General features: G+C 44.6%; 1 protein-coding gene across 1 annotated transcript; it reads right to left on the bottom strand.

The window, feature by feature from the left end:
• Window positions 1-33,118: 33,118 nt before the first annotated feature.
• On the bottom strand, window positions 33,119-220,815 carry LOC126260743 (LIM/homeobox protein Lhx2-like; the record flags this gene model as incomplete). Its single annotated transcript, XM_049958082.1, has 5 exons — window positions 220,781-220,815; window positions 202,075-202,348; window positions 201,735-201,822; window positions 53,558-53,802; window positions 33,119-33,187 (listed from the first exon to the last, which is right to left on the bottom strand). Coding segments are annotated over exons 1-5 (711 nt in total), but the record flags the coding sequence as incomplete, so codon positions are not given.
• Window positions 220,816-288,358: the final 67,543 nt, after the last annotated feature.

A 288,358-nucleotide genomic window follows, 5' to 3' on the forward strand; every position in this document is an offset into this window, starting at 1 on the left:
CGTATCACAGCATCTTCTCCTGTTGGTTAAATTTCGCGTCTGTTGCACGTCATCTTCGTGGTGTAGCAATTTTAATCGCCAGTAGTGTAGATGAAATGCATTAAGAAACTGCAAGACTGTGTTGTTTTCCGACAGAAAAAGGTGAAGCAGCTTGAGGGAAGATAGATCGCCGGAATAGCATCGCTGATCGTTAAGGCAGCAAGTGTGGTGCAGAATGTCTCGCCTTTAGCGGCAGACGCAGCTGCGCTCCTGGTACGAACTGAGCGCGTGGCCGATCCTGAAACGGTCAAAAGCTATTTTCTCTGCAACATTGGCCTCGCGGAGAGTGGAAGGCGCCGTCGTGTAACGAGGAATGCTTCTCACGTCGATAGTACGGAATCTAGTTGGAAACTGTGTGGCTCAGAGTAGGATTAGATTTAACACCGGCAGAGGGTTACAAAAACGTGTGTATTCGTACGTCTCTTTTCACGCGTGTCTCTGTATACACTGAAGCGCCAGAGAAACTGGTGTAGGCATCCGTGTTCCAATACAGAGATATGTAAACAGTCAGAATACGGCGCTGCGGTCGGAAACGCCTATAGAAGACAACACATGTCTGGCGCAGTTGTTAGATCGGTTACTACTGCTACTGTGGCGGGTTATCAAGATTTAAGTGAGTTTGTACGTGGAAGTATATTCAGCGAACGAGCGATGGGACACAGAACTCTGAAGTAGCGAGGAAGTGGGGATTTTCCAACACGACCATTTCACGAGTGTACCGTGAAAATCAGGAACCTGGCAAAACTTCAAATCTCCGACATCGCTGTGGCCGGAGAAAGCTCCTGCAAGAACGGGATCAACAGCGACTGAAGAGAATCGTTCAACGGACAGAAGTGTAACCCTCATGCAAATTGCTGCAGATTTCAATGTTGGGCCATCAACAAGTGTGAGTGTGCGAACTATTCAACGAAACATCATCGATATGGGTTTTCGGAGCCGAAGGCCCACTAGTATACCGTTGATGACTGCGCGAAGGAAAGCATTACCCCTCACCTGCACCCATCAAGACCGACATTGGACTGTTGATGACTGGAAACATGTTGCCTGGTCGGTCGAGTCTCATTTCAGATTGTATTGAGCGGATGGACGTGTACGGGTATGGACACAACCTCATGAATTCATGGACCCTGCATGTCATCAGGGGACTGTTAAAGCTGGTGGAGGCTCTGTAATGGTGTGGTGCGTGTGCATTTGAAGGGAGATGGGATCCCCGGTATGTCTAGATACGACTCTGACAGTTGACACGTACTCAAGCATCCTGTCTGATCACATGCATCCATTCATGTCCAAGGTGTATTCCGACGGACTTCGGCAGTTCCAGCAGGACAATGCGACATCCCACACATTCATAATTCCTACAGAGAGTCTCCACTAACACTCTTCTGAGTTTAAACACTTCCGATTGGCATCAGACTCCCCAACATGAACATTATTGAGCATATCTGGGATGCATTTCAACGTGCTTTTCAGAAGAGATCTCTACCCCCTCGTACTCTAACGAGCTTATGGACAGCCCTGAAGAATTCATGGCGTCAATTTCCTCCAGCACTACTTCAGACATCAGCCGAGTCCATGTCACGTCGTGTTGCGGCACTTCAACGTGCTCACCGGAGCCCTACACGGTATTAGGCAGGTGTACCGGTTTATTTGCCTCTTCAGTCTAAACAGCGTTCCACGAGGAAAGACATCTAATGGGGCAATTGGTGCTGTACAATTATTTCAGATTAGATAAAAGTTCATAAATACTGTGTCCACATCCCCGTAAACATGAAGTTACAATGATTTGAATGTTGTACCTAGAAAGGCATTAGAAAAATCTTCAAGAACATCGGTATTACTATTTTCAAGCAGTTTTTCGAAGCATAGGAGAAACCGTAACTCAAAGTCTACGAGAAATAAAGATGCCCTTCCCAACAAGAACACCGGTCTAACTGTTCCTTAATCAGCTTGAAATATTTAAAGTGCTACGATTTTATACATTGTAGTAACTCGTGTTCGTTAATTGATTTGTGTTGTCAGTGGTTACTTAAGGATTAAGTCTTCTGTTGCATGCCGACATCCCAGTGTTGTACCCCTTGAAGCGGTAGTTCATGTCATGATACGATTCTTTACCTACGTTGATAATGTAACATCTTAAACTGTTTTGCGCATTTTTCATCTGATTTTTATATGTGAATGTTTTATATTTGGTCCTCTTTGTTGGCATTGTGGCTCAATAACCTTAAGGCAACAAAGTATACCAAACGGAAGTGTTGATTAAAATAGTCAAGGAATTTTCAATACGAATATCACACACACAAAATTCACTAATAACGGTTTCAACCTCGTCCGGCAGCAGATAAGAGTAGTCGATGATGATGTTCGGTTGTGGGGCGCTAGAGTCCGCGGTCATCAGCACCCGTACAAAGTACCAATTTTTACACAGTCGAGTTTTTCACACTGTCCAATCCAGCCACTTTCGCGAATGATGACGATGATGATGAAATGATGAGGGCAACACAAACATCCAGTCGCACGGCAGAGAAAATCCCCAACCCGGTCGGGAATCGAACCAGGGACCCCATGATCCAGAGGCAGCAACGCTAGCCACTGGACCACGAGCTGGGTTTAGCTTAGTGGCACAGCTACCAGGGCCTCAGCTGCGTCCGCTCTTTAATAAGGAATCCCCACAGCCAGAGGGCTCGTGTGATGCAGATGTGAGCCGGCCGGTGTGGCCGTACGGTTCTAGGCGCTTCAGCCTGGAACCGCGTGACCCCTACGGTCGCAGGTTCGAATCCTGCCTCGGGCATGGATGTGCGTGATGTCCTCAGGTTAGTCAGGTTTAACTAGTTCTAAGTTCTAGGGGACTGATGACCACAGATGTTAAGTCCCATAGTGCTCAGAGCCATTTGAACCATTTTTTGATGCAGATGTGAGAAGCAAGCAGGTAACTATGCCGCGGTGATACACTCGTGATTCCTACAGCCAACGGAGCGAGTTTGAAAGAGATCAAATTGTGACCTCCCGAGTGGCAGGATTGTCCTTTCAGGAAACTGCCACACAACTCGGACGAGCTGCGTCAATTGTGCAACGACGCTGGTATCGGTCATCATGTGGACATGCTCACAGCCGTATACGAGATTCAGAACGTCGACGCGGCACAGACGTCGGCCTGGATCATCGTATTGTAAGAGCAGCAGAGGCAGACCGTACAGCCACCACAACACACATAAGAGGGCGTTGAGCCCAGACATATCAACACGAACGAAAGGAGTAAAATATGCTGCTATAAAATTTTTCGACAAATTACCAGATGAAATAAAATGTCTGACAGACAGAAGTAATAGCTTCAAAAATAAATTGAAATCATATCTCCTTGACAGCTCCTCATTTACCATAGATGAATTCTTGAATGGGAATAAATAAATCTATAAATATAGTGTATGCATCTTGTGCCATTTAAGGGAATGGGGTAAATAACAGAAATATTAATCCTTTGTAATATATATATATATATATATATATATATATATATATATATATATATATATATATATATATATATATATACAGGGTGATTCAAAAAGAATACCACAACTTTAGGAATTTAAAACTCTGCAACGACAAAAGGCAGAGCTAAGCACTATCTGTCGGCGAATTAAGGGAGCTATAAAGTTTCATTTACTTGTACATTTGTTCGCATGAGGCGCTGTTGACTAGGCGAAGTATGGTGTTCAACCTCCTGATAGGTGGTGTATTAAACGTTGGTATAAACAGTTTACAGAGGATGGGTGTTTGTGCAAAGGGAAAAGTTCTGGACGGCCGAGAACGAGTGATGAAAATGTAGCACGCATCCAGCAAGCATTTGTTCGCAGCCCAGGAAAATCGACTCGCAGAGCTAGCAGAGAGCTGCAAATTCCACAATCATGGAGAGTCCTACGAAAAAGGTTAGTTATGAAACCTTATCGTCTGAAATTGGTTCAAGCACTGTCTGCAGCTGATAAGATAAAAAGAATCGATTTCTGTGATTTTATCCTTGCTCAAATGGAAACAGATGAATCTTTCGTTTCAAAGATTGTGTTTAGTGATGAAGCAACTTTCCACACTAACGGGAAAGTCAACCGTCACAATGTCTGTATATGGGGCACTGAGAATCCGCGGGAAACAACTCAGTATGAACGTGACTCGCCTAAGGTGAACGTTTTCTGTGCCATTTCAGCCAATAAAGTTTTTGGTCCCTTTTTCTTCGAAGGTGCTACTGTAACTGGACTACAGTATCTGGAGATGTTAGAGAATTGGCTGTTCCCTCAGCTCGAACAAGAAGCACAACAATTCATATTTCAGCAGGATGGAGCGCCACCACATTGGCACTTATCTGTACGTAACTACCTGAACGTCAACTACCCGAGGCGATGGATCGGCCGCCAGGCAGCCCGTGACAGAGCACTTCATCACTGGCCTCCAAGAAGCCCTGATCTTACCCCCTGCGATTTTTTCTCATGGGGGTATGTTAAGGATATGGTGTTTCGGCCACCTCTCCCAGCCACCATTGATGATTTGAAACGAGAAATAACAGCAGCTATCCAAACTGTTACGCCTGATATGCTACAGAGAGTGTGGAACGAGTTGGAGTATCGGGTTGATATTGCTCGAGTGTCTGGAGGGGGCCATATTGAACATCTCTGAACTTGTTTTTGAGTGAAAAAAAGCCTTTTTAAATACTCTTTGTAATGATGTATAAGAGCAGGTTATATTATGTTTCTTTCATTAAATACACATTTTTAAAGTTGTGGTATTCTTTTTGAATCACCCTGTATATATATATATATATATATATATATATATATATATATATATATATATAGGGTGATATATATGAAATGTAAGTGAAACACTACATATAAAGAACAAAAGAATTAAATGATCACTTTTTTGAACCCACGTCATTTTCTCCCATTGCGACGTATAAGTGTGAAATTTGGCTCAAAGGTGTCTTCAACCTTACTCTTTAATCATGCAAAAGCGTGGCGTTGTGGCATCACCCTCTGTCTCGGCACGCTTCAAACACCAAGGTGTCGACACACGCGGAAAAGAAAGACCATAGCTCAGAAGTTGATACGAGGTGTAAGGGAGGTTAACGACATCACACTGCACGAAATTTCACCACAGTTCCGTCCAGTGCCACTGTGGACGTTCACACGATGGGAGGTCGACGAGCCTGCTCCCTTATCCGTATCTAACCCTTTCTCTCAATGCCTCTGCGATAGTTAGAACCGCATCGTAATCACGTAGTTTTCTTCCGGGTGTCCGAGGATAACCTTACCGACACACTGCCGCTCGACACGGAAAGGATTTAAGTGGTGGCATAAAGGGCGTCAGTAAAACCATACCTTCCCTTAGGGCGTTATTTACACACATTTCGCAGTCGAAAACGAGTTTGCAGTGCGGCGTGCAACTGAACGACGTTCTTGACAATACTTGACACTGCCGACACCCGCTGGGATATTCACCCCTTTCCCAAGGACATAAAGAGGCCACAACCCCACTGAACGTGATCTGACGTCTTTGGAGTGTAGTTCGACTACAATTTTTGCTCTAGTATATATGGGGGAACCTCTGAATGTGATCTGAAGCCAAAAAGGGTGTTTATGCTTTTTCATCCCTTCTGTGACGTGATCACGTGATCACGGAGGGTGCCAATATTAACATGTGCATGAGTATAATAACAACAAAAGGTCCCTGTAACATCTGAAGTTTGGCAACACCCTCAGTGCCACTTGTTGACCCTTGATGAGCACTTTAAAAATCTAACTGCACAGAGGCAACCCTCCTCGACTGGTTCCTAGGCACCTGTAGGCTGACAACCTTTTCGATATCCTGCAGCTGAGTGGCTCTACACTGCTGACATAATGGCTACATGCGGGCATGTGGAATTTGAAAGATGTCTAAAGAGATTGTCCGCTCACTGGCACCTAGGACTCTCTCAAGAGTTGTCTCTGTACAGGTACATTTGTAATGTCCTCGACTAAGGTGTCTGGATCACACACGAGGCGCTGTCAAACTGGGTGAAAGGGGGGGGGGGGGGTCTTTGAGGCACCCTTTGTCGTTTTGTTCAAGCACATGTCGATGTCGCACACCCCCACGACCAAGCCACAGGAAGGCGCAAAACAAGAGGCTAAAAAAGCAAAAGACAAAGACACCTTTTGTTGCTTCGGATCACGTTCAAATTTTGAACACTACATGATGGCTCCATAATGTACACTACATCTATAATTGTGATCGCACTACACTACAAAGGAATTTTATCACTCCAAATGAGGTTGAAGCCCCATGGTGTTCTTAGAGAAGTGCTTATTTGTCCGGATGGTGTTAGCGGTGTCAAAGGTTGCCTAGAATTTCGTTCTGTTGCAAATCACACGGCAAACCACCGTTTTCGACTGCAAAATGAGGGTAACTGAACGCCCCAATTCATGGGGTGGTTTCATTGATGCACTTTTTGCCACCTCCAGAGGCCTTTTAGTGTCAATTAAGAGCGGTGGCGTGCTTCAAATATTTTCCTTTGCCGCCTCTAAGAAAATTGCTTGAATTCGACACTGTGTGTTAAAAATCTTGTTTCATATGTGCATTTATTGTGCACTGGACACGTTCCACATCATACCGGCTACCGTACCGTGCGATTGATCAGTGGAACACGCAACCAACTAACTAACTGACTAAGAACTGTTAGAAACAGGCTGTTAGCAATGGGACTGACTACGGGCACGCACTCCTCTGACCCATTCACGCCACAGCATCGGCGGACACGGCTCGATTTGTGTCGTCAGAGTATCACTTGGAAGAGGTAATGGCGCGCTATGGCCTTAAGCGATGAAAGTAGATTCTGCCTGCACGGAAGACCTGGTGAGCGCTGTCGTCCAAGACACGCTGGCCCCCACCATGCCTTATGGTCTGAGGTGTGATAAGCCACAACTCTCTTTTTCTTTGGTGGTTCTGGAAGGAGTGCTAACAAGCGCTCGGTACGTGCAAAATGTTGTTAGACCCGTTCTTTTGACGTTCTACATCTACATCTACATTTATACTCCGCAAGCCACCCAATGGTGTGTGGCGGAGGGCACTTTACGTGCCACTGTCATTACCTCCCTTTCCTGTTCCAGTCGCGTATGGTTCGCGGGAAGAACGACTGTCTGAAAGCCTCCGTGCGCGCTCTAATCTCTCTAATTCTACATTCGTGATCTCCTCGGGAGGTATAAGTAGGGGGAAGCAATATATTCGATACCTCATCCAGAAACGCACCCTCTCGAAACCTGGCGAGCAAGCTACACCGCGATGCAGAGCGCCTCTCTTGCAGAGTCTGCCACTTGAGTTTATTAAACATCTCCGTAACGCTATCACGGTTACCAAATAACCCTGTGACGAAACGCGCCGCTCTTCTTTGGATCTTCTCTATCTCCTCTGTCAACCCGATCTGGTACGGATCCCACACTGATGAGCAATACTCAAGTATAGGTCGAACGAGTGTTTTGTAAGCCACCTCCTTTGTTGATGGACTACATTTTCTAAGGACTCTCCCAATGAATCTCAACCTGGTACCCGCCATACCAACAATTAATTTTATATGATCATTCCACTTCAAATCGTCCCGCACGCATACTCCCAGATATTTACAGAAGTAGCTGCTACCAGTGCTTGTTCTTCCAACAAGAAGGTGATTTACTGTTCCAACAGGATACTGTACTGCCCGTGAAATTCAACGTGCGCTGCAAGAGGTGCAGCAACTTCCCTGGCCGGTGTGATCTCCGGACTTGTCTCCAACCGAGCACGCGTGGGCTGTGAAGAGACGAGAAGTGACTCGTGCTTGAAGTGACTTGTCAACCAACAGCTCTTACATACCTACGTGAATAGGTCGAGCAGCATATCCCAGGGCAGTATTCGCCATCTGTACGATCGATTGCATACCAGAGTCAGCGCCTGCATTGCCGCCCGTAGAGCTACACAACCTAATAATACGGGCGATCCAGCATGGGTCGATACCTGATATCTAATAACTGCTTTTGGTATTGATACTTAACTGTAACCATTTCATGTACTCCATATGTACCGTTGTAACAATAAATCTGGAATGAATTGGAAACCTCTAAAAGGGTGTACTATTTTTTCCGGTACGCTGAAAGATCATCTACACTGGGCTGATGAAAGGGATCACATTTCTCAGAAAGGCTACAATCAAGATTCATGTAATTACAGTTCAGTGGGACACATTCACAAAGAGCGGATGCTTAACACAAGTTAACGAAAATATTCAAATCTCTTCCAGACAAAAATTACTTGTCAGTTTGAAGCAATATAGACTGGAAAAAAAATCGCAGCGAGACAGTTCATAGATTGATGTTAAAATCTTCTGGGTTATTAGGCCGCGTCATATTTCTTCTAAAATGCTCGACGTTTCGGCCCCTCTGCTGGGATCTTCCTCAGCATCTTCTGCTGTCCACTATTGCTAGAACGCTGTCGGAGACGATTGTCTCGGCCTTTTATAAAGGGGGAGTTTTCACGCTTTCGTGCTGGAGAAGTGATAGTATTGGTTAAAATTCATATGGCTACCATTGGTGGGCCATAGTCATTGGTTAATATTCCCGATCGGATGCAGAAGAAGGGGCGTTGGTAGCTCATCTCCTGTGTATACCATTGGCGGTCCATCGTCATTCGATAGAAACGCACTATTCCACACTTACGCTGGAGAAGGGTTATTGGTTGAAATTCCTGCTACCGTTATTGGTTAGTCGTCATCATTGGCTAGATTCGAAATGGACAGAGCAAGAGAGGGGGAATGTTTACCCAAATTATTATTTTCCGCTGAGGTGACTTGCAGCGCTTTGTTTATGCCGCTCACACACCGCGGCCGCGTATTTACTTCCTTGATTGGGGGGGGGGGGGGGGGGGGGAACCACGATGCCGGAAGCCTATAGCCGTCCTTTATATTGAAATTAGATGCATTCTTAGAAAATTCCGCCGCTCCTAGGACATTTCTTCTATAAATGTTTGTTTCCTTAGCCATTACACGTGCGTTATTAAAATCGATGTCAGAGCCACAGTTCTCATGATGTTCTGATACTGCCGATTTTGCCCTTTCTTTTAGCCGCATGTGCTGTTCGTGTTCCTTAATGAGTTCTTTAACAGTTCTTCACGTTTCGCCTGTATACACGTCGCCGCAGCCACATGTCACTTGATAGACGCCTGCATTGTGGATGCAATCAGGTGCATCCGTTTTCCGTTGGAAAAAATCTTTTACTCGTATTTTGTTTTGACTAAAGAAAGATGTCACAATACCATATTTTTTCAATTCTGCTTAGGCGGTAAGTGATCCCAGAAACGGACGGTAACCTGACGGAGCGAGAAGGCGGTTCCTCGTCATTCTTATTATCGGTATAAATATTCTGCCTAAAAGCCCTGTCGATTGAATAACTATCATACCGATTTGCCTTCAATGTCTTCTTTAAAAAATTCAATTCCGATTCCAAGTTGTCGTCGTCGCTGATACGGAAGCACGTGAAGACAGAGTGTTGAGGACCGCTTGCTTCTGGGCTGGGTGGTGCTGCGAAGTGGCATCTAAATACGTTTGTGTTAGTCGGCTTTCTGTACATTCTGTGACCTAGAGTGTTATCAGATCTTCTGTATACCAACACATCTAGGAACGGGAGACCGACCTCACTCTCAACCTCCAAGGTAAATTTGATTTTGCGGTCAATACCATTTAAGAAATTGTGGAACGCTTGAAGCTCTTCTTCACCGTGTGGCCGTATAACAAATGTGTCGTCCACATAGGGGAGCCAACAAGAAGGCTCCAAAGGAGCACTACGTAACGCCTGTTGCTGAAAATGTTCCATTAAAACGTCAGCTGCAACTGGCGAAATGGGTGAGCCCATAGCAAGGCCGTCAGTCTGTTCATAGAATTCACCATTGTATTTAAAATATCTAAGACATAATTCAATTAAGTCACAAACATGTGGAGCAATATTCTCCCTTATGATCTCTATTGTATCTGATACTGGGACGTTAGCAAACAACGATGTCACATCGAAGCTAACAAGAATGGCACCTGCAGATCAGTGTGCGTATAATTTCTAAAAAATGCTTCTAATCTTTTATAAAACTATTTGTTTTACCAACTAGATGTCTCAGTTTGCCAGAAAAATGACGTGCTAAAAAGTAAGTCGGCGAGTTAATCCCACTGTGCAGGGAGGAGACCCCCCAAGAGGGATCATTGCCGACAAAATTTTATTAAATAAATTGCGCTGACGGGGGTACGCTACTAGCAAGGCGCGTTGGCGGAATCAATCCTCCAATCAGAGACTAATCATGTGATCACGTGGGGACGCGGCCGGGAGCGGCGAGGGCGGCTTGGAAACAGCTCCGCGCTCTCTTAGCTTCAGACCTCGGCCCCGAGTAGTCGCTCCTCTAGCCTCTGCCTCTCTGATGAGCACACGGCAACCCCTTTTGGGGCTGCTCAGCCCTACGTAGGCACCAATGTATCGTCGTTACAGGAATAAACTGGGTCCATTCCACGTCATTACTTTTCATTTTACAACGCCCTCCGCTCCTGACCTCTATCCTGACGAACACCACTGACTATAGGCCTCAAAGGAACCGATTCTTTATGTATTTTAGGTAGTCCATACATTCTGGGTGAGACAGGTGTTCGACGTGTTGCTGTCCAGTCTGGAGTCTGATATCAGGTTTTTCACTTTCCCAACAATTCTGTTCGTCGGATCGCTTTTAAACTTTCCATACACAGGATCAGCTAGTAGTTGTTCCATATTCCTGTGATAATCCGACCGAGCGAGGTGGCGCAGTGGTTAGCATACTGGACTCGCATTCGGGAGGACGACGGTTCAATCCCGCGTCCGGCCATCCTGATTTAGGTTTTCCGTGATTTCCCTAAATCGCTCCAGGCAAATGCCGGGATGGTTCCTTTGAAAGCGCACGACCGAGTTCCTTCCCCGTCCTTCCCTAAACCGATGAGACCGATGACCTCGCAGTTTGGTCTCTTCCCCCAAAACAACCCAACCTAAACCTGTGATAATCCACAGCGTCCAAAACAACAGTAGCATTCCCCTTATACGATTTAGTTACAACGATGCATTCCTTTCTCATGAGTTAAATAAGAGATTTCCTTTCCTGCGCCGATATGTTGCATTTCGGAGGTTTCGATTGCCATAGAACTCGACACATTTTGTCTTACTTCTTCGGCCTGCACCTTCGGAAGACGCAACAAGGATGATTCGACGGCAATTTCAATTTGGCTCAAATGGTTCAAATGGCTCTGAGCACTATGGGACTCAACTGCTGAGGTCATTAGTCCCCTAGAACTTAGAACTAGTTAAACCTAACTAACCTAAGGACATAACAAACATCCATGCCCGAGGCAGGATTCGAACCTGCGACCGTAGCGCTCTTGCGGTTCCAAACTGCAGCGCCTTTAACCGCACGGCCACTTCGGCCGGCAATTTCAATTTCTTCAACAGGTATTCTCTTCGGAGAAGTTGCGAAATTCAGACCTTTGACCAGAACTTCGGATCCACAATGGCGTCTTCCTTCTGAACCTTAACCGCTAGCTTCTCGAACTTCTCTTTTTGTTTCATAGTGCTGAAATCCGGAAACCTTGGTGAATGTTCAAACGTTATTCTATCCACTTTATCCCAGTCCTGGGGTGAGAGAGTTGGCGCCAGTGAAAAATGAAAATCAATTAAAACGGAGCTAACATAATGTAAGTCTCTGCGTATTTGCTGGACTCTTTCACGGAGAAGTGCTTGGCTGGCCCTTTGGTAGATAGTTCATAACTTCTTACTACAGTTTCTCACTACCGGTTTCGAGCCATATTTCTCATCTCCAGGGAGCTGTACTGTTTCCAGTGCTGACGTACGTCTAACACAATTGTCAGTCACGTTTATGGTGTATTCAAAGACCGTAAATAGTACAGTAATTTTTAGATCAACCAAAATTACTTGAAACATGTGCATATGGCTTCTAACCACGTTGGAATAGTTGAAAGGCTAGTCAGTTAAGCCAGTTTGATGTTAGAGCTATGTATTTCTTCGCAATACTCTTCGAGAAATCTGGAAAGCTGAACGAATTGCACGTTGTGCGTCGTTGGCTAAAATTCGTCCAAGTCCATAGCCAAATTGTGAACCGCTTTCAAGTGAAAGTTGCGAGCTTTCAACTGTATTGTGATCTACAAATAGTTACACGCCTTAGCACTGCACAGGGGAGGTTCCTCTCGCTGGGGGGCAAATCATGTGTCAGTTTAGACAGCTATTAGGATCAGTTCTTGTTTCATCTTTTGTAGGAAGGAGTTACCCCACAACCTGGTAATAGGTTTGACTGCCAGGCCCCTTTTCTTCTTATTGAAGCATTACCGCGTCCTTCAGTAGGAAGCATATTCACACAATGCTATGACACATCTGCTCCAGTAGGTTACAGTGGCTGATCCGTTTCCCCTGATTCCAATATGCGTTGTACCCTGCAGAATACCACTTCTTTCCTGGATGTTGTAGGCGATGGTGGGTGTCATGGATTTACTACGCTAGTTTCGCTGCTGGGTGCATACGCTGGATGCCCTGGGTGTTCAAGGAGTAGGAGCAGATGAGGACTTCCGTACCTTGAACATGTTTCATTTGAACCAGTGCCCAAATAGCGTGTACCAATGGGACATAATTAATTCATTTGTTATTCAGATATTATAATTAGGGAAAACCACAAATTAGCCAAGACATCCCACCTCCCACCCTTACACTTACCAGTGTAGACTGGTATGCAATGTCGTACTGACGTAAAATGACAGTGTGAAAACAAAATGTGGAGTACTATATTCCCTGTACTCAAGTAATTTTAAAATAATTCTCGGCCTCACAATGAACCAGAGGAGCAGGCGGCTCTGCTTATGGTTAAAGACTGAAATTTGTACCACACCATGTGTCATTCGGTTGAATGCGCACTACACAAGAAACTGTGTGTTTGACACGCCAAGAGGAATTGACTCCAGGTGGGTGTCGGGGAGTCGCCAATCGCAGTTCAGTGGCGTGGGGGATTGTCCTGCCTTCACCGACGGCCAGCCAGATGACATCACTGTGAAGACAGTCGACGATCTTGAGGTATGTTGTTGGTCTTGGTGGTCCGTACGACTGGCGTCGATAATCCCGTTCGAATCTCACGAAATACTCCTATACATTGGTACCTAAAACTTCCGTTCGAAAGTAACTTTCGCATGATGCGCCACTGCCACGTAACAACTCGATGTAACTACAACAGAGAGAATTGCAATCATACAGTACATAACGTGCCTGAAAGAAATACGCAGTGCGACGAACAGAGATGACAGTTTTATTCAAAAACACTAATTACGCTGAAGTCATGGCAGCCTTTGCTGGTCCCCTGGACAGCAAAAAACGTGGGATATGATTCTTAAGGGGGGTATATGATCACCACAGCCAGCGGCGTGCTCGCATGCTGGCCAGAAGGTTGGTAGGTTCTTGTGGTAGGCCGTTCCACTCCTGTGCTAGATGGTTGTTGGTGCACGTGGACGTGCTGGAATACGTCTTCCCAGCGCATCCCACACGTGCTCGATGAGACAACATTCTACGAGTCGGGATGTGGAATGTCGGGACTTGACAGGGAAGTTAGAACTTTTGAAAAGAGAAATGCTAAGGCTCACTGTAGATATAGTGGTGTGCCAGAGAAGTGAAATGGAAAGAAGACAAGGATTTATTGTCTGACGATTATAGAGTAAAATAAACAGCAGCACGAAATGGATAACGGGGGCAGGATTCGTTATGAATAGGTAGACTGGGCAGAAAATGAGTTACTGTAAATAGTTCAGCAACAGGATTATTCTCAACGGATTCGACAGCAAACAAACGCCGAAACAATAATTCAGGTGTACATGGCAACGCCACTAGTAGAAGGTGAAGAAATAGAGGAAGTATATGAGGATACTGAACGGATAATTCAATACATAAATGTAGATGAAAATCTAATAGTGATGGGGAACTGGAATGCCTTTGTAGGAGAAAGAATAGAAGAGTGGGATAGTGCATAATTTTGGCCTTGGTACTAGAAATGAGAGAGGAGTAAGGTTAATTGAGCTCTGCAATAAATTCCAATTAGTAATTGCGAATACTCAGTTCAGGAATCACCAGAGGAGGAGGTATACTTCGAAAGGTTTGGGGACACGGAAAGATTCCACCCAAATTACCTTATGGTCATACAGAGATTCCGAAATTAGATATTGGATTCTAAGGCGTAACCAGGTGCAGATATAGACTAAGATCACAATTTAGTAATGTTGAAGAGTAAACGAGAGTATAAGTACATAGTATGTACGAATCAGTGTGCAGGGAAGTGTGGTACTGAAGCACTGAAGAAAGGTGAGACTCGTTTTAAGTTCGCTAAAGAATAATAATAATGGAATAAGGAATAGCACAGTAGGCATTTCAGTTGAAGAGATGTGGACATCTCTACAAAGAGCAGACAAAGATGTTGGGAAGACAAACATAGATATCAGGAAGGTAACTGCGAAGCAACCTTAGGTAATAGAAACAATCCTACAACTCCAACGAAAGAAAGAAGTACAAAAATGCTGAGGAAACGACATGAATACAGTAAGCTAAATCACTTAGGAATGAGGTAAACATGAAGAGCAGAGAAACCAAGGCAAAATGGCTGCTGGATAAACCTGAAGAAACAGGAAATGATGGTTGAAGGACGGACACAGTACAAAGTCAAAATAATCTTCGGTGAAATCAATGGCAAGGGCGGAAATATTTAGAGTCGAATAGGAATTTCGCCGTTAAACGTACTTATATAAGAGAGCGGGTAGGTGGAAAGAGTATGTGAAGTCCTATGTGAGGGGGAGGACTTGTCTGATATAGGAAGAAATTGAAATTGTAGTCGATATGGAAGACATAGAGGATGTAGTATTAGAGTTAGAATTTAAGAGAGTTTTGGTAAACTTGAGATCAAATTAAGTAGAAAGGATGGATAACAGTCCATCAGAATTTCTATAATCATTGGGGAACAGTGACAAGCAAACGATTATTCAAGTTGGTGTGTGTACAACCTATGAGACTGGCGACATACCGTCAGACTTTCGGAGAAATATCATCCACACAGCTCCGAACATAGCAAGAGAAGTTAAGTCCCCTAGGACTCAGAACTACTTAAACCTAAACTAAGGACATCACACACATCCATGCCCGAGGCAGGATTCGAACCTGCGACTGTAGCGGTCGCGCGGTTCCAGACTGAAGCGCCTAGAACCGCTCGGCCACGCCGGCCGGCAGTCCATTCTTCCTCAAGAGCCGAAAACAGATAATATGGTATTGGAGGGTGGGTTCTGGAGCGAAGTAGACGTTCTAATTCATCCCACAGGTGTCGGGACTGCGGACAGGCCAGTTCATTTCTGGAATGTTATTGTCCACACATATTTACCTCACAGATGCTGCTTCACGACTGGTGGTATTGCCATGCTGATACAAACAATTCTACATCTACATCTACATCTACATCCGTACTCCGCAAGCCACCTGACGGTGTGTGGCGGAGGGTACCCTGAGTACCTCTATCGGTTCTCCCTTCTATTCCAGTCTCGCATTGTTTGTGGAAAGAAGGATTGTCTGTATGCTTCTGTGTGGGCTCTAATCTCTCTGATTTTATCCTCATGGTCTCTTCGCGAGATATACGTAGGAGGGAGCAATATACTGCTGGACTCTTCGGTGAAGGTATGTTCTCGAAACTTTAACAAAAGCCCGTACCGAGCTACTGAGCGTCTCTCTTCCAGAGTCTTCCACTGGAGTTTATCCATCATCTCCGTAACGCTTTCGCGATTACTAAATGATCCTGTAACGAAGCGCCGGCCGAAGTGGCCGTGCGGTTAAAGGCGCTGCAGTCTGGAACCGCGAGACCGCTACGGTCGCAGGTTCGAATCCTGCCTCGGGCATGGATGTTTGTGATGTCCTTAGGTTAGTTAGGTTTAACTAGTTCTAAGTTCTAGGGGACTAATGACCTCAGCAGTTGAGTCCCATAGTGCTCAGAGCCATTTGAACCATTTTGTAACGAAGCGCGCTGCTCACCGTCGGATCTTCTCTATCTCTTCTATCAACCCTATCTGGTACAGATCCCACACCGCTGAGTAGTATTCAGGCAGTGGGCGAACAAGCGTACTGTAACCTACTTCCTTCGTTTTCGGATTGCATTTCCTTAGGATTCTTCCAATGAATCTCAGTCTGGCATCTGCTTTACCGACGATCAACTTTATATGATCATTCCATTTTAAATCACTCCTAATGCGTACTCCCAGATAATTTATGGAATTAACTGCTTCCAGTTGCTGACCTGCTATACTGTAGCTAAATGATAAGGGATCTATCTTTCTAAGTATTCACAGCACATTACACTTGTCTACATTGAGATTCAATTGCCATTCCCTGAACCATGCGTCTATTCGCTGCAGATCCTCCTGCATTTCAGTGCAATTTTCCATTGTTACAACCTCTCGATACACCACAGCATCATCTGCAAAAAGCCTCAGTAAACTTCTGATGTCATCCACAAGGTCATTTATGTATATTGTGAACAGCAACGGTCCCATGACACTCCCCTGTGGCACACCTGAAATCATTCTTACTTCGGAAGACTTCTCTCCATTGGGAATGACATGCTGCGTTCTGTTATCTAGGAACTCCTCAATCCAATCACACAATTGGTCTGATAGTCCATATGCTCTTACTTTGTTGATTAAACGACTGTGGGGAACTCTATCGAACGCCTTGCGGAAGTCAAGAAACACGGCATCTACCTGTGAACCCGTGTCTATGGCCCTCTGAGTCTCGTGGACGAATAGCGCGAGCTGGGTTTCACACGACCGTCTTTTTCGAAACCCATGCTGATTCCTACAGAGTAGATTTCTAGTCTCCAGGAAAGTCATTATACTCGAACATAATACGTGGTCCAAAATTCTACAACTGATCGACGTTAGAGATATAGGTCTATAGTTCTGCACATCTGTTCGACGTCCCTTCTTGAAAACGGGGATGACCTGTGCCCTTTTCCAATCCTTTGGAACGCTACGCTCTTCTAGAGACCTACGGTACACCGCTGCAAGAAGGGGGGCAAGTTCCTTCGCGTACTCTGTGTAAAATAGAACTGGTATCCCATCAGGTCCAGCGGCCTTTACTCTTTTGAGCGATTGTAATTTTTTTCTCTATCCCTCTGTCGTCTATTTCGATATCTACCATTTTGTCATCTGTGCGACAATCTAGAGAAGGAACTACAGTGCAGTCTTCCTCTGTGAAACAGCTTTGGAAAAAGACATTTAGTATTTCTGTCATCCTCTGTTTCAGTACCATTTTGGTCACAGAGCTCTTCGAGCTGTTTCTCTATTGTATAAAGTACAAGATGCTGAAAAAAATGTACTCATATCCTTCCACCTGACCACGGACCACCTCCATACCTTAAAATCACCTCATCCTTACTCACTACTAACACTAGACGTAATGGAAAGTAGCGTTCTCCACACATTTGTCAAACCCAAAGCCTTCCACCCGGTTGCCACAGAGCCTAACATCAGCCATCACTCCACATCACTCGACTCCAGTCATCCATCCATTGCGCAGTGTTGTCGCTCTCTATACCACCTCAGGCGTCACATTAGCATTCACTACAGACATGTGATGAGTTGGTCGACCAATGTCCTCGTGACGCACTGTGCTTGTAGTAGCCGGACTGCAGGCAGCACTTTGGAACTCAGCGGTGCTTCCTTTGTCTGATTTCGTGCAACTGCTTACAGATACCCACCGCTGTGCTCGACGGTCTCTGTCCATCAGTACGTGAATTCTACCTGGCCTAGGTTCACTTCACAATCACATCATCAGCAATCGACCGGAGCAGCTTCAGAAATGTTGAGATGTCGCTGATGGGCCTGTTACCGAGGTGACATCGAATGAATAATCAACGTCTGAAGCGACTGAGCTCTCGTAACCAACCCATTCTTCTGTTACTGCTTCTATACTGGCAACACAATACTCCCCACCTCCTTCTATACTGTGAGGTATGTTTCTCATGACATCTCGTGGTCAAATCCGCAACATATATTGGTGCGCGAATACGTTTTATCAGACAGTGAAGTTGATACGGAAGTGCAGTAAGTAGAAAGGAAGGAAAAAGTAAGAAAGGAAGACACAAAAATTAAAGGAAAATATCCTGTCGACGGTAGAGTCATTAGAGACGTAGCGCAAGCTGCTATAGATAATATTGGGGAAGAAAATCGACCATCCTTCTTTCAAACGAACAGTAACGGCATTCGCCTGAAGCTGTAAGGTAAGACCCCTGCTTCCGAATGGGAGTCCATAGGCTGAATCAGCGAAGCTCCTCGCTCCGTTAATTAACAATAAAGAGTCTACAGTTTTCTGAGCTTACCATCAGGCAGTTAGAATAATGTTACCCGTTGCAGGAACTGAATGAGATCAACCAGGACGTTGAGACAAAAGATTTCCTTTCCAGAATGAGATTTTCACTCTGCAGCGGATAGTGCACTGATACGAGAATGGGAGTCCATAGGCTGAATCAGCGAAGCTCATCGCTTCGTTGATTAATAAAAAAGAGTCTACAGTTTTCTGAGCTTACCATCAGGCAGTTAGAATAATGTTACCCGTTGCAGGAATTGAATGACATCGACCAGGACGTTGAGACAAAAGATTTCCTTTCCAGAATGAGATTTTCACTCTGCAGCGGACACTGCGCTGATACGAAACTTCCTGGCAGGTCAAAACTGTGTGGCGGACCGAGACTCGAACTCGGGACCTTTGCCTTTCTCGGGCAAGTCCTCTACCATCTGAGGAAGGTAGGAGACGAGGTACTGGCAGAAGTGAAGCTGTGAGGAAGGGGCGTGAGTCGTGCTTGGCTAGCTCAGATGGTAGAGCACTTGCCCGCGAAAGGTAAAGGTTCCGAGTTCGAGTCTCGGTGCGGCACACAGTTTTGATCTGCCAGGAAGTTTCAATATTTCCTTAGAATGAGGGAGAACGGATGCCGTCGTAGGAGCAAAGAGGACGCTTGTTCTACTGCTTCGCTGTGGTTGGGCCGCGCGAATATTTTCTGGGATAAGATCGATTCGAGTTTTGGTTGATAACTTTGATTCGGAGTGAAACAAGGGGCGACAGTAAAGTGGTGCAGTTTTTTTAACATAGTCATTTACTGTGATTCTTCAGTTTCTCCCGGCGTATTTCCTGCTCGAACAGTGCACGGGTGTACTGCCGGACCAGAGTGTGCAACAGGCACAATATTTCTCAGCGACCTTTGATGCGCGGGCGCGGACCGCAGAGAGAACGCCTCGCGAGGGGAGGGGATTTAAGACGGACGCCCGCCGTCAGGAGCTCAGTTCGTCAGCGCACCTGACGATGTCGACATGTCTGATCGCCGAAATATTGTGCCCGTTGGACACTATGGACCAGCAGTACACCCGTGGACTGTTCGAGCATAGTCATTTACTGATTACATTTTATAGTTTTTATTTAAATTTGAATTTGTCGGTTTAAGGAATTACAGCGCTAACAGTGTACGAGCTACACTCACGACGAACCTCATAAGTCAGCGCTGTGATCACCTGTCCCTTACGGTTATTAGACTTGTATTATTTCTTCTCTGTGGAATATTCTAAATTACTGCAACCCACTAGCATCTGATAGAGGAATGTCGCTATCTAAGAAAATGCACAGAAGTAAAAAATTTCACCGCGCATCATATTAGTCACCCCCTTAAAAAGGCGTACTGGTCATTATGGGACGATGCAGATGCAGCAGAACTAGTTACCAGCTGGGCATGTGTCCCTGCACCTCTGACGTTGCAAGGAAACGCCGTATGAGTGTCCGTTGGTTATATAGAATCATTGCGCTGAGGCTGGTCAACTTGCAGACCTGACAGACTGGAAGGAAGGAGCTATCGCATGTGAACGTGCCCGTGGCCACTCCGTAAACGAAGTCGCCCGATTCGTTGAAGTGTGAACGCGGACCGCCCAACAAGGCTACAAGGAATGGGGTACCACTCGCAGCCATGTACTGAAAGCTATGTGCTAAGGTCTGATCAGGGTAGCTGCAGAAAATAATCGGTAGTTGCCAACCGCCCGCAAGGTGGAACGAGTATAATATACACTCCTGGAAATTGAAATAAGAACACCGTGAATTCATTGTCCCAGGAAGGGGAAACTTTATTGACACATTCCTGGGGTCAGATACATCACATGATCACACTGACAGAAACACAGGCACATAGACACAGGCAACAGAGCATGCACAATGTCGGCACTAGTACAGTGTATATCCACCTTTCGCAGCAATGCAGGCTGCTATTCTTCCATGGAGACGATCGTAGAGATGCTGGATGTAGTCCTGTGGAACGGCTTGCCATGCCATTTCCACCTGGCGCCTCAGTTGGACCAGCGTTCGTGCTGGACGTGCAGACCGCGTGAGACGACGCTTCATCCAGTCCCAAACATGCTCAATGGGGGACAGATCCGGAGATCTTGCTGGCCAGGGTAGTTGACTTACACCTTCTAGAGCACGTTGGGTGGCACGGGATTCATGCGGACGTGCATTGTCCTGTTGGAACAGCAAGTTCCCTTGCCGGTCTAGGAATGGTAGAACGATGGGTTCGATGACGGTTTGGATGTACCGTGCACTATTCAGTGTCCCCTCGACGATCACCAGTGGTGTACGGCCAGTGTAGGAGATCGCTCCCCACACCGTGATGCCGGGTGTTGGCCCTGTGTGCCTCGGTCGTATGCAGTCCTGATTGTGGCGCTCACCTGCACGGCGCCAAACACGCATACGACCATCATTGGCACCAAGGCAGAAGCGACTCTCATCGCTGAAGACGACACGTCTCCATTCGTCCCTCCATTCACGCCTGTCGCGACACCACTGGAGGCGGGCTGCACGATGTTGGGGCGTGAGCGGAAGACGGCCTAACGGTGTGCGGGACCGTAGCCCAGCTTCATGGAGACGATTGCGAATGGTCCTCGCCGATACCCCAGGAGCAACAGTGTCCTTAATTTGCCGGGAAGTGGCGGTGCGGTCCCCTACGGCACTGCGTAGCATCCTACGGTCTTGGCATGCATCCGTGTGTCGCTGCGGTCCGGTCCCAGGTCGACGGGCACGTGCACCTTCCGCCGACCACTGGCGACAACATTGATGTACTGTGGAGAACTCACGCCTACGTGTTGAGCAATTCGGCGGTACGTCCACCCGGTCTCCCACATGCCCACTATACGCCCTCGCTCAAAGTCCGTCAACTGCACATACGGTTCACGTCCACGCTGTCGCGGCATGCTACCAGTGTTAAAGACTGCGATGGAGCTCCGTATGCCACGGCAAACTGGCTGACACTGACGGCGGCGGTGCACAAATGCTGCGCAGCTAGCGCCATTCGACGGCCACCACCGCGGTTCCTGGTGTGTCCGCTGTGCCGTGCGTGTGATCATTGCTTGTACAGCCCTCTCGCAGTGTCCGGAGCAAGTATGGTGGGTCTGACACACCGGTGTCAATGTGTTCTTTTTTCCATTTCCAGGAGTGTATTTGAGTAGGAGGATCTTTGATGTTTAAGAGACCTGGGCGTGCGCAGTAAAAAAAAAAAAAAAAAAGACCGGAGAGGCGCAGGTAGGTGCCCAGAGGAAGCAGACGTGTGCAGTCAGCTTTAAGGGAGGAGTCACAGCTAGGTGCCCATAGGAAGCAGACATGTGGTAACAGCGTAAAGGTAAGTCGCTGCCCCTGACCAAACTTTAGCACGTAAATGAGAGAAGATATATAATCATTTCAAATTGGTTTTTGTTAGATAATGATCATAGTTAGGATTTGTATGTCCAAGGTTTGAGGCAGTAAGAATTTTGTAAAATTTTGTGTAAGAGTGATTCCTGCTACGAAAATGTTTGAAATGGTAGGTATCGTGTATGACTTCAAATTTTAACAATATATATATATATATATATATATATATATATATATATATATATATATATATATATATATTGAGATCAACATTGTGTTTAAATCTAACAGCCTCAATCATAATCCACATCCCTTGCTTGTATTGAATATGAAAATGAGTAGTAAAGGAAAGTTACCCACCAATGAAAGGACAAGGTAAACATCAGCGCCAAAAGTTAATTTTCCAGTACCATCTTAATGCCATTGCACAAACGGCATTATTCTCTTGAACTTGAGTCAAATACATGTTGCATTTCTAGCAAAATAGAGGAGTGCTAGAAACAAGTTCACAGACGCAGTCAGATGCAGGTTTGCTGAATAATTAATTTAGAACAATCTTATCACTGATACTTTCACACTTAAGAAAGGTAACAATTTTGGTTAGGTACTTTCAGTACCATGACAAAAAAGGTGGCCTTAGAAATATCATATTTGACTAGACAGGAGAAGAGTGTCACGCTTTGTTAGTGACAGTCGTTTTAACCGGACAAAAAATGTTGCCCCTGGTGAATGCCAGTCCATCTCAACCAATATCCGAGCGAAGGCAGGGAATAGAACTGCATTTAAGTGACACTTGGAGTTGGGTACGCCGCAAGAGGACATTGATTGCAGCAGAACATAAAGCTTCATAGCCTCAATAGACTAAACAACACAAGAAACTGGATGGTAGCTGACTGGGATCCGACTACTCGTGATTTTGCCTCTTTTCACACGATACGTGGCGCCCAGCGCGACTTCAGCCCGTTGAGGCATTTAGCCTCCATTGTGTGGGTTCAAAATGGTTCAAATGGCTCTGAGCACTATGGGACTTAACTGCTGAGGTCATCAGTCCCCTAGAACTTAGAACTACTTAAACCTAACTAACCTAAGGACATCACACACACCCATGCCCTAGGCAGGATTCGCACCTGCGACCGTAGCGGTCGCGCGGTTCCAGACTGAAGCACCTACAGCCGCTCGGCCACACTGGCCGGCCTCCAGTGTGTGGGTTTGTGATTCAGGCTAGAGTTGATTTGTGATCATTTTTTGGGGTGGCGGTGGGGGCAGCGATGTGTCTTCATACCAAGACTTGGTTTCTCGGTGATAACGTGTTGTACGTCTCCATGAGAAGTATGCTGTTAACGTTCTTGCCTTTCAAGATGACAAGAGCTATGTTCACAGGACGCACCTGTACGTTCCTTGATTGATGAACGTTCATACATCCTAATTTCAAATTAGATTTTCCACGGACATATTAAGTCTCAAATTTATGTATGCTGATGAATATAGGCCGAAGCAATGAATCAAGATTTGTACCAAGGTCAAGATTCGAACCCCACTCTCCTGCTCACTAGGCAGATGTGCTGTCCACAGCATGGTCATGGCGCTGCGGCTAACGCAGCTGCACAGATTACACTAGCATGTCTCCCTCCCTAATACAAATTCCAGTTCACGCCTCAGCTCTTCTTGATGTTCACCTTCTCAACTCGTAACGGTATTGGAGACGTACTAGGGTGCAGTGGTCGTAGCTGCAGTGCCAGGTAGGGGCACTGCTTAGCACATCTGTCTAGTGAAGAGGAGAAGCGGGTTTGAATCCTGATCTTGGTACAAATTTTAATTCATTGCTTTGGCCGCTATTGAGTATCATAGTTCAAGCATATTATTGCACCTCGACTGGCCCGCTAAATCCCACGATCTTAATCCCGCAGAAAATGTCTGCAGCCACAGAGTGATTGGTTCTTAGATGAGAAACCAGACCAGAATACGGGAGAAGTGAAGTTTATAACCCTATCTGACCATGTGAAACGTCCCCTTAGAAAAATTATGAATTACTGTGCTGGTAAACCTCTTACGTTATTTGTTTTACAAACAGTTGAGCAAAACTCAACGTACTCAAACAGTTTTCTCTTTACTTATTCTGATCATCAATAAACTGACACACAACATTTTTTTAGCGCAACGCAACCTGACTTTCAATAATCCCTACAAAAGAACGGCCCTGACTAACAATAACATATACCTTTCATGAATTACTTACCTATCAAAAATCTTCGTTACTTGAACTACTGCAATACAGCGAGCGCCAATATTGCCAGCTAAATAAAAGAACCTAACTACTGAAGGCACTAACTACTGACAGGCATAGTTAGCAAATGAAAAATTTTGATAGAGAACAAACAATGAATTTACCTTAATAGTGTTCAGAAGTCATTATATATATATATATATATATATATATATATATATATATATATATATATATATATATATATATATATGTTGAGTCACCTAACGTTACCGCTGGATGTATTCCGTAAACCACATCAAATAGTGACGAATCGATTCCACAGATCGAACGTGAGGAGAGGGGCTAGTGTAATTGGTTAATACAAACCATAAAAAAATGCACGGAAGTATGTTTTTTAACAAAAACCTAGGTTTTTTTAAATGAAACCCCGTTAGTTTTCTTAGCACATCTGAATATATAAACAAATACATAATGAGTGCCGTTTGTTGCATTGTAAAATGTTAATTACATCCGGAGATATTGTAACCTAAAGTTGACGCTTGAGTACCACTCCTCCGCTGTTCGATCGTGTGTATCGGAGAGCACCGAATTACGTAGGGATCCAAAGGGAACGGTGATGGACCTTAGGTACAGAAGAGACTGTAACAGCACATTACGTCCACATGCTAACACCTTTTTATTGGTCTTTTTCACTGACGCACATGTACATTACCATGAGGGGTGAGGTACACGTACACACGTGGTTTCCGTTTTCAATTACGGAGTGGAATAGAGTGTGTCCCGACATGTCAGGCCAATAGATGTTCAATGTGGTGGCCATCATTTGCTGCACACAATTGCAATCTCTGGCGTAATGAATGTCGTACACCCCGCAGTACATCTGGTGTAATGTCGCCGCAGGCTGCCACAATACGCTGTTTCATATCCTCTGGAGTTGGAGGCACATCACGGTACACATTCTCCTTTAAGTCCAGAGGTGTAAGATCAGGAGAACGGGCTGGCCAATTGATGCGTCCTCCACGTCCTATGAAACGCCCGTCGAACGTGTACCTCACCCCTCATGGTAATGTACATGGGCGTCAGTGAAAAAGACCAATAAAAAGGTGTTAGCATGTGGACGTAATGTGCTGTTCCAGTCTCTTCTGTACCTAAGGTCCATCACCGTTCCCTTTGGATCCCTACGTAATTCAGCGCTCTCCGATACACACGATCGAACAGCGGAGGAGTGGTACTCAAGCGTCAACTTTAGGTTACAATATCTCCGGATGTAATTAACATTTTACAATGCAACAAACGGCACTGATTACGTATTTGTTTATATATATATATATATATATATATATATATATATATATATATATATATATATATATATGTGTGTGTGTGTGTGTGTGTGTACATCAACTTTTGCAATATTATGTGTGGTGTATGTATGGATATCTAATGAGTAGTGAACTTGTAGCGGCTTCTGTGTTCTGTATTAGCGATGACTGTTTCTACAAGAAAAATTAAAATACCTTCAGTTACATGTCATATTATAAAATTATCGTTGAAGTCAAATTTCTGTGGAAGCATAAGGAGAACTGAGTGAAAAATACTCACAAGTACATGAACGGTTCCACAGCCTCTGACACGTGAGTGTATCGTTGATGCACCCTGCAATAGAAAGTTCTTTCTGGTATGGGGAAGGGTGCAGGAAGTAGAAAATAATTTCTCACAACGTCGTAATATATAACATCAGTTTGGCTTTATTTTGCTGAAAGTACTTGTGGTGCTTGTTCTTTTACGAGGAGGTAAATTATTTTTGGCAACGTCCAGTCGGTGCACACGTGTCTTCAACAAGCGTCACCAGATAACACAAGAATTACACAGTCAACCACACTTCAGTTTGTTTGCAGGGTATTTTTAACATCGTGTATTCAGCAACTGTAAAGCACTATCTCTACCGATCACGAGTAACTGTACAGAAAGGAAATCATACGCGTTTATACATTACGAATAAATACTGTTCTGTAAAACCAGTGGAATGGCCATCGCCTCGCTACTTATTACACTCTACTACGCACGGGACTAGCTTAACGATACAGAGAGTAGTAATCACAATACAACAGCTGCATTAATATTCGTCACTGGCTACCGGCACTTCAGTGCGCTGGTACAGGTTTCATGAAGTGTTTCTATGTTCGTAACTAGCGGCTTTTAAAAAATAATTTTGTTTTTCATAAAGTACCAGTATTGGCCTCTACATCGTTTCTACTGTTACTGGTGTCTGACGTTAAACAATACGGTGGTCCGTATTTATGAGGAGCGGTTAAGCATTAGAGAGAATACATTGTAAATTGAACAGTGGTGGCATGCGCTTTCACGACATCACTTATAAGTCCTGGTTCTAGCTTTTATTCTCTATTGGGAATAAGAGCAGACACCTATTGCTAATGAAAACCACAAAATGAAAGTAAATTTAATCACAACTGTAAGTGTTCGTTTCCTGAACAATATAAGCACTATTGCATCACAATCGTTTTCTTCGACTCACTATTGGCATAATCTGTAGAAACCCAAGCATGTTTATTTCTTTCGCCGGGCTCAGTGTCCAATATTACATGCAGAATGCGTTTTAAACTATCTCTAGAGGAACATGATACACTGATATGTAATCTCTCTGTCTCATCTTATTAACGACTATGTCTCCTTCAAACGTTGTTATACGACTCACCTACTACAAATTGTTCCCTGGCAACCACTTTATTTATCAAGGAGGTACCCGTAGGTGCACTCCATATATGTTACGTCTGTCTTCACACAGTTCGTTTGAGTTTCCTGACGTATCAACACCAGTCACGGAGCTGAAGCCTGTACCACTACGCTACACACTCGCGAAGTTTTCCCGTGATGTTGTGCTCAGAGCTAACATCAGAGAATATTTTAATCTAACACATATTTGAGGGGAAATAGATGTGGGTGTTTTTGTGTCACTACTCTGTTAGTTTTCTCGAATGACAGTTTGATTTCAATCATGTCGATCGTGAAAGCTGCGTACAGTTGTCTGGCAGGAATGTATTTCCGGCAGGGATGAAGTGTTTCTGTCTTCTTATCATGGACATTGAAGGCTTGGCTTGATTTACAAGAAAGTTGATTGATGTACATAGATTTCTGAGGTCGCTGATTACGGATCTCATGTGGCAGGGAAAAGATAAATGAAGTGTTATATCTTCTTTGTTTTAGGAGATTACCTACACCCGACTGAGACAGATTTGTTGTAACCTACTTCCCTCCACCGCCCAATCTCCAATGTTATTAAATGCGTATGATACAGTAGTCAGGTAATAAACAAAACCAAGGAGAAATATGGAAAAAGCAATGAAAGTTCAGGAAGAAGAAATGAAATTTAACGATTTGCCGAGGACATTACAATTAAATCAGATGCTGCAAAGGACTTGGAAGAGCGGCTGAAGGAATGGATTTCACATAGAAAGAGACTATAGACGGGTATCAAAAAAAGTAAAACAAGGGTAATGGAAAGTAATCAACTAAATCAGGTCATGCTGATAAAACCAGAAAAGGAAATGAGCCATCAAAAGTAGTGGATAGTTTTTGCTGTTTGTGCACGAAAATAATTTATGATGACAGAAGTAGAGAGGATATAAAATGCAGACTGGCTACAGCAAGTGCTACGTTTCTGAAAAAGAGAAAATTGTTAACATGGAATACAAATTTGAGTGTTAAGAAGTCTTTTCTGAAGGTATTTGTATGGAATACGACATTGTACAGGAGTGAAACGTGGATTACAAGCAACTTAGACAAGAAGAGAATAAAAGCTTTTGAAATGTGATGCTGCAGGAGAATGTTGGAAGTTAGATGGGTAGATCGAATAAGAAGTGAAGAGGTAGTGAACGGAGTCGGGGAAAGAGGAAGGCGGCGCGGGATTAGCCGAGCGGTCTGAGGCGCTGTAGTCATGGATTGTGCGGCTGGTCCGGGCGGAGGTTCGAGTCCTCCCTCGGTCATGGGTGTGTGTGTTTGTCCTTATGATAATTTAGGTTAAGTAGTGTGTAAGTTTAGGGACTGATGACCTTAACAGTTCACTCCCACAAGATTTCACACGCATTTGAACATTTTTTAAAAAGGAAGTTTTTGGCACAACCTGGCTAGAAGAAGGAATCATTTGAGCAGAAAGATCCTCAATCATCAAGGAGTCGTCAGTTTGGTAACTGAAGAAAGAGTGTGGGGTAAAAATTGTAGAAGGAGAATACAGTACAAGTTCATTTAAATGTAGGTCAGGCAGAAATGAAAAAGCCTGCCCAGTATCGACTAGTGTGGAGAGCTGTATCAAACCGCTCTTCATATCGAAGGCCAAAATAACAATAAATAATGAGGGTGCACTGAACAGAATTAGAGAGAAAAGGAATTTGTGGGACAACTTGACTAGGAGGAGGCATCGGTTGGTAGGACACGTCCTGAGGCATCAAGCGACCAGCAGTTTAGTACTGGAGGGAGGCGTGGACGAAGTGGCCGTGCGGTTAAAGGCGCTGCAGTCTGGAACCGCAAGACCGCTACGGTCGCAGGTTCGAATCCTGCCTCGGGCATGGATGTTTGTGATGTCATTAGGTTAGTTAGGTTTAACTAGTTCTAAGTTCTAGGGGACTAATGACCTCAGCAGTTGAGTCCCATAGTGCTCAGAGCCATTTGAACCATTTTTTGGAGGCGTGGAGGGTGAAAATCGTAGAGGGAGACCAAGAGCTAAGCATATTCAGAAGCATGTAGGTTGCAGTAGTTATTCGGAGATGTAGAGGCTTGCACAGGATAGAATAGCACGGCGAGCTGCATCAAACCAGGCTCTGGGCTAAATACCACAACAAAAACAACAGTTTGCAACCCTTTTACCACATAACTACCAATGCGACCTAACAGTCTTAAGTGAAGGGTGTCTTTGAAACAGGTGTGTAGCCCTTAGCGTGAAACGTAGTACATCACCATGGGCAAATTCAAACTGATGTTGTGTTGCTTGCGTTTGGGTCACAAATACCTAACTGAACATTTTTTTTTTTTTGTAGGTTTTGTCCAGATCTGTGCTTGGGCGCCACTGTGCGACGGTCACCTACAAATGACGTGCACGACGCGTCGGCGGTGAGGCGTCCGTCACGGCGAAATGAAGACGTTGTCGCCGAGTGGCTGAAGCCGCCGACAAGTGAAGGCGAGCGGCCGCGTAATTGGCTGACTCATTAACCCCGGCCAGCACTCGCCGGCAATTACGCGCCGCCACGCGCAATTAAATCAATTTTGTCGAGTAACCGAGTGAGACGTTGGCCTCACGCAACTGCGGGAGGGGGCCGGCTGCCGGCCTTCGCTCCGTGATTTGTGCTAACTGCGCCGTGATGTGTTCGCGCGTGTGTCGGGACGTATTTATGGAGTGGGAAACACATTACGATCGCGCTAATTTGTACGGATGACGGTGTCAAGTACTGTGGAGCCGCTACGGCGGTTCACGCTCGTTAACGCCGCACGTGTAACGTGCTGTTACAACGCGATTTCCGACTTACGGAGACTGCCAACGGAGCTCTTACTGCAGTGCGGGCCTCGTCATGGACGGTGACCCAATCGTACTCTGGAGTGGTGCTTATGACTTCTTGTCAATACTCTTTCACTCCACATTCTACAGCCAGCATAGATTTTTGCATTTTGTCCTCTGATTGGCGAGAGAATGACGCTCTTGCTGTTGTGCTTTACGCCATTGCATATGAATTTGAAGACTCAAAGTCTGATTCCCACTCAGCGTTTTAGATATTCTGTTAGACATGCCTGTAAAAGAACGAAAACAATGGTCCAACAAAACAATGGTCTAACTCCGGTGATCGAAATTTTCCGAGAGTAAAGTGTTTCCCACAACCTATCAATAACTACGTGGTAACCAAAGAACGGAACCGATTTTTATCTTCCATGAAAAAATACTCGGACGTAATTCATTCCCTGTACATCACCATTAGGCGGTATTCAATGGAAAGGTAACTACAAATAGAGTATGTGGGCTGTTCGGAAAGTAAGGTCCGATGGGGTGCGAGATGGACACCACTGTGAAAATCCAATGGAGGTTTGCACAGATGCGTTGGGGGTGCCTCTAGTATGCCTGTCGATTGCGTCACTTCCCTCTTTTCAGTTCTGAGCCCACAGTGAGTGTGTAAAGATACTTAGAACAATAGTGTCTCCCGCCAAGGACGAGGGTCTGGTATGAGATTTCGCCTGATGTCATGCAGCCCACATAGCATATCTGTCATGCGTTTCCTTCTGCACGACAATTCTCGTCCGCACTCTGCAGGGGCAATGAAGACGCTTCCGCAGCGTTTTCGATGGGAAATGTTTGATGACCCACAACACAGCTCGTAATTGTCTCTCCCTGAGTTTCCTCTCTACTCACATGAACCGCAGGGTATCAAGACAACGTTCTGGCACAGACAGCGATCTGTAAATCAGCGTAGGGAAGTGCCAGGAATCACATATGGCTGCCTTCTGGTATTGGAAAGTTGGTACAACGCTGCGACAAACGTCCCTAATCGGAGTGGCGCCTATGCAGGGAAGTAGCTGGAAGGTGCAGCTAACTGTTGCAAGTAAAACATTTTTCATTTTCACAGTGGTTTCCACTTCTCGAGTGATCGGACCTTACTTTCTGAATAGGCTTCGTATATGCAGTAGGTGTTCTGCAAGCTCTGGAGTGGAATTCCAGCAGACTGAAAAACTACATGGTTATGGGGAAATGCGAAGCTTGAAATACAGATCACAGGTTAATGAGGTACTTCTGCACACGACACAACAAGTAGGGTTTCCACTTCTCGAGTGATCGGACCTTACTTTCTGAATAGGCTTTGTATATGCAGTAGGTGTTCTGCAAGCTCTGGAGTGGAATTCCAGCAGACTGAAAAACTACATGGTTATGGGGAAATGCGAAGCTTGAAATACAGATCACAGGTTAATGAGGTACTTCTGCACACGACACAACAAGTAGGGTTTCCACTTCTCGAGTGATCGGACCTTACTTTCTGAATAGGCTTCGTATATGCAGTAGGTGTTCTGCAAGCTCTTGAGTGGAATTCCAGCAGACTGAAAAACTACATGGTTATGGGGAAATGCGAAGCTTGAAATACAAATCACAGGTTAATGAGGTCCTTCTGCACACGACACAAGTAGAGGATTATACGTATGTTATCGATATCTTCCGATGGAGAGGAAAATAAAACTAAAACAGGGCAATAACAGACTAATCATCATATTGCCTCAATTTTGTTAGCAGCAGGACTGAAATTCGCAATATGGGAGATATTGGGAGATATGTAGATATTTTCGCTTTTCGGGCTCTGCATATGTGTGAAATGCCAAAGCATGGGTGGGTACGCATATATATATATATATATATATATATATATATATATATATATATATATATATATATATGTGTGTGTGTGTGTGTGTGTGTGTGTGTGTGTATTTGGGTGAAACAACAGATATACGGAAGGCATCTTTAGACTAAGCCGAGGTAATTAACATCTGCATCATGCCATTAGTCTTGTTCAGAAATTTATCTCCCTAGGCCTTTTCTTTGACGTACCACACATGCAGCAAGTTATATGGTTTACTGTGTCTTAATGAAACTAAGCTTCCGCTAGTTACAGACTCATGGGAGCTTAAAGGTTATCAAAACAGTACTATGTTTTCGACAGAATTTCAAGGAAACTTTTTGCACGAAGCTGCTAAGTAAAGTTATAAATAAATGCCACGTTTTATTCTAGAACGGTAATGTACGAGCCATTTCTGTAGTGTTAGGCACGTTATTTTTGGATTTAATGACAGAAGGTCAATCGATATCCCTCTTATCATGTGCTTGCGATGATTCTTCAACTGACTATCTTATCTGAGAGGAAAAAGGCGCACTCCAGCAACTAAAGGCGTATGGAATTATGATTATTCTGTTGACTGGGTTGCGAGTCGGATATTATTCCTGATAAACAGCAATAGAAATAACAACATCCTGACGTCCTTGACTGATGAAACATGGTATGTCATTGTTTAACCCGACAGTTCCGTCCGAAACTTAAACTTTCATCGAATTAACAAATAAGAGACATTAAATGGCGAGGACGTCACAATATATCATTCCTTGACTTCAGCATCGACCTACTCTACGTGAGTCCTACATCTCTTTCTAGGTAAGCCAAATATCTTTCACAAATTTTTTACAGTGTGGCTGACGAAGACCCCAAGACTCCCTCCCGAGCCGTAACTCAGTAGCTGGTTCTTGCACGATCGATATTCCTCATATTACGTGGTTATTAAGCTTATCGAACTAGCTATTTGATGTTTACGGGTCAATGTGAATCTTGGCACAAAGAATCTTCTGTTGTACATCTCGTACGTTACGTATTTTTTCATCGGAAACACCAACAGAAGCTACAGTAGCTTGCCTTCCTTGAGTGATTTTTGCCAAATCGGTCAGCTGCGCGAATGCCTTAAACTGTCAACGAACATTAGTGAATCAAAATCTCAATAATGGCGCGGACGTCGCTATATACCACTTTTAGCCTTCTAGAGGAGGTCCTTGTCTCTGTATCCCCCACAAATTTGACACACTGTGCCTGGGGAGGACCCCAGGAATCTTCTAGAGCTCCTGGTCCTCGCGCGAGATAAACATCGACGGTCCGTGCGAGCGGCCGCTGCCACCCTCGCCGCCGCCCACGCCGCTCCCGGACGCGGCTCACGGCGTGGTGGGGGCGTCAGGCGCGTCAGCGAAGCAGGGCCGCAGCAGCGGCCAGCCTAGCAGAGCCGACCCCGGGGGAGGGCCGGCAGCGCGCTGCTAGTAGAGGTCGGCGAAGCTGAGCGGCTGCGCCGCCACCGGCGCCTGGTGCTGTTGCTGGTGGTGGTGGTGGTGGTGGTGCGGGTGGTGGTGCTGGTGCAGGTCCTCGGGCGTGGGCGGCGGTGGCAGGCTGTTGCTGTCTCCCAGCAGCACCGACGGCGGCCCCACCGACGGCGGCCCGCCCCCGCCACCGCCACCCCCGCCGCCCGAGCCACCCCCGCCTTGGCCGGGGCCGCCCTGTCCGCCGCCCTCCTGCCGCATCAGGTTCCTCCGCCACTTGGCGCGCGCGTTCTGGAACCACACCTGCAACCGGAGGGACAGTCGCCTTGTAAGATAACACTTGTAAGGTGGTCATATATTTTTTATTTTTTTATGTCATCGATGTCAGAGACATAATAAGTTATGTTACTTTGGTCTTGATGACGCTGTGGTTTATCGACTAATAAAGTCATCAGAAGATCAAAACAAACAGCAAAACGATTTAGAAAAGATATCTGAATTCAGTCTCTATATTGAGAAAGCAGTGAAGGAAACAAAAGAAAAATTCGGAGTAGGTATTAAAATCCATGGAGAAGAAATAAAAACTTTGAGGTTCGCCGATGACATTGTAATTCTGTCAGAGACACCAAAGGACTTGGAAGAGCTGTTGAACGGAATGGATAGTGTCTTGAAAGGAGGATATAAGATGAATATCAACAAAAGCAAAACGAGGATAATGAAATGTAGTCTAATTCACTAGGGTGATGCTGAGGGAATTAGATTAGGAAATGAAACACTTAAAGTAGTAGTTTTGCTATTTGGGGAGCAAAATAACTGATGATGGTCGGAGAGGATATAAAATGTAGACTAGCAATGGCAAGGAAAGCATTTATGAAGAAGAGAAATTTGTTACCATCGAGTATAGATTTAAATGTCAGGAAGTCGTTTCTGAAAGTATTTGTATGGAGTGTAGCCATTTACAGAAGTGAGACATGGACGATAAACAGTTTGGAAAGAAGAGAATAGAAGCTTTCGAAATGTGGTGCTACAGAAGATGCTGAAGATTAGGTGGGTAGATCACATAACCAATGAGGAGGTACTGAATTGAATTGGGGAGAAGAGGAGTTTGTGACACAACTTGACTAGAAGATGGGATCGGTATGTAGGACATGTTCTGAGGCATCGAGGGATCACCAATTTAGTATTGGAGGGCAGCGTGGAGGGTAAAAATCGTAGAGGGAGACCAAGAGATGAATATACTAAGCAGATTCAGAAGGATGTAGGTTGCAGTAGGTACTGGGAGATGAAGAAGCTCGCACAGGATAGGGTAGCATGGAGAGCTGCATCAAACCAGTTTCAGGACTGAAGACCACAAGAACAACAGCAACATCTGAATGGTGCGAAAAGTGTCAGTTGACCCTAAATAACGAACACTGTGAGGTCATCCACATGAGTGCTAAAAGGAGCTCCTTAAAATTCGGTTACATGATAAATCAGTCTAATCTAAAAGCCGTACATTCAACTAAATACCTAAGTATTACAATTACGAACAACTTAAATTGGAAGGAACACATAGAAAATGTTGTAGGGAAGGCTAACCGAAGACTGCGTTTTATTGGCAGGACACTTAGAAAATGTAACAGACCTACTAAGGAGACTTCCTACACTACGCTTTTCCGTCCTCTTTTAGAATACTGCTGCGCGGTGTAGGATCCTTACCAGATAGGACTGACGGAGAACATCGAAAAAGTTCAAAGAAAGGCAGCACGTTTTGTATTACCGCGAAATATGAGAGAGAGTGTCACAGAAATGATACAGAATTTGAGCTGGACATCATTAAAAGAAAGGCGTTTTTCGTTGCGACGAAATCTTCTCACGAATTTCCAATCACAAAATCTCTCGTCCGAATCTGACAATATTTTGTTGACACCGATCTACATAGGAAGAAACGATCACCAAGGTAAGATAAGGGAAATCAGAGCTCGTACGGAAAGATATAGGTGTTCATTCTTTCCGCGCGCTATACGAGATTGGTATAATAAAGAATTGTGAAGGTTGTTCGATGAAGCCTCTGCCAGGCACTTAAATGTGATTTGCAGAGTATACATGTAGATGTAGATGTAGATGTTGATGTAGATGGTGATGTTTGGTCTGTGGGCGCTCAAGTGCTTGCCCATCAGCGTCTGTACAAATTCCTAATCTGTGCACAGTCCAATCTAGCACTTTCACGAATGATGATGGAATGACAGAACAACACAAACACCGGCACAGTCTTCGCGCCTTCACAGTCTGATACAATCTTAGTTTAACTGTGGTAGATAATGGACGTACACTGAAGCGGCAAAAAACTGGTATAGGCATGCGTATTCAAATACAGAAACATGGAAATAGGCAGAATACGGCACTGCGGTCGGTAACGCGTATATAAGACAACAAGTGTCTGGCGCAGTGGTTAGGTCGGTTACTGCTACTACAATGCCACGTTATCAATATTTAAGTGAGTTTGAACGTGGTGTTACAGTCGCCGCACGAACGATGGGTCACAGCATCTCCGAGGTACCGATGAAGTGGGAATTTTCTCGTACGTGAACATCAGTAATCCGGTAAAACATCAAGTCTCCGACATCACTGCGGACGTAAAAAGATCCTGCAAGAACGGGACCAACGACGAATGAAGAGAATCATTCAAGGTGATAGACGTGCAGCCCTTCCCCAAATTGATGCAGATTTTAATGCTGGGATATCAACAAATATCAGCGTGTGAACCATTCAACGAAACATCATCGATATGGGCTTACGGAGCCGAAGGCCCACTCGTGTGCCCTTGATGACATCTCGACACATACAGGGTGTTTCAAAAATGACCGGTATATTTGAAACGGCAATAAAAACTAAACGAGCAGCGATAGAAATACACCGTTTGTTGCAATATGCTTAAGACAACAGTACATTTTCAGGCAGACAAACTTTCGAAATTACAGTAGTTACAATTTTCAACAACAGATGGCGCTGCGGTCTGGGAAACTATAGTACGATATTTTCCACATATCCACCATGCGTAGCAATAATATGGCATAGTCTTTGAATGAAATTACCCGAAACCTTTGACAACGTGTCTGGCGGAATGGCTTCACATGCAGATGAGATGTACTGCTTCAGCTGTTCAATTGTTTCTGGATTCTGGCGGTACACCTGGTCTTTCAAGTGTCCCCACAGAAAGAACTCACAGGAGTTTATGTCTGGCGAATAGGGAGGCCAATCCACGCCGTCTCCTGTATGTTTCGGATAGCCCAAAGCAATCACACGATCATCGAAATATTCATTCAGGAAAATAAAGACGTCGGCCGTGCGATGTGGCCGGCCACCATCTTGCATAAACCACGAGGTGTTCGCAGTGTCGTCTAAGGCAGTTTGTACCGCCACAAATTCACGAAGAATGTCCAGATAGCGTGATGCAGTAATCGTTTCGGATCTGAAAAATGGGCCAATGATTCCTTTGGAAGACATGGCGGCCCAGACCAGTACTTTTTGAGGATGCAGGGACGATGGGACCGCAACATGGGGCTTTTCGGTTCCCCATATGCGCCAGTTCTGTTTATTGACGAAGCCGTCCAGGTAAAAATAAGCTTCGTCAGTAAACCAAATGCTGCCCATATGCATATCGCCGTCATCAATCCTGTGCACTATATCGTTAGCGAATGTCTCTCGTGCAGCAATGGTAGCGGCGCTGAGGGGTTGCCGATTTTGAATTTTGTATGGATAGAGGTGTAAACTCTGGCGCATGAGACGATACGTGGACGTTGGCGTCATTTGGACCGCAGCTGCAACACGGCGAACGGAAACCCGAGGCCGCTGTTGGATCACCTGCTGCACTAGCTGCGCGTTGCCCTCTGTGGTTGCCGTACGCGGTCGCCCTACCTTTCCAGCACGTTCATCCGTCACGTTCCCAGTCCGTTGAAATTTTTCAAACAGATCCTTTATTGTATCGCTTTTCGGTCCTTTGGTTACATTAAACCTCCGTTGAAAACTTCGTCTTGTTGCAACAACACTGTGTTCTAGGCGGTGGAATTCCAATACCAGAAAAATCCTCTGTTCTAAGGAATAAAGCATGTTGTCCACAGCACACTTGCACGTTGTGAACAGCAGACGCTTACAGCAGAAAGACGACGTACAGAATGGCGCACGCACAGACTGCGTTGTCTTCTATATCTTTCACATCACCTGCAGCGCCATCTGTTGTTGAAAATTGTAACTACTGTAATTTCGAAAGTTTGTGCTCCTGAAAATGTACTGTTGTCCCAAGCATATTGCAACAAACGGTGTATTTCTATCGCTGCTCGTTTAGTTTTTATTGCCGTTTCAAATATACCGGTCATTTTTGAAACACCCTGTAGCTTTACGCGTCGACTGACATCATGAATCCATGGACGCTGCAGGTCAGGAGGGGACTGTTCAAGCTGGTGGAGGTTCTGTAATGGCATGGGACGTGTGCAGTTAGAGTGTTGTGCAACCCCTGATACGTCTAGATACGACTATGGCCGTTGAGACGTACTTAAGCATCCTGTCTGAACACCTGCCTCCATTCACGTCCCTTGTGCATTGCGACGGTTCTAGGCAATTCCAGCTAAACAACGCGACACCCCACACGTACAGAATTGCTACCAAGTGGCTCCAGAAACATTCTTCCGCTGGTCACCAAACTCACCAGACACGAACATTAGTGAGCACATCTGGGATGTCTTGCAAGATGCTGTTTAGAAGCGATCTCCACTCCCTCCTACTCTCACGGATATATGGAGAGACTTGCCGGATTCAAGGTGTCAGTTGCCTCCAGTTCTACTTCACACATTAGTCGAGTCCATGCCACGTCGTGTTGTGGCACATCTGCGTGCTCGCAGAAGCCTCGCACGATATTAGGCAGGTGAGCCAGTTTCTTTGGATCTTCAGTGCTGTGTGGATTTGTCATTGCATCTGTCAGATGAGAAAGGACAGCAAGGGTGATTATGATGGGTTCATTGAAAAATTGAAGGAATATAAATTTTGAATGCCATTATTTTTGAAGAGAAGTTCGAGGCAAGACTGTAGCACCGCTCATGCGTACTAGGTAATTAAGGTCTTCGATTTTTACAGAAATTCTGTGTTAACTTTGTACCATTTTTAGATCATTATTCACTTTGTTAAGCGTAGTATTGTTCAGTCCAATGTAATGTGTAAAGCTCACGCGAATTATTATTCAGTTTGTTTGAACGTATATTTTATTCTAAAATCGTTGTCTTGGCATATCATCTCACAGGGATGCTTACTCTCCCCATCCCATTGGGCATTATCACATGCAACAGTTCGAACATGTACCTGGAAACCGCTTACCCGATGCCTGCTTGCTCTTTGCTGCTGTGTTTTCGAGAAATATGCAGCAATGTTGTCGAGACGCGAGGTAAGGGGAAATGTTAATTAGGACCAGATAACTGTTTTACTTCAGTTGCGCATTTAATGCTAAGTCAAGCTGCATTTGGATCAGGTACAGCTCGGTTCATATTAGCTTCTGTAAAATTGGGCTACATTTCAGACAGAAACCAATGCTGAGGGCAACTTACACACTTCCTGGCCGCACACTCGTCGACTTTGTACGCCACCAGCAAGTTTCCGGTATGTGAAGGAAAGACGCTATGTCCAGTCTGCACATGACGAACGCCAACAGGCATATTCCAGGTTCTTCCGGAAGACTTATGACAGAGTGACATAGTACAGACTCTTAACAAAGGTCCGAATATATGGTATAGGTACTCAGAAAAGTGACTCTTAAGACTTCTTGATTAATAGAAAGCATTGCTCTGAGTGCTCCAGGAAAACGTGATCAGACGGCCGTTACTCTCTGTACAGGATGTCTCAAAAGGAGTGCTCAGTATTCGGGAATTTCACACGAAAGATTATTCGAGACCAAAAAGCTCGTAGACATGGGCCCTGAAATGCATACCTTAAGAGGAATGAGCTCTTCTGTATCTTTGATACTATGAAACACATTTCTTCTATTCCAAGTTCTTTGCTTCCACATTTTGATACGTGGTGGAATGGGCAAAAACAGAGAAAAAAAGGGTCCAGTAAACCTTATCTCTAAATTTCGTATCTTGAGAACTATGACCACTTGTTCATCTTTGCTACTGTGAAACACTTCCTTCTACTGTGCAACAGCTTTTAGGTTATGCATTTGAGCATCAATGTTTATTAGACCGTTCTTTCTTCCTTTGAATCATAATGCCTTCTCCCCAGCCGGCCGCGGTGGTCTCGCGGTTCTAGGCGCGCAGTCCGGAACCGTGCGACTACTACGATCGCAGGTTCGAATCCTGCCTCGGGCATGGATGTGTGATGTCCTTAGGTTAGTTAGGTTTAAATAGTTCTAAGTTTTAGGCGACTGATGACCACAGCAGTTGAGTCCCATAGTGCTCAGAGCCATTTGAACCATTTGAACCTTCTCCCCAGATATGGAAAATATGGAAAATAATGGTTCAAATGGCTCTGAGCACTTTGGGACTTCTGAGGTCATAAGTCCCCTAGAACTTAGAACTACTTAAACCTAACTAACCTAAGGTCATCACACACATCCACGCCCGAGGCAGGATTCGAACCTGCTACCGTAGCGGTAGCGCGGCTCCAGACTGTAGCGCCTGGAAAATAATGGATTTGTTTCACAGTATCGAAGATACAGAAGTGCTTATAGCTCTTGTGATGTACATTTTAGAGGCCATGTTTGCTAGACTTGTTTGCTTCGATTGATCGTTCTTGTCATATCCCTCAATAATGGCCTTTCTTCCTGGGAGACCCAGTACACGAGGGTTGGAACTTTAACAGTGGCAAATACTTATTTGCAGCTCGTACAAAATAGATACGTGTTTCAAAGTTTTACTGACGTACAAAGTAGTCACCAGCATTGTGAATAACCCGTCACCAGCGATGTGGAAGTCGTAGGATACTCTTAGCAGTGCCGGTTGTGTTGACAGTTCGGGCGGCGCGGTCTATTGCCCAACGAATTTGTAGCAGTTCTGAAACGAATGCCGTGAAGTGTTTCTTCAGTTTAGAAATCGAGTTGAATTTACGTGGGCTTAAGTCAGGGGAATGCAGTAGGTGGTATAGCACTTAGCAGCCCCATCAGTCAAACAAATCAGTAACAGCTTGCACTGTACGTGCTTGAGCATTGTCGTGCAAAATGCTGGTCAGGACCTGCAGAAAGTGTCATCACTTCTGGTTCTGTGCTGTTCATTTTTGGAACACAACCTACGACCAGCTTAGAAACACAAGTGATGACACTTTCTGCAGGACGTGACCATGTTTTTGCAGGACAATGCTTAATGACGTACAGTGCAAGCTGTTACTGATTTGTTTGACTGATGGGGCTGCTAAGTGCTATACCACCTACTGCACTCCCCTGAGTTAAGCTCTCGTAAGTTCAACTCGATTTCTAAAATGGAGGAAACACTTCACGGCATTTGCTTCAGAACTGGTACAAATTCGTCGGGCAATAGACCGCGCCGCTCGAACTGTCAACACAAATGGTACTGTTAAGAGTATCCTACGACTTCCACATCGCTGGCGACGGGTTATATACAATGCTGATGACTACTTCGAAGGTCAGTAAAACTTTAAACACGTATATATTTTGTATGAGCTGAAAATAAATAGTTGCCACTATTAAAGTTGCAAGCCTTGTACATAAACCATCCATGAGGTAGGGTGAGCTGCAGTCTGCGACATTTCACTGAAGACGCAGTAGTACACGGGACAGTGGCATCATTAAGTAGCGTGCCGGCCGCTGTGGCCGAGCAGTTCTAGGAGCTTCAGTCCTGCCTCGGGCATGAATGTGTACGATGTCCTTAGGTTAGTTAGGTTTAAGTAGTTCTAATTCTAGGGGACTGATGACCTCAGATGTTAAGTCCCCTAGTGCTTAGATCCATTTGAAACATTTCAACCATTAAGTGGCTTTCGAAAAGGTACAAGCACTAGAGGGGCAGTTCTGACGTTGCGCTTAGTAATGGAGCATGGCTTGAGAAAAATCAAGACACATTCTGGGATCTGTCGACCTGGAAAAAGCGCCAGAGAATCTACAGCACCGGAAGTTCTTCAAATTTCTCAGAAACAATGGTGTGAGCTATACGAAAGGACGGATAACACACAATATGTAAGAAAGAACAAGGAATAATAAGAATGGAAGACCAAGAACTAAGTGCTCGCATTAAAAATGTTGGAAAACAGGGACGCTGTCCTCCTCCTCTACGCTTCAATCTCCATATCGAAGAAGCATTGAAGGAAATAAAAGAAAGGTTCAGAAGTGAGATTAAATTTCTTGGGGAAACGATATGAATGATAAGATTCGCTGATGACACTGCTATATTCAGTGAAACGAGGAAGAATTAGAGATGATACTGAACGGAATGTACAGTCCACTAAGCAGCGAATATGTGTTTAGAATAAACACAAAAATGACGAAAGCAATGAGTAGTAGCAGAAATGAGATTAATGAGAAACTAAGAATCAAAATTGGAGACCACTAAGTAGAAGAAGTTAAGGAATCCTGCTACCTTTGAAGGAAAATAACACATGACGCAAGCAGGACATAAAAAGACTAGCAGAGGCAAAGACATCATTCCTAGCCGAGACAGTCTACTTATATCAAACATTGGTCTTAATTTGAGGAAGAAATTTCTGATAATGTACGTTTGTATTACAGCATTGTATAGCAGCGGATCACGGACTTTGTGAAAACCGGAAAAGAAGATAATCGAAGTGTTTCAGATGTGGTGCTGTAGAAAGATAATGAAAATCAGGTGAACTAATAAGATAAGAAATGTGAAGGTTCTCCCTGGAATCTGCGAAGAAAGGAACATATTGAGACCACTGAAGGGACTCCATGACAGGAAATGTGTTTAGAGATCAGGGAATAACTTACGTTTCAATAAACGGTGCTGTACACGGTAAAATCTGTTGGGGCAGGCAGAGATTGGAATACATTGAACATATAATTGAGGACGTACGGTGCAAATGCTACTATGAGATGAAGACATTAGCACCGAAGTGTTTGAAGAAAATAGTCCTCGTACAGCGGGCGATCAAAAAGTTTTTGTTCAAAGGCCGTACAGTCCAGAATCGGTATGCCAGTCAGGCCAAATAGCCATGAGCATTGAGACAATACTCCTAGAGACGCGCCAAGGTAAAGGTTTCGTGTCCTGCTGCGTGAAGAAGTCCGTAACTGCCTGCTGCACAGGAATCGTCGACCATTCAAGGTCTTGTTTAAGGGACCAAGGGCACGATAGTCGCATCGTAAACGATGAGGACTACAGAGCGGGAACTCGAGTGTCTCCCACTTCAGTTGGAGTAACTTCTGCTTTACGACATTTCCGATATGAGGACGTGCGTTATCATGAAGCAGCAGCATCGCTTGCCGCATTCCCAACCGGTTGTTTCGCCTTAATAACTTGCCGTAATTTCTCCAACATCGCTCAGTATCGCTCCCCAGTGATGGAACCACCATGCTCTTTGAAAACAATAAGCATGGGGCCCTGGTACTCAAACAACAGGATGAACATCACCTTTGCAGCAGATGCCTCGCTGTCGAACTCCTTTGGGACGAGGGGACGGTGGATGACACCACTGCGTCTTCGACGCTTTCTGTTCCAGTTCCCATTGATGGCTCCAGCTTTCATCGTCTGCAACAATGAGGCTAAGGAACGTGTAGCCTTCAGTATTGAAAGGCGTCAGGTGCTTCTGCCAAACAGCGATCCGATTTGGTTTTTGTTCGGCATCCGACGCCGGGGATATCCACTAGCTGCAGAACTTATGGTGGCCTAAATCCTCCTGGATAATGTGTTGCATGCTACCGAAGCTTATGTCGAGATTCTTTGCTACCTCAGGAATGACTCGCTGGTCTGCCCCAATCACATCATCAACCACCCCCGTGTTGTTGTCCGTAATGGATGAGGCTGGTCTCCCGGATCGACAGCTATCTTTTGTGTCGAGTCGCGACCGGCACACAGCTTGGCGCACCATTCCGCAACGGTGGATTTCGACAGACATACTACCCCATGCTCATTCTCCATTCTCCGACGAATGTCTACTGACGTCTGTCCTTCGGCAGCCAACAAAATAATAACAGTACGTCGCTCCTGTTTGGACGCATTTGGTAATAACGTCGCCACAGTTCCCATTTCCACATTTACTGCACGCACGTCGGAAAGACACGAATGCCACACCCATCTCTTGCCTTTATGTCGGTGCTTACATACCAGCATCGAAGTCGCGCTGGATTGCATATACGCTGCAGCAGTCTGCTCAAACGGAAACTTTGTGATCGCCATTATGGACTGAGATGACAAAGGTCGTGGGGTAGCAATATGCACATGTACAGATGGCGATAGTACCGCATACAAGAGGTATAAAAGGATAGTACATTGGTGGAGCTGTCGATTGTACTCAGGTGATTCATGTGAAAAGATTTCCCTTATGATTATGGCCGCACGAACGGAATTAACAGACTTTGAACGCGGAATGGTAGTTGGAACTAGACTCATGGGACACTCCATTTCGGAAATCGTTAGGGAATTCAATATTCCGATGTATGGTGCCAAGAGTGTGCCGAGAATACCAAGCATTACTTCTCACCACGGGCAACACAGTGGCCGACGGCCTTCACTACTGACAAGGGAACCTCTCCATCGCACCCCCCTCAGATTTAGTTATAAGTTGGCACAGTGGATAGACCTTGATAAACTGAACACAAATCAATTGAGGAAACAGGAAGAAGTTGCGTGGAACTGTGAAAAAATAAGCAAAATATACAAACTGAGTAGTCCATGGGCCACATAGGCAACATCATGGACAATGTGAGCTCAGGAGCGCCGTGGTCTCGTGGTAGCGTGAGCAGCTGCAGAACGAAAGGTCTTTGGTTCAAGTCTTCCCTCCAGTGGGAATTTTACTTTCTTTATTTTTACATCGTTATTATCTGTCCGTTCGTTCATTGACGTCTCTGTTCACTGTAATAAGTTTAGTGTCTGTGTCTTGTGACCGCATCGCAAAACCGTGCGATTAGTAGACGAAAGGACGTGCCTCTCCAATGGGAACCGAAAACATTTGATCGCAAGGTCATAGGTCAACCGATTCCTCCACAGGAAAACACATCTGATATATTCTATACGACACTGGTGACGGCATGTGCGTCACATGACAGGAATATGTTGTCGACGAACCTAACTTGTACACTTGGCGAATGGGTAAAAAGATTCTTCTACCTTGCCCGATTTAGGTTTTCTTGTGGAAGTGATAATCACTCCCAAAAAAGTGATGAAAACACAATAGTTTGTCACATAAACTGAAAATAAAAAAATTAAACTTTTCACTCGATGGAGGATTTGAACCAAGGACTTCTGGTTGGGCAGCTGCTCACGTTACCACGAGACCACGGCGCTCCTGTGTTCTTAGAGTCCTTGATGTCGCCTATCTTCTCATGAACTACTCAGTTTGTATATTTTGCTTATTTTTTCACAGTTCCACACAACTTCTTCCTGTTTTCTCAATTGATCTGTGTTCAGTTTTTCAAGGCCTATCCACTGTGCCAACTTATAACTAAATCTGAGGGGGGTGCGATGGGGAGGTTCCCTTGTGAGAGCAGCGGCTTTTGCGTAGTCTTGTCGGTGCTGGCAGACAAGCAACGCTGCAGGAAATAACCGCAGAAATCAATGTGGGATGTACGACGACCGTATTCGTTAGGGCACTATGTAAAATTTGGTGTCAATGGGCTACAGCAGCAAACAACCGACGCGAGTGCCTCTGCTGACAGCACGGCATCGTCTGCAGCGCCTCTCCTGGGCACTTGACCGTACGGCTTGGTCCCTAGAAAGCCGTAAAACCGTGGCTGGTCAAATGAGTTCCAATTTACATGGACCCAAGTCGTCAAGAAGGCACTGTGCAAGCTGGTGGTGGCTCCATAATGGTGTAGGCTGTGTTTACATGGAACGCACTGGCTCGTCTGGTCCAATCGAACCGATCATTGACACGAAATGATTATGTTCCGTTACCTGAAGACCATTTGCACCCACTCATGGACTTCGTCTTCCCAAACAACGATCTCATGTCACCGGGCCACAGCTGTTCGCGACTGGTTCGAAGAACATTCTGGACAATTCGAGCGAATGGTTTGGCCGCCCGGAATGCCAGACATGAATCGCATCTAACATTTATGGAACATAATTGAGAAGTCAGTTCGTGCAGAAAATCCTGCACTCGGCAACACATTCGCAATTATGAACGACTGTAAAGGCGGCATGACAGTATTTCTGCAGGGGTGCTCCGACGACTTCTGGAGTCCACGCCACGTCCCGCAGAAGAAGGCTGGCGACGATATTCTAAGGTACCCCATGACTTTTCTCACCTCAAAGTATTTCCACATTAGTTTTTTCCCTGGTACGATTTGCAAGTGTGATAGGAAAGGGTTTTACCAGCAGCGATACAACGTCCACTGCGTCTTGCACCGTACACGACTTGCGGAATATGTGTGTTGTTGTAGAGTTAGATGTAGAAGATGGGCAGGTCTCCCTCTTACTATTCTAAATGTTTGGTAGTCTAGGCTTACTACTATGGCTATTCATAAATTGTTAACTATCACCTCAAAGTTATACAGTGTGTTACAAAAAGGTACGGCCAAACTTTCAGGAAACATTCCTCACACACATAGAAAGAAAATATGTTATGTGGACTTGTGTCCGGAAAAGCTTACTTTCAAAGTTAGAGCTCATTTTATTACTCTTCAAATCACATTAATCATGGAATGGAAACACACAGCAATAGAACGTACCAGCGTGACTTCAAACACTTTGTTACAGGAAATGTTCAAAATGTCCTCCGTTAGCGAGGATACATGCATCCACCCTCCGTCGCATGGAATCCCTGATGCGCTGATGCAGCCCTGGAGAATGGCGTATTGTATCATAGCCGTCCACAATACGAGCACGAAGAGTCTCTACATTTGGTACCGGGGTTGCGTAGACAAGAGCTTTCAAATGCCCCCATAAATGAAAGTCAGAGGGTTGAGGTCAGGAGAGCGTGGAGGCCATGGAATTGGTCCGCCTCTACCAATCCATCGGTCACCGAATCTCTTGTTGAGAAGCGTACGAACACTTCGTCTGAAATGTGCAGGAGCTCCATCGCGCATGAACCACATGTTGTGTCGTACTTGTAAAGGCACATGTTCTAGCAGCACAGGTAGAGTATCCCGTATGAAATCATGATAACGTGCTCCATTGAGCGTAGGTGGACGAAACTAAAATGAGCTCTAACATGGAAATTAAGCGTTTCCGGACACATGTCCACATAACATCTTTTCTTTATTTGTGTGTGAGGAATGTTTCCTGAAAGTTTGGCCGTACCTTTTTGTAACACACTGTATAACTAATTTAGTAGTCCGCCTCCAGTAGCTAAGTGGTCAGCACGACAGAATGTCAATCCTATGGGCCCTGGATCGATTCCCGGCTGAGTCGGAGATTTTATCCGCTCAGGGACTGGGTGTTGTGTTGTTCCAATCATCATCATTTCATCCCCAGCGAGGCGCAAGTCGCCGAAGTGGCGTCAGATAGAAAGACTTGCACCCGGTGAACGGTCTACCCGAAGGGAGGCCCTAGTCCCACGACATTCGCATTCACTAATTTCTTGTTTATTTGCAGGAACACATGGTAATCCCTGCGTTATACTACTGCAGCACGTCACCAGAGAATCAATACAAGAGAGCGCAGCCCATTGGAAAGATGTACCAGCGTGCGGTAATTTGTGCATAACAAAGCTGCATGAATCCATCCTGAACTGGTAGAGGTGTACAGCAACTATGCGCCATCATATGTCACAGCGGTAAGGTGGCGCAGTCGTTTCCAGTTTGTGGTCAGACAAGTATGAATGACGAAGACCGAAGTGGCAGACCATCCCTCTGTGAAGAACCAGGAGCCGGCTGAGCCGTACAGGGCCTAGTCTTTGGAGACAGGCGTTCCACAATGTGGTGCTGGTATAAAAAGCGAAAATCAGTCATGGGCCACTGTTCAACAACTGCACGACATTCTGAACATTACAGATCTTGGATTCCGTAATAACTCATAGCCATTTAAAAATCCCGGTGAACCGAAGCAGCAACGATGTTGTTACAACCGTGCAAGATCAATCTATATACCTTATGGAGGCAGAATTATGACCTCGAGACGTATTGTCGTCAAAATAATTCTCTTTAAATTTGTGGTAAGGATTATGGGACAAAACTGGTTAGGTCGCCGGTCCCTAGGCTTACGCACTACTTAATCAAACTTAAACTAACTTATCCTAAGGACAACACAGACACCCATGGCCGAGGGAGGACTCGAACATCGACGGGGGGAGACGTGCGAGCCGTGACAAGACGCCTTAGACCGCACGGCTACCCCGCGAGGCAATGATTCTCTGTTCGCCTCCTCTCCACTTATAGAGGGGATTTAACAACGCCTATTATAGGCTGTAGAAAATACTCGGTAGGTAAATTTTTCATGAGAAACCCATGAACCCATGCTTAGAAATGTCTTGTCTGGACACAAAAATAGGTTTCAATTTCGGATCACTTAGACGGCTGTGTGACTGATTTTCAACATAGACAAGTGATTTATACGTCAGTTAAAGTGACATACTTAAGTGAAACTGTGACAGAGTTTCAACTTAGACAGGTGACTTACATGACAGTTAACCAAACAAAGAAGTGATTGTCCTAATGTTGTTGTGATAGAATGATGGTAAGAATCGTCTTTACAATGGAGGATAAAAAATCCTTGCAGTCGTGGGTTCACAAAGAACAGCAGGGGGGGTGGGGTAAAATACAGGATTGGGACAGCGGGGGGTGGGGGGAGTGGGAGGGGTAGGCATTCTTATAAAGGGGAATAATAATGTCACTCCGGTCACAACAACGAATCAACAACGTTCATATGTGTTAGGAATGCTACATAGAACTACAGAAATCAGTCACGTGATGATGAACTGTATACTACACCCTCTTTCTCCTTAGCGCAAACAGCTCCTTTAATTTCGACAGCGAAAATAATATAGCCTATATGAACGTACTTGTGTACCGTTTAATGTGGAAACTGAAGAGACATGGACGAAGTGAAAGAAAACTTCAGGGTAGGTGAAAAGATAAAGGGCAAGAACAAAACGATTAATGTACAGGAGTCGCAATTGCAGTAACCATTCTTACTTCGGATCATAAAAACAGAAATCTGATACACATAAAAATCGCGGAAGATACAATACGATATGTAGGTTATATTGCTGCATTAAAATGTCATATTTTAAAAGACACAACAATAGACAGCACCAGCAAAGAATATTTAATGGTACCTTCATGTTCTAAGAGATTTCCTCATGATAGAACCGTGGAAGACAGGAATAGTATAAGAACACAAATACGTCATTATAATGCACAGTCGGTTTTGGTTCAAGTAGGTATGCAAAATACAACTGAAGAGAGTGAGCAGTTTTATTATGGTTGATAAATATTAGCTTTGTGCTGTCAAATAGCGCAGACCGTTATAGCTGGGAAAAAAAAGAAAAAGAAAAAATTAACAAATTTCCGCTTAACAAACGGACAAGATGTTATCATACAACTTTCAGTATCATTTTATACTCTACCTTTCAGTAATTCCTCATATTTGTTCGTAAAATAAATGCGTCTGTTCAGATTTCCTATTACCCATGGGTAAAGAGAACTGATTTCATCGTGGCCTCGCAGTGCAGAATACCACTAACACAACCAAAAGATTCACTCCTTTCTAACTCACTATCAGAAGTGTAAGACTCATAAATCAACATCTTTGTACATAACTATGCAGGTAGTGTGGAATTGTAGTAGCAAGCATAGAAAACATCGTACTCTTCACAAATCTAAATTTGTGAAAAATATTAGAGTGAAGTTCACATTTATAAACTACTTTTCCTTCAAACGTTGCACACTACCAACTCTTTAAAGTGAGCCTGTTCTTCTGCAAGAGCCCCGCATAAAGCGAGATAAACGAAAGTAACCACCTAATACATTCACCTCCATAACTACGTTAAGTGATCGATAACCAGCGAACAATATCAGGCACGGCAATAGTGTATATGGTCCCTAGGTAGCGAGGTATCAGGTGTCACAGTGAAAACCAGGCATTGGCCATTGGTGGCACTTGCCGTGTGTAGATACCTCACACTTGCAGCAGACGGAACATCAGTATTGATCGAATGGCAGTGTGAATCTTGCAAGGACTCCCCCATACTCTACTTCAGGCCGTCCATCGTAACTTGGACAATGCCTTCCACTGATTGAAACGTGTCCTTCGCAGGTGAGCAAAAACTCGTAGTGGCTGGGTTAATGCTGCAGTTCTTCGCTCTAGAGGTCCCAAAACATTGAAAGTAAAATTTACGTCCGGGGAGCGAGCTGGCCACAACAGACGCTTTCTGTCATGTTTCAAATTCTCGTGCTCTAGGTCATCGCCAAGTCATCCACTATCATCACTGCTCACATGGGACGCAGATCCACGCAGACCACGAAAACGACGCACACACCACTCCCAGATATCATTCCTGTAGACCTCAGCTGTCACAGTACCTCCGGAGATACAAGCGGTGATGTACACTCCTGGAAATTGAAATAAGAACACCGTGAATTCATTGTCCCAGGAAGGGGAAACTTTATTGACACATTCCTGGGGTCAGATACATCACATGATCACACTGACAGAACCACAGGCACATAGACACAGGCAACAGAGCATGCACAATGTCGGCACTAGTACAGTGTATATCCACCTTTCGCAGCAACGCACGCTGCTATTCTCCCATGGAGACGATCGTAGAGATGCTGGATGTAGTCCTGAGGAACGGCTTGCCATATTTCCACCTGGCGCCTCAGTTGGACCAGCGTTCGTGCTGGACGTGCAGACCGCGTGAGACGACGCTTCATCCAGTCCCAAACATGCTCAATGGGGGACAGATCCGGAGATCTTGCTGGCCAGGGTAGTTGACTTACACCTTCTAGAGCACGTTGGGTGGCACGGGATACATGCGGACGTGCATTGTCCTGTTGGAACAGCAAGTTCCCTTGCCGGTCTAGGAATGGTAGAACGATGGGTTCGATGACGGTTTGGATGTACCGTGCACTATTCAGTGTCCCCTCGACAATCACCAGTGGTGTACGGCCAGTGCAGGACATCGCTCCCCACGCCATGATGCCGGGTGTTGGCCCTGTGTGCCTCGGTCTTATGCAGTCCTGATTGTGGCGTTCACCTGCACGGCGCCAAACACGCATACGACCATCATTGGCACCAAGGCAGAAGCGACTCTCATCGCTGAAGACGACACGTCTCCATTCGTCCCTCCATTCACGCCTGTCGCGACACCACTGGAGACGGGCTGCACGATGTTGGGGCGTGAGCGGAAGACGGCCTAACGGTGTGCGGGACCGTAGCCCAGCTTCATGGAGACGGTTGCGAATGGTCCTCGCCGATACCCCAGGAGCAACAGTGTCCCTAATTTGCTGGGAAGTGGCGGTGCGGTCCCCTACGGCACTGCGTAGGATCCCACGGTCTTGGCGTGCATCCGTGCGTCGCTGCGGTCCGGTCCCAGGTCGAAGGGCACGTGCACCTTCCGCCGACCACTGGCGACAACATCGATGTACTGTGGAGACCTCACGCCCCACGAGTTGAGCAATTCGGCGGTACGTCCACCCGGCCTCCCGCATGCCCACTATACGCCCTCGCTCAAAGTCCGTCAACTGCACATACGGTTCACGTCCACGCTGTCGCGGCATGCTACCAGTGTTAAAGACTGCGATGGAGCTCTGTATGCCACGGCAAACTGGCTGACACTGACGGCGGCGGTGCACAAATGCTGCGCAGCTAGCGCCATTCGACGGCCAACACCGCGGTTCCTGGTGTGCCCGCTGTGCCGTGCGTGTGATCATTCCTTGTACAGCCCTCTCGCAGTGTCCGGAGCAAGTATGGTGGGTCTGACACACCGGTGTCAATGTGTTCTTTTTTCCATTTCCAGGAGTGTATGTGCTGTAATCATCACAGAGATCTAGATAAGATCAGTAGCACCGCTCATTACGTCAATTTCCACAATACTGTCAGCACTGCGTAGTGTCCCTGGGATGCACCTGACAAAATGTAAGCGAGTACAACTTCCCAGTCAAATACGCGACTCATCCATGATCCAATCAGCAATCCATTGTTCACAGACCTTTACACGGCGAGCACCTCATCACATTTGTCGAGCTGAATGGAGCCTCTGAAGAGAGGAGTTCATCTTGCAGGCCGCCAACATTACAGGGCAGGCTGTTGAACCCGACGATACCCACGCTAACATCAGGTCTTTAGGCGGAAATATTGCGTTGGTTGAAAGTTTTATGACATTTGTCGCAAGATTATAATCCTATATTCTTTTTTATGGTTTGACAACTTCCAGTCCACCTAGTGCTACGTTTGGTCGATATCTAATCTGCCAACGATCGGCTCCTAAGGAACGTCGTAGAAAAATGTTTCTGCTGCGCCGTACAGCTTCCAAATTACTCGAACGCAGTATGCCAAATGCACGCAACGCGCAGTCACTATCACTACACCTAAGATATCTTTCCACACTGTTTGTTCGCTGTAAACTAACACTAATTAGTCTCGTTCTGCCTTGACCGATACTCAGTGTTTTTCCGCGTTCATCTCCCACAGTTTAGTTCGCACAGTGTCACTACGTTTTCTCGGAGGTAGCCGACGAATATGAATGAATTAACCATGACCTGTATGCAGGATGGTCAGAAACGGGTTGAAAAGCGTGTAAGGCTGTTACAGAGCAGATTGTGCTGAGAAATGATTGCACCGTTTCCGAGTTAATTAGCTCTGATATTAGCCAATCAGCCATGGCGTGGAAACGTGTTCTTAGTGTGGTTTCCTAAAACCGAACAAGAGACCTATACAAAAAATGGACATAGGACGTTAGTGAGGACAGAACCCGAGCCAAACGCTGAGCAGCCTCATCCGCTATCGTCTACGCCTTGAGAACGACTGACACCAACTGTATCGCATAGGCTCCTTAAACTTGTGCGCATAACGGCCTGATTGGCTAACTCCAATACTACACTACTGGCCATTAACATTGCTACACCAAGAAGATGGCGTGCTACAGAAGCGAAATTTAACCGACAGGAAGAAGATGCTGTGATATGCAAATAATTAGCTTTTCAGAGCATTCACACAAGGTTGGCGCCGGCGGAGACACCTACAACGTGCTGACATGAGGAAAGTTTCCAACCGATTTCTCATACACAAACAGCAGTTGACCGGCGTTGCCTCGTGAAACGTTGTTGTGATGCCTCGTGTAAGGAGGAGAAATGCGTACCGTCACGTTACCGACTTTGTTAAAGGTCGGATTGTAGCCTATCACGATTGAGGTTTATCGTATCGCGACATTACTGCTCGCGTTGGTAGAGATCCGATGACTGTTAGCAGAATATGGACTCGGTGAGTTCAGAAGAGTAATACGGAACGCCGTGCTGGATTCCAACGGCCTCGTATCACTGGCAGTCGAGATGACAGGCATCTTATCCGCATGGCTGTAGCGGATCGTGCAGCCACATCTCGATCCCTGAGTCAACAGATGGGGACGTTTCCAACACAACAACCATCTGCATGAACAATTCGACGACGTTTGCAGCAGCATGGACTATCAGCTCGGAGACCATGGCTGCGGTTACCCTTGACGCTGCATCACAGACAGGAGCTCCTGCGATGGTGTACTCAACGACGAACCTGAGTGCACAAATGGCAAAACGTTATTTTTTCGGATGAATCCAGGTTCTGTTTACAGCACCGTGATGGTCGCATCGGTGTTTGGCGACATCGCGGTGAACGCACATTGGAAGCGTGTATTCGTCGTCGCCATACTGGCGTATCACCCGGCGTGATGGTATGGGGTGCCATTGGTTACACGTCTCGGTCACCTCTTGTTCGCATTGACGGCACTTTGAACAGTGGACGTTACATTTCAGATGTGTTACGACCGGTGGCTCTACCCTTCATTCGATCCCTGCGAAACCCTACATTTCAGCAGGGTAATGCACGACCGCATGTTGCAGATCCTGTACGGGCCTTTCTGGATACAGAAAATGTTCGACTGCAGCCCTGGCCAGCACATTCTCCAGATCTCTCACCAATTGAAGACGTCTGTTCAATGGTGGCTGAGTAACTGGCTCGTCACAATACGCCAGTCACTACTCTTGATGAACTGTGGTATCGTGTTGAAGCTGCATGGGCAGCTGTACCTGTACACGCCATCCAAGCTCTGTTTGACTCAATGCCCAGGCGTATCAAGGCCGTTATTCTGGGTACTGATTTCTCAGGATCTATGCACCCAAATTGTGTGAAAATGTAATCACATGTCAGTTCTAGTATAATATATTTGTCCAATGAATACCCGTTTATGACCTGCATTTCTTCTTGGTGTAGCAATTTCAATGGCCAGTTGTGTAATTAGCTCGGAAGCGGCACAACGTGTCGAATTTTTTCTTAACAGTTTGTTCTCAGGACAACCTAGCGTGTAACATCCTTACAAGGTTTTCAGATTGTTTCTAACCTGCCTCTGTATCAACAGGGATATAAGTAAAAATGACTTCTTTTAATTTCGTACCTGGAGGACTCGCTTCGACAGCCCCGTCTTCTGCGCGAGCTGCTTAAGATCTTTGGCGTCCGGGTTCTGGTTGATGGCGAAGTAGGACTTCATGGTGCGCAGCTGGTGGTGCTTGAACGAGGTGCGCATGCGCTTGGTGCGCTGCTGCTGCTGCTGTTGGCCGGCCGGGTTCCCCGGTGACGTCACCGACGAGTCGTACCCCAGGGACTCCATGGACGAGGACAGCTCCGAGGGGTGCAGCATCTCTGCAACACAGCACCAGCGCGGCCTGTAGCGCGTCCCAAGTGTCACGTTGGGGCGGCGTGCATGCCTATCTGGTGCGAGAGCGCCGCCATCAGCGAGGGATGCGGGGGAGCACTCCAGCATTCATCAGGGAAAGAGGAAGAGTGGTACAGTGAGCAGTGTGGCTCTGCTAAGATTGCTTCTGAAGACCGAAATATTTTATGTTACTTTCATCGATGTCTTTCAAATATAGAAATTCTTCCAATCCATATGTAGCATACAGCAAACCAGGTCTTAACAGCATTGGTTAAAAACAGTCTTGGTTGCAATTTTATTTTTTTATTTTTTTCAACTACGAGTTTCGCCTTGCTTAGGAATCTTCAGGTTGATCTTAATTTGATATTTCTTACTCGCTCCTGTGAACGGGAACGCGTTATGCAGATCTTGGAGTCACTCGCGTCCTTCTAGAAAAGTTTTCACTGAGTTTAACGAAGGCTATGTTGGCCTGATGTATTCGACGATGCCCTTTGGCTCAACTGTCTAAAGGATCGTTTTATGAAATACCAAATTAAGGTCAACCTGAAGATACCTAAATAAGGCGAAACGCGTAGATGAAAAAAATTAAAAAAACCAAGACTGTTTTTAACCAATACTCTTTCAAATATTAAGATGTTTGAAAATTGCTGGCAGACAAAAACAATATGTGGACCCAGGACTCCAACTTGGGACCATCCCCTTTTGCAAACAAGTGTTCTCCCAATTATGATGATGATGATGTTTCGGATTGTGGGGCGCCCAACTGCGCGGTTATCAGAGCCCGTACAAGTTCACAAACTTTACGCAGTCCAATCTCGCCCTTTTATGAATGATGAAACGATGAGGACAATACAAACACCCAGTCATCTCGAGGCAGGTGAAAATCCGTGACCCCGCCGGGAATGGAACCCGGGACCCCGTGCTCGGGAAGCGAGAACGCGACCGCGAGACCACGAGCTAAGGACTGTTCTCCCGACTGAGCTATCCAAGGACGACTTAGGACCCACTCCAAAAGCTTTACTTCCGCCAGTACTTCATCTTCTACCTTCCAAACCTCCTACGTACCTTGCGGAACCAGCACTCCTAGAAGAAAGGATACTACGGAGACACGGTTTGATTACAGCCTAGGTGACTGTTTCAAGAATGAATTTTCACTTTGCAGTGGAGTGTGTCCAAGTTGAAACTTTCTGGCAGATTAATACTGAGTAGCGGCGCATGAATCGAACCTGGGACCTTCGCCTTTCGTAAGCAAGTGCCCTACCGACTGAACTACCCAATTACGACATACTAACCACCCTCGCAAATTCACTACCGCCAGTACCTCTCTCCTACCTTTCCAAGAGCACTTGCCTGCGAGGAACAAAGGTCTCAGTTTCGAGTCTCGGTACGGCACAATCAGTTTGCCAAGAAGTTTACAAGCAGCATACACTCTGCTACGGAGTGTTGACTGTACTATAGTCCCGTACTAAGTGGTGACGTTAGGGACCAACGCGGGTTTAATACAGCGTGCTTCCGTAAGAGCGTGCAAAACTGTAGCGAGGCATAGAGGATGCTCCACTAAACAGTTTGAGGTGGGGAGCCTGGGGTTGGAGAAGCCAGCTTAAGGAGATAACAGGAATAAAATCACATTAGTGTGTACTTTTTTATTTACTCTAGTTACAGTTAAGTGCAAATACCATCAGTGACACAATGAACGTACCATTTGTACCGAATCTTACAAAATGTGCTGAAACTGACGACCATTGACCTCAATGCAATGCAAGAATGACATCGTCGAACAAGATTCTGACGCAGCCTCACAAATATTCCTGGTGTGTTTCGAATCACACTACACGCAGCTGCAATTCTGGCAAATAACTCAATTTCCGTATCCACTGAGCTCTCATACACAAGTGACTTTGGGTATCCCCAAATGAAATAATAAAGCGGGTTCTGGCCAGGTGACCTCGCACGCCATGGAATAGGACATCCTCCTCCAATCCAGCGACCAGGAAATGCAGCATTGAGATGGTTGCGGACATCCACACTGAAGTGAGGCGGTGCTCCATCATCTTGTATCCACGTCCTCTGAAGAACAGCCAAGGGTACGTCCTCCAACAACTCAGGCAGAACTCTTTGAACGAACCATAGTAATCAGCCTCCTCCTGTTCAAACAAATTTCGGGCTTGCAGCCGGTCGTCGTTCAATACTTCGCACGATATTTCAACTGGGCACCTGCCAGTCATCTTCAGGTGAGCCGTCGCAGACTGGCGATAAAGTTCTCCGCTCCGCAATATATAGCGTACTGTAACTACACTCCTGGAAATTGAAATAAGAACACCGTGAATTCATTGTCCCAGGAAGGGGAAACTTTATTGACACATTCCTGGGGTCAGATACATCACATGATCACACTGACAGAACCACAGGCACATAGACACAGGCAACAGAGCATGCACAATGTCGGCACTAGTACAGTGTATATCCACCTTTCGCAGCAATGCAGGCTGCTATTCTCCCATGGAGACGATCGTAGAGATGCTGGATGTAGTCCTGTGGAACGGCTTGCCATGCCATTTCCACCTGGCGCCTCAGTTGGACCAGCGTTCGTGCTGGACGTGCAGACCGCGTGAGACGACGCTTCATCCAGTCCCAAACATGCTCAATGGGGGACAGATCCGGAGATCTTGCTGGCCAGGGTAGTTGACTTACACCTTCTAGAGCACGTTGGGTGGCACGGGATACATGCGGACGTGCATTGTCCTGTTGAAACAGCAAGTTCCCTTGCCGGTCTAGGAATGGTAGAACGATGGGTTCGATGACGGTTTGGATGTACCGTGCACTATTCAGTGTCCCCTCGACGATCACCAGTGGTGTACGGCCAGTGTAGGAGATCGCTCCCCACACCGTGATGCCGGTTGTTGGCCCTGTGTGCCTCGGTCGTATGCAGTCCTGATTGTGGCGCTCACCTGCACGGCGCCAAACACGCATACGACCATCATTGGCACCAAGGCAGAAGCGACTCTCATCGCTGAAGACGACACGTCTCCATTCGTCCCTCCATTCACGCCTGTCGCGACACCACTGGAGGCGGGCTGCACGATGTTGGGGCGTGAGCGGAAGACGGCCTAACGGTGTGCGGGACCGTAGCGCAGCTTCATGGAGACGGTTGCGAATGGTCCTCGCCGATACCCCAGGAGCAACAGTGTCCCTAATTTCCTGGGAAGTGGCGGTGCGGTCCCCTACGGCACTGCGTAGGATCCTACGGTCTTGGCGTGCATCCGTGCGTCGCTGCGGTCCGGTCCCAGGTCGACGGGCACGTGCACCTTCCGCCGACCACTGGCGACAACATCGATGTACTGTGGAGACCTCACGCCCCACGTGTTGAGCAATTCGGCGGTACGTCCACCCGGCCTCCCGCATGCCCACTATACGCCCTCGCTCAAAGTCCGTCAACTGCACATACGGTTCACGTCCACGCTGTCGCGGCATGCTACCAGTGTTAAAGACTGCGATGGAGCTCCGTATGCCACGGCAAACTGGCTGACACTGACGGCGGCGGTGCACAAATGCTGCGCAACTAGCGCCATTCGACGGCCAACACCGCGGTTCCTGGTGTGTCCGCTGTGCCGTGCGTGTGATCATTGCTTGTACAGCCCTCTCGCAGTGTCCGGAGCAAGTATGGTGGGTCTGACACACCGGTGTCAATGTGTTCTTTTTTCCATTTCCAGGAGTGTATTCTGCGCATGCGTCGAAAACTTGATAGTTGAACCAACACTGCCCGCCGGCAGCGCCCTCGCTGGTGGAATAGCGGAACTCAGTCGCCCTCTGCGTTGCTGTTTGCCACGGCCGTCGACGCACTCTGTCGTCTTCGATTTGAGCAAATCGTGGAGATGATGGGATTCCATGCACTGTCCAGCTGGTAGCCGCTGTCACGGTTTAACAGATTTTCCGCCAGTCGTATCTCTACGGATTCTTTAATAATGGAGTCCCAGAAAGACGTTGCTGTAAACAAAATCATTGTTTTCTCATACTCCATTGAATGTCCAGTAGAAATACAATATTCAGCAATAGCGGACTTGCTTGGCTGCAAAAGGCGGGTGTAACGTTGATGTTCAGTGCAGCGTTCTTTCACGGTGCGTGTGGTTTGACCTATGTAAGCCATACCACATTGGCACGGTAACTTGTAAATTCCGGCCTTTCGTAGTAACAGATTGTCCTTAACTGATCCCACAAGGTCCGCAATCTTCGATGGTGGGCGGAAAACCACTTTTACCTGAAATTTTCGGAGGATTCTTGCTATTTTAAACGAAGTGTTGCCAACGAAAGGAAGAAAAGCTAAAGATTGTTCCGGCATGTTCTCCTCTGTATTAACTTCCTGCTTCTTAGTTTTAACTGTTAGTGCCCTGTTAATCTGCCGGATGGAATACCCATTTTCGCTTAATACTGTCTTTAGATGGGCGAGTTCTTGAGATAAGCTATCTAGATCTGAGACAGTATGAGCTCTATGAAAAAGCGTTTTAAGCAAACTCATGGTTTGCGATGGGTGATGGCAACTCTATGCTTGCAGGTACAAATCAGTATGAGTGGGTTTCCGGTAAACTGAATGCCCTAGAGAACCATCATTCTTCCTTCGAACCAGGACATCCAAGAAAGGCAAACAACCATCTTTCTTTATTTCCATGGTGAACAGGATGTTGCTATGAATGGAGTTGAGGTGATGTAGAAACTCCATTAATTTATCTTCTCCATGAGGCCACACTATGAAAGTGTCATCCACATACCGCCAAAAAACTGTTGGCTTCAGGGCAGCTGATTCAAGCGCTCTCTCTTCAAAGTCCTCCATAAAAAGGTTGGCGACCAAAGGAGAGAGGGGGCTACCCATGGCGACACCGTCAGTCTGTTCAAAATATTCTTGATTAAACATCCTTGCCTCCTTGCAGGAAATTAAGAACATACATTTAAATAAACAGCTCAGTACGTGTAAACTTGTATCGACGTTATTGTAAATAAGCTGGAAAACAGTAATGCTAGACCAAGCGGTAGGCACGTTTGCTTCCATATGTCCTTAAGCTGACTTCTCCGACCTCACGTTCAAAATGGTTCAAATGGCTCTGAGCACTATGGGACTTAACATCTGAGGTCATCAGTCCCTAGAACTTAGAACTACTTAAACCTAAGCTAAGGACGTCACACACATCCATGCCCGAGCCAGGATTCGAAACTGCGACCGAAGCGGTCGCGCGGTTCCAGACTCAAGCTCCTACAACCACTCGGTCACTGCGGCCGGCTCTCCGACCTCAGATTCCATACCTCAAATTGTTCAGTGGAGCATTCTCGATGTCCTGTTACATTTTTGCACATTTTTAGGGAAACACCCTGTTTACTGGACGGGCAATATAACGCATCACTGGCTGTGAGGTACCCCTAAAACGTACTCCAGAAAACACACCACCGTGTTTTACAGCTACACGAGACAAAGAGAGTTGAAGGTGTCTACGTTCTTTATTATTCCGTTTCTGGAAAGGAGAATTACCGTCTACGAAAGATTAGCGGTAATGCTAAAGTCCGCATTATTCTTGAGCACTTGCCAAAACTAATTGGATGTGGAGGTTAGGGGAGGAGGCGGAATGAGGCGGAGCGGAGAATACATACAAGCTCGCGGAATTTTGAAACATATTTACTGGAAGACAAAGCGAATACATTGATGAACTAGAATTGCCAAATGCGACAGCTTAATAGTAAATTTGTAAAGATAACAGAAGTATTAAAATGTTATGTTTTATGACAAATTGTATAGTAGTACTTGTACACCATCCAGAAAAGATGATATTGAGATAAGGCTCAATTTATAATTACGGCTAAAATCAGTTACAAAGCTGAGAACTGGGCGAAGTCGCGTATTCACAGTACAGGTAGCGTGATATGTTAACAATCTGATTAAACTATATGTGCTGTTGTGCTATTGTTTCTCAAAACGTCGTATGACTAAAACAATGTTCTCCGTTATTAACCAAGGCAGAAAAAAGTTCTGCGTAAACACAATTTACGTTCCTCCTGTGTCCGTATGGCATTACTAGGTTTCGGTTAAATGAAGTCAAAATTTATTTGAACTGCGCTCGAAACAGTCCTGAAAATGTATAAAGTAAATAAATAAATATCGTGTGACACATTGAAAACGGAAACGAAATAAAGATGGACGCTCTCTAGGGCAGCTTTTCAATGAGCTGCAAATAAGTTAATTCTTAAAACCATGACTACATCTATTACACATGCTACACATTTCGTATGTAATACAAAACTGAAATCACTCTGTTTAAAAAGTGTCTCCAAAATAAAAAAACCCGTATGTAAAACGTAATAAACAGGCTCGAAAATAAATGCTACTGACCCAAGTTCACTTTTTCTGTAATTTGAAATTGGTCGCTTGCTGTGACAGATTGAAAACGTCGAAACAGTTGTTCTTCGTTCTGATTCTCTTTAGGGGGTAAGGGAGCTAAAATATTACGTGGAAGTGTAGCTAACGTCACACTAACGTGTCGATAGTAGTCTTGTGTCCGAGTACACAGGCTTGGTCCGTCTGCCACCGGTCGCTATGGCTACCTGCTGTCCTCTACCCTCTACTTCATTTTCCTTATTGTAATAATTACGTATTCCACTTGAATCTATGACTCCATAAATGCTGTCAGTTCGGTGAAAACATTAACAGGCATTTTCAATCCTCTGTGAAACTGTGGAACGGAACATTTGTTTCATTTACAGACTAATCCTGTAGTTGAAACAGTGATACTGTCGTCCGTAGGTTTATTTGAACCTGATGACTCTCTTGGTGATGTTGGCACTGGTGCATACAATTAATGTATCTGAGTGTAACAACGTAATTAACAGAATGAATTTGTTTCTGCACTTTGTCTTTATCTTGTAACAGAAGAGTTATATCCTTCTTCTTTCTGCGTCATCTTTCATAAAATAGTGTCAACCAGCTCGGACGTCAACTGTGTCCGAGTGCCAGATATCAAGGACTAATAACAACAATTGTGGACCAGCTCGTCTCAGCAGAGGAAACAACGGTTCTATGGCATCCTCTCCCACAGAATCAGTGCATGCATGCAGGTCAAAGGGAGTTCAACGTCATTGTAATAAGTATATTCCTACCGCCAAGTTCTTTGTAAATTTGAATCGATTTTGTAATCAGCAAAATAGCGCTACACATCGTCTCAATCTGTAAAGTTTTATTTCGTTTTTTCCTTCCATTTTGTTTGGTTCACTTGTTTTAGTTGGACACTGTATATTATTTAAAAAGCATTAGCCCGAAAATTTGAGAAGCTCTAGGGTCATGCAAATGATAGATATAAGAGCAATAAACGGTAACAACTGTGATGACGTCACTATGCTGGTGTAAGCTGTCGCCAGAGCACCGATCAGCAAAGAGGTCGCGAGAAGATCGATAATAGGTACTGAATCAAGTGTGCCTATCAGGAGAGAGGCCAAAGACAGACTCGCAAGCAACGCGCCGACATCGCCCTTTCGACCGCCAGTATTTAGATCGCCGCTGCAGAGCGGAGGGCCCGGTCAGTCACAAAGAAGCCAGCCCAGTCAGTCACAGCCAGTCAGTCGCAAAGTCGCAGTCAGAGTCATAGTCTCTGACTCAGAGTCAGTAAGTACCTAGTGACCAGAGTAATGTGCATAGCGGGACTTGTACTTCACCAGCAGTAAGGTCAGCGTGAACTGTTTTGGAAGAACTTGTTTCACAGCAACTTGCTTAAGATGTGTAGCTTTCTGCTCTGATAAGTAAAGAACCCTGTTAACACATGTACGCAGTTGTGTTGTAGAAGAGGATACCGCCCCCCAGTCAACATTCTGTCCTTTGCTTCCCATGCTACAGGACGCTACAGTGGCAACGACGACACAAAAGCCACAATGTATGGATATAACATGAAACTGGTCACCATTAACAATAGTCACTAAGGACATACGGCAAGCAGTTGAGCATTTTGATCGTTGTTATTGCGGTGTTCAGTCCGAAGATTTGCCCGAGGCAGGTTTCCACGCAACTCTATCCTGTGCAAGCCTCTTCACCTCTTAGCCGGCAGCTGTGGCCAAGCGGTTCTAGGTGCTACAGTCTGGAACCGCGCGACCGCTACGGTCGCAGGTTCGAATCCTGCCTCGGGCATGGGTGTGTGTGATGTCCTTAGGTTAGTTAGGTTTAAGTAGTTCTAAGTTCTAGGCGACTGATGACCTTAGTAGTTAAGTCCCATAGTGCTCAGGGCCATTTGAACCATTTTTTTTATTTTTTTGATTGTCTTCGTGCTTGCCAAACACTACCTTATCCAGCAAGGTCGCCGGACCTCTCCCCAAATGAGAACGTTTAGAACATTATGTGTAGGCCCCTCCTACGAGCTCGGGATTTTGACGATCTAACGTGCCACTTGGACAGAATACAGCACGCTATCCGTCACGAGGACATCACACAACTCAGTCAATCAGTGCCAAACCGAATAATGGCTTGCACAAAGGCCAGGGGAGGATCATTTCGTTACCTGCTCAATTTGTGAAGCACCATCTCTTGAATAAATCAGATAACTCCTCCGTGCGCCGTCGTTTTTTCTCCCCTTAGAGTCTACAATCTTACTTTAAAAGTTTAACGGAATATGTCAAGTTTTAAAATTATAAACTGTGTATATGTCTTCAGTCAGAAGAACTCACGGCGCGCAAATTACCCACACAGTATTCCTCGAGTATTTAAGAATGAGAGCACTTTGTGACTTCCAACAACCTTACACAAAATTTCAAACTGTTTTCGAATCTTTTTCTCGCTCACATTCCCCTCAAAAAATAAAACGAAAACAGTTTGTGGCTTACTACATTCTCGCAGTTCAGGCATGATACTTTAGCCTATTACTTCTGTTATGACCAGACGAAACTGCCATCTTTCAGCCATAACTGTGGCTTCTTTGGTTGGCCAGTGAGATGATACATAGGAGCTGTAACTCATCAAATATTAGTTCATTTTATTACATTAACGAATAAAAAATTTTCTAGTCTCTCCTTGTCTGAACTGTTGATCGTCCACTTTCCACTTTCGGGCATGGCTACACTCCAGAAAATACCTTCAGAAAATACTTCCTAAAACTTAAGATTTATATTCCATGTTGGCAAATATCTCTTTTCCAGAAAAACTTTTCTTGCTGTAGCGAATCAGCATTTCTTGCACTCTATGTAACAAAATTCCATTTCATCTGTAAACTTCAAAGTTTTAATATCTTCTTCAGTATTAATTCACTTTCGAAATTTCTCCTTGGGTTCTTTACTGTTTGGTAAAGGTACAGCTTGAGTAATATTGAGGACAGGCTACAACCCTGTATCACTTCCTTCTCAAGCACTGCTTGTCTTTCCTGTCCTTCTACTGTTGCTACCACGATCTGGTTTTCGGACAAGTTGTACATATTCTAGATTCTCTGATAGCTGTAGATAACTTGTCGGTACCTGTATTTTACCCCTGCTATCTTCAGTATTCCGAAGAGTGCATTCCAGTCAACGTCGTTAGAAGCTACACTATTGCAACGTGAAGAATCCCTAACATGCAGTACATTGTCATGTATCCTCTGCCACACACTTCGCAGTGGTTTGCAGACTATGAGTCTAGACGTACTCGAGGCCGTTTAAGCGCGCTGTCCGGCAGTGTGTTTTTTTACGCACGGGCCACCTGCAGCGCTCGGGCATCCTTTTGCGGAGGGCAATAAAATCGCGCCAGTGAAGCCGACTGGCGCCAGTCGCTATCAAGCCGTGCGAGCCGTCCGGAGATAAGCCCGCGGGCTAAATGAGCGCCGGCAGCGTAATTGCTGTGCAAATTGCCCGTGGCTGTGTGCGCGCGCGGCCCGGACCAGCCTGGCTGGCCGCGAGCTTGCCGAGCGGCGCGATACGGGAGGGGGAGGGGGGAAGGAGGGGGAGGAGGAGGAGGTGGAGGCCGTGCCGGACAAACAGGTTCCGCGGGTGGGGGCGGGGCGGGGGCGGCGCTCCGCCATGCTGCCGCCGCTGGTCCAATCAATGCGCCAGTCATCCGTCAGTGTCGCGCAAACTGCAAAAAGCGCAGCATCAGCAGCTGCCCCCGCCGGAACCCCGCGTTCCCTCCACTGCCAGACCAGCGCCCAAATTCCTCTCCGTTGTCGCATATCTACGTGTGTCCGACGTCCATTCGATGAAATTTCCATTGAGCAAAATCTGATTTCGATGTTTTCTACATCTACATTTATATTCCGCAAGCCACCCAACGGTGTGTGGCGGAGGGCACTTTACGTGCCACTGTCATTACCTTTCCTGTTCCAGTCGCGTATGGTTCGCGGGAAGAACGACTGCCGGAAAGCCTCCGTGCGCGCTCGAATCTCTCTAATTTTACATTCGTGATCTCCTCGGGAGGTTTAAGTAGGGGGAAGCAATATAATCGATACCTCATCCAGAAACGCACAATCTCGAAACCTGGACAGCAAGCTCCACCGCGATACAGAGCGCCTCTCTTGAAGAGTCTGCCTTTTGAGTTTGCTAAATATCCTCGTAACGCTATCACCCTTACCAATTAACCCTGTGACGAAACGCACCGCTCTTCTTTGGATCTTCTCTATCTCCTCTGTCAACCCGACCTGGTACGGATCCCACACTGATGAGCAATACTTAAGTATTGGTCGAACGAGTGTTTTGTAAGCCACCTCCTTTGTTGATGGACTACATTTTCTAAGGACTCTCCCAATGAATCTCAACCTGGCACCCGCCTTACCAAGAATTAAAATTATATGATAATTCCACTTCATATCGTTCCGTACGCATACTCCCAGATATTTTACAGAAGTAATTGCTTAGAACAAAGATTAAGGAAAGGCAAACCTACGTTTCTAACATTTGTAGACTTAGAGAAAGCTTTTGACAATGTTGACTGGAATACTCTCTTTCAAATTCTGAAGGTGGCAGGGTTAAAATACAGGGTGCGAAAGGCTATTTACAATTTGTACAGAAATCAGATGGCAGTTATAAGAGTCGAGGGACATGAAACGGAAGCAGTGATTGGGAAGGGAGTGAGACAGGGTTGTAGTCTCTCCCCGATGTTATTCAATCTGTATATTGAGCAAGCAGTAAAGGAAACAAAAGAAAAGTTCGGAGTAGGTATTAAAATCCATGGAGAAGAAATAAAAACTTTGAGGTTCGCTGATGACATTGTAATTCTGTCAGAGACAGCAAAGGACTTGGAAGAGCAGTTGAACGGAGTGGACAGTGTCTTGAAAGGAGGGTATAAGGTGAACATCAACAAAAGCAAAATGAGGATAATGGAATGTAGTCGAATTAGGTTGGGTGATGCTGAGGGAATTAGATTAGGAAATGAGACCCTTAAAGTAGTAAAGGAGTTTTGCTATTTGGGGAGCCAAATAACTGATGATGCTCGAAGTAGAGAGCATGAATTTGTTAACATCGAGTATAGATTTAAGTGTCAGGAAGTCGTTTCTGAAAGCATTTCTATGGAGTGTAGCCTTGTATGGAAGTCAAACACGGAAGATAAATAATTTGGACAAGAGGAGAATAGAAATGTGGCGCTACAGAAGAATGCTGAAGATTAGATGGGTAGATGACATAACTAATGAGGAGGTATTGAATAGGATTGGGGAGAAGAGAAGTTTGTGGCAAAGATGGGATCGGTCGGTAGGACATATTCTGAGGCAGCAAGGGATCACTAATTTAGTACTGGAGGGCAGCGTGGAGGGTAAAAATCGTAGAGGGAGACCAAGAGATGAATACACTAAGCAGATTCAGAAGGATGTAGGTTGTAGTAAGTACTGGGAGATGAAGAAGCCTGCACAGGATAGAGCAGCATGGAGAGCTGCATCAAACCAGTCTCAGGACTGAAACCACAACAACAACAACAACTGATACCAGTATTTCTTCCGCTGTCATATAATCATACAATAAAGGATCCTTCTTTCTATGTATTCACAATACACTACATTTGTCTATGTTAAGGGTCAGTTGCCACTCCCTGCACCAAATGCCTATCCGCTGCAGATCTTCCTGCATTTCGTTACAATTTTCTAATGTGCAACTTCTGTGTATACTACAGCATCATCCGCGAAAAGCCGCATGGAACTTCCGACACTATCTACTAGGTCATTTATATATATTGTGAAAAGCAATGGTCCCATAACACCCCTCTGTGGCACGCCAGAGGTTACTTTAACATCTGAAGACGTTTCTCCATTGAGAACAACATTCAGCCTTCTGTTTTCTAAAAACCCTTCAATCCAGCCACACAGCTGGTCTGATATTCCGTAGGCTCTTACTTTGTTTATCAGACGACAGTGCGGAACTATATCGAACGCCTTCCGGAAGTCAAGGAAAATGGCATCTACCTCTGAGACTGTATCTAATATTTTCTGTGTCTCATGAACAAATAAAGCGAGTTGGGTCTCACACGAAGGCTGTTACCGGAATCCATGTTGATTCCTACAGAGTAGATTCTGGGTTTACAGAAATGACAGCCGGCCGAAGTGGCCGTGCGGTTCTAGGCGCTGCAGTCTGGAACCGCGAGACCGCTACGGTCGCAGGTTCGAATCCTGCCTCGGGCATGGATGTGTGTGATGTCCTTAGGTCAGTTACGTTTAACTAGTTGCAAGTTCTAGGGAACTAATGACCTCAGAAGTTGAGTCCCATAGTGCTCAGAGCCATTTTGAACCAGAAATGACATGATACGCGAGCAAAAAACATGTTCTAAAATTCTACAACAGATCGACGTCAGAGATACAGGCCTATAGTCTTGCGCATCTGCTCGACTACCCTTCTTGAAAACTGGAACTACCTGTGCTCTTTTCCAATCATATGGAACCTTCCGTTCCTATAGAGACTTGCGGTGCATTGCTGTTAGAAGCGGGGCAAATTATTTCATGTACTCTGAGTAGAATCGAATTTTAATGCCAAAGTTTTTTACGTCTATAGCTATATTCCGCAAGTCTCTCACAGTGCGTGGCGGAGGGTACTGGTATCACTATTTGTTCCCTGTTTCGTGAATGGCGCTTGGTCGAACGATAATAGGTATTGTGACAAAGAAGGTTGATTCTGTATAGCTGTTATGATATTCTCCGCCCAATATTTTTCCTTATATTTTCAATACTGTTATTTCTATGACATGTGCACAGTACCAAAAATCTTGAATATTAATGCAGCCAATAGCAAAACAATTTAAACATCTTATTGGCAATTGGCCGTAAATAGTGAAAAGTGTGAGGTCGTCCACACGAGTGGTAGAAGAAATCCGTTAAACTTCGATTGCACGATAAATCAGTCAAATCTAAAGGCCGTAAATTCACCTAAATGCCTACGAATTACAAATACGAACAACTTGAACTGGAAAGAACACATAGGAAATGTTGCGGGGAAGACGAACCAAAGACTGCGTTTTATTGGCAGAAGTCTTAGAAGATACACCAGATGTAGTAGAGAAACTGCCTGGACTGAGCGTGTCCGTCCACTGCTTGGTATGGAATGATTACCAGATTGGATTAACGGATTACATCGAGATAGTTGAAAGAGGGGCAGTACGTTTTGTATTATAGAGGAATAGGGCCCCGGCGGAGGTTCGAGTCCTCCCTCGGGCATGGGTGTGTGTGTTTGTCCTTAGGATAATTTAGATTAAGTAGTGTGTAAGCTTAGGGACTGATGACCTTAGCAGTTAAGTCCCATAAGATTTCACACACATTTGAACATTTGAGGAATAGGGGAGAGACAGTCACGCATATAATATGAGGATTTCGGGAGTAAACCATTAAAACAAAGGCGTTTTTCGTTCCGGCGGGATCTTCTCACGAGATTTCAATCAACAACTTTTTTTCCTCTGAATGCGAAAATACTTTTTTGACGATCATTATAATGAAATAAGGGAAATCAGAGCTCGCACGAAAATATATAGGTGTTCTTTTTTCCGCGTGCTGTTCGAGAGTGGAATAATAGAAAATTAATGGGAAGGTGGTCCGATGAACTCTCCGCCAGGCACTTAAGTGTGATTTGTAGACTAGCCATGTAGATGCAGATGTAGGCCTTATCCCACTTGACTTTATGATCGGTTAGATTAATTAGGATCCGTTTGTGTAATTAGGTTACCTAGAGATGTGCTAATTATAGAATACACGTAATATAAAACTTGGTTGAAATTGTTGTCATGCAAAAATATACCCAATTACTAGCTTACGCATGAAGTACGTCAAATGTGCATACAAATATTTGAAGTACTTATTCAGTTAATGATGAAAATGTGTTAGCTTCTCTGGCACTCATTTAGTTTCAGAGTAATTCGCATTCTTAACTAAAATATTGTTGCTAAAAAAGAATACCATAAATTGGATAAATAGACAGCATATTTCAATTGTAATTACTGTCGTATTTAAAAGTTCACATTCAGAAGAATATCTCTCCGCCGGCCGAAGTGGCCGTGCGGTTAAAGGCGCTGCAGTCTGGAACCGCAAGACCGCTACGGTCGCAGGTTCGAATCCTGCCTCGGGCATGGATGTTTGTGATGTCCTTAGGTTAGTTAGGTTTAACTAGTTCTAAGTTCTAGGGGACTAATGACCTCAGCAGTTGAGTCCCATAGTGCTCAGAGCCATTTGAACCAGCCAATATCTCTCCAGTATTGAGTCACTCACGAATGTAAATTTTTAACTGTAACTTGTAAAACGTCAGAGAACAACAACAGCTAAATATATTGCTAAATATTGTAATTTTATAAAAGATAGGCTGCTGGAAGCCATTGGAATCAGTCTGCGGGAGGTTATGATATGAGCGACATCTGTGCCCAGTATCACTGCACAGTGTATGCAGACGAGATATCTCAAATCAAAGGTCGTAAAAGGCGCCGAGTTTTATCTAAGTTCCGTGTCCGAAAGAATATTAACTGACAGTTTTTCAGTGGTTGACTGTGAACTGACAATTAATATTATGAGCTACGTTAATCTTCAGTAATGATTTCTGTAAAGTATAGCTATAGTTTTGGACTGTGAACTGTGTTATTTCCAAATTATACTTACTGTGCACATCGTTTTCGGTTTGGTTTGATTATTAGATTCCAAGAACAATGATTTAAGAACGTTGATCAGCGTCTGCGTTAACTAAATGTCTGCCATACGTAAAACTATGTGATTTAAATGTTAGGCTACTGCACTCGAACAATCACATTATAGAACATCAGCAGAGTGTAGTACGCGGAATTGTTTATCTGTTCATAAATTGTAATAGATCAGATTCGATTTGGCTATAAACAGTAGGTTATACGACATCTTAAGTGCAACTAAAGTGCTGGCACTGCAAACCTGGTGTAGACGACATCATTTGAAATAGCCTACATTCAACAATCACTTGTAAGCCGGATTCGATGAAGGCGCTGCTATCTAGGGCTTATTTTCACAGATAAATGCGGCAACGCTTCGGTATGACTCTAATTTCTGCAATTTTCTCGTTGTTGTCATTCTGCGAGACGTATTCTGGAGGAAGTAATATGTTGTCCGACTCTTCTTGCAATGTACTCTCACGAAATTTCAATAGTAAACCTCTGTGTGATGCGCAACGCCTCTATTGGAACGTTTGCTACTAGAGGTTTTTTTTTTAGTATCTCCATAACGCCCACTCGTCGATTAAACTATCCGCTGACCAGCAGCACTGCTCTTGGTTGGATCTTGCCAATTCTTTATATTAATTCAAGCTGGTGAGAGTAACAGACTGATTGGCAGTGCTCACGAATGGGTGGAGCAGGTCTTTATAAGATACTTGTTTCGTGGGTGAACAACGTTTCTTTGAGATTCTTCCAATGATTCTCATCCTGGCATCTGTTTTACTACATTTTTTATGTGCTTCATCTCAGAATACACTTGCATCCTGCGTCTTCAGTCATACGCTGGATATATTTCTATCTCTGTCTCCCCCTACGGTGTTTACCCTTTACAGTACCCACTAGTGCCGTGGAAATTATTCCCTGATGTCTTAACGCATCTCCTATCAACCTGTCCCTTCTTCCAACCAGCATTTGCAATACGTTCTTTCCTACTACGATTTTGCGGAGAACCTCCTCATTTGTCATCTTATTAGTCCACCTAATTTCCAACATCTCAAACAATTCGACTGTTTTCTGTTCTGGTTTTCCGTTTGTCCTTGATTCACTCCCATGCAACGCTGTGTTCCAAACGTACATTCTCAGAACTTTATTCCTTAAATTAAGGCCTATGTTTGATACTATCAGACTTCTCTCGACCAGGAATGCCCTCTTTTTCTGTACTGATCTACTTTTTACGCCTCCTTTGCTTTGAGGATTATTTTCTTTCCAATGTAGCAGAAATCCTTAACCTCGTCTTCTTCGTCATCAACAATTCTGATGTTAAGCTTCTCACTATTCTCATTTCTACTACTTCACTCATTACTTTTCCCTTTTTCCAGTTTACTCTCAGTCCACCTTCTGTACTCATTTAACTGTTCATCCATTCAATATATCCTAAAATTTTTCTACGCTTTCATTTAAACCTAATATCCAGATAAGGCCCACAACTCGCAGACAATTTGATTTTATACCCAGTTTTGTTCGTCAGATGCGACTATTATCAGATCTGTGAAAACTGCGATGTTAAGCAACTAAAAAAGACGTGGTAATTTGCAAATATCTTCCTGGAGGCAACGCGTTAGCAGGTCAGAAGTATCATTAGGTACTACAGTAAAAACAAACTGGCATGCCCCGCATCTAAAATGCTTGCTGTGGACTCACTGATCGGGTGTATGATCAAGGTAAAACCGTGGTAGTTATCAAATATGTGTCTTATCGATACATACAAAGTAAGTACTAACGTAATTTTCTGTAACATGTTATCGAACCAGTGGTGTTATGGAAAAGTGATAGGAAAACTGATACGTGTGGAAGCAGGCCTTTACGATGAAAGAAGCAAAAACATTTTAGCAGACATGAACCGACAAATGAGTGGATCTGTCATTTACGAGTCCCCACTGACTTCAGAATGAATTTTTGTCCCGATTAGTATATATTTATTTGAAAAATTAGTATTCAGATAAAGTCATTGTTTAACTTGGCTAAGATTTTCTCCGTTGTGTGGGGAAATATGGTACCTCGGCAAAGGGTAACAGTAACTGGCGACTACTACGCAAGTTCTCTGGAGAAACTGCTTGAAAACAAAGCTTTTGAGAAGTGCCATGGATTACAGAACACAAAGTAATACGTTTCAACACGAAGAACTACAAACGCTTCAGCAGTGGAAAAAGGGAAGAAATAGTATTATTTCACGATTCCTATAGCAAAGGAAATTTGTGGTTGAAAAAATCTTTGAGTCCAGGGCAGACAGATATTTTGCAAACCTTCTGGAATCGAATTTAACGAACTGTCTATCAATATACCTGTCATTATATATCTGTGCAGTACAGAATAGTCGACGCTGTACACTGATCCGAAAGGAAACGATAGCGGAAAATAAGTGCGTTATTTACCAAGAAAACTACATTTATCACTATTTACCTGACTAATCGTTCTCTCGGTCTCGTAAACTAAACGTTGAAAAATCAAAAATTATATAACAAACAATCCCAGCGACCGAACACCTATATTAAATCAACAAACCGAATGTTAACTACTTTCCATACGTTGGTAACCATAAATATACAACGCCCATATTTGATTTTGAGATCCAGCCTCGCATATGAAATAGCATATGGTGGCCTCCATGTGGGGACGTTTAATATCCAAGTCGTTAGAAAGTGAAGAGGTGTACTGACAGATGATGAAGGAAGGAAATTATTTTGTCTGTTTATCGCGAAATATCTTTGTCGGTAATGTAATGTAAAATGGATGAACGGCAAAGTATTCAGGCATAAAAGATCTAGATCCCTTGAAACTGTGTATCGTTAACTTTGGGCACGTTTAAAATGGCGGCGAATCCAACAGTAAATTTTAAACAAAGGCTGAGAATGATGATGATATTTCGATTTTAAAGTATTTCGAGTCTCGTTCTTCATTTAGTTGATCAAATTAGGACCGACAGATAAAAAGCTCTTATAGATGTGGATTTTCGATTTAAGAACTTTTGTTAAATTCATCTAAACGTATTAAAATTCGAATAAGTAATGTTTTTTTGTAGAACAGAAGATTAAGCATTATTGAGTAGATCGTTATTATCGATGCTATTAGGTATATAATGAACGTTAGTTTCGGAATGTAGACGAACACTTTAAGTTTATTGCTTTTTGGCTATGCATTGAACTCTGATTAATGCCAATGTTTATCACTTATTTGTGACTGTCCCCAAGTTATACTGCAGCAGCATAATACAAACTTAAATGTCATACTCTTTTGTAATGACATTGCGGGTCTGAAGTGCTATTCCCAAACTGTTTGCCTATAATACTTTCTCTAATCCGTAAATGCACAAAGAGATAGAACAGATCTGTTTCACTAAAAATACTCTCGTCAAGGAAATACTGAACGCAACATTTACGCATATATTTACATAGACTTAAAATATATAATTCCCAAATATATATTACTTTGTTATGATATAGGAACTCGCCTTGCTTTTCGTAGAGAAGTTATAAAATACTAACAGATAAAATTTATCTGTAAACCATTTACGAGAAAAAAATCGGTTATTTGATTTTATTTGTAATATTAAAGAGAGACATATAACTACCGACAAACTGTTTTTAAAATAACGTATTTGCTGCGTGCCTAAAAACAGGTTACAGGAACGAGGATGATATAGATTTCGATGATGGGATAGTGCGTGTTTTGGTACTTGTATTCATATTGTTTTACTTCGCCATTTCACGTGCACCTTTAATGTGTGAGATATGTGCACGTTTCAGTGCTGAACCGCTGAGTTAGATAACCATAATCACTCAGCACTATGTTCCAAGTTCTTTGAATGCTAACAGATTCCACTGTCTATTGTATATTTTTATTAAATATAAAGTGGTGTCACATTTTTTTTACGTGGTGGCGCCAGCCTTGTGGTAGTTTTTATAAAATATTCGGCGATTTAACAGTTTTTCCGTGGAAGGTATGGTTCGCTGATCGGTTCTACTCCCGATCGTTGACAACAAAGGATCGTGGTCAATTCGATATCTCGGGGTTACGTACGACGAGAAAGCAAAAATTTATCTGCGTTCCAGTAAATGACAGAGTTTGTTCCTTAAGAAGTGCGCAAACACTCACACAATACCCCTTTAGGGCAGCACACTCAGTTCTCTGTTCTTCGATGGAAAATATTCCAGCCCGGAAGGGCAGTTTTGGAAAATCTGCAAAATATCCTCCTATGGCCGCTGTTACCTCTCCAAAGAACACAAAAAAGTTTCAGTCACAGATTTCTTTGGGTATGAAAATAGGTGGAAATCAAAGGTAGCCAACGATTGTGAGTAGATGGATGTTTCAGCAATTCTTCCTTCAAATGGTTCAAATGGGTCTGAGCACATCTGAGCACATCTGAGGCCATCAGTTCCCTAGACTCACCTAACCTAAGGACATCACACACGTCCATGCCCGAGGCAGGATTCGAACCTGTGACAGTAGCAGCAGCGCGGTTCCGGACTGAAGCGCTTAGAACCGCTCGGCCACAGCGGCCGGCTTTTTCTTCAAACTTCTAGTTTTCTCATTGTCAAAACACCTTCACGGGTAAGGCGGGTAGGTACATTCTCCTGACGAAATATTTTATTATTTTTAGTTTTTTCCAACCAGGACGTCTTCGCAAGTATTATTTCATCTGATAGTTTAGAGGGCTTGCGAACTGTCCTCCACTTATAGGTTTATCCTTTGCTACAATATAGTTAAGGAGAATACTTATTTATCATACAAAACATTGACTATAACATTTTTGGCACTTTACTTTTTCAGTCCAAGAATACCAGCCTCTACCCGCAGCATACACGCGTGTTTAAGCTCTGGCGTGAAATAGTGGACCCCGATCTCAGTCATGAATTGGTTGCCAAAGTCAGTCGGATTCTATGTAAAACGTCCCAGACATTGCTTTTTTCATATGCTTTTGGTCTTCGTGCAACAAAGGCGCCTCCCGTCTTGAAGATAGTTTCGTCATCGTTCATTCTTCGTGATACGCCTATGACATTAGCTACTTCAAATTTCTTTAGTCGCCGATCGAATAATAACATTTTTGGGACTTTACGACGTTTTCATCTCTGGTTACTCTTCTGCAGTGTCCTGCGAGTGGATCGTCTTAAGAAAAAAAATGGTTCAAATGGTTCTGAGCACTATGGGACTTAACATCTGTGGTCATCAGTCCCCTAGAACTTAGAACTACTTAAACCTAACTAACCTAAGGACATCACACACATCCATGCCCGAGGCAGGATTCGAACCTGCGACCTTAGCAGTCGCGCGGTTCCGGACTGCGCGCCTAGAACCGCTAGACCACCGCGGCCGGCTCGTCTTAAGAGGTCAACGGCTATTTTCAAGTTCAGCTGCTTATTTTGTAACTGTTGAAGACGAAGGACTAATGACGCCATGAAAGTCCCGTTAATGCGGCACACACTCCACGTCTACTTGAAAAGTGGTATAAACTATTTATTTCACATTAAACCAGATTTATTCTGTGAGTAAACATTACAGTTTGTATGGCAGATGAGCAATATTTAATAATAACAAATAATAATAATGTAATGAGAATACGATTGTATAATGATGAATATGTGGAGTAGAGACGTCTAACACAGACAGATGATAACGGTATAGAAGGAATCAATGTAAAGTAGAGATTGCCTGGTCACATTAACAGCGAGAAACAGGAGAGTAAGATCAACAGATGAGATGGGAGGAAGAAAATGGGAATACACTGCACAATAGAATTGAAGGTTCAATTTTTCGAAACCCCATAATGGTCTCCTATAGCGACACATAAATTTGAAATTTGGACCAAAAGTGCCTACAACTTTCTTCTGTGATGGTGGAAAAGCGTGGCGCCCTGCGACTTCATCCTCGGACTAAACGACACTTGAAGCAGCCAAGGTGTCGACACATGCAGAAAGAGGTCAGAGCTCAGAAGTTCGCGTGACGTGTAAGGTGGGTTAATGACGTCACATCGGCCGTAGATGTCACCACAATTCTGCCCAACGCCATCACAGACGTGTCATACGATGAGAAGGTCATCACATCCTCTCTAAACGCACATTTCATATTGTTTTAACGTCTGTACCGCGGAAGGCAGGATCGAGGTGCCCAGAGTTGAAATTACATATTGCCTTATGAGAGGTCGAGGAAAGCATTTCAGGTACACCGCCGCTCTGAACTGACGCGGAAAGGCCTTGGAAGGTGGCGTAAAGGGCCCTTTCCTTGGGGCGTCGATTGCACACGTTTGGCAGTCGAATACGACAGTTGGTGCGATAAGTAGCAGGACGACAATCATCTACACTGCTGACTCCCCCTGGATGCTTCAACCATTCTCTAAGGACATCGTGGGCCAGACAGCCCATTGAACTTGGTCACATCCTTTTGGTGAGCAGTGCGACCACAATTTTAGCTCTTATGTACAGGGTAAGTCGCTGGGGACCGCTCAAAACCATTCTACAGCAACTGAACGAGATCCAAAGCAGCGAAGAGTGCCTATGTTTTTCCAGACCACCTGTTTCGCGCCCTCAGGTGGCGTGATCACGGAGGGATGCGACACTGACACATTGAAAGGGTACAGTACCGCCCGACATTGAAAATAGGTACAACATACTTCATTATTTTTGTCAGAACAACACATTTTTTTTTGTAAAATAACTCAATTTCAATTAACACAGCGAAGCCGGATACCAGTGTGGGAAAGAATGACAATTTATTTATTTAATTGATCACATGTGCACTCCCACAAAGTAAATCCCTACATCCAGTTTGGTGAGATCTGTGAAATGAATGAATGTATGGTCGTCTGCTAACCGCAGATAGTGAATGTGAATATATGATCATCTTTGAGTCGATCCTTTGGCCACATTTGGTGGGACCAAAGAGATGAAATTTACCTGAGCTTTGAGCGCCTGAAATGTGGCTGACCAATACGGTAGCAAGGTTCTCCCCCACTTTGACAGAGGTGTGAGAGGACCTGGAGAACGGCCATGTTTCAGCACTCTGCCGCTGGATCTTGTGCTGTTAAGACCTGTTTTAGTTGTGCTCCGTAATGACAAAAGAGTGGAGACATGGTATGCATGTGGGATATTTAAAGAGTAGTTTGAAATAGTAATTTCTCTATTTCGGGAACTTTTGTGGGGAGAATTAAGTGTCAGGCAGGTAATATTAATGGGATTGTAGTGATCTTCGGAAGTGACCAATGGTCACAATGAAACCACGTGTAGCAATAAGTTGAAATACTTCCGTGTGCTTAAGTTGAGCTGAATTACTAGCGTGTGTACAATAAGTTGAAATATTTAAGAAATAGCGTGTGTACCATAAGTTGAAATATTTAAGAAATGGCGTGTGCAGGACTTGAAATTAGAGGCGAGTACTTCCACATGGTGAGTACTGTGTGAGTCTCAAACTGTGTATGAGACAAAAGATAAAGAGAAGTACTCGTCCATGGTATCAGTTGAGGACTCGCGTGTGTGATGAATATGTTCTTAATATTACTTTGCGTGATATGATTCCGTGTGACGCTAGATTCAAACTCTGAGAGAGAAGCAAGGTGAGTCGGCCGTCTATCCAGCAACGCCACTTGGCTTGCATTGCACAGGAAGACGTGCAAATATCTCCAGAGTGCATAATAGGAAAGTAGAATTACAAAGTGGGGCAGTGTCGTGTGAAAGTGGGATAAATACTAATTGAAGTTGGAAAGCTGAAAGTGATAGTGTTGTGACTATTTAGTGTTTAGTATTCCATGTCGTAGTGTGGTGTATGTCATGTAATTTGGGTATGTGTGGTTTGCATGGGAGAGTAGCGAGGTAGTTTCAGAAGATTAGTGGGTTATGCCTGTTCCTTCGGTACCGCTCGGTCTGGGGGATACTTTCGTGATGATGATTGTGAGAGTCGAAGTGTGAGAAATAATAAAAGATCCACCAACCTGTCCAGAAAGTGCACTGTAGCGTCAAATAATTACGAGACCATAATATAGAGATTCACCAATGTAAAGCCATGCCCACTGGGCGGAATTTCTCATGTGTTATTGTTGTAGGTTATAGAATTTGTGTGTTTAGGTTAGAGAATTTATCGGAATAAATAAGATAGTGAAAAGAAAAAGATTGGTGGACTTTACCTTAGAATTGTATGTTGTCATAATGTCCCGAATTTATAATGTGTGCGCCATTCATATTCAGTGCGGTGGCCACGTGTTGACAAAAGCCGTTTAATAAAAAAGAAAGAAAATGTGGTATTGCCAGTGCGTAGTGTACAGTCAGAGTTCTGTAAATTACTGATAGTCAGATGCGTGTTTCCGTTGCGTATTAATCATATAGGAGGATAACTTGTAACTTAAGTGTGAGTACTAGAGTTCATGTTACTCGATAAATAATAATGAATCCACTCGCTTGGCAGACCACTCATCTTGCAGGCCTGACTGCTTGATGCCGCAGTATGAGCAAGGCATGTGGGTGCCTCTCAACATGAATGAATCACACGGTAAAGAGTCCCTCCAAGAACACCCAGCTCCACAACACTCTCCGTCCTACCCACTCATCTCTGTTGAGAACCTTTAAAAAGGTGCCTGTGCAGACAGAACACACAGAACACGAGAGGACAGTCCTAGGCGACTGCAAGCGCGCTGCGCTGCCGCTGTTGCGCCTGCCGTGAGGCTGTCCGGGATTGGAGGGGTGTCGAAGGGATTGTCCGTGTAAAAAGGCTCATGATTTCGTCACACGTTGTCGCTGTTCAGGTAAAATTTTAAAGTGGTCAACAAAGGCGGACGGGTGACACACAGAATGTTGCCGAAAGTGGTGAGGGGGGCTTAGAACAACTCTTTGCCATTTTAGACACGCATGTAGCTATTTCTCACCCCTCTCCGGTCACGTCATACGTGGCGCGAAGCAAGAGGGCTAAAAAAGCATGATCACCCTTTGCTGCTTCTGACGGCGCTCAGATTTCGACGAATGGTTTCGAACGATACCCGGTGGTTTTAGTCTGTACAACAGAGCACAAACTGCGGTGTCACTGCATTCCAACTCGGTGCGATAATGTTCTATATCTACATTTATACTCCGCAAGCCACCCAACAGTGTGTGGCGGAGGGCACTTTACGTGCCACTGTCATTACCTCCCTTTCCTGTTCCAGTCGCGTATGGTTCGCGGGAAGAACGACTGTCTGAAAGCCTCAGTGCGCGCTCTAATCTCTCTAATTTTACATTCGTGATCTCCTCGGGAGGTATAAGTAGGGGTAAGCAATATATTCGATACCTCATCCAGAAACGCACCCTCTCGAAACCTGGCGAGCAAGCTACACCGCGATGCAGACCGCCTCTCTTGCAGAGTCTACCACTTGAGTTTATTAAACATCTCCGTAACGCTATCACGGTTACCAAATAACCCTGTGACGAAACGCGCCGCTCTTCTTTGGATCCTCTCTACCTCCTCCGTCAACCCGATCTCGTACGGATCCCACACTGATGAGCAATACTCAAGTATAGTTCGAACGAGTGTTTTGTAAGCCACCTCCTTTGTTGATGGACTACATTTTCTAAGCACTCTCCCAATGAATCTCAACCTGGTACCCGCCTTACCAGGAATTAATTTTATATGATCATTCCACTTCAAATCGTTCCGCACGCATACTCCCAGTTATTTTACAGAAGTAACTGCTACCAGTGTTTGTTCCGCTATCATATAATCATACAATAAAGGATCCTTCTTTCTATGTCTTCGCAATACATTACATTTGTCTATGTTAAGGGACAGTTGCCACTCCCTGCACCAAGTGCCTATCCACTGCAGATCTTCCTGCATTTAGCTACAATTTTCTAATACTGCAACTTCTCTGTATACTACAGCATCATCCGCGAAAAGCCGCATGGAACTTCCGACAGTATCTACTAGGTCATTTATATATATTGTGAAAAGCAATGGTCCCATAACACTCCCCTGTGGCACGCCAGAGGTTGCTTTAACGTCTGTAGACGTCTCTCCATTGATAACAACATGCTGTGTTCTGTTTGCTAAAAACTCTTCAATCCAGCCACACAGCTGGTCTGATATTCCGTAGGCTCTTACTTTGTTTATCAGGCGACAGTGCGGAACTATATCGAACGCCTTCCGGAAGTCAAGAAAAATAGCATCTACCTGGGAGCCTGTATCTAATATTTTCTGGGTCTCATGGACAAATAAAGCGAGTTGGGGTCTCACACGATCGCTGTTTCCGGAATCCATGTTGATTCCTACATAGTAGAGTCTGGGTTTCCAAAAACGACATGATACCCGAGCAAAAAACATGTTCTAAAATTCTACAACAGATCGACGTCAGAGATATAGGTCTATAGTTTTTCGCATCTGCTCGACGACCCTTCTTGAAGACTGGGACTACCTGTGCTCTTTTCCAATCGTTTGGAACCCTCCGTTCCTCTACAGACTTGCGGTACACGGCTGTTAGAAGGGGGGCAAGTTCTTTCGCGTACTCTGTGTAGAATCGAATTGGTATCCCGTCAGGTCCAGTGGACTTTCCTCTTTTGAGTGATTCCAGTTGCTTTTCTATTCCTTTGACACTTATTTCGATGTCAGCCATTTTTTCGTTTGTGCGAGGATTTAGGTAAGGAACTGCAGTGTGGTCTTCCTCTGTGAAACAGCTTTGGAAAAATGTGTTCAGTGTTTCAGCTTTACGCGTGTCATCCTCCGTTTCAATGCCATCATCATCCCGGAGTGTCTGGATATGCTGTTTCGAGCCACTTACTGATTTAACGTAAGACCAGAACTTCCTAGGAATTTCTGTCAAGTCGGTACATAGAATTTTACTTTCGAATTGACTGAACGCTTCACACATAGCCCTCCTTACGCTAACTTTGACATCGTTTAGCTTCTGTTTGTCTGAGAGGTTTTGGCTGCGTTTAAACTTGGAGTGAAGCTCTCTTTGCTTTCGCAGTAGTTTCCTAACTTTGTTGTTGTACCACGGTGAGTTTTTCCCGTCCCTCACAGTTTTACTCGGCACGTACCTGTCTAAAACGCATTTTACGATTGGATTTTATTCCATAAACACTCAACATTGTCAGTGTCGGAACAGAAATTTTCGTTTTGATCTGTTAGGTAGTCTGAAATCTGCCTTCTATTACTCTTGCTAAACAGATAAATCTTCATTCCTTTTTTATATTCCTATTAACTTCCATATTCAGGGATGCTGCAACGGCCTTATGATCACTGATTGCCTGTTCTGCACATACAGAGTCGAAAAGTTCGGGTCTGTTTGTTATCAGTAGGTCCAAGATGTTATCTCCACGAGTAGGTTCTCTGTTTAATTGCTCGAGGTAATTTTCGGATAGTGCACTCAGTATAATGTCACTCGATGCTCTGTCCCTACCACCCGTCCTAAACATCTGAGTGTCCCTGTCTATATCTGGTAAATTGAAATCTCCACCTAAGACTATAATATGCTGAGAAAATTTATGTGAAATGTATTCCAGATTTTCTCTCAGTTGTTCTGCCACTAATGCTGCTGAGTCGGGAGGTCGGTAAAAGGAGCCAATTATTAACCTAGCTCGGTTGTTGAGTGTAACCACCCATAATAATTCACAGGAACTATCCACTTCTACTTCACTACAGGATAAACTACTACTAACAGCGACGAACACTCCACCACCGGTTGCATGCAATCTATCCTTTCTAAACACCGTCTGTACCTTTGTAAAAATTTCGGCAGAATTTATCTCTGGCTTCAGCCAGCTTTCTGTACCTATAACGATTTCAGCTTCGGTGCTTTCTATCAGCGCTTGAAGTTCCGGTACTTTACCAACGCAGCTTCGACAGTTGACAATTACAATACCGATTGCTGCTTGGTCCCCGCATGTCCTGACTTTGCCCCGCACCCGTTGAGGCTGTTGCCCTTCCTGTACTTGCCCGAGGCCATCTAACCTAAAACACCGCCCAGCCCACGCCACACAACCCCTGCTACCCGTGTAGCCCCTTGTTGCGTGTAGTGGACTCCTGACCTATCCAGCGGAACCCGAAACCCCACCACCCCATGGCGCAAGTCGAGGAATCTGCAGCCCACATGGTCGCAGAACCGTCTCAGCCTCTGATTCAGACAATCCACTCGGCTCTGTACCAAAGGTCCGCAGTCAGTCCTGTCGACGATGCTGCAGATGGTGAGCTCTGCTTTCATCCCGCTAGCGAGACAGGCAGTCTTCACCAAATCAGATAGCCGCCGGAAGCCAGAGAGGATTTCCTCCGATCCATAACGACACACATCACTGGGGCCGACATGAGCGACCACCTGCAGATGGGTGCACCCTGTACCCTTCATGGCATCCGGAAGGACCCTTTCCACATCTGTAATGAGTCCCCCCGGTATGCACACGGAGTGCACATTGGTTTTCTTCCCCTCTCTTACTGCCAGTTCCCTAAGGGGCCCCATTACGCGCCTGACGTTGGAGCTCCCAACTACCAGTAAGCCCACCCTCTGCGACCGCCCGGATCTTGCAGACTGAGGGGCAACCTCTGGAACAGGACAAGCAGCCATGTCAGGCCGAAGATCAGTATCAGCCTGAGACAGAGCCTGAAACCGGTTCGTCAGACAAACTGGAGAGGCCTTCCGTTCAGCCCTCCGGAATGTCTTTCGCCCCCTGCCACACCTTGAGACGACCTCCCACTTTACCACAGGTGAGGGATCAGCCTCAACGCGGGCAGTATCCCGGGCAACCACAGTCGTAGTCCGATCGGGGGATGCGTGGGACGAGATGGCCGTCCCCGACAAACCCCCATCCGGACCCCCACAATGATGCCCATTGGCAACAGCCTCAAGCTGTGTGACCGAAGCCAACACTGCCTGAAGCTGGGAGCGAAGGGATGCCAACTCAGCCTGCATCCGAACACAGCAGTTGCAGTCCCTATCCATGCTAAGAACTGTTGTGCAAAGAACGTCTGAACTAATCTACAGAGAGCGCAAACAAATTGACAAAATTTAAACGGTTATTAAAATCCAAGATTGCCTAGTAAATGCAGTAATGCTGCTACTTGCGCACTGCTGACACACTGCCCGGCGGCGGAAGGAGACTACGCGATTTTACACTATTCAGGTACTAAAACGCGATGCTACAACTCTCAAATACTATAATACACCCGAAATTTATGAATTAAACAATGCAAGTACCAAAAACACGCAAAGAAATTAAGAATTAAACTATGTAACAAATGAGTGAGCTAGGAGTATACGACTTGCTGCTGTAGCTGCTTATCCAACGGCGGTAGGGAGCACACTGACTGTGACCAACCGACACTGGCCGTTCAAAACAAAAACAGAAGACAAACGATTACGCGAATTTACACTATTCAGGTACTAAAACGCGATGCTACAGCTCTCAAATACTATAATACGCCCGAAATTTATGAATTAAACAATGCAAGTACCAAAAACACGCAAAGAAATTAAGAATTAAACTATGTTAAAATGAGTGAGCTAGGAGTATACGACTTGCTGCTGCAGCTGCTTATCCAACGGCGGCAGGGAGCACATGTTCAATGGGATGCTGCCCGACGATGTCCGTAGAGAAGGATCGAAGCGTCCGGTAAGCGTCAGACGTGTCAAAGATTGCTAAGAACGTCAACCTGTCGCTCTTCGCACTGCGAACAGTCGTTTTCGACCGCGATATGTGTGGAAAAAAAAAATGGCTCTGAGCACTATGGGACTCAACTGCTGTGGTTATCAGTCCCCTAGAACTTAGAACTACTTAAACCTAACTAACCTAAGGACATCCCACACATCCATGCCCGAGGCAGGATTCGAACCTGCGACCGTAGCAGTCGCACGGTTCCGGACTGCGCGCCTAGAACCGCGAGACCACCGCGGCCGGCATGTGTGGAAATCAACACCCCAAGGTTCAAATGGCTCAAAGCACTATGGGACTTAACATCTGAGGTCATCAGTCCCCTAGACTTAGAACTACTTAAACCTAACTAACCTAAGGACATCATACACATCCATGCCCGAGGCAGGATTCGAACTTGCGACCATAGCAGCAGCGCGGTTCCGGACTGAAGCGCCTAGAACCGCTCGGCCACAGCGGCCGGCAACACACCAAGGGAGGGAATGGTTTCAGTGACGCACCTTATACCAAATTCTAAGGCGTGTTCGGGTCGAGTCTGAGAGGCGGTGTATTTTGTCTCCCTCAACCACTATCAAGAAAAACCAGTGATGCCTCAAAATTCTGACCTCCATCGCATCAAAAGAGGGAGAGAAACGTGGGTGAAAGGGGGTATGAGCACGTTTGAATTTTGAGAGACGTCCACAGTGGCGTATCGCACTATTGTGGTGAAATCTGGTGGTAATACGACATCATTAACCCACCTTGCAACTCACACGATCTTCTGAGCTCTGGTCTTCTTTCCGCATGCGTTGACACCTTGCTGTCTGAAGCGCTGTCGAGCCGCAGGCAGACGTCCGGGGCGCCACGCTCTTTCACCATTACAGAGTAGGTCGTAGGCACCTTCGAGCCAAATTTCAAACTTATGCGTCGCATTTGGAGAAAATTTCTGTGTTTCGAATAAGTGGTCTTTTAAATGTGTTGCGCAGTGTAGAAACGGATGAGAAAGGCATACAGAGTTTGCAATGTGACAGTCATATTGGTTACCTCTTGGACACAAAGAAAACAGACATGAGGAGAGAGAAGTTACACCGAAAGTAAAGGAATACGAGGTGCATTCAAGTTCCAAGGCCTCCGATTTTTTTTCTCTGGACTTGAAAGAGAGAGAAACATGCGCATTGTTTTAAAGTGAGGCCGCGTTCATTGTCAATACGTCCCAGAGATGGCAGCACCGTACGGCAGATGGAATTTTACCACCAGCGGCGAGAATGAGAACTGTTTTAAATACTTAAAATGGCGACGTTTTCCTTAGTTGAACAGCGTGCAATCATTCGTTTTCTGAATTTGCGTGTTGTGAAACCAATTGAAATTCATCGACAGTCGAAGGAGACATGTGGTGATGGAGTTATGGATGTGTCGAAAGTGCGTTCGTGGGTGCGACAGTTTAATGAAGGCAGAACATCGTGTGACAACAAATCGAAACAACCTCGGGCTTGCACAAGCCGGTCTCACGACATGATCGAGAAAGTGGAGAGAATTGTTTTGGGGGATCGCCGAATGACTGTTGAACAGATCGCCTCCAGAGTTGGCATTTCTGTGGGTTCTGTGCACACAATCCTGCATGACGACCTGAAAATGCGAAAAGTGTCATCCAGGTGGGTGCCACGAATGCTGACGGACGACCACATGGCTGCCCGTGTGGCATGTTGCCAAGCAGTGTTGACGCGCAACGACAGCATGAATGGGACTTTCTTTTCGTCGGTTGTGACAGTGGATGAGACGTGGATGCCATTTTTCAATCCAGAAACAAAGCGCCAGTCAGCTCAATGGAAGCACACAGATTCACCGCCACGAAAAAAATTTCGGGTAACCGCCAGTGCTGAAAAAATGATGGTGTCCATGTACTGGGACAGCGAGGGCGTAATCCTTACCAATTGCGTTCCAAATGGCACTACGGTAACAGGTGCATCCTACAAAAATGTTTTGAAGAACAAATTCCTTCCTGCACTGCAACAAAAACGTCCAGGAAGGGCTGCGCGTGTGCTGTTTCACCAAGACAACGCACCCGCACATCGAGCTAACGTTACGCAACAGTTTCTTCGTGATAACAACTTTGAAGTGATTCCTCATGCTCCCTACTCACCTGACCTGGCTCCTAGTGACTTTTGGCTTTTTCCAACAATGAAACACACTCTCTGTGGCCACACATTCACCAGCCGTGCTGCTATTGCCTCAGCGACTTTCCAGTGGTCAAAACAGACTCCTAAAGAAGCCTTCGCCGCTGCCATGGAATCATGGCGTCAGCGTTGTGAAAAATGTGTACGTCTGCAGGGCGATTACGTCGAGAAGTAACGCCAGTTTCATCGATTTCGGGTGAGTAATTAATTAGAAAAACAATCGGAGGCCTTAGAACTTGAATGCACCTCGTAAGATATAGTCTTCTGTTGAATGCAGCGTGGTTGTACGCTGAAGAGCCAAACAAACTGGTACACTTGCCTAATATCGTGTAGGGCCCCCGCAACAACGCAGAAGTGCCGCAACACGACGTGACACGGACTCGACTAATGTCTGAGGTAGTGCTGCACGGAACTGAAATCATGAATCCTGCAGGGCTGTCCATAAATCCGTAAGAGTACGAGGTGGTGGAGATCTCTTCTGAACAGCACGTTGCAAGGCATTCCAGATATGTTCAATAACGTTCATTTCTCGGGAGTTTGGTGGCCAGCGGAAGTGTTTGAAGTCAGAAGAGCGTTCCTGTAGCCACACTGTAGCAATTCTGGACGTTTGAGGTGTCGCATTGTCCTGATGGGATTGCGCAGTACCGTCGGAATGCACAATGGACATGAATGGATGCATGTGATCAGACAGGATTCTTACGTACGCGTCACCTGTCTGAGTCGTATCTAGGCATATCAGGGGTCACATATCACTCCAACTGCACACGCCCCACACCATTACAGAGCCTCCATCAGCTCGAACAGTCTACTGCTGACCTGCAGAGTCCATGGATTCATGAGGTTGTCTCTCTACCCGTACACATCCTTCCGCTCGATACAATCTGAAACGAGACTCGTCCGACCAGGCAACATGTTTCCAGTCATCAACAGTCAAACGTCGGTGTTGACGCCCCCAGACGAAGCGTAAAACTTTGTGTCGTGCAGTCATTAAGCGTACACGAGTGGGCGTTCGGCTCCGAAAGCCCATATCGACGATGTTTCGTCGAATGGTTCCCATGCTGACACTTGTTAATGACCCTGCATTGAAATCTGCATCAATTTGCGGGAAGGGTTGCACTTCGGTCGTCGTTGGTACCATTCTTGCAGGATCTTTTCCGGCCGTTGCGATGTCACAGATTTGACGTTTCTCCGGATTTCAGATATTCACATACGGGAAAATCACCGCTTCATCGCTACCTCGGAGTTGTTGTGTCCCATCGTCCGTGCGGCGACTACAACACCACACTCAAACTCACTTAAATCTTGATAGCCTCTCATTGTAGCACCACTAACCGATTTAACAAGGGCGCCAGACACTTGTCTTGTATAGGCGTTCGAGACCGCAGCGCCGTATTCTGGCTGTTTACATATGTCTGTACTTGAATACGCATGCCTATACCAGTTTGGCGCTTAAGTGTAAATAGGACACATATTAAGAGTAGTTTGTTAAAGAGTCATACGGCTGGAACGAAGAAGGAACTGAAGAAATATTTGTGTTGTGCAAAAGTACGTCCAAGATGGTGGACGTATGCGATCTGATATTACAGTATCTGATGTGTGAGAACAGTTGTGATCAAGAAAGCGATGAAGTAAACAGAGCGTGTGAAAACGACGCTGTCTATCTTGTCGAAGCCAGCCTGAGTATAGGAAGAACTGATACGACGAAACAACCGAAATTTTACACAAATGTATTGTTCACGAATTCATTACTACCTCGAATCGCATGGAGTTTACACTATTTGCGCCGTTTTGAACTGCATAAATTTTAAATTGCAAAACATTTCCAGAGGCAGATGTGGACTCTGATCACAATTTATTTGTTATGAACTGTGGTTTAAAACTGAAGAAATAGCAAAAATGTAGGAATTTAAGGAGATGGGACCTGGATAAATTGAAAGAACCAGAGGTTGCTCAGAGTTTCAGAGGGAGCATTAGGGAACGATTGGCAAGAAAAGGGGGAAGGAATACAGTAGAAAAAGAATGGGTACCTCTGAGAGATGAAACAGTGAAGGCAGTAGAGGATGAAGCAGGTAAAAAGATGAATGCTGTTAGAATTCCTTGAGAAACACAAGAGATATTGAATTTAACTGATGAAAGGGGAAAATATAAAAATGCAGCAAATGAAGCAGGCGAAAGGGAATACTAACGTCTAAAAAATGAGATTGACAGGAAGTGCTAAATGGCTAAAGAGGAACGCCTAGATGACAAATTTAAGGATTTAGAAGCATATGTCACCAGGGGAAAGACAGACGCCGCCTACAAGAAACTTAAACGGGGCTTTTGAGAAAAGAGAACCACTTGTATGAATATCAAGAGCTCAGATGGAAAACCGATCCTAAGCAAAGAAGTGACAGGCAAAAGGAGGAAGGAGTATATAGAGGATCTACATAAGGGAGATGTACTTGAGGGCAATATTATGGAAATGGACGTAGATGAAGATTATATGGGAGATATGATAGTGCGAGAAGAATTTGACAGAGCACTGAAAGATTTAAGTCGAAACAAGGCCCCGGGATTAGACAACATCCCGCTAAAAATACTGATAGCCTTGGGAGAGCTAGCCATGACAAAACCCTTCCATCTAGTGAGCAAGATGTATGAGACAGGCGGAATACCCTCAGACTTCAAGAAGAATATAATACACACATGAAAAAGTTTTGCATCGCCCCGGTTCCCAGAACTCCTGAAGATAGACGTTGACTGTGGATGTTGCATCACAGACACAGCCCCTTTGACTGTTCAGAGATGTAAACAACCATGCATGCGCAGCGCCTATTAGACGGAGGGGGTCCGACAGCTGATCAGTTCTAGTCATTCGACCAGGAAGGAGATACATGTCTCGTGTAACCTGTAGTTTAAACATGACTAGACGGGCAATACCGCGGTTCGATCGCGCCCACATTCTTACTTTATGCCGGGAACGGCTCCCAATAAGGGAAGTGTCCAGGCGCCTCGGAGTGAACCAAAGCGATGTTGTTCGGCCGTGGAAGAGATAAAGGGAGACAAGAACTGTCGATGACATGCCTCGCTCAGACCGCCTAAGGGCTACTACTGCAGTGGATGATCGCTACTTACGGATTATGGCTCGGAGGAACACTGACAGCAACGCCAACATGTTGAATAATGCTTTTCGTGCAGCCACAGGACGTCGTGTTATTACTCAAACTGTGGGCAACAGGCTGCATGATGCGCAACTTCACTCCCGCCGTCCATGGCGAGGTCCATCTTTGCAACCACGACACCATGCAATGCGGTACAGATGGGACCAACAACATGCCAAATGGACCGCTCAGGACAATCGTCAGAGACGTGTTTGGAGGCAATCCAGTCAGGCTGAACGCCTTAGACACACTGTCCAGCGAGTGCAGCAATTTGGAGGTTCACTACTGTTTTGGGGGGGGGGGGGGCATTATGTGGGACCGACGCACGCCGCTGGTGGTAATGGAAGACACCGTAACGGCTGTACGATACGTGAATGCCATCCTCCGAACGGTGACGCAACCATATCGGCAGCATATTGGCGAGGCAATTCGTGCCACCACAGCGCACATCTTGTGAATGACTTCCTTCAGGATAACGACATCGCTCGACTAGAGGGGCCAGCATGTTCTCCAGACATGAACCCTATCGAATATGCCTGGGATAGATTGAAAATGTCTGTTTATGGACGACGTGATTCAGAAACTACTCTGAGTGATCTAAGCCGAATCGCCGTTGAGGAGTGGGACAATCTAGACCAACGGTCTTTCGATGAACTTAAGGATAGTATGCCACGACGAATACAGGCATGCATCAATGCAAGAGAACGTGCTACTGGCTATTAGAGGTTCCGGTGTACACAAAAATCTGGACCACCAGCTCTGAAGGTCTCGCTGTATGGTGGTACAACATGCAACGTGTGGTTTTCGTGAGCAATAAAAAGGGCGGAAATGATGTTTATGTTGATCTCTATTCCTATTTTCTGTACAGGTTCCGGAAATTTCGGAACTGAGGTGATCCAAACGTTTTCTTTTTCTTTTTTTTTTTTTTTTAATGTGTGTAATTCCAATTCCAAAGAAATCAGGTGCTCTAAGGTGCGAAAATTACCGAACTATCAGTTTAATGAGACATGGGTGCAAAATACTAAGACGAATTGTTTACAGATTAATAAAAAAATTCGTAGATGTCAACCACAGAGAAGATCAGTATTTTCGTAGAAATATAGGAACACACGAGGCAATACAGACCTTACGACTTATATTAGAAGATAGGTTAGTGAATGACAAACAGCTATAAGAGTAGAGGGGCACGAAAGGGAACCAATGGTTGAGGAGGGAGTGACAGAGGCTTGTAGCCTAGCCCCGCTGTTAATGTAGTCGAATTAAATCAGGTGATGATGAGGGAATCAGATTAGGAAATGAGACAACTAAGGTAGTAGCTGAGTCTTGATACTTTGGCAGCAAAATAACTGATGATGGCGAAAGTAGAGAGGATATAAAACGTAGACTGAGAATGGCAAGAAAAGCGTTTCTGAAGAAGAGAACTTTGTTAACATCAAGTATAGATTTAAATGTTAGGAGGTCTTTTCTGAAAGTAACTGTATGAAGTGTAACCAGGTATGGAAGTGAAACATGGACGATAAACAGTGAACAGTTTAGACAAGAAGAGACTAGAATCTTTTGAAATGTGGCGCTACGGAATAATGGTGGAGATTAGATGGGTAGATCACGTAACTAATAAGGAGATACTGAATAGAATTGGGGAGGAAAGAAATTTGTGGCACATCCTTGCTAGAAGAGGGGATCGGTTGGTAGGACACATTCTGAGACATCAGGGGATCACCAGCTTAGTAATTGGGGGGGGGGGGGTGAAAATCGCAGAGGGAGACCAAGAGATGAATATAGTAAGCAGATTGAGGAGGATGTATGTTGCAATAGTTACTCGGAAGTGAAGAGACTTGCACAAGATATCGCAATATGGAGAGATGCATCAAACCAGTCTTAGGACTGAAGACCACAACAACAACAAAAACAACAATAGTGAAGATTTGGCAGAACTAAAGACTGAACTAACCTGAAGTAGAAAAATTTTACCTAATTATTTTGACTGCATGTAGGTAAGAGTGAGATTTGCTCCATGCTGCAACACTTTGTTCTTTCCAGTTTAGAAATGCACTCAAGATTATGCAAAGATGTTTTACTGCCTCTTGAAATGGTATTCAGATAACACTGAGTAATATTTCCCTCGGCAACCTACAAGAAAACTGCTTCACTGAAATATTCGCCTATCAACTTTCAGTGACTTTTTAGGGTTTAGTTAAAGACCATTATTTTGCACCCATCGTTATACTGGACAAAGATCATCATTCATACGCCAGCTGCAATGTTCTTGGGGCTGTCACTTAGACAAAACTGGATATCATGAGAAGTCGTATTTACAACAGTGAAGCACTGATGAAGAGTTACTGACAAACTTCGATAAAAGCAGTGGACTGAGAACGGAACCCTGGGGGACTCCAATGAACACACTTTTCCATTATCACTTCTCCGGCCCACAAATGACTAGTAGTATTTCATATATCAAAGAAGCACTTACTTTAGTTAATGTGAAACACGCATCAACACAACAGAAGCAAGGTTTCGTTTATGTGAACGTGATATAACTTTTCCTTCCAGTCCGTCATCAGTAGTTTCGCCGAAGGGCACGACAGCATCTCAGCTACCGACCGGCCCCACGCCGGACGTGGGTCCTCAAGAGCGGACAAGCCAGAGGCGGCAACGCTGCAGCTGCAGCTACTGCGGAATGCCGCCAGCCGCGTCCGGGGACGCCGGTTCGAAGCCCGGCGGCGGTCGCCGCGTGTGGCTGGCCGCGCCCACGATACGGTCTGCTAATGAATAAACAGCAGGGGCGCCTGCCTGCCTGCCGGTGCTGCCATTGTTGCAGCAAATATGGAAACGTATCTGATGGCGGACGGCGGGCTGGCTGGCGTGCGGGAAACAAAATCTCCGCATCTGACACAGCGCGATTATACGCGAAACGCCGTCAGTGGCACTGGAAAAAGTGTGAGGTTTGAATCTGTATCATTTCCGTTAGGATTAGTGTGCTAACCATGTTCTGTATTTTGAAATAACGACATCGGCGGAATAAATATCGAAAGAGGAGTAGATCTAGTTTAACAGATTAACGGCTTACCACAATCGACATGATACAGTTGCTTTCCTGTTTCACACTCGCAAGAATTATCTCTTACCATTTGGTTTTAATAAATAGCATTGAGATAAAATGGTAATTGCTACAATTAGTGCAACTACTTTAACAAGGTGGCGCTGACAAAATGGCTAACAAGCAAATACATAAAGCAATGTACTTCACGAAGTTAAGTACTAACGTATGAAGTCTCTAGTAGAAGAAGATGGAAGGAAGGAAAATTCGGTTTAACGTCTCGTCGACATCGAGGTCTTTAGAGGCGGAGCACAAGTTCGGAATGTGTCATGGTTTAGGAAGGAAATCGGCCGTGCTATTTCGAAGGTACTATCCCGGGATTTGCCTGCAGCTATTTAGAGAAATCATGGAAACCCTAAATCTGGATCGCCGGACGCGGGTTTGTGTCCTCTTCCTCCCGAATGCGAGTCCAGTATACTAACCAATGCGCAACCTCGCTGGGTGTTAGCAGTTGATGTCGTAACATTTAAGGGTCATGGATACGCATTCTAATGGAGAAATATATTTTGTCACAAAGAAGCTTTCGACCAGCAAGGCCTTCGTCAAAAATAGACGACCCACACACACACACACACACACACACACACACACACACACACACAAACGCAACTCACACACACGTGATTGCACTTGCATTGTGTGTGTGTGTGTGTGTGTGTGTGAGAGAGTGTGTGTCAGTCGTCTATTTTTGACGAAGGTCTTACTGTCCGAAAGCTTATTTGTGACAGTCCCTTTGTTGTTCCTATCTGCGACTCAGCATGTCCGCTATATGATGAGTGGCAACTTTCCTTTTCATAATATTGTTAAATTGCATCCTGGATTTTCCATTATGGAGAAATATATTTAGTATTGATGGCTCAGAGAGGTATTATTGAAACAATAGACATATTACTTTCTTTCTTCTCCATTCGTTCCATGTCACTACCTACCAAGTTTAAGGCCCTAAGTTAGCTTTACGATTTCTCCAGTACTGCTGCATCTATTCACTTTTGTTTTTCCTCGCTTCTACTATCCATTTGCTATTCATTTTTTACGAACAGTTGTCTCTTTACACCTTACCGCTTCTTAATTTTGTTTCTATATTTTGTTCTGTCTTCACATTCATGGTTAGTTTGTTTCGTCTACTTATTCATGCACTTTTGTAGGCCAGTTGGATTTACTTTTTAATTTTTCAAAATGCCGTACTATTTTTCTGGTCCTGTTAGGACTCATTCTTTGGATGTTCCCATAAAATATTTCTATTCTTTTCTTTATTTCGTCTTTAATTTTTCTGGATGATTGTCTACATTTATGCTACTTCTTAATTTTAACGTTTCTACTCTTGTTCTGTGGAACTGTGTCATAAGCGTTCTGGAGGTCTACGAAGACAAGGTAGGCTGTAAGGCCCCTTGCTGTCCTTTTCTCCACTAGGTTTTTGAGGGTAAATACTCCATCAGTACAGGAGCGACCAGATCTGAATCCATTTTGTTCTTCAGATTCAGTTATTTCTTCTTCTATCCTCTTTTTTAGGATACAGCCATAGACATTAGACAAGTCTAATTGATAATGGTGTGTCACCGAGCTATGTGAAAGCTGTCAGACTCCTCTACCAAGGTTGTATGGCAATGGTTAAAGTGAGAAATCAACTATCTCAAGAGTTTGAGGTGACAAAGGGACTACGCCAGGGATGCACACTTGCCCCTACACTCTTTAAGATCTACCTAGAGGAGGCACTAAAATCATGGAAAAGGAAATGTGGAGGAATGGGTGTCCCTATAGACGACTAGATCTTGTTCACTCTATTTTTCGCTGACGATGCTGGAGATGAGGTTCAAATTCAAATGGCTCTGAGCACTATGGGAGTTAACATCTATGGTCATCAGTCCCCTAGAACTTAGAACTAGTTAAACCTAACTAACCTAAGGACATCACACAACACCCAGTCATCACAGGAGATGAGGAAGATGCAAATCACATGCTCCGCAAATTAAAAGAAGGATATGAAAAATGGGGTCTTGTCATAAACGTATCTGAAACAGAATATCTGAAATAGGGAGAAAATACTGTTAACGACTTACAGCTCGATTGTGATACTGTTAAAGGGTGTCATAATTTTAAGTACTTGGGAATGACACTGTCGTCCAATGGTAAAAGTATAGATGATGTAAAAAATAAAATAGGCCAGGGCAAGCGAGCCATAAAACAACTAAATGGTATTCTCTGGAACAAAAGCATAACGCGCGGAACAAGACATACCATCTACCGCACAATTATTGAAAGTATGACAACATATGGTGCAGAGTTGTGCGAACTAACTCAGAGGCAGAAAGATCGCCTGCTGGCTGTCGAGATGGATTTCTGGAGACGGAGTTGTGGATACTCCAGACTTGACCATATTAGAAATGATAGGATCAGAGAGGTTATGAATGTCAAAAGGACAATCCTAGACTACATAGAGAGGAAGCGCCTGATCTGGTATGGCCACTTGCAGCGTATGCCAAAACGGGTATGGCAATGGACTCCACATCAAAGAAGAAAGTGCGGTAGACTATCGAGATGCTGGAAAGACGACGTCAATGAAGCAATGGCGGCGAGAGGTCTTAATGAAGGACACTGGAATGACCGTGAACGATGGAGATTGGGATGCGAGAATCGGCGGCAGCCGTAGAAACCTCGCTCATATATATACACTCCTGGAAATGGAAAAAAGAACACATTGACACCGGTGTGTCAGACCCAACATACTTGCTCCGGACACTGCGAGAGGGCTGTACAAGCAATGAACACACGCACGGCACAGCGGACACACCAGGAACCGCGGTGTTGGCCGTCGAATGGCGCTAGCTGCGCAGCATTTGTGCACCGCCGCCGTCAGTGTCAGCCAGTTTGCCGTGGCATACGGAGCTCCATCGCAGTCTTTAACACTGGTAGCATGCCGCGACAGCGTGGACGTGAACCGTATGTGCAGTTGACGGACTTTGAGCGAGGGCGTATAGTGGGCATGCGGGAGGCCGGGCGGACGTACCGCCGAATTGCTCAACACGTGGGGCGTGAGGTCTCCACAGTACATCGATGTTGTCGCCAGTGGTCGGCGGAAGGTGCACGTGCCCGTCGACCTGGGACCGGACCGCAGCGACGCACGGATGCACGCCAAGACCGTAGGATCCTACGCAGTGCCGTAGGGGACCGCACCGCCACTTCCCAGCAAATTAGGGACACTGTTGCTCCTGGGGTATCGGCGAGGACCATTCGCAACCGTCTCCATGAAGCTGGGCTACGGTCCCGCTCACCGTTAGGCCGTCTTCCGCTCACGCCCCAACATCGTGCAGCCCGCCTCCAGTGGCGTCGCGACAGGCGTGAATGGAGGGACGAATGGAGACGTGTCGTCTTCAGCGATGAGAGTCGCTTCTGCCTTGGTGCCAATGATGGTCGTATGCGTGTTTGGCGCCGTGCAGGTGAGCGCCACAATCAGGACTGCATACGACCGAGGCACACAGGGCCAACACCCGGCATCATGGTGTGGGGAGCGATCTCCTACACTGGCCGTACACCACTGGTGATCGTCGAGGGGACACTGAATAGTGCACGGTACATCCAAACCGTCATCGAACCCATCGTTCTACCATTCCTAGACCGGCAAGGGAACTTGCTGTTCCAACAGGGCAATGCACGTCCGCATGTATCCCGTGCCACCCAACGTGCTCTAGAAGGTGTAAGTCAACTACCCTGGCCAGCAAGATCTCCGGATCTGTCCCCCATTGAGCATGTTTGGGACTGGATGAAGCGTCGTCTCACGCGGTCTGCACGTCCAGCACGAACGCTGGTCCAACTGAGGCGCCAGGTGGAAATGGCATGGCAAGCCGTTCCACAGGACTACATCCAGCATCTCTACGATCGTCTCCATGGGAGAATAGCAGCCTGCATTGCTGCGAAAGGTGGATATACACTGTACTAGTGCCGACATTGTGCATGCCCTGTTGCCTGTGTCTATGTGCCTGTGGTTCTGTCAGTGTGATCATGTGATGTATCTGACCCCAGGAATGTGTCAATAAAGTTTCCCCTTCCTGGGACAATGAATTCACGGTGTTCTTATTTCAATTTCCAGGAGTGTATATATACTTCCAAAGAGTGTATACCAGTCAACCTTGTCAAAAAAAAGCTTTTTCAACCTATCATCTAGAGTAAGCAGTGGGCTCAGTATTACTCGACATTTTCCTACATTTGTCCGTAACCCACACTGATCTTTCCTACCTAGGCTCCTACAAGCCTTTCCTTTCTTCTGTAAATAATGCGAGTTAATGTTTTACTGCCAGGACGTATTAACCGAAGACTAGACTGACCAATACTCTCATATGTGTCAGCAACTGCCTTCATAGGTATTGAGGTTATTACAGTCTTCGTGGTTGTAAAGCAATTCTCCATTATTTGGGTCCAAGGCGTTCCATTCTGTTGTATGGATATCGGCAGTAATTTGGAGCCACGTGGACGGTCCAGAAAGCCTACGAAGGAAGTGTATTGAAAAGCTAAAAAAAATACAAATATAGTGCACAGCCCATTATTAACCCTTTCATAAAATTACTACAGGCTCCAAATTGCTGCATTCGACATAACATGAACTGCGAACATTCGGACCTTATCTAAATTCCCTGAAGCATCCATGTGGTCGCTTCCGTACAGTTCTGTTTGAAGCAGCCATTAGCTACCAGACACACCTTTACACCGGATATTGGAATTTATGTACCAAATAGGCGAGCCACCAACTAACAGTCAGATGCTAAAATACAGCTGGAAAATAGGTATGTACGAGAACGAGGCCAAGGACTGCGATAAAAGACTCAGTGTGCTCCAACAGCGCATATAATCCGTCAAGAGTAAAAGCTCTTCTTGTCGCTACAGTAAGCACAGACACGAAGTAGTGATATGGTATCGAGTCTTATTATAATCTTTTCATTGTTTCAATTTCGAAAACATTCAATGTTGAACATAGCAAAAAATACATAAGTAAGTAAAGCATATATCAAAAAGTAGATCTACAGGGCGATTCTCTGATGGTGTTACACACTTTCAGGGTAAGGGACCCTATTTCGGAAATGACCGTCGAAAGTTATAAGCGAGGATCTACTCAAGCTCCGCCTTAGCCTGGCACAGCGCTCAAACCAATGGCCTCGACTTCCAGACACTGATGTATAGAATTCCCGTTGAGAACTCCTCCACACCTTCAGATAATTTCCCCTGTTGATGGGCTAGTAACGGCACACGTAACTTGATGTCTAAGGTACAGTAAAGGTTCAAAATGACGTCACCCAGCGTCATTGGAGGCAAGGCATCGTCGCACGAAGATCTGTCGTATTCGATCTAATATCCCAGGTATCTTAAGAGATAGGTTAAGGTAAGGTAAACCGACGTTTATAGCATTTACAGACTTAGAGACACCTTTTCACAATGTTGATTGGAATACTCTTTTTCAAATTCTGAAGGTGGCAGGGGTAAAGTATAGGAAGCGAACGGCTACTTACAATTTGTACAGAAATCAAATGGCAGTTATAAGAAAGGGAAGCAATGACTGACAAGAGAGTGAGACATGGTTGCAGCCTGTCCCCGATGTTATTCAATCTGTATATGCCGCGCGGGATTAGCCGAGCGGTCTAGGGCGCTGCAGTCATGAACTGTGCGGCTGATCCCGGCGGAGGTTCGAGTTCTCCCTCGGGCATGGGTGTGTGTGTTTGTCCTTAGGGTAATTGGGTTAACTAGTGTGTAAGCTTAGGGACTGATGACCTTAGGAATTAAGTCCCGTAAGATTTCACACACACACACAATCTGTATATTGAGCAAGCAGCAAAGGAAACAGAAGAATTTGGAGTATGAGTTAAAATCCTTGGAGAAGAAAAAAAAACTTTGAGTTTTGCCGACGACATTGTATTTCTGTCAGAGACAGCAAAGTACATGGAAGAGCGATAGAACGGAATGAACAGTGCGTCGAAAGGATGATATAAGATGAACATAAAAAAATTAAAACGAGGATAAATGAATGCAGTCAAATTAAGTAAGTTGATGTTTAGGGAATTTGATTAGTAAATGTGGCACTTAAAGTACTAGAGGAGTTCTGCTATCTTGGAAGCAAAATAACTGATGATGGTCGAAGTAGAGAGACTATGGCAAGGAAAGCGTTTCTGAAGAAGATAAATTTCTTAACATCGAGTATAGATGTGTCAGGAAGTCCTTTCTGAAAGTATTTGTATGGAGTGCAGCCATACATGGATGTGAAACATGGACGATAAGAAGATCAGAGGAGAGAAGAATAGAAGCTTTCGAAATGTGGTGCTACAGAAGAATGCTGAAGATTAGATGGGTAGATCACATAACTAATGAGGAGGTATTGAATAGAATTGGGGAGAAGAGGAGTTTGTGGCACAACTTGACTAGAAGAAGGGATCGGTTGGTAGGACTCATTCTGAGGCATCAAGCGATCACCAATTTAGTATTGGAGGAAGTCGTGGGTGGTAAAATCAAAATCGTAGAGGGAGACCAAGAGATAAATACACTAAATATATTCAGTAAGATGTAGATTGCAGTAGTTACTTGGAGATGAAGAGGCTTGCACAGGATAGAGCGGCATGAAGAGTTGAATCAAACCAGTCTCTGGACTGAAGACCTCAACAACATCCTAGGTCTCTTATGAACAGTGTCCCAGGCGGCGAGAGTTCTTGCCACGGCACGCTCCTCAGTCTCGACAGGCGTCTCATACAAAAGGCTTTTCACGTGGCCCTACAAGAAAATATCGCGTGGGGTGAGAAAAGGTGAACGTGCTGGCAACAAAACACGACCTCCTCTGCCTATCCGCCATTCAGGGAATGTCTGATCCAGGTGTTCACGAACACTCAGTCCAAAGTGAAGTGGGGCTCCATCCCGTTGGAACGACATCCGTTGACGAGTATCAAGTGCTGTCGGCGTTGCCTACCTTACAGTCTTAGCAACAACAATGCCGGTACACGTGTTCCACAGTCAGAGGTATCAGAACGATTTTTCTTACAGCTTTCGACCGGTCGTTTCCGGACCATACATTCCCCCTTCTCCATCACCCTTGAAAGTTTGCAATACCATCTCAGAATCACCCTGTACATTACAGAACGGCTGAAATCACCCTATCACAGTTTCAGGTTTCCTATATGATGACTTCAAGAGGCAACAAAATTTTGACTCTCAGTAATTTGTATAATTAACGAAGCAATTCAAAAATTTTAAACCCTATCATAGTGAACTCATTAAGTTATGGGCGAACTATCGGAACCCTTTGAAATAGAAACGGGAGTGCGACAGGGCGATGGGCTCTCACCGTTGCTGTTCAATTGTGCGCTTGAGAAAGTAGTCAGGGAATGGAACACAAATATTAAGAGTGGTGTAAGACTGGGTTGCAAAAAGAAGAACCTTAAAGTAAATTGCATTGCTTTTGCAGATGATATGGCCCTGTTTGCTGAAACAATGGAAGAAGCACGGGAGCAAATCCTTGAACTACAGAAACAAGCAGCTAAAATTGGTCTTCACATCTCCTCTGAAAAAACTAAGATATTGACAAACATCAAGCACTCATGTAAATACCTCAAAGTTCAAGAACAGAAGATTGAAATAGTAAAAGAATTCAAATATCTCGGAGAATGGATTACTTGGAATGCTGGGGAAAGCAAAGCAATGGAATCCAGAAAAAATAAACTTGAATTGGCCTTCCAACTAACAAAAAATACATACAACAAAAAATCCCGTTCATGGGGGTCCAAAATTACACATTACAAGACAGTGATTAAGCCAGAAGCACTGTAAGCAGCAGAAACACTTAACATGACTTTCAAAGGCCAAATGGAGAAACTTGAGGTAATGGAAAGAAAAATTTTAAGAAAAATCATTGGGCCAAAATTTGAAGACAATAAGATTATATACATCAAAAATGAAACTCTCTACAAGAAAATTGGAAAACTTTCAGATTCTATGCGAAAAAGGAGAATAAATTTTTACGGTCATCTTCTCAGAATGAATTCCAACAGATTAACCAAACAAATCTTTAACTTCTTCCGTAACCGAAAAACGAAGCCCAACTGGTTTAAAGAAACTGAGAAAGACCTCGTGGAATTAAATATTTCAGAAAGTTCACTTATTGATCGAACTGCTAAATTAATTACTAAAGATGAAAACATAAGGTTCCAAGACAAATCCACACAAATGTCCAAATCCTTCATCTCGGAAGAAGAGAGGAGAAGAAGATCAGAAAGAATGAAGAAATACTGAGCCCTAAGAAAAGAACAACGCACAAAGAAATGATTGATCCAGCGTACCCCAAAGAGGGTGAAACGAAAGAAGAAGAAGAAGAACTCATTTAGGAGTATAGCCTACAGTTGAAGATTTAAGAAAATGAGTCAAGCATTAAAGTTGGAAACTGTGTAGATGCATTCAGGCAGCGTTACTCGCGCCGCGTAAATCACCCAGAGTACTTTTACGCAGTATTTGGGAATAAGAATACTTAGTGACATACAACAAACATTAAATACTATTTCAAATTTTTTCGAAAGTTTTCTCGCTTTTCGCCCCGCCCCCCTCCTACCGCAAGTAGTGAACGGAAAAAATCTGATTCCTTACTACATTTTCACTGCATATTCAGTAAATCATTAGCATTAGGCATTTGTAATCTGAAGTTCGAAGCTATTTTACACATGATAGTTGCGATTCTTTAAAAAACGGGGATGGGATTACAGATAAATGCGAGAAACCAGTTATGCACACTGATAATTGACCTCGGTGTATTAATTTGCTTCGAGGTGAAATTTCTTGAGAGAAAAGCAGAAGAAGGACGCAGATTGGTTCTCTGTACAAAACAAATGCCCAGGAGCTGCGAAATACACACAAAATTCCTGGTAAATTGATATAGATTTGCAACATTTATGTTGCTACGTCTACTTGGATTACAATTCTGTGGAATGTGGCCAATTGCGTTGTCCCGAAGAAGTAACGATGTGTGAAAAATAACTTGACGTCTTCCCCACTCCCCTTTTCCCGTGGCCACTATTTGTATAAGCAAAATCCCTTCTGTGATTTTTATTTTCTCCTTCTTACAATTTAAATGAATCTCAAAAAATGTTTCATTTTTGAGAAACGCCAAAATCAGAATTAAAAGAACGCTTGCGGAAACTCAGACGTTAATGCATGTCAAGAATAGTATTATGCATTGTGTAATATGGGTTTGCGGGCTTTCAAATAAAATGATGTGGTGAGTGGCCCTCAACTACGTACCCTCCGACTCAGAGTTGAAATATTGGATGTTTTGGCTGGTTTCGTTGTCTAGGGGCTGGGATACGTAGTTGCCGCGTTACAAGCCAAATACTGCTGAGTCTACAGTATACAATACGAGGTGCGGCTAGAAAAAAACCGGACTGGTGCTGGAAAAAACATTTATTTACAATTATTTACAATTTCATGTTATCTCCTTCAATGTACTCTCCTCCTCGGTCTCTACACCGCTCCATACGAATTTTCCACTGTTCATAGCAATGCTGCAGATCATTTTCGGTAAGTCCATACATTACTTCCGTCGCTTTTTCTTTTACTGCTTCAACAGTCTCAAATCTAGTTCCTTTCAAAGCTGACTTGACTTCAGGGAAAAAAGTCACAGGGTGCCAAATCAGGTGAGTAGGGTGGATGATCTAAGATGGGAATGTTGTGTTTTGCCAAAAACGTCTTCACTGACAACGCACTGTGAGCTGGGGCATTGTCTTGGTGAAGGATCCATTCCTTTTTTCTCCACAAATCGTTACGTTTTCTCCGTACTCGCTCACGTAGGGTAGCCAGGACGCTAATGTAGTAATGCTGATTCACTGTTTGTCCCTCTGGTACCCAATCAATGTGCACAATCCCTTTGATGTCAAAAAAAAAAAAAACAATCATCATTGCCTTGAATTTCGATTTTGACATTCGTGCTTTTTTTTGTCGTGGAGAACCAGGAGTTTTCCAATGCATCGATTGGCGTTTAGTTTCGGGATCGTAAGTCAAAAACCACGATTCATCGCAAGTAATAACGTTTTGTAAGAAGGTGGGATCACTTTCAATGTTTTCCAGGATGTCAGAACAAATCATTCTTCGGCGATCCTTCTGTTCAATTCTGAGACACTTTGGAAACATTTTTGAACACACTTTGTTCATATTGAAACTTTCATGAAGAATCTGCCTAACACTTTCCTTGTCAACTCCTGTTAACTCAGACACTGCTCTGATTGTTAAACGGCGATCTTGTCGAACAAGTTTACCGATTTTTTCAATGTTTGCATCAGTTTTTGCTGACAATGGTCTGCCAGTGCGAGTGTCATCACTGGTGTCTTCGCGGCCATCTTTAAATCGTTTAAACCACTCAAACACTTGTGTTCGCGATAAACAATCATCGCCGTTCACTTGTTGTAACATTACAAACGTTTCACTTGCAGATTTTCCTAGTTTGAAACAAAATTTGATGTTAACACGCTGTTCTTTCTGTACACTCAACATTTTCCGACGCACAGACAAAACGTCAACTACTTAAAACAGACGCCACGGGCAGACTGAGTGCAGGAGGCAGATGAAACTCGAGCAGTAGGCGGAGCGAGAGTCACGTGACAGGCCACGCGACTTTCAGCCTTATTGCATTCGTTTTATTGTTTCACCAGTACTAGTCCGGTTTTTTTCCAGCCACACCTCGTATGAATATACACATGAATAGAATGATTGAAGGTTCCTATTGCGAATTTTGAATGTGACATAGAAATTCATAAATGAAAGATTGCATTTAAATAAAATCTGCAGGTACTATTTTAACGACTTTCCATGATGAGAACGGTAGCAAAAGTACCTTTAAGCATGCCATTTATTACTGTAAAACACTTATTGGTGTCGATGGTCCAGCAATTAAATAATATATAAGTCGAATAACAGGGAAACAATACAGTACTAATTCACGTAATTAGTTATGAGCAACAACATAGCTCGCGAGATATTCACTTCTAAACGCATACTACGTCTCCACTGCAGAGGGCACGGAAATATCACAAGTGCACAAGTCGGCACTACGAAATATTTCTATCTCCCGCGGCCACGTGCGAACTGCTCCACTCTCCAACCTAGTTCCTGCGACCGACCGTCGCTGCTTCCCGTCAAGCACCCCCCGTGTCCTGTCCAGCACTCTCCGATGTTCTGTCTGCGACCCTATGCTCCTCCCCCACCTCTATACAGTCTCCCCATTAACTATCGCTGTAACTGGCTAGAGCACTCCCGCCATGTCTTCAAGCCAACGCACACTCACAAACATATTGAAACACATACTACATACTGGGTTCACATTTAAATAATTTGAAATTAAATAAATATTCCTACGGATGGACCATAAACACGCTGTAACACACATTATTAAATACATAAACAAATCAAATCAACATATATCAAAGGAACAGAAACCAAAAGTAGGCCAGTAGCGTAATGTCTCTGTGCTTTCTAAAACACAGTAAATATTTGACCAATTTCTTCATGAATAACATGAACAGTTTATATAGGCTATAAACAAAGACATAGACGAATAAATACATGTATAAGCGTGCTGCAACCATTTTTTCGTGTAACTGTGGAGTACTTATGGCTTGACGCGATCAATAGTAATGTCAGTTTGACCTCCAACAACTCATGTACTATTCAAGTTACATGCCTGAAGCTCATACCACTAAAAGCTTCCTAAAGACACTTAGATTGACAAAACCAGATGGACCATTTAGATTTTGGAAATTCGTTGTTGGGTGTTACTTGTATAATTTACAGTCATGTTGTTGTTGTGGTCTTCAGTCCTGAGACTGGTTTGATGCAGCTCTCCATGTTACTTTATCCTGTGCAAGCTTCTTCATCTCCCAGTACCTACTGCAACCTACATCCTTCTGAATCTGCTTACATCTGATTACATCATCAGAATCATCATTAGATTAGATTAGTACTTGTTCCATAGATCATGAATACGACACTTCGTAATGATGTGGAACGTGTCAGGTTAATAAAAGGTGTCTATACAAGATATTATATTAGACAAAATATTACATGACTCTCAAATATATATATATATATATATATATATATATATATATATATATATATATATATATATATATATATATTGTGGAGGTTGGGAAATTACCCACTTACTATATCTAAAAATTCATCTAATGAGTAGAGGGAGTTGCCATTAAGAAATTCTTTTAATTTCCTTTTAAATGCTATATGGCTATCTGTCAGACTTTTGATGCTATTAGGTAAGTGACCAAAGACCTTTGTGGCAGCATAATTTACCCCTTCTGAGCCAAAGTTAGATTTAACCTTGAGTAGTGAAGATCATCCTTTCTCCTAGTGTTGTAGCCATGTATACTGCTATTACTTTTGAATTCGTTCGGATTGTTAATAACAAATTTCATGAGTGAATATACATATTGTGAGGCTACATTGAAGATTTCTAGCTTTTTAAGTAAGTGTCTGCAGGATGATCTTGGATGAGCTCCAGCAATTATTCTGATTACACGCTTTTGTGCAATGAACACTCTTTTACTCAATGATGAGTTACCCCAGAATATGATGCCATACGAAAGCAGAGAATGAAAATAGGCGTGCTAAGCTAATTTACTCAGATGTATATCGCCAAAATTTGCAATGATCCTAATAGCATAAGTAGCTGAACTCAACGTTTCAGCAGATCCTCAGTGTGTTTTTTCCAGTTCAACCCCTCATCATGCATACACCTAGAAATTTTGAATATTCTACCTTAGCTACCAATTTCTGATAGAAGTCTATATTTATTAATGGGGTCATTCCATTTACTGTGTGGAACTGTATATACTGTGTTTTGTCAAAGTTTAATGAGAGCCCATTTGCAGAGAACCACTTAACGATTTTCTGAAAAACATCGTTTACACTTTCACCAGTTAATTCTTGTCTGTCGGGTGTGATAGCTATACTTGTATCATCAGCAAAAAGTACCAGCTTTGCATCTTCGTGGATATAGAATGGCAAGTCATTAATATATATTAAGAACAGCAGAGGACCCAAGACTGAACGTCGCGGCACCCCATTCTTGATTGTTCCCCAGTTTGAGAAATCATATTATGTGAACATTTCAACTTTCTGCCCTCTTCCAGTTAGGTATGATTTAAACCATTTGACCACTGTCCCATTCAAACCACAGTACGTGAGATTATCTAGAAGTTTTCCATGATTTACACAATCAAAAGCCTTTGATAGATCACAAAAAATCCCAACGGGTGACTTCCGGTTACTCAGAGCATTTAATATTTCATTAGTGAAAGTATATATAGCATTTTCTGTTGAAAAACCCTTCTGGAAACAAAAGTGACATTTTGTTAAAACTTTATGCAAATAACGGTAATGTACATGTTTATTTTTGAGGTATCACGATTCGTCTGGTTATTATTAATTTCTACATGAACTGTGAAATGTGTGTCATTATGGTTTCACAAAGTCTGCCATCTTTGGCACTCGCAGCATACAGATATCCTTCATGGACACAAAGCACAGTCCTCGTCACGCAGTCGGCTTGGACCACGTTCTGGGGCTACCCCTCTTGCACCGGCTGATGCTCGGCGACACGTGGCCGCCGATGACCCGCGCGGCCCGCCGCGACGCCCCCGCACGGCCACGCCGAGTCCGAACTTCGAATATTTTCAGGGCCCCACAACTCGGCCATTGCTTCACAAGTTCGACGAAAATATTATATATAATATACTACAAAGAAAATACGACAATTCTACGCAAGGTAGACAGTTACATGTTAGTTTTGCCGTGTGGCTATGAAACTAACACAGTGCTATTGTGTCCCTGTCAAGGCATTGTCCTGAAAGTATTTGACGTACGATTCGTGTCAGCTGTCTTTTGTACCCGTCAGCTAATGTTTGCTATGTAATGTGCAGTTTATAAAACGGAGAACTACTTTGCTCCGAGACAATCGTATCTCATTGGCGCAAATGCAGTAAAACGACCGTAGATTCCTTCTTTTTTATTTGAAGAAAGCATAATTTTGCGCACGCAGCAAATTCTCCATCAACAAGCTTATACGAGGAGAGAAAAGTTTCCATTTGAGGGCACTGCTGAGACGTATATGCAACGTAGTGCAACTTCGACGTGGGGGTATAAGCACCAACATCCAGGCAAGGCATTACTGTGGCATTCTGTCTTCCTGACGTGCATGCGGTGAATGCGGAAACGTGAAATATGGCGACGTTATTACCCAATGAATCCGGACAGGAGCAAGGTGCCGTTATTCTTTTCTTGGATACTAAAGGACAAACACCAGTGGACATCCATCGTAGAATGAAGAGTGTGTATGAGGTAGAATGTCTATCGAAATCCACCGTCGTGGAGTGGTGCGACTACTGGTCCTCCTGCTTCACGATAACGCACGTCCCGATACCGTGAATGTCGTTACGGAGAAGTTACGCCAACTCGAGTGGGCGACACACGAGCACCCGCCCCCACAGTCCTGACCTCTCCAGATCCGATTATCACGTCTTCGGTTCCTTAAAAAAGGCCTCGAATGATCGAGGATTCCTGTCGCACGAGGATCTGCAGCAACCAGTCACCGACCTCTTTACGCAGCTAGACACGTTCCTTTACCAAACGGTTATCTTCAAACTGGTGCGTAGGTGGGGTGTTTGTGTCAATGCTCACGGATATTTTTGATGGTTGACACACCGATTCTGCATTGTACGCTCTTCTAACGAAAACCTTTTCATCTCCCTTGTACTTTCCATCTTCTCCTGAATAAAATACGTGTATGGGACAGCACGAATCTGATTCTATAAGAAGTATGAGATACTACTGCTCAATCACTGTGTGAGAAGCGAAGCGGGAAATTCACAAATGTACTTTTTGTGTCGACGATGCACCACACTGTTTAGGTACTACGCACAAAGAGGTCACGGACAAGACCACATATCTTACACAAAGGGCGATCCAGTTATTAAGGAATCTCAGTAATACGGGGTGCAATCATTACTCCGCAAAAAATTAAGGTAAGTTTTCGTTCGTTTGCTCGCTGTCAGTGAGGTGCGCCATTTTGTTCTGGTCTCAATAGCGCCATGCGATGGTACTGTGGCGCAGGGGTGAGGACTGCACACGTCCTGTTGCAATTAGAACGTTATTATGCCCCTCGTAAGGCATTACGAGTCCCGGGAAAAGTAAGCATTAATCCATAAGCGCTACGAATATTATCTGCAGTACGACAGTGACACAAATATCAGCTGCAATTTTTGGCTGCACAACACATTATAATCAAGAATAAGATTTTCACTCTGCAGCGGAGTGTGCGCTGATATGAAACTTCCTGGCAGATTAAAACTGTGTGCCCGACCGAGACTCGAACTCGGGACCTTTGCCTTTCGCGGGCAAGTGCTCTACCAACTGAGCTACCGAAGCACGACTCACGCCCGGTACTCACAGCTTTACTTCTGCCAGTATCTCGTCTCCTACCTTCACAGGAGAGCTTCTGTAAAGTTTGGAAGGTAGGAGACGAGATACTGCCAGAAGTAAAGCTGTGAGTAGCGGGTGTAAGTCGTGCTTCGGTAGCTCAGTTGGTAGAGCACTTGCCCGCGAAAGGCAAAGGTCCCGAGTTCGAGTCTCGGTCGGGCACACAGTTTTAATCTGCCAGGAAGTTACATTATAATCAAGTTTCTCAAAATAGAGAGAGTAAAACCACTTGAAATTGGAAAAAAACTTGCGGCACAATTTCGGGACAACACGCGTGAAAGAGTCAAGTGACGTATGGCACGAACCGTCATTTTTACAACAATGAACTGGAAAATTGTGATTACGGAAATTTGTGGGAAGTTCCCTAGGCGTACACACTACTTAATCTGACTTAAACTAAATTACGCTAAGGACAACACACACACCCATGCCCGAGGGAGAATTCGAACCTCCGACGGGGAGGGGTGAGGAGCGCGAGGGGGGGGGGGGAGTCGCGCGTACCGTGGCAAGGTGCCTGAGACCACGCGGCTACTCCCTGCGGCTTGTGATTATGGTTCCGCATCAGAAGAACAAATGAAAATTTGTGCCAGATTTCCCACCTGTCACGAACGGCATCCTTAAACATTTTGTCTATCTGAACACGCTTGAAGGAGCGACCACAATATCTATTTTCCTTGGTGTCTTCTGTCTCTTTCTGCTCGCACTGTATTACCATGATTCGTGCACAGGTGACACAGTGTGAGCCAAAGGGGAGAGCAGACACCAGACAAAAGGGAAGAGCAGACACCAGGAAAAATGGAGTTATTGGCCGCTGCTGGAAGTGAGCTCGGATAGCCGTAGTGGTTAAGGAAGCCGTTCGTGACAGGCCGGAAATCTGGATTCGAGTTCCAGTGTAGCACAAATTTTCATTTGTTCTTAAATATTTTAGGGCTGATGCGGCACCACAATTGCTGTTTGTGAGTTCATTCTTAACTGAATGCAGCTGTTGATTGCCAGCGCAGCGTCTCAGAGACTGCACTGCGGTTTTTACAAGGACGAGAAACAGTTGAAAGTGTAGCTCATCGACGTTACCTGAGAACCAACATGACTAGGGGGGAATATACGCAATGGCGTTTCTTGATTTTATAGGAGTTCTTTTCATCGATTTCCCCACAATTGTCGTACTGTGAACGCTGCATACTGTTGCCAGCTTTTGTACCAAACAAGCGTGGATATCATCAGAAAAGGCGCATAATTTCAATCCGGGATGTGATAGTGCTTCATGACAACGCTTGAGCCCACAGAGATACACGAACGAACAAAAAATTCGGGGATTGTTCTGGACCACGCTAGAACATTCTACCTGCAGTACGGAATCGTTCAGTTTTTGGACCACTAAAGGAAACTCCCGGAGCACACAGATATGACGACGATTACGCGGTCGAAGTGTTGGCGCGCAACCGGCTGTTCTCAAAGCCACTTACATTTAACGAACGTAGTATCAAAAAGCTGCCGTTCAGGAAGCTATATAGAAAAATAAGTTCGTCTGTATGCGTTTTCTTATTTTATTTATTATTATTAATTCCTTTAACGCCTTATGGGGAGCATAGGGATGCAACAAAGGGTCGCCATCTTGTTCTATCGGTTGCTAGTATTTTTACTTCTTCCCATCCTATTCCTTGCTGTTGCCGTTCCGCTTCAGCTGATAGTCTCGACGCCATTTTGGACCCTCCCCGTCTCCGTCATCCCTGCGGGATCCAATAAAGTGCTTCCTTCGCAATATATTCATTTGGCCTTCTACGTGTATGTCCTAACCATCTCCACTTCCTGCTTCTTATTTGCAGCTCAATTGGCTTCTGGCTGGTTCTTTCCCAGAATATATGACATTTGGCCACCGTATCCCCAGGGTGCTCCTCAGACATCTGTTGTTGAATGGCTGCAGCTTACGCATTAGCTGCTTTGCCACTCTGCATCTTTCACATCCATATAGAATCGCAGATGATAGATTACTTTCAAATATCCTCAGTGTTATTTCTTTCGATCTCCAGAGCGGAGAGTTGTAAAAGCGCCTTTGGCTTTGTTGATGCAGCTGTTAATGGTCCTCTGTTCCATATGGCGTAATCATGCTTCCAAGATAGCAAAACTTATCCACCCTTTCGATTAACTGGCTCCCAAGCTTAAGATAAATGGTGTTATCATTTGCCCGCATGTCTTTTGTTATTGGGCATTAATTTTCAAACGGACTTTCTCCGGCGCAGATTTCAGATCATATAGTTTCTCTTTCATGTCATTGAGGCTGTGGGACAGAAGGTAAAGGACAACTCGAAAATCTAGGGCTTCTAGGTGTGTTCCATTACTCCATTTTATTCCTCTCACTTTATCCATTGCTTGCGCCATTGCAAGATTCAGTGATGATGATGAGGTCGCATTCTCCGAGGAGCGTAGGGGACGATGCGGGAGACCCTCACCGCCGTACTAGGCAAGGTGGTTTGCCATTGCCCTCCTCCGACCGTAATGGGAATGAATGATGATGACGACGATACAACAACATCCAGTCACCTCGAGGCAGGAAATATCCCTGACCCAGCCGGGAATCGAACCCGGGCCACCGAGCGCGGGAGGCGAGAACGCTACCGTAAGACCACGAGCTGCGGACTACAAGATTCAGTACTGTGTTAAATAGTATCGGTGGGAGCATCCACTGGTGCTTCACTCCTGTTTTCACTGCTGTTGGATCTGAAAGCAGACCTTGATGTTGAACCTGGCAAGTGTAGTTTTCATAAATTCACTTGATAAGAGCAGTTATTTTCTTGCGAATTCGAAAAGTTTGCAGCGAGCTCCACATTTTTGTCCTAATTGTACTGTCGAAGTCCTTTCCAAAGTCTACAAACAGCATTTAAAACGGCGATTGGTATTCGTATGAATGTTCAGCTATTATTCTCAAGGTGTTTATCTGGTCAATGCAAGAGCGACCTTCCCTGAAGCCTGGATGTTGTCTTCTTAGTCTCTTGTCTACAAATGCATTTATCCTGTTAAGGATTATTGGAGAAAGGATCTTGCTTGGAATTGACAGTAGGGTGACGCGTCTCCATTTATCACAAACCGATAGGTCTCCTTTCTTGGGGAGCATGATGAGCAAATTTCTGTTCCAATCATTCGGTTCCTTGTCATTCATCCATATGGCTGTCAGGAGTGGATGTAAAATTTCTACTTTTATAGAGTGACCTACCGAGCGGGATTAGCCGAGCGGTCTGGGGCGCTGCAGTCATGGACTGTGCGGCTGGTCCCGGCGGAGGTTCGAGTCCTCCCTCGGGCGTGGGTATGTGTGTCTGTCCTTAGGATAATTTAGGTTAAGTAGTGTGTAAGCTTAGGGACTGATGACCTTAGCAGTTCAGTCCCATAAGATTTCACACACATTTGAACATTTTTTTATAGAGTGATCTACTTTAAGTAACTCTGGACTGATGTTGTCCAGGCCCGGGCCTTTCCCATTTTTTATTTGTTGCACTGCTTTAGCGTTTCCTTCTTTAGATGGCAGTTCTACGTTAATTGACATGTCTTGTGGGAGTCCTACCCTACCCACATTCAGTTGCGTTACATCCTCATCTGTAGTTTTACGATTAGAACGTTCTCGAAACGTTGTTTCCACATCTGCAGTTGTGCGTATCCCTTTTACTGAAGTTTAAGTAAACTCGTAAAAAAATTCCACTTTATATTTCATCCGACCTCGTACTTCCACACTGTAGAGCGTAAACATATCAGTTCCGTCGTTCAATGCCTGTGTCCGGGAAACGGCAGTACTCCAGTTCAGTAACTGTACGCACAGAGTGCGGCAAGTAGGCTCTCGGATGGAGCAGTCTGGCAGCCCATCCTTCCTCCTGGCAGAAGGACTCTTCACATCAGCCAGAGCTCCTTTGTGAGGACATAAGGACTTCAGCCCCCGACAAGTAGCGCCTGAGATGACGACCCTCGCATGCCGGGCTGCCGAAAGACACAGTCATGGCGGCGCGCCGTGAGTCACCGGCCGAGTACACCTCGCCTCGCGGGTCCCGCTGAGCGGCCGGCGAGATGGAGCCCGCTCCTGCGCTCCTCGCCGTCTGTTTTGTAAACGGTGCGTGGCGGCGCGCCGCATTGTGCGTGCTGACAGCGGCTGCCACGGGCTGCAAACAAAGGCCGGCGCCCGCCCGATTGGGGGCAATCTGGGGCCGTCGGCGTTCCGAGCTCTGCCGGTCTGCGCCCGCGACGGCAGCCCTCCAGAAGCAGCTCTCCGCTGCCGCGCCGCGCCGGGACAATGCGTGGAAACATCTCCTTTATCTGTCGCGCTGTCAGCTTTCGGACAAACAAGTGCTGGTTCTGCGCGGCTGCCCTATCTGTCCGGGCGATCATTCTGCTTTTATAGTTAATTATGACGTCGCTCGAGTGTTGGATACACATCTTTTCGTTTTGTTTCTGTTTGCCTACTTCTTATAAAGGCCGTACTCCTCGCAAGACAGCACCGTGCTGTCCGGTCCTATAGTCGTCGGTTTGGACTGACTGTGTCACGGAAATGACTACAGAGTGCTGGTGGAAAAAGATATCGAAGTGCCGAGGAACGAGAGCCTTCCCACGTGCCACTCTGCAGCACAAGGCGGCGTTGACTTCGGTCGCGCAGCTTGAGGCTGTTGCCAATGGGCACCACTGTGGGGAGCCGGACTTGGGTATCACGGGGATGTCAACCTCGTCCCGTCTGTCCCCAGTTCGGTCCGCCGCTGTGGTTGCCCCGGTTGTTGCCCGCAGTGGGGCTGAACCCTCGCCTGTGGTTGATTGGGAGGTCGTTACAAGGCGTGGCAGGCAGCAAAAGACGTCCCTGGAGGCTGATCAGAAAGCCTCCCCGGTGCGTCTGACAAACAGGTTTCAGGTACTGTCTCTAGCTGAGCCAGATGCAGATGCCTGCCCTGTTTCAGAGGATGATTCTCAGCTTCAAGGTCCGTGCAATCGTAGAGGGTGGGCTTATTGGTAGTTGGGAGCTCCAATGTTAGGCGCGTAATGGGCCCCTTATGGATATGGCGGCTAAGGACGGGAAGAAATCCAGTGTGCACTCCGTGTGCATTCCGGGTGGAGTCATTCCTGATGTGGAAAGGGTCCTTCCGGATGCCATGAAGAGCACAGGGTGCAGCCAGCTGCAGGTGGTGGCACATGTCGGCACTAATGACGTGTGTCGCTTTGGATCTGAGGAAATTCTCTCTGGATTCCAGCGGCTATCATTTTGGTGAAGGCTGCCGGTCTTGCTTACGAGATGAAGGTAGAGCTCACCATCTGCAGCATCGTTGACAGAACCGACTGCGGACCTTTGGTGCAGAGCCAGGTGGAGGGTCTGAATCAGAGGCTCAGACGGTTTGGCGACCGTGTTGGCTGCAGGTTCCTTGACTTGCGCCATAGGGTGGTGGGGTTTCGGGTTCCGCTCAATTGGTCAGGAGTTCACTACACTCAGCTGGCGGCTACACGCGTAGCGGAGGCTGTGTGCCGTGGACTGGGCGGTTTTTTCGGTTAGAAAGCCTCGGGAAAGTACGAGGTGGGCTGCAATCTCAAAGGGTCATGGCATATACAGGACGTGCTTGGATCAAGGAACAGTCGGAATTGTAGTTGTAAACCGTTGTAGTTGTGCTGGCAAAGTCCCTGAGCTTCAAGCGCTAATAGAAAGCACAGAAGCTGAAATCGTTACAGGTACAGAAAGCTGGCTAAAGCCTGGAATAAGTTCTGCAGAAATTTTTACGAAGTCTCAGACGGTGTTCAGGAAAGATAGATTAGGCAGAATTGGTGGTGGAGTGTTTGTGTGTGTCAGTAGTGGTTTATCTTGTAGTGAAGTCGAAGTAGATACTGCGTGCGAATTGGTATGGGTGGAGGTTATACTTAACAGCCGAACTAAGTTAATAATTGGCTCCACCTACCGACCCCAGACTCCGATGATATAGTTGCTGAACAGTTCAGAGAAAATTTGAGTCTCGTAACAAATAAATACTCAACTCATACGGTTGGTGGGGACTTCAACGTTCCCTCGATATGTTGGCCAAAATACTTGTTCAAAACCGGTGGTACGCAGAAAATATCTCCCGAGATAGTCCTAAATGCTCTCTCCGAAAATCATTTCGAGCAGTTAGTCCACGAACCCACGTGAATTGTAAATGGTTGCGAAAACACACTTGACCTCTTAGCCACAAACAATCCAGAGCTAACAGAGAGCATCATGACTGATACAGGGATTAGTGATCATAAGGTCGTTGTAGCTAGGCTCAATACCGTCTCTTCCAAATCCACCAGAAACAAACGCAAAATAATTTTATTTAAAAAAGCGGATAAAGTTTTACTAGAAGCCTTCCTAAGAGACAATCTCCATTCCTTCCGAACTGACTATGCAAATGTAGACGAGATGTGGCTCAAATTCAAAGATATAGTAGCAACAGCAATTGAGAGATTCATACCTCATAAATTGGTAAGAGATGGAAATGATCCCCCATGGTACACAAAACAGGTCCGAACGCTGTTGCAGAGGCAACGGAAAAAGCATGCGAAGTTCAGAAGAACGCGAAATCCCGAAGATTGGCTAAAAGTTACAGACGCGCGAAATTTGGCACGGACTTCAAAGTGAGATGCCTTTAATAGGTTCCACAACGAAACATTCACTCGAAATTTGTTAGAAAATCCGAAGAAATTCTGGTCGTATGTAAAGTACACAAGCGGCAAGACGCAGTCAATGCCTTCGCTGCGCTATGCCGATGGTACTGTTACCGACGACTGTGCCGCTAAAGCGGAGTTACTGAACGCGGTTTTCCGAAATTCCTTCACCAGGGAAGACGAATGGAATATTCCAGAACTTGAAACACGAACAGCTGCTAGCATGAGTTTCTTAGAAGTAGATACCTTAGGGGTTGCGAAGCAACTCAAATCGCTTGATACGGGCAAGTCTTCAGGTCCAGATTGTATACCGATTAGGTTCCTTTCAGATTACGCTGATACAATAGCTCCCTACTTAGCAATCATATACAACCGCTCGCTCACTAATAGATCTGTACCTACAGATTGGAAAATTGCGCAGGTCGCACCAGTGTTTAAGAAGGGTAGTAGGAGTAATCCATCGAACTACAGACCTATATCATTGACGTCGGTTTGCAGTAGGGTTTTGGAGCATATACTGTATTCAAACATTAATAATCACCTCGAAGGGAACGATCTATTGATACGTAATCAGCATGGTTTCAGAAACCATCGTTCTTGTGCAACGCAGCTAGCTCTTTATTCGCACGAAGTAATGGCCGCTATCGACAGGGGATCTCAGGTTGATTCCGTATTTCTGGATTTCCGGAAAGCTTTTAACACCGTTCCTCACAAGCGACTTCTAATCAAGCTGCGGGCCTATGGGGTATCGTCTCAGTCGTGCGACAGGATTCGTGATTTACTGTCAGGAAGGTCGCAGTTCGTAGTAATAGACGGCAAATCATCGAGTAAAACTGAAATGATATCAGGTGTTCCCCAGGGAAGCGTCCTGGGACCTCTGCTGTTCCTGATCTATATAAATGACCTGGGTGACAATCTGAGCAGTTCTCTTAGGTTGTTCGCAGATGATGCTGTAATTTACAGTCTAGTAAGGTCATCCGAAGACCAGTGTCAGCTGCAAAGCGATTTAGAAAAGATTGCTGTGGCAGGTGGCAGTTGACGCTAAATAACGAAAAGTGTGAGGTGATCCACATGAGTTCCAAAAGAAATCCGTTGGAATTCGATTACTCGATAAATAGTACAATTCTCAAGGCTGTCAATTCAACTAAGTACCAGGGTGTAAAAATTACGAACAACTTCAGTTGGAAAGACCACATAGATAATATTGTGGGGAAAGCGAGCCAAAGGTTGCGTTTCATTGGCAGGACACTTAGAAGATGCAACAAGACCACTAAAGAGACAGCTTACACTACACTCGTTCGTCCTCTGTTAGAATATTGCTGCGCGGTGTGGGATCCTTACCAGGTGGGATTGACGGAGGACATCAAAAGGGTGCAAAAAAGGGCAGCTCGTTTTGTATTATCACGTAATAGGGGAGAGAGTGTGGCAGATATGATACGCGAATTGGTATGGAAGTCATTACAGCAAAGACGTTATTCGTCGCGGGGAGATCTATTTACGAAATTTCAGTCACCAACTTTCTCTTCCGAATGCGAAAATATTTTGTTGAGCCCAACCTACATAGGTAGGAATGATCATCTAAATAAAATAAGAGAAATCAGAGGTCGAACAGAAAGGTTTAGGTGTTCGTTTTTCCCGCACGCTGTTCGGGAGTGGAATGGTAGAGAGATAGTATGATTGTGGTTCGATGAACCCTCTGCCAAGCACTTAAATGTGAATTGCAAAGTAGTCATGTAGATGTAGATGTAGATGCCACTCTGCAGTACAGGGCAGAAGATATCTGGTTCAAGTGATACCCGCTGTGTCTCCTGTTCCACTCGTAAACGGAGATTGAACACAATAATCGTCCGTGTGACTTTGTGAGACTCCAAATAAAACGCTCTCTGACCTAAAGCACCCTGACACCTGTTAGTGGACAACAGTATGGGGTGTGTATATCTTTCCACTTTACGATGGCTTGAACTCTGTTGGGGACACTTTCATGAAATGTCTGAAAGTTTGTGGAGGAATGGCACCCCGTCCTCCTCAGGAACCTAAACTAGAGAAAGTAATCATGTTGCACGCTGGGGTCTCGAGCGAAGCCGGCGTTCCAACTCGTTCCAAAGGAGCTGGGTTCAGTAGGGGCTCTGGCCACAGCATTTCATTTCAAGAATGTTATTGTCTATATACCGTTGCCTCACAGGTGCCGCTTTATGGCAGTGTGCATTGTCATCCTGATCAGTGTCCTCTAACTATTCCGTGTACACAAAGCTGTAAAACATATTCATATACTTTCACATTTGGCATTTTCTTAAGCGCAGTCAGAGGATCACACCGCAACCCGCCAGGGTAACCAAGAGCGCTAATGCGCTGCTTCCTGGACTCGGGTGGACGCGCCGGCCCCAGATCGATTAACGACGAGGGCCAGTATGTCGGCCAGCCTGGATGGGGTTTTTCGGCGGTTTTCCACATCCCGCTAGATGAATACCGGGCTGGTCCCCAAGTTCCGCCTCAGTTACTCGACTCACAGACATTTTAAAACGTTCGCACTATTTCATGACTTAAAGTAGACGCAGACAGCTGGGTTCCCACTGCTTCCGTGCCAGGGGGTTCGGGGTGGCGTCAGGAAGGGCATCCGGCCACCCTCTGCCATTAACACTGCCAAATCCGTAATAAAAACGCCGACCCCGCGTTGGAGCGGGACAAAGGCCCCGAGAAAGAAAGAAAGAAAGAAAGAAAGTCAGAGGATCACGCCCTAACCACGAAAAAAGTCCCCACACGGTAACACCATCTTCTCCGTACTTCACTGTTGGCACTACGCACAGAGACTCCTAGCGTCCTCCAGGCGTTGGCAAAACCAAATAATTCCATCAGGATGCCACAGGGTACAGCGTGATTCATTACTCCAAGTCACTCGTTTCTAGTCGTCCTCTGTACAATGGCGTCGCTTCGTACACCACCTCAAGCGTCCCTTAGCATGGACTAAAAATACGTGTGACTTACAAGAAGTTGCTCGATCATCATACCCCACTCTTCTTCAATGCCTACGTAGAGTAGTTTTGGTAGCTGGGCTGTTGGTGTCACTTCGGATCTGACGAGTTAATTCTTCCACACATTTTGAGCGATTTTTTGCAGCCACCGTTGACAATGCATGACGGTACCTGTCCGTCAGTACACGAGGCCTTCCCGATCTTGGTTGAGCATTTCCACTCCAGTCACTTCACCCACAGTCGACTTGAACTCCTGCAGAAGGGTTGCAATGTTCCCATGGGTCTGTTACTCAGGTGGCACGGAATGACAAGTACACGTTCAAAGCCACTGATCTCTCCTGTCCCACCCATTCTGTTGTTGTCTTGCTTCTATACTGACAACACAGCATTCCACATCCCCTTTTACATTGGCTGATCCGCCTCCCGTGATATCTAGTGGTCAATACTTCATATCGAATGGTGTACCTTACGTTGTCGATACGATACGTTCACGTGCTGAACGTTGGATGCAGTAAAATGATTCTTCTACAGTGCGTCGGAAACTTTCATTCTCTCTACTTCCTCAATATCATTACTCATTCCAATCTAAACTCACGGTGCATTGCCCCAGCGCTCTCATACTGATCGATGCGATCGGTAACAAATCCAGCAGCACGCCCCTGAATTTAGTTTGACGTCTTCCTTTAATGGGGTGAGGCAGGGATTCCAGACATCCTAACAGTTCTCAAGCGTGGGTCATAAAATAGTACTGTATGTTTCCTTGTCAAATTATCATTCTGAATGTAATTATGCCTCTCGTGTATTAGTTTGGGCTGTCAACTGGATGCTCTTCCGATTTCTGGTCGCGTATGTTGATTGCACCACCACCTCGCTTGCTGAGAACAGATATGCAACTAACAGTGGCTTGTGAGATACAGTCGAGGCCCTGATGAATGTTATAGGTTATCCTTTGGATAAATTCAGTCCCATTCTGAGGTAACTAACCCTGGGGCAGACTGAATTGCCGTTCTGCGCAATGTCGCACTAGGCTGATGTTGCTTCTGTGACCTGCTAAAAGTGTCAGCTTTACATACACAGGGTGAGTCATGAGGAAAGGTACATGTTTTGAGGGTTGACAGTATTAGTGATTCTGAACAAAAAACTTCATATGGACGTATACCCTATTCCGAATGGTTTCCGAGATAGAACACATTTAGTATCAGTTCTGTGCGTTTTTCTTGAATAACTCGAAAACCGCACCCTCCAGCGAAAACGTGCCGCGGTACAAAATTAAACTATATTAAATTTCCTACAAAAGAAGGTCCTATTCATTTTTTCTCTAGAACTAATGGTTCGTGTAGAGAGCGCAAGAATGTTGAAAAACTCGCTCGACGGAACACATTAGGAATATGACAGGTTACGGTGTATTAAAATATGGTTACGTTCCGCCTCTATGTTCTTAGTCTACAAAATGTACGTTAAGAGATTCGACTTAAAGTGGACAAAATTACACCCAGGTGGGAATACAACGCCATCGCTGCTGCGTACCGAACGAGTTAGAGAGGTTTACAAAATATTAACATCCGCTATCCTGAGTGGAAATGAAGAAAAATTACATGATCTGCTGAATGGAATGAACGGTCTCATGAGTACATGGCTGAGATGAAATCGAAGAAAGAAGAAAGAAAACGGAAGTAGCAGGAATGAGAACAGCCAGAAACTTAACATCAGAATTGACGGTCACGAGGTAGATGAAGTTAAGGAATTCTGCTACCTAGGCAGCGAAATTACCAATGACGGACGGAGCGAGGAGGACATCAGAAGCCGACTAGCACTGGCAAAGAAAGGGCATTCCTGGCCAGGAGAAGTCTAGTAGTATCAATCATAAGCCTCAATTTGAGGAAGGAAACTGTGAGAATGTACGTTTGGAGCACAGCATTGTATGGTGGTGAAACAGAGACTGTGGGAAAACCGGAACAGAAGGGAATGGAAGCATTTGAGATGTGGTGCTACAGACGAATGTTGAAAATCAGGTGCACTCGTAAGGCAAGGAATGAGAAGGTTCTGCGCAGAATCGGAAAGAAATACGAGAGTAATTCCAAAAGTAAGGTCTCCTATTTTTTTATAAGTACATGCGCCTGTTTATTTCTACATCAGTCTACAGCTTGAACATTTAGCTATTTTTCGACATAATCACCATTTCTGCCGATGTATTTTTGAAGCCGCTGTGATAGTTTCTGTATGGCCATGTCATACCATCTCGCCGCCATGCTGTTCAGAAAGTTATGATCCTCTTCTTTCACCTCGTCGTCGGAGCTGAATCGCTTTCCGGCCAAATGTTCTTTTAACCTAGGGAACAGGTGATAGTCACTAGGCGCCAAGTCAGGACTATAGGGTGGGTGGGTGGTTATGTTCGACTGAAACTGTTGCAGGAGAGCAACGGTTTGCCCAGCGATATGTGGGCGAGCGTTCTCATGGAGAATATGTACGCCCTTGCTCAACATTCCTCTTCCTCGGATCTGAATTGCCCGTTCGAATTTTTTCAGAGTCTCACAGTACCTGTCAGCGTTAATGGTGGTCTCAGAGATCCAGCTCCGACGACGAGGTGAAAGAAGAGGTTCATAACTTTCTGAACAGCATGGTGGCGAGCTGGTATGATATGATGGACATACAAAAACTGCCACAGCGTCTACAAAAATTCATCTACAGAAATGGTGATTATGTTGAAAAATAGCTAAATGTTGAAGCTGTAAACTGATGGAAACCTTTGTAGAAATAAACAGGTCTATGTACTTATAAAAAAATAGGAGACCTTACTTTTGAGATTAACCTCGTATATGGGAAACACTGACAAGGAGGAGGGACAGGATGATAGGACATCTGTTAAAATATCTGGGAATGAGTTGCATGGTACTACAGAGGGCAAAAACCGTAGAGGCAGACGGAGATTGGAACACATACAGCAAATTATTGAGAACGTAAGTTGGAAGTGCTAATCTGAGATGAAGAGGTTGGCACAGGACAGGAATTGGTAGCGGGCCGCTTAAAAAAAAAAAAAAAAAAAAATTATCCTCGCTAAAATTGAAAGCATCAGTCGCCTTTATTGACCTCTCAGCAGCTTACGACACTGTGTGGAGAGAAGGCATCATGTACAAAATTCTTCGAGTAATTCCTTGCAAATCTATAGCACGCTCAATGATAGGGTGTTCCAAATAAGTATGGACACTGACTACAGCTCCATCAAAAAACTAAAGAATGGCTTACCACAAGGATCAGTGCTCGCACCACTGCTGTTTAGCCTCTATATTGCAGACCTGCCGGAAACACAATTTCGAGTATGCTGACGATTGGGCCCTCGCTACAAGATGTAGCACAATTGAAGAATCTGAGGATATCCTAACGAAAGACCTGAAGATAATGGGTGAATATTTCCGTAAGCGGACACTTCAACCAAACGCTTCCAAAACAGAGGTTAGTTGCTTCCATCTCAACAACAAACTCGCTGGAAAGGAACTCAACATTCGATTTGAAAACACCGTTCTCAGGCTCCGAAGTACTTGGGCATGACGCTGGACAGAGCACTATCTTTTAAATATCACCTAACAAAGACTGCCGAAATATTAAAGACAAGAAACAACATTATTCAAAAGCTCTGTGGTCTCCACTCTCCGCACCTCTGCTTTAGCAATTGTATTCTCGGCTGCGGAATACTATGCTCCGATTTGGCTAAACAGCCCACATGTAAAAAAGGTGGATATCCATTTGCATAACACTCTAAGGATGATTTCTGGAGTAATTGAAACAACTCCAACGCAACGGCTCCCAATATTAAGCCACATCCCGCCGCCACAAAAAAATGGTTCAAAGGGCTCTGAGCACTATGGGACTCAACATCTATGGTCATCAGTCCCCTAGAACTTAGAACTACTTAAACCTAACTAACCTAAGGACATCACACAACACCCAGCCATCACGAGGCAGAGAAAATCCCTGACCCCGCCGGGAATCGAACCCGGGAACCCGGCCGCCGCCACACCTGCGACGTACTGCCGCCCTTGTACGTGAATACAAAAACATCATGGGAAATCGAAGCCTGCCAATCCACCGAGACATTGAGGCTACAAACACTAATAGGCTTCGATCTAGGAACCCACCAACAAGAACCGCAAGGAACTGTGTACAGGAAGGTTTCAGTATCACAAACGCATGGTCTGAAAAATGTAACGCATGGCAAAATCATGACATGCCTTGCATCACACAAAAACCGCCTGGTTTTGACCTACCACGCAAAACGTGGTCCACTCTAAATAGGATTAGAACTCGTCGTGGCAGATGTGCTTACTCCCTGTATAAATGGGGTAAAATACCATCCCCTCAGTGTGACTGCGGAGAAAGTCAGACCATCAGCCACATTATTGAAGAGTGTTCCAGAAGAGCCTATAATGGGAGCCCCGACGACTTCCTGCTCGCAACTCCAGAGTCGATAGATTATGTTAATAGACTTGATGTTTGTTTGTAATCCTTAAACTTTGTTATCTTAGTAATGTTTGTTTGCAATTATTAACATTTGTTATATTAGTGATTTGTCTGTTTCTTTCTTATGTGTCTTTATTGCCATACGATAAATAAATAAATATTATACTTACATTGCTAGTCACGTGTATCCCAGTAAAGGTCAGTAGACCGTGAAGCACATCTACTTGTTCGAGGTGTTGATTTATCCATGTCGTTCTTCGGACTATAACTGTATGTTTTCGGCCTTGTAGTTGAGAACAGAATGTCAGACCAAACGCTAAGTGGTCCCGATTCACGGCGACGGACGTCGTTGTTAAAGGGGAAGTGCCCAGGGCCGCAAGGAATCCAGCCATTTAAATTTCTTGTCGCTTTCAGAGCTCCTGGATATTGCCCCTGACGCGCTGCCGTGCGACGGAAGCCGCGCAGCGGAATCCGGCGGAGGTGTGGGGCGGACAAGCGACTGGACGGCGAGTGTCCGAGGACCGCCGTGCGAAGAGTAATTGCCGCCGGTGGCGGCGCCGACGCGCACAAAACATTCCGCCGCCGGCCCAGTAATTACGCGGCCGAGATGCCGCTGCGCGCATGCGTGAAAGCTGGAGGAGAAGCAGGAGAAGGAGGGAGGCGTGTCGGACGGGACAGGGCGACCGTGCGAAAACAGGCGCCGGCGGTGGTGCGCGAGTCATCGGCTACCTGCGCTCCAGCGGGACGACCTGCAGAGCGATCTGTCGGGGTGTGCAGAACCGTGGGGGGAAAATTCTGAAACAGATTTTTGCACAAAAAGAGGAGCTTGAGAAATGCCGATCGATGACATTACGAGACCAAAGGGGCGAGACACCGAGAGAAGATGTAGGATGAACCTGTACTGCACCGACAAAATTTCGGAGTTGCTCGGGGATCTGCATGATGTGACAAGTGCCAATTGACATTAAAAAATAGAAATATTACGTAGTCCATGTGACTACTAAAAATACTCCGTCATACTTCGATTACAAGATTGGACAGGATTTGTGATTGGTGTAAGGAATAGCAGATAACCCTAAATATAGATAAATGTAAATTAACGCAGATGAATAGGAAAAAGAATCCTGTAATGTTTGAATACTCCATTAGTATTGTAGCGCTTGACACAGTCACGTCGATTAAATATTTCGGCGTAACATTGCAGAGCGATATGAAGTGGGACAAGCATGTAATGGTAGTTGTGGGGAAGGCTGATAGTCGTTTTCGGTTCATTGGTAGAATTTTGGGGAGATGTGGTTCATCTGTAAAGGAGACCGCTTATAAAACACTAAAACGACCTATTCTTGAGTACTGCTCGAGCGTTTGGGATCCCTATCAGGTCAGATTGAGGGAGGACATAGAAGCAATTCAGAGGCGGGTTGCCAGATTTGTTACTGGTAGCTTTGATTACCACTCGGGTGGGACTCTCTGGAGGAAAGGACGCGTTCTTTTCGTGAATCTCTACTGAGGAAATTTAGAGAACCAGCATTTGAGGCTGACTGCATTACAATTTTACTGCTGCCAACTTATATTCCGCGGAAAGACCACAAAGATGAGATAAGAGAGATTAGGGCTCGTACAGAGGCATATAGGCAGTCATTTTTCGCTCGTTCTGTTTGGGAGTGGATCAGGGAGAGAAGATGCTAGTTGTGGTACAAGGTACCCTCCCCCACGCACCGAATGGTGGATTGCGGAGTATGTATGTAGATGTAGATGTAGAAGTTTCGCAACTTTATGGGCTCTCAATTTAACAAAACACCAAGGAACTTTAATTACAAAAAACTTACGTTGGAGCCATCACCCAGAGAATGTTGTGGTGAAGGGGAACCAAAGACTGCTTTTTGTTCGCAGAACACTTAGAAGATGCAACATATCAGCTAAAGAGAGAGCTTACTCTACGATTGTCCGTCAACTTCTAGACTACCGTTACGCGGTAACTGACCATTACAAGGTAGGGTCGATAGTTGACATCGAAAAAATTCAAAGAAAGGCAGTTCGTTTAATATTACCACTAAATACTGGAGAGGGTGTCACGGATATGATAAGTAAGTTGAGATGCCAATGATTGAAACGAAGGCGTTTTTCGTCTTGGCGAGGACTTAATAAGAAATTACAATCATCAACTTTCTCCTTCTAAATCCCAAAATATTATGTTAACAACATCCACATTAGTATAAATAGCAGTTGTACTAAAATAAGAGAAATCGAAAATGACAACGAAATATTTGGGTACCATCTTGATGGCTTGAGAGACGTGTCTGTAGTACAGTTGTAAGATAAGAAACTTCCTGACAGATTAAAACTGCGTGCTGGACCGAGACTCGAACTCGGGACCTTTGCCTTTCGCGGGCAAGTGCTCTACCATCTGAGTCTCGGTCCGGCACACAGTTTTAATCTGCCAGGAAGTTTCATATCAGCGCACACTCCGCTGCAGAGTGAAAATCTCATTCTGGAGTTGTAGGATAGTTTATCACTGTGACAAAGATAATGAAATATTATTGTACATACGAACTATACACAGTGTTGATCATCTAATGCCCATGTTCAGTGTTCATTCTGTTCAATGTTCTATTATTACAGCATGTCTGTTGCTTTATAAGTGATTAATCAACACAAAAAATAGCATAGTAAGATATATATTTCAGAATGGCACTTTAGGTCCGATTTTTCTTTTCAGTTTCATCATTGTAACAACAAAAGAAGGAAACAACATATTTGTTGTGCTCTTGTACTTTGCACAGAAGTGTTCATATCACGGCCATGTCAAATGCTGGTACTGTTCTGTGTAAAAATGCCTTATCTGTTGATATACCTTTCTGTTCACAACATAACACACATTAGATCCGACTACATAGGCACACTAACAAAACTTTCATTGATTACCTTAGGTTGGTGCATAAGTTTGTACCGTTTTTCTCTAAGTTTAATAAACATAACAGATATGATTAACGGAGACTTTAGTCATCAATAAAACGTTCTTCTTCACTGTTAGAACAGTCTGCCAACTAATGCGTACCTTTTAGAATTCGCAACTGCAGAAATTACGTGGTTCTTGGGGAAAGAACTCGTCGAGCAATATTCGGAGCGAATTTTCATCCGGACAGGGAGTTACATGAAGGTTGTTCAATAGAGTGGAAAAGGTGAAAATCTGAGGGCGCAAGATGAGGTGAATAACGTGGGCAGAAAGACTTCCCAACCCAGCTTCCGTACAGTTTTTTGTGAGTCTAGCAGAAACGGTCGGGCTTTATCGTAGAGTAGCATCACTTCACACAGTCTTCCTGGGCGTTTTTCTTGTATTGCTTCTACAAGACGCCTCAGTTGTTGACAATAGCTGTCAGCAGTGACGGTTACAGCTCGGGGAAGCAGTTCGTAGTACAACCCACCGTCGCTGTTCCTCCATTATCTTTTGTGGATGCGCACAAGTGTTTATACGGGGAGTTGATGATTTCTTCAAATGTTCAAATGTGTGTGAAATCTTATGGGACTTAACTGCTAAGGTCATCAGTCCCTAAGCTTACACACTACTTAACCTAAATTACCCTAAGGACAAACACACACATCCATGCCCGAGGGAGGACTCGAACCTCCTCCGGGACCAGTTGATGATTTGCTTGGGATCAACCACACATTTATTTTCGTTTTGTTAGCATAAACACACCTTTTCTCGTCACAAGTAACGACAGAGGAGAGAAATGGTCGGTGTTACTTCCGAGCCAATTGATGATGAGCAAGGAGAGACACAAATTTGGGCACTCGATGATTTTTATGATCTTGCCTTACAGTATGCGATACCCATGCACCCGGTTTTTAGACCTTCCCCTCTGCATGCAAATATCGCGCGATGGTAGAATGATTCCAGTTAACCCCAGTTGTCAATTCTCGTGTACACTTGCGTGGATCATTGTGCATTAATGCATTTAAACGATCTTCATCGAACTCCGAAGGGCTTCCTGATCGTGGAGAGTCACTAATGTCAAAACGATCAAACTATCCTCCTTAAAACGAGAAAATCATTTTCTTGCCGTGCTCTGCACAAAGGCATTATCCTCACACACGAGGAAAATGTTTCTGGCACCCTTCTCTGCTTGCTGTCACCTCTATATTGAAATAAAACAGAAGAATAAGTCGTTCCGATTTCTCCATATTCTAGAGTCCACAGTTCCGCTCACTGATTCCAAATGACAAAATGACAGTACGTAAACCCAAATAACAACAGTGAACCACAAATCAGAAATGACGATCGATAAATAAACCCATAGCTACCGGAACACCAACATGTAAAACAAAAAGGCTACGAACTTATGCAGTAACTTGATGTATAATATTTGTTTGTGTAATCCCAGCGAATCAACAGAATGCCATATTAGATTTTAATATACGAGTACATACTTTTACTCTCTGTTCGACTTATAATTTAATTTCACCAGCGTACCAAAGATATATTTCACTGTGACTATACGCTCTTTATAGATGCTTTAACTTAACATGTTATTACTCTAACGTGCAAAGGTTGAGCGTATGTACTGCCATAAAACATAAAACGGTGTGTGTTATAGCAGTGTACAGGGAATTAAACAGCACCAATATGTCTTAAGTTGATAATGCAGAACACGAATACGAGACGAATGAGTCACACAGAAATATCCACCATCTAAGTCTTCGCATTTCATGTTTTACTAACTTAAAAATTGTGAAGGTTAACTCAATATTGTGAAGGTCAAAATGAAAATAATTTCTCATAACTTAACCAAACGCTGAACGAGAAATGATTTGTTTCTCTTAGTGCACCACACAAATAACAAACACAAAGCGATGTTCCAGTAAGAAAGAAAGGAAATCTGTAAGAGCCATACGAAGACGGATTTTTGATAAACCCGTAAGCGATAATGTTTAAATAATTTTTTTTAAACCGTGGCCTGTGGCTGGTTTCTGCTCAAACTAGAAATCTTATAAATATTAAGGTGTTCATTTTGCCCTGGAGAAATATTTCTAAAGTGTTTCTGTGAACACTCTGCCACATGTAAGTGTGAGTTGCTGAGTGTTCATGTAAAAGTAAATATATATTGTCAGTATTTTTTTATACAGAGTCCGTCATAAGGTGTGCCAGTACTGACTAATTGCAGATTGCTTGATTTTTAATCTCCATTTCTCTTTCTGTGTTGCAGTGAAAACTTCTGCAGAGCAGTACGTACGTATGTTGACGGAATACGCAGTGAGTCTCTTTTGGAAGCAGGCTTGTCCTTTCCAGTCACGGTACTTGCTGCTGACTGCCGTAATGCCCACTTTTTTGTCCTTCAGCTTACTTTCAGTACCTCTCGGTTCTTTTTCGGATTTGTTTTTCCGGCAATGATAGCTGCACTTTAGTAGTGGTTCACAACAGCGTGGACTGAACTACTGATGAAGAGACGGCCGATGTGGACCACGTGTACAGGTTTACTGAATGCAACGGAGCGAGCTGTTCCCGCGGCGACCACACACTGCGATTTTGCACCCGTACACAGGCACCTAAGACAAAACTGGTTCTTCCGTCAGATGGTGATTGTAAACTTAAGAGTTAAAGAAACTGGTACACCCCCGCGAGCACGCAGAAGTGCCGCAACACGACGTGGCATGGACTCGACTAACGTCTGAAGTAGTGCTGGAGGGAACTGACACTATGAATCCTGCAAGGCTGTCCATAAATACATAAGACTATGAGGGGGTGGAGATGTCTCCCAAACAGCACGTTACAAGGTATCCCAGATGAGCTCAATAATGTTCATGTCTGTGAAGTCTAGTGGTCAGTGGAAGTGTTTAAACTCAGACAAGAGTGTTTCTGGACCCTCTCTGTAGCAATTCTGGTCGTGTCGGATGTCGCATTGTCCTGCTGGAATTGCCCAAGTTCGTCGTAATGCACAATGGACGTAAATGGATGCAGGCGAAAAGACAGGATGCCTACGTACGTGTCACCTGTCACAGTCGTTCCTAGACATAACAGGCGGCCCATATCTCTCCAAATGCACGCGCCCCACACCATTACATAATCTCTACCAGCTTGAACAGTCCCCCGCTGACATGCAGGGTCCATGGATTCATGAGGTTGTCTCCATACCCGTATGCGTCCATCCGCTCGATAGAATTTGAAACGAGACTCTTCCGAGCAGGCAACATATTTCAGTGCAATGTCGGTGTTCCTGATATTCACGTACACTAGTGAAGTGGTCGCACGGAAAAATCACCGCTTCATTGCTAGCTCGGGGATGCTGTGTCCCATTGCTCGTGCACTGACTAAAATACCACGGTCAAACTCACTTAAATCTTGATAACCTGCCATTGTAGCAGCAGCAACCAATCCAACAACTGCGCCAGACACTTGTTGTCTTATATAGGCGATGCCGACCATAGTACCGTATTCTGTCTGTTTACATATCTCTGTATTTGCATACGCATGCCTATACCAATTTCTTTGGCGTCCAATGTATATTGCAGGTTTTTCTCTGTTGCGAGTGTGTTTTCACAGAAACAAAGATAACTGGGCCTATTAAATAGATCGTGATTACATTATTACTCTACAAAGAACACCCAGAGACCACGGGTCTCTTTCTACTAAAATAATCAGAAAATATTCGTGACTCCGAAAATTTATCAGTGGAGTTCGAGTTCAGGTACTTAATCAGTGATGATTTTGTTATAACCCGGGTCCGTAACTTCATCCTCAATGATGCTCTAAACAAAGCAGGAAGCACAAAAGAGGATGGACGTTAATTTGTCTGCAATGAACTCATACATATGTAGTAACAATATGAGTGTACGTGACGAAATGATCCCGTGCACTGCGGAAAGCTGGCGCTCGACCGCTACGCCCAATTATTTTTTACCGTAACATTAGTCACTAAAAACACGCATCTCAAACTTTACCTGTCTCATTTAAAGTGTTCATCACACGAACATCTCCAGCAGTCGAGGGACGGCGACTTACTGTACGAGAAATCCATGCTTGTGCCGCATTTTATCTAAATCAATAACCGTATCATCGCACACTGGTCTACTGGCATCAAACGTAGGCCTTAATCTGAGGAAGAAATTTCTCAGAATCTACGTCTGGAGTAGAGAATTGTATGGTAGTAACATGGACTGTGGAAAAAACAGAACAGAAGAGAATCGATGCATTTGAGATGAGGTGCCACAGACGAATGATGAAAATTTGGTGTACTGACAAAGTAAGGAATGAGGAGGTTCTGCGCAGTATCGGAGAGGAAAGGAATATGAGGGAAACACTGTCAACGAGAAGGAACAGGATGATAGGAAGTCTGTTAATACATCAATGAATGACTCTGACGGTACAAGAGGAAGCAGTAGAAGGAACTGTAGAGGAAGACAGAGATTGGAATACATTCAGCAAATAATTGAGGACGTAGGTTGCAAGTGCTGCTCTGAGATGAAGAGCTTGGCACAGGAAAGGAATACGTTGCAGGTCGAATCAAACCAGCAAGAAGATTGATAAAAAAAAAGTACAAAACTGTATTACGAAACCCACGGAATGAAAATAGACGTAACATTTTTCTTGTTAATCTCTCTACATTAAAACTGTACATTATTTGGGCGGAACTGTAAGTCAGGGGATCATGTCATTGAAGGTATGTTACTTGAAATCTTCTGCATACAAAAAATTTCTCTTCATTGGAGATAGTACTAAACTGTTGATATTCATCATCAGTAATTTTTTTTTTTTTTCTAAAAGAAAGGCACATCCCGATTTCTGGACCTGTATCTCTTCTTCAGCTCCATAAAGAATGTGAGTCCATAAAAGTGGAATGACAAAACTTAAATTAGGTTAAAATATTGGATGCCTAGTACGTGGTATAAGATAAGAGACCCTCGCAACTGAGAAACTATCAATCCCTTTCAACTCATCATCCGTCATTTACTATCTTTGACAGAATTAGAATGTTCTAGGTAAACCTGACCTTTAATTTCCGTTCCAAACTTCTCCTAGGTTTCCTTTGCCGCTTGCTCAGTGTATAGATTGAATAAAATAGGAGATATGCTAAAATCAGGTGTCACTTCCATCTCAACTAATGCTTCCCTTTTACGTCCTTCGACGCACAACTCTCTTTACCAAATTATTGACCTTAACGAACATTTAGTGTAATTGTTTTAAGAGTAAAGATACTCTAATAAGTTTCACAAAGAAGAAATGGATAGGAATTTAACATTCATCTAGCACTGACTGTTCAGTTGCAGTCATTACCTTGAGCTAATTTAATTACTAGCTGAGCTCGTTAGCATAACAAGTATCAGTTGTGGCACATTAGTAAAGACGCACACGTTTCTGCGTCCAAGCCATTCGCTGGCCATCGTTTTATGGACATAACTGCACAGCGGTGGATTAGCGAGCTCTGAGTTGTTGTTGTGGTCTTCAGTCCTAGACCGGTTTGATGCAGCTCCATGCTACCCTATCCTGTGCAAGCTTCTTCATCTCCCAGTACCTACTGAAACCTACATCCTTCTGAATCTGCTTAGTGTATTCATCTCTTGGTCTCCCTCTACGAGTTTTACCCTCCACGCTGCCGTCCAATACTAAATTGGTGATCCCTTGATGCCTCAGAGCATGTCCTACCAATCGATCCCTTCTTCTAGTCAAGTTGTGCCACAAACTTCTCTTCTCCCCAATCCTATTCAATACTTCATCATTAGTTATGTGATCTACCCATCTAATCTTCAGCATTCTTCTGTAGCACCACGTTTCGAAAGCTCCTATTCTCTTCTTTTCCAAACTATTTATCGTCCATGTTTCACTTCCGTACATGGCTACACTCCATAAAAATACTTTCAGAAACGACTTCCTGACATTTAAATCTATAGTCGATGTTAACAAATTTTTCTTCTTCAGAAACACTTTCCTTGCCATTGCCAGTCTACATTTTATATCCTCTCTTCTTCGACCATCATCAGTTATTTTGCTCCCCAAATAGCAAAACTGCTTTACTACTTTAAGTGTCTCATTTCCTAATGTAATTCCCTCAACATCACCCGACTTAATTCGACTACGTTCCATTATCCTTGTTTTGCTCTTGTTGATGTTCATCTTATATCCTCCTTTCAAGACACTGTCCATTCCGTTCAACTGCTCTTCCAAGTCCTTTGCTGTCTCTGACAGAATTAGAATGTCGTCGGCGAACCTCAAAGTTTTTATTTCTTCTCCATGGATTTTAATACCTACTCCGAATTTTTCTTTTGTTTCCTTCACTGCTTGCTCAATATACAGATTGAATAACATCGGCGAGAGGCTACAACCCTGTCTCACTCCCCTCCCAACCACTGCTTCCCTTTCGTGCCCCTCGACTCTTATAACTGCCATCTGGTTTCTCTACAAATTGTAAATAGCCTTTCGCTCCCTGTATTTTACCCCTGCCACCTTCAGAATTTGAAGGAGAGTATTCCAGTCAACATTGTCAAAAGCTTTCTCTAAGTATACAAAAGTTAGAAACGTAGGTTTGCCTTTCCTTAATCTAGCTTCTAAGATAAATCGTAGGGTCAGCTCCGAGTATCTGCAGAATTTTGGTCTGCTATTCCACTCAGACTTTACTACCAGACTGTTTTTCCGTAAACTGTAGAGTACCACCGGTGTAGTCGATATAAAGAGATTGGCACGAGAGAGGAAGAGACGAAACACGGGATAAAATCAGTTTTAAATGACGTAGAATCGCGTTTGCGCAACAGCGACAGCCATGACGTGCTAATGGCGTCCCCGGCATCATCATGGCTGACGCTCGTGGCCACCAGCCAGCCCTTTGTGCCTGAGCGGGGTCCGAAACAGTAGCTGTCGGTCGGTGCGGGCAGGCAGTGCTGGAGTGGCGTGGAGAGGAGGACGCCGGGGTTCGGATCAATATGAATGATCACGGCCGAGTCGGCGCGCCCCACGCAAGCGCGTCGCATCGCGCCGCGACGCCCTCCACCATCGCGGCTGCCGTCCACCATGGCTTCTGCCGCCCCGCAGCCGCACAAGACGCGCGCAATTCCGGCTGCCGAGTCACTGGAGGCGGGCGGAACTCAATTCTTAGTTTTCACGAAACTCCTTCCAAAACGCGACAACGAAATTTCTGTATCATCAGGCTCAATGATCTATTTCAGATTGTTTAGCCAAGTCTTAATGCATACAGTTGCGACACTCACTGCTGCCACTTAGCGCCTGTCACTTGAAGCGACACTTGCGTCACGAGTTGTGGGAAAGCCTACAACCTCTTGTGGTACACACTGAAAGCATTTATCACGTAATTTACGAAATACGAGGGGCGTTCAATAAACAATGCAACACTTTTTTTGTTGACCCCTTTATGTTAAAATGGAATTTGTTGTGGGTTATACGACAGGTGTCAGCACTATACGTAGCCCTCAAAATGGAGTCTGTAACGGAGATGTGTTCCAAGCAAAGCTCTGCCATTGAGTTTGGCGGAAAATCAGAGCTTCGCAGATTTTAATAGCGGCTTTCAGAATGTTTACGAGACCTGGCATGGACAAAAGCACGATGAGTCGCTGGGCACGGCGTCTGCCGTCATCGCGATAAGGTCGAGCGTACCTGACCGAACTCCCGCGTGCCGGCCAACCACACACACTTGTGACTTCTACACTACTGGCTGTTGCTACACCAAGAAGAAGTGCAGATGATAAACGGGTATTCATGGAACAAATATATTATCCCAGAACTGACATGTGATTACATTTTCACGCAATTTTGGTGCGTAGATCCTGAGAAATCAGCACCTAGAACAACCACCTCTGGCCGTAATAACGGCCTTGATACGCCTGGGCATTCAGTCAAGAAGAGCTTGGATGGCGTGTACACGTATAGCTGCACATGCAGCTTCAACACGATACCAAAGATCATCAAGAGTAGTGACTGGCGTATTGTGACGAGCCAGTTGCTCGGCCAGCATTGACCAGACGTTTTCAATTGGTGAGAGATCTGGAGAATGTGCTGACCAGGGAAGCAGTGGAGCATTTTCTGTGTCCGGAAAGGCCCGTACAGGACCTGAAACATGCGGTCGTGCATTATCCTGCAGAAACGTAGCGTTTCGCAGGGATCGTATGAAGGGTAGAGCCACGGGTCGTAACACATCTGAAATGTAACGTCCACTGTTCAAAGTGCCGTCAGTGTGGACAAGAGGTGACCGAGACGTGTAACCAATGGCACCCCATACCATCACGCCGGGTGATACGCCAGTATGGCGATGACGAATACACGCTTCCAACGTGCGTTCACCGCGATGTCGCCAAACACGGATGCGACGTCATGATTCTGTAAACAGAACCTGGATTCATCCGAAAAAAACGACGTTTTGCCATTCGTGCACCCAGGTTCGTCCTCGAGTACACCATCGCAGGTGCTCCTGTCTGTGATGCAGCGTCAAGGGTAACCGCACCCATGGTCTCCAAGGTGATAGTCCATGCTGCTGCAAACGTCGTCGAACTGTTCGAGCAGATGGTTGTTGTCTTGCAAACGTACCCATCTGTTGACTCAGGGATCGAGACGTGGCTGCACGATCCGTTACAGCCATGCGGATAAGATGCCTGTCATCTCGACTGCTAGCGATACGAGGTCGTTGGGATCCAGCATGGCGTTCCGTATTACCCTTCTGAACCCACCGATTCCATATTATGCTAACAGTCCTTGGATCTCGACCTACGCGATAAGCAATGTCGGAACCGCAATCGCGATAGGCTACAATACGACCTTTATCAAAGTCGGAAACATGATGGTACACATTTCTTCTCCTTACACGAGGCATCACAACAGCGTTTCACCAGGCAACGCCGGTCAACTGCTGTTTGTGTATGAGAAATCGGTTGGAAACTTTCCTCATGTCAGCACGTTGTAGGTGTCGCCACCGGCGCCAACCTTGTGTGAATGCTCTGAAACGCTGATCATCTTCTTCCTGTCGTTTAAATTTCGCGTCTGTAGCACGTTATCTTCGTGGTGTAGCAATTTTAATGGCCAGTAGTGCATAATGTTGGAACATGCGTACACTCTCGTTCGAAGTGATAGACGGGTCACACTCAAACACCTCGCAGTACAGCTGGACGTCCCTGTTGGTAGCCTTGACACACTCGTCCACCAGTTGGGGTGCTCAGAGGTGTGTGCCCGCTGGTTTGCTCGCCGCATAACAGAACAACATAAAGAACAACAGAGGACCATCTGTCCGGAACTGCATCCGCTTTACAAAACCGATCGTGACAGTTCTGTTTAGAAAATCACCACAGGTGATGAAACATTGATTCATCCCTTCGAACCGGAAAGAAATCGTTAATCCATTGGGTGGCTCCAAACGTCCTCTCGCCTGGGAAAGACAAGGCGACAGTCTCCGGGGACTCTCAACGGGTTATTCTGTTTGATGTCCCCCCCTTATGGTGCAAAGATCAACTCTCACAGGTGTTGCGCCACCTTTAGCAAATTGAAGAATTGTTTGTCGCCACAAAAATGCAAACGAACTTCTCCTTTTCCATAACAACGTAAAGCCTCACACATGTCTGCCAACACGAAGGGTGCTCATGGAAGTTCATTGGGGTGTCCTTCCTCATCCACCCTACAGCCCAGATCTAGCACCTTCCTACTTCCATCTTACTGGCCCAATGAAAGATTCAGTCTGCGGGAAGCGGTATGTGGATGATGGGGGGAGTATGGATGCAGCAAGATGTTGACTCGAACATCGACCAGTGGAGTGGTGCCATGCGGGCCTAGAGGCCTCGCCAGTAAGGTGGCGTAAGGCCGTCGCATTGAACGAAGATTATGTCGAAAAATTGGTTTTTGTAGCCATAAGAGGGTGGATAATATGGTGTATTGGAATCATGAATAAAACGAAGCTGCCTTAAAAAAAGTATTTCATGACATACTGAACGTCCTACGTAATTATTGTACTACGAGGGATATTCGGAAAGTAAGGTTCGATCGGTCAAGAAATGGAAACTACTGTGAAAATCTAATGAAGCTTTGCACATATGTGTTCGACAGTGCCTCTAGTATCCCTGTCGGTTGCATCACTTCGCTCTTTTCAGTTCTGAGCGCATGGTGAGCACATAAAGATTCGTGGAATATAGTGTCTCCCGCCAAGTACGAGGGCCTTGTGAGAGATTTCGCCTGATGTTATGCAGCCCACATTACAGAACTGTCATACGGTTCCTACTTCGTGACAATTCTCGGTCGCAATCTGCAGGGGCAATGAAAATGCTCCTGCAGTGTTTTCGATGGGAAGCGTTTGATCACCCGCACTACAGCCGGTAATTACTCCCTCTTCTCTGCTCATATTAGCTACTGGCTATGAAGACAACGAGCTATAGATGAGCGTATAGAATTGGTGGGAAGCACAGGCGGCTGCCTTCTATGACGAAGGTATTGGGAAGTTGGTATAACGGTGCGACAGATGTCATAGCTAGAGCGTCGACTATGTAGAGAAGTAGCTGGAAGGTGGAGCCAACTGTCGTAAATAAAAAGTTTCTGACTTTCAATGTAGTTTCCATTTCGCGACTGATCGGAACTTACTTTCTGGACGAGCCCCGTATTAAAATGTCAAGAGACATCAACGATCGTAAAATAAATGTAAACAGAGTGAAAACACATAAATCAAAATAACATAAGCTACAACGTATTCAAGATGGAATATTTACGAATTTATTTTCATCTTTTCATCTCGCCCACGTTTCCTCTTCAATGGCATGCTCATCTGCCACAACAGTAATTAGAGAGTGTCATCTTTAAGATCCAGGAATCAATATTCTTTAAGATACGTTTATCGTTATTCACTTCTTTTCTATGATTTTCTTGAGCTGTCCTTATTGGGGTGGTCGCTTTATTTGTCTCATAATGACTTTGCTTGGAATTCGTGATTTCTACATTACACTTCACTATGTTTCAAAGTGCATGCATAGTTTTATTTAATCTAGTTTCTTCTTTACAGAAGAATGGAAAAATTGGTAAAAGCTGATCTCGGGGAAGATGACTTTGGATTCCGGAGAAATGTAGGAACACGCGGGACAATACAGACCCTACGACTTATCTTAGGAGATAGGTTAAGGAAAGGCAAATTTAAGATTATAGCATTTGTAGACTCAGAGAAAGCTTTTCGCAATGTTGATTGGAATACTTGATTTGATATTCTGAAGGTACCAGGGGAAAAATACAGGGAAAGAAAGGCATTTATAACTTGTACAGAAACCAGACGGCAGTTGTAAGAGTCGAGGAGTATGAAAGGGAACCCAATGATAGAGAAGGGAGTGAAACAGTGTTGTAACCTAAGCCCAATGTTATTCAATTTTACACTGAGCAAGAAGTAAACGAAAACAAATAAAAATTTGGAATAGGAATTACAGTTCAGGGAGAAGAAATAAAAACTTTCAGGATTGCCGATGACATTGTAATTCCATCAGAGACAGCAACGCGTTGGGAAGAACAGCTGAACGGAATGTACAGCGTCTTGAAGAAAAGAAGATATAAAATGAGATCAATAAAAGCAAAAAAGAATAATGGAATGTAGTCGAATTAAATCAGGTGATCTAGGGAATCAGATTAGGAAATGACATACTTAAAGTAGTAAATGAGTTTTGCTATTTCAGCAGCAAAATAAATGATGCCCGAAGTAGAGAGGATATAAAGAATGGACTGGCAATGACAAAAAATCGAATATAGACTTAAGTGTTAGGACGTCTTTTCTGAACGTATCTGTCTGAAGTGTAGCCAAGTATGGAAGTGACACAAGGTAGATAAACAGTTTAGACAAGAAGAGAATAGAAGCTTTTGAAATGTGTTTCTAGAGAATAATGCTGAAGATTAGATAATTACACCACGTAACTAATGAGGAGGTACCTAACAGAATTGGGGAGACAAGAAATTTGAGGCACAGCTTGGCTAAAAGGACATGTTCTGAGACATCAAGGGATCACCAATTTAATAATGAACAGAAGTTCAAATGGTTCAAATGGCTCTGAGAGCTATGGGACAAATTCTAAGGTCATCAGTCCCCTAGAACTTAGAACTACTTAAACCTAACTAACCTAAGGACATCACACACATCCATGCCCGAGGCAGGATTCGAACCTGCGACCGTAGGGGTCGCGCGTTTCCAGACTGTAGCGCCTAGAACCGCTCGGGCACCCCGACCTGCTGGACGGAAGTGTGGAAGGTAAAAATCGTAGAGGGAGACCTACAGATGAATACAGTAAGCAGATTCAGAAGGATGTAGGTTGTAGTAGTTATTCAGAGACGATGATGCTTGCATAGGATAGAGTAGCATGGAGAGCTGTATCAAATTAGTCTCCAGACTGAAGACCGCATCAACAACAACAACAACAATTTCTTTATCTTCGATAGACGGAAGATTCTAATGTTTGTGAGCCTGACGCTCTGTGGGAGCAACAATTGTGGAAGTCAGTTTTATTACTACTGACGTTTTATTAGCCTGCATGTGTGGCCATTACCACTTCTGTGACATCTGCGATGGCGTTCATAGACTGGTTTCGCTCAAAGTGTGGCAAACTATTCCAGTGTAACATCAAGCACCCGATAGTCGGCCTGAAACGTTGCATCAGAGAAGGCTGTGAGACGACGTCAGCCAATAGTACGTTGACTAGGAAGACACCATGACAGGCGCTGCACCTATACTAATAGATAGCCTCTGCAGCACTGGAGGAACCGCACTAGAAGATGAGCCCTGACTTGTGGACAGTATTATTTACTTGCATGGAAATTGTATATATTGAAAGACATAAATTATTTCCGTGTCGCCACTTGCCTGCGACTCATCGTTGTAAAAAGGCTAAGTCAAGTATTGTCTATTTGATTCATTGTAATAAACGCCATTAATAAGATTTGCTGGAATGTTGTTTAGCTATCCGAGAAAGCAGATATCTATAGTAGACGAGTGGGCAGGTTCCCACACAAACAATGCTTCAGGAAGTCTTTATAAGCTTATGTCTTCTACTATAAATACCTTCAGGATGTAAGAGAATACATAGTTAAACAGTCCTGTTCTAAACATTCTGCGTGGTGTCTGTTTGTTCTAAGTCGTGTCTCCCTACCACTATCGCGCAACGACGCTCTGAGCGTGTTTTTTAGGGAATTGACTAGTTTGAACCTGGGACCTGTTGCTGGTAAGGAGACGTCAGACCACACATGACATGTAGAATTCAGAAGAGTTCAGTGACACTAGCGATGATATAACCAAATACTTAATGATCTTAGCGTCAGCTCCACTGCACTCCCTGTAAAGGAATCTTAATACTAACTAAATTTAGTGGAAGGGGTTCAAGGCTTTCCTATTTTTAGTTAGCTGGTAAAATAACATCGAAAAAGCAGTTAAGTTTACCATTGGAAATTTTATTCTACTCACAAAACATCGTTTATAAATTGGACTATTGATAAAAGGAAATGTTTTAATACAGGATGGCAAAATCCGACTGCGTTCAACAAAAATGTGAACGAATATTCCCTGAATGGGTTTCCAAGTTCTACAATGGATCGAAGGATGACCTATGCCATATCACATCTATAATCTAGGTTTAAATTAAGTTTCACAAAAAAGCAAATTATCAAAATGGTCTACAGCGACCCTCAATTATCTTTAATTACTTATCTAACTTGTCGTAAATTACAGTGGCTGATGTGGCTTCTCAATAACTATATAACAGAAATATCATCGCGTTTCAGATTTTTACTTCAAGTGGCAAATGTGAACACCATGAGCTTTAATTGACGATCGACACTAGTATTACGCCAAAAGGGGGTGTAACAGATGAGACTTCTGCAGTTCTGAGTGAAGCTTTATGCGCTGTTATGCGGCATCGCGTGCGTTCATTACCTTGTCAGTGTTCGTCAGGGGGCGGCGGGCAGCACAGCTCCGCTCACGTCGCTGTCTCCGAAGCAACTCTTCCTAACTTCTCCTTACTACAATTCACCGAAGTTGGTTTAAAAAAAACTATCTGGCTGTGTTTTCATCTGACCAATCAGGGTCTCAATGTTAACCTTAAGCTCCGCCTACAAAAATTCTGTCCATCCAATGAGAAACGTTATAATTTTCGTGGTGGGGCAATGTTTTTAAAGTTTGAAACGTAACAGAGAAGCGAAAAAGTCTCACGCTAAAACTTGCAGCTGGTGTGGTCCTTATAGCGTTATCGTAAGATCTATACTGTTCTTCTGGAGGGCTCTATCTTTCAACATGGGCTGGGGGGTGGTCCTAACGTAACAGAGACGCGAAAAAGTCTCACGCTAAAACTTGCGGGTGGTGTAGCCCTTTTTGTGTTATCGTAAGATCTATACTGTTCTTCTGGAGGGCTCTAGCTTTTAACATTGGCTGGGGGGTGGTCTTGACGTAACAGAGACGCGAAAAAGTCTCACGCTAAAACTTGCGGGTGGTGTGGTCCTAGCAGTTAGCTGGCGACTTGGGTGTCCGTCCGTCCCTTATCGTAGGGCCTTCCAGCTTAACACGGTTCTGCTCTCGGCTTCTGTTCTCGTTTCTCCCCTCGGAACTGCGTCTGTCTCACGGTGGGAAGGTATGACATGCATTTAGGCATTCTTGTGTTAGTCTGTGGTATTCCATTTGCTCACTCGTTACTCGTATTACTTTGACTAATTTAATGTCACGATTTATTCGGAGCTATGTGACATACTACTGGATTTGCTTATCACGTCAGAGTTTTCATGGAAGGTGTTGGATTTGCCTGACACCTTACACTGTGATGCGATGTGTAATACCTATCAGTGCCCTCACAAATAAAAATAAATAAATAAATAAAAAATAAATAAAAATATGGTTTTAATTTTCTTATTGCTACAGTTTATTTCGCTGCTCCGTTTCGTACAAAATTTGTTACAAATTAGAATAAACAATGCTATTTTCACTCATTTGGTATGGCAATGAAGGGCGAGGCTTACTGTTTACTTGGCATGCTGCTGTGGATGTGTATAACAAAAATGAGCTGGAGTGTCACAGCTGGAAGTGTTTTTTGTGTACATTCTGTAAGGTGGGTGGTGCTTCCCCTATCGCTACAGCTCCCCCTTTTCCTGTTTCAGCCACAATCGGTGCAAGAGAATTCTGTCGGTAATATTCCACAAGAATTCGAACTTCACACGACTTATGACCGAGCGAGGTGGCGCAGTGGTTACCACACTGGACTCGCATTCGGGAGGACGATGGTTCAATCCCGCGTCCGGCCATCCAGATTTTGGTTTTCCGTAATTTCCCTAAATCGCTGCCGGCCGCTGTGACGGAGCGGTTCTAGGCGTTTCAGTCCAGAACCACGCGGGTTCTACGGTCGCAGGTTCGAATCCTGCCTCTGGCATGGATTTGTGTGATGTCCTTAGGTTAGTTAGGTTTAAATAGTTCTAAGTTCTAGGGGACCGATGACCTCAGATGTTAAGTCGCATAGTGCTCAGGGCCATTTGAACCTAAATCGCTTCTGGCATATGGGGGCCGACTTCCTTCCCCAATCTTTCCTAATCCGATGAGACCGATGACCTCGCTGTTTGGTCTCCTGCCCCAAATCAGACCAACCCACACGATTTATGTGAGAGAAACTTAAATGGTGCTTGACTGTTCCTGGACCGTTCACCATCAGACAGTTAACAGTGAAGTCTTGCATGATGCTCAATGTTTCTCTTGTAGGATCTGACATTGCAGTTTGATGAACATCTCAGTGACGATATCGCGCCTATTCGACGAATCCATGACGAAACAGATCGCTATCTTCGTCATTAATTCAGCATGATAAGAGCCCCGACTATACGATCGCTACACCAAAATTGCTCGAATGAGGATTTTGTAAGTTACTTCGGTGCGTGTATTGCATTTTCTTAGATCGATTCCAATGGATCTCAGCTTTGTTCAAAATGGCTCTAAGCACTCTGGGACTTAACATCTGAGGTCATCAGTCGCCTAGACTTACAACAACTTAAACCTAACTAACCTAAGGACATCACATACATCCATGCCCGATGCAGGATTCCAACCTGCGATCGTAACAGCAGCAGGGTTCCGGACTGAAGCGCCTAGAACCGCTCGGCCACACCGGCCGGCTCTCAGCTTGGTATCCGTTTACTTACAACTACTGTTATATGGTCATTTCACTTAGGGTTATTTTCCAAGGACACTCCTATATATTTTACAGTTGCTACTATTTTAAGACTCTGTCTCCATAGGTCACAAGTCAGAGCTGCTGACTGCCATGTGGAGGATCTGGGTTCGATACTGCCACGAATTTTTTCCTTGGTGGGAGTATTGGTAGGGGTGCAGTCACCCTTGTGAGGCCTAAGCTACTCGACCCTTTAGCAGCGGTTTCACGCTCAAGAACCCGACAGCGGCAGGGGGAGCGGTGTGCTCACCACATGCCCCACCGTACCGCATCCATATCTGGCAATGGCAGTGGATCGATCGGGCTCGACTCGTCCGTCTAAGGCAGGGCTTCACAACATACGTGCTCCAGAGCAAGTTGTGAGCAGCAAGGCGCGAGCACTGAGCAGCGCGAGCACGCTACCCCCACTACCGGACCAGAGCGGAGAGTGGGGAGAGTCACGTGGGGTACACAACAGCTGCCGCCAGTCAATGAAAATCCGCGGCCACCTGTAGGGATATCACTCACGAATTATTACTGCGACAAATGAAAGAAGTAAAGGAGAATGTACACGTGCCACGTAATTTTATTAGCTCAGTGTATGCCTCTACCATCTGTAGACACTGAAACTAAAGAATTCCACGACAATCCTATATTTTCAACACTTTCTTCAACACTACTTAAAATTTCACCTCCGGTTGTAGTGTTCTTCATGGCTACTACATCGGGGAGCTCCTCCCTCACCTGAAGATCTCTGTTAACACCTCTAATAAATATGGAAAGCTGCGCTGTTCCAGTGATATCAACACTTTCGTCCAGAGCTAGAGAATACGCCATAAAATCTTTATAGATATTTGCAAACTGACTCTGGACTTCGTCTGCCATGTCCTGTATGAGACGCATAATGGTCATGTTAGATTATGGCACAATCCGAAACTGTTCAACTTGAGATGGACACAAATGTTCCGCTGCAACTACCAAACAATATTTTATTAAATCGCCATCAGTTAAGGGGCGCAGGGATTTTGCTAAAAGCAAAGCAATTTTGTAACCCACTCTGAGAGCTGCCTCAGTTGATTTTTCTTCATCGCCCAGATCTTCTTTGCATAGCTTCCTTTCAACTTTTTATAACTTCCTGTGCACAATCTGGTCAATCACATTTTCCACGTCTGTAGTCTTTCGCGTGGTACGACATATAATGTCGCTGCAAATTAAATTTCGTAAAAGAATTCAGCCGTTTAGTGACATACTAAACATTTTGCAACACCATCTTTTTCAGTAAACAGATACAATTCCTCCCAATGGGGGTTGAACTGCGAAACAACGGCGACTTCACATGATTCTTAACCAGCGAAGTCACTGTTAAGAGCTGATCGTAGTACTTTAAACGTTACACAGTCGGCGCCAATTCAATAGGCACGCTGCGGCCCTATTCAAACGTGCGCGCGCATTTCCCCTCCCTCCCTACTCCGCGACCTTGCAGCTGCTCGCGAGCACGTGCCTGAGCAGACGCGAGTACTCACGCTCAAAACTGGCCAGTTGTTAAGCCCTGGTCTAAGGCCAGAGAGTTGGAAAGTAGTGGTAAGTTCCTGTGGGACCAAACTGCTAAGGTCATCGGTCCCTAGGCTTAGACACTACTTAATCTAACTTAAACTAACTTACGCTAAGAACAACACACACACACACACACACACACACACACACACACCCATGCACAAGGGAGGACTCGAACCTCCGACAGGGGGGAGCCACGCGAACCGTGGCAATGCGCCTCAGCTATGGCCAGAAAGCGGAACGTTATCTACCTGCCTTATCTTTCTTTACTTGTTTCCATCAGTGCTACCGTGCAGTTACGGATCTTTCCGCTTATTTATGCGCAGTAATTTATTTACGTTGAATTTGGGACACTATAGAAAATCAAAATCGAATGGCACCTTTGGCGGTTTGAAGGACGCAGGGAAGAGACATAGATGACTGTCCTCTCGATGACATAGACATGGCCGGCCGTTGTGGCCCAGCGGTTCTAGGCGCTTCAGTTTTGAACCGCGCGACAACTACGGTCGCAAGTTCGAATATTGCTTCGGGCATGGATGTGTGTGATGTCCTTAGTTAGGTTTAAGTAGTTCTAAGTTCTAGGGGACTGATGACCTCATGTGTTAAGTCCCATTATGCTCAGAGCCATTTGAACCATTTTGACATAGTCATGAGATTGGTTTTGGTTTTGTTTTACCTTTGGGAGCAAAACAACTGGGGTCATACGCGCCCAAGTCACACTATAGAACACGAAGACAGAGAGAAGTTAAAAAACGAGTATACGCCAGCCCCAATTGACGTAAGAGAAGACAGTTAGAAACAGGGACGCGGAGAAAGGGCTGAAGAAGTCACCATACAGAAACGATGGTCCAAAACTAAAAATTAAATGGCCTTCGTCATATTGCTTTGTCGGATAAAGCCCTCGCGTCTTTTGCTAAAACGGCCGATAACTCAGACGGCAAACCCAAATGGGAGTGTAAACGGTTAAAGAATGGGCATTTCGTCAGGATGTGGCAGACAGTTAAAACTTAGGCGTAATGTATACAACGTGGTGGGGCAGCGCCACTTATTAAATGAATATGGCTGAAAAGGCAGTGCCCAATACGCAGCGCAGTTAAAATGGCCTCCTCCCGGCAGAAGGGCCAAGGGGAGGTAGTCCAAGTCGCTGGGAGAGGCTTAATAAGCCGGAGCTTATTCCCGTGAAGGGAGGACCATTGGCGATGCCAAAGAGACACCACCTCCTGACAGACGCTAACACAGAGATCATCGGATGGAACATAGGAACTAGCGGGCTGAGGTACGAGGACTGCAGCAGCAGCGTCAGCAGCTTTGTTTCCTGGCAGACCGACATGACCAGGGACCCACATGAACACCACAGTGGCTCCAACAAGAGTGAGCAAGTGACAGTTTTCCTGGATCCGTCGCACTACGGGATGGGCGGTGTACAGCGTACACAGACTTTGAAGAGCGCTGAGTGAGTCTGAACAGAGGACACAATTGAAAAAACTGTGACGCTGGATGTACCCCGTGGCCCGATACAGGGCGAAGAGCTCGGCTACAGTGTGCCGGAAGCCGGTATCGAAAGTCACAGGCGCAAATCACGAAGGCACACCCGACCCCACTCTCAGTCCGGGAGCCATCAGTGTACACAAAGGTACTATCGAGGTGTTCCATGCGAAGGTCGTGAAACTGAAGGCGATAGAGCGAGGCTGGAGTAGTGTCCTTTGGAAGCGAATGAAAGCCAAGTTTAACATGGGCCGCTTCACGAAGGCAAGGTGCTAAATGTTTATAGCAGGGGCGGGCAGGAATTCTGCACATGTGCGGTGCACTTGCACGCGTGCAGTTAACAGGTGTTCCGCGTGCACACAGGGGCAAGCTGGCCACCCGCTTATCCCCCATCCCCACCATACCCTCTGTCCGCTCCTTCCTCTGTAATGCGTTTTGTTTCCTAGCTTGCTTTATTGAGTGAATGAATAAGGTTAGTAGGAGTGCTTGAAGGAAATCCTGCGATACGTTTTATTTAATTATCACAGGTGGAGTTTACAATACGTTTAATATCTGGAACAAAATTTCTACATACAGACAAACACAAACAGTTACGTAAATTTTCATCACTGATGTTTGCTCTTAACCGAGACTTATTAATTCAGCAAATGGTTTTCCAGCTCTCGCTATATTAAGCGCAGTCTTATAACTTGCACATACGGCTGGGCTATAATTGTTGTCGTCCTGAAAATTTGAAAACAGTGGTCCATAAAATTTTAAGTCAGTTAGATGAGAGACATGACGAGAGAAAGTCCCAGATCTCTCGTGACAACAGCAAATACGACAAATTCAAATGGCTCTGAGCACTATGGGACTTAACTGCTGTGGTCATCAGTCCCCTAGAACTTAGAACTACTTAAACCTAACTAACCTAAGGACATCACACACATCCATGCCCGAGGCAGGATTCGAACCTGCGACCATAGCGGTCGCGCGGTTCCAGAATGTAGTGCCTAGAACCGCTCGGCCACTCCGGCCGGCCAACTACGACAGATTCATCTGGTATCGTCAGATCGCTCTTCTTAAGCTCAGTCAATTCCCCATCCGCTCAGAATCCGACAATAAATTGTACTCGTCCTTGTGAAATTTATTATAATGGCCTTCAATACTAAACTTCCGTTGACCAGCGACAATGCTGCCACATATTAAACATTTCGAATTTTCACGTTTTTGCACAAAGAAAAAATGATTCTCCCATTACTTTTTACAAGATAGCAAATCTCCACTTCTCCGTTTCTTGAAATACAACGTTCACTACATAGTGCTCGCTTCGCATCAACGTCCGCAGCTTAGCCTGGCACTACACTGCCGCAACCTGCCGGCTGTCGCCACTGCCCCGGTCGACGCCTGCACGCGAGCAGCACACGGCAGCGCTGTGCGCTCATGAGCCGCGTGCAACGTTTGCCCGCCCCTGGTTTATAGTCATAAGAGACAAGCGCAAGCTCAAACTGGAAAAGAATACTGAAGGAATTTTCAACGAACGCACTACGTGGTTCAGGAAATAGTACAAAATATTCGGGAAGACTGAGCAGGAATTTGGGCTGAGTCCATTGTGAATACGAGGGTTCGAGCGCAGATCTTCTCAATGACTCTTTTTTGCGCATCGCTCTTCCTTAATGTTACGGTCAACTGCCAAGTTTTGCACCGTAAAAACACCTTTTCTAAATCGTTTTGCAATTTGTTTTGATCTTCTGATGACTTTAGTAATCGACAGCATCATCTGCAAACAAGCTAACACGGCTGGTCAGATTGTCTCCTAAATAGTTTATATATATATAAGGAACATCTGTGTTACTCGATGACTTTCCGTCAATTACTACGAATTTTGACCTCTCTGACAGAAAACCGCGAATCCAATCACATAACTGAGACGCTACTCCATAGGCACGCAATTTCACTACATGCCGCTTGTGTGGTACAGTGTCAGTCATAGTGATCAAGTAAGGGGTCAAAATGAATACTTGTCGTAGAATAAACCACTGTGTAGGTAAGCAACAAAGGAAGGCCATATTATTGATAAAGGTAATCTATAAACTACGTAAAATTTTAGTCTCTTGGGGTCCCGAAGAAAGTCGTTCAGGGGTTGGGCGGATACGTGGGTTTTCCGACCGTGGCGTATCTGATCGTACTGTACGTCAAATAGCTACCGCGGTACTTCCGAACGAACTGTTTTGGACCGTTGTTTTTCCAATCAGAGCCTCCCCCCACTGCTAATTTGCATCGATATCTTATCAGTAGTGGATTTTTTGTCAACGTCAGTCACTGTTAGTTACGCAATGCCCTCGCAGACAACATTCGTTTGCGTGCGGTTTCGCCCGCTACGTGAGTTTTATAAACTGTGATTATTGGAAATATCTACAACGAAAATGAAGCCGTGTTTTCTCAAGGGTGGTCTTCGCAACCAAGTGCACAGAAAATGTGACGAGTACAAGAACTGGGTGGGCGTATATTCGGAACGGCCGATTAAAAATTGAAAATGGCATGATTCAACGCTACATTGTTGTGCACCGTATGAAAAAGATATGCAGATTAAAAAGTCAGTGCATAGCTGCAGGATAAGAATCCGCGAAGAAAATACAGCATTTGTTTTCCTGATCTGTAAAGAGGAATTTCACGATTTGAAAGATAAATCTTCAGACTTCCTCACAAATACGCCAGTTCATGAGAACTCCCAACAGTGGATTGTGTAGAGCAAGTAAAGGAGCCACTGGGAGGATGCAAAACTCTGGTGCTAGTTCGGAGGTTCAGCTAAGCGAAGCATCTGGAAATTAACTGGAGGTAATAGTTTCTTTTTTCTTTTATTCGGTTGTGAAGAAGCGGAGAAAATCCTGTGTGAAAATGGAACTGTTCTTATGGACGGGACATATTACAGTTTTCCGAAAAAATCAAATAACTGTACACAATACACGTCGACTTCGGAAACGCAGATAAGGAGATTTGCTTTGTTCCAAGACTAAATTCAGAACATGTATTTGAAATAATTTTTTACAGATTGAAAAATTAGAAGCCTGGGTGGCTACCGAAAACTGTGGTGTTAGACTCTGAAAGGACTACAATTAAAGCTATGAAAACATTTTTCACCCAAACATTCATTTCCCTTTCCCATTTTCACTTCAGCCAATGTAAATGGGAGAAAATACTAGAAATGAAATTAATGGAGGAATACCAGGATAAAATCCTACTGTTTTGACGCATGTGTGCTGCACATCTTCAACTAGAGAGTGTTGATAAAGCAAGGATTATAATAACGGAGGAGATGACCAGTGAAGAAAAGGTCAGGCAATTCACAGACAATGTGCTAATTAAAGGGATGGAAAATCCTATTATACCAGTTGAAGTGTGGAATGTTTTTAACCAGCGGTACAGGGCGCCAAACGCTGTCGAAGCTTCGCATAGGAAACTAAACTACTCAGTAAATCAAAAGCATCCGAACGAATATTTTCTTAAACGAGCTGAAAGAGAAAGCAGTAAGTGCCATCGCTGAAATTTAAAAAAAGGACTAAACTGGCTTTCCTCTTCGACATAAAAAAGACATATTAATCATAACAAAATATTAAAAGACATTGTGAAAATGTATAATGACTCGTACGATTTAGGAAGATGTTTAAAGTGTCTGGCTTCCTCAGAAAAAATTTTGCGGGAAGCTAAAATTGAAAAAATAAGACAACAAGTTTAAGCATCTGCTGCTGTATTGTTGTAGAAAGAAATAAAGGTTGAAAATAAATAAAAATAAAAAGAAGATTTAATTATGCCTTTGTACTATATGCGTAGTCAGTCATAAGCCGGATAAAATGTGAAGGGATGTTCATATCACTGAAACTGCCGGAAAATCCACGACCAAAATACTTGTGGTCGGAAACAATCCGCTGACGTCACTGGGAGCTGAGTCCACTGGCGGAAAGTTCACGACGCTGGTTGGACACACTCATTCCTCAAGAACGTGTAAGCAGTTCCGCCTCGCATATTCGACAGACAGGTCTTGTAGCTGCGGATTACGAACCGAAGTTTCGAGGAACCGGTTTGCCAGTCAGGGTTCTTCCCTGAGTCAACTTCCAGCTGCTGAAAATGGAGCTCTGTTTCAAGTCCGTAGGCCTTTTCATTTCCGATGAGTCACTGCGTTACGCACATCGGAATACAATAATTCCTACATCACACAGCAATATTTCAGTCATTGTGTAATGTCTGGGCCGGCAGCTGTGGCCGAGCGGTTCTAGGTGCTTCAGTCCGGAACCGCGCTGCTGCCCCGGTCGCAGGTTCGAATCCTGTCTCGGGCATGGATGTGTGTAATGTTCTTAGGTTAGTTAGGTTTAAGCCGTTCTAAGTCTAGGGGACTGATGACCATTTTTTGTAATGTCTGGAATGTCCGTCATTGACAAGAACTCAGCTTTCTTGCACCTGTTGATTGTTCCTGTGATCATACTCCGCTGTTTTACCCCATATTTTCCCAAACCTTGTATCAGTCCAGGGATGTGTTACGTTAACTTAATCGATGTCCCTACTGCTTCGACCAATGCAAGTGGAGTGATATGCGGAGTAGAATAGCCACCTAGAACTGTTGCCAGAAACATCCGATAATCGAGGCAATAGTGTCTCTCCAGACACTACTGAAGAATTTTTCTTCTCTCTTGACAATAAATTGGAAATACATGTTTACAGAATGGTTACGTATTGCTATGTGATGTAACTGCGATGCCTTTCCGGTCATTTGTGATACTGAAGATGGAGATGCTATTGTTAAAAGAAAATTATGTAAGTGAAGAAAGACTCTGATAGAGAGGTAAAATTTGCGGTCACGAAACCTGGGGTGTTACGAATCGTGCTTGTATTGCATACACCACAGGTCTACAACGTGGAATAGGTATAATCTGACGCACTTTTTTTACCTTTAGCAAACACATAAATTTCGTAGACGAAATACAACATAAAGTCATGTTTCAGTCTGCGTTTGAGATACGGCATATTTTTCTGCTGTCTTTGGGTATTACTATGAAATATAGTAGTTGGTACTTATATCTGTACCGCCTAGACTAACATAGGAAATGGGAAGGATCACCTTCCTACAGCGTTAACAAGCTGAAACACTGTCCATTCCAGTCAGTATCTGCGGTTGGTGCTGTATCGGTTCGGTGAGATTTATGGAGCGGCAGAGAGTCCGGAATGGACGCGAGCGAGGGTTTCTGCGTTTAAAACCGTAGTACGCTCACTGACGGTCGTAAAGAATTGGAGATTGATGACTGTGTGACACTGGATCCAAACGGTGTCGCATTAAATCTGCGTGTTAACAAGCCAGACGCGGTCATATCTCTGATAATTAGCGCCACTAACGAGCAGCTTATCGCGTTACAGATCTAATTGCTTCCCGGACAAAAAATGTTACCGTTGTTTACCACCGACGTGTAATAGACAGCTAGCGCAGTTTGTAATTGAATTAATTAAGAACTCGTGGTCGACGTTTCGTTATTAAATCAGGGCAAAAATATGGCGTGGGTGTAGGGAAAGAGAAGAATGTGTTGTTGGAAGGTGTTTGTCGAGATAACTAGCAAATACGTCACTACGAAAGCTATTCTTGTTTTCCTTCTGGATTTATGGTGATATTATATTCGTTAGTTTTCTGAATCACTCATATTTATAACAACAAGCTGTAGTGAAATACACTCCTGGAAATTGAAATAAGAACACCGTGAATTCCAGGAGTGTAGTTTAGCAGATTTGATGTCATAAAGAGTGAAATCCTAGAAAAACGGTTTTTTCTTAAAATAGAGTGTAAATTACACAAGGTATACTCATCCACGGTTTGAATAACATCACTGGCTGAGAGTCTGTTTTGGTTTACCAGATTTGGTTTTGACTTTTTCATTAGTTTGTAAATGAATAATGCAAAATTAATAAGAAAACCATGATTAGGCGTTTTCCTTTTCAACCATAAACTCATCTGTAAAGTAATGAGATGTCTGATGATTGTACTCCTTACCTTCTGGAGCAGACACTTGCGCGATAAACTTTCGTGAAATTGAACTTTACTTACCACGAAAAACTTCGTTACGATTTATAAAGTGTCAAAAACTGAAAATGACGGATTTTATTTACAAAAAAATTACGAATAATGTTAATTAAATGAGTTATGACCTACGAAGAACGGTTTTACGGGAACTAATATATTTGACCATCTTCATTTTTAGGACATATGCTGTGAATATTTGTTTTGTTCTCACTTCGTCTTCTTCTTCTTCGATTTATGATGTTATATCTGGAACGTGCTGGAGGCCAGACGTGATTACTGTAAATGAAATTTGGTAATTTCAAGCAATAGATGAAATTTTACCTAATTTTGTACCCTGTTATTGTAGTATTTGCTGACAAGAGCAGCATACACTTGGAGAAGCCTCTGTGATTACTTTAAATAACTCGTGAGAGGAGCAGATGCTATTCATATTGTTGTCGGCCATCTTAAGACCGATAACGCTATTTCATTATTTATCCAAACTGATTAATAACATTCAATTCAGACTTGTTTTAAAAAAATAATACTAGTAATACTCCTTCAAAGTGGATAGGTAGTTAGCTTAATTTCAAGGAATTTTGCGTGAAAACGTCGTGCTTTTGTGTGTGGTGATAGAATCTGTGCCAAAGACGATGTTCTATCAATACTTAAAGAAAGCAAAAAATGAAATGAGCGTACGGCATCGTTGGCCGTGAGGCCCCATCAGGGCAAGTCCGGCCGCCAACAGCAAGTCTTATTTCAGTCGACGCCGTATTGGGCGACATGCGCGTCGATGATGACAACACATCACCCAGTCCGTGAGCGCAGAAAATCTCCAACACGGCCGGGAATCGAACCCGGGCCCGCTTGCAAAGGAGGCGAGCATGTTATCACCCAGCTAAGTTGGCGGAAACTTACAGAAAGCAAATATTTATCGAGAAAAGTTTCAAATATTACTGAATGGTACATACAGTCGTTCATGCTAGGACGTCTCAAAAGAGGATAGGCCGCTGGACCTGATGGGATACCAGTTCGATTTTACACAGAGTACGCGAAGTAACTTGGCCCCCTTCTTGCAGCGGTGTACCGTAGGTCTCTAGAAGTGCGTAGCGTTCCAAAGGATTGGAAAAGGGCACAGGTCATCCCCGTTTCCAATAAGGGACGTCGAACAGATGTGCCGAACTATAGACCTAGAACTTAGAACAGTTGTAGACTTCTGGAGCACGTATTATGTTCGAGTATAATGACTTTTGTGGAGACAAGAAATCTACTCTGTAGGAATCAGCATGGGTTTCGAAAAAGACGATCGTGTGAAATCCTGCTCGCGCTATTCGTCCACGAGACTCAGAAGGCAATAGACACGGGTTTCCAGGTAGATGCCGTGTTTCTTGATTACCGCGAGGCGTTCGATACAGTTCCCCACAGTCGTTTAATGAAGAGATTAAGAGCATATGGACTATCAGACCAATTGTGTGATTGAACTGAAGAGTTCAAATGGTTCAAATGGCTCTGAGCACTATGGGACTCAACTGCTGAGGTCATTAGTCCCCTAGAACTTAGAACTAGTTAAACCTAACTAACCTAAGGACAGCACAAACATCCATGCCCGAGGCAGGATTCGAACCTGCGACCGTAGCGGTCTTGCGGTTCCAGCGCCTTTAACCGCACGGCCACTTCGGCCGGCGAACTGAAGAGTTCCTAGATAACAGAATACAGCATGTCATTCTCAATGGAGAGAAGTCTTCCGCAGTAAGAGTGATTTCACTTGTGACGCAGGGGAGTGTCGTAAGACCGTTGCTATTCACAATATACATAAATGACCTTGTGGACAACATCGGAAGTTCACTGAGGCTTTTTTCGGATGATGCTGTAGTATGTCGAGATGTTGTAACATTGTAAAATTGTACTGAAATGCAGGAGGATCTGCAACGAATTGACGCATGGTGCAGGGAATGGCAATTGAATCTCAATGTAGAAAAGTGTAATGTGCTGCGAATACATAGAAAGAAAGATCCTTTATCATTTAGCTACAATATAGCAGGTCAGCAACTGAAAGCAGTTAATTCCATAAATTATCTGGGAGTAGGCATTAGGAGTGATTTAAAATGGAATGATCATATAAAATTAATCATCGGTAAAGCAGAAGCCAGACTGAGATTCATTGGAAGAATCATAAGGAAATGCAATCCGCAAACAAAGGAAGTAGGTTACAATATACTTGTTCTTCCACTGCTTGAATATTGCTCACCAGTGTGGGATCCGTGTCCCACATAGGGTTGATAGAAGAGATAGAGAAGATCCAACGGAGAGCAGCGCGCTTCGTTACAGGATCATTTAGTAATCGCGAAAGCGTTACGGAGAAGATAGACAAAGTCCAGTGGAAGACTCTGCAGGAGAGACGCTCAGTTTCGAGAACATCAACGAGGAGTCAAGCTCCCTCCTACGTATATCTCGCGAAGAGACCATGAGGATAAAATCAGAGAGATTAGAGCCCACACAGAGGCATACCGACAATCTTTCTTTCCACGAACAATACGAGACTGGAATAGAAGGGAGAACCCATACAGGTGCTCAAAGTACCCTCCGCCACACGCCGTCAGGTGGCTTGCGGAGTATGGATGTAGATGTAGATGTAGACGTAACCCATGATAGCTGGATATTTTATTAAATAACTTTATTTAGTATTTAATAAAAAGATAGCCCTGAGAACTTAATAGCCGATACGTATAGCTCTACGCACCAGTCAGTTTAATACGGTGTAGTTGTTGTTTGTGCGTGTAGGTGAGATGTGTTTTCTGATAAAAAAGATGAATCTTACCAACAAAGAAAACTACTAATGCGTATGTGCATGGTGCTTCAATCTAAAGGAACTTTCAGAGGTAAAGCTATTGCCCGCACTTCAGTGCACTGAAGATCTTCGCAGATTGTTTTCAGTTTATATTTTGAAAGTTTCACTTAATTTATTACCAAATAATGTTAAACTAGGCCGACATCCAAAGATTTACTGTGCACAAACAAGCTTTATCAGATTCGTACGATATATTTCACAGCGTGTGCATGTCATTACAATACATTAATACGCTAACACGATACACATAGACAGTCATTCTGCACTCCCCGACACGGTACACACCACATGCTGTTTTACTCATGGGAGTTCGATTCTTTTAAAAGTGTGGGGCTCGGGGATAGTAATGGCTATGTACCATTCTAGAGAATCATTTAGATGTTTTATTTCTTGCGTTGTTCCACGAATATTCAGCTAATTTTTTGTATTTTCGCTATTTAAGGAAACTTGTTAGGCGTTACGATGGCTTCGACCTCAGAAGTTCTCGGGCGTTTCGCAGGAGCTTTGAGTTGTGGGTCAACCTAATACGGAGATAACTGAAAGGCCTTCCTCGCACCTTGCGGTAATTAAGCAACCACATCGTTCGATGACAAGCTCGCCCATTATCCACCCAGGCTCCCCCTCCGCCCCGTCGTTTCGGCAGCTGCCGCCTGTGGTTAGAACTTAAATACTACTTTCCAGCACTCACCTGATATTTCCGCACGCCACTCTCTTATTTTTACATTATCCTCCTCTCTCCTTTTTTTTTTTTTATCACGCCGCGGTTCGTCGCTGCATAGCCAAGGGGTCCGCGGGGCGTCGCGCCGCCCTCTGGTTGGCCGTAATATTCCGTTACGTGACGTAGAGGGCATAATTACCGGCGACGCAAGTTGTAACGGAGAAGGCCTGCCGGCGTGGTGTGTGGTGGTGTGGACGGCTCTCCCCCCTCCCCCTCCTCTCCGCCCCCTACCGCCCCACAGCCGACAACCACCCCTGTGGCAAACAGTGGCCTGTAATTAACCACGCCACCAGCTGAAAAGAGGGCGCAGCCTGCTTTCCAATAACGTTAGTGGACCCGCCGCTTTGCCCATTACCTGCCTCCCACACGCGCAACCTCCATGTCACCTCTGCCTTTTATTTTCTCCTCTCTCGTGGGGAAAAAGGCTTCCTCTAGTAGTATGATGTAATATGTAACTGCTCCTAATAATTTAGATGCCTGCTCGGTTATGAAAACTCGGCTGAACTCCCTCTCCCTCCTTCCCTCCCTCTCTCTCCCTCCTTCCCCCCCCCCTCTCTCTCTCTACCTTTGTGGGAAATACTAAATTGGTGTTAAAAGCTTTCGGCAAACACCGCTTTTTTCCTCCTCCGCAAAGACGAGGCATTTCGCAAGCGGTAACTTATGCATTGCTGCGTGGCAATGTAATTTTTTGGAGGAGTGATAACACACATGAAAGCACGGAGGGATGTGGATGGAGAGGTGGGGGGCAGGACGGAGTCGTAATAAAATTACCGTATACATTTCCGCAGGCACTCTTTAAAGGGGGAAAAAAAGAAGGCGAGAATTTTCGCTTCGCGCCAAGAGACGCCGTGGTCATTGAACGAGCTGTTAGAAACTCGTACCTCAAATAAAAACCGAAAATGCACTAATCTGAGCGGGACGTTCGGAGGTTCCGTATTAAGAACATGCAAAATATGGGGTATGGGCGATGGTCGAGCTGCTACAAAAACAGGGAATTAAGCACCTAGACCGACTACAAAACAAGAAACCAACAAGTATCTTCTGTGACAATATTGCGACTACAGAAATCATTCGAGCGATGTGCTGACGTATTTCAAGCAGCTTCTACATCATTTTTATAAAAAAAGAGTGTGACCATTAAGGTGGATGGCGTCTTTGATAATCGATGCAAGAAACGCGAGAGACGACTTGTGAAATACGTGACGGAACCATTGCAGTCGTAAAATATTCAGCCGTAATTTGTAAGATACTTCCCACGCCCTGCGTGGAGAACGTGTGTAAAGGCGCAATGTCAGTGCGCCGAGTAATTTTATATTGAATTCTTGCTCAAAAGCACATTTTTCAAAGTGTGAACTCTTAATATGATGTCAAAGGCTTTCCAACAACAAATTAGATTTGCCTAAGCCTGCGGGGTTTCGTCGACGTTGTCAGTAATGCTGAAACCTTCTGAGTCGTCAGGCTGCATCACATTCGTCTTTAGATTTCTGTATCTGTCTGCTGCAACGTTCTTCAGGTTTCCTCTGGTGTTCCCTGGATGGCTGAACTCCCTCTAAAGCCAGTGTCGCATTTACTTAGAAAACTTTTCAGAGTTTGCAACGGAAGGCTACGGAAAATATACCTTCGGACGTCAATCATATCTGCGACCGAGAACTTCCACAGTGCATCAGATATCTGACTAGCGTTCGGAAGCAAGTGAAGCATGACAACTTTTATTGTAATGTGTCATAAACACTGAGCGACATATCGTCATAAACTTATGACATGATATTCTGCGCATAATGAATAAACTGCCGACAAAAAAATGTAACACACTCAAGGACTGTATCCAGTGGCACCAGGGTATAATACATTGAAAAGCCAAAGAAACTGTTACACCTCCCTAATATCGTATAGGGCCCCGGCGAGCGTGCAGAAGTGCCACAACACGACGTGGTATGGACTAATGTCTGAAGTAGTGCTGGAGGGAACTGATACCATGAAGGTCTGTCCATAAATTCGTAAGAGTACTAGGGCGTGGAGATCTCTTTTGAACAGCGCGTTGCAATCCATCCCAGATATGCTCTATGATGTTCATGTCTCGGGAGTTCGTGGCCAGCGGAAGTGTTTAAACTGAGAAGAGTGTTCCCGGAACCACTGTGTGGCAATTTTGGATGTGTGGGGTGTCGCATTGTCCTATTGGAATTGCCCAAGTCCGTCGGAATGCACAGTGGACATGAATGGACGCAGGTGATCAGACAGGATGCTTACGTACGTCTCACCTGTCAGAGTCGTATCTAGACTTATCATGAGCCCCATATCACTCGAACAGCACACGCTCGCGATAGGCAAAGGTCCCGAGCTCGAGTCTCGGTCCGGCATACAGTTTTACTCTGCCAGAAAGTTTCATATCAGCGCACCTTCCGCTGCAGAGTGAAAATCTCATTCTGGACATATCGATGATGTTTCGTTGAATGATTCGCAAGCTGACACTTGTCGATGGCCTAGCACTGAAAACTGCAGAAATGTGCGGAAGGATTGTACTTCTGTCACGCTGGGCCGGCCGTTGTGGCCGAGCGGTTCTAGGCGCTTCGGTCCGGAATGGGCATATCTGGTATGCCTTGCAACGTGCTGTTCAGAAGAGATCTCCAAGCCACCCCCCCCCCCCCCGTACTCTTACGCATTTATGGACAACACTGCAGGATTCATGGTGTCAGTTCCCTCCATCACTACTTCAGACACTAGTCGAGTCCATGCCACGTCGTACTAGTGGGGGCCGTACACGATATTAGGCAGGTGTACCAGTTTCTTTGGCAGATCAGTGTACTTAAAAAGGCTCTCTTCTGGAGTGGATGACGGAAACACTGTAACACTGTATGCTGAGATATAAATCACTGAGTGTCAGCTTGTGGTACACAGGGTGAGTGAGACACCCATTCGGTTTCGTTTCACTACAACATCTAAGAATGGCAACTTTCCATCTCTCTCTGTCTCAACAGTGAGTTGTGTGTTTGGCTGCGTGATGTTTATGTTTTCAAGGAACCGCTCAAGAGCTACAGCGCCATATGGCTAGACCATAAATGTGTCGTCAACAAAACGATAAAATGGGGAGGAATGAAATGGAGCCAAATTTAATGCAACTTCTTCGAAATGTTCCGTAGAGAATTTCTTCATTGCTGGTGACAATGGAGAACCGATAACCATTCCGTCCACCATTTCATAGCTTTTCTCGTTTGCGTTTTACGAACTTTGGAACTTGTGAATGACAATGTTGAGGAAACACTCTGAAAGTGGAATGGTTAGTGTGTAGGATGGAAGAAAGAACTGTTCTATGTTTGTCTAACGAAAAACTACTGCTGAGTCAGTACAGAATGTCTACAGCAGTGAACAGTTATACTTGGGCTCGGGAGAAGTCGAGTAGGTATCGTGGTTTGGAAATACTGGTTACTATTCAAGTGGACATTTTCTCGTTGAATACTTCGGCAGGATCACAATCGACTTTTTCTTGGCTGTCAAACTATACTACTGTTGTCCCTCTACAATATCGTCAACACAATGTTTTACTTGCGCTGAAACGATGTTTCGTACAATAGAAGAAATCGAGGGAAACAACTCACAATCTCTCTCCTCCCCTCTCTCCTTCTCTCTCCACCCTCTCCCTCTCTTACTCTCTCTCTCTCTCTCTCTCTCTCTCTCTCTGTTTACAACACTATGGATAAAAAGGAAAAATCGAGACTGGCGAATTCGTTTGGTTGCACGTGTGTTGCTGCCAGTTTCTGCACGTTGTGGTAAGCTAAGGTGCCGAAGTGAGACTGCTTGAATATTTAATGCGGCTGTCATCGCAGGACGGGCCGATGGGAAACGTCGGCTGCACCGCTCTGGGCCGGCGCGGTATTGTGCGCGAGGAAGGCACGTGTTAATACGGGAAGCGCTCCACATATAACAGCCAACTCCCGTAAAGTGGTCTTGGAACGACACAATCGCTGCGTGTGACTCAGTCGGAAGCCGCTTAAAATCGTACGTTTGAAAGGCCCTGAATTGTGCTGTCAGTCAGGTAAGTGTCAGGGTGACCTGAAGAGCAGATAGCTCGAATAACGCCACTGAAAGAAGGACTGTAGCTCGTTAGACGCTTGTGAATCACGTGTGCGGTGAAGACGATTATATTTTTAATCGCATTTTGTACTGGTCCCTTGTGGAGGATATTTTTTATTGTACTACATTTATGACTTTGTAACACAGAAACTCATGATATCTTAATCAAAAAGTTTCAGTTAAAGTGAGAGGAGAAAGTACAAACTGAATCAGACTAGGAAAAGGAGTAAGACAAGGATGCTGTCCATCACTTACTGTTTTCAACCTCTAGTTGGAAAATATGATTGACCAATGCTCATTAGATGACAAAGGAAAATAGGAGGAAGAAGAGTAGGGTGTTTGAGGTTAGCTGATGACATGGTCCTTTTAGCCACAGGGGAAAAAGTATTACAGGATTTGGTGGACACCATTGCAACTAACGGAAAAAGTATGGAAGGAAAATTACCACAAATAAAACAAAAGTATTGGCACTAGGAGGAAATAAGGAAATAAAAATTATGCTGAATGGAGAAATACTAGAACAGGTCAAAATTTTAAGTATCTTGGAAGCAGGATAGACACCGACTGGAAGTGCACCACAGAAATTAAAACAAGGATAGCAATGGCAAAAGAGGCGTTTTATAAGAAAAGGAGAATTTTCTGCAGCGGTCTGGACAGAGAACTCAGAAGGAGACTCATAAAATGTCTTGTATGGAGTGTTCTTCTATATGGCGCTGAAACGTGGACTGTGAGGAAAAAAGACAGAGACAGGCTGGAGGTTTTGAGATCTGGACATGGCAGAGGATAGAAAGAATAAGTTGGATGGACAGAGTAAAAAATGATGTGGTACTGAGAAGAGTGGGAGAGAAAAGACAATTACTAGATGTAATGAAGAGAGAGAAAAAAAAAGAAATTGTATTGGGCATATATTAAGAAAGAATGACGGACTGATAAAAACAGTTTTAGAAGGTTATGTAGAAGGGAAAAGGAAGCGAGGAAGGAAGAGATTCCAGATACTGGATGACGTGATGGGCGGTACAACATACAGCAGCCTTAAGAAGGAAGCACTGGATCGCAGAAAATGGAGAGGCAAAGGACCTGCTAATATAGCAGATAACTCATGATGATCAACACCGAAAATGAAGATAAAATACCTTCAGCATCAGCCAAAGTTATTCGCTGATAACTTGCAGCGTACTTTTGATTCTGAAGCTGTGACCTACATTACAGAAATTGTATTTAATATGTAATCGATCTACGAGGTGCATTCAAGTTCTAAGGCATCCGATTTTTTTTCTCTGGACTGGAAGGCGATAGAAACATGCGCATTGTTTTAAAATGAGGACGCGTTCATTGTCAATACGTCCCAGAGATGGCAGTACCGTACGGCAGATGGAATTTTACCGCCAGCGGCGAGAATGAGAACTGTTTTAAATACTTAAAATGGCGACGTTTTCCTTACTTGAACAGTGTGCAATCATTCGTTTTCTGAATTTGCGTGGTGTGAAACAAATTGAAATTCATCGACAGTTGAAGGAGACATGTGGTGATGGAGTTATGGATGTGTCGAAAGTGTGTTCGTGGGTGAGACAGTTTAATGAAGGCAGAACATCGTGTGACAACAAACCGAAACCACCTCGGGCTTGCACAAGCCGGTCTGACGACATGATCGAGAAAGTGGAGAGAATGACTGTTGAACAGATCGCCTCCAGAGTTGGCATTTCTGTGGGTTCTGTGCACACAATCCTGCATGACGACCTGAAAAAGCGAAAAGTCATCCAGGTGGGTGCCACGAATGCTGACGGACGACCACATGGCTGCCCGTGTGGCATGTTGCCAAGCAATGTTGACGCGCAACGACAGCACGAATGGGACTTTCTTTTCGTCGGTTGTGACAGTGGATGAGACGTGGATGCCATTTTTCAATCCAGAAACAAAGCGCCAGTCAGCTCAATGGAAGCACACAGATTCACCGCCACCAAAAAAATTTCGGGTAACCGCCAGTGCTGAAAAAATGATGGTGTCCATGTTCTGGGACAGCGAGGGCGTAATCCTTACCCATTGCGTTTAAAGGGCACTACGGTAACAGGTGCATCCTACGAAAATGTTTTGAAGAACAAATTCCTTCCTGCACTGCAACAAAAACGTCCGGGAAGGGCTGCGCGTGTGCTGTTTCACCAAGACAACGCACCCGCACATCGAGCTAACGTTACGCAACAGTTTCTTCGTGATAACAGCTTTGAAGTGATTCCTCGTGCTCCCTACTCACCTGACCTGGCTCCTAGTGACTTTTGGCTTTTTCCAACAATGAAAGACACTCTCCGTGGCCGCACATTCACCAGCCGTGCTGTTATTGCCTCAGCGATTTTCCAGTGGTCAAAACAGACTCCTAAAGAACCTTCGCCTCTGCCATGGAAACATGGCGTCAGAGTTGTGAAAAATGTGTACGTCTGCAGGGCGATTACGTCGAGAAGTAACGCCAGTTTCATCGATTTCGGGTGAGTAGTTAAGTAGAAAAAAAATCGGAGGCCTTAGAACTTGAATGCACCTCGTACTTGTGTATTTACTTCTGACTGTATATAATTGGTTGTAAATAAAGTGAAAATGTTGCAAATTGCTGGGTAAGAGCCAAGGGAAATTTATTGAAATGAAGCGATAGCGACGAAAGGGTGATAGTAGCTGTGTCGTTGTTTATCTTTGCGTTTGGAGAGTCTCTGCCGCGTTGCGAGCAGACAGGAGGCAGAGCAGCTTCAGTCATGAAGGAATGTGGAAGTGTTTGTTGGGCGCGCGGTGTGCACCTATGCTCGCGCCAGTGTAGACGCGCCTGATTTGTTAACCTGCGGGTATTGAGAGCGCGGTAGGAGTGGACAGACGGAGGAAGCTGCAGTTCGCCTGTCCCATAATTACCCGTGGCTCTGGAGACGACTCGGGGTTCTCAAACAGCAGCTGCAGCAACAACAGCAGCTCAACATTGTCGTCGGCTACATTCTTCGTCATCCACACAGCTACAACATCGTAAGACTTAAGTCAAAACTTATAAACTTACGTTGACACTGCCCAGCAACATGTTTTTTCAAAAAGTATGAATAACTTGAATAATAACTTGCAATAGCTAAAACTTGTTGGGCACGTGTGTGTTGTCATTGTCCTCAAACATTATTACCAAGCAGGGCCGTGTTCCTTTCCATGCAGTCACCGAGTGTCGTAAGAATATCAAAATTGATTAACTATTTACTGCCAGTTTAACGTGTTTGCTAGTGGCCAGTTTCAGTCTAAATTTTCTGCCTCAGTAACTCTTCATTTTTTATTGCGCAGCAGAGGCTACTTAAAGTAACGTAAAATTCCACAGGTAAAATTAATAATTACAGATACAGCACAAAGTAAGAGTGCGCGATTTCATTTATTCTGTATTTAGCTTAGCGATCGACTTCTGCTGGCTTGGTATGTATTTCATTGTTGTTATTTTAAAAGTAAAATCAATTGTTCATTTGCTTATAGTAAATTCAGATCAATCTTTCAGTCATCAAAGATATATTGCTTGCCTCTTTCTAAATTTTGCGTTACGTTACACTGATGTTACTGAAACTAAATTTTTTACATAACAGAGTTCAAGTTGAGCCAGTCATTCATTTAACCAGTTACTCGAATCAATTTTACTTTCAAAATTTACTATTTCATAATAAGTAACTGCAAACTCAGTATTTTCTGATTCATTTATTTTCTCGTGAAGTGTTGTACTGTGGAAAAGCGTGGCAACCTTCTGTTGCGACGCCAATGATTATTATTTGCTTAAATTCCGCTGCCATTACCTTTATCAAGATTCTGGAGATTCATTGCCCTAACGGGCTGGTGTCCGTTTAATTACCTTTTTTTTAGGTAATCAATGTTTTTCTTGTGTTATCGCTGATTTTTGTAGTAAATATTACATGGTACCCTTTTCCCCTCCTGTGCGATTCTTGAGCGGTTGCACTATGTTCCACCAATTTCAGAATTATCATCGGTATGTAGCTTAAGGATAGATTCTTCCTTCAGAAGAGATGTGATAGCAGTTGAGGCTTGATAGTAGGTTAAGTGAGCAGTCAACTTTAGTGTCCACGCTCGGTGGGCGACGAACGTTCGTAACCCTCGCAAGAAGCGCCTCGCAACTCCAACCGAGCGTGCACGCCGCCAGCGGCTCCGGCCTGACCACGCGTCACGGAGACTTCCTCGCTGCTCTCCCCAACCGACCGACTGCCACACACAGCACATCCGGATAATACACTCCTGGAAATGGAAAAAAGAACACATTGACACCGGTGTGTCAGACCCACCATACTTGCTCCGGACACTGCGAGTGGGCTGTACAAGCAATGATCACACGCACGGCACAGCGGACACACCAGGAACCGCGGTGTTGGCCGTCGAATGGCGCTAGCTGCGCAGCATTTGTGCACCGCCGCCGTCAGTGTCAGCCAGTTTGCCGTGGCATACGGAGCTCCATCGCAGTCTTTAAAACTGGTAGCATGCCGCGACAGCGTGGACGTGAACCGTATGTGCAGTTGACGGACTTTGAGCGAGGGCGTATAGTGGGCATGCGGGAGGCCGGGTGGACGTACCGCCGAATTGCTCAACACGTGGGGCGTGAGGTCTCCACAGTACATCGATGTTGTCGCCAGTGGTCGGCGGAAGGTGCACGTGCCCGTCGACCTGGGACCGGACCGCAGCGACGCACGGATGCACGCCAAGACCGTAGGATCCTACGCAGTGCCGTAGGGGACCGCACCGCCACTTCCCAGCAAATTAGGGACACTGTTGCTCCTGGGGTATCGGCGAGGACCATTCGCAACCGTCTCCATGAAGCTGGGCTACGGTCCCGCACACCGTTAGGCCGTCTTCCGCTCACGCCCCAACATCGTGCAGCCCGCCTCCAGTGGTGTCGCGACAGGCGTGAATGGAGGGACGAATGGAGACGTGTCGTCTTCAGCGATGAGAGTCGCTTCTGCCTTGGTGCCAATGATGGTCGTATGCGTGTTTGGCGCCGTGCAGGTGAGCGCCACAATCAGGACTGCATACGACCGAGGCACACAGGGCCAACACCCGGCATCATGGTGTGGGGAGCGATCTCCTACACTGGCCGTACACCACTGGTGATCGTCGAGGGGACACTGAATAGTGCACGGTACATCCAAACCGTCATCGAACCCATTGTTCTACCATTCCTAGACCGGCAAGGGAACTTGCTGTTCCAACAGGACAATGCATGTCCGCATGTATCCCGTGCCACCCAACGTGCTCTAGAAGGTGTAAGTCAACTACCCTGGCCAGCAAGATCTCCGGATCTGTCCCCCATTGAGCATGTTTGGGACTGGATGAAGCGTCGTCTCACGCGGTCTGCACGTCCGGCACGAACGCTGGTCCAACTGAGGCGCCAGGTGGAAATGGCATGGCAAGCCGTTCCACAGGACTACAGCCAGCATCTCTACGATCGTCTCCATGGGAGAATAGCAGCCTGCATTGCTGCGAAAGGTGGATATACACTGTACTAGTGCCGACATTGTGCATGCTCTGTTGCCTGTGTCTATGTGCCTGTGGTTCTGTCAGTGTGATCATGTGATATATCTGACCCCAGGAATGTGTCAATAAAGTTTCCCCTTCCTGGGACAATGAATTCACGGTGTTCTTATTTCAATTTCCAGGAGTGTATATCCGCACCACCAAAGATAGTACAACAGTACTAGTATCGAATCACACTGCTGCTGCCACTCACAGAGAGAGGACAGCAACGTTAAGGCGGTAACCGAAGAAGAAATAAGACACAACTGGACTGCAACCAATGATAAAGAAACAAGGCATGACGCGAGTCAGCCACGGCTAAACATTTTTGATTATCATAGTGGTTTCCATTTTGTGACCGATCGGACCATACTTTTCGAATAGGCCTCTTACCTGGTACGGATCCCATAATCCTGAACAACAGTCAAGTATTGTTCGAACGAGGTTTTTGTAAGCTGCCTCCGTTGTTGATAGATTACATTTCTTGCGGATTCTTCTATTGAAAAAGGGGGAAATAAGCTGAAGACATGAAGTGAATGAAGTTTTTGTTACGGAGGGCATTGGACTAGGGCAGTCCGTGCAGCTGTGTTACTTACACTGGCACAGTGGCACACCGGCCAAGTATGCAAGGAGACCAAGGTTCAAGTCCCGACTGCGGCACAAAATGTAATTAATATCTTCAGCTTTCATCATTATCGCAGAACCTCACCTCTGTCATCTGCCTTACTCGCGATTAATATTATGTGGTATTTCCACTTCCAATCAATCTGTAGTCACACGTCTAGATATTTATGTTACTAGTGGCTTATGGTTGATAGTTCACTGCGGCGTAATGGGCCTTTCAATCTCTTAATGTGCAGTACGCTACATTTATTGATGCTTAGCGTCATTTATTACGCACGATATGACTGATGATGAACACCGTTTTTGACTGGCAAATACACGTGAGAATATCTAGAAAGCCTCAATACAGTATTGGACGAACACTAATTAAAAGTCGTGCAATAGTGTATTCCATCAGAAGAAAGAGTACACCGTAAAGGTAGTCGTGCGACTGTACTTGTCCCACATGTAAGTAGCGGCACACATCTAGGTGCATGACACTTCCTCAACATGCGCGTGTGAGTGATTCCATTCACATTTGTGTTCATACTGGGCAAGCTACAGCCGCAAGGCGACTACCCTCAAGGTAGACAGGTGCAAATGCACCTCAACAAGGCTGATGCACGATGGTTGCTGGGCTTATAGAATACTGACAGAAAGAAAACGAATTTGTCTGGAAAGGTTAACAAATAAGCAAAGTGGTTTCGTTCGTCCATTTTCTGTGGTTGATGAAACTTTGGTCCATCTCTTCATTTTTGAAACTAGACAGCTATCAAACCGCGGTGTGTAAGACGGTAACAGTATTCCAGAAATGGCCATACCAACGTAACCTGCCATAAAGTTGATGGATACAATATTCTGATATGAAGGTAACATTATTTTTAATGATTATGTTGTAAAGGAGAAAAAGATGCAAATACCACGTATGGCTACTGAGCCAACTGTATGAAGGAATATGAAGAATAGTCATCTTCTCATAGCACATCTTCTGATAGGTCATATTCTGGTAGGACAATGCACCCACTCACAATGGTGCTTGTGCAGTTGGAAAACTGGGTACGAATCGTATTGCATTCATCAGTTTTCAGCATTCTTAGATTTGTAATAGTTCTCGCGTTCAAAGAGACTGATGGCTTGAAAACGTCTCGGGTCGAGTCAAAATGTTGCGGCAGCTGTAAATTAGAGTTTTCAACTCTTTCAGAGGGGGGCTACAGGTATGGATCTACTCAGTGTAACAGAAACAACGGGCAGTGGGTACTGATTTTAAAGGTTGGTCAGGTCCGAGTAGGTATCGCACTCTGAAAGTTCTATATAAACTAAATTACGCACATAGACAGTTTATCGATCTCTCGAATCGAGAATCTCGACGATATTGGCCTGCTATCGACAATGGTACTGACAATACATAAGTCTCGAGAATTCGAAGACTTTCGAGAATGTCTTAATTTTAAGTTTGAAGTCGGACAACAAATGGAGAAAGATATATTCTTTGTGTGTGATATAATTACCAAACAAATTCTGGATTTTTTCCTGTACTCATACTGTGAAACGTTGCTTGTTCCGAAATTTCAGGATTCTATGGCAACGGGAAGCGCGCTATATGTTTCGTTGAGTGAGTTAGCGAGTATCAAAATGTGTGACGTAAATGGCCGTATCTCTCGACTTCATTGACTTAGAAGCTAAGTTTTTTACACCACCAAGAGACTTAGAATGTGACGTAAATTTCAACTTGATACGTCAACCCGTTCCTGGGAAGAAGGGATATTAACAGACGAACGAGCAGACAGACAGTCGGATCACAATTGACAAAACAATATTTTATCGCTTGACATGATTACAAATCAACAATCTCCGGATTTTTTTTCTTTAGTTGCACTGTGAAACATTGCTTCTTGCCACGTTTCATGATTCCAAATCAACGGAAAGTACTCTGCAAGTTTTGATGAGTGAGTTTGCAAGTATCAAACTATGTGACATAAATAAACGTATTTTTGATTTCGGTGACTTTGAAGCTTCAGTTTCGTACACCGACAAGGGACCGCAGACGTCAGTGTGTGACACATGGTTCAGCTTGGTATGTCTACCCGTTCCTGAGGAATTGGGTTTTTTAACAGCAGGACAGACAGACAGACAGATGGGCTGAGAACAAAGTGATCCCACAGGGGCTCAGATTTTACTGACTGAGGGAGGGGACGCGAAAAATAAATACACCGAAAACAATATTGCCTGCATGGACCTAAGTACCTTGTGGTGCTCTGTTGGACTGTAGTAATTTATTCGGGCACCAGTGTCAGAGATATCATTCGAACAAGCCCCGCAGGTAGTGAGGAGGGGTGGGGGTAGGGGTGGGTGGGGGGCGGCCTGCCGCAGCTGCTGACAACCCCTGTAGGGTGGGGGCGGCGCCCCGCTCGCCAGATTGAACCCACTCACCCGCCTCCAACCCGACACTAATTCGGAACAGCTTCCTGTCTGACCCGGGCGCGCAGGCGCCAGCCTCCTGGGGGACCGGGGGCGGATTTCGAACCCTCTGGAGGGGCGTGTGGCTGCCCTGCCACCGGAAAGGCTCTCCCTCAGCCTTCAGCTTTACCGAAAATTAGAGGCCGGATGTTGGCCTATGTGGCTAACTCCTTAACACTGTCACACAGATACCATTGCCACTCATAGATTTACAGCTTTATCTGCGACAGCAAAAAGGAAAGTACTCATCTCGACAGTGAAAAACTGTGATTTAAGAGGAAATGAATTTACACTGAAGCACCAAAGAAACTGGTATCGGCATGCGTATTCAGATACAGAGGTATGAAAACGGGCGGAATGCTGCACTGTAGTCGGCATCGCCTATATAAGACAACGAATGTTTGGCGCAGTAGTTAGATCGGTTACTACTGCTAAAATGGCAGTTTATCAAGATTTAACGTGGTATTATAGTCGTTGCACGAGCGATGGGACACACCATCCCCGAGGTAGCGATGAAGTGGGGATTTTCCCATACGATCATTTCACGAGTGTACCGTGAACATCAGGAACCCGGTAAAACATCAGAAATGGTTCAAATGGCTCTGAGCACTATGGGACTTAACATCTGAGGTCATCAGTCCCCTAGAACTTAGAACTACTTAAACCTAACTAACCTAAATACATCACACATCCATGCCCGAGGCAGGAGGATTCGAACCTGCGGCCGTAGCAGTCGCGCGGTTCCGGACTGAAGCGCCTAGAACCGCTCGGTCACCGCGGCCGGTAAAATATCAGATCTCCGACATCGCTACGTCCGAGAAAAGATCCTGCAAGAACGGGACCAACGACGACTAAAGAGAATCGTTGAACGTGACGGAAGTGCAACCATTTCGCAAAAAAAAAAGTTCAAATGTGTGTGACATCTTATGGGACCTAACTGCTGAGTTCATCAGTCCCTAAGCTTACACACTACTTAACCTAAATTATCCTAAGGACAAACACACATACCCACTCCCGAGGGAGGACTCGAACCTCCGCCGGGATCAGGCGCACGGTCCATGACTGCCACCCTTTCGCAGATTGCTGCAGATTTCAGTGCCAGACCATCAACAAGTGTCAACGTCCAAACAATTTAACGAAACATCATCCATACGGGCCTTCGGAGCTGAAGGCCCACTCGTGTATCCTTGATGAACGCACAACACAAAGCTTTATGCTTCCCGTTTGCCCTTCGCCATCGACATTGGACTGTTGATGACTGGAAACATGTTGCCTGGTTGAAGAGTCTCGTTTCAAATTGTATCGAACATTTGGATGTGTATGAGTATCGAGACAACCTCATGAATCCATAGACCCTGCATGTCAGCAGGGGACTGTTGAAGCTGGTGGAGACTCTGTAATGGTGTGGGGCGCTTGCAGTTGGAGTTATAAGGGATCCCTGATACGTCTAGAATGATACAACTCTGACAGGTGACAGGTACGTAAGCATCATGTCTGATCACCTGGATCTATTCATGTCCATTGTGCATTCCGATGGACTTGGGCAACTCCAGCACTACAATGCAAAACCACAGAATTGCTACAGAGTGGCTCCAGGAACATTCTGATTTTAAACACTACCGCTGGCCACCAGAGTCTGGAGTCTGCAGACATAAACATAATTGAGGACATCCAGAATGCTTGCAACGTGCTGTTCAGAAGAGATCTCTATCCCCCCCCCCCCCCCCCCCCGCGCCACACCCTCTTACATACTTATCGACAGCCCTGCAGGTGTCATGGTGACAGTTCCCTGCAGCACGAGTTCAGACTTTAGTCGAGTCCGTGTCACGTCGCGCTGCAGCACTTCTGCGTGCTCGCGGGGGCCCTACACGACATTAGGCAGGTGTACCAGTTTCTTTGGCTCTTCAATGTATAATACCGTGACTATTCATCGTAGTACATGGTGGGTGCGCAGTCGTAAATGATTAGCCATTATAAATAAAATCGCTTATGGCTGCAGGTTGGTTTTATAACTTTTTTATTACGTGATCCAGTTTTGGAATTCTGTTCACATCTTGGGTTACACCTTACGTAGATTTCTAACCGATGTTAGGTATAATTTTCGCAATTGCAGTTGGCTGTCAACCTTATGCAAGCGTGCTTGCCTCACGTCCACGACACCAGAGACCAATGACAGCTCACAGCACGGCCCTCACTGCACCACTACAGACGAGGCAATAAATATTAGTTTTTACAAAGTCGTAAATCTCCGAAATTTCTTTTAAATATTGACACAACGTTTCATTCGAATTTGCTTGTGTTTTTATTTACGATCTTTTTTTAACATTATATCTAAATAAAAATGTAATATAAGAAGGGGAATGTTAATAACAAAAATGGCGAAAAGTTCTTAACCGATTCGCTCTAAATTTTATACAACTTTCTGACACACACACATTCACACACACACACACACACACACACACACACACACACACACACACACACACACACACACACACACGTTAAAAAATAGAGAAACGTTTATGGTTTATCCAATTACAGTTAGAACACTGCTAAAAAATCTGAGTATGCAATAACAATGAACGAATCTCAAGGTCAGAAAGAGGAGGGAAGAAGAGTTGGGGAGTTGGACAGAGGAATGGGAGGAAATTGAGACAGCAAAGTTGTAACACCCCACCCGTCACTTATCTGGTTTTAGTGTGTGTTCACCCCAGGTAATTGACTAACCGATCAACAGAGAGTGCAAAACTGCCACAATGTCGGATAACGCAAAGAAAGTAATAAGGCCCTGTGACTCCTGATTGAACTGTGATGGCAGTGCTGACATTAATTGATTCAGACTTGATCCCTTTTAATTAAAAAGGGGTGCACATTGATGTTATATTCAGCTACTGAACACCAGATCCAAACGTTGAACATAAAATTAATTAAGAAAGTGACTTGGGATTTCAACTACTTGATTGAAAACACATACAGTCGATTAGTACAGATTTATTTTAACTCACGACCTTCAATCATCACATTACATGACTCTCCTAACAGGCAGTGGTAATAAATTGCGTTTGCGTGGAGTAAAGTGCGATAAATCAAAAGTAATTCCTATTGACTGACCCAGGCGTAATGTGAAGTGCGAGAAGAATTCTACAATACACGGCCCATGAAGCCCTCATGGAAACTTTGCCAACGTGATCCAACAAATTAATCAGTGGCCGGAGCGGGCGCAATATCACCGAATACAGTGTGGCGGAGCGGGGTCGTTGTATGGACGTCGGTTCACCTCGTGGTGCTGCAAGGCTGCGCTCGTCTATTCACTCCTAGCTATCTTGCTCAGTACATAGCTGAACCAAAACTTAATATCTCCAAGCTCAATCGTTCCATTTGCTAAGTCTTAAACTGTGGAGATGTTCACTCTTTCTCAGGCAAGCTGAGTAAAGAACGCCACGTCTGCACTCTAGGCAAGCTGGGAACATAAGACCTCAACGGAGACTTCTCACAGTCCACTCTTCGCCTTGGTTTCCCCTCCAGCAAAATCACTTACGCCAATTGCAGCACAAGTCGCGTTAATTATGCATCGCTTCCCAGTGCCGACCAATGCCTGCTCTGGGAAGTGAACAAATTCCCACAAAATTTCCCTTCCTCTCAACTACTGCTATTTAGCTCCTCCTAGGCCACCCATCAAGGTCAGCTCTGCACAAACACCACGTTTTCCGGAATTCTGACTCCCAGGAGAGTACTTCAAATTCCTTGGTCCTACGTTTCCATCAGAGGCCGGCATATTTCATTCTGTCGCTCTTCACCTGATTTACTTCAGACTCTGCAGACCGTGAATTCAGCGTGAAGTTTCTATAGTCACGAACACACATATTTTGACCTCTGTTGACCGCTCCACTGTAGCTTTGCACAGCTTTCTCGCATGTTTCACTGAAAACGGGACAACGGACATTTATCATCAGGCGTACAAGTTCTCCATCTGCTTCCCAGTACACCAGCAAGGGGTCAACCACCCACTCACTGTCACTCATCTTAAGGCAGCTGGAAGCCACGCCTCGTTACCGCTTTCTCAAGAGTTTGAGCCTCCCTAAGCTTCCTATTGTCGCTTCCCTTCGCCACTCCCCAGCCGTGCGCCGTGGTCAACTCGAATACTTCCCTGGGGTAAACCAGCCACCAGTAAATCGACGGGTTTCCACAAAGTTTTCATGTCGTGTGAATTACTTTAAAACCATCACCCGACATTAATTATTCCAATACGTCCATACTATACCCTCTACAAAATGCATTGTGCCTTGTCAGTCATTTTTGTTCAGCCCTACTGTTTGCTCAACGTGAGTTAGGTGATCTTTAATGACTTTATGTAAGGGTCATAGTTCTTGCCATCTTACAAAGTAAAGGAGCAGATCTACATCAACATCTACATGGATACTCTGCAAATCACATTTAAGTACCTGGCAGAGGGTTCATCGAACCACCTTCACAATTCTCTATTATTCCAATCTCTTATAGTGCGGGGAAAGAATGAACTCCTTTATCTTTCCGTTTGACCTCTGATTTCCCTTATTTTATCTTCATGATCGTTCCTCCCTATGTAGATCGGTGTCAACAAAATATTTTCGCATTCAGAGGACAAAGTTGGTGATTGGAATTTCGTGAGAAGATTCTGTCGCAATGAAAAACGCCATTCTTTTAAGGGGCTCCGGAAAGGCTCAAAATCATGAAAAGTTCAATTTTTACTTTTTTGCGTTTTCTGAATCTGCAGACTATTACCTTTTAATAGATATATAATTTATTCAATTCCGAAGACCACAACTATTTTTAAATTTTTTTTGAAATGTGTTCTACATGGGCGTGACCCACTGTGGCGCTGTTAAACTGCTGTCAAATGGTGTTATTATTAACGTCCGTGTTTATCAGGTACATTTTAGTGATGTGAGATAAAGTATGTGTTGTGGCTAACCTATTTTCAGAGACTTAGCAGCACCTGAACTGTTGAAAAAGTGTATTCACGGAAAAACTCAAAACCCCAATGAAAGTGTAAATAGTGTTATATGGTCGAGAATCCCCAAGACTGTATTTGTTGGAATATAAACACTTCACTTTGGTGTGTATGATGCTGTTGCGACTTTCAATGATGGCAACATTGTAAGGTGCAAGGTATTTAGAAATATGGGAATGAAGATAGGTTCTAACATGGTAGGAGCGATGCTTGCTTTAGACAAGGAACGCCTTCGGGCTGCAGACAGGGCTGTAAAGAGTCTAGAAATACAAGCAAGAGTAAACAGGAGGAGGAACAAGAGGAAGCTGGAGGAGGAGTTTGCAGAGGATGAAGATTATCCATCCTATGGACCTGGAATGCACTAAAAAGTTAATCCAATCTTTGTCGCTCGATTCCCAAAACTTTTATTTTCTCATACTAATTACATGTTTTCTAAGGATCTTCCAAACATATTTGTTTCAAACTTTCAGTAAATGTTACACAGTACCTTCTGCATAATTTAACGCAGCCTTTTTCCAAAAAACTGTATATTTTTGAATATATAAATAAAAAATTGCAAAAAAATGTTGTGAATTTTCATTACAATTGAAAAAAAGTCATCTTTAATAACTGAACTAAAATTTTGTAAAATCCCTGTGTTAAGTTGTAGCCCATATTCCAATAAATAATCTGTAAAAAGTTCAACTTCCTACCTCAAATACTTTGTGAGGAAAGATGTAATTTATAAGCGTTATTTTAACATTGCAAGTATAGGGCGTTCCGGAGCCCCTTAATGGTGTCCAGCCCAAATCCTGTATCATTTCTGTGACACTCTTTCCCACAATTCGCGATAATACAAAACGTGCTGCCTTTCTTTGAACATTTTCGATGTACTCCGTCAGTCCTATCTGGTAAGGATCCCGCACAGCGCAGCAGTATTCTAAAAGAGGACGGACGAGAGTAGCGTACGCAGTGTCCTTAGTAGGTGGGCACAGACACGGGACAGGAGCAGGTAGAGAGAGAGAGGCAGGGGGATATGGACATGGAAAGAAGGAAGGTGGGGGAAGGAGATGGGGCAGGAGAAGATGGAGATGGACATAGAAGAAGGGAGGAGGTGATGCACAGAGAGAGAGGCAAGGAGAAGTAGATGGACAAAGAGAGGGGAAAGGCAGATGCACAGTCACCAGGGCGAGTAGGAGATTAGGATGTCTAGACAATTCCAGTACATCTTAGAAACGTGTGTTTTCTGTTTTCTTTCTTTTCCATTCAACCATACCGAGCCACAGCAACACTGGGAACAGCTTGTTGTGAATAAAGTGACCAATATGACTGCGGACAGGTTTGTTGACTTTATCTCTTCAGTCGATACAATCGTGTGATATAATTAAAAATTTTATTTGGCTGTTCTGTGAGCCTTAGAACAGTGTGAAACAATGCGTTCTATATTACGTGTAAATGAATCCATGTTCGTCCGACGTGACACCACTGCTGGCAGTGTTTTACAAAAGCGTAATGTGTACAGAAGGGAAAGCAGAAAGGTGGAAGGAGAATACAGAGGGTCTATATAGGGGCGATGTTCTTGAGGGCAATATCATGGAAATGGAAGAGGAAGTAGATGAAGATGAAATGGGAGATATGATACTGCGTGAAGAGTTTGACAGAGCACTGAAAGACCTAAGTCGAAACAAGGCCCCAGGAGTAGACAACATTCCATTAGAACTACTGACAGCCTTGGGAGAGCCAGTCCTGACAAAACTCTTCCATCTGGTGAGCAAGATGTTTGAGACAGGCGAAATTCCCTCAGACTTCAAGAAGAATATAATAATTCCAATGCCAAACAAAGCAGGTGTTGACAGATGTGAAAATTACCAAGCTATCAGTTTAATAAGCCACAGCTGCAAAATACTAACGCGAATTCTTTACAGACGAATGGAAAAACTGGTAGAAGCCGACCTCGGGGAAGATCAGTTTGGATTCCGTAGAAATGTTGGGACACGTGAGGCAATACTGACCCTACGACTTATCTTAGAAGAAAGATTAAGGAAAGACAAACCTACGTTTCTAGCATTTGTAGACTTAGAGAAAGCGTTTGACAATGTTGACTGGAATACTCTCTTTCAAATTCTGAAGGTGGCAGGGTTGAAATACAGGGAGCGAAAGGCTATTTACAATTTGTACAGAAACCAGATGGCAGTTATAAGAGTCGAGGGGCATGAAAGGGAAGCAATGGTTGGGAAGGGAGTGAGACAGGTTTGTAGCCTCTTCTCGATGTTATTCAATTTGTATATTGAGCAAGCAGTGAAGGAAACAAAAGAAAAGTTCGGAGTAGGTATTAAAATCCATGGAGAAGAAATAAAAACTTTGAGGTTCGCCGATGACATTGTAGCTCTGTCAGAGACAGCAAAGGACTTGGAAGAGCAAAAAATGGTTCAAATGGCTCTGAGCACTATGGGACTTAACATCTGTGGTCATCAGTCCCCTAGAACTTAGAACTACTTAAACCTAACTAACCGAAGGCCATCACACACATCCATGCCCGAGGCAGGATTCGAACCTGCGACCGTAGCAGTCTCACGGTTCCGGACTGCGCGCCTAGAACCGCTAGACCACCGCCGCCGGCTTTGGAAGAGCAGTTGAACGGAGTGGACAGTGTCTTGAAAGGAGGGTATAAGATGAACATCAACAAAAGCAAATCAAGGCTAATGGAATGTAGTCGAATTAAGTCGGGTGATGCTGAGGGAATTAGATTAGGAAATGAGACGCTTAAAGTAGTAAATGAGTTTTGCTATTTGGGAAGCAAAATAACTGCTGAGAGTCAAAGTAGAGAGGATATAAAATGTAGACTGGCAATGGCAAGGAAAGCGTTTCTGAAGAAGAGAAATTTTTTAACATCGAGTATAGATTTAAGTATCAGGAAGTCATTTCTGAAAGTATTTGTATGGAGTGTAGCCATGTATAGAAGTGAAACATGGACAATAAATAGTTTGGACAAGAAGAGAATAGAAGCTTTCGAAATGTGATGCTACAGAAGAATACTGAAGATTAGATGGGTAGATCACATAACTAATGAGGAGGTATTGAATAGAATTGGGGAGAAGAGGAGTTTGTGGCACAACTTGACTAGAAAAAGGGATCGGTTGGTAGGACATGTTCTGAGGCATCAAGGGATCACCAATTTAGTACTGGAGGGCAGCGTGGAGGGTAAAATCGTAGAGGGAGACCAAGAGATGAAAACACTAAGGAGAGTCAGAAGTATGTAGGCTGCAGTAGGTACTGGGAAATGAAGAAGCTTGCACAGGATAGAGTAGCATGGAGAGCTGCATCAAACCAGTCTCAGGACTGAAGACCACAACAACAATGTGTAATGGAACTGAAGCAAAGCAGAGAGGTAGGAAACTACAGCTGCTGGAAAAATGCTATGTTTGCTGAGCTAAGGAAATTAAATTCAATTCTATATGGAGAGGCAGGAAGCTTTTGTACTTGGAAAACAAATGAGCTAGCGATGACATACGTACCAAGAGATACGCTACGTCAGTGCAATAGTCTTCGTTACGCCACTGCCGTATGGTTTCAAGAAAACAAAATAGCCTTAGTGATTACGAGCAGCGATAAAATAAAAGGCGGAGCGCGTATTTGGAACGTCGCCGGTAGTTAGAGCCCGCAGTGGGAGGACGACTCCGCCGAGTCTGTGCAGCTGGAAGCGGCTTACGTCGCCGGACTGCTCCAAACATGGCGGCGCTCAGCGCACGGCAGATTGGCTACAAAGAGATTAAGAAGCGGCGTGCGCCGGCAATTAGCGGAACACGTAGTCCCACACCACCTGCCGGCAGGAGCTACGACGGCGCGTCTGCGGAAACGCCGCGAAACGGATTCCATTTCTAGCAATTAAGGCGCTGCGCAGTCGCACGTAGCGATCCTGCCGTCCGTCGTGTTTCCAGCGACGACGAAAGGGTGCGAAGGAATTCATTCCCTATTACGACCGCCAGTAGTGCTGCGTGTTGTGACTCAGGTTTTCTACGATTTCGACGATGTTACGCAGGGACTTCAGAAAGTAAGTTACACATATCGTCACAAGCTAAGACCACTGCTCAACAAGAGCGGCGCACCGTCGGAAGGCAATACGTGTTCCACACTCAGTCCTGTTGCGGGTTCAGATGATTTGCCCAGTGCGTCCCAGATCGGACTCGCCATAAAGCCGTAAGGCAAATCTTTGATCATACAAAACGAACGACAACGAAGCTACCAGGTTCGTTCCGAAAGGATTGCCTCCTATTTTTTTGTGTTAACTGTGGATGTCCACGCCAGATGTCGTCGGCGTAGTGCCATTCCTTGAACTTTCCCCATTTCATTTGCAGGTGGATCCGTTGTTCTGCGGTAGCTGGCGCCAGCAGAAGAGTGTTCCAAAATGGAGTCTAATATGGACGCGCGTATGAAGCAGTGATGTGTGGTTGAATCCCTCACTGCTGAAGAAACTGCGCCGATTAAAACCCATCGACGCTTGATGAAGGTGTACGCAGACGATACAATAGACGTGAGCAATGTGAGGCGATGGGTACGGCATTTTCAAGGCGGTGAAAAGGGTGTGCTTGAAGGCCACGGTCCGGTCGACCCTGCACAGCTGTCATACCTGGCAATGAAGAGCGGGTTGATCAGCTTAGTCATGCTGATTGGCGGATAACGACCAGAGAATCAAGTGCAAAGCTAGATGTCGGTTGTAATGCCTTGTAAACAATGATGGAACATCTTGGTTATCGGAAAGTCTGTGTGAGATAGGTCCCGCGGGTGATTACAGAAGAACATAAAACTCCTCGAACGGGAATTTGTCGGGACCTGTTGGACCAATATGAAGCTGAAGGTGTCAATTTTCTAAATAGCATCGTCACCAGAGATGAGACGTGATGGCACCACCACGAGGCGGAATCCACAAGACAGTCCATGAAATGGCGACACCCGAATTCTCCGTCAAAGAAGAAATTCAAGTCACAGCCGTCTGCTGGCAAAGTGACGCGCACAGTTTTCTGGGATAGCCAAGTGTGGTTCTGTTGGATGTCCTGAAGCCGGGAGAAACTGTCAGTTCGGCACGCTACAAGCTTAAAACCTGAATTTTCAGGCTAAGGTCAGAGAAGATCAACTTCCGCCTGCAACATGATAACGCAAGGCCCCACACTAGTTTTTCGATCACACACCTCATAGCAAAATTCGCCTCGACTGTCTTACCACACCCACCGTACGCCTTCAGACTTGCATCCCTTTGGGTAACTGGAAGATGCGCTACATGGCTAACATTTTCAAGATTCGGATGCTTTTGTCAAAGCTGCAAGGAAGGCGTTAACGTCTGCTGTTTCCGATTTGGCTAAAGTGCATAACTATTGGTGGTGACCATGTGGAAAAATGACAGCTATAGCTGAAATATTGCTCTATCTAGCTCTTCTGCAGTTTGCATGAATAAAAATGGGAGGCGTTACTTTCGGAACGACCCTCGCAGCTCTTTTCTCTGAATTCTTCATATAACTCGTAGTGGATTTTGGCCTCTGCACACAACGAAAACACCGTCACGGTGAGAACAACATACTGAACGTACAACAAGTTATATTTATTATTTATGGCTAGCCTAGCCATGGAAAAGTTCCAGAATGAGAATTTCACTCTACAGCAGAGTGTGCGCTGATATGAAACTTCCTGGCAGATTGAAACTCTGTGCCGGACCGAGACACGAACTCGGGACCTTTGCCTTTCGCGGGCAAGTACTCTACCATCTGAGCTACCCAAGTACGACTCACGCCCCGTCCTCACAGCTTTACTTCTGCCACTTATCTTCCAAACTTTACAGAAGCTCTCCTGCGAAAGGTCCAGAGTTCGAGTCTCGGTCCGGCACACAGTTCTAATCTGCCAGGAAGTTTCATGGAAAAGTTGTAGGACAGCGAGGGATCTTGAAAGCTAACAATTATTTACTCTAAATATTGATGTAAATCACAGTAAAATTAACAGACAGCAAAGTTCTGTAAAACTGAAGTCAAATTACAAAATGACTCTAACACTTTGGGGAGGTACCAAAAAGTCTGGAAGACTACATGGATACGGTGCGACAAGATCTGCTCATCTGGGCAGGTAGTGAAAGTGAAAGCGAAGTTGCCGTTACAAATGATAACCAAGTAAAGCAATACAAGTTTCGTGGTAAAGTAAGTGAGTACCGAGCTGTTCAGAATGTAGATCGCGCTACCACCCTGTGCAACATCTACTTTTCTCTGTATCAGCCAGCGTGCATCAGTCAGCACCAGGCAGATACAACTCCCTCTCAACAAGTGCCCGGAGACAAATGCCTAGAATCTAAGTTCACAACCATGCGCTCTCAATTTACAAAAACTCTGTATGGAGGAGACATTGCTGCCAATGTCACCGACGAGAAGATCGCTTATTCCACAAAAAATAAAAAAATAAATAAATAAAAACCAAGGAAACGTAGCAGAAACGTCCCACTAACATAGTGACTAGCCGGCCGGAGTGGCCGAGCGGTTCTAGGCGCTACAGTCTGGAACCGAGCGACCGCTACGGTCGCAGGTTCGAATCCTGCCTCGGGCATGGATGTGTGTGATGTCCTTAGGCTAGTTAAGTTTAAATAATTCTAAGTTCTAGGGGACTGATGACCTCAGAGCCATTTGAACCATTTGAAGCCCAAGCACGCAAGTCCACTTACCACAAAATAATAACCATGAAATAAACGGAGACAATGAAACAATATCACATACAGACATGTGACAGTAATGTCACAAGATACCTTACAGTATGTGAGTGAAATGGCGCAGCAACTGGGAAGTTACTCCGAAGTGGTTCAAATGGCTCTGAGCACTATGGGACTTAACATCTATGGTCATCAGTCCCCTAGAACTTAGAACTATTTAAACCTAACTAACCTAAGGACATCACACAACACCCAGTCATCACGAGGCAGAGAAAATCCCTGACCCCGTCGGGAATCGAACCCGGGCGCGGGAAGCGAGAACGCTACCGCACGACCACGAGCTGCGGACTATTCCGAAGTAAAAGTATGCAGGACAGTAGGATTATTGTGGGCAAACCATCTAAATTACTTGGAGATTCCCTTTGGAATTTTGGATGTGTATGGAGTAAATGCAACGTCGCGTCCAGTCTTAGTGAAACGGTGCCAACAAATTGATGCAAGACCATAGTGGCATGGGTGATACTGATCGAGAAGGGAGGTCATCCGCATTTACCACAGACGACAACGTCCGGTCAGTCAAGGAATTGAATCGCACCAATCGCAGAGTCGCTATCACATACATTGCCCAGTCGACGCGTATCTGAATAGCAAGTGTTCGTTCCACCGTCAGAGATGGTCTACAGTATCGGAAACTGTGCACAAACCAGGTTCTGTGATCACTCACACCTGCACACAAAGGTGCAGCTTTTGTGGCGTCTCCAGACTTACTTGGTGGAAAATAATAATTTCCTAAGCTGCATAATAAGACATGAGTCTACCATTTCAGCAGGCCGCTGTGGCCGAGTGGTTCTAGGGTCTTTAGTCCGGAACCGCGCTGCTGCTATGGTGACAGGTTCGAATCCTGTCTCGAGCATGGATGTGTGTTATGTCCTAAGATTACATTTAAGTAGTTCTAAGTCTAGGGGACTGATGACTTCAGATGTTAAGTCCTATATATTAAGAGTCATTTGAACCATGTACCATTTCACATTTGCAACAAAGAGAACATCATGGAATGAAGACATACGTCCTCGTCTCCGCGGAAGATATGTGAAGTTGCGCCATCAGCGGCGAACCCATGGCCACCATTCCTCCAACTGTAAAGAAGTTGTGCACACAGAGTTAATCGCAAGGGGCACAACCATTAATGCCGTTTCGTGATGCATAACACTGACGTCACAGCACAACGTCATAAAAAAACAAAAGCCGCGGAAAGTTAAACAGAGGCGTTGCTCTCTTGTGCGACAGTGCAATGCCCCACACAGTGCGCATAACAGAAGTTTTGCTTCAACGTCTTCCATGGGATGCTACGACGTTTTTCGCAACGGAAACCTTGCCCCGTCAAATTCGGATAGAATTCCAAGCTTTAGATGATACCCTCCATTATGTTCGTCAGGGACTAAATCTGAGTTAGTCCCTGACGAAGGTGATTGTGGACATTAGCGAAAGCTTGGAATTTTATCCGAATTTGACGCGGAAATGGACCGAGAAATTTTTCCTTGGGAGGTTTCTAAGTATCCGCGATACAGTCAGCGATACAGTAAAGATCTTGCATCATACTATTTCCGTCTTTTTTGGCAAGCTGAATGAACTGCTGGGTGGGTAGGAGAGGGCGAGGGGTCTCCCCACGCTGACGACATCCACGCAGTGGTTCTCGAATAGCTCCGTGACCAAGGAGCGGATTTCTATTGTCAAGGAATAGAACGTGTTGTAGAACTTTCGGACCGTTCTTTACAGACACTTGACGACCATGTTAAAACATCATATCGTGTATCTGTGTCACTCTGAAGTGTAGTGCAGCATTCAATTAAAGTTACTTGGCCTACCATAGAAATGTGTACGCGTATTCTGAAGCCTTCTCGTACTAGTTATTACGGAAAATTTTTCCTCACTCCTTGAGTATGTCAACAACAACACCTCGCCATAGACGAACCATGAGGATCCCTCTAACTACAGCCCACGCATAAAAAAGCATCTTTTCCCACAAGCAAGAACGAACCACATGCAGCTTCCACCGCGGTGACTTCTATCTCCTCATTTATGACCGTCCTATCCGATCAACTAACACATAAATATATCTCCTACTAATCCTTGACCAAAAACATGGACACATGACCTGACTAACACTGCTAACCAGCCCAACATGACAACAGCATCGCTGCACCGAACTCCACACCTACAATCTCTTAATCAGACCAAACTTTACTTATACCACTGGCGCCTGTTTTTACACTCCATAAAAAATTTACAATTCTCTATAATTTCTCTAACATCAAGCACTAGGCCTCACCTTCTGTACCCACCTACCCTCTCCCGCTAGGAAGCTGTATGAACTTACTGATTCTCCCCCTCTGCTCTTCAATATTGAACATCGAATTTCCCACATTTCTCACAAACTTTTCAACAACCAACCTCATATTTCATGCTTTTAACACAGCTACCCTGCCATGCTTGTACCAACCTAGCACCTACGCACACCCCACATACAGTCCCAATTTTAACCGCCTCCCCCGGCCTCATCATGATATTATCCCAGAGATCGATCTGTCATTCCAGCTTCCTCTCCACGGCAGGACTTCTATTCGACCACTCCTCCTCCCTCCAGCTCTCCTCCGCTTTCCTCCATCCATTCCCGAACACTTGTTCCTGCGCCCTCCTTTTCACAAAAAAAAAGGGCATGATTACTGTCGGCGTAAGGTCTGAATCGGCTCTGAATCAACGCAGGTTGACTTTGGGACGTGAGATAATAGCAGAAAAGAGCTATCGCGTTTGGAGGAGGTGCCTGTAGCCGCACTGCGAACAAAATAGCCCTGATATGAAACTTCCTGGCAGATTAAAACTGTGTGCCCGACCGAGACTCGAACTCGGGACCTTTGCCTTTCGCGGGCACACAGTTTTAATCTGCCAGCAAGTTTCATATCAGCGCACACTCCGCTGCAGAGTGAAAATCTCATTCTGGAAACATCCCCCAGGCTGCGGCTAAGCCATGTCTCCGCTATATCCTTTCTTTCAGGAGTGCTAGTTCTGCAAGTTTCGCAGGAGAGCTTCTGTAAACTTTGGAAGGTAGGAGACGAGATACTGCCAGAAGTAAAGCTGTGAGTACCGGGCGTGAGTCGTGCTTCGGTAGCTCAGTTGGTAGAGCACTTGCCCGCGAAAGGCAAAGGTCCCGAGTTCGAGTCTCGGTCGGGCACACAGTTTTAATCTGCCAGGAAGTTTCATATCAGCGCACACTCCGCTGCAGAGAGAAAATCTCATTCTGAAAATAGCCCTGTTTGTTGGTGCAGCAACGTGAACTGACCAACACGTCCAAAAGGAATGTCGTAATCTTCGCAGCCATGTAAACCTGCTTGAGGACAATGATCGTAAAAATATTCTAACGGGCAGACAACAAGTCAAGTGACATTCTTTGTCATTGACAATCGATTTCAAATCCGTCAGGAATTGAATGCAGGTCCATGGCAACTAGTTTCCGACAGTGATTAGATATTGCGAAAGATACGTCATCCAGTTAACATCTGTACTCTGTCACTTCGTAAAATGACACACTGACAGCTACACATTAAGTTACACTTTTTCATTGGGTTCGAATGTTTGAATGTGTGTGAATTCCTAAGGGACCAAGCTGCTGAGGTAATCGCTCCCTAGACTTACACACTACTTAAACTAACTTATGCTAAGAACAACACAAACACCCATGCCCCATGGAGGACTAGAACCTCCGGCGGGAGGGGCCGCACTACCCGTGACATGGCACCTCAAACCGCGCGGCCACTCCGCGCGGCTTTTCATTGGGTGAAACAACACAGAAACTCAACGGCGGCTGACTGGAGGCGTGTACTGTGGTCCGAGGAGTAGTATTTTAGGTCGGATGAGGTTCTGTGATGTTTTGAGGGTATTTTTCGCACGGCCGAAACTACTCACTTTACTGCGAACATGAACGTCCCAATCCAACACAGACACGAGTGACTAAAACAAGAGAGAACCCCGCGTCCCTTGCTCGCTGGGTGGTGTGATCTTTGTCCTGACCACCAAATTTATGGATTCGACTGCAGCTAAATATTTTTGACAAGCAAGGCAATAAACACGATTGCAGCTCGTTTCATTCGTAGCAATTTAAGCTGTATTTTCAGTTTGCTGCCTAATCACAACCTAGGAAATTGCAACATGTTCAGGAATAAGCAGCAAATACACTGGTGTCCAGAATCAAAGCAACAAACGTAAATTTTGCAAGGTTGCGTTTATTTTGCCACAAAACAGTAAAAACAGGTGATAGTAAAGTAGAAACAATGTCAATAACACAGAACGTAAAGAACTCCAACGTGCATAACGGTAGACAAAATTGTTATTCGTTTTTTTCCAACTTAACTGATTTTCACACATTTCCGACAAGTGATTAATATGCTCAGTATAGGGTGTGACCACCTGTGGCAGCAATACAGGCCTGACAACGATGGGACATGCTGTGAATGATGTCATCAATTTCATGTTAAGGCATTAACTCCCATTCTTCCTGCAGAGCTGCTCGCAACTCTCGATGAATGATTGGTGGATGCTGACGTGATGCAAGCCGTTTCCGTAGTGCATCCAAGACACGCTCCATGAGTTCAAATCGGGAGAGCGAGCAGGCCACGTGATGCGTGCATATCTGTTTCCAAGAAAATATAAACTACGCGTGCTCAATAAGGTAGAGCACTATTATCCATTAACACAAAGTCTGGGCCCACAGCACCTCTCAACAACCGCACGTCAGGTCTCAAGATCTCCTGATACCTGACAGCAACTAAACCTTGCCGACCCACTCGTACAATACAATTTCTTGATGAGCTATTCGAGTGGTCAACATAATCCCTGCCCACATCATTAGGGATCCCCCTCGATATTGGTCTCTTTCCACAATATTTGGGTCACGAGATCGTGTTCCACTTTCCCTCCAGAGGCGAATCCGTCGTGGAATGCTGGTTTAAAAATCACTTGTCAATGTGGACGGCACTCTTAGTGCTTCGACATCTGTGAAGGGTAAAAAGAACGAAATAAGAGGAGTAGGTAAAACTACTCAATTTGTTCTTATTCATGGACCTACTTTATTTTGTGGTGTGAGGTTTAATTGGCTGTCCATTGTTGGGGTTGGTGGCGGGTATTTTCATTGTTGTCCACTGTTGTGGTACTTAGAATTTTTCTCCGTGTATTATTTTACGTGTCTGTTTGTTGCTGGAAAATTCACTTCCGGTTGCGCAACCTTGCTGATAAGGACTTCCTGTACAAATCACTTGTCAATGTGGATGGCACTCTTGGTGCTTCGACATCTTCTGCGAAGGGTAAAAATAACGAAATAAGAGGAGTAGGTAAAACTACTCAATTTGTTCTTATTCATGGACCTACTTTATTTTGTGGTGTGAGGTTTAACTGGCTGTCCATTGTTGGGGTTGGTGGGCGGGTATTTTCATTGTTGTCCACTGTTGTGGTACTTAGAATTTTTCTCCGTGTATTATTTTACTTGTCTGTTTGTTGCTGGAAAATTCACTTCCGGTTGCGCAACCTTGCTGATAAGGACTTCCTGTACAAATCACTTGTCAATGTGGACGGCACTCTTGGTGCTTCGACATCTTCTGCGAAGGGTAAAAAGAACGAAATAAGAGGAGTAGGTAAAACTACTCAATTTGTTCTTATTCATGGACCTACTTTATTTTGTGGTGCGAGGTTTAATTGGCTGTCCATTGTTGGGGTTGGTGGGCGGGTATTTTCATTGTTGTCCACTGTTGTGGTACTTAGAATTTTTCTCCGTGTATTATTTTACTTGTCTGTTGAACTCATCTGTGAGAGGTACATTGGCCCACTGTTCGACCGCCCAGGTGGAATGTTGACGACTGCACTCTAGACGTTCCCTACTGTGAAGACGCGTCAGAGGTACACTTACAGCAAGTCTCTGACAATAAACGCCACTCTGCCGAAGCCTTTTCGACACCGTTTGCCTCGATACAACAGGTGCAGTAGAAGATGCGAGGTCAGCTGCCACTTGCCGTGCAGTACTAAGGCGGTACCATCGTGCCCTTACGCCAAATCACGGTCCTCTCTTTCTGATGTCACACATGGTCGGCCCTGCCATGGTCCTTGGGATACAGTTTCGGTCTCTATAACCTGTCGCCTCACCCGAGAAACAACAGAACGATACGCTTTAAGCCAATGGGCCACATCAGTTTGCGACTGTCGTGCGTCCATTCTTCCTATGGCCCTCCACCACAGAGAATCTGGCAGGAGTCTTCTCTGTGTTACACTGCACCGCCTATCATTGTGTACACAGCGATTTTGGATGTGGGACTACGCGACAAATACAGTAATACCCCGTTTGATGGATGCCCTGATGTCAGCGCTGTCGTGGTTGTCCGTTGGTCGAAATGCCATCTTCCGTGCTGAACACGATCGAACGAACATGTGTTGATATCATAGAATGAAGGCTTTCGCGACCGGATGACATAGCTGCCGGGAAACCTTTCGGGATGTGAGGTCGTGGTCCAAGAAACTCTTCAGTTCCTGACGTTTCGTCCAGTACTGCGCTGGACATCTTCAGAGGCGCTCCGCCGCTGACCCTTGCCGACTTCTTGGACCACGACCTCACATCACTAAAGGTTTACCTGCAGCCATCTGTTGACAGTTGGTGTGATTATTTCTGACAGACACAGGAGAGGGAAATAGCTGCTTGTTGCTTTAATTATAGACACCACTGTATTTATGACAGGCATAGACGTAAATGCCACCATGGGAAATCGCGACTTATTCTTAAAAAACGGTTAAAATTAGTAACAAAAAGGAATATAAATGTCATTACTCGTTATTTCACTCGCGGTAATTTCGTTTTTCGTCTCTTAATCAGAGTGAAGTAACGAAATGGAAGACACTTATTCCTGAGACAGCACGCTTTGATATGCAAGTAGCATAGAATGTTACAGAACATACTTCTGTAACATGAATGAACAAGTTTCAGAATGTATTAAAAAGGCGAATATGAAAAAAAAGCATGGACATGAACCTCTAATTCCTTTAAGTCCTTTACTGCACCACCTACTTTTATCCTCCGTTCTTATCCATCTATGTCTTCGTCATTATTCGTTAACACCTGCTTGCCGATGTTGCACGACACCTCTTTCATTCCATCAAGGAAGACTTCACTCCGTATTTTTGATGCAGAGAGTGGCCAGTTATCTCCCCCGAACTATGCCGGAGCCCACAGGACCACAGCGATGGTACACAACTTTGAGCATTAATGACTTTTACAGCTGATGCATCATTGTCTGACGTTCTGTTATAGAAAACTCGTACCTACAACGAAGCATTTGTAAAAAACATTCAGTGTGCCGTTCACTTGAAACGACGCATTGTCGTAACGCGCAACTTTTAATGAACGAAGAACGCAGTATGATGAATGGAGCATAGCGTCTCAAAAGAAGCCAACGAGGGACATCCAGTGGCCTATTTTCTGTTTCAGCCTGTTTGCCGCTTGTCCGACAGACGGATCACCATCAACAGCGTCACATGTTCACATCTCGTGAGACACTGCAGAGAGCTTTGGAATTTAATCGACTATATTGGTCCAAAGTCTGATGATAAGAACCTTATGGCACTACGCCTCCTCCCTTTGCTGGGCAAATACACTACTGGCCATTGAAATTGCAGATGATAAACGGGTATTCATTGGACAAACATATTATACTAGAACTGACATGTGATTACATTTTCACGCAGTATGGGTGCATAGATCCTGAGAAATCAGTACCCAGATCAACCACTTCTAGCCGTAATAACGGCCTTGATACGCCTAGGCATTGAGTCAAACAGAGCTTGGATGGTGTGTACAGGTTGTACAGGTACAGCTGCCCATGCAGCTTCAACACGATACCACAGTTCATCAAGAGTAGTGACTGGCGTATTGTGACGAACCAGTTGCTCGGCCACCATTGACCAGACGTTTGCAATTGGTGAGAGATCTGGAGAATTTTCTGGCCAGGGCAGCAGTCGAACATTTTTTGTATCCAGAAACGCCCGTACAGGACCTGCAACATGCGGTCGTGCATTATACTGCTGAAATGTAGAGTTTCGCAGGGATCGAATGAAGGGTAGAGCCACGGGTCGTAACACATCTGAAATGTAACGTCCACTGTTCCAAGTGCTGTCAATGCGAACCAGAGCTGACCGAGACGCGTAACCAATGGCACCTCATACCCACACGCCGGGTGATACGACAGTATGGCGATGACGAATACATGCTTCCAATGTGCGTTCACCGCGATGTCGCCAAACACGGATGCGACCACCATGCTTTAAACAGAACTTGGATTCATCCGAGAAAATGATGATTTGCCATTCGTGCACCCAGATTCGTCGTCGAGTACACCATAGCAGGCGCTCCTGTCTGTGATGCAGCGTCAAGGGTAACCGCAGCCATGGTCTCCGACCTGATAGTCCATGCTGCTGCAAACGTCGTCGAACTGTTCGTGCAGATGGTTGTTGTCTTGCAAACGTCCCCATCTGTTGACTCAGGGATCGAGACTTGGCTGCACGATCCGTTACAGCCATGCGGATAAGATGCCTGTTATCTCGAGGCCGTAACGAGGCCGTTGGTATCCAGCACGGTGTTCCGTATTACCCTCCTGAACCCACCGATTCCATATTCTGCTAACAGTCATTGGATCTCGACCAACGCCAGCAGCAATGTCGCGATACGATAAACCGCAATCGCGATAGGCTACAATCCGACATTTATCAAAGTCGGAAACGTGATGGTACGCATTTCTTCTCCTTACACGAGGCATCACAACAACGTTTCACCAGGCAACGCCTGTCAACTGCTGTTTGTGTATGAGAAATTGGTTGGAAACTTTCCTCATGTCAGCACGTTGTAGGGTTCGCCATCGGCGCCAACTGTCTCTGAATGCTCTGAAAAACTAATCATTTGCATATCACAGCATCTTCTTCCTGTCGGTTATATTTCGCGTCTGTAGCACGTCATCTTCGTGGTGTAGCAATATTAATGGCCTGTCGTGGACTAGCAACGACAATTTCATCTACAATTAGGAGTCGAAGTTGCTTTCCTCCAAGTTGATTGGTCAATTGCCACTGACAGGCTTGCTTTGGCGACCTCAGCTGCTGTGCAGGGGTGCGGGGGGCGGGGAGGGGAGGGGTGGGGGTTGAGATATGTGGTGTGTCTACTCCCGTCTTGGAAAACAATGCTGTAACAGAATTTTGTGCGTACCGTACAATGTGGAAGCGAAGTGCATCCGAAACGATTTACTTTTGACAAAGGGGATCCAAGAGACTTGTGTATCACGAGATGACAGCTAATCTTCTCTTTTTCCAAGGTGATGAAAAATTCAACATATTTAGACAGGTCTTATTTTGTAACTGTAGGCTGATGTATTTGCTTTCCTTTATTGACACAGCAGTTATTCGCCCAGTGTAATGTAAAATGTCAGGAAAAGGTTACGAGCTGTGAGAGCGGACGCAGGAGAGCAGCAAAGAAGAAGAAGAGAGAGAGGAGGATAAAGAGGCAGGTCCCAGGGGCGGCCGTTAGGCTATGAGTTTGGCTGACGCACCGCGTCGCGAGTAATTGGCCCGCCAGCGTGTTGACTCCGGGCAGCGCAAGACAATTAGCTCGGCAAACACGACGTCGCGCCGGCTCTGGCTCCGTGTCCCCTGCTCCGCCGTTTCCATCTCGCAGATGTCCTGCTGGCCGCGAGGGGCGTGCGGACACAAGAAAGGGAAGGCTCCGCCGGGCTCCAGAGGTCTGTGCAAAAGCGCAGCGGACGACTCGCATTTCGACATACTTTCCTGAAAAGTCCGTAAGGCCGTTGTAGATTCTCATTTAGCATACTACTTGTTCTTTTATCTTCGTACTGATCTGCTAGGATCATGCAGCAACTTTATTCCCTCTTCTTTCTTTGTTGTTTCATTATTTTCCTGTACTCCTTCACCATTTCCCAAAGCAATATTTTTCCTTTCTTCTGTGCACGAGAAAGGGCAGGCCATTTGGGGAGCCTCTTTTTATTCTTACATCATCTTTAAGCCGGCTGGGGAGGCCGAGCGGTTCTAGGCGCTACAGTCCGGAACCACGCGAGCGCTACGCATGGCATGGATGTGTGTGATGTCCTTAGGTTAGTTCGGTTTAAGTAGTTCTAAGTTCTAGGGGACTGATGACCACAGAAGTTAAGTCCCATAGTGCCCAGAGTCATTTGAGTTTTACGTCATATTTAATAATGCAAATAGACGGAGAGATGAATTAGTTTGACAAAGTAGGAGGACAAAGAGAGTGCTGGTGCTTTTTGTTAGTGCAGGTTGCCTACATCAGAGGCAGGTATACACTCAGGGGCAAATTTATTATTCTCCTTTATTGACAGGTCGTTAACCTATTGTTATCCTATGTGGATTAAGACCCCCTTGGCATAATCCTCCCATTTGATTGACAGGTCCTTAACCTGTTGTCCCCCCAAACCTCCCCCTCCTCCTCCCAATCCCTCAGGAAACCCCTATCCGATCCCTCCCCCTCATTGATACATGCACATTTTCAGGTCTGAGTTATTCAAATAGCCCCCTGTCACTCTTATCAATTTAATTGACTACATTATTAAATTACCATCCTATCTGCTGAGAGCTTTTGGCAAACAGGGTGCACTCAGCCCATGTTGAGGCAAACTGAGGAGCTACTTGACTGAGAAGTAGCAGCTCTGGTCTCGGAAATTGACATACGGCTGGGAGAGCGGTGTCCTGACCAAATGCCTCTCCATATCTGCATCCAGTGATGCCTGTGAGCTCAGGATGACACGGCAGCCATTCGGTACTGTTGGGCCTTCGTGGACTGTTCAGGAGGAGTTTAGTTTACTTAATTAAACTGATCAGTTAATTAACCCCTCTCCCTATGGTAAACCCTCCATCCCTCCTCCTCCCCTCTACCCCTCCCATCCCCTCCCTGGCTGGAAATTGGTGGCTCTGTGGTGGAGAGGAAGGATCTTTTGACAAGAAATTCAAGGGTGTATTGTTTATTTATAAAATGTTCAGTTTGTAGGGTTGGATTTCTCTTTCTCATCATTATCTTTTGTTTGGGAAGAAGCATGTCTTCCTGGAAGTAATTAAATAGATCGCTTTTATTTTTATTCCGATCACGGAAGAAATACCATTATGAAACACACATCGCATGTAATGACAGGGTTAAAAATCTTGCAATCGCGAAGCATGTGCCGTCCACTGGACCGCACAGAACGCCACCTGCGCAGGGGGCCAACCTGTGCCATGCCGATGAGAGCCTGAGAAGCGGCCGGAACAGGCGGATGTCCACTCACGTTCCGTCACTGACAGACCGGATGTGACTCTAATCCTCAAACAAAAGCATCAGGCGGCGGCACCTCTTTCACACTTGGCGCCTGAGAAGTTCCTGTTGAAACACTTGCTCTTTATCTAGCCTGCCGCCACCTTCCAATGCCGGGCCTGTGAGCGGAGTTGGTGGCGGTCAGGTCGAAGCGCAAACAAAACCCCATGTGGAGTACCAGCGCATGCGAGAACTCCTTACAAGGCAAATGGCTGATTGATAATCGTTCCAGAAATACAGCTGAAGTTAGTAAATAATTAATCCCCAGTCATGTGATCTCACAGACACAAATTGACAATGTTACAAAACTAGTAGGTGACTGACTCGAAAACACTTTTAAAAAAAGATCGTTAAATACACAGAGGGAGAGAGAGAGCAAGAGAGACAGACAGACCTGTAGTTTGCTTTGCAGATAACATAGCAACTAGCATGAGATATTTCATTCCGCCATGGACTCTAAACTGCCCCCAGCCTTCCTGTGCACTTTTCTACATCTACATCAATACTCCGCAAGCCACCTGACGGTGTGTGGTGGAGGGTACCTTGAGTACCTCTATCGGTTCTCCCATCTATTCCAGTCTTGTATCGTTCGTGGAAAGAAAGATTGTCGATATGCCTCTGTGTGGGCTCTAATCTCTCTGATTTTATCCTCATGGTCTCTTCGCGAGATATACGTAGGAGGGAGCAATATACTGCTTGACTCCTCGGTGAAGGTATGTTCTCGAAACTTCAACAAAAGCTCGTACCGAGCTACTGAGCGTCTGTCTTGCAGAGTCTTCCACTGGAGTTCATCTATCATCTCTGTAACGCTTTCGCGATTACTAAATGATCCTGTAACGAAGCGCGCTGCTCTCCGATGGATCTTCTCTATTCTATCAACCCTATCTGATACAGATCCCACAACGGTGAGCAGTATTCAAGCAATGGGCGAACGAGTGTACTGTAACCTACTTCCTTTGGTTTTGGACTGCTTTTCCTTAGGATTCTTCCAATGAATCTCAGTCTGGCATCTGCTTTACCGACGATTAATTTTATATGGTCATTTCATTTTAAATGACTCCTAATGCCTACTCCCAGATAATTTATGGAATTAACTGCTTCCAGTTGCTGACCTGCTATATTGAAGCTAAATGATAAAGGATCTTTCTTTCTATGTATTCGCAGCACATTACAATTTCCCACATTGAAATTCAATTGCCATTCCCTGCACCATGCGTCAATTCGTTGCAGATCCTCCTGCATTTCAGTGCAATTTTCCATTGTTACAACCTCTCGATATACTACAGCATCATCCGTAAAAAGCCTCAGTGAACTTCCGATGTTATTCACAAGATCATTTATATATATTGTGAATAGCAACGGTCCTACGACACTCCCTTGCAGCACACCTGAAATCACTCTTACTTCAGAAGACTTCTCTCCACTGAGAATGGCATGCTGCGTTCTGTTATCTAGGAACTCTTCAGTCCAATCACACAATTGGTCTCGTAGTTCATATGCTCTTATCTTGTTCATTAAACGACTGTGGGGAACTGTATCAAACGCCTTGCTGAAGTCAAGAAACACGGCATCTACCTGGGAACCCGTGTCTATGGCCCTCTGAAGAGATGAGATGTGGTGAGTTCACTTCCTCTTCTTAATTTTCTTATAGACTTAATTTGGTGCTGGATACTTTCACTACAGTCGCAGGTTCGAATCCTGCCTCGGGCATGGATGTGTGTGATGTCCTTAGGTTAGTTAGGTTTAACTAGTTTTAAGTTATAGGGGACTAATGACCTCAGAAGTTGAGTCCCATAGTGCTCAGAGCCATTTGAACCCATTTTGATACTTTCAGTTGCTTTCTAGGCTTCCTTTAGGAGTGATAAGTGCTGTGAAAATGTGACTGGCATCAGCCAGGAGGCACACCAGCCTTTTCCAGATATGAGGAAGAGTGGCAGGTGGAATATCCACATCCTGCACAGGTGATGAAAGTGGCCCGGGCTGACGGAACGCTAGTTCAACTTATAAGGTCATCAGTCCCTAAGCAATACTTAACCTAAATTATCCTAACGACAAACACACACACCCATGCCCGATGGAGGACTCGAACCTCCGCCGGGACCACGGAACGCTGGTGGACAAGCCATTGTCCACTTATGATGGTCAGTTGGTGGCCGAGATAAAAAGTCCTTCGTTCGAAAAACGGAACTCTCCCAGTAAGTGATACGCGCTGGGAGTTTGTGAAATGACATGCTTCTGAAAACACACTTCTCCTGGTGTTCCTAAAGAGCTCAAAAACAGCTCTGACTTCCTTTGAGGATGGGTGCTGTAGCAGAGTCGGCTACTAGCCCCGTAGCAAGCTTTTAACATTTTAGTGGGACCTGTAACGTGGGGCTCGCTGATGGCAGAATGAGCACCGATTGGCATGTTAGTTGAGACGTCATGTGGATGCGACACACACTAACAAGCTTTTTAAAAACGAGGGGAATAAATGTGATTCATTGGCCTGTTGGCGGTTCAGATTTTTCTGGGCGTGAAATCTTGCCTGTGAAACAGGTACGCCATTGGGTGGCATTGGCAACTTTTTAAAGGACTGATGGACACTTAGTGTTGGTGGAAAGACAGTAGCAAGCTTAGTTTTAGAGACGTGAAAAAAAGATTCGATGGGAAGGCGAGGCTCGAGAGAGTCGATGGGAAGATGAGAGCGGAGGGAGTTGATTGGGAGGCGTGGACGCAGAAGGGTAAAGCTGCGAAAGCATAGAGACTAGACTGCGTCTTCATTCTCAAGTCGCCGAGTTGCTATGCTTACTCTCTGCTCACTGTTATAAGAAGATGATGGTAAGCATTGATTACAGCTCTGGCATGTTAGGGAAACTGAGTGTGTTGCAGCTCAGTTACAAGATAGCTGCCACTGGCTCATTTATCAGCACATCCTAAATTTTGTAGGATCTTTGGGTGGTAACCCCAGACAGACTAACACTGTGATTATCATAGTCAGGCTACTGTGCCTATCTCACGGAGTTAGATCAGAGATTTGATGCAACACCGCCTCTTTCAGTAAGTTTGTCAACTGAGAGCGTTAGTGAGCAATGTGTGTAATAGGGAATATCATTCTAACGTTCTTGTCATCACAACTGTGTTTTACTCCATTAATATTCATATGTGATAATAAACCATAGTGTTATTTAAATCTCGAGTTCATTATCGTAACCAGTTCCTTTAAATGACAATAATACGTCAATTTCCCACCTTCAGGTTCTTTTCTGGGTGCAATAAATCAAAGCGGTAGTAAATCTGTTGCTCACACTAAATTTAGCGCTCGGTCTCAAGGGTTTGCCTGATTTTCGATTAATCTCAGATTAAGATAGATTTCACATTTCTGTCTCACACATGGGGTTTCGCTCATGTTGTTCCTCATTAGTCTTTTTTTGCCCTGAAATCTTTTAGAATTTACTATTTTATACTTACAAGAGTTTCTGTCTGTTAGTTACAATTCTTTAATGTTCCTTTCTAGTTCTAGTCCTATTTCTAGGAATACGAGCATATGTACTTTGTTACCCGATTCCCGATCACTTCTCTTATTTATTTTATTTATTTTTCATTTTTCCACGTTGAAGTACCTGTGCGCAGTTCTTAATCTTCAAATTTTTGTATAAAATTACAAAATCTGAATTAGGTGGACATATTTCGGTCTTTCCGTTCTTGTATCCAAGCAACATATGATTAACGGCAGTGAAAGGTCGACAGTTAAAGGAGCTTGGATCCTACATAGATAATGACCTAAGATCATCGCTAATGAAAGGTAGACAATTAAGAAGTCTTGGATGGGATTATGAGAGTTCTCTGGGCTGCTGTATGGAAAGTATCTGCCATCATTTATCAGCAGAGTTGCAGACCTGCCCTGGTCAGCAGACGGCGCCAACACTAGAGTAGTTCTGTAGCTGCGCCGAGAGGGTGCTGGGATCGGTGGAGGAATCCACAGCCAGCGCCTCCTGTAACCGGGGGCAGTCTTGTGGGCTGTAAAGCGATAGACGTGACTTGCAGCGCGAGCCTTGAAAGACTGGCGGCTCGCGACACACGGATAGTGGCGTCAAGTGCACGAAGGACGGGCCAGTCAGTGTTGTCTAGGTCCTGAGACCCATGCTGGAAGTTCTTAGGTCCTGAGAAGTCTGCTCTTAGGGTGCACAGACAATTGAAAAGTGTCAAGGCATTCTCGATGTGACATTTCTCATTTTAATAAACAAATCCAATTCATCATCAATTTAAGTCGCGTATAGACAAATCTAGAAAACGTCCTTGCCGCAGTGGTGACACCGGTTCCCGTCAGATCACCGAAGTTAAGCGCTGTCAGGTTGGTCTAGTACTTGGATGGGTGACCATCCGGTCTGCCGAGTGCTGTTGGCAAGCGGGGTGCACTCAGCCCTTGCGAGGCAAACTGAGGAGCTATTTGATTGAGAAGTAGCGGCTACGGTCTCGGAAACTGACATACGACCGGGAGAGCGGTGTGCTGACCACATGCCCCTCCATATCCGCATCCAGTGATGCCTTTGAGCTGAGGATGACACGCCGGCCGGTCGGTACCTTTGGGCCTTCATGGCCTGTTCGGGAGGAGAGATAGTGATAGACAAATCTACTTACTTTTAATTCGAGTTACGAGATTAACAACAGTGACTGTAAAGATGAGACAATGTTTTAATCTTCTTCTCTATATTGTAATTAGACTTCTGAGCAAGTAATGGAAGGTTTTTCGCATGTATGAGAAGAGGTTTTGGAACCAACAGTTAGACAGATCGCAGGACGAGAGCCGAGGCGCCCCACTATATTGTTCTCTAGGGACAAGGGGCGATACGTGAAGAGCTCGCCGACCATGAGGATGAGGTCCTGACACCAAGCCAGACACTGCAGGTACGCTGCCGGTCCATATTTTTTTGGCTCAGCGTCACTCTGGCACGTCAAACATTTTCCTCTTGGTTTACAAAACTTTGCACGGTGCGAAAGTACAGCAGAACGCTAAAAAATTGTTTTACTTAATCGTGTTTACTGAAGAAGATGTTGTTTATAAATTGTGTTACTGCTACAATACGTTTGTGCCCTTCGAACCACCAGCCACACGCATTCCACAGCCTGTGGTACTGCTAGACAGCTACCGTTTCAAGCACCAAGAGCTATCCAGGCACGATTCAGGACCGATCTACAGAGCCTCACCTCTGTCAGTACCTCATCTCCTGCTTTACGAACTTCAAAGGAGATCTCCTGGATACCTTATTGCACCGGCGCTCCTGGAACTAAAGGATGTTGCGGGGTAATGGGATTGGTTGATGAATTAACATTTCACTCTGCAGACGATTGTGAGCTGTTCTAAAATTTCCTGGCGGATTAAAACTATATGCAGATACCAGGTTTGATCCGGTACTTAGTTTCAATCTGACAGCAAGTTTTAAAACTGATTCATTCCGTAACAGAATAACAGATGTATTCTGTAAGATATTACGGTGCCCGATGCTAAACATACACACTGTGCCCCAAATCCATGTGGTCAATATTACATTGCGTTCAAATGGTTCAAATGGCTCTGAGTACTATGGGACTTAACTTCTGAGGTCATCAGTCCCCTAGAACTTAGAACTACTTAAACCTAACTAACCTAAGGACATCACACATATCCATGCCCGAGGCAGGATTCTAACCTGCGGCCGTAGTGGTCGCGCAGCTCCAGACTGTAGCGCCTAGAACCGCTCGGCCACTCTGGTCGGCTATTATATTGGGGATCGCGGATTCTGACTACAGAAGAGCTAAGAATAACTGGTAGATGATGGATATTAGCATTATTTGAACACACTCAACTTTCTTCTTAAAGCAACAACTTAAGAGGAGTTAGAACGGAAAAGCAATTTTTTTCACGTTTTCGGATTTTTATCTCATTATAAAATTTGCAATTTTCCGAATAAAATGATGTACATGCCACTTATAAACTCATGTGGGAAGTACTTTATTTATTTTTTAAATATAATCTACACCGGTTGAAAATGTTAAAATTCTTATGTACGTTACTTCAAGATCTAATAAAATCGGAAATTTTTTGATAGAAGACTGTGGACGCTGTGTTATAAAGGTTAAAATACGTGTTTGTATTGGTAGCACTGTCAAAAACAGTATCGTATCGTTTTATACTATAAACACGTGTTGTATGTCGAAGTTCTAACGGTTTTCCGAGTAAAAGTGATGAACAGATTGGCAACTCTCTCAAAAAGTAAAAGTATGACGGCAAAACGAAATGTTTTTAAAAAAGCATGGGTTTCATGGTAATTGATTTTCGAATAAAGGGAAACAATGTGTCCAACACGTGCTATGTGAAGTTACAGACAATGAAATACAGGCAAACTCGTCAGAATCTAGGGAAACACACATTAGTTATTCGAAGTTAAAATAAAACGTTGTGATACACAGTTTTCTCAAAACTGAAGTAATGTAAATGGTAGTTTAGGTTACATTCTGATAGATTTACAGATCCGAACAAGGGTGTTAAGTGAATGTGTGTGTTGTAAAATATGTGGAGGGCCAGTTAGGTTGCATGAAGACAGTGAGGTATCAAATGGACTAGGCAGGAAACTTATCATTAATTGTGCCAATTGTAAATACACTCTGAGTTTGGAATTCTGATAAGTGTGAAGAAAATTATTCTGAAGTAAATGTCATGTGGTTTTGTGGATTGAGAGCTATTGGCAAAGGACCCACTGCAGCTGAAACAATGTGTGCCGCGATGAAGATGCCACGCCCAACTTGTAAAATCGACAAGTATGCAAGATTTATTGGAGCTGCTGTGGAATCTGTTGCATGTGAACCAATGAAGAGTGCTGCAAACGAAGCTGTTGAAATAAATGATGGTATGACTGACATACCAGTAGCTTTTGGTGGCACTTGGCAGAAGCGCAGCTAGGTTCTAAGAACTCTGTTGCTACGGTCGCCAATGTGGATACTGGAAAGGTAATAGATTTCTAGATTTTAACCAGACATTCTTATAAGTATAAATCACGGAATGAAGAAGGGCATATCTGTGACAGAAATTATGAAGGAACAAGAGGTGGCATGGAGGCCTCTGCAGCTACTGAAATTTCTAGTCGATTTGTGAATCAAAAGGGAGTGTGTTACATTAAGGTGATGGAGACTCAAAAGCATATAAAAGTGTAGTAGCTGCTCAGCCTTATGGTGAGAAGATTACCACAAAACTGGAATATGTCGGTGATGTCCAGAAGAGGATGAGCACCAGGTTGAGGAACTTGAAACAAACTTTGAGAGACAAGAAACTTTCTGATGGCAAAACCATAAGATGCAGGCTGACAGACAAAATGACTGATGAACCACAGTAGTATTACGGGATGACCATTAGAAATAATACAGAGGATTTGTTGAAAATGAAGCAGGCAGTATGGGCTTACATTCGTCCACAGACTGTCAACTGATGGAAAACCAGTAAACCACCTTTGCCCTTCTGGACTCTGATTCACTGTGCAGTTACCGCAATTCCCAGTACTCAAACAGTTCATGACGCCATAAACATTCCATCCCAGCAGCAGTCATGGATATTATAAAACCTATTTACAGTGACGTGGCAAATCCTGAATTACTGTAAATGTGTCTGCATGGTCAGACTCAAAATTCCAATGACTCCTTCGATTATCTTATATGGACTCTCTTATCAAAAAATGTTTTTGTTGGAATGAAGACACTGAAGTGGAGGTCAGCGATGCTGTTATTGCTTTTCATGAAGCAAACATTGGTAGGGCGAAAGTGCTACAGCATATGGGAATTAATCCTGGAGAAAACTGCATGAGAGAACTTGAACGGATGGACAAGGTTCGCATTGATGAAGCAGAGTATGCAGCACAGTTGGCCACTAAGCAGTCCGCAAAGAAGAAAATAAGCAAAAACTTGGAAAAAGATCAAGAGTATGATGTACAGCATGGTGCAGGGTGCTTCTGAGTGATTAAAAATAAAAAATTAAGCACATCTTAAGTGAGTTACAGTATTTTGAAACTTTAGAAGCCGTTACTGAAAATGTAAATTTTCTGAAGCATTTTTCCCCATATCTCAGAAACAACTTCGAGTAGAGTATTTAAATTTTCAGGATGTAATAACATACATATCTTGAGTCTACTGAACTAAAAGAAGAACATAATGTTTTGTATAATTAAAATTATTTAGGATAGAGTACAAAAAAGTATACAAGATTTTAACTGTGTAATTAAAAAATTGTATTTCCGAACACAGTGGCTGAAATGCAATTATTGTAGTTCAGTGGACTCAGAACATACATTTTAATGTCCTGTAAGACTTTCATGTCAATTGCTACAGTGGTTCCTGAAATACAGGGAAGCCAAGTCACTAAATTTAACATTGTCGGGATAGGGCGTTCCAGCTCCGCCTAAGCTCAAAGCAACTGTTCAAAATGATATCCACCAGCCCCGGTACTTGTATTACTTCAGCACATAAAATTTCATAGTTGCAGATGTGACGTCCTAGAGAAAAAGTCTCCACTGTTATTACAATAAAAAGGAACACTCTTTGTCACTCAACAAAAAAAGGTAAATTGCTGACTTCGTAACCGAACTCAGCCTAGCGCGTATATCATTTTCAGATAAGAAACTAAGTTCGCGAGGGAAAAATGAATATCTGTACATCTGTGCACCCGACCTAATGTTTATTTACATGATCGGTACGCGGGATATAAAACAATGGATGCAGAATTTTGTACCCTAGTTCTCAAATACTAATTCTCTCAGTTTGTCCAATACTAAAACTATTATCCATTATGGATGAGTATCACTGTGACTGATGAATAAAGATTTCTTGAAATTACTGGAACCAGTCGCCTTTTGTTTTGTTCTTCAATTTTTATCATCCCATTACCGGTTTCAAAACCGGCAATGGAGTAATAAAAATTGAAGAACAAAACAAAGAGCGACTGGTGGTAGTAATATAAAGAAACCTTCATCCAATACTGTTTCTCGAAGACAACGTCAACTCTCTTCCATAGCTTAATCGAGCATCTTCTGTTTATGTTAACCGACGTCATACGTTATAGATGCACTGCACCTACCAAGAACACTTCCAACAAAGAACGAAAACATGACCCACGCAGGCTGTGAGCTATTTACTGAGGCCGCGCGGTTTGAGGCGCCATGTCACGGATTGCGCTGCCCCTCCCGCGCGGAGGTTCCAGTCCTCCCTCGGGCATGTGTGTGTGTGTGTGTTGTTCTTAGGATAAGTTAGTTTAAGTAATGTGTAAGTCTAGGGAGCGATGACCTCAGCAGTTTGGTCCCTCAGGAATTCGCACACACATTTCTATTTATTGAGCGTGCTGTTAGCTAATTTCGACCGTCGGTCATTTTCAAGCACCTTGCGATCATTTCTGCCTCAGACATTTCTTGTTGAAACGAATGCATTCGTTCAACTTCGCAAAAACGATCCAATACCAACGGACTGTCATAAAGGTGGTAAGGCTGAACGAATTTCTACAAGCAGCGGTTATGCGATGGTGCTTGAAAATGGCTGACGGCCGAAATTAGGTAATGGCACTGACAATAAATAGCTTACAGCCTGCTTGCACCATGTTATCGTTCTTAAAGCAAGAACAAAATTCTAAAAACTTCTAACAAACGAGTTTCCCACTCGCCTTTCCTAATACTGATTTTGCGCGTTCATCCAATTTCATATTGTTCCATAGCATTACCTCTCCTTACTCGGTATGATTAATCTACACACCGTTGAAAAGAACAGCATTTAAACTTGCGGTTACGACAGCATGAGATATCGCGTAAACGGAGAGCCATATTGCGTCAGTTGCAAGATGGTTACTATGCAACGCGCGGCTTTCTACGTTCCTGAGTTCGGCAGAAGTGAATCGGTAATTTCAGTGTACAGAGAATTTCATCTCTGATTCGGCAGTCGACGGCAAACTAAGAGAGAATTAGGCAATTACGTTAAGCAGTTTCAAGAAACTGGAAGTCTCTACAAAGACGGGAAGCATCGTCGCCCATTGATCTCTTAGTTCATGCCGTGTTGACTTTTCCTTGTGGAGGTTTGTAAAAGAGGAATTGTAGATTGCGTCTCTAACAACAATACTACCGAACTGCATCACAGCTGCGGTGAACACAGTTACACAGGAGAATATTCCTCGTGTGTTCGATGTTACGTACGAGCGGGGAGACTAAATTCATAGCTTGTATTTGTAAACTTAAAAACAGACTCTTTCGATCTATAAATATAGCTTATTTGTACACATCTTGTATTGCATTAAATAAAAATCTATTAATCCTGCCTATCTTTTTCAGTAAGCCAAGATATTTAATCCAATGTAATTATTACAGGTATATTTTTCTTTCTGCTACAAGCATTATGTCGCATTTTTCTGCTCTCTTTAAACTGACGCTTCATTTACCAGTCCCTTATATCTACAGGCACACTGCATGTGTTAGGTCCTCACACTTTTCAAAAGCAGCCAGCATGCGGGTATATCGTCGCTTTCAAACGGCGTGTTACTCTATACACCACAACAGCAGCTCCTCTTTGTTTCAATAATCACACCACTGGATTCTCCACGACACAATATTCACTTTTTATAGCTGTTTTAGTTGTACTGTTCGTTATTGTACTAGTAGTGGTATATGCCATTCTATCAGTACTAATAGCAACAGGTATAAAGGTAACTGTAAAATGGTTCAAGACACTTTGATATAATGAAAATCGGTGGCTCTTTTTCTATCACAGTAAAGGAAGACCCAACTGAAAGTGGAAAAACATACCACAGGAAACCTGCATGTGGAACAACGTATAGGTAGCTATCTAAATAAACTCATGCTCATAAATTAAGGATATTGCTGATACGTGGTGAAACAACGCCCTGGTGGGCAGTTTGTGGGTTTAAATCACCTCGGGGTATGACAATGTAGTGCATTTGACCTGCGGTCGTCGCACGGTGGCGATGGCAGCAGTCCACATCCGCAGAGGTGTGTTGGCGCATGTCAGAGTAAGGTGCAGCGAGTAAGTGTGCAGACGTTATAAGACGTGCTAATGGTGACTGTGTGTTGGAAATGACTCAAAGAACACATACTGATGTCGTTATGAGTGGTAGATTACTAGGGCGACTGGAGGCTGCCGGCCGGAGTGGCCGTGCGGTTCTAGGCGCTACAGTCTGGAGCCGAGCGACCGCTACGGTCGCAGGTTCGAATCCAGCCTCGGGCATGGATGTGTGTGATGTCCTTAGGTTAGTTAGGTTTAATTAGTTCTAAGTTCTAGGCGACTGATGACCTCAGAAGTTAAGTCACATAGTGATCAGAGCCATTTTTGAACTGGAGGCTGGTCAAACACAGTAGGTCGCAGTACGGGCCCTCCGTGTGCCACAAAGTGTGATCTCAAGATAATGGCAACGATTCCAGCAGACAGGAAACGTGTCCGGGGGCTACAGTACGGGACGTCCACAGTGTACAACACCACAAGAAGAACGATATCTCACCATCAATGCCCGCAGACGGCCACGCAGTACTGCAGGTAGCCTCGCTCGGGACCTTACCGCAGCCACTGGAACAGCTGTGTCCAGACACAGTCTACAGACGACTGAACAGACATGGTTTGTTCGCCCGGATACCAGGTGCACATGGTCATTAGAATAGTGGTTCCAGGTTGTGTTCTTGGACGAGTCCCGGTACAGTCTCAACAGTGATTCTCGCCGGGTTTTCATCTGGCGTGAACCAACCCCCTAATGTCCTTGAAAGGGACCTGTATGGAGGTCGTTGATTGAGGGTGTGGGGTGGGACTATGATTGGTGCACGTACACCCCTGCATGTCTTTGACAGAAGAACTGTAACAGGTCAGGTATATCGGGACGTCATTTTGCACCAGTATGTCCACCTTTTCAGGGGTGCAGTGGGTCCCACCTTCCTCCTGATGGATGATAACGCACGGCCCCACCGAGCTGCCACCGTGGAGGAGTACCTTGAAACAGAAGATATCAGGTGAATGGAGTGGCCTGCCTGTTCTCCAGACCTAAACCCCATCGAGCACGTCTGGGATGCTCTCGGTCGACGTATCGCTGCACGTCTTCAAACCCCTAGGACACTTCAGGAGCTCCGACAGGCACTGGCACAAGAATGGGAGGCTATACCCCAGCAGCTGCTAGACCACCTGATCCAGAGTATGCTAACCCGTTGTGCATGGTGATCATATCCTATATTGATGTCGGGGTACATGCGCAGTAAACAGTGGCGTTTTGCAGCACATGTGTTTCGGGACGGTTTTCTCAACTTATCACCAATACCGTGGACTTACAGATCTGTGTCGTGTGTGTTCCCTATATGTCTATGCTATTAGCGCCAGTTTTGTGTAGTGCCACGTTGTGTGGCACCATATTCTGCAATTATCCTTCATTTATGAGCATGAGTGTATAAGAGCGTAGTACGAAGGCGTGCTGAAAAGTAATGCCTTCGAATTTTTTATGTTAAAACTGTAAAGCTTTTTAAATAAAATAAACTTTGTTAACATTCAATATCTTTAGTCATCATGTCCAAATATTTGCAGCCTTCTGCCGCTCCAGGTCTCTGAATTGTTGCGTGTAACGTAAGTATGTTCGTGCGTAAGAGACAGCGTGCCGTAAACGAGTGTCGAATTCGAAGAGTTCGTCGACATGTGGAACACCCTCCGTTAAGCAAGACAACGCCAGACCACACACTATCGCTGCGACAGCTGCACCAATCCGACACCTTGTGTTCATTGTCATCGATCATCCTCCATACAGTCCCTAATAGGGTCCATTCGAGTTTCATCTGTTCCTAAATTTGGTGAACACCTTCGACAACCTTACTTTGATAGTGATCGACCAGCGGAAGCACAGGTGAGGTTATTGCTCCTTCAACAAAGTCAGACATTTTCAGTAACCGCGTCAATAAACTTGTCTCCCGCTGGGACAAGTGCGTTCGTCTCCAGGTTAACTATGTTGAAAAACAGATACGTAGATACCAAGATTAAAGATAAACAATGTTAATAAACTTCGTTTACTGCAAAATTGCATCAGATTTTTCACATAAGGACGCCCTCGTGACAGAAAGAAACAAAGACAAGGAAAAACAGTGATACGGTAAATGCAAACTTAATTCAATGTTGAGAGTAGAAAAAAAGTAACAGGAAAAAAAGAGCACCATGAAAATTACACAGTTCTCTACGTAACGGTCCATTGTTGTCATAAAAAGCGACCTATCATAAATTAATACATAAAACAATACTCACATTACACGGTAATGTATAACGCTTCAGAAACACTTATCTATTAAGACACAAATGAAAATAAGAACGTAACTACTCAGTAAATGTATTGTTTATAATTTGCAACGCTTCTCAGAGGCTATGCTCCGTTATCAGCAGGCGCTTCCGATGTTTAGGTCAGAAAAATTGCACCTATGAATTTAAAATGTTGGAATATGTATAACGTTTTATGTTTGTGACTTCCATCACACATTACTGAAGGTGGGGTGGTAAATTCTTCCAACTAATCCACCAAAAGCACTCTGTAATCGACGACATAAATACAAAAAAAAATGTAGATATTGCACCGTCGGTAATCTCCTAGTAGCGACGCACCTGTGCTTAACACGATAATTTACACCTGATGATGGGACGCAATATCCGAAACACGTTACAAATAAAAAACTTATAGACTAGTTCCTTATTGTTTTAAATATATTTTAAAGGTTCAGATGTGCATACAGCCTACCAAATATGTATATATGTAAACGTTTCTGTACATATGGTTAAGTGCTATGTTAGTATGTTTATCAATGTTAACGCAGTGCTCGAGACTTGAAGGGACGTACTTGAGGCTGGACTCACCGAGCGCGGCGGCGGGGATGCGCAGGCCCACGGGCATGTCCTGCGGCTCGACGGCGGAGGGCAGCTTCCTCTTGCGCGGGCGGCCCTTCTGCACGCCGGTGCCCACGGCCGCCGCCGCCGCCGCAGCCGCCGCCGCCGCGGCCGCCGCAGCCGCCCCCGCCGCGCCGCCGAAGAAGATGGTGGCGGGCCCGGGGCTGCCGGCGCCCACGCCGACGCCCACGCCGATGGCGCCGCCGGGCACCGAGCCGCCCCCTCCGCCCCCGGCCGCCACGACGGCCGGCGGCACGGCGCCCGCCGCCGGACAGCCTCCGCCGCCCCCCGCCCCCGGCGACGCCGGCGCCCCGCAGGGGGCGGCGCCGGCGCCGGCCCGGAAGGCGGCCTCGAGGTCGCAGTAGGGCGCGCCGGCCGCGTCCTGGCTGTAGAGCAGCTCGTAGTGCGGCCGGCAGTAGACGAGCTCGTCGCGCATGCCGAAGTGGTCGCCCTTGGCGAGCGGCACGCCGCACGACGCGCACGTGAAGCAGTGCACGTGGTAGACGAGGTCGCGGGCGCGCATCACCAGCTCGCTGGCCGAGATGCCCGCCTGGCACCGCGCGCACCGCTTCACCGCGAACAGCCTGCCGGCAACCCGACTCCGTCACTTCCGGCCCCGAGTCCCTGCTGTCACCCTGCCTTCCAATTTCCCTTTCAATGCTAAAGACTCGCAACTAGTGGTGGCAAACAAGCCCGGCAACCCTCGTACCTACGCTGCGGGAGGAGAACCAAGCAAAAACATTGATGTAACCCTAGTAACACCAAACGTATATAATATCATCCAACAGTGAAAAGTCGAAGAAAATGCCACTCCTAGCGACCACAATCTTATAACATCACCTTGGGTTATAGAGTGTCCGGCTGGGCCATAGGGTGGGAGGTGGAATTTAACTATAAAAGGACTGACTAGGAACGCTTAGCGAGGGAGTGCGACATTCCTGCCTCGCCAGAGGGTGACAGACACCGGGACATAGACATACACTCCTGGAAATGGAAAAAAGAACACATTGACACCGGTGTGTCAGACCCACCATACTTGCTCCGGACACTGCGAGAGGGCTGTACAAGCAATGATCACACGCACGGCACAGCGGACACACCAGGAACCGCGGTGTTGGCCGTCGAATGGCGCTAGCTGCGCAGCATTTGTGCACCGCCGCCGTCAGAGTCAGCCAGTTTGCCGTGGCATACGGAGCTCCATCGCAGTCTTTAACACTGGTAGCATGCCGCGACAGCGTGGACGTGAACCGTATGTGCAGTTGACGGACTTTGAGCGAGGGCGTATAGTGGGCATGCGGGAGGCCGGGTGGACGTACCGCCGAATTGCTCAACACGTGGGGCGTGAGGTCTCCACAGTACATCGATGTTGTCGCCAGTGGTCGGTGGAAGGTGCACGTGCCCGTCGACCTGGGACCAGACCGCAGCGACGCACGGATGCACGCCAAGACCGTAGGATCCTACGCAGTGCCGTAGGGGACCGCACCGCCACTTCCCAGCAAATTAGGGACACTGTTGCTCCTGGGGTATCGGCGAGGACCATTCGCAACCGCCTCCAAGAAGCTGGGCTACGGTCCCGCACACCGTTAGGCCGTCTTCCGCTCACGCCCCAAAATCGTGCAGCCCGCCTCCAGTGGTGTCGCGTCAGGCGTGAATGGAGGGACGAATGGAGACGTGTCGTCTTCAGCGATGAGAGTCGCTTCTGCCTTGGTGCCAATGATGGTCGTATGCGTGTTTGGCGCCGTGCAGGTGAGCGCCACAATCAGGACTGCATACGACCGAGGCACACAGGGCCAACACCCGGCATCATGGTGTGGGGAGCGACATCCTACACTGGCCGTACACCACTGGTGATCGTCGAGGGGACACTGAATAGTGCACGGTACATCCAAACCGTCATCGAACCCATCGTTCTCCCATTCCTAGACCGGCAAGGGAACTTGCTGTTCCAACAGGACAATGCACGTCCGCATGTATCCCGTGCCACCCAACGTGCTCTAGAAGGTGTAAGTCAACTACCCTGGCCAGCAAGATCTCCGGATCTGTCCCCCATTGAGCATGTTTGGGACTGGATGAAGCGTCGTCTCACGCGGTCTGCACGTCCAACACGAGCGCTGGTCCAACTGAGGCGCCAGGTGGAAATGGCATGGCAAGCCGTTCCACAGGACTACATCCAGCATCTCTACGATCGTCTCCATGGGAGAATAGCAGCCTGCATTGCTGCGAAAGGTGGATATACACTGTACTAGTGCCGACATTGTGCATGCTCTGTTGCCTGTGTCTATGTGCCTGTGGTTCTGTCAGCGTGATCATGTGATGTATCTGACCCCAGGAATGTGTCAATAAAGTTTCCCCTTCCTGGGACAATGAATTCACGGTGTTCTTATTTCAATTTCCAGGAGTGTATTTGAGAGAACACAGGAACTGGTGAGCGCAATAACTAGAGCGGTGAAAGCAGCCGTACCGACTAGGACGAAGCCCAAAAAATGGTTCAAATGGCTCTGAGCACAATGGGACTTAACATCTATGGTCATCAGTCCCCTAGAACTTAGAACTACTTAAACCTAACTAACCTGAGGACATCACACAACACCCTTTCATCACGAGGCAGAGAAAATCCCTGACCCCGCCGGGAATCGATCCCGGGAACCGGGGCGCGGGAAGCGAGAACGCTACCGCACGACCACGAGCTGCGGACGACGAAGGCCATGGCGGCCTCTCCCTCACCATGGTCGCCTGAACTTGAGGATACACATCGATCTGTCAGAAGGTTGAGGAGGCGATACCAGCGCAGTGTCGCCTGTCTGGAACGGCAAAGGTGGCTGCTGCAGTATCGGGAGGCTAAACTTAGGTTCCAAAAGGAACTAAAAGCCGTAAGGATAAGAAGCTGGGAGAGCTTTGTTCAGAATCAATTGGCATTAGACCCCTGGGGCACACCATACAAATTAGTCAGAGGAAAGATCCGCTCTCCTATGGAATTGTCGACAGTCAGGCATGGGGACAGGATGACGGAATCCTGGCAGGAGACTGCGGAGGTCCTCCTCCAGTCCCTGCTGCCTGACGATATCGGGGATGGGGAATCTGAAGGAAAGCGGCAGCTACGACATGATGAACTCGGAGAATGCAACAATAACACGGCAGTCTACCCTTTTTCACTGAAGAGGGGTAAATCTCCCGGGACAGACGGCATTGTAGCGGAGGTGGTGCAATTCCTAGCTCACCAGCTAACTACACCACTCACTCACCTGTATAACGAATGCCTCAGACAACGGAAGTTCCCGAAGATCTGGAAGACAGCGAATGTTGTGATCATCAGAAAAGGACCCGATAAAGACCCAACAGAAACAAAATCATATAGACCCATATGTTTGCTGGACATACTTGAGAAGATATTAGAAAAACTACTAGCTGACAGACTGGCTGCACACCGAGTACTGTGTGGGATGAGCAGCAGGCAGTTCGGCGTCAGGCCTGGGCGATCGGCATCTGATGCAATCGCCCTGGTGGCCGAGGTCTGTGGCTCGACCCCGCAAAAGTACGTGGTGGGCATCATGGTTGACATCAGTGGCGCCTTCCACAGCCTGTGGTGGCCTTCGCTCTTCTCCTCCTTGCGGGAGAAAGAGTGTCCAGGGCGCTATATGGCTGCCTGAGGAGTTATTGTCAGGATCGGGAGGTGTGGCTATCATCCCCTAGCGGGAGAATTGGAAAATCAGTAACAAAGGGATGCCCCCAGGGTTCCGTATTAGGCCCCCTGTTTTGGGAAGTCCACATGAAGCCGTTATTGGATACTTTACAACAAAGTGAAGAAGTACTAGGGGTGATAGCCTACGAACATGACCTTCTCCTGTAGGTTGGCGGCTGTAGTCGCGAGGACATACTGCCCAAAATAGAAAGAGCCATGAAGAAACTGCAACTATGGTGCCAAAACAACAAAATGAAAATATCACCAAGTAAGTCAACTTACCTATTACTAAAAGGACAATTAATTAGAAACCTAACTGTGAGAACTGAGAGCTCACTGGTTCTTCGGGGACGTGAGACACGGTACTTGTGAATCATCATTGACGAAAGGTGGAACTTCGGGAAACACATTGTCACCGTAACCCAGAAAGCCCTTCAAACACAAAAAAATCTCATCTCCATCGGACACAAAAGATTTCATCTTCCCCCTCATCTCATAAAACTATATCACAACAGTATTCTAACATCAATAGTGGGTTACGGCTCAAGAGTCTGGGCACACAGGCTCACCAGGGCTGTGTGACAGTGAGAAGGGTTTAGAGAAATATGATACTGAGATCTGTAGTAGGGGCCTATAGAACATCTCCGGGGGGAGCCTTGTTAGTCATAATGGGGCTCTGCCCCCAGGACATCAACATTAAGAAAGGGAATACGGCGAAGACAGGAGAGATATTAGGCATTGGGGTTGAGGATAGGGGTGAGCAACTGTGGCAAGAATTATTGGAAGCTGAAGAAATTGGGCGTAGAACTTTTGAATTTTTTCCTAGCGTCAGGGAACGACTGGAGATGAGATACTTTGAGCCTACTCGAGGGATGATCCATTTTCTCACTGATCATGGGCCATACCCGACATATTTATGTCGGTTAGGGAAAATGGCCACACCCGCGTGTGAATATGGTGAATCAGAGCGTACCCCCGATCATGTGGTCTATGAGTGCCCCCTTTTCAATGATGCAGCATCCACATTACGTGACCAATTACATGACCATGACAAAAGCCACTTGCTAAGACAAGAAGACACTTTTCAAACTCTTAACCAATTGGTAGATGAGGTATCACAAAAAAGTGTTAAAGGAATGCCTGAGGGACATAAACTAACTTAACAATTTGAGACACACGAAATACTGAATTTTTCGCCCTATTCCCATACCGCCTGTGCGTTGACTGGCCGACTTTCCTCATAGTCTAGAATCCGCCTCGTACACGATTTGGGGGAGTGAGGTACAACATCACCGATACAGGACAAAGCATCGGAATTGACTTAGGTTAGAACTAGTTAGTAGGACTTAGATTAGGAAATTAGTTATTTAGGAATAACATCCTTGGCCTGCCCTCGTGCCAGAGGCACGCCTATCGGGATTAGCTCGATGGGCAAGGCTCTAAAAAGTAGGTTTATAAACTACTGACACAATTGTGACGCTGCACGCAATGGAATTTAGTTAAGCGTAGGTAATATAAATTTAATATTAATAATAATAGACAAATTAGTTGCCCATTGTTATCTAGTTGTAGCTCACAATTTAATCAAATCTGTATCTAGCTGCAATTAATGTTTGGATAAAATTAAGACCTACTAATCATTTAAGGAAGTGGGTTACGCTTGTATAACTATTATTATTATTGCAATAAAGAATTTTTTTTTAAGACTCAGCGACACAGACGATTACTTTACGGCTAGTTAAAATGATATTCAGATTAAGCCTCAGTCCTCTTTCCCTTTTCCCAAACCCCAAATTCTTGGTGTTTCAAATTAGGCTATAGTTAAAAATAACTGCAACCAGTAACTTAACGAAGCATCCATATGCTTTCCTCACACATTTCGACCCATTTTCAGTTTTTGAGCCGCAGGATAGGCTGCCTCTGTCTGCTGAAACTCCGCTCGCACAAAACAGGTAGCTGTAGTTTTCAGTAGGTGGTCACCCACAGCTCGTATTTCAAGAAAGTCATGATTACCTTCATGAGCTGCTGATCAGGTTTCATTATTTAACAAGCAGTTTCGTTTTAGGAAACATCATCAGCTTCATAATAGCTTTTATAGCATCATACTGGTGAAACAAAATCATTACCGTGAGATAATATAATCCATAAATTAGTCACTTCTCACTTTCGAATACACTGAAGAGCCACAGAAACTGGCACACCTGCCTATATCCTGTAGGATCCCCGCGAGCAGGCAGAAGTGCCACAACCCCACGTGGCAAGGACTCGACTAATGTCTGAAGTAGTGCCGGAGGGAACTGACACCGTGAATCCTGGAGGACTGTCCATAAATCCGTAAGAGTACGAGGGTGTGGAGATCTCTTATGAACAGCACATTGTAAGACCTCCCAGATATGCTAAATAATGTTCATATCTGGGAAGTTCGATGGTCAGTGGAGGTGTTTAAACTCAGAATAGTGTTCCTGGACCCTCTCTGTAGCAATTCTGCACGTGTGGTGTGTCGTATTATCCTGCTGAAATTGTCCAAGTGCACCGAAATGCACAGTAGACATGAATGGATGCAGGACATCAAACACTATGCCTACGTACGTGTCACCTGTCAGAGTAGTATCTAGACGTATCAGGGGTTCCATATCACTCCAACTGCACGCGCCCCACATTAAATAGCCTCCACCAGCTTGAACAGTCCCCTGGTGTCATGCAGGTCCATGGATTCATGGGGTTGTCCCCATACCCGTACACACACGTCCATCAGCTCGATACAATTTGAAACGATACTCGTCCAACCAAACAACGTTTTTCCAGTCACCTATAGCCCGGTGTCGGATTTGACGGGCCAAGGAGGGGCGTAAAGCTTTGTGTCGTGCAGTCATCAAGGGTACAGGAGTGGGCCTTCGACTCCGAAAGCCCATATCAATGATGTTTCCCTGAATGGTTCGCACTCTGACCCTCGTGGATGGCCCAGCACTGAAATCTGCAGCAGTTTGCGGAAGGGTTGCACTTCTGTCACGTTGAACGATTCTCTTCAGTCGTCGTTGGTGCCGTTCTTGCACGATCTTTTTCCGGCCGCAGCGATGTCGGTGATTTGATGTTTTACCGGATTCTTGGTACTTACGGTACACTCATGAAATTGTCGTACGTTCGCTACCTCGGAGATCCAGTGTCCCATCGCTGGAGCCCCAAATATAACACTACGTTCAAACTCACTTAAATCTTGCTAACCTGCCATTGTAGCAGCAGTAACCGGTGATGATGATGATGTTTGGTTTGTGGGGCGCTCAACTGCGTGGTCATGACTGAAGTACTTAAACTCAGTCGCAATTTGTACACAATGCAGTTTTTACAGAGTACAGTCTAGTCAGTGTCTCGAATGACGATGATGAAATGATGAGGACAACATAAACACTTTATCCCCGGGCAGAGAATATCCCCAGCCCGGCCGGGAATCGTACCCGGGACACCGCGATCCAGAGGCGGCAACGCTAGCGACTAGATCACGAGGCGCGGACAGTAATCGATGTAACAACTGCGCCATACCCTAGCCGACCGTAGCGCCGTATTCTGCCTGTTTACGCGTCTCAGTATTTGAATACGCACGCCTATATAAGTTTCTTTGGCGTTTCGGTGTATACCAGACTTTGTTCATCCGTTAGGTGATAAAGAGACTTGGTGACTTTGAACAGCCTTTACACATAATTTCAAACCTTCACGAAAAATGTTTCCCTGTCAGACTCCATAAAACGTTGAAAGAAAAAAGTTTCTGGCTTACTACATTTTCGCTGTTCGTGCGGCAAAAGCGCCGCATCAGGCTTAACATTTTAATATATTACTTCTCAACTACTAACTGTATTCGCGATACAGTTTGCAGACAGTAGTCGCATATAGCACTGACCACACTAGCAAACATTTTTCATTGTGCGACAAAAAGTTTAGGAGATATGACGTCATAAACACTAAGCAGCAAAAAAAGAAATTTCAGGTGAAATACGCTATAGATACAAGCGAAATGTACGTACAAATATGTGTGACATATGTTAAATATGTGTGACTTGTGCATAAGCGGTAATAGCCACGGGTAAAAAAGTTCCTCCTAAACCACTGGATCGATGTCAACCAAACCTGTTACGCAGTCTACTTATTATCTAGAAAGAAATTCTGTGGGGATAAGAACCGACAACCTCTTATTGGAGTAAGGGTGATAATGTGTAGAGGGAAGGGACTATAAGTAGTTGGACAGACAGAGAGGGACGGAGGAGAAGATAGATAGAGAGAAGGAGGGGGGAGAGGAAATGGAGGGGAGGAACAGATTGAAAGAGAAGGGAGAGGAGGAGGTGTACAGGCAGGGGCTCATAGGAGATGGACAGATACGGGGATGAGGAGATGGATAGAGAGCGGGGAAGAGGAGACGGAACGAAGCTGGGTGTTATATAAGGGAATTTTATCAGCAGTTCTTGGCGGTAATAATGACTTTCTTCAAGTGAACGTAACTCTGAACGAGACAGGACGTGCCATGACTGCCATGACAGGATGCTGTCTACCGCTGTAAATCAGATCTGTCAACTTAGGGGCATCGGTAAGAAGACGATCAGCTACAGAGGTTAAAAAACAAAAGCAAGACCTAAGTCTGCACATAGTTCTAAGTCATTCAAACTGAAATCAAGAAAAAGCTTTTCACAATCAATCAAAGCAACTCCGTTATCAATTAGTAAAAGCCGAGCAGAACAGTGACAGAACTCATCTCCAATAGACATGTGGAAATACACGAAGGAGGAACTTTCTAGGGGTTTCGAGCTCCATTATATGTTGCATATAAGTGAAGACATATTTTTTCCAAACATTCAGTCAATAATTCGAACATTACATATAACTTGCATATCAACTAGCACTTCTTAAATTAAGCGTATTGTATCTTCTAATACAGTGAAGCAAACTCCATTGTCAAGTGCGTGGTTTTTAGAGTCATTACTTAAGCATCGGAAATTGAGTCTGAAATCGTCCTGAAGTAGTAATGAAAATAACCAAATATTTCACTAAGCAACTAGTTGCAGCTGCGACCCGCCACCAATTCCTCTCCTGTGATAACCTCTTCATCTCAGAGTAGCAATTGCAACCTACGTCCTCAATTATTTGCTGGATGTCTGTCTTCCTCTACAGTTTTTGCCCTCTACAGCTCCCTCTAGTACCATAGAAGTCATTCCCTCATGTCTTAATAGATATCCTATCATCCTGTCCCTTCTCCTTATCAGTGTTTTCCACATATTCCTTCCCTCTACGATTCTGCGCAGAACCTCCTCATTCCTTACCAAAACATTCATAAGTGCTAAACTACGTGAATAATATTCTCTGTTCTCCTATTACCACCCCTAGTACACCGCTGCGTAAATTTTAATTCATTTCTTAACCTTATTATTACAAGTGTTACGGGTATTTGCTAAGAAAATTTCATCCAAGTTCCCTTGTTTACCTAGTCTACAACATGTAGCACATCCTGCCTTTATTGAGAACTACACTTTGTGATCAAAAGTATCCGGACACCCCAAAAACATACGTTTTTCATATTAGGTGCTTTGTCCTGCCACCTACTGCCAGATACTTCGTATCAGCGACCTCAGCAGTCATTAGACATCTTGAGAGAGCAGAATAGGGCACTCCGAGGAACTCACGGACTTCGAACGTGATCAGGCGATTGGGTGTCACTTGTTTCATATGTCTGTAAGCGAGATTTCCAAATTGCTAAACATCCCTAGGTCCACTGTTTCAGAAGTGATAGTGAAGTGGAAACGTGAAGGGACACGTACAACACAAAAGCGTTTAGGTCGACCTCGTCTCTTGACTGACAGAGACCACCGACAGTTGAAGAGGGTCGTAATGTGTAATAGGCAGACATCTATCCAGAGCATCACGCAGAAATTCCAAACTGCATCAGGATCCACTGCAAGTACTATCACAGTTAGGCGGGAGGTGAGAAAACTTGGATTTCATGGTCCAGGAGCGGAAACATTGGACGATTGAACAGTGGAAAAACGTTGTGTGGAGTACACAATGTGGCGATCCGATGCCAGGGTGTGGGTATGGCGAATGCCCGGTTAACGTCATCTACCAGTGTGTGTACTGCCAACATTAAAATTCGGAGGCGGTGGTGTAATGGTGTGGCCGTGTTTTTCATGGAGAGGTCTTGCATCCCTTGTTGTTTTGGGTAGCACTATCACAGCACGGGCTTATATTTATGTTTTAAGCACCTTCTTGCTTCCCACTGTTGAAACGCAATTCGTGGATGGTGATTGCCTCTTTCAACACGATCGAGCACCTGTTCATAATGAATGGCCTGTAGCGGAGTGGTTACACGAGAATAACATCCCTGTAATGGACTGGCCTGCACAGAGTCCTGATCCGAATCCTATAGAACACCTTTGGGATGTTTTGGAACGCCGACTTTGCTCCAGGCCTCACCAACAGACATCGATGCTTCTGCTCAGTGCAGCACTCCATGAGCTATGTGCTGCCATTATCCAAGAAACCTTCCAGCACCTGATTGAACGTACGCCTGCAAGAGTGGCAGCTGTCATCAAGGCTAAGGGTGGGCCAACACCATATTGAATTCCAGCATTACCGATGGAGGGCGCCTCGAACCTTAAAGTCATTTACAGCCTGGTGTCCGGATAGTTTTCATCACGTAGTGTATTGTCCTAACTTGAATACCATTAATGTTGAACTCCATCTCAATGTTTCACTTAATATTCATAGTTGCATCCCAGACTACACACCTGAATGTTTCTCTTATCACAGCTTTAAAATCGCTTCACCAACCGTTTCTCGACATCTCCGTCTTCTAGTGCACGATATTCACAACAATAGACAATCACCAACGCCCCACGTCGTCACTTTTTGTACAGGGCATAAACAACTCAACCATATTAATGGAAATCAGCAAGAAAATGGCTTACTTAACAGGAACCCATCAGTTTCTACACTCCTAGAAATTGAAATAAGAACACCGTGAATTCATTGTCCCAGGAAGGGGAAACTTTATTGACACATTCCTGGGGTCAGATGCATCACATGATCACAGTGACAGAACCACAGGCACATAGACACAGGCAACAGAGCATGCACAATGTCGGCACTAGTACAGTGTATATCCACCTTTCGCAGCAATGCAGGCTGCTATTCTCCCATGGAGACGATCGTAGAGATGCTGGATGTAGTCCTGTGGAACGGCTTGCCATGCCATTTCCACCTGGCGCCTCAGTTGGACCAGCGTTCGTGCTGGACGTGCAGACCGCATGAGACGACGCTTCATCCAGTCCCAAACATGCTCAATGGGGGACAGATCCGGAGATCTTGCTGGCCAGGGTAGTTGACTTACACCTTCTAGAGTACGTTGGGTGGCACGGGATACATGCGGACGTGCATTGTCCTGTTGGAACAGCAAGTTCCCTTGCCGGTCTAGGAATGGTAGAACGATGGGTTCGATGACGGTTTGGATGTACCGTGCACTATTCAGTGTCCCCTCGACGATCACCAGTGGTGTACGGCCAGTGTAGGAGATCGCTCCCCACACCATGATGCCGGGTGTTGGCCCTGTGTGCCTCGGTCGTATGCAGTCCTGATTGTGGCGCTCACCTGCACGGCGCCAAACACGCATACGACCATCATTGGCACCAAGGCAGAAGCGACTCTCATCGCTGAAGACGACACGTCTCCATTCGTCCCTCCATTCACGCCTGTCGCGACACCACTGGAGGCGGGCTGCACGATGTTGGGGCGTGAGCGGAAGACGGCCTAACGGTGTGCGGGACCGTAGCCCAGCTTCATGGAGACGGTTGCGAATGGTCCTCGCCGATACCCCAGGAGCAACAGTGTCCCTAATTTGCTGGGAAGTGGCGGTGCGGTCCCCTACGGCACTGCGTAGGATCCTACGGTCTTGGCGTGCATCCGTGCGTCGCTGCGGTCCGGTCCCAGGTCGACGGGCACGTGCACCTTCCGCCGACCACTGGCGACAACATCGATGTACTGTGGAGACCTCACGCCCCACGTGTTGAGCAATTCGGCGGTACGTCCACCCGGCCTCCCGCATGCCCACTATACGCCCTCGCTCAAAGTCCGTCAACTGCACATACGGTTCACGTCCACGCTGTCGCGGCATGCTACCAGTGTTAAAGACTGCGATGGAGCTCCGTATGCCACGGCAAACTGGCTGACACTGACGGCGGCGGTGCACAAATGCTGCGCAGCTAACGCCATTCGACGGCCAACACCGCGGTTCCTGGTGTGTCCGCTGTGCCGTGCGTGTGATCATTGCTTGTACAGCCCTCTCGCAGTGTCCGGAGCAAGTATGGTGGGTCTGACACACCGGTGTCAATGTGTTCTTTTTTCCATTTCCAGGAGTGTATAAATGTTCATGTTCGTAATTTTATACGAAATGTATAACCAACATTAAAAAATCATAATTTGTGTTTATTAACGCGAAAATCATAGAGAGTGATCGATTGAGAGGGATAGCTGAGAACGTAGAGTTACTGGTCTTCTTTGGGAAGACAAAAAATGCTTGACAAACATAACCGATGGACCTGAATGGATGATTTTGAACCGAGGGAAGTTGAATTGTGTGAAAAAATTTAGATACCTAGGAGAAGTATTGCAACAGCGCGGCTTGGAACACAAAGCGAATAATTTTAGAATCTTAAAATTGTGCAAAGCACATGCAGTGAGGAAAAACTTCTATAACAAGAAGGAGCTGAGCAATGGAGTCAAGTTAAGACACTACGGTATGGTTGTGAAACCACTAGGAGTATATGCTACGGAGACTTTGGCTATTAATAGACGATGACTAGTCAATAAATTAGTCAAAAGAGAACGCAGTGTATCAACGAAGGTTTTAAGGCCACATATGGATTAATGGGCACGTAGGTATGCTTGAGATCAGATGAGGTACTGCAAAGAATGATACAATCAGTAACATTAGTGATTAATGAGAACGGCCGATGATCGTCTAACAAAGATAATCTGGTATTTGGTAAGGCCAAAGGCCGAAAGATTGCGACTGTTCCAAGAAGGTGATAGAGATCTTAAGGAACTCAATACCTCAGGGGAATAAATTTAGACGAATGGTGAAAACAGATAACTCCTGTGGTTTTAAGCTGGAAGAAGAACACAATATACGATGGTAGAGTGGGAGGGGGGGGGGGGGGGGGGGCGGGGGGGGGGGATCGAAGGGGGCCGGGCTGTGTCAGAAGACCCGAAGAATGAGACCAAGAGAGTCTGGCAGGAAATAAAGGCTCGCAGCTCGCATACGAAGAACAGCTAAAACTGGAAAATGATGCTTACTGTCGTCATTAGCCACAGCGGATCAATACGAATGCGGCGTTTTCCGAAATGGGGTGCTGTTCATTTAGACCTCTTCTTCGTTCGACAACTGGTGTTTTCTTTGTAAGGTAGTTTTGAATGTTTAGTTAGAACAAAATGCCAACACGTATGAAAATGGCAACGTATTCTGATGAACTGCTTTCAGCCCATTTCGGTTTGCCGATTTTACTGTTCTTGATGGTTAGACACTTACATGTGCCGACTATCTATCAAACCACCATCCACTGTACAATCTGTAAACCAAGATGAGTGGAAGCACATTATGTGAATACGCTGCCATTTTCACACTTGCGCCACTTAGTTCTAACTAAACACGCAGAAATGGCTTAAAAAGCGGAAACTATTTTTGAAACGAAGAAGAGGTCTAAATAAATAGCAGTCCATGTCGAAAACTGCCGCATTCTTTTAATAAATTTATGGCTGTGATGCCCACTATGAAGGAGATGTTTGAAAAACAACTTGCTGAGAAGAAAGGGGTTGTAATGGAACCGCAGAAAAAAGAAAAATAAATGTTCTCTCTGTCCGTCTACAACGAACCTGTTAAACCTTTGTCCAGGAATCATCTGAACATTTAACTTGGGGAAATGAAAGGAAAACCAAATCTGTGTGGCAAGGAAAAACACTCTGTCTTACTACGAATCGTAGTCTTTGTCCGGTACGTATTATATATCCTCGCTTGACAACTGTGTCACGATGGGGAGCGCATACTCCATGAAACTGCATCATAATTTAAGTGATTTAGAGGACTTTTCTATATCAGTTTTAAACAGTACAAAAATTTCAGTCGGAAAAAACTGTTAATAAAGAGCTACATATGATAACACCATTGGTAAAAATAACAACATTATCATTGAGCTAATAATGGTCAACTGTATATCGCATGACTTTCATTTGTCTCATTATACATACTAAAATGCATAAAGTAATTTAGAAGTAAATCCCAGAACTATTTCTAGGACATAGTTACTGCCGACTGCGCCCCCCCCCCCCCCCCCCCCCCCCTACACATCTCACACCATGGTCCATGGGTTCGACGCTCACCACATAACGCCCGTCTGAGATAGGCATAAGTTACTATTACAAACTGTTCGGAAATAAATAAAGGTTTCGGATGTCACCGAGCTGCATGTGACTTATCGTGCCTCATCCAGTCTGCGCCTGAGAACCCCCACAACCTCTACAAGTTGCACCACTTTTGACTTTATCAATCACTGAAAATGGTGATAACTCAGAGGAAGGATTCCGCCGATCTATCCTTGAGATGCTACTCGCAAAAGATACACTGTACGAAGAAGATGAACTCGAGGCAATTTAAGGGCCATGATAAAGAAAGGAAGATTGGGTTTAATGTTCCGTCGGCATCGCGGTCATTAGTGTGTGTGTGTGTGTGTGTGTGTGTGTGTGTGTGTGTGTGTGTGTGTGTGTGTGTGTGTGTGTGCGCGCGTGCGTGCGTCTGCGCGCGTGTGCAGTGTCTATTCTGTCGCACAAATATATATAGTACGAATCAATTCTCCATTCCAAAACCATAGCCTTCGGTGTTTGTAAATGTTAACATACTTGTTCATCAGTGTAAACATATACAATGACCGTAACAGGTATTTTTACATGCATGAAACAGTAATGCTTGTCCTGAATCGAGTAAGCTCCCACCAAAAGTACGGACTATGTAGTCTGAAACTGGTCGTCAGAAACAAACATATTTGGGCACAACTGTGACAGAAACGGAAGAAATAAAAAAAAATATTCACTTATTCCTTAAAGTTCTCTATGGCTTTGTAATGCGTTGCCTAGCTGTATCTTAGAATTTTCCAAAAAATGCTCAACAAATAAAATTTGTTGATAAGGCTTTCGATTAGTGGGATCACAGTTGACACCCTTTTTTATTATTACAACACCAGAACGTTTGCAGGTTTTAAGTATCCATCTACAGTAGGTACAAAAGTACTCAACCTGACGGGTATTATCTGGTATAAAAATAGGCGTAAATGTTGTCGGAAACAGGTCCCTTGCCTGTCCTAAGTCGACAAATTGCCGTAGTCACCTCTTCTTGCACAAATGGAGTGACTACTCCCTCTCTGTATTGCCCTTACCGAGAAAGATGACGCAGTGGTTAGCACAGTGGACTCGTGTTCTGGAGGACGGCGGTTCAAACCCGCGTCCAGACATCCTGATTTAGGTTTACTATGATTTTTTTAAATCGTTCCAGGCAAATGGTTGGGTGCTTTCTTTGAAAGGACGCGGCCGACTTCCTTCCCCATATTGACACAATCCGCGCTTGTGCTCGTTTCTAATGATCTCGATGTCTACGGGACGTAAAACTCAGTCTTCCTTCCTTTTTCGTTCGAAATGTACTCATAGTCCGAAACTTGCGACCAGAAATAAAAGTTTTTGAGCGTAACTGTGATGGAATTCCAAAAAATTAAATTTAATAATCCAGGTTACTGGCCCTCGCCCTTGCAATATCTTGGAACTTCGTAAAAATGTCAGTTTGATTTTAGGAAATGTAAGACGACTCATGCGACTAATTCTCCCATGACTAACAGCATAGAGGCAAAGTATGTTGCTGGGATCATAATAGATTCGATAGTTTATGGTGGCCCCATCCTTTCGTTCAGCTTAGGGAAATGAATGTTCTTATATCCCTCTACTACAGTTTAATGGAATACTGTCAAGGCTGAGTACTGCAGTGGGAAAGAAACACACACAAAATTAATCAGGAGAACGGCGAAAGGACGCTCACGGAACTCAGTGTGCTGCCCTGGTTTTTGGAACATCGTAATCTAACTGCTGTTAAAGATAATTCAAAATCATTCGCTGACGGTGTCATAGCATATGCTGATGAGATTATGGTGATCTGTTCCATGACAGTAGAGGAGAGCTAGAGATTCTAGCCTCTGACGCACTCCATTTAATTCATACATGGTGTTCTGTGCAAAAAGTTACAGTATATGCAATTAAAACAATATTCTACTTATGGGCAACCTAGTAAGAGCTCCAACTTTAAAGCTAGTCATTAACTCCATTCGGAGAAGTGAAACGTGCAGTTATTTAGGTTTCATTCATCAAAAACAGAATCTCTCAGCTCATATTATTGATATTAGCCAGAGAAATAGAAACGTTATGCGAAAGATTAGGACATTATTTACAAACGAACACCGATTATCAACACCTGGGTTTAAAGTACGAGGTGCGACAATAAAGTAGCGAGACTGATTTTCTTTGCAAGATGTGGCAACCCTGCAGGCTTGCGTAGGCACAATATCTTTGACCTTGGTCTATAAGCTGCTTCTAGTCCAAGCTGCACATCTATGCAACTGCTCAGTCGTGAGTTGTGCTGTAATAAGTTAACACGTGTTTGTGTCTCTCGTCACGGAAATGGAACCGCATAATACTGCGCAACGGTATGCAATTTCGTTTTGCGTTAAATTGGGTGAAAACGCGACGAAAACGTACGGTGAGCTTCAGAAGGCTTTTGGAGAGGAGGTTATGTCAAGAGCTCAAGTTTATCGTTGGCATAAAATGTTTAGTCAATGCAGAACGAATGTTGAAGATGAAGACCGCAGTGGGCGACCATCAACATCACGGACGGAGATCAACTTGGCTATGGTATGTGAACTCGAACGATCTGATCGAAGATTATCCGTGAAAATGATTGCAGAAGAACTGAACATCAATCGAGAAACGGTTCGTCTAATAATAACTGAAGATCTTGGTATGAGAAAGGTTTGTGCAAAAATGGTCCCCAAAACTCTCACACCACAACAGCGAGAAACACGGAAAAATGTGGCAGCCGATCTGTTAGAGGAAACGGAAATCAATCCAGAATTGTTGAGCCGTGTTATCACTGGTGATGAACGTTGTTTTTTTAGTACGATCCAGAGATAAAACACCAAAGTTCGCAATGGTGCTCAAAGGGATGACCCAAACCAAAAAAAGCCCCCATGTCAAGGTCTAAAGTGAAATGCATGCTTGTGTGCTTCTTTGTTCATAAAGAGTGGGTGCCTCCTGGACCAACAGTTAACTAATATTACTAAATCGAAATTTTAGGAAGACTCTGTAAAAGAGTTCTTCGTGTCCGTGCCAACACTGCGGATAATTGGATTCTGCATCACGATAATGCCCCATCCCATACTGCTCTGTCAGTACAGCAATTTTTAACCTCAAAACAAATTTCAGTACTACCACAGCCACCTTATTCACCAGATATCGCTCCGTGCGACTTTTTTCTATTTCCAAGAGTCAAAACGGCGGTCAAGGGACACCATTTTCAAACAACACAAGATGTCCAAAAAGCTGTGACGAGGGTCTTGGAGGATATTACAGAAGATGAGTTCGAGAAATGTGACCATCAATGGTAGAATCGCTGGAAAAAGTGTGTGCTATAAGAAGGGTTCAAATGGTTCTGAGCACTATGGGACTTAACATCTGAGGTCATCAGTCCCCTAGAAGTTAGAACTACTTAAACCTAACCAACCTAAGGACATCACACACATCCATGCCCGAGGCAGGATTCGAACCTGCGACCGTAGTAGTCGCGCGGTTCCAGACTGAAGCGCGTAGAACCGCTTGGCCACAGCGGCCGGCTATCAGAAGGGAACTACTTTGAAAGAGACAACACTAAACTTGACTAAAACGGTAAGCAACATTTTTTTTTTCACATCAGTCTCATTACTTTATTGTCGTACCTCGTACTTTAAACCCAGGTGTTGATAATTGGTGTTCGTATATCACGATAGGTTTCTGGCAGCAATGGTCATCTTCGCCGCAACTATGTGGGGACTCGAAATTACGAAGTGAACATCTCGCAGCCAGACTGCTTCGCATCCAGAGAGGAATACCGCTCAGGTTGAGCGGCGCTTTTACATCAACGCCTGTCCAATCACTCTTGGTATGGTCAAATACGAGGTGTGGCTAGAAAAAAACCGGACTAGTACTGGTGAAACAATAAAACGAATGCAATAAGGCTGAAAGTCGCGTGGCCTGTCACGTGACTCTCGCTCCGCCTACTGCTCGAGTTTCATCTGCCTCCTGCACTCAGTCTGCTCGTGGCGTCTGTTTTAAGTAGTTGACGTTTTGTCTGTGCGTCGGAAAATGTTGAGTGTACAGAAAGAACAGCGTGTTAACATCAAATTTTGTTTCAAACTAGGAAAATCTGCAAGTGAAACGTTTGTAATGTTACAACAAGTGTACGGCGATGATTGTTTATCGCGAACACAAGTGTTTGAGTGGTTTAAACGATTTAAAGATGGCTGCGAAGACACCAGTGATGACACTCGCACTGGCAGACCATTGTCAGCAAAAACTGATGCAAACATTGAAAAAATCGGTAAACTTGTTCGACAAGATCGCCGTTTAACAATCAGAGCAGTGTCAGAGTTAACAGGAGTTGACAAGGAAAGTGTCGAACAAGTTTACCGATTTTTTCAATGTTTGCATCAGTTTTTGCTGACAATGGTCTGCCAGTGCGAGTGTCATCACTGGTGTCTTCGCGGCCATCTTTAAATCGTTTAAACCACTCAAACACTTGTGTTCGCGATAAACAATCATCGCCGTACACTTGTTGTAACATTACAAACGTTTCACTTGCAGATTTTCCTAGTTTGAAACAAAATTTGATGTTAACACGCTGTTCTTTCTGTACACTCAACATTTTCCGACGCACAGACAAAACGTCAACTACTTAAAACAGACGCCACGGGCAGACTGAGTGCAGGAGGCAGATGAAACTCGAGCAGTAGGCGGAGCGAGAGTCACGTGACAGGCCACGCGACTTTCAGCCTTATTGCATTCGTTTTATTGTTTCACCAGTACTAGTCCGGTTTTTTTCTAGCCACACCTCGTATTTGGCCCAAGGCACAAAAGTACGGTATCTAGGAACTCGTTGTTGGTTACGCAGACGTAATTTAAAAAAAAAAAATAAGACTTTACTGGCCGGATCACCACTGACAGGCTCAAAAGAATGGGTGCTTACCGAATGACGCGGGAAGACCACCACGGCGAGGACATGGATTACGGAGAAAAGAGCTATGTGTAGAGTGGCTGCCCACCTCTCAGGCGGTGAGGCGTGCGCGATGCGAAGCCAGGGGTCGGCGTCACCTGCTCAGGTGGACACGAGCGCAGCAGGGAAGCCTTCCACCGGGGTGAGCAGTGTCTGTCTGTCACCCAGCGCAGCGCAAAGGGTTGTCGGCCGCAGCTGCGCCTGTAGCTATTCTCGGGCCGCCGGCCTTACACAGTGTTACACCGAGTGTGGCCGATCGCCGCTGACAGGTACGCTACCGGGGGCGGTGATTCACGCCGCAGGTGCTGTGCACGTGGTCCGCCAGTCACTTGTTCTGTACGGCGCCGGTACACGCTGCTTTTCAGAAGCGACCGCTCGTCCCGCACAAAAGGGTTATGTGTCGATTACACGCTATCTGCAGCGGCTTTTGTTCGGGTCTGGGCGAAGAAGAGAGCCTCTGCTGGGCAATTTCACAGGGCTGTACGACTGTGTCAAAAAAGCACGCCTGCAATTTTCCAATCATAAGGCTACGCTCATATGGTACAAATGGCGTTTATCGTTCAACAAAGAAACTGTCCGCGCAATACGGTATGGTTAGCGAGCGATAATCGTGCGTTAACTTTCATCAGACTGACGCTTGGTTCTGCACTACTCTGTTCTCTATGGAGTGCATATTGTCTACAAGCAATTTTAAAAATTATGTCATAATTTGTTCGAGGAGATTTGATATAAGAGTATTGGTCCACGTACGAGATAGAGAATGGATGATAGAACGAAAAGGCTTTTTTTGTAGTAAATACTAAGAACAGAAAGCTATACACATAAGAAAGAGGGAACAAAATGAGAATCTAGCTCCATGCTTAAATGGCTCTGAGCACTATGGGACTCAACATCTGTGGTCATAAGTCCCCTAGAACTTAGAACTACTTAAACCTAACTAACCTAAGGACATCACACACATCCATGCCCGAGGCAGGATTCGAACCTGCGACCGTAGCGGTCGCGCGGTTCCGGACTGAGCGCCTAGAACTGCTAGACCACCGAAATGAACTTTCAACAGGATCAGTACGCAAGAGTGATCCAACTTCCTTTCTCTACAAATGCGGTATTTTAAATAACTAAAAAGTGGAACATACACCTCGCGTCTACAGCAAATAAGTGATCGAAAGGACTATGGTAAATTTTTTTTATAGTTATTTCAGTCTTACTTGCGCACATAGTTAAGCTAGCAGGGATGGCTATAGGACAAATGTAAGGATGTAGAGGTACATACCACTAGGGGTAAGATAGATACTGCCTACAGGAAAATTAAAGAGACCTTTGGAGAAAAGAGAACCACTTGCATGAATATCGAGAGCTCAGATGGAAACCCAGTTCTAAGCAAAGAAGGGAAAGCAGAAAGGTGGAAGAAGTATATAGAGGGTCTATACAAGGGCGATGCACTTGAGAACCATATTACAGAAATGGAAGAGAATGTATATGAATATGAAATAGGAGATATGATACTGCGTGAAGAGTTTGACAGAGCACTGAAAGATCTAAGTCTAAACAAGGCCCCAGGAGTAGACAACATTCCATTAGAACTACTGACAGCCTTGGGAGAGCCAGGCCTAACAAAACTCTACCATCTAGTGACCAAGATGTATGAGACAGGCGAAATACCCTCAAACTTCAAGAAGAATATAATAATTCCAATCCCAAAGAAAGCAGGTGTTGACAGATGTGAAAATTACCGAACTATCAGTTTAATAAGGCACGGCTGCGAAAATACTAACACGCGTTCTCTACAGACGAATGGAAAAACTGGTAGAAGCCGAATTCGGGGAAGATCAGTTTGGATTTTGTAGAAATGTTGGAACACGTGAGGCAATACTGACCCTACGACCTATCTTAGAAAATAGATTAAGGAAAGGCAAACCTACGTTTCTATCATTGTAGGCTTATAGAAAGCTTTCGACAATGTTGACTCGAATACTCTCTTTAAAATCCATGGAGAAGAAATAAAAACTTTGAGGTTCGCCGATGACATTTTGATTTTGTCAGACACAGCAAATGACCTGGAAGAGCAGCTGAACGGAATGGACAGTGTCTTGAAAGGAGGATATAAGATGGACATCAACAAAAGCAAAACGAGGATAATGGAATGTAGTCGAATTATATTGGGTAATGCTGTGGGTATTATATTAGGAAATGAGATGCTTAAAATAGTAAATGAGCTTTGCTATTTGGGGAGCAAAATAACTGATGATGGTCAAAGTAGAGAGGATGTAAAATGTAGACTGGCAAGAAAAGGGTTTCTGAAAAAGAGAAATTTGTTAACATCGAGTATAGATTTAAGTGTCAGGAAGTCGTTTCTGAAAGTATTTGTATGGAGTGTAGCCATGCATGGAAGTGAAACGTGGACGATAAATAGTTTAGACAAGAAGATAATAGAAGCTTTCGAAATGTGATGCTACAGAATAATGTTGAAGATTAGATGGGTAGATCACATAACTAATGAGGAGGTATTGAATAGAATTGGGGAGAAGAGAAATTTATGGCACAACTTGACTAGAAGAAGGGATCGGTTCGTAGGGCATATTCTGAGGCATCAAGGGACCACCAGTTTAGTACTGGAGGGCAGCGTGGAGGGTGAAAATCGTAGAGGGAGACCAAGAGATGAATACACTGAGCAGATTCAGAAGGATGTAGGTTGCAGTAGGTACTGGGAGATGAAGAAGCTTGCACAGGACAGAGTAGCATGGAGAGCTGCATCAAACCAGTCTCTGGTCTGAGACCACAACATCAACAACAACATATTGTGTATTTGCCCAATCTACAGCATGTTGTCCATCCATATAGAAAAACCTACAGCTCATAAGCCTCTAAAGAATCCTGTCACATTAAAAATAGTATTAAATGAGAAAATTTTGGAACAAATATCCAATTTCATTAGTCTAGGATGCGATATGAGTTTTAACAATGACAAAGACATTGAGAAGAAGGTTAATAAATATCGAGTTATCTGCGGAACAAATGGAAGAACTTTGGGAAGGAAACTAAGAAATAAAACACAAATGATATGTTACTAAGTCATGGCTTTACCTGTTTTTTACAAGCTGTGTGGAGTGTAACAAATTAAAACAAATTGGAGCTACAAGATCAGATTTAAATATCTTTTCATTTAATGACAAGATAGAAAAGAATGGAATGAAATAGAAGGAACATGATGGTAGAATGACAGAAGATAGACTACCAAAAAAGATAATGAATTATCGATCGCCTGGATAGAGAGAACTGGGTAGACCGCTTAAGCGATGGATGGTTGATAGAGGCCGAAGGAGGTGACGGTAACACTTAATTCTTGGAAGGAGATGACGGCGATGACGATTTATTTTAGTAGCAAGTTCGGCATATTTCCGTTTTGTCCTCCACAACCGATCTTGCGAACACAGTCTTGTGCCGTGACGCTACAGTCGGAATTGACCGGTTGGTATGCGAGTGAGAAAAAAATCAGGCGTCGCCACTATTCGACCGGCAAGAGAAGGAGACTTGGTGACTTGCGGTTCCGTAAAGGTATTCGATTAAATTCCAAACCGCAGTTTCTAGTGGAATGAGAGCATGTGACACTGTGTATGGTGACCGTCCATCAGCATCACATTGATGTATAAATTCATAATTACGAAGATTAGCACCACAAGTACAGTGGCAAATTGATTTATTTTTTGACAAACCACAACAGGTTTCGGCCTTATGAAAGGACATTGTCAAGTGGACATAAATGTGAAACTGTCGTGAACTCGAAGGTCGGTTTAAGGACCAGAGCGGTTTAATAGGTCCTATTCCACGGGGTATGCCGTTGCAGAGGCCTTCGATATGAATTAAATTGCCCAGCCAGTTACAGGTGGACCTGGAGTTTGACGTGGAATTCGAAACGAGGTGGTACTCGGTATTTTCCACATTAACGCACTTTGACAGATGTTGGCCGCGCGGGATTAGCCGAGCGGTCTGAGGCGCTGCAGTCATGGACTGTGAGGCCGGTCCCGGCGGAGGTTCGAGACCTCCCTCGGGCATGGGTGTGTATGTTTGTCCTTAGGATAATTTAGGTTAAGTAGTGTGTAAGCTCACGGACTGATGATCTAAGCAGTTAAGTTCGATACGATTTCACACGCACAGATGTTGAAAGAAGTGATGAATCGAAACATGTTATTGATAAAGTGTAGCGAACTACGCCAAGAGTTCCTGTAATTCGCTAGGCTGAATCAATAACAAAATGGCTCTGAGCACTATGCGACTTAACTTCTGAGGTAATCAGTCGCCTAGAATTTAGAACTAATTGAACCTAACTAACCTAAGGACATCACACACATCCATGCCCGAGGTAGGATTCGAACCTGCGACCGCCTAGAACCGCACGGCCACTCCGGCCGGCAAATCAATAACGTGCTTCACCTACATCTACATCTACATCTACATGTACATCTACATGGATACCCTGCAAATCACATTTAAGTGCCTCGCAGAGGGTTCATCGAACCACCTTCACAATTCTCTATTATTCCAATCTCGTATAGCGCACGGAAAGAACGAGCTCTGATTTTCCTTGCTTCATCGTGGTAGTAGTTTCTCCCTATCTATGTAGTTCGATATCAACAAAATATTTTCGCATTTGGAGGAGAAAGATGGTGATTAGAATTTCTTGAGAAGATTCCGTCGCAATGAAAAACGCCTTTCTTTTAATGATTTCCAGCCCAAATCCTGTATAATTTCTGTGACACTCTCTGCCATATTTCGCGATAATACAAAACGTGCTGCCTTTCTTTGAACTTTTTCGATGTACTCCGTCAGTCCTATCTCGTAAGGATCCCACACCGAGCAGAAATATTGTAAAAGAGGACGGACAAGCGTAGGGTAGACAGTCTCCTTTGTAGATCTGTTACATTTTCTGAGTGTCCTGCCAATAAAACGCAGTCTTCGGTTAGCCTTCCTCACATCATTTTATATATGTTCCTTCCAATTTAAGTTGTTTGTTATTGTAATTCATAGGTATTTAGTTGAATTTGAGGCCTTTATATTTGACTGATTTATCGTGTAACCGAAGGTTAACGGATTCCTTTCAGCGCTCATGTCGATAACCTCACTCTTTTCGTTATTTAGGGTCAACTGCCAATTTTCGAACCATTCAGATATCTTTTATAAATCGTTGTGCTGTTTGTTTTGATCTTCTGATGACTTTATTAGTCGATAAGCGACAGCGCCATCTGCAAACAACCTAAGACCGCTGCTCAGATTGTCTCCCAAACCGTTATATTGATAAGGAATAGCAAAGGGCCTATAACACTACCTCGGGGAACGCCAGAAATCACTTCTGTTTTACTCAATGACTTTCTGTCAATTACTACGAACTCAGACCTATCTGAGAGGAAGTTACAAATCGAGTCACATAACTGACACGATATTCCATAAGCACGCAGTTTCACTATAAGCCGCTTGTGTGGTACAGTGTTAAAAGACTTCTGGTAATTCAGAAATACGGAATCCATCTGAAATCTCTTGTGAATAGCACTCAACACTTCATGCGAATAAAGAGCTAGTTGTGTTTCAAAAGAAAGTTTTTTTCTAAACTCGTGTTAACTGTGTGAATACACCGTTTTCTTCGAGGTAATTCATAATGTTCGAACACAGTACCGCTGCATATCGTCGTTTCTGATATGGGCCTGTAATTAAGTGGATTACTCCTACTACCTTTCTAATTATTGTTGGTAAAAGCCAGGTGAGGCCGGAACTAGTGATGAATAGCCACAAAGTGGATCAGTTCACCTCTATAGCCGTCATGTTCGTTATCTGTAACTTACTTCTGCGGGAAACTCACCACTTCACACTACTAGGATCGCCCCTCCATCGTTAAGAAATGACAATCTCACGATCCAGTTCATAAATAGCCTTACGAATACGGCATACGATCAGCTTTAGAGATAACTATACTTTGTTCATAACCCATTTTCTGATTTTGTTCAACTGAATCACTTACACCCCTCTCACATTTCCACGTCTCCCCTTCTCCGTCCTTGCCATGTAACTTCACTCCTGCTGTAACAGGTCAGACTGCCATTACACCAGACCGAAGGACATACTAGTGAACATCAATATGGAGTGTGTCCACACATCGCCTTTCTGACGACTGGAACTCAGCTGGCGACACTTTCAATCAGGTGTCTCAATGTCTGTGTAGGAATAGCAGCCTGCTATTCCTCAGTATCCGAAACCAGGTAGGGTAGTGGTGTTGGACGCTGAGGTCAGGAGTGAAACCGACGTTCTAACTCATCCCAGACGTGTTCCACTGGGTTCAGGTCGGGATTCTGTACAGGTCAAGCCACTTCAGAAGTGCTATTGTGCACAAACCTTTGCCGTGCATATGTATTTTACGTTAGGGGCCATTCTCATGCTGATACAATCACTATTACCGAACTGTTCCTCTGCTGTACGCAGTACCCAATTCTGAAAATGTGTTCATATACTTCCGAAGATACTATTTTCTTAAGCGCAACAAGAGGTCCACACCGCAACCACGGAAAGCATCCTCATACCATAACACCACCTCCCCCTTACTTCACTGTTGGCACCGCACATGATGGCAGCTAAGGTTCTCCACGCATTCACCAGACCTAAACCCTTCCGTTGGATTGCTACAGATTCATCAGTCCAGATCACTTGTTTCCATTCGTCTGTCGTCTTTACACCACCACATGAAACAAATGGCTCCGAGCACTATGGAACTTAACGTCTGAGGCCATCAGTCACCTAGAACCTAGAACTACTTAAACCTAACTAACCTAAGGACATCACACACATCCATGCCCGAGGCAGGATTCGAACCTGCGACAGTAGCAGTCGCGCGGTTCCGGACTGCAGCGCCTAGAAACGCGTGGCCATCGAGGTCGGCACCACAGGTATCGCCTAGTACTGACTAGAGCAATTTCTGGCCCATGAGGAGCTGCGTGACCATTGTAGCCCATTCTTTCTAACTCTCTGCTGTGAGGTAACAGGCGAGTTGTGGAGCACTGGAAATATTATATGTTCGGAGTTTGGGCGGCTGCACAGGACACTCGTCAAAGCCGCGGCCCGGCAGCAATAACGTGGTGCCGGACGTTGGACGAAGCAAGAGGGGTCCAGCCCGACCGCGTGGCTGGGAATCCCACGGTGACGCTGTGTCGATGAAAGAGACTTGTATGCCGAGAGTGCCAAAGATGGCGGACTTTGTGAAACCATCATGGCAGATATTTCACTGTTCGTACAGAAATTCAAAAAATGGTTCAAATGGCTCTGAGCACTATGCGACTTAACTTCTGAGGTCATTAGTCGCCTAGAACTCAGAACTAATTAAACCTAACTAACCTAAGGACATCATACACATCCATGCCCGAGGCAGGATTCGAACCTGCGACCGTAGCGGTCGCTCGGTTCCAGACTGTAGCGCCTAGAACCGCACGGCCACTCCGGCCGGCCGTACAGAAATTAATAGTAGCCAGATGAATCATGATACTTCAAAAAGAAACATGTACATCATTATTATTTGCACGACGATTCTGTTGGTGTAATCAGATTTTTAGTATCTTTATTAGTGTAAAGTTTAGTATCTGAGGGTAAATTATACAAAAACACCCAGCAACGAATTTCCAAAATTTAAACGCTTTATCCGATTTCGTCGATCGACGTATCTTTAGAAAGCTAGTAGTGTAAACCTAAATTGGTATGAATTATAGGCTTGAATAGTACATGAGTTATTGGAGGTCAAAGTAGCCGATTACTATCGATCGCGTCAGGCCATAAGTACTCTACAGTTTCACGACAAAACGGTAGCAGCATGCTTATAAATATATTTTTTCATCTATGTCTTTGTTTATATCCGATATATACTATTCATGAAGATATTGGTTAAATATTTACCGTGTTTTAGAAAGCACAGAGCCATTACGCGACTGGTCTACCTTTTGTTCCATTCCTTTCATATTTGTTTATTTAATTTGTTTATGTATCTAATAATGTGTGTTAGAGCGTGTTTATGGTCCAGCCGTAGCAATATTTGTTTAATTACAGTTTACTTAAATGTAAATTCAGTATTTAGAATGTGTTTCATTATGTTTGTGTGGGTGCGCTGGATTGAAGACATAGCGCGAGCGCTCTAGCCAATGAAAGCGCTCGTGAATGGGGAAACTGGATGGAAGCGAGTTCGGGAGTTCTCGACAGGACAGCATAGGACAAAGGGAGGACAGGACAGGACACGGGAAGGGTTGGACGCGACGGCGCGACGGACGCACAGTCACGGGAAGGACTTGGAGAAAAATGTTCAAATGTGTTTGAAATCTTATGGGACTTAACTGCTAAGGTCATCAGTCCCTAAGCTCACACACTACTTAACCTAAATTATCCTAAGGACAAACACACACACCCATGCCCGAGGGAGGACTCGAACCTCCGCCGGGACCAGCCGCACAGCCCATGACTGCAGCGCCTGAGACCGCTCGGCTAATCCCGCGCGGCTAGGACTTGGAGAGTGGAGCGGTTTGCGCGTGGTCGCGGCATATAAAAATACTTCGGAGTGCTGACTTGTGCACTTGTGAGATTTCCGTGGCTTCTACAGTGAAGACGTAGTGTGCGTTTAGAAGTGAATATCTCGCGAACTATGTTGTCGTTCATAGCTAATTAAGTGCAGTAGGAATCTATTGTTTCCCTGTTATTCAACTTATATTTTATTTAATTGCTGGACCATCGACACCACTAAGTGTTTTACAGAAATATACCGCATTCTCAAAAGTACTTCTACTATCGTACTCATCATTTACAGTCGCTAAGATAGTACCTGCAGATTTTATTTAATTGCAATCATTCATTTATAAACGTCTATGTTACGTTCAAAATTCGCAATTGGCGAGTGACAAGAACTTCGACCATTCGATTCATGTGTATATTCATATTGTATACTGTTGACTCAACAGTATTCGGCTTGTAATGCAGCAACTACGCATCCCAGCCACTAGACAGCGAAACCAGCCAAGATTTTTAATACTGCAGCGTTGAGTCGGAGGGTACGTAGTTGAGGGCCAACATCAATTCATTTCATATATTATTGTTAGAAAGCCCGCACTGCGCGCAGTCATTGTTCTATCTGGACGCCTCGTAGCACTTTGCAGTACCAGACTCATTCTTTCTGATTATTTCATGTGATTTTTCTGCAATGCCCGAGAATCTCCTGGTCTTGGATTAGCTATGGTTGTTCTTTCGCATTTCCACTTCACTATGACAACACCAATAGTCGATTCGGGCAGCTTAAGAAGGGTTGAAATGTCCCTGATGGATATGTGCTCAGTTGACACCTAATGGCTGGACCACGTTCGAAATCGTTGAGATCTCTTGAACGGCGCGTTCTACTGTTAATCCTCTTCTGTCACCACAGCTCTTTATACTCATGAAGTAATAAGTGCTATCGACAGGGGATGTCAAATTGATTCCATATTTTTAGATTTCCAGAAGGATTTCGACACCGTTCCTCACAAGCGTCTTCTAATCAAACTGCGTGCCTACGGATTATCGCCTCAGTTGTGCGACTGGATTCGTGATTTCCTGTCAGAAAGAAAAAAATGGTTCAAATGGCTCTGAGCACTATGGGACTTAACATCTATGGTCATCAGTCCCCCAGAACTTAGAACTACTTAAACCTAGCTAACCTAAGGACATCACACACATCCATGCCCGAGGCAGGATTCGAACCTGCGACCGTAGCAGTCGCGCGGCTATGGACTGAGCGCCTAGAACCGCTAGACCACCGAGGCCGCCTCCTGTTAGAAAGGTCACAGTTCGTAGTAATAGACGAAAAGTCATCGATTAAAACAGAGGTAATATCCGGCGTTCCTCAAGAAAGTGTTATAGGCCCTCTATTGTTCCTGATCTATATTAACGACGTGGGAGACAATCTGAGTAACCGTCTTAGATTGTTTGCAGATGATGCTGTCATTTACTGTCATGTAAAGTCATCAGATGATCAAAACGACTTGCAAAATGATTTAGGTAAGATATCTGTATGGAGCGAAAAGTGGCAATTGACCCTGAATAGCCGGCCGTTGTGGCCGTGCGGTTCTAGGCGCTACGGTCGCAGGTTCGAATCCTGCCTCGGGCATGGATGTGTGTGATGTCTTTAGGTTAGTTAGGTTTAAGTAATTCTAAGTTCTATGGGACTGATGACCATAGATGTTAAGTCCCATAGTGCTCAGAGCCATTTGAACCATTTGACCATGAATAAATAAAAGTGCGAAGTTATTCACATGAGTACTAAAAGAAATCAGCTAAATTTCGATTACAGGATAAGTCACACAAATCTGAGGGCTGTAAATTCAACTAAATACTTAGGGATTACAATTACATATAACCTAAATTGGAACGATCACATAGATAATATTGTGGGTAGAGCAGTTCAAAGACTGCGATTCATTGGCAGAACACTTAGAAGGTGCAACAGGTCTATCAAAGAGACTGCTTACACCACGCTTGTCTGCCCTATTCTGGACTACTGCTGTGTGGTGTGGGATCCGCATCAGGTGGGACTGACGGATGACATCGAAAAAGTACAAATAAGGGCAGCTCTTTTTGTATTATCGCGAAATAGGGGAGAGAGTGTCACAGACATGATACGTGCAGTTTACTCCTCCGATTGCGACAACTTTCTGTTGGCGCCCACCTACATAGGGAGAAATAATCATCACGATAAAATAAGAAAAATCAGGGCTCGCACCGAAAAATGTAAGTTGTGGTTTCTTCCTGCGTGCCGTTCGAGAGGGGAACGGTAGAGAGACAGCATGAAGGTGGTTCATTGAACCCTCTGCGAGGCACTTTATTGTGAATAGCAGAGTAATCACGAAGATGTAGATGTAGATGTAGACAGTAATGCCCGCCTCCTCATACAGGGTGTTACAAAAAGGTACGGCCAAACTTTCAGGAAACATTCCTCACACACAAATAAAGAAAAGATGTTATGTGGACATGTGTCCGGAAACGCTTAATTTCCATGTTAGAGCTCATTTTAGTTTCATCCACCTACGCTCAATGGAGCACGTTATCATGATTTTATACGGGATACTCTGCTGTGCTGCTAGAACATGTGCCTTTACAAGTACGACACAACATGTGGTTCATGCACGATGGAGCTCCTGCACATTTCAGTCGAAGTGTTGGAACGCTTCTCAACAACAGATTCGGTGACCGATGGATTGGTAGAGGCGGACCAATTCCATGGCCTCCACGCTCTCCTGACCTCAACGCTCTTGACTTTCATTTATGGGGGCATTTGAAAGCTCTTGCCTACGCAACCCCGGTGCCACATGTAGAGACTCTTCGTGCTCGTATTGTGAACGGCTGTGATAGAATACGCCATTCTCCAGGGCTGCATCAGCGCATCAGGGATTGCATGCGAAGGAGGGTGGATGCATGTATCCTCGCTAACGGAGGACATTTTGAACATTTCCTGTAACAAAGTGTTTGAAGTCACGCTGGTACGTTCTGTTGCTGTGTATTTCCATTCTATGATTAATGTGATTTGAATAGAAGTAATAAAATGAGCTCTAACATGGAAAGTAAGCGTTTCCGGACACATGTCCATATATTTTCTTTCTTTGTGTGTGAGGAATGTTTCCTGAAAGTTTGGCCGTACCTTTTTGTAACACCCTGTATACTGACGGGACCGCCTCTCCTGACATCTTGTGGTAAATTCCGCACTACACAGGAATGTCCTAATACTTTTGATCAGATAGTGTAGTGTAGAAGCCATGCGGGGTAGCCGCGCGGTTTGAGGCGTCGTGTCACGGAATGCGCTCCCCTGTCACAGGAGGTTCGAGTCCTCCCTCGGGCATGGGTGTTTGTGTTTTTCTTCGCATATGTTAGTTTAAGTAGCGTGTAAGTCTAAGGCCCGATGACCTAAGCAGTTTGGTCCCTTAGGAATTCACACACATTTGAACATTTTTGTAGTGTAGATCTCGGCAGTCTTCCGTGACGATGAAGGTGGTGCTCAGCTTCGAAGGCGCGCATTTCTGTGCAGATTACACGCAGCTTACAAAGAGAAACCTTTTCTGCGATATCGCAAGTGTTGGGTGAGTCAATAAGGCGTCTTCCTCCTGCGCAAGCAGTGGCGCGCCGTGGTAATGAGCGCCGGCCGTCGTGCGCTACCGTGTGGTTACCGGCTGACCGCCTCGCAGCTAATGGCGGTCGTCGGCGACCAATCGCCGCGCCCCTAATCACGGGTCGCGCCTCTCATTAAGATAATGACGGAATCCTTGCGCGCTCCTCGGCCGCCGACAAAAAGACCAGCGCCGGGCCCCTTCCTAATTGATGGCGCGCACCGCTCCACCGCCGGCGGCAATTTGTCGCTCCATCGGCGGCTCGCGCCGGCGTCGCGACGCCGCGCGCGGCACCTGGCGCCGGCGTTCTCGTCATTAGCGCCCCGCCCTCTGCCTTAAACCGCGAAGAGGCATTTGGCTCCTCTGTGCTCACCGTGCACCGTCGCGCGAGCTGTAATTTCGACACTCGCCTTGCCGTCTTCTACTGGGCGTACAATAGAAGAAACGTTATTACGCTCCTTGAAAAAAAAAAAAGTCTTCAATATGGACATTTTAAAGTACGTTTCTTTAGAGGAGCGGCAGAATGACTAGAATTCGACGCCAACGAGGGAAGTTCTTGCTTTGACAGTAAAAAGTGATTTGTATGTTGAAACCGAACAAGACAGTGCAATGGACTCTCAATTGGTAGAACGGCGGTTCTGATTCACGTCCGAACACCTGCATTCAGACTTCCTTTGGTTCACCTGAACTTAAAACATCTCTTTCGTTCACACACGGAGATTCCGAGATGGCATCCCACTTGCAGCTTAGGGCGGCAGAGACACACAATTAAACTGTGCTCACACGGATCGAAGCCGCTAACGTTCACATGGACGCGGACGAGACATTTGACCTCACGACAGACCTCACACGGGACGAGCTGGTTAACGTACACTACTGGCCATTAAAATTGCTACACCAACAAGAAATGCAGATGATAAACGGGTATTCGTTGGACAAATATATTATACTAGAACTGACATGTCATTACATTTTCATGCAATTTGGGTGCATAGATCCTGAGAAATCAGTACCCAGAACAACCACCTTTGGCCATAATAACGACGTTGATACGCCTGGGCATTGAGTCAAACAGAGCTTGGATGGCATGTACAGGTACAGCTGCCCATGCAGCTTCGACACGATACCACAGTTCATCAAGAGTTGTGACTGGCGTATTGTGACGAGCCAGTTTTTCGGCCACCATTGACTAGACGTTTCCAATTGGTGAGAGATCTGGAGAATGTACTGGTCAGGGTAGCAGTCGAACATTTTCTGTATCCAGAAAGGCCCGTACAGGACCTGCAACATCCGCACGTGCATTATACTGCTGAAATGTCGAGTTTCGCAGGGATCGAATGAAGGGTAGAACCACGGGTCGTAACACATCTGAAATGTAACGTCCACTGTTCAAAGTGCTGTCAATGCGAACAAGAGGTGACTGAGACGTGTAGCCAACGGCACCCCATACCATCACGCCGGGTGATATGCCAGTATGGCGATGACGAATACACGCTTCCAATGTGCGTTCACCGCGATGTCGCCAAACACGGATGCGACCATCATGATGCTATAAACAGAACCTGAATTCATCAGAAAAAATGACGTTTTGCCATTCGTGCACCCAAGTTAGTCGTTGAGTACACCATCGCAGGAGCTCCTGTTTGTGATGCAGCGTCAAGGGTAACCGCAGCTATGGTCTTCGAGCTGATAGTCCGTGCTGCTACAATTGTCGTCGAACTGTTCGTGCAGATGGTTGTTGTCCTGCAAACGCCCCCATCTGTTGACTCAGGGATCGAGACGTGGCTGCAGCCATGCGGATAAGATGCCTGTAATGTCGACTGCTAGGGATACGAGGCCGTTGGGATCCAGCACGGCGTTTCGTATTACCCTCCTGCACCCACCGATTCCATATTCTGCTAACAGTCATTGGATATCGGCCGACGCGAGCAGCAATGTTGCGATACGATAAACCGCAATCGCGATAGGCTACAATCCGACCTTTATCAAAGTTGGAAACGTGATGGTACACATTTCTCCTTCTTTAACGAGGCATCACAACAACGTTTCACCAGGCAACGCCGGTCAACTGCTGTTTGTGTATGAGAAATCGGTTGGAAACTTTCCTCATGTCAGCACGTATTAGGTATCGCCACCGGCGCCAACCTTGTGTGAATGCTCTGAAAAGCTAATCATTTGCATATCACAGCATCTTCTTTCTGTCGGTTAAATTTCGCGTCTGTAGCACGTCATCTTCGTGGCGTAGCAATTTTAATGGCCAGTGTTGTATTTTGCGTTCTCAGCGCTCTCCAGTGGCAGTTGCCGGCTTTATTTGGCTCACAAACAGCACAGTTTTCTGTATTAAAATAAAAACACCAACACCGTCCAAAGAAGCCGTTATGGCCCCTACGGTGCCGACCGGCCGCCAAGTCACCATCTTAGGCGTCAACGGATGCGGATACGGAGACGCATGTGGTCAGCACACCGCTCTCCCAGCAATTGTCAGTTTTCGTGACGAGTGTTGCTACTTCTCAATCAAGTAGCTCCTCAGTTGGTCTGACAAGGGCTGAGTGCAACCCACCGTCCGAAGGCACTCGGCACATCTGGACGGTGACCCATCCAGGTGCTAGTCAAGCCTGACACTGCTTAACTTTGCTGATCTGATGGGAACCGGTGTTACCACTGCTACAAGGATGTTGGCTCTATATTAAAATGGACTCGCGTGAAACAGATGCGTTAACTCTACTAGCTACTGTCGAAGAGGAGTGGAGAAACTCGTGAAGAGAAGTCTGGACTCGTCGGTGGCTTGTAAAGTCAATTTCTGTTAGAGAAACACTACGTAACACTGTACAATGATCCGAGATGCATACTAACTGAAGTGGTTCGCCAAGTCAGTTGAATTTTCGTTAAGGTGTAATGTCTAATAATATCAATTCGCGCCCGCATAATATCAATTTTTCGATGCTGCATCGCCTAACAAATCTCTAAACTAATGTTGAAAGGTCTCTGTTGGATTCCCTTCATGTTAATTTCTTAAATCTGTTGTCAATTACGGCATACATTCCACTTCTAAATTTAGTGTGGTGTTTCTGACTATCTGGGAGGAGACTGAGCAGTGGAACATGTTACTTTTACACATAAACAAGAACGATCTGTCACACTACTACACTTTAAAACATAGTTTATATGTAATTCATGTCACACAGTCTCATACGGAACATACATCCGCTTTCTTTTATGTACTGTATATGATAAGATACTGCCATCCCCCTTCCCTTCTGTGTGAGAGGATGAATGAGCAAATGTATTTCTTGATGGTAGCAGACAAGCCTGTCTGCTGGAGAACAGTAGGACTAACGTCGGAACAGGTAGCTACGCTTTCTAAAAGCAGAGAGGTTTCTATTCTTAGTATGGTCCTGTCCGTCCCTTGTCATGTTGGTATAGGAAGCTGCCTCTCTGGTCACTACCGTTTGTATTTGGGAGGCACCCCTCAGGAGGGACCCACGGCAGTCTGTCCACGGCGAGCGTCTGAGGTGGTAAAATCTCCGGTAAGCGCGTGTCTGCTAAGTCCGTAGGACAATGGATTTCTTAAGTTCAGCCTAACTGAAAATTTAATCACCTTTATTTCAGGTTTAGCCCTAAAATATCTAATGTTATCTTAATTTGCAACGCAGTGTAATTCGAGTGTGAAGATCAGAATGTCTTCCGGTAGTTGCTTTGTCACTACTTTGTGAGTAAAGTGGAAGCACGTGTTGATCAGTAACTCTAAGATCATCAATCTTAAATGCGAATGTGCGTGAGATTATAACGTCTCGTCTTGACAATATTTTTCAATATAGCAACTTTTCTTTATGTTCAACCCACGTGGGGTGTACTTTGTGAGACCAGTGCCACGTGCTTATACAATTGTTTGACCCATCAGGTTAATAGTAAGACGATAGCAACCAGTTCGAGGTTCTTCTTTTGTAAATTGCGTTTCGATGAAATTTATTTTAATTATCAAAATTATTGTGGAGTTACACTCTTTGTGTAAACCAGGTTGACCACGTGAAGCATGTGGTGTAAGCATCAAAGTAGCCCTCAGCTATTCTTTTCAGGAAGATTTCACAGAGAGTTAGTATGAATTTAGTATACCAGTGTGTGGTAATTTCATGACGGACAGGATTGCGCTACGAACGTAACTTCCTTGGGTAAAAATTGAATCGGTTGGTTGTGGTTAATTTCCTCTTGCATATGTTTCAACGTTCTTTGTGTGTTATTTTATGAATGCAGTGTTGTATGTAGTCTCCCAATCTTGGCTCCCTATTTGATGTGTTCTGTAAGATTACAAACTCACATTTACACAATCCTAAATAAGGCACCAGTTTAGTTATGAATCAAGTTTGATATGCTGAAATTATAACGGAACAATGATCAATGTTAAAATAAATGTCGAAATATAAACTGATTTATTTCTTGTCATTTAAATTGTCTTTATATATATATATATATATATATATATATATATAGCTCACAGCTTTTAACCCACTTTTATGGTCTTGAACATCAGCACCGCTATCAGAACAAATTAAAGCAACAACATTACAATGTACTTCATCATATAGATTCCAAGATCGAGATTCGTTTTGTAATTTCATTCGAACAGAAGAGGAGATTTTCTCGAAGCTTCCAGAATGAGATTTTCACTCTTCAGCGGAGTGTGCGCTGATATGAAACATCCTGGCAGATTAAAACTGTGTGCCCTACCGAGACGCGAACTCGGTACCTTTGCCTTTCGCTGGCAAGTGATCTACCATCCGAGCTACCCAAGCACGACTCACTCACTGCCCCTTCTCACAGCTTTACTTCAGCCAGTACCTCGTCTCCTACTTTCCAAACTTCACAGAAGCTCTCCTGCGAACCTTGCAGAACTAGCACTCCTGGAAGAAAGGATGTTTGATAGACAAAGGTCCCGAGTTCGAGTCTAGGTCCGGCACACAGTTTTAATCTGCCAGGAAGTTTCTCGAAGATGCTCAGTGTCATTGGTTGGTTGCATGAACCGGGGATGGGTCCGAACAGCGAGGTCTTCGGTCCCATGGGATGAGGGAAGGTTGTGGGAAGAAGTCGCCGTGACCTTTCAAAGGAGCCATCCCGGAATTTGCCTGAAACGATTTAGGGGAACCACAGAAAACCTAAATCAGCATGGCTGGACACGAGTTTGAACCGTCGTCCTCCCGAATGCCAGTCCAGTGTGCTAACCAGTGCGCCACATCGCTTGGTAGCAGCATGATTGAAAAAGACATTTACCGGCAAGATACAAACATTATCCAGCCCATAAACCCAGAGGAAGGTACAAACATTTTACAGAAAGTTTCATAGTAGCAGGAACTTCAGGTGTGCAACTTTAGCTTGCTTGCAGACGTAAACTGCCATTCACATTATCTGGTCACTCAGGAAACAGTTCAGTCGTTGGTCTTTGCTAGAAGAATCGCAGCAAATACATTATTTATAATAAATATCATCGACTGTTAAGATATGCCGGCCGCGGGTGGCCGAGCGGTTCTAGGCGCTTCAGTCCGGAACCGCGCGACTGCTACGATCGCAGGTTCGAATCCTGCCTCGGGCATGTATGTGTGTGATGTCCTTAGGTTAGTTAGGTTTAAGTAGTTCTAAGTTCTAGGGGACTGATGACCTCAGATGTTAAGACCCATAGTGCTCAGAGACATTTGACTGTTGAGATATTGCTTCTCTTTAGTGAAAAAGAAAGACTCAGAATCACTTAGAAAATAAAAGGAAAAAAAAACCTGGAAGTAGGTGCACGCCGACCTGCTACTTTCCTCCTCACACCTGATCTTATCCCTACACTATCAATTGCTCTACAGCTTCGACAAACCAACCGGGCCTCCGTACATGCCATACACTGTGTACAGACTGTATCTCCTTAGGGCATTATTTGATAGTTAATACGCAAACTATACGAAAAAGACACGATTCTGATACAACGTCATTGTGTAGTTGCATTGAAACGGTATACTTTTAGTAGCACACAAGTTACAATATTAAAAACATCAGCTACAGGATGCCTTCATCTAAAGATACGGAGTTCACTGTCATTTTATTGGAACAAATCGTAGCTAAAACGTTTCGAGAGATCCTGAACTCGCTGATGCTTTGAAACAACGTATGACCTTAACACGTACTCTATGAGAAAGAAAACCCACCAAATACAATATTTAATACCGTACAATTTGTCGTATCTCACGGGCCTAGCTATTTTCCACGAGGCACGAATCTAACCAGCCAGATTCTTTAGTTCACGCTCGAAAGTGTAGTGGAATGTGGAATCCCAGGCTGTGACGTCACCACTTCTCGTCCACGTGCGTTTTCACGGCCCGTGAGAGGACGGCTTTAGCCGTGTGGAGCGTGCGAGGGAAATTACACGACGTATTGCCAGCGTCGATGATGATGATGATGATGTTTGGTTTCTGGGGCGCTCAACTGCGCTGTTATCAGCGTCCGTACAAATTCCCAACCTTTGCTCAGTCCAATCTCACCACTTTCATGCACGATGATGAAATGATGAGGACAACACACACACACACAGTCATCTCGAGGCAGGTAAAAACCCCTGACCCCGCCGGGAATCGAACCCGGCACCCCGTGCGAGAATGTGACCGCGAGACCATGAGCTGCGGACGCAGAGTCGATTTAAGGCCAAAGACCCACAATCTGCCGCATGGAGAGCCAATAGTAAGACTTTTACACAGAATGGACTGCAATTCGTAGCGGTCACTTGGGGCTTTAAACTAGGAGGAGCGCCGAAGTGCAAATTTTGTATACAAGGCGTATCACAGTTCGTAGTGACAACTGACACCGGAGAAAGTGTACGAAGAAAAAAGGGGGGAGAGAAGGAGGAGGGACGCCAAACGATAAGTGAATGTTCTCGGATCGGCCCTGCTTACTTTTCGGCATATTTTCTCGGAAAATCTCCTTTACAGCAATGTGAAGTTGGCAGAGAAATTGTCAGTCTGAAACAAATCGCAGTGGCTAATGACGACGAAAAAACATATAACTTCACGAATTCTTGAAATAAGAAAAAGAAACAGAAAATGACAGGCCAGAAAGAGACCTCTCCTGAGGCCAAAAATAATCGTACAACTAACGTTAAATTTGTAACAAGAACCTAAAATGGTCATGTGACACAAAAAAATAACAGTGCTTCCGAAGGGCGGGTGCTTGGATTGGTATGGAAACCACTAATTCGATTACAGCGCGCATAGGAGACTGCATAGGTCCGAAGCCCAATAAGTTCCATAAACTGGGTGTTTACAAGGTTAATTGCAACGACTGTGACAATTGCTACCGGTATTTTGATATACGTTTGGGAGCATAGCTATTCTCAAAATAAAACAGTTTTCACCCACATATTGCTTCTAAATCAAATACTACGAAGCACACTGGCGAAGGGCTGGAAACGCTACATTACACTGAATTAACAAAAGTCGCGGGATAGCGATATATGCAATACAGAGGCGGTAGTAACGCGTACAGAGAGGGTAGTGCACTGGTTGAGTTGTCATTTATACTCAAGTGATTCATGTGTAAAGGTTTCCGACGTGATGATGGCCGCACTATGTGAATTAATAGATTTCGGACGTAGAATGGTAGTAGCAGCTGGACGCATGGGACACTGCATTTCGGAAATCGTCAGGGAATTCACTATTCCGAGATCCAGAGTGTCAAGAGTGCGCCGAGAATACCACATTTCAAGCATTACCTCTTTCTACGGACAACATTATGGAAATGGAACAGGATGTAGATGAAGATGAAATGGGAGATAAGATACTGCGTGAAGAGTTTGACAGAGCACTGAAAGACCTGAGTCGAAACAAGGCCCCGGGAGTAGACAACATTCTATTAGAACTACTGATGGCTTTGGGAGAGCCAGTCATGACAAAACTCTACCATCTGGTGAGCAAGATGTATGAGACAGGTGAAATACCCACAGACTTCAAGAAGAATATAATAATTCCAATCCCAAAGAAAGCAGGTGTTGACAGATGTGAAATTTACCCAACTATCAGTTTAATAAGTCACAGCTGCAAAATACTAACGCGAATTCTTTACAGACGAATGGAAAAACTGGTAGAAGCGAACCTCGGTGAAGATCAGTTTGGATTCCGTAGAAATGTTGGAACACGTGAGGCAATACTAACCTTACGACTTATCTTAGAAGAAAGATTAAGAAAAGGCAAACCTACGTTCCTAGCATTTGTAGACTTAGAGAAAGCTTTTGACAACGTTAACTGGAATACTCTCTTTCAAATTCTGAAGGTGGCAGGGGTAAAATACAGGGAGCGAAAGGCTATTTACAATTTGTACAGAAACCGGATGGCAGTTATAAGAGTCGATGGGCATGAAAGGGAAGCAGTGGTTGGGAAAGGAGTGAGACAGGGTTGAAGCCTCTCCCCGATGTTGTTCAATCTGTATATTGAGCAAGCAGTAAAGGAAACAAAAGAAAAATTCGGAGTAGGTATTAAAATCCACGGAGAAGAAATAAAAACTTTGAGGTTCGCCGATGACATTGTAATTCTGTCAGAGACAGCAAAGGACTTGGAAGAGCAGTTGAACGGAATGGACAGTGTCTTGAAAGGAGGATATAAGATGAACATCAACAAAAGCAAAACGAGGATAATGGAATGTAGTCAAATTAAATCGGGTGATGCTGAGGGGATTAGATTAGGAAATGAGACACTTAAAGTAGTAAAGGAGTTTTGCTATTTAGGGAGTAAAATAACTGATGATGGTCGAAGTAGAGAGGATATAAAATGTAGACTGGCAACGGCAAGGAAATCGTTTCTGAAGAAGAGAAATTTGTTAACATTGAGTATGGATTTAAGTGGCAGGAAGTCGTTTCTGAAAGTATTTGTATGGAGTGTAGCCATGTATGGAAGTGAAACATGGACGATAAATAGTTTGGACAAGAAGAGAATAGAAGCTTTCGAAATATGGTGCTACAGAAGAATGCTGAAGATAAGGTGGGTATATCACGTAACTAATGAGGAGGTATTGAATAGGATTGGGGAGAAGAGAAGTTTGTGGCACAACTTGACAAGAAGAAGGGACCGGTTGGTAGGACATGTTCTGAGGCATCAAGGGATCACAAATTTAGCATTGGAGGGCAGCGTGGAGGGTAAAAATCGTAGAGGGAGACCAAGAGATCAATACACTAAGCAAGTTCAGAAGGATGTAGGTTGCAGTAGGTACTGGGAGATGAAGAAGCTTGCACAGGATAGAGTAGCATGGAGAGCTGCATCAAACCAGTCTCAGGAAAGAAGACCACAACAACAACAACGGACAACGCGGTGACCGACACCCTTCATTTAATGACGAAGAATAGCGGCGTTAGCGTAGAGTTGTTAGTGCTAACAGATAAGAAACACTGCGTGAAATAACGGCAGATATCACTGTGGGGCGTACGACGAACGTGTCCATTAGGGCAGCGCGCCTGAATTTGGCATTAATGGGCTATGGCAGCAGACGATCGACGCGACTGCCTTTGCTAACAGCACGACGTCGAGTGTAGCGCGTCTTCCCGCATCGTGACCATATCGTTCGAACCCTAGACGAATGGGAAACCGTGGGATGATCGATGGGTCCCTATTTCAGTTGGTAATAGCGAATACCCTGTTCAAGAATCACAAGAGGAGGAAGTATACTTGGAAAAGGCCGGCAGATACGGGAAGATTTCAATTAGATTACATCATGGTCAGACAGAGATTCCGAAATCAGATACTGGATTGTAAGGCGTACCCAGGAGCAGATATAGACTCAGATCACAATATAGTAGTGATGAAGAGTAGGCTGAAGTTCAAGACATTAGTCAGGAAGAATCAATATGCAAAGAAGTGGGATACGGAAGTACTAAGGAATGACGAGATACGTTTGAAGTTCTCTAACGCTATAGATACAGCAATAAGGAATAGCGCAGTAGGCAGTACAGTTGAAGAGGAATGGACATCTCTAAAAAGGGCCATCACAGAAGTTGGGAAGGAAAGCATAGGTACAAAGAAGGTAGCTGCGAAGAAACCATGGGTAACAGAAGAAATACTTCAGTTGATTGATGAAAGGAGGAAGTACAAACATGTTCCGGGAAAATCGGGAATACAGAAATACAAGTCGCTGAGGAATGAAATAAATAGGAAGTCCAGGGAAGCTAAGACGAAATGGCTGCAAGAAAAATGTGAAGACACCGAAAAAGATATGATTGTCGGAACGACAGACTCAGCATACAGGAAAGTCAAAACAACCTTTGGTGACATTAAAAGCAACGGTGGTAACATTAAGAGTGCAACGGGAATTCCACTGTTAAATGCAGAGGAGAGAGCAGATAGGTGGAAAGAATACATTGAAAGCCTCTATGAGGGTGAAGATTTGTCTGATGTGATAGAAGAAGAAACAGGAGTCTATTTAGAAGAGATAGGGGATCCAGTATTAGAATCGGAATTTAAAAGAGCTTTGGAAGACTTACGGTCAAATAAGGCAGAAGGGATAGATAACATTCCATCAGAATTTCTAAAATCATTGGGGGAAGTGGCAACAAAACGACTATTCACGTTGGTGTGTAGAATATATGAGCCTGGCGACATACCATCTGACTTTCGAAAAAGCATCATCCATACAATTCCGAAGACGGCAAGAGCTGACAAGTGCGAGAATTATCGCACAATCAGCTTAACAGCTCATGCATCGAAGCTGCTTACAAGAATAATATACAGAAGAATGGAAAATAAAATTGAGAATGCGCTAGGTGACGATCAGTTTGGCTTTAGGAAAAATAAAGGGACGAGAGAGGCAATTCTGACGTTACGGCTAATAATGGAAGCAAGGCTAAAGAAAAATCAAGACATTTTCATAGGATTTGTCGGCCTGGAAAAAGCGTTCGACAATGTAAAATGGTGCAAGCTGTTCGAGATTCTGAAAAAAGTAGGGCTAAGCTATAGGGAGAGAAGGGTCATATACAATATGTAAAACAACCATGAGGGAATAATGAGAGTGGACGATCAAGAACGAAGTGCTCGTATTAAGAAGGGTGTAAGACAAGGCAGTAGGCTTTCGCCCCTGCTCTTCAATCTGTACATCGAGGAAGCAATGATGGAAATAAAAGAAAGGTTCAGGAGTGGAATTAAAATACAAGGTGAAAGGATATCAATGATACGATTCGCTGATGACATTGCTATCCTGAGTGAAAGTGAAGAAGGATTAAATGATCTGCTGAACGGAATGAACAGTGTAATGAGTACACAGTATGGTTTGAGAGTAAATCGGAGGAAGACGAAGGTAATGAGAAGTGGTAGAAATGAGAACAGCGAGAAACTTAACATCAGGACTGATGGTCACGAAGTCAATGAAGTTAATGAATTCTGCTACCTAGGCAGTAAAATAACCAATGACGGACGGAGCAAGGAGGACATCAAAAGCAGACTCGCTATGGCAAAAAAGGCATTTCTGGCCAAGAGAAGTCTACTAATATCAAATACCGACCTTAATTTGAGGAAGAAATTTCTGAGGATGTACGTCTGGAGTACAGCATTGTATGGTAGTGAAACATGGACTGTGGGAAAACCGAAACAGAAGAGAATCGAAGCATTTGAGATGTGGTGCTATAGACGAATTTTGAAAATTAGGTGGACAAATAATGTAAGGAATGAGGAGGTTCTATGCAGAATCGGAGAGGAAAGGAATATGTGGAAAACACCGATAAGGAGACGGGACAGGATTATAGGACATCTGCTAAGACATGAGGGAATGACTTCCATGGTACTAGAGGGAGCTGTAGAGGGCAAAAACTGTAGAGGAAGACAGAGATTGGAATGTTGTTGTTGTTGTTGTCTTCAGTCCTGAGACTGGTTTGATGCAGCTCTCCATGCTACTCTGTCCTGTGCAAGCTTCTTCATTTCCCAGTACCTACTGCAACCTACACCCTTCTAAATCTGCTTAGTGTATTCATCTCTTGGTCTCCCTCTACGATTTTTACCCTCCACGCTGCCCTCCAATACTAAATTGGTGATCCCTTGATGCCTCAGAACATGTCCTACCAACCGATCCCTTCTTCTGGTCAAGTTGTGCCACAAACTCCTCTTCTCCCCAATCCTATTCAGTACCTCCTCATTAGTTACGTGATCTACCCACCTTATCTTCAGCATTCTTCTGCAGCACCACATTTCGAAAGCTTCTATTCTCTTGTCTAAACTATTTATCGTCCATGTTTCACTTCCATACATGGCTACACTCCATACAAATACTTTCAGAAACGACTTCCTGTCACTTAAATCTATACTCGATGTTAACAAATTTTTCTTGTTCAGAAACGATTACCTTGCCATTGCCAGTCTACATTTTATATCCTCTCTACTTCGACCATCATCAGTTATTTTGCTCCCCAAATAGCAAAACTCCTTTACTACTTTAAGTGTCTCATTTCCTAGTCTAATACCCTCAGCATCAGCCGACTTAATTCGACTACATTCCATTATCGTCTTTTTGCTTTTGTTGATGTTCATCTTATATCCTCCCTTCAAGACACCATCCATTCCGTTCAACTGCTGTTCCAAGTCCTTTACTGTCTCTGACAGAATTACAATGTCATCGGCGAACCTCAAAGTTTTTACTTCTTCTCCATGAATTTTAATACCTACTCCGAATTTTTCTTTTGTTTCCTATACTGCTTGCTCAATATACAGATTAAATAACATCATGGAGAGGCTACAACCCTGTCTTACTTCCTTCCCAACCACTGCTTCCCTTTCATGTCCCTCGACTCTTATAAATGCCATCTGGTTTCTGTACAAATTGTAAATAGCCTTTCGCTCCCTGTATTTTACCCCTGCCACCTTCAGAATTTGAAAGAGAGTATTCCACTTAACGTTGTCAAAAGCTTTCTCTAAGTCTACAAATGCTAGAAACGTAGGTTTGCCTTTCCTTAATCTTTCTTCTAAGATGAGTCGTAAGGTTAGTATTGCCTCACGTGTTCCAGTATTTCTACGGAATCCAAACTGATCTTCCCCGAGGTCGGCTTCTACTAGTTTTTCCATTCGTCTGTAAAGAATTCGTGTTAGTATTTTGCAGCTGTGGCTTATTAAACTGATTGTTCGGTAATTCTCACATCTGTCAACACCTGCTTTCTTTGGGATTGGAATTATTATACTCTTGTATTGGAATACGTCAAGCAAATAATTGAGGACGTTGGTTGCAAGTGCTACTCTGAGATGAAGAGGTTAGCACAGGAAAATAATTCGTGGCAGGCCGCATCACACCAGTCAGTAGACTGACGACCAAAAAAAAAAGCTGAATGCAGGGTTCGAGTGTGGTGCAGACCCTACTAAGCCATAGATCCAAGTTGCCAACAAGGAACTGTGTAAGATGGAGGTGGTTCCATAATGGTCTGGGTTGCGTTTACATGGAAGGACTGAATCTCGGTTGTGTTCGGCTACTTGGAGACCATTTGCAGCTATTCATGGACTTCGTGTTCCCAAAGAATGATTGAATTTTTGTGGATGATAATTCACCATGTGACCGGATCACAGCTGTTCGCGATCGTTTTGCAGAACATTCTGGACAGTTCGAGCGAATGATCTGGCCATCCACATCGCCCGACATGAATCCCACCGAAAATTTATGGGACGTAATCAAGATGTTAGTTCGCTCACAAAATCCTCCACCGGAAATACTTTCGCAATTATGGAATGGCTATATGGCCAGCATGGCTCAATATTTCTACAGGGGACTTCCGACGACTTGCTGAGTCGATGCCACTTCGAGTTTCTGTCCTGCGCCGGGGAGAAGGAGGTACGACACGATATTAGGAGGTTTCGCATCATGTTTTTCACCTCAGTGTCTGCTGAACGGAAGGAAATTTGATTTGCTCGAAGAATTACAGGCAGTTTGTCAATTACAGACTTGTTTCAGTATGAAGAAGGCCCTTGATGAATGAACAAAAAGAGCCCAGTGCTTTCGATGGAATGTTGTAGACAAATTGGTATTTTCGAATCTGCGGCCACATATCTGCGGCCTTGGCTGTGAGTACGTTTGCCGGCTTCCGCTGTTTAGCTGCGCCTGCCTCCAATACCGTTACAAGAGTTCCCCTGCTTCACCATGCGAGGTTGTGCCCTTCACCATCAGTTGTCGCCTCATTTCGATGGATACATTTGTCTCTTATTGTAAAATTGTATGAATAATAACATTGTAATTCCTTCTACTTGAAGTCTTATAATTATTGGATATTTTGCATTTCATATATGTCAGTGACAGCAAAGGACCTGGAAGAGCAGCTGAACGTAATGGACGGTGTCTTGAAACGAGGATGTAAGATGACCATCAACAAAAGCAAAACGAGGATGGTGGAATGTAGTCGAACTGAATCAGGTTATGCTGCGGGAATTAGATTAGGAAATGAGACGCTTAAAGTAGTAAATGAGTTTTGCTATTTGGGGTGAAAAATAACTGATGATGGTCTACGTAGAGAGGATATAAAATGTAGACTGGCAATGGCAAGGAAAGCGTTTCTGAAACAGAGAAACTTGTCAACATCGAGTATAGATTTAAGTGTCAGGAAGTCGTTTCTGAAAGTATTTGTATGGGGTGTAGTCATCTATGGAAGTGAAACGCGGACGTTAAATAGTTTGGACAAGAAGAGAATAGAAGCTTTCGAAATGTGGTGCTACAGAAGAATTAGATGGGTACATCACATAACTAATGAGGAGGTATTGCATAGAATTAAGGAAAAGAGGAGATGTGGCACAACGTGACTAGAAGAAGTGATCGGTTGGTAGGACACATTCTGAGGCATTTAGGGATCACCATTGGAGGGCAGTGTGGAGGGTAAAAATCGTAGAGGGAGACCAAGAGATGAATACACTAAACAGATTCAGAAGGATGTAGGATACAGTAGGTACTGGGAGATGAAGAAGCTTGCACAGGATAGAGTAGCATGGAGAGCTGCATCAAACCAGTCTCTGGACTGAAGACCACAACAACAACATACCAATGTTTTATTAATGATTATTCGATCTCTGGTCGTTTCTTGTAGTTAGTTCCTTGTGGTATTGCAGTACGTATAAATGAAATTCACTGTAATTTTTATTCTTCATTACTACGTTACTTTGCAAAAAGAGAAGAACGTGCGATAGAATTTATTATTTATTGTGTCAATCTCTGTAAATGCAAGCGGTTCCGCGCCACCTGCCGGCCTCGTTGGCAGTTTCGGCTGGCCAGCAGGAAGTCTCGAATATTTCAGTTTAGCTCTGACGTGTCGTACCAGGCTGGTCGGGCTCCAGGCATTTCATTTTTATTCTTAAATTTATGCAAATTTTACAAAGATATCTATTTTATACACCAAGCTGGATCGCTCGTTTGTAAGCCTCTCATTTTATGATCGTTGGTCATATAGCTACCGAACAGGGTAGCGCAGTTGTAAGCACACTAGACTTCAGTGCGAGAGTACGACGGTTCAAACGTGTATCAGGCCATACTGATTTGGGCGTCCTTAAATCCTGTACATGGTTCCTTCAAAAGGGCACGGCCGATTTCCTACCCCATCCTACTCCAATCCTTCCCTAGTCCGAGCTTGTGCTCCGTTATTGGACGTTAAACACTGATCTCTTCCTGATCACATAGCTTTATTTATAAAATAATTACCCATTGTCTACTTTATGTGTTTAGAGTTACGGCGCTGCTGACAATTTTTGTTAAACTGTTTTTACAATAACACCTGCTGTACAATTGCAAATAATGGGCGTTTGATGTAGTTTTTCGTAATAGAACTGACCATTGACCTTCTTTATTACCGCCCTCTTGCGAGATTATGGTATATTGTTATATTTTTAGCGCTACTCTACACTTTGATGTTTTTATTATTTTGTTTTCGAGTATGATTTGTCTTTTACATATGGCATGTTGATAGTTATTTACATAGGTAGCTTCCCAGTCTTGTAATTTTTACGTCATTCCTTTGTTAATTTTACACTTTTTACGATATTTCTGGATTTTAGACTTACAAAATTGACAGTTGTGTAGGAACTGTCTCTTACATACGGCATATTTCCAGGCGATTATACAAAACAGCTTCCAAATCGTCTAATATTAACTTCATCCCTTTGTTATTTTTATAACTTAAAACTTATCTGGAATTAGGTATAGGCTTTTTAAAAGTTTTTGTCTTCAGTTCTTTTTGCAGATTTACTACGTGGTTCGCTCACGCTGAAGTTTGCCACTACGTAATGCCGTTGTCTCATTGCCCTACAATACGAATGCATGCAAGTGCATCACTACAGCTGATAATGAAGTTTTTGCTGCATATTCACTGCTTTTTGACAGTTTGGGTGGCATGTCATCTTAAAAGCAGTAAAATGTTACTTATACAGTACTGTTAAGTGAATCTGTTGGATATTCATTTTGGAGTTGGCTCTCCTGACATATTTTGTTCAATTCTTTACATTGTTTTATATCCCACTTTATTATTCAAAATTTTCTTTTCTACTTTTTCTCAATTTGTTTACATATTTTAGACATCTCAAGACGGTTGTAGAAGACAACCGAAACAAATTTTCGTGCTTTAGTTGTATAAGGAAAAAATGCGATGTAGACATTGAAATATTTTTCAATTAAAACAAATTATTGCATAAATTTCTTGGAAATATTTGAAAAGTAGCCTTGTCATACATTCTAAGTGCCATTTTTTTTTCACAAAACGCGTTTTCTTCCAAGTGCCGACTCGTGAAGAAAATGTTTCAAAGATTCATTATCTGATGCTACGTGGTCTTTGAATCAAGGAATGCTTCCCTCTGGATTTCCCACTGCTAAGCGTAAAGGTCACCTCTATTTAACTGATTCCGGCCAGGGAATGATATGTTACAAGCTGCATAGGCAAATGCTGGAGAGGTTCCTTTGGAAAATGCACTGCCGGTTTCTTTTCTCATCCTTCCTGAATCAGAAATCGACTATTTTTCTAACGAGCTTCTCGCCGACAGGACGTTACACCTTAATTTTCCTTCCTTAATGTCAGTGAAATTTTTCCTTGTAGTCACCGATTATTTCAATACACTTGTTCCAATGAGTAAGTTTCATCCCTGAAGTGCGATTTTGGAATGTCTCTTGAATACACACCCACACTCATCGTGACCTCTTCATGCCACCAAAACACTATCAGGGGAAAATTTCTTCAAATGATGGTCAGAGAGGACGAAATCTGGTATAAAGGGTCAAAGAACATCTCATGCTTCAAATCCTCACTTTTTCCATTGTCGAAACATCTTTTTGAGAGTTAAACTATCGTTATGAAAGCTCCATGCATTTAACGCATAGCCGGCCGTTGTGGCCGTGCGGTTCTAGGCACATCAGTCTGGAACCGCGTGACCGCTTCGGTCGCAGGTTCGAATCCTGCCTCGGGCATCGATGTGTGTGATGTCCTTAGGTTAGTTAGGTTTAAGTAGTTCTAAGTTCTAGGGGACTGATGACCACAGATGTTAAGTCCCATAGCGCTCAGAGCCATTTTTTTTTGTAACACATATTTCAGAAACGATTTACTGAATTATCTCGACATAGTCAGCGCCTCAGCGCACAAAAATACAACATGAATTGTTTGTTTTGAGATAAATGATTTGGAAATGAGTTTTGAGATATTTTTAACGCCCCACATAATTCGCTATTAGAAGCTTTCCGACGTGAGGCTGAAGTTAAGCATTTCTAACTCTCTAGTTGGCAATGTTGCTCTCAAGTAACACTGATTATCAATAGAACTTTTACGGCTATTTTAACTGTCATCCTTTCCCAATTGTCGCCGAGAGAGGTGGCGCAGTGGTTAACACACTGGACTCGCATTCGGAAGAAGGACGGTTCAAACGCGCGTCCGACCATCCTGATTTAGGTATTCCGTGCTTTCCCTGAATCGCTTCAGGCAAATGCCGTGTGGTTCCTTTGAAAGGGCGCGGCCGACATCCCTCTCCATCCTTCCCTAACCCGATGGGACCGATGACCTCGCTGTTTGGTCCCCTTCCCCGAGTCAACCAACCAACCATCTCAATTCTCTGTTGGCTACACAGAGTTGGCAGTGCCTACTTTTGCAACCAGGTGTCATAAGCTGATTTTCTTTAATTGTGAATGACGTATGGCTTCCACACAAGTTTGTCAGTCACTGGAAGGGCATAATTGCTCATTAATATCTTACATGTTTTGGAATAAATTTATATAAATTCTTAACAACATTCAGAAAGAGAAATATAGTTAAAAAGACACTCAGATATCTTTATCTCAAGATTGTAAAGAAGTGCTACGCGGAGCGCTAAATGATGACATACAGCAGTACATGGTGGGAGGAATAGCGTATCACTGTTCGTTGCTTCTATTTCTTTTACGTTTGCACATAGAAAAATGCAAAAATTATTGCTTCTTTCTTACACTCCTGGCCATTAAAATTGCTACACCAAGAAGAAATGCAGATTATAAACGGGTATTCATTGGACAAATGTATTATACTAGAACTCACATGTGATTACATTTTCACGCAGTTTGGGTGCATAGATCCTGAGAAATCAGTACCCAGAACAACCACGTCTGGCCATAATAACGGCATTGATACGCCTGGGCATTGAGCTTGGATGGCGCGTACAGGTACAGCTGCCCATGCAGCCTCTACACGATACCACAGTTCATCAAGAGTAGTGACTGGCGTATTGTGATGAGCCAGTTGTTCGGCCACCATTGACCAGACGTTTTCAATTGGTGAGAGATCTGGAGAATGTGCTGGCCAGGACAGCAGTCGAACATTTTCTGTATCCAGAAAGGCCCGTACAGGACCTGCAACATGCGGTCGTGCATTGTCCTCCTGAAATGTAGGGTTTCGCAGGGTAGAGCCACGGGTCGTAACACATCTGAAATGTAACTCCCACTGTTCAAAGTGCCGTGAATGCGAACAAGAGGTGACCGACACGTGTAACCAATGACACCCCATACCATCACGTTGGGTGATACGCCAGTATGGCGACGGCGAATACACGCTTCCAATTTGCGTTCACCACGATGTCGCCAAACACGGATGCGACCATCATGGTGCTGTAAACAGAACCTGGATTCATCCGCAAAAATTACGTTTTGCCATTCGTGCACCCAGGTTCGTCGTTGAGTACACCATCGCAGGCGCTCCTGTCTGTGATGCAGCGTCAAGGGTAACCGCAGCCATGGTCTCCGAGCTGATTGTCCATGCTGCTGCAATTGTCGTTCAGATGATTGTTGTCTTGCAAACGTCTCCATATGTTGACTCAGCGACCTAGACGTGGCTGCACGATCCGTCACAGCCATGCGGATAAGATGCCTGTCATCTCGACTGCTAGTGATACGATGGCGTTGGGATTCAGCACGGCGTTTCGTATTACCCTCCTGAACCCACCGATTCCATATTCTGCTAACAGTCATTGGATCTCGACCAACGCGCGCAGAAATGACGCGATACGATAAACCGCAATCGCGATAGGCTGCAATCCGACCTTTATCATAGTCGGAAACGTGATGGTACGCATTTCTTCGCCTTACACGAGGCATCACAACAACGTTTCACCAGGCAACGCCGGTCAACAGCTGTTTGTGTATGAGAAATCGGTTGGAAACTTTCCTCATGTCAGCACGTTGTAGGTGTCGCCACCGGCGCCAACCTTGTGTGAATGCTCTGAAAAGCTAATCATTTGCATATCACACCATCTTCTTCCTGTCGGTTAAATTTCACGTCTGTAGCACGTCATCTTCGTGGTGTAGCAATTTTAATGGCCAGTAGTGTACATTACTCAATTTTGTCTACCTAACTTGACTTGCGGTTTCTTTAACATAAGTGCAATTCAGGCAGTACTGCTGTTACACTGTTTGTCCGTAATACTACTAGGGCGTCCTGAAAAGTAGTGACTCCGATTTTTTAAATGTGAAATCACTTCAAGTATTTGAAATAAAACAAACGTTATTAACATTCTACATCTTTATTTTTCATGTCTACATTTTAATTTCTCTGTATAGTCACCCCGATGGCGAACACATTGCTTCCAACGAGAGACAAGTTTGTTGTTTCCATCATAGTAGAATGTTTTACTTTCTTGGCGGAGCCACAACCTCACCTTTGCTTGCATCGCGTCATCGCTATCAAGGTGAAGCCCTCGACAGTGATGTTTAAGTTTTAGTAACAGATGAAAATCGGAAGGGACGAATTCGAGCCTGTACGGAGGATCATCGCTGACAGTGAAGCCAAGGCCTGGGATTGCTGCAGTTGTCTCAGCGCTCGTGTGTGGTCTGGCATTATCACGTTGAAGGAGAGGGTGCTCCATGTGTGAACGAAATGTACGAATTCGAAACTCGTTTATAGCACTCTATTTCTTACGCACCGACGTAGTTAAGCTACACAGCACCAAACTGCACGCTACAATTCGGAGCCCTCTGGTGCAGAGAGGTGCGAGTACGTACTCACGGAGGATAAGTTGTAGAATATTAATAACGCTTTTTTTATTTAAAAAGCTTTAAGAATTTTCACATAAAAAATTCCGAGGCATTACTTTTCTCCTAATTCTCAAAAGGTCATGCTGCAGTAATTCAGCGAGTTAACGGCACCTCTCTTTCAGCTGTTCCCAATAAAGTTCTTTGAGCATATCCGCGACCATTGTTACCGCCTAGATAGGAATTGGTTTCGCTCACAGGAAGGACGACTTAACTGGATACGAGGATTATTCACAAAATTTTTATTTACCACTTCGAGAACACAGTCCTGTTGGCAGAACATCCGCAACTGAGCATTATAGCAGAAGTTGAGAATACCGCTTGAGTTGTAAATTACTTTATTTTCACACGACCGGTTTCGGACTGTTATAAGCCCATCGTCAGGTGTCGTACCTGTGCTGTAGTCCCCAAGCGCCGCGTGTACCAGGGAGAACTCCTTGCTCGGGGACCACAGCACAGCTACGACACCTGAGGATGGGCTTATAACAGTCCGAAACCGGTCGTGTGAAAACAAAATAATTTACATATGAAGCGGTATTCTCTACCTCTGCTACTTCGAGAAGACTTAAGCTGCGACCATGGAAAACGGTGATGGTGTTAACGCTCCTCTACATAGTCACACTTCAGTGAGACACTTTTTGACAACAATGGGTGACTTGACGAAGAGCGTGGGAGTCTATACCTTGCTGTGTTGGAAACGGTCAACCTCGTAATCAGTCTGCTAATGACTTTCACTCAATAGTTTCTTCACCCGAGGAAAGAGAAGCAAGTCACTAGGTGCCATATTAGGATAATTCGAGGTGAGAAACAAAATTGGATAATCCAAAGAAGCAGCACATGTGACTGTTCTGCGCATGATGAACTGGGACCTAGTCGAGAACCAAAAACAACCTCTTGGGCAGCTTCCCTCGAAGATTCGTCTTGACAGCCTCTCGTAATCTCGTCGGGAGATTCGGACAGTAGGTGACGGTTTGTCTCCTAACGATCACAATTTGTTAGCACTACACCGTCGCAGTCGCAAGTGACTCTCTACTTCTCCTGGTTTGATGCTGACTGGGTGATGAACTCACGTTTCCACTGCCTGCTCTGCTCGTTTGTCTATGGGTTATGGTGACGCGCCCTATGTTAGGTGGCTAGTTTCCTCTGAAACTGTCGCGCAAGTTATTCCAGAATTTTTTTATGCTCATTTCCGTTTATCAAGTAGTCGATCACAGACGCTGCATAGTAATTGCAATCAAGCTTCAGTACCTCCAGTGAATGTCCCTTTTACGCCTTCTTTACATTTTTCTGTTTAGTACAGTGAAGGGACTGCACAGTTGGGAGCCCACGAGTTGGCTAGCAAGAGGAGCTGGTTACCATTAAAACGCTCTAAGTCCGAGGTGAAGTCGGAGCCACAGGCAGACAGACTGGTATTCTTGTGCATTCGCGCCGCCCCATCCAACACTTTCAGGGCAGGACACAGGACGCCTCTTTCCGTCGGAAGAAACGAGCATTGTTTTAGAAGCCTTTTAACAAGATAAGGAATCTAGTAAAGGTATCACCTCCCAGAGGCTAGCATGACAGTCTTGATTACCTGTGGAGCAACACCACTAAATAACGTTCTGTTTAAACTTTCAGAACCAGCATTTCAGCTGTTTGTTACTGTTATTTTTCCTAGAGCACACACTTCCTTGATAGTGCCTATGTGTCAGCGATCTCATAGGTTTGTTTCAATTTTGTACCATGTAGCTGGAGAGATTCTTCTCCTTCCACCCTGTCCCAGAGTACTACTATTACTTGCAAACAGCAAAAATACGAAAGAGTAGGAGATAGTTTAAGATCTCTCCTTGAGTTTTACTGGACGGGACCCGCAGTTTCTGCAATTCCTGGCTGGCGAGATTCCTTCTGTGACGAAACAGCGAAGTTGCAGAACTTCCAGAAATAAAACACTTCATGCCAGGGATGGGAGAGTACACTTCTGACTAAGAACTTGAAAAGGGATGACTTCACGTTAGGAAGAGTAATGACTTGTCACTAATTGATGGTGGAGTAAAGACTTGTTTCTGTACGACTGTACTGTTGTGGTCGCACAGAAGGATGTCTCCACTTGAGCACTGAGTGCAAAGAGGGGTCTGAGTTTATAGTCTCTATTTTGTGCATTATGCTACGAGTTTGGTATGACGGTCATCGTTGCTATCGCTAGTTTTGCAGGGATGCGATATTAGTTCACTCTCTTCAGGAGCCAGTTGTTCCATTTCAGTCTTCTCAGCCAGGTTGTTGCTCTCTATATGAACTCTCGCGACCTCACTGGTGTTTAAAGGTATTATTTTGCGTTCTTCCTGTGGTTTACTAAACATATTTACAGTCACTGCTCGTATTTGTGTATTATTTGCATAACTTTGTATTTATCCTATTCACCCACCTGTGCCAAGGTTATATTTCACCATTAGAGTCCTTTATCCAAGTATTCAATGTTCGATTGTTTATCTCAGTGGGTAACTCACGTGCTTTGCTTTCCGATAATAACCTGTTTCAGTGAACACTCGTTTCTCTTGTAGATTAGATGATCTCTCTTCTTATTAAAACGTGTATATAGAAGGTGTAGTATCGATATTGTCACAGTTGATAGGGCCTTTCGTATTAATTACTACTCAGAGAGACATTTCTGTTGCTTGGCCTTATCATTTTCTTTGATTAATTTGCATGACCATGCCGGGTACTTCCGTCCTCTATAGGTCACCAGAGACTGGACTATGGCTTCATAGAGGTGTGCAAAATAGCACAACCGACTCTCCTCAGCAGTATTCGTGCTAGAAAGTCCTCTGGATTGAGCTGACACGACTGCAACTATTTTGCTGCTGCCTCTCTGTGGCGGGCTTTTTAGATGGATGCGAGCAATCGCGAAACACAGCTGTAGACAGCGTTTGCCTTAATCTAAATGTAGAGCAAGACGTTAGCAACTGATCTAAGACTGATCCTAATTTTGTTATACATTGAACTTGAGCATGAGGGCTCCATTCCTCCTGCGATACCCGGTTCTTCTCAAAGAGATGGACTTACACTTGGTCATTGATTGACAACATTGAAAAGCGGCTGTGCCACCTAAGAAGTATGACATACAATGGTACATTGTTGCAGAAGACTTAACACGAACTCAGGACCGATTGTTGCAGCATTCTTCTCCTTTAATGACAGGAAACGAATCGCCACACGATACTCCAGTTTACGAATAAGCTTCACGAATAACCGAGAGCGCTACAGCACATGCTTGTGGGACGTGCAAAGCGGGTCAGGCTCCAACAGAATGCGTCTCGGCGATTAACGACAATCGCTGGTGATCCAGCTAACCTGGAATAGTTTTTACGCGGTTTCCCATATTTTATTACGTGAATACAGGGCTGATATCCACGTCCAATTTTGTACATTTAGAAAACACTGCCACACTTGATAAAACATGAGAACTAGACATAGTGAGATAGGATACATATATCCATCCGAGAGAGAGTGTTGGCATCAGGGAAAGCATCCGGCTTCCACACTGTAATTATGTTGCCAAAACCTATACGTAATAATAGTGATCCTGTAGAGAAAGAGGCTAAGGCAAGAGGAAAAATTATCTTTACCACTGGATTGCGTCATTTTATTTTGGGTCCTCTAGGGGCCAGGTGTGATACTGTGGAATAAAGATTTCAATGTATGCCACAACTGGAAACACGTACCTGCAAACAATACACGAAAAATGAACGGCGTTACCAATTTTTTCAATCAGATAATAAAAACGTCGGAATTACCTCTCGTATGTATGTCTGGCCACAATTCTATTGATTGTCGGAATCACTTTTGTGTGCGGAGGATTATGAATCTACACTTTAGTGTCGTGTGTGTAGACAATGGGGAGATCAGACCAAAATTTGTAAAGGATGGTTCATCAAAAGCGCCGAATCCCAGGTATTTAGCGGAGAACAGTAATACCTGGACATGCTGCTATACAAGATTTACACAAAATAGCAAAGAGGCAGACATACTGATAAACATTGGTACACATGTGCGCGCGCGCTCGTTCCCCCTCCGCCCACACACACACACACACACACACACACGGGCGCGCGCACACACACACACACACACACACACACACACACACACACACACACGCGCGCGCGCGCGCATTTCAAAAAGAAGAGGAGAAGCGGAGGGACAGGGAGAGATGTGTATTAAGTTTAAGGTTCGCGGCTGACCAGGTTTGTTTTATTAGCGCACTCGCGCTGCTGGCTACACATTACACGCACGAGGAGGGCTTACTAGCGCATTGTTGTCCATACGTCAAAGGCCGCGGCTTATTCACGGCGGGTAGCTGCGCCCCCCGACTGGTCGCGGTTTCAATAGCAGCTGGTCGGGTCCGGTCACCAGCGCCGCGCACCCTCCTCGGCCGGAGGTGCGGGCGCCGACAAAAGGGCCCCACCCAGAGGGGGAGTGGCGGCTCGGGAGGAACACCACAGAGTCTGACAGGCAGGCGCGGGGCTCCAGCGACACGTGCTGCTGTGAAATGGCTGGGGGAGTGACTGCGGGGACGGTTTATTTGCCAGGAACCTTCGTTCACCATTTTACAATACTCTGCCTTCACCGTGATACCTTTCACGCCGCGTATTCGCACGCGCATCGACAAGCACTTGTCTTTCTCAAAGATCTATCGTCAATTACCCGTCTGCTAGGGCAGTACATCTCTGAGTGGATACTATGAGTCATGTCTCACAACGAGAGGTTCCTACTGGTCCGATCGACTTTTTGAAACTACGAAAGAAATAATCGGAATTTTTTGTGACGCTCAATATTACTAAAAAATACGTTATATAGGGTGGTTGCGTGGTGTAACGGCTGTGGTAACAGCTTCATGTGCAGAGGGTTGACCGTTCGAATTTCGTCAGGTGCACAGTTTTTTTAATATTTTAAATCTGTTTCGAAATTACTTTGATCATTATTTTTATTTAATTAATTGATTTAAGTGTAATTTTTTAACTTCTATTCCTTTGTCACATCATTTTAATTACCGTATGAGCCTTTTCATTTGTTTAATTTTTTCTGTATATATCATTCTTTTTCCAATCGGAATTTTTGTGAATTTGAATGTAATTACATTTATTTATTATAATACTCAGATACTTGAAAATTCCGATCAATCAATTAAATACGAATAATCTATTTATATTTATGCAATGGCGTGAAAAGTGTATATTTGTTACGAGATGTGCTTTCTTTTGCATGGTAATCGTCATACAAACATTTAAAACATAACAGAGATACCTATTGCACTATGGATAAAACAGCGCGAATGAAAATTTAAATGAAAGACAGGTTTATAAGTAAAACGAAATTCACGCAAAAAGAGAAATAGTTATAATGAACGCAGAACAGGTGACAGGACTGTGTAAAGGGCCAAGGGTTGAAGTCAGTTTCTGCTTCTAATTCTCATTTATTGTAATACAGCAACTCTTTCACCGCTGAAGGCCTCCAACAAGAAATCTTAACAAGATAAAAATCCAATTAAGATAGCCATAAAATAATTCAGAAAGCAACATACGCAAAGTGCAACAGAAATGGCTGAGGGCCACAATTAAATTTCAGAACTTCAGAATATATTACCATAGACCTTTAAAGGCAGGAGGCCAGCATGTTTAACAACAAGAAATCTTAAAAATCATAAAGATAAAATCCAATTACGATAGCAATAAAATAATTTAAAGAAACAACATATGCAAGATGCAATACCAATGGCTGAGGGCCACAATCAAACTTCAAAATTTCAAAATATGTTAACATAATCTTTAAAGGCAGAAGACCGCAGTGTTTAAGCTTTAAAGATAAATTAGAAAATGATTTTGCAAAATTTTAAGAAACAAACAATGACAAAAAGCCTTAAATTTAAAATAGCTGACGATACGTAACTAAACACCGGTGGCACTCAAAAGGTCGGTTCGCCCTCGTTCACTTAGGTGAGACAGGTGGTGAGCCCAACTGTGCTTGATGCGTCGGAAAGCAACGAGGGGACAGCCACGGACCGACAGACAAGCGACTGGCTTGACACCAATCGGTACATGAGAATTCAAACAGAAAATCTCGCCAACAGCGACCCACCGAAACGAACCACACAACATGAATGGTCGTTGCTTGGATACGTGAAAACACTACTGAACTCTGACGTCCTGGGTCGGTGAACCACGAAGCTCATAGCGATCGGACAGCTCGACACACGCTGCGACACTGCGCAGGGCCCGGCAGCGGACTCAGGCGACTGCACCGCACGGAGCTGTCTTCCCTGGTTCGTACCAACCGACCGACTGCTGGTCCGTCCGCGACTGCTGCTCCGTCGGGACTGCACTGCTGGTGCGTCTCCTACTCACTTCCAGACACACGACGGCGGTAATACTGGCTCGGACCCAACCATGAAGAGCAAACGCGCCCACTGGGTAAACGACATCCCTGCACCAGGAAAGGATCGACCCAAGTTCCACAAGATACGAGGGCACTTCAATAAGTAATGCAACACATTTTTTTTCTGAAACAGGGGTTGTTTTATTCAGCATTGAAATACACCAGGTTATTCCCCAATCTTTTAGCTACACAACACTATTTTTCAACGTAATCTCCATTCAATGCTACGGCCTTACGCCACCTTGAAATGAGGGCCTGTATGCCTGCATGGTACCATTCCACTGGTCGATGTCGGAGCCAACGTCGTACTGCATCAATAACTTCGTCATCCGCGTAGTGCCTCCCACGGATTGCGTCCTTCATTGGGCCAAACATATGGAAATCCGACGGTGCGAGATCGGGGCTGTAGGGTGCATGAGGAAGAACAGTCCACTGAAGTTTTGTGAGCTCCTCTCGGGTGCGAAGACTTGTGTGAGGTCTTGTGTTGTCATGAAGAAGGAGAAGTTCGTTCTGATTTTTGTGCCTACGAACACGCTCAAGTCGTTTCTTCAATTTCTGAAGAGTAGCACAATACACTTCAGAGTTGATCGTTTGACCATGGGGATGGACATCGAACAGAATAACCCCTTCAGCGTCCCAGAAGACTGTAACCATGACTTTACCGGCTGAGGGTATGGCTTTAAACTTTTTCTTGGTAGGGGAGTGGGTGTGGCGCCACTCCATTGATTGCCGTTTTGTTTCAGGTTCGAAGTGATGAACCCATGTTTCATCGCCTGTAACAATCTTTGACAAGAAATTGTCACCCTCAGCCACATGACGAGTAAGCAATTCCGCACAGATGGTTCTCCTTTGCTCTTTATGGTGTTCGGTTAGAGAACGAGGGACCCAGCGGGAACAAACCTTTGAATATTCCAACTGATGAACAATTGTGACAGCACTACCAACAGAGATGTCAAGTTGAGCACTGAGTTGTTTGATGGTGATCCGTCGATCATCTCGAACGAGTGTGTTCGCACGCTCCGCCATTGCAGGAGTCACAGCTGTGCACGGCCGGCCCGCACGCGGGAGATCAGGCAGTCTTGGTTGACCTTGCGGCGATGATGACACACGCTTTGCCCAACGACTCACCGTGCTTTTGTCCACTGCCAGACCACCGTAGACATTCTGCAAGCGCCTATGAATATCTGAGATGCCCTGGTTTTCCGCCAAAAGAAACTCGATCACTGCCCGTTGTTTGCAACGCACATCCGTTACAGACGCCATTTTAACAGCTCCGTACAGCGCTGCCACCTGTCGGAAGTCAATGAAACTATACGATACGAAGCGGGAATGTTTGAAAATATTCCACAAGAAATTTCCGGTTTTTTCAACCAAAATTGGCCGAGAAAAAAAATGTGTTGCATTACTTATTGAACTGCCCTCGTAATTGAAAGGGGCCAGAAGCGCTCAGAGAACCAATTACACGTCGCCCGCTCAGACGACCGATCTCTCACAAGGGAACCTCCCCATCGCACCCCCCTCAGATTTAGTTATAAGTTGGCACAGTGGATAGGTCTTGAAAAACTGAACACAGATTAATCGAGAAAACGGGAAGAAATTGTGTGGAACTATGAAAAAAATAAGCAAAATGTACAAACTGAGTAGTCCATGTGGAAGATAGGCAACATCAAGGTTAATGTGAGCTCAGGAGTGCCGTGGTCCCGTGGTTAGCGTGTGCACCTGCGGAACGAGAGGTCCTTGGTTCAAGTCTTCCCTCAAGTGAAAACTTTAATTTCTTTATTTTCGCAAAGTTATGATCTGTCCGTTCGTTCATTGACGTCTCAGTTCACTTTAATAAGTTTAGTGTCTGTGTTTTGCGACCGCACCGCAAAACCGTGCGATTAGTAGACGAAAGGACGTGCCTCTCCAATGGGAACCGAAAACATTTGATCGCAAGGTCATAGGTCAACCGATTCCTCCACAGGAAAACACGTCTTATATATTCTATACGACACTAATGACGGCATGTGCTTCACATGACAGGAATATGTTGTCGACCCACCTAACTTGTACACTTGGCGAATGGGTAAAAAGAGTCTTCTACCTTACCCGATTTAGGTTTTCTTGTGGATGTGATAATCACTCCCAAAAAAGTGATGAAAACATAAGAGTTTGTCACATAAACTGCAAAAAATGAATGCAACAGTTTCACAGTCGCATAGTTTTGCCTGTGCTCTATCAAAACATATGTTTTTAACGTTTTCAAATTTTTCCGTGTGTAGACCGTCAAATCCTGCATATGTCCAAGCAAATCTGAACATGTCCTGGAATTTTGGAGAGCGAAGTTGATTATGTGTGAGTGGCTGAACTTTGATAATTGTCTGAAAACAAAATATTAAACTTTTCACTCGAGGGTAGACTTGAACCAAGGACCTCTCGTTCCGCTGCTGCTCACGCTAACCACGGGACCACAGCACTCCTGAGCTCACACCCTCCTTAATGTTGCCTATCTTGCGCATGGACTACTCAGCTTGTATATTTTGCTTATTTTTTTCATAGTTCCACACAACCTCTTGCTGTTTTCTCGATTGATCTGTGTTCAGTTTTTCAAGGCCTATCCACTGTACCAACGTTAGTTAATCTGAGGGGGGTGCGATGGGGAGGTTCCCTTGTCAGAGCCGGTATGCCGACAACATTTAAATAATTAATCAAAGGAAAACACACCAACTACACACACAACTTGACACTTGCACTTCGACCAGAACGATACCCAACAGTAACTAAGCACACATGAAGACAAATCGGGAGTCGATGCACCTCCCCCCCCCCCACACACACACACACAAACAGCAGACTCACGAACGATCGGCGAGCCCAAACGTGTCGTGCGGGAGGACGACCGACCGACGATCCACCAAGACCGTGGCCCGGCTCAAATAATGCATGGCGGCAATGGTCGGGCGAGTCATGTCAATGCAGACCTCATTGCTGCTCCAACCCGACTGCCCTAGTGCCACATTGCCACTCCCCGACTGGCAGGTCCGGATTGGGCTCCAGACGCGTTCCAACCAACTGGCAGACCCGAACTCGCAATCCAAACTCCCGACACGAACTCCTGACACGAACTGCCAATCCCAACTATCTTACGATAGACAACGACGGCGAAGTAATAGCAGTCGAGCAAAGATACTACGAGACGGGATATATCGATACGCGCCGCCAGTAAAAAGCCTGCTGAAAGGTACCGCTATGTTGATGACACATTTGTAGTGTGGACTCATGGTGAAGAAGAGTTGGATGTCTTCTTGGTGCATCTGAACAGTATTAACCCGAAGATACAGCTTACGATGGAGAAAGACAGCAACGGTCAACTCAATTTCCTGGATGTATCTGTAATTAAAAGGGTTGATGGGACGCTGACCCACAAGGTATATACAGGGTGTTTCAAAAATGACCGGTATATTTGAAACGGCAAAAAAACTAAACGAGCAGCGATAGAAATACACCGTTTGTTCCAATATGCTTGGGACAACAGTACATTTTCAGGCAGACAAACTTTCGAAATTACAGTAGTTACAATTTTCAACAACAGATGGCGCTGCGGTCTGGGAAACTCTATAGTACGATATTTTCCACATATCCACCATGCGTAGCAATAATATGGCGTAGTCTCTCAATGAAATTACCCGAAACCTTTGACAACGTGTCTGGCGGAATGGTTTCACATGCAGATGAGATGTACTGCTTCAGCTGTTCAATTGTTTCTGGATTCTGGCGGTACATCTGGTCTTTCAAGTGTCCCCACAGAAAGAAGTCACAGGGGTTCATGTCTGGCGAATAGGGAGGCCAATCCACGCCGCCTCCTGTATGTTTCGGATAGCCCAAAGCAATCACACGATCATCGAAATATTCATTCAGGAAATTAAAGACGTCGGCCGTGCGATGTGGCCGGGCACCATCTTGCATAAACCACGAGCTGTTCACAGTGTCGTCTAAGGCAGTTTGTACCGCCACAAATTCACGAAAAATGTCCAGATAGCGTGATGCAGTAATCGTTTCGGATCTGAAAAATGGGCCAATGATTCCTTTGGAAGACATGGCGGCGCAGACCAGTACTTTTTGAGGATGCAGGGACGATGGGACTGCAACATGGGGCTTTTCGGTTCCCCATATGCGCCAGTTCTGTTTATTGACGAAGCCGTCCAGGTAAAAATAAGCTTCGTCAGTAAACCAAATGCTGCCCACATGCATATCGCCGTCATCAATCCTGTGCACTATATCGTTAGCGAATGTCTCTCGTGCAGCAATGGTAGCGGCGCTGAGGGGTTGCTGCGTTTGAATTTTGTATGGATAGAGGTGTAAACTCTGGCGCATGAGACGATACGTGGACGTTGGCGTCATTTGGACCGCAGCTGCAACACGGCGAACGGAAACCCGAGGCCGCTGTTGGATCACCTGCTGCACTAGCTGCGCGTTGCCCTCTGTGGTTGCCGTACGCGGTCGCCCTACCTTTCCAGCACGTTCATCCGTCACGTTCCCAGTCCGTTGAAATTTTTCAAACAGATCCTTTATTGTATCGCTTTTCGGTCCTTTGGTTACATTAAACCTCCGTTGAAAACTTCGTCTTGTTGCAACAACACTGTGTTCTAGGCGGTGGAATTCCAACACCAGAAAAATCCTCTGTTCTAAGGAATAAACCATGTTGTCTACAGCACACTTGCACGTTGTGAACAGCACACGCTTACAGCAGAAAGACGACGTACAGAATGGCGCACCCACAGACTGCGTTGTCTTCTATATCTTTCGCATCACTTGCAGCGCCATCTGTTGTTGAAAATTGTAACTACTGTAATTTCGAAAGTTTGTCCGCCTGAAAATGTACTGTTGTCCCAAGCATATTGCAACAAACGGTGTATTTCTATCGTTGCTCGTTTAGTTTTTATTGCCGTTTCAAATATACCGGTCATTTTTGAAACACCCTGTAGAAAGAACACTCACACGGATCGATGCCTCCACAAGGAATCTAACCATCATCCAAGGCAAAAAAGAGGTGTCATGAAAACCTTGGTGGACAGAGCCAACAAAATCTGCGAGCCGGCTTAATTACAAAGTGAACTAAATCACTTACGGTCAGCCTTCATGAAAAACGGATATACCAGCAAGGAAATTGATCGAGCCCTCCATCAAAGAAGAAAAGAAGCCAGAAGTCCAGAGCAACAACGGTCACCTACTGGAAAAGTTATCTTACTGTTCATCAATAAAGTCACGGACCGTATCTGGAAAGTTCTGGCCAAGTATGGGATCGAAACAATCTTCAGGCCCACCAAGAAGATTAAGGAATATTCAACAACTGCAAAAGACGCCCGACACCTCCTAGCAACACCTGGGGTGTACAAAGTTCTATGCAGTTGTGGACAAGTACGAGGGCGGTTCAGAAATTAACCTCCGATTGGTCACAGTGCGGGTTGTGGGGGGAGTAGCGACGCCATCTGTGCGTTCACGCACTCAACAGGTCAGTCGGCATCAAGCCGTGGTCGAGTGAACGTCGTACCTGCGCTAGTTTAGTTTTTGTGGCAGTTTGAAATGTGTGCTGCAATAGAAAACCCCGCCAAATGTGAAGTGCGTGCTGTCATAAGGTTTTTTACAGCCAAAGGATATTCTGCAGCAGCTATTCATCGTGAGCTTTGTGCCGTGTACGGACCAAGAGTTATGAGTGAAGGAGTTGTCTGTGAATGGGTACGTTTATTTAAAAGTGGACGAGAAAACGTTCACGATGAAGAGAGGAGTGGTAGACCATCATTGGTGACTGACGAACTCGTTCAGACGGTTGATGCAAAAGTTCGTGAAAATCGACGTTTCTCAATGTCGGAGTTGTCTACTGGTTTTCCACAGATTTCTAAGACTCTCTTGTACGAGATAGTGACAGCAAGATTGGGTTACCGTAAGTTCTGTGCACGCTGGGTGCCCAAAATTCTTACCGACCACCACAAAACTCAAAGAATGGCCTCTGCATTAGACTTTCTGTCACGTTATGAGGACGAAGGAGAACCATTGTTAAACAGAATCGTGACCGGTGACGAAACCTGGATTAAGTACGTGAACCCTGAGACAAAAGAACAATCAAAGATGTGGGCACATTCAAATTCGCCTACCAAACCAACAAAAGCCTCGCAAGATTTTTCTGCCAGAAAACTGATGGCAACGGTGTTTTGGGATGCCAAAGGGGTGTTGTTGGTTGAATTCATGCAACGTGGTACGACCATTAATCAAGACGTGTACTGTGAAACAATAAAAAAGTTACGACGGGCTATACAGAACAAACGCCGTGGTATGCTGACTTCCGGTATCGTTTTTTTGCACGATAACGCCCGTCCTCACTCTGCTCGCAGAACAACGGCCCTTCTTGAGTCCTTCAAGTGGGACGTTATCAACCATCCACCTTACAGCCCAGACCTGGCGCCAAGTGATTATCACCTCTCCATGCATTTGAAGAAATGGCTCGGGTCACAGCGGTTTGATGACGACGAAGAGCTCAAAGATGCGGTCACAGGGTGGCTCCAGGCACAAGCGGGTGATTTTTATGCAGAAGGAATTTCAAAGCTTGTGAAGAGATACGATAAGTGCCTCAATCGCTATGGAGACTATGTAGAAAAATAGTGCAAAGATGTAGTTGTAAGATGTATATATTAAAATATTTTTATTTAACTTGGTGTATTTTTTTTAAATCAACCGGAGGTTACTTTCTGAACGGCCCTCGTATATATTGGAACAACTAAAAGAAGTGTAAACACCCGCTTAGCCGAACATAAAAGAAACTGTCGCTTAGGACACATCGAAAAATCGGCCGTAGCTGAGAATGTTTTTCGAGATGGGAATCACGAAATTAAATTTAATGAGACAAGCGTTCTAGCACGAACATTCCACTATCATGCGCGCATGTATAGAGAAGCAATAGAGATTCACAAACACCATAACAATATTTATAGAAAAGATGAAGTTTTAAAGTTAGACAAAATATGGATGTCGACGTTGCGCCATCAGAATGACAATCGATTACTCTTAATCGAGAATGATGACGCCTTCCAAAGATAGGCATATCGTCGGCATCACGTGACGAATGGTGGTGTCCTCTATGCTCTCCATAAATGCTAGAGTACCTGGAGCTTCAGTTGCAGTAGCCGGACGACCTCAGATGATGCCTCCCGCAGCTGGAGACGAAACGTCAGGTAGAAATTTTATACATCGACCATGGCCTCTCAGCCCGGAAGTTTCAACTGAAGAGTGTGCAATTGCAAATATTTGTATAGTGGTAGGAGGGAGTGCCATGAAAACCATACTAGAAATCCTGACGGTTGGGGGCCGAGTGTGGAAGTTGGGTTGCATTTGAAGGTCACTTTTGTACGTTCTTCTTGAATTACTCGAAAACTACGGCCTCTGGCGAAAACGTATCCCCGTAGAAAATTTAACTACATCAAATTTCCTGCGAGAAGGTCCTGTTCACTTTTTTCTCTGTTGATTTAATAGTCTGCGTATAATGAGCGAGAGAATGTGAAAATCTGGCGCGAGGTTTTTAAAACCTCACTGTAACAAAGCGGGTTGCATAAAACAACAGTAATAGGGACACGTAAATCACCATCTGAAGTTGTAATGTTTTAGTGCATAACAACCCAAGTTGCAGTCTAATTTGAACTCACGGTAGTGGAGGGCTTTCAAGTTGTAAGTAGGCTGTTTAGGTTTATATGTTGGTAACGCCACGCAGCGCTCTGTATGAAAATTACTGGCTGTGCTGTGTGCAGTCTGTCGCTTGTTTGCATTGTTGGAATATTCTAGTGTTGGGAGTTGGATGTGAACAGCGCGTAGCATTGCGCAGTTGCAGGTGAGCCGCCAGCAGTGTTGGATGTGGGGAGAGAGATAGCGGAGTTTTGAGAACGGATGATCTGGATGTGTGATCATCAGAAAGAGTAAATTTGTAAGACTGGGTGTCATGAACTGATATATATATATATATATATATATATATATATATATATATATATATATATATATATATATATATAATGACTTTTGAACACTATTAAGGTAAATACATTGTTTGTTCTCTATCAAAATCTTTCATTTGCTAAGTATGCCTATCAGTAGTTAGTGCCTTCAGTAGTTAGAATCTCTTATTTGGCTGGCAGTATTGGCGCTCGATGTATTGCAGTAGTTCGAGTAACGAAGATTTTTGTGAGGTAAGTGATTCATGAAAGGTATAGGTTATTGATAGTCAGGGCCATTCTTTTGTAGAGATTATTGAAAGTCAGCTTGCGTTGCGCTGAAAATATTGTGTGTCGGTTTAGTGTTGATCAGAATAGGTAAAGAGCGAAATGTCTGAGTGCGTTCAGTTCCGCTCAGCTGTTTGAAAATCAAATAACGTAAGGGGTTTACCAGCACCGTCATTTATAAAATTTTTCTAAGGGGATGTTTCAAAGTATCTTGCCGCCCACAGAGATTTACCCAGGAGGGGGTAAGATTATGAAATTGTCGTTTTTGCCATAACTGATTCGACGATTGCTACCTGTGTTCCTGGCGCGCTGCATGATTCGAGCAGCATTTCATCTGGTGCTATGCCTGTCCGTAAACGACCAGTGGCGTGGTGTAAAAAGAAAGGTCGTTTGTCCGACCACGCGAGATGATCTATGGTCCAGTCTCGATGATCACATGTCCTCTGTAGTTGTAAGTGACGATCTCCTTGGCTCAACACCGGAACATGTTGGGGTCATGTGCTGTGGAGTCACATGTTCAACCACCTATGCTGAACGGCGTACTTAGAAATACCTGTATATTTGCACCAACATTGTGTTCTGCTGTCAGATATGCCACAGGTCGCCTCTTATACAGCGCTACAGAGCGGGTAACCCCCCCCCCCCCCGTCCCCTTTCCCCCAGCCGTTATGACAAGAAGCGTAGACGCCCAAATCCTTGACGCCCACTCGTGATTTTACCGTTTTTCAATCGCTTCCCGCAGATACTCACGACAGCCGTTTTCGATAGTCTCGTTCAGAGGCGCCGAGCCGTAACAAACACTGTGCCCTTTGTCAAAGTCACTTACATCAGTGGATTTCCCCATTTGCGGCCCGTATCGTCGCTAGAACGATGCCCTATTCGTCTATGCTCCTCTGAACATACTTTCTTATCGCGTCACCTTCCCGCACTGCCGCCAGATGGCATTCAGTCTCTGGGTAAAAACTAAGGTTGGTTTCAACAGGGCAGCGTTTTACTAGGCATAGCTCTTCATCCGATTTTTGGACTGATTTACCGACTCAGTCTTAATAGGGCCTAGAGATTAACGTGAACTCCCAAACACGGTGTCATTTTTCTCATTAACGAAGATTGCCAGGAATTAAAGAAGGGCTAAGTGGATCTACCTTAAGATACGGAGTGGATACATATTAATCATTCTGTCTACTTCGTTTAAATTAAAGTCCTTCAAGCACGATACATTACCAAACTCGTCGACTCAGTTAGAACAATAAGGGCAATTTCATAACCTTGCCCTCTCTTGTACAAATCCTTGCAGAAGCCCATGCATCTGTTACCAGCAGTCGACAGTTGTTTAGCGTGACAATTGAAATCCTTCCAGAACCGTGACTTCATAAAAACTGTGACGTAGGTAGTTATGCACTGAAACTTTATCCCTTATACAAAATTTGACACATATGTTAACAAATCAATATCACTTACTTCGTTTACAAATGTCGTAACGGCAAGGCCTGAAGATTTTTGGTTTTGTGACTACAGTTTATTAAACAGGAGGTCTATTAATGTTAATAGTTGTTTCATTTAAGATTATAAGTTTTATGGATTTATAAAATTTTAGTCAGAATTCCGAAAGATTTTCTTACTAAAGTGCATTACTACTTTGGAAACCAAGCCAGAGCATAGCTCGGGCGGCAACTTCGTTTAGAAAAGACCTTGCTAATTTTTATGGATTTATAAAATTTTACTCAGAATTCCGAAAGATTATCTTACTAAGCTGCTTTAATACTTTGGAAACCTAGCCCGAGCCTAGTTCGGGCTGCAACTTCACTTCGAAAAGACCGCGCTCGATAATGGGTCGGGCCACGATTTTCTCAACGCACAAGACGCCTGTCACTCGAAAACTGTACTCATTCCTTACCAGAACAATGAACGGACGTCTCGCGACGTGCCCCTTATTTGGTGCTGCCTTCTGTTGCCAATTTCTGCGCTTATTTTGAAAGAAACGTTAGCCAATGTAACAGCTGCCGTCGTAAGCGGTTGAGACAACACGAACGCATTGACGTAATTTCTTGCGTCTAGTCGTTACGTTTAGCAGTTTTCTCTAATTTTGTTATAAATACGTTACGTTTGATGGGTGAGCAAAAAATTTGGGAAACTCACCACGAATAAATTGCTGAATAAATCACCTCGCACTTTTTTTCTTGGGAGGATAATTAACATCAAAAATGGCTCTGAGCACTATGCGACTTAACTTCTGAGGTCATCATTCGCCTAGAACTTAGAACTAATTAAACCTAACTAACCTAAGGACATCACACACATCCATGCCCGAGGCAGGATTCGAACCTGCGACCGTAGCGGTCGCCCGGCTCCAGACTGTAGCGCCTAGAACCGCACGACCACTCCGGCCGGCTAATTAACTTCCCGCCATCATTATTTTAAAATTTATAATCTGTCAAACACCTAAACTAAATATGAAAGTAAACCACATAGCTTGGCCCCTTTTTGCTATGTATTACTCTTGAAGATACATCAATTGCGTATGTCCCAGTAACGCTTTAAAAACGGCAGATTTCCTACGCCCAAAATTATTTTAAGTGGTAGGTCTCAAAAGTACGAAGCTTGGTTCTTTTGTGATATGTATTACTCTTGAAGACACGTCAAGTACGTATGTGCCAGTAACGCTTTAAGAAACGGCAGATTTCCAACGCCCCAAATTCTTCTAAATGGTTGGTCTCCAAAGTGTCAAGCAGTCTCTATGTCATAGCCTCGTCTCCTAACGTAGTTTCTCTAGCCTGGTCTCCCACCGTGGCGTCCCTCTTTGTATGACTCGAACAGCCTAGGATTACTTTCTGCACTGTTTTGCTTGAATAAGGACTAAATCAGAAACGTGGTGAAATACATATTCTATTAAAACGTAACTTCTCTAGTAGAATATTATGATCGACGCAATGAAATGCCTTTAAAAAGTCAGTGAAGAACGCAGAGGTGACGATACTTTGAAACTTCCTGGCAGATTAAAACTATGTGCCGGACCGAGACTCGAACTCGAGACCTTTGCCTATCAAACATCCTTTCTTTCAGGAGTGCTAGTTCTGCAAGGTTCGCAGGAGAGCTTCTGTAAAGTTTGGAAGGTCGGAGCCGAGGTACTGGCAGAAGTAAAGCTGTGAGGACAGGGCGTGAGTCGTGCTTGGGTAGCTCAAATGGTAGAGCATTTGCAAAGGTCCCGCGTTCGAGTCTCGGTCCAGCACACAGTTTTAATCTGCGCGGAAGTTTCATATCAGCACACACCCCGCTGCTGCGTGAAAATTTCATTCTGGTGACGATACTTCCTTAAATTAAAGATTTCTTATCTAAAAATGGTTCAAATGGCTCTGAGCACTATGAGACTTAACATCTGATGTCATCAGTCCCCTAGAACTTAGAACTGTTTAAACCTAATTAACCTAAGGACATCACACACACCCATGCCCGAGGCAGGATTCGAACCTGCGACCGTAGCGGTCGCGCAGTTCCAGACTGAAGCGCCTAGAACCGCACGGCCACATGGCTGGCATTTCTTATCTGTCCACTAAAAATATTAATAGCTGAAATCTAAACTGTGATTTATTAACTATCCTATTACTACACAAGAGAACGGCAACCCTATAGTACATTACCTTCTCAAAAATTATAGGAAATATGGTAAGAAATGACATTGGTTGGTAGTTATAGAACTACATATAGCTTAACGAAATATTTAGATGTAGCTAGTTAAAGATGTTTGCGTAATACGGCTTAGAAATAACAACTATACAGCGTAGTGCAAGCCGAAAATAAAACCAGTTATGTAGCTAACGGCTATCGGTATGATTAACCTTGGGGGAGTGTTTACAGCTGTCGCGCATTGCAGGCGCCTTTTCAGGCTAAACACGCCGTTACTCTAACGGGCGCTCCCGGATGTGATAGGGGCGTGCATGACCGATGGCCAGCTATTGACAGGCTGAACCCGGGGTCAATCGGCGGTCGCGCAGTGACACGGGCTGCATGGGGGAACCGCCACCGGTGCCAGTGAAGCCCTCTCAATTACCGCCGCTGTCGCTGGTGGTCCAGGCGACATCGCCGCGGCCACCTGGCAACCGGCACAGACGGTTCGCTGGACCACCAACATCCGACTGCCCTCCGCCGTCTGATGCAGGTGTGCATGACGGAAGACATAATGTTAGTGGCAGTAACTGATGAATATTATTTATTTATCCTGTGGTTTATCAACCTTACAGTCACCGGCACGTACAAAGCCCTCTTCTTAGGTTTATGCTCAAAATTAACATTTTATGAAACATAATTTTTCTAAATATACACTGCTGGCCACTGTAAATGCAACACCAAGAAAGACAAGAGGTAGCACAACAAAATTTATTTTGTAGATAACATGTCGACCAAGTATCAAATGATTACGTTTACAGACGTCTGTGACATGTGGTTCCTGCCAGAATCAGTAGCCAGAGTAGCCGCCATTGTTGGAGATCACCGCTGCCACACGTCTCGGCATTGAGTCAAAGAGACGTTGGATGTGTTCCTGGGGTACAGCAGCCCAAGCAGCTTCCACACGTTGCCAAAGATCATCTGGTGTGTCAGCTGGGGATGTAATCTGGGTCACTCGTTGAGCAACCGTGGACCACATGTTTTCTATCGGCGAAAGATCCGGAGAGCGAGCCGGCCAGGGAAGCAATTCAATCTGGTTATTGACGAAGAACCTTTGGACAATGTGTGCCACGTGTGGTCACGCATTATCCTGTTGAAATATGGCTGTGGCCGAGCCCTGAAGGTAAGGAAGGACAACTGGCTCCAGCACCTCGGATATGTAGCGCCGGCTATTTAAAGTACCGGCAATGCGTACTAGAGGCGTGCGAGAGTAATATCCAATACCGCCCCATACCATAATACCCGGTGCAAGACCAGTGTAGCGGTGCATAATGCAGCTGTCCAGCATCCTCTCTCCACGGTATCTCCACACTCGAATCCGACCATCGTGGTGCTGCAGACAGAAGCGTGCCTCGTCAGTAAAGACAACGTCATTCCATTCTGCCGTCCACATCCGTCTGTCATCACACCATTGGCGACGGAGACGTCTGTGGTTCTGCGTCAATGGTAGACGAAGCAATGGACGTCTTGCGGACAGACCACTCTGCTGTAAACGGCGTCGAATGGTACGCGCAGAAACTGGATGATGCGTTACAGAGGCAATGTGCTGTGCTATGGTTCGGGATGTCACTGAGCGATCTGTCACTGCCATGCGCACAATTTGCCTATCAGCACGTGCAGTGGTGCACCGAGATGAATGCGATCGACCACGTCGGTCCGTCGTATCCTCCTGCATCCAACGGTCACATATCCGCATTACAGTTGTTTGGTTTCGTCAAACACGACTAGCGATTTCTCTGTATGATAATCCACAACCTTCCTCTGTCGAACTCGGATACTTGATCAAAAGATGTTCGCTGTTGTCTACGAGGCATAACTGATCGTCTTGTGAAACATCCACAGGGTAAACACATGTGCCGAACGTACACTCGTCGAAATCGCCAAGCCTTAAATGGCGCTATGAGGTGGCGCCACAGGCGCGCGTGATGTGCGTCTGCGCTGAAATTCTAATCAGTTGCATATCTCATCGCTGCAAACTCATGGTGTAAATTTCACTTGATTCGGATGCTTCCTTCAGGGTGTTGCATTTACGGTGGCCAGCAGTGTATAATAACTGAACGGAACATGAAACTTCATGGCAGATTAAAACTGTGTGCCGGAGCGAGACTCGAACTCGGGACCTTTGCCTTTCGAGGGCATGTGCTCACCAACTTTTTTTTTTTTTTTTTTAAATCTCATTTTGTTCACTTTTGTTTGTTGTATTTGCTCGGGGCGGACGTTGTAAGGCATCCGATGAAGTTCGTTGATGATCGATTAACTCAGTTTTTTTATTACAGAGGGTACGTAACCCTCTGACCGAACACGCTGAGCTACCGTGCCGGCATGCCAACTGAGCTACCGAAGCACGACTCACGCCGCGTCCTCACAGCTTTGCTTCTGCCCGTACCTCGTCTCCTACCTTCCAAACTTAACAGAAGGTCCCGAGTTCGAGTCTCGGTCCGGCACACATTTTTAATCTGCCAGAAAGTTTCATATCAGCGCACACTCGGCTGCAGAGTGAAAATCTCACTCTGTGAACGGAACATATTACACTATAATGCAAATACTAAGATTAAAACTGTATGGGGCATTGTCAAACGAGGTACTGGGCAGCCAATCAGTGCGCAAAATACCCTAACAGTTCAACTAAATGACAATGCTGTGGCTGATAATTCTCAAGCTGGGAGTCCTTTTAACAACACGTTTTTGAATTCTAGTAGATTAAGTGGCTCACTTGAACAAGCAAGAGAATATATTAAAGACAGCATTCCACAGAGATTTAAGCTGCTAGAAGTAGCACCAACATCCTTCACCGAAATTAATGTAAAAATTCTAAAAAAAACTGATATGTTGCTGACACATTTTCAGACAGAATTTTCAAAAGTTATTCTAACTTGATAAGTAAAGTCATGAATGATATATGTAATGCATCACTTGCACAGGGAATTTTTTCAGACAGATTAAATATGCAATTGTTGAACCTCTTCATAGGAAAGGTGACAAGAAAAACTTAAATAATTATCGTCCAATTTCCTTACTGATATATTTTTCCAAAACATTAGAAAAAGCAATATATAGAAGAGTTCTCTCACATTTAAATAAAAACAATTTACTCAGCGTGTCACACATTGTATTTCATAAGGGTTGCTCGCTTGAGGATGCTTTTTATACATTCCCTTATCTATCAACACAAGTCGTAAGCAGTAAAACACCGACAGTTGGTACTTTTTGTGATCTTTTCAAGGCATTAGATAGAGAAGATCTTACAAAAAACTCCAGTTTTATGGAATAGATTCTTTATACACAACTGGCTTAACAAACAGAATGCAAAAAGGTGTACCGCACAACTGGAAAAATGAAGGGTAGAAAATTTTAGTGATTGGAAAAAATCATAAAGGGAGTCCCACATGTGAATGATCTTTCGCTTAACATTCAACAAGCAGTATTTATAGTTTTTGCTGACGATAGTAGTATTATAAGAAAATACCATTAGAGATAAAGCCAGAAAAGAGATTGTTAATGATGTTTTTCAAAGAATTATTAAGTGGTTCTCTGAAAATGGTCTATCCCTTAACCTCGAAAAATTAAAAAAAAAGAAAAAGACGGACTCGTATTCAGTTGTGTACAACAAATAGTCATAGCAAAAATTGATGTAGCACATGAATAAGAGTCAGTAAATAGGGTAGAATGTATCATATTTTTAGGTATAGATCTTGGTGACAAATTTACTGGAAGAAGCATATTAGTGAGCTCATGAAGCATTTAAGTTAGGCTACGTTTGCTATTCGTATAATTGCTAGTCTTGGAAACAAACGAATTAATATTCTGACACAATTTCCTAGGACGACTAACCACTTAGAAGGAAAGTACTGACTGCACGAAAGCGAACAGTAGGAATATTGGCAGTGGCCAATCGCAGTTGTCACGCAGGTATGTCTTCAGGGAGCAAGGCATTCGTCATAAATAATCCATCACAATTTCAGAAGAATGGTGATGTCCATATGTAAATCACAACAGGAAAAATTTACCTTCAGTAGATGTTATTAAAACTGTCAATGACCCAGAATGGATGTCAAAATACTGCACCAAAAATTTTTGATCATTTGCCCAATAACATAAAATGTCTGTCAAGTAGCAAAGCAAGTTTTAAATCTGACCTAAAATAGTTTCTCCTGGAAAACTCCTTCTATTTCATGGAAGTATGTAAAATAACAATAAGTAAAAATAATAAATTTTGAGTGCAGTTGAATGTATATGACTGAAAAATTTGTTCATTTACGTTAACAACAGATCTGTCCCAAATCATTTCAACAAACAGCCGTTCAGATAATCTATGAAGCATCTAAATACATAACTCACTAACTAAAGAATGCACCAGTCCACTGTTTGCCGACTTTGAGGTTACTCATGGGAAAGTACTTCTGTATTCGTTGCTTCATTGTAGCATGCAAGTAGTCTTCGAAAGGCCAGTTGAGAATTTTTTTTTTCCATGCCCGAAACACATGCTGCGTCAGTACATGAGTACTGGTCGCTGGCGGCTGGTATGCAGGTATACTGCACGTCTCCCCGTGGCGCACCACACGTGTTCAGGAGACGGGGCAATCCAGCCAAGGATCTGTGCGTCCCTCAAGACGATTGTGTTGTGAACCACAGTGTGGGGACTTAAATTAAACTTACGGAACAACTCAAAAAAATGTTCAAATGGCTCTGAGCACTATGGGACTTAACATCTGAGATCATCAGTCCCCTATAACTTAGAACTACTTAAACCTAACTAACCTAAGGACATCACACACATCCATGCCCGAGGAAGGATCCTAACCTGTGACCGTAGTGGTCGCGCGGTTCCAGACTGAAGCGCATAGAACCGCTCGGCCACAACGGCCGGCTGGAATCAGTCATTTTGTACCCTAGTCAAGATGGGTATGATAGTAAAGTTTAGCTTTCTTGCTACATGCTCGCGGGTATTCAGCGTCTCTTTAACAACTATCAAATCGTTTGGGTTGTTGTACGCAATAAATCCCCATACTATGCTTTCTGGACTTGGAGAGGTTCACTTGCCGAAAATCGCCGATTCCCGTAACCTTGCAGCATGACGTCTACGCATACGCTAGCGTCTATCCGATAGCCGCAGACAGAAGCGAGACTTAACCTATGAACGCCAAAGAACGCCCTCAGTGTCCCGACTGTTTCTGTCTCTACAGCGTGTCAGCTATAAATGATGCATGCCAACTAGAGATTTAAACTCAGCTTCCAGTAACCTGTCCAGGACGGTTCGCGGTGGTACTCTGCCTGGAACCTCTGCCCCGATTTCCACTGTTTTCGTCTTTCTGTTCGTCACAGCCAGTCAAACAGTCTTGTGATCTTCTCAAAGTTTAGTCCTTCGGGAAGGGTTAGCGAGTACTCGTATTGTTATACTGCTGTTCCGTGTCTATCTTGTAACCTCTCGTTCCGCAGTCATTGAGGGATACCCAGTTGCCAGTGCGATCTGACGGTAATTATGAAGCCAATTATGCAACCGTTGTCACAGTCTGAAGGAAGGCGGTATAACGCACATGCACGGTCTCTGGGCATACTGTTTTGGGAACGCGACCTGAAAAGTTACAGCAAAGTTACACACACTCAATACGGCATCGTGTATTCACACATTTCTTCATCAATGGTCATATCCCTGTTTCTGTACTGATTGTACTGAAAATAAGCATGCATAAAGTTGAAATTTTTATCAGTGCACCCCACAAGCCTGTAAAGATGCGAGTATCATTTTCGTAGTCTGGGCAATCTGTTCATGGCACAACAGTTTCTGTTTTCGTCAGTATATCTATCTGTTCAGACAAAATCCAAGACTATCGTCAGTTCTGTAAAGGTAGTCCTGTTTTACGCATTATGTATTCAAGAGTCTTCGATTATCATCTACGGAAGTAATTGCTGTTTCAATGAAAACCCTATACATACCCTTGCTAATACGGGTAGCTGTTAGGCTGTTCTGTAAAAATGCACACAACAAATAGCCCCTCATGAAACTGGACCGTCGGGCGTTATTTTGAGACATCGATAACGTTGATAATTTGCATTATTAATTTGAAGATTTTTGTATATTCTGTTGCCAAAGAGGTACTGATCATTTAAGTGGTGCTTGACTTACAAACTGTATTGCTACATCGGTAGGTTGTCTGTTTTTGTTTTCTACACTGAGCACCTAACAAAAAACGAGATTAATGTCCTCGAGGTCTCTGCACTCACAATATTGGGTGTATCTGTTCTATAGATTACATTCTCCAGTTTTCCGAGACAGCCGTGATTAAACTTCAGCAGAGTAACTATTGCATTAACTGTTCTGTCGGTTCTTGGTACAATATTTTATACATCATAAATGAAAACACACACGACACCAGTGTAATATTCTACAATATTTATTATTTTACGAACCGATTTTCGACCGTTAGGCCATCATCAAATATGAGTGGCTGCGAGATCTTGCAGGATCAAAGATTTCAAATGAGTGCATTACAGGGCGTGTCATTTGGTTTCCAAAGATGACGGTTTTTAATGTTTGGTTTAGGATTAAAAAGAGAGGAAATACAGGGTGATTCAAAAAGAATACCACAACTTTAGGAATTTAAAACTCTGCAACGACAAAAGGCAGAGCTAAGCACTATCTGTCGTCGAATTAAGGGAGCTATAAAGTTTCATTTAGTTGTACATTTGTTCGCTTGAGGCGCTGTTGACTAGGCGTCAGCGTCAGTTGATGCTAAGATGGCGACCGCTCAACAGAAAGCTTTTTGTGTTATTGAGTACGGCAGAAGTGAATCGACGACAGTTGTTCAGCGTGCATTTCGAACGAAGTATGTGTTAAACCTCCTGATAGGTGGTGTATTAAGCGTTGGTATAAACAGTTTACAGAGAATGGGTGTTTGTGCAAAGGGAAAAGTTCTGGACGGCCGAGAACGAGTGATGAAAATGTAGCACGCATCCAGCAAGCATTTGTTCGCAGCCCAGGAAAATCGACTCGCAGAACTAGCAGAGAGCTGCAAATTCCACAATCAACTGTATGGAGAGTCCTACGAAAAAGGTTAGTTATGAAACCTTATCGTCTGAAATTGGTTCAAGCACTGTCTGCAGCTGATAAGATTATAAGAATCGATTTCTGTGATTTTATCCTTGCTCAAATGGAAACAGATGAATCTTTCGTTTCAAAGGTTGTGTTTAGTGATGAAGCAACTTTCCACACTAACGGGAAAGTCAACCGTCACAATGTCTGTATATGGGGCACTGATAATCCGCGGGAAACAACTCAGTATGAACGTGACTCGCCTAAGGTGAACGTTTTCTATGCCATTTCAGCCAATATAAAGTTTTTGGTCCCTTTTTCTTCGAAGGTGCTACTGTAACTGGACTACAGTATCTGGAGATGTTAGAGAATTAGCTGTTCCCTCGGCTCGAACAAGAAGCACAACAATTCATATTTCAGCAGGATGGAGCGCCACCACATTGGCACTTATCTGTCCGTAACTACCTGAACGTCAACTACCCGAGGCGATGGATCGGCCGCCAGGCAGCCCGTGACAGAGCACTTCATCACTGCCCTCCAAGAAGTCCTGATCTTACCCCCTGCGATTTTTTCTTATGGGGGTATGTTAAGGATATGGTGTTTCGGCCACCTCTCCCAGCCACCATTGATGATTTGAAACGATAAATAACAGCAGCTATCCAAACTGTTACGCCTGATATGCTACAGAGAGTGTGGAACGAGTTGGAGTATCGGGTTGATATTGCTCGAGTGTCTGGAGGGGGCCATATTGAACATCTCCGAACTTGTTTTTGAGTGAAAAAAAACCTTTTTAAATAATCTTTGTAATGATGTATAACAGAAGGTTATATTATGTTTCTTTCATTAAATACACATTTTTAAAGTTGTGGTATTCTTTTTGAATCACCCTGTACTTCAGTAACAGTATGTAAAATTACTGAACTTGGAAAAAAATGTTCGACACGTTACGTAATGAACTATGTAACAAATTGCAATAACAGTCCAGAGAAGAAAAGAAATTGAACAATATATTTTGGTGATATTTTCAAAGATAGCGGCTGAACAAAATAAAATTCAAACCAATCTAATACTACAAACTGGTAAGAAATACAAATGAGATCAAGTAGGTAAGTGAAGCAGATGTGATTGTGAAACTAAATAGTGTAAAGGAAAAAAAAGGGAGCATATGGGAGGAGGGCTAATTTAGAACAAAGTCTAGACAGGATAATGAGTAGTATCTGTAGTCATAAGTGGTCAGTAAGGAAACTGTGCCTGATCATTCAGTATTAAGCTTAGGGAAATAACTATTTCAGGTTAGTTGATCTTCCTCCCTTTATAAGACCTTGTAACTCTGAACTTTTTAAGCAGTTAGTCTGTGAAAGTAGAGCCTCGTTTTCTAAGTTTCCATCTTCTATGTGTTTCCTTCAAGCGGGTACGTATTTTACGTAAGTGTCTCTTCAGCACTTCTCTCTGTGGCTTAGTGTTTCGAAAGTAATTCACTTCAATTTTATCCTTAAGCTAGAAAACGGATAACAATTTGTCCATTTTATTTGGATTGTTGAACTGCGTGACCGTGGATAATGATATTTCACTGTAAAAATACAGCAACCAGCCACTTTTTAATGCGTTTTATTTATGCCAATATGCATTTCGGGTTTGCACCCATCTTCAGCTGACAACATGGCGGATAACGCAGTGCGCCTGTGTAAAATACGTGATAGAAAGTGTTTGTGTTGTTGCAAAAATGAAGAAATGCCAAGAAAAAACAAGGAGAGGAGAATGCCTGCTGCAGCATCCAAACTGCTGTCGAGATTGTACTACTGTAGTAACTGAAGATCCATGTAATTTGCCAGCTGAAGATGGGTGCAAACCCGAAATGCATATTGGCATAAATAAAACGCATTAAAAAGTAGCTGGTTGCTGTATTTTTACAGTGAAATATCATAGAAAAGGGATTTTTCGCTCTTGTTGTCTGGTGCCTTCTCGGAACGGCTTCCAGATCGGGACGTAGAATTCCTTGTTCTTGACGAGCCATTGTTATTGTTGCGGCGTAAAGTCAAGCGCCGGAACGCCAGTCGGAAACGTGACAGCAGAGAGGGCTGTGAGACGACGTCAGTCAATTGTACGCTGACCGGCCCCTCTCTAGGACGACAACGCGACAGCAGCGGCCTCTATGCAAAGAGAACATAAGCGCCGCTCCCGCGTGGTAGCGGCAAGTTCTGCAGAAGCATCAAGAGTAGGCACTCCAAGAACAGCGGTTTAGGAACTGTATATACTGAAGAGGTTTCTTATTTGCACGTCGCCCTTTGCTTCCGACACTTCTGTGTTATTCTCAAAGTATTGTCACTGTTCATCTACATCTACATCTACATCTACATGATTGCTCTGCAATTCACATTTAAGTGCTTGGCAGAGGGTTCATCGAACCACAATCATACTATCTCTCTACCATTCCACTCCTGAACAGCGCGCGGGAAAAACGAACACCTAAACCTTTCTGTTCGAGCTCTGATTTCTCTTATTTTATTTTAATCATCATTCCTGCCTATGTAGGTTTGGCCCAACAAAATATTTTCGCATTCGGAAGAGACAGTTGGTGACTGAAATTTCGTAAATAGATCTCGCCGCGACGAAAAACGTCTTTGCTTTAATGACTTCCATCCCAAGTCGCGTATCATATCTGCCACACTCTCTCCCCTATTACGTGATAATACAAAACGAGCTGCCCTTTTTTGCACCCTTTCGATGTCTTCCGTCAATCCCACCTGGTAAGGATCCCACACCGCGCAGCAATATTCTAACAGATAACGAACGAGTGTAGTGTAAGCTGTCTCTTTAGTGGACTTGTTGCATCTTCTAAGTGTCCTGCCAATGAAACGAAACCTTTGGCTCGCCTTCCCCACAATATTATCTATGTGGTCTTTCCAACTGAAGTTGTTGGTAATTTTAACACCCAGGTACTTAGTTTAATTGGCAGCCTTGAGAATTGTACTATTTATCGAGTAATCGAATTCCAACGGATTTCTTTTGGAAGTCATGTGGATCACCTCACACTTTTCGTTATTTAGCGTCAACTGCCACCTGCCACACCGTACAGCAATCTTTTCTAAATCGCTTTGCAACTGACACTGGTCTTCGGATGACCTTACTAGACGGTAAATTACAGCATCATCTGCGAACAACCTAAGAGAACTGCTCAGATTGTCACCCAGGTCATTTATATAGATCAGGAACAGCCGAGATCCCAGGACGCTTCCCTGGGGAACACCTGATATCACTTCAGTTTTACTCTACGATTTGCCGTCTGTTACTACGAACTGCGACCTTCCTGACAGGAAGTCACGACTCCAGTCGCACAACTGACGATACCCCGTAGGCCCGCAGCTTGATTAGAAGTCGCTTGTGAGGAACGGTGTCAAAAGCTTTCCGGAAATCTAGAAATACGGAATCAACTTGAGATCCCCTGTCGATAGCGGCCATTACTTCGTGCGAATAAAGAGCTAGCTGCGTTGCACAAGAACGATGTTTTCTGAAACCATGCTGATCACGTATCAATAGATCGTTCCCTTCGAGGTGATTCATAATGTTTGAATACAGTATATGCTCCAAAACCCTACTGCAAACCGACGTCAATGATATAGGTCTGTAGTTCGATGGATTACTCCTACTACTCTTCTTGAACACTGGTGCGACTTGCGCAATTTTCCAATCTGTAGGGACAGATCTATCGGTGAACGAGCGGTTGTATATGATTGCTAAGTAGGGAGCTATTGTATCAACGTAATCTGAAAGGAACCTAATCGGTATACAATCTGGACCTGAAGACTTGCCCGTATCAAGCGATTTGAGTTGCTTCGCAACCCCTAAGGTATCTACTTCTAAGAAACTCATGTTAGCAGCTGTTCGTGTTTCAAATTCTGAAATATTCCATTCGTCTTCCCTGGTGAAGGAATTTCGGAAAACTGTGTTCAATAACTCCGCTTTAGCGGCACAGTCGTCGGTAATAATACCATCGGCACTGCACAGCGAAGGTGTTGAGTGCGTCTTGCCGTTTGTGTACTTTACATACGACCATTACGTAATAAAACTCATCAATACGATTTGCTTGCATTGTTGTCTACATTCGAGAAAGCAGGTTTTCTAGACACCCCATTTTCGACGACTGGGCAGGATTCAACAGTTATAGAATCTTATGTAAGTTTCTTTACCAACTCATTTCTTTTTACACACTTAACGCCTGTTTTCCTTCTCTTGATAACGACGCCCTCCTGAGTAGTCCCAACCCGGACATCCAAATGGGGGACTATTTTACCTCCGGAATATTTTACCTAAGAGGACGCCATCATCATTTAAACCATACAGTAAAGTTGCATGCCCTCGGGAAAAATTACGGCTGTAGTTTCCCTTGTTTTCAGCCATTCGCAGTACCAGCACAGCAAGGCCGTTTTGGTTAGCGTTACAAGGCCAGATCAGTCCATCATTCAGACTGTTGCCCCTGCAACTACTGAAAAGGCTGTTGCCTCTCTTCAGCAACCACACGTTTGTCTGGCCTCTCAACAGACACCCCTCTGTTGTGGTTGCACCTACGGTACGGCTATCTGTATCGCTGAGGCACGCAAGACTCACCACCAACGGCAAGAGACACTTAAGGTAGTAGACAAGTTTTGTTATTTGGGGAGCAAAATAACTGATGGTGGTCGAAGCAAAAATGATGTAAAATGTAGACTGGCAGTGGCAAGGAAAGCGTTTCTGAAGAAGAGAAATTTGTTAACATCGAGTATAGCTTTAAGTGTCAGGAAGCCGTTTCTGAAAGTATTTGTGCGGAGCGTAGCCATGTATTGAAGTGAAACAAGGACGATAAATGGTTTGGACAAGAAGAGAATAGAAGCTTCGAAATGTCGTGCTACAAAAGAATGCTGAAGATTGGATGGGTAGATCACATAACTAATGAGGAGGTATTGAACAAAATTGGGGAGAAGAGAAATTTATGGCACAACTTGACTAGAAGAAGGGATCGATCGGTTGGTAGGACATGTTCTTAGGCATCAAGGGATCACCAATTTAGTATTGGAAGGCAGCCTGGAGAGTAAAAATCGCAGAGGGAGACCAGGAGATGAATACACAAAGCAGATTCAGAAGGATGTAGGTTGCAGTAGGTACTGCGAGATGAAGTAGCTTGCACAGTATTGAGTAACTTGGGGAGGTGCATCAAACTAGTCTCTGGACTGAAGACCGCCACTACAATAACTTTCCACTCTCGTTTGTTTTCACAATACAGAAGTCAGAAAGATGTGAACATTGGAGTCACAATAGAAAAATATAAAAAGCTCAGGTAAAAATATATCGACACAGTAGCCCGTGATATTAGCGCCTCTGTTACCTTAGGAGCGTCGAGGAATACGAGGCTGATATGCCAGGAACACCCACATACACAAAACGTCAGGTGACTCATAGGTTAAACTATCATACGACAACTAGACCTTGTCCTTCGTCAGTTAACACATATCTGACGTACACAAAAGAAGCGGTTTCACATGCGTATCCAACAAAATTACTAAACGCAAGTTATTCATTTTAAGACATTAGCTGGCGCCAAAATAATGGCGCTAGGCAAGAGCATTATTTACCCTAGCACAGTAGGAACATACTGGCAGTTATATTTCGACGTTTACCAACAGTGCCGAGAATAATATCAAAGTGAATCATTGCTCTCCTTCTACTCAAATGGATATCGACGAAAATACTACGGTGAAACTATTATGGCCGGAATCAGTTACGTGTACTACCCGTTTTGATCATGTCTTGGAATTAGAAACGGAAATTCTGCTATTCGCTTTAATGACATTCCTGTCAATAGTCTTGTTGACTCTGTAATTACTAAAAATGGTTCAAATGGCTCTGAGCACTATGGGACTTAACAGCTGTGGTCATCAGTCCCCTAGAACTTAGAACTGCTTAAACCTAACTAACCTAAGGACATCATACACATCCATGCCCGAGGCAGGATTCGAACCTGCGACCGTAGCAGTCGCGCGGTTCCGGACTGCGCGCCTAGAACCGCGAGACCTCCGACGGCCGGCTGTGTAATTACTATTTTAGTATTTAAACATAAGACGAAGTTCGTCGTACGAAAAACCTGCTGCAGGGGATATAATGGTATTTAATTCCGTATTGGCCAGCGTAGTTTTGTTAAAGTGGAAATTTTTATTTTTTTTATTAGTCCACATTAGAGGTGGTCAAATAACGCACAGAAGATGATTAGGGTGTCAGTTATCATTGGACACGCTCAGTTTGAAAAACCGTCGAAAGCAAGGACGATTGGGTTTAGCGTCCCGTCGAGGTCATTAAAGAGGGAGCACAGGCTCGGATTGTATCAAGGATGGGTAAGGAAATCGGTCGTGCCCTTTCTGGGAAACCACCCCTGTATTTGCCTGGAACGGTTTATGGAAATCACGAAAAAACTAAGCCTGAAAAAAAGAACCGTCTGATACAGAGCCCCATCAGCCTTATGTGTTGACGATTGCAGATTATTGCCTGATATAAATATTAGTGGTCTTAAAGAAAGCCTGCCGTGTAACAAACGGGGTTAAGTGCACGGGAAAAACTTGCTCACATACGACAGAGTGAAGGGACGCTACGATCATGTCATGGTCCTCGTATGTGTTCGAGTATGCTAAAGTGTGTGAGTTCTCTACATATTGTAAGGAGTGTGTCAGAACTCTCCATTACATTGCATACAACATAGCCAACTTAACGCTATTCTTTGCGTTGTGTAAGATTGGAAATAAATAAGCACTCAGATATCGATAGTAACAATCTGAGGGCGAAACATGGGAGTGCGATTCTAAGCATAGTTGTGAGACGAAGTCTGTCTGCGAGAGTGGAAGTAGTAGGTATAGAGCTCGGAGGGAGAAGACGTGTTACGCTGCCCTCACGTCGGTGATGGCAGATCTTACCACGCTCAAGGCCTTATTTCATTTATATAGCTAGGAGAGATTTAGATGGCTTAACTACGCATGAAGATGGAGTTCAAGGTAAAATTCGCAAGCATAACGCAAAAGCGATTGCAAGGTTAGGCTCTTGATTGTTAGTCCGAGTTTGCAACAATCCCATGTTTTTCTCGTCAGTTACAGAAGCCTCCTTATCCTCAAAATAATAATAATTATTCTCCACATTAAATTCTGTGGCTAATGTAACTTTGGAACTGAAATAATATGTTAATCTGGCACTCAGCCATTAATGACACCTATGTCATTGTCATCATGATTGTGAAGTTTTAAATAGACTTAATTAATGAAATCCCTTCTCACAAATTATCTAGTAGTTAACACGAGCCAAGAAAACTCCTTTTTATTAAATTCATTCTCAGTAACAATAAGTTTTAGGCGCTGTTGCAGCATGCTGCTGCGAATTCCTGTAAACCACATGGAAAAAGGCAGATATCTAAAGAGGTGAGTCCAAACGTAGGGCCGAAACAGTGACACTAACACACCACAACATGTCATGTACTCTAATCCTGGAAATTCCGTTGCACAAATCAGATTCTGTATCACTTGTAAATTCTTATTCAAAAACGCTGTCAGATAGCTTAAATATTCACTGTTACAGGTTCATTTGTTCCTGTAGTTTTTCATGTTCCAATACGCAGTCAGATAGCTTATCCAAATGTTTGTTCTAAGTTCTTCATGTAACGATCTGTTGAGGGCTTAAAAGACTGTGAAACTGACACTCATATAACACGCACACAATGTAATGCAGGTTAGATTCGTTTACTGATGGCTCAGGTTGCTTATCGAGTCCATTTTCACTGACGAACATAGACATATTTGTTGTAGGTACACACATAGTGGTTGCATATACATTACAGTATGCAGCTGAAACTGATATCTGGCTGGAAGTCTGCCCAGTTTATAGTTGAGTATGGAGCGACAGCGCGGCGTCAGGTGCCTTCGAAAGCCTCTATAAAATATTTATGAACGTAAACGAGTATTTAATTCCTGAACTGTTTTTCTGAAGGCCACGGAATCATAAATGACAACAGCTATAGCCAATTATAAAGTCCGATGTTAAATATTACCTCAGCTTGAGGGTGTGCATCCGGAATGAAGGTCTTTCTTCTTCCGATATTTCGGCTGACAGCCGCACATCCATCTTCCATGTTTGTCTGAGACAGAATTAAAACCACTTGTGACTGTCAGCTACAACAGCGTCAGTCATTGATGAAACTGTGGCTCTGAGAATAAAACGTATCAAGGGCAGAGTCAGAAAATCCACAGTGCTTACAAATTATGTAATTAAGTCTTAAAAATGGATGGTGCGTGTTGGACTGTGGCAGCAAAGACTCAGAATAGTACCTCCTGTGAGGGAGCAGACGTAACATGAATGGTTTCCTTGATTTTTAGAGCTAGGAACCCTCGTCTCGGTTAGAAAGTTTTCTTCTAATTGTATTTCCATAGCTTCTTGACCACTGAATCCCAATCGCTTGTGGCCAGTATCTTGACTTTCCCGTAATCCATGGAATGGACGGCGTAAATTCAGCGTTCAGCCACTGTAAGTTTGATCGGCTGTCAGAGGCGAGTGTGTGGCTGGTGTACGCTGCACTGCTATCGCACTTAGGGAAACAGTCATCTGCAAATGCTTTATTGTTTTTGAAACTACACTAACGACATCCTACACACCTCTTGTGCGGGCTAAGTCAGACACGCCTTATATAAAAAGGCGCCAAAGAAACTGATATAGACATGCGTGTTCAAATACAGAGAAACGTAAACAGGAAGAATACGGCGCTGCGGTCGGCAACGCCTAGATACAACAGGTGTGTGGCGCACTTGTTAGATCGGTTCCTGCTGGTACAATGGTAGGTTATCAAGGTTTAAGTGCATTTCAGCGTGGTGTTATAGTCGGCGCACGAGCGATGTGACCCAGCATCTCCGAAGTAGCGATGAAGTGGTGATTTTCGCGTACGACCATTTAACAAGTGTGCCGTGAATGTCAGGAATCCGGTAAAACATCAAATCTCTGAAATTTCTGCGACCGAAAAACATCCTGCAAGAACGTAACCAACGACGACTGAAGAGAGACGTTCAACGTGGAAGAAGTGCAACCCTTCCGAAAATTGCTTCAGATTTCAATGCTGGGCCACCGACATTGGACTGTTGACGACTGGAAACATGTTGTCTGGTCAGTTGAGTCTCGTTTCAAATTGTATCGATCGGATGGACGTGTACGCGTATGGAGGCAACCTCATGAAACCATGGATCTTGCATGTCAGTAGGGTACTGTTCAAGCTGATGGAGGCTCTGCAATGGTGTGGTGCTTGTGCATTTGGTGTAATATGTCAACCCTAATACGTCTATATACGACTCTGATAGGTGACAGGTACGTAAGCATCCTGTCTAATCACCTGCATCCATTCATGTCCATTGTGCGTTCCGACAGACTTGGGCAATTCCAGCAGGACAATGCGATATCTCACACGTCCAGAATTGCTATAGAGTGGCTCCAGGAACACTCTTCTGAGTATAAACACTTCCACTGACCACCGAACGCCCCAGACACGAACATTATTGCGTCCTGGCGGGGTCCTTACACGATATTAGGCATA

The sequence above is a fragment of the Schistocerca nitens genome, chromosome 5 (genome assembly GCF_023898315.1).
Source record: "Schistocerca nitens isolate TAMUIC-IGC-003100 chromosome 5, iqSchNite1.1, whole genome shotgun sequence".
In the NCBI taxonomy this organism is placed as follows: domain Eukaryota; kingdom Metazoa; phylum Arthropoda; class Insecta; order Orthoptera; family Acrididae; genus Schistocerca; species Schistocerca nitens.